We start from the raw sequence: 224709 nt of genomic DNA, 5'->3' as shown, positions 1-224709 counted from the left end.
GCTTGGTCCTTGATTGGTGGGATATTCTGTCACGATTGGAATTAATTGTTTAATTGTTTTTCTTCCTCACACAATACCCCATAATGACAAAGTGAAAACAGGTTTTTAGCAATGTTTGCAAATTTGTTAAAAACAGAAATACCTTATTTACATAAGTATTCAGACCCTTTGCTATGAGACTCGAAATTGAGCTCAGGTGCATTCTGTTTCCATTGACCATCCTTGAGATGTTTCTAAAACTTAATTGGAGTCTACCTGTGGTAAATTCAATTGTAGGATATTATTTGGAAAGGGACACACCCGTCTATATAAGGTCCCACAGTTGACAGTGCACATCAGACCAAAAACCAAGCCATGAGGTCAAAGGAATTGTCCATAGAGCTCTGCGACAGGATTGTGTCGAGAAACAGATCTGGGGAAGGGTACCAAGACATTTCTGCAGCATTGAAGGTGCCTAAGAACACAGTGGCCTCCTTCATTCTTAAATGGAATGAAAGAAGTTTAGAACCACCAAGGCTCTTGCTGGCCTCCTTGCCAAACTGAGCAATAGAGGGAGAAGGGCCTTGGTCAGGGAGGTGATCAAGAACTCGATTGTCACTCTGACGAAGCTCCAGAGTTCCTCTGTAGAGATGGGAGAACATTCCAGAAGGACACCAATCAGGCCTTTATGGTAGAGTGGCCAGGCGGAAGCCACTCCTCAGTAAAAGGCACATGACAGCCCACTTGGAGTTTGCCAAAAAAGGCACTTAAAGACTCTGACCATGAGAAACAAGATTCTCTAGTCTGATGAAACAAAGATTGAACTCTTTGGCCTGAGTGCCAAGCATCACATCTGGAGGAAACCTGGCACCATCCCTATGGTGCAGCATCATGCTGTGGGGATGTTTGTCAGCAGCAGAGACTGGGAGACTAGTCAGGATTGAGGAAAATGTGAATGGAGCAAAGTACAGAGAGATTCTTGATGATAACCTGCTCAGGACCTCAGACTGGGGCGAAGGTTCACCTTCCTACAGGACAACAACCCTAAGCACACAGCCAAGACAACGCAGGAGTGGCTTCGGGACAAGTCTTTGAATGTCTTTGAGTGGGCCAGCCAGAGTCCGGAATTGAACACGAACGAACATGCCTGGAGAGACCTGAAAATAGTTGTGTAGTGACGCTCCCCATACAACCTGACAGAGCTTGAGAGGATCTGCAGAGAAGAATGGGAGAAACTCCACAAATATAGGTGTGTCAAACTTGTAGGGTCATACCCAGGAAGACTCAAGTCTGTAATCTCTGTCAAAGGTACTTTAACAAAGTACTGAGTAAAGGGTCTGAATACTTATGTAAATGTAATTTCCGTTTTTATTCTCCTCTAACCCTACCACCCCTCCCCAAATTGGAGTAAACTCATGGACAACAATACTTTGGCTTCTACTTCAAGTTTATTTATATACAATGCATACATTTCATGGACAGTATATTTTACATTAGTTATCTTGTGTTTGTTTTAAGTCCAAGCCTTCAGCTACTGTCAACCCCTCCCATCTATCTCTGAAGACCATTCAGTTTCTAGCTGCCATATATTTTTCTACTGTGCTGTGATGTTTTATAACATTTCTTAACCTTTCTATTCTCATAGTTTCTACAGATTGTAAATTAAAAATGAACACCTTTGCTAATAGTTTTATTATAGTATTGACCGATTGACTATGACTTTTCAAATCACCGAACAATTTTTTCCATATGGCTACATTTGTCATCCCGGGACAGTCTCGTATTTCAGCCCCTTTTCAAGTGTACCACAATTTCTTTCTACAAAATAATAATTTTGTCAGCAAGACGCATCAATTAATTCAGGCAACTTGATGTTTTGTAAATGTCTCTTTCCATTCATCAAATGGCGCGAGTGCACAGTGCAATATTTGGATGCTGGAATTCTTTTAGAGTGGACAAACATGCACAGGTAGCTTACTTTTTTAATTGATTTGTTTGACAATAAGAAGATAACATAATCACTGGTTGTGTTCATGCCAAATTAAAAGTTATCAAGTTTTTACAATTAGGCCCATTAAAAAATGCACGAAATTAAAGAAAGACACGGTATAATTCACGACTCTGGCACAATGTTTGTGTATTAATTAAATGGTATGATGCCATTTCGCACTGTTGGTTAGTGGGCAATGGCATTCCTTTTTTCTTTTGGACTGTTAATCCTTTTGTAAATGAATTCTGTTGATCAGAATAATGAGTGCTGCATGTGCTGGCCTAATCTGAACTTTTTTGTCAATTCTAGTTTTTTCTTTTAGAATAGACATATACAGTTGAAGTCAGAAGTTTACATACACTTGTGTCAGAGTCACTAAAACTCGTTGTTAAACCACTCCACAAATGTCTTGTTAACAAACTATACTTTTGGCAAGTCGGTTTGGACATCTACTTTGTCCATGACACAAGTCATTTTTCCAACAATTGTTTACAGACAGATTTTTCACTTATAATTCACTGTATCACAATTCCAGTGGGTCAGAAGTTTACATACACTAAGTTGACTGTGCATTTAAACAGCTTGGAAAATTCCAGAAAATGATGTAATGGCTTTGGAAGCTTCTGATGGGCTAATTGACATCATTTGAGTCAATTGGAGGTGTACCTGTGAATGTATTTTAAGGCCTACCTTCAAACTCAGTGCCTCTTTGCTTGACATCATGGGAAAATCAAATGAAATCAGCCAAGACCTCAGAAAAAAATGTGTAGACCTCCACAAGTCTGGTTCATCCTTGGGAGCAATTTCCAAACGCCTGAAGGTACCACGTTCATCTGTACAAACAATAGTACGCAAGTATAAACAACATGGGACCACGCAGCCATCATACCGCTCAGGAAGGAGACGCGTTCTGTCACCTAGAGATGAACGTACTGTGGTGCAAAAAGTGCAAATAAATCCCAGAACAGCAAAGGACCTTGTGAAGATGCTGGAGGAAACAGATGCAAAAGTATCTATGTCCACAGTAAAATGAGTCCTATATCGACATAACCTAAAAGGCAGCTCAGCAAGGAAGAAGCCACTGCTCCCAAACCACCATAAAAAAGCCAGACTACAGTTTGCAACTGCACATGGGGCCAAAGATCATACTTTTTGAAGAAATGTCCTTTGGTCTGATGAAACAAAAATAGAACTGTATGGCCATAATGTCCATCGTTATGTTTGGAGGAAAAAGGGGGAGGCTTGCAAGCTGAAGAACACCATCCCGACCATGAAGCACAAGGATGGCAGCATCATGTTGTGGGGTGCTTTGCTGCAGGAGGGGCTGGTGCACTTCACAAAATAGATTGCATCATGAGGATGGAAAATTATGTGAATATATTGAAGCAACATCTCAAGACATCAGTCAGGAAGTTAAAGCTTGGTTGCAAATGGGTCTTCCAAATGAACAATGACCCCAAGCATACTTCCAAAGTTGTGGCAAAATGGCTTAAGGACAACAAAGTCAAGGTATTGGAGAGGCCATCACAAAGCCCTGACCTCAATCCTATAGAAAATTTGTGGGCAGAACTGAAAAAGAGTGCGAGCAAGGAGGCATACAACCCTGACTCAGTTACACCAGCTCTGTCAGGAGGAATTGGCCAAAATTCACCCAACTTATTGTGGGAAGCTTGTGGAAGGCTACCCAAAATGTTTGACCCAAGTTAAACAATTTAAAGGCAATGCTACCAAATACTAATTGAGTGTATGTAAACGTCTGACCCACTGGGAATGTGATGAAAGAAATAGAAGCTGAAATAAATCATTCTCTCTACTATTATTCTGACATTTCACCTTCTTAAAATAAAGTGGTGATCCAAACTGACCTAAAACAGGTAATTTTACTAGGATTAAATGTCAGGAATTGTGAAAAACTGAGTTTAACTGTGTTTGGCTGAGGTGTAAGTAAACTTCCAACTTCAACTGTACATACCCAGTAATAATAAAATCATCATCACTGTTTTCTGTGGGCATTATCAAGACCAGCCTTTAAATGTTATCTACATGGTAAGGAAGAGTTCATAACTGCTACTGTCTGAGATGGTGCATGTCATATTAAATATGTGACATCATGTTTAATCTATATTAGATCTAAAATAGGATAGAAATATAGGAGTACCTTGAATAACTAGTCCAATATGTTGGTATGTGAAATGCAAGTTTTGGATTGGAATAGTTCAAGAGGTAGTATTGCTGTGGCGCACCACACATACAGGTCAGGTGGACCATTGAATGCCAAGACACGTGCACCTGTATGAATATCTGCCACCAGATGAGTTACACAAAATGGACCCTGTTAATAAATGAATGAAAAAGAGTCAAGTGATCAAATCAAGCAGCTGATTTAAATGACCTCATAGACAAATCCTCAGATGTATTTAAATTAGCTTATAGTAATGTTGTGATGTCAGGGTATGATATCGCTTCCAACTAGGATTTTTGTAATGGCATTATTAATATCACAGATCAAATAGTATGATGAATAAGGAAATTACAATTTGAAATGCTGTTCACAGTTCTAAATCACAACAAAAGCCAAGGAGAAAAGAAACTGTATTTATTTGTAATATAAATACAAAATGTATCACGTTGTGATAGCTTATACCACTGAACAAAAATATAAACTCAACATGTAACATGTTGGTCCTATGTTTCATGAGCTGAAATAAAATATTACAGAAATGTTCCATACGCACGCACAAAAAGATTATTTCTCAAAAATGTTGTGCACAAATTTGTTTACATCCCTGATTAAACAGCAGGAACATTACACAGGTGCCCCTTGTGTTGGGGACAATAAAAGTCCACACTAAAATGTGCTGTTTTGTCACACAACACAATGCCACCGATGTCTCAAGTTTTGAAGGAGCATGCAATTGGCATGCTGATTGCAGGAATGTCCACCAAAGTTGCTGCCAGAGAATTGAATGTTAATTTCTCTACCATAAGCCGCCTCCAACGTAGTAGAATTTGGCAGTACGTCCAACCGGCCTCACAACCACAGGCCACGTGTGTGGGCGAGCGGTTTGCTGATGTCAACGTTGTGAACAGAGTGCCCTATGGTGGCGGTGGGGTTAAGGTATGGGCAGGCAGACATAAGCTACGGCCAACGAACACGATTTTATCAATGGCAATTTGAATTCACAGAAATAGCGTGACGAGATCCTGAGGCCCATTGTGAGGCCCAATTTTTTTTAAGGTATCTGTGACCATCTGTATTCCCACTCATGTGAAATCCATAGATTAGGACCTAAATAATTTATTTCAATTGACTGATTTCCTCATCTGAGCTGTAACTCAGTCAAATATTTGAAATTGTTGCATGTTGCGTTTTATATTTTTGTTCAGTATGTCAAATGATACATATAATGTATAGTGAGTATACAAATCAGAACCATATTTGAAAGTAACAATAACAGACCAACTACAATGTAAACAGTCAATATATACTGTAGGTTATGTGCATATATGACGCCTGCGCCAAAAAAAAAGAAAGCGGTTCAACCGGTCTGCCATCGAAGGCATAATACAAAGAAAAAATCATATTAAAAAAAACATCCGTGTACATAACCAGTACACATATGTATAAACAAAAAATACAGCTCTGACTGTGCCTAGGGGCCTGAGAGATCTGCCATGTTGCCTTGGAACGGTGGAGTATTGCTCACCAAGCTGCATTTAGCCATTTATTAAATTCCATTTATTTATAGTGATAGTGGCTGGGACTATGGGGCCCTTAATAACAACAACAATAACAAAACAAAAAATCTAAACAATGCATTTAACTGCCAGCACAAAGTCCAATCACATTGGGTCACCTTTGTGTTTAAAGGCTCTCTGGCTCCAGGCAGGAGTGCTTAGCTGGTTCTCCTCTAAGCCAAGAACCCAGAGGTATTGAAGTGCTGCTAGCTGACCGGAGTGGAGCTTCACTGTAAACTGTAACTGTGACACTGCTGCTCTGAGTCCTGTGACATCACTTCCCCTCCAGGTGCTCCAGCAAGGGGTTGACTTCGCTTTCAGGGGTCTTGACGCTGTCTGTTCTTACGATGCACGTTGGGCGGTGGTGATTCAACATGATGATCAGCTGCTGCCGCTCATGCTTCAGCTCCTCGATCTGGGCTTTGAGGTCAGAGTTCATCACCTCTAGTCTCTCTGATTCCTGAGACATAGTGTGCATGAGGAAGGAAGGAAGGATAAGATTAACATTACCTATTCTTAGAAGAATGGAGATCTATACATTTCATTAAAGAAAAACCTCCCTCTTACCCTTTGTAGATAGTCTGTCCTCTCCTTCTTTTTGTTTCTACAGCGTGCTGCTGCAACTTTGTTTTTCTCTCTCCTTCGTTTCCTCCTGTCCTCTTCCTCATCTCTCTACATTGAGGGGAAATGCAAACATGCTTTAAAATAGAACTTAAGGTGGAAAATGGACCCAGCAATTATGTTTCAAGTGTGGGAAACCATCGAAAAGTAGATTGTTTGTTTTAATGATAATTCTGTCCACTAGGTGATGCCCTTGGTCAACATTAAGTAGATACTGAAGTCCCTCTGTGCTCTGGGAAATAACATTGCCTATGTTTTCTACAAATTTCTGTGATGGTAAGAAAAGTCAAAACATCAAAAGAGTGAGCCGTAAACAGTAAAATTACCTGAAAGATGTCTGAATTTGAACTTCTCACAACATTTTCAAGAACTAAAACAACTTTCATTCTCACTTCTGTTTTGATGTTTAGGGGCCTCTTCCCTAGCTTGCCCAAGAAGTGCAGTGGAGAGAGCATGGACCCCAGTTCCCGGAGGTCGGCGTATTTGAGCTGGTCAGTCAGCGTGGTGGAGGGGATCCCTGCCAGGGGACCCAGGCTGGGCAGGGAGCCCGCTGTCACCAGGGGATCTGGGATTGGTCCCGGCATCATGTTAGATCCGGCTGTGACCACAGCTTATAGGGAAAGGGACAAATGGATAGGAAAATACATTGAGAAGAAAATAAACAACACATGGTTTGAGATGTACGATTCACCACCTCTGAATATTTAATTCCGCTGCTCTACTGATCGCTACATAGATTCAGTATGAAACTACCATCCTACAAGTTGTTTGTGTGACTTGAAAAGGAGGGGCGTTGTACAAAACAAATGAATCAGCGATTGGATCGTCTCGAACAAATCTAACCAGAGTATCAAAGTTGATAATCATCATGAAGACCAGCTCTGGCCCAATCCATTGGTTTCTGGGACCAATCATAATGGTCAGAATGTGTTCACATTCTAGAAATTGTCAAAGAGGGAGGCAAATGCAGATTCAGCATGGAGAATAAACTTCTGTTGGCTTCAGGCAATAGCTATACCAGAGTTAAAGATCTGAATCCATTTTACCCCAAGCATTCACATCTCAAACCTGCTTGTGGTTTTGGTATAGAAGACAGATCATTAATTGCTCTACTTTCATTTAAGTCTGCTAAAGGGCTTGAAGGAGGCATTTCCCAGGGTGCACCTGGTCTCCCTGGCAGCCCTCTCTAATGAATTGTTGGCCTGTTACAGAGCAGGAGGCCGAGGCTGTCTCCCATTAGGACATTTTATTATTTCATCTCTTTTTTTCTGGAATGTATGTATACTCCCATTTACATAGGTCTTGGCACAGATCTATGTTTTTCTTTTTCATTCCCGAGGAGGCCAAGAGAGAAGCACATAGCCCAGCACAAAAGTAGACTCAGACACATTCCCCTTTATCCCAAGGAGAGCTGCAGCCAGCCCTTGCCAAGAAACACCCGTTGCCCATGCTTCCTCCATATGAGTTATTTTCTCCATATCAGGGAAGTGGAATGTGGCTACGGGTGCTCAGGACAATGTAGCCAACCCTGGTCCCCTGATAAAGGTTCTTCGCCAAACCCTTCTTCTATTTTGTCTGACTAAACGGACACTATACAATATCTACATCAACACTACATTGAGTCTTCCCTGTAAATCTTTTGTTTATAACTGTAGTAATATACGTTATGCAAAGACATCTGCCTTTATTCCCAGGTGAGTAGCAAGTAATTAATTTGGTAGGATGACAGATACGGTATATTACACTGTAGCTCACCTAACAGAGTCTCAAAAGACTGTTTAAACAGAAGCATTGTACATTTGTACATCTATAACTGTTTGAAAACTCCTTTCTTGATTGTACTCATTTTTGCCTCACTCATTTATAAGCTTACATCAGCCAAATATTCAATGCAGAGGTTGGCATGAAAATCAGCGAGCGCTAAAATCAAAGAGAAGGTGCCTGGAGAGAGGTAGCCAGGGACAACAGCTTGCTACATCAACTCTCCCAAGAATATCCGAGCCAAAGAACGCTACAGACAAGACGGCTGTCTAATTTCATTTGCCCACACTCATTCACATTTCCCACCACATTATAGATGGAATTGGATTCAGAGGCACGTGTGAAAATAAATACTCACTCACAACCCCACCAGGTCACCACTGGGATACAATATTAATAAAGAATCATAATAGTTTACCCATTTGCGCTGAATACACAGTATTCTCCAAAATCTCAAAAAATAAATGACTTATGAGCCCAGCAGGATAGCCAGAGTGAATGATGAGGAAAAATAAACAGAACAGAAACAGTGTTCCCTTTGTTTGAAAGCTAGCAAGAGTGTAATACAGATACCAACTACACACCAGGATATATTGATACAGGATCACCTACACTGATCTCTGACCTTACCCCCAGTAAATGTAAATACTGAAGGTTTCCTTCAATGTCTATACAGTCAGGACCTATCCTGTCTAGTTGTACAATGTTGAGTTCCAACAAATGGGACCCAAGCAAAGTAGGCCAATAATCTTATTCTGGGCACGGTACCAAGACAAGTGATTTGAGGTTTTTGCATGTTTCCATGCAAGTGTGTAGCCTGTTTCTCTCCACAATACTCCACCCCTATCTACTGTACCTGACCCCTTCCTCAACCACCTCCTAACTGCCCCAATGTGCAGCATTAAATCTACCAACAGCTGCCATTTGGCCTCCTTCTGCAGCTAATTATGTTCAACAAAGTCACTCCTAAATCATTACTACTGCACAGATACAACCCAATTTGGCTTTATAGATGAAAATCTGGTCCTCTCAGTTTACATAACATAATGAATATTGGTATGTCTCAGCAAAACCGCTGCTTTACCTTATGTGCAAAACGTGATTCCATGTTTGCTGTGTAGTGCACATTTTGATTGTACTGGACTGAAACCCTTTTTAAAATCTATAAACACAAGCAAACATCCATAATTTTGTCTCTGCGTAAAATGAGTTACAGTTCGAAAGTTCCTCAAAACAAAAGTACTAGGCACAAAAGTATGAAAGTAGCATGTGGAACTCCTCTGGTATTATAAGACAACAGTGTTGTTATGACTTTAGTTTTGAAGCTACATGATGACAAAGACCTTTGTGGTGACTTTAGTAGGGTAACCTCCCCATAAAGATAAATAATCCACTCACATTTAAGGTGAGTGTGTTGCTTGAAGGTTTTATTTCACTTAGCCCTGCATGTTGGAGCTTGGAGACTTAGATTTTCACTGTACCCTGCAATCATATCTGCAACCCCTGTACATGTGACTATTAAACACTCTGAATCTGAAAAAACAAAGATATAAGAATGTGCTTTGTGTAAAAAATGTCAAATGAACAATATGCAAATATCTTCAGAGCACAGTATACAGTGCCTTCAGAAAGTACTCACACCCCTTGACTTTTTCTACATTTTGTTGTGTTGAAGGCTGAATTTAATATATATTAAATTGAGATTTTGTGTCACTGATCTATGCACAATACCTCATAATGTCAAAGTGTAATTATGTTTTCAGAAATGTTTACAAATTAATAAAAATTAAAAGCAGAAATGTCCTGAGTCAATAAGCATTCAACCCTTTTGTTATGGCAAGCCTAAAGAATTTGCAATAATAGCGTTTAACATGATTTCTAAATGACTACCTCATCTCTGTATCCCACACATACAATTATCTGTAAGGTCCCTCAGTTGAGCAGTGAATTTCAAGCACAAATTCGACCACTAAGACTAGGTATGTTTTCCAATGGTTCGCAAAGAAGGGCACCTATTGGTAAATGGGGGAAAAAGCAGACATTGAATATACACTACAGTTCAAAAGTTTGTGGTCACTTAGACGTTTCCTTGATTTACATGAAAACATACATGAAATTAGTTGCAAAATGAGTAGGAAATAGAGTCAAGACATTGACAAGGTTATAAATAATGATTTTAATTGAAATAATAATTGTGTCCTTCAAACTTTGCTTTCTTCAAAGAATCCAGCCTTACAGACCTTTGGCATTCTAGTTGTCAATTTGTTGAGGTAATCTGAAGAGATTTCACCCCATGCTTCCTGAAGCCTCTCCCACAAGTTGGATTGGCTTGATGGGCACTTCTTACGTACCACACGGTCAAGCTGCTCCCACAACAGCTCAATAGGGTTGAGATCCGGTGACTGTGCTGGCCACTCCATTATAGACAGAATACCAGCTGACTGCTTCTTCCCTAAATAGTTATTGCATAGTTTGGAGCAGTGCTTTGGTTCATTGTCCTGTTGTAGAAGGAAATTGGCTCCAATTACACGCTGTCCACAGGGTATGGCATGGCGTTGCAAAAAATGTAGTGACAGCCTTCTTTCTTCAAGATCCCTTTTACCCTGTACAAATCTCCCACTTTACCACCACCAAAGCGTCCCCCAGACCATCACATTGCCTCCACCTTGCTTGACAGATGGCGTCAAGCACTCCTCCAACATTTTTCATGTTTTCTGCATCTCACAAATGTTCTTCTTTGTGATCCGAACACCTCACCCAACTTAGTTTTGTCTGTCCATAACAATCTTCCTCTGTCCAGTGTCTGTTCATTTGCCCATCTTAATCTTTTCTTTTTATTGGCCAGTCTGAGATATGGCTTTTTCTTTGCAACTCTGCCTAGAAGGCCAGCATCCCGGAGTCGCCTCTTCACTGTTGATGTTGAGACTGGTGTTTTGCGGGTACTATTTAATGAAGCTGCCAGTTGAGGACTTGTGAGGCATCTGTTTCTCAAACTAGACACTCCAATGTACTTGTCCTCTTGCTCAGTTGTGCACTGGGACCTCCCACTCCTCTTTCTATTCTGGTTAGTGCCAGTTTGCGCTGTTCTGTGAAGGGAGTAGTATACAGCGTTGTACGAGATCTTCAGTTTCTTGGCAATTTCTCGCATGGAATAGCCTTCATTTCTGAGAACAAGAATAGATTGACGAGTTTCAGAAGAAAGTTATTTGTTTCTGGCCATTTTGAGCCTGTAATCGAACCCACAAATTCTGATGCTCCAGATACTTAACTAGTCTAAAGAAGGCCAGTTTTATTGATTTTTTAATCAGGACAACAGTTTTCAGCTGTGCTAACATACTTGCAAAGGGGTTTTCTAATGATCAATTAGCCTTTTAAAATGATAAACTTGGATTAGCTAACACAACATGCCATTGGAACACAGGAGTGATGGTTGCTAATAATGGACCTCTGTACGCCTATGTAGATATTCCATTTAAAAAATCAGCCGTTTCCAGCTACAATAGTAATTTACAACATTAACAATGTCTACACTGTATTTCTGATAAATTTGATGTTATTTTAATGGACATTTTTTTTTGTTGCTTTCTTTCCAAAACAAGGACATTTGTAAGTGACCCCAAACTTTTGAACGGTAGTGTACCTTTGGGCATGGTGAAGTTATTAATTACACTTTGGATGGTGTATCAATACACTGAGTAACTACAAAGATACAGGCGTCCTTCCTAATTGAGTTGCCGGAGAGGAAGGAAACCTCGGATTTCACCATGAGGCCAATGGTGATTTTAAAACAGTTACAGAGTTTAATGGCTGTGATAGGAGAAACCTGAGGATGGATCAACAACATTGTAGTTACTCCACAATACTAACCTAAATAAGTAAAAAGAAGGAAGCCTGTACAGAATAAAAATATTCCAAAACATGCATCCTGTTTGCAATAAGACACAAAAAGTAAAGGCAAAGAAATTAACTTTTTGTCCTGAATACGAAACGTAATGTAAATATTGTACAATCCAGGTGTGCAAAGCTCTTAGAGACTTACCCCCAAAATACTGCCAAAGGTGATTCTAGCATGTATTGACTCAGGGGTGTGAATACTTAAGTAAATTAGATATTTCTGAATTAAATTTTCAATTAATGTGCAAACATAAAAAAAAAAAACATATATTTAATTTAATTAATTTAGAATGTATGCTGTAGTCAAGGGGCAAGAATACATTCTGAAGGCACTGTATCCTCCTGACTGATAATTATTTTAAAAAACTAAATATACTTCTAAATATACTTCTCTGCATCTCTGCTAAAATCTGGCTAAAAGTACATTCAGTAACCTAAAAGTCACTGAATTGTTGCTAAATGAAACTGTTTATTAGAAGCCATGTTTTTGGACTAGGCTACGTGATAAATCGAAGTAAGAAAAATATTTAGTGTAACATAGGCAGGCCTACAGTGTGAAATCAAATGTAAGTAACATTGTAATACTACATTGATACATTGTCAAAATTCCATCACGTTATTGTAACACTCTTGAAAGCCCGTAGTTACAAAGAAACAAGAAAAGCAAACCTCGGTTAATAATGATACACTTCTGAGTCACCATGACTCATTTTTAAAGCGGAAGTTATTCTTCAGTAAGGCATGCATGTTACGTAACTGACTTTTGCAGTGATGAAACGAAGACACTCGAGCAAATACATCTAAGACAAGTGCTAGATCAATGTTATACTACATGTTATGAAGGATGTTCTTAATAAGTCATATTCGTTCAGGACCAATAAAGTTGTAGGGAACGACTTGTTTATTGGGTTGAATAAACGTGTAGGACTGCAACCTTGCAAGCGTGCATCCTAAACAAAAGAAAAGCATTGATTGTAAAAGTTATGTCTCACGAATAACGTTTATAATATACATAAATTTTTACAGTGCAGTGCTGCCCAAACCAAAGAGAACGAAAGAACGGGATTGCACAAATGCAAGGATTGTGCACAATGATCCACTGAAAAGTTAATGGGCTGCTCTGCTCACACTGGCAACTCATCCAGCGTGGAGCCCCAGTGTAATCAATGTTTCTCGACTACGAAGCTGTCTATTACCTGACTTTGATTCCGAGTGCAACAGTTGTCTGTTCTTCTGGTCAGCTGAAGGTCGACAGTAGATTTTAAAAAGTGGAAATCGTTGCATCGGCCCGTTTAAATAGTTAGCTCTATCTGGGAGGATTTGGGAATGCGGAAATTATCAGTTATGCCAACTAGACGTTAAAGTGGGGGGAAGAAGTGGGGAAATCCTATCCGCTCCTCCCCTAGAAACCAGAAAACAAACCACCCCACTGACCCAGTGCAGAGCAGAGCAGGATTGACCATGTTGTCAACCCACACACCTCAATTGGTCAATACCTGACAATATTGCCTTTTATAAACACCATTCTTGTTTAATTCACTCACACTCTCACTTTCTATTCCACACACAGAAAAAGGACACACAGAGAGGAGAGAGAGACTTTTATCTACTTTTCTACAATAATTAACAAGAGGACCTACTAACAAGAGGAACATCCAAATCAAATTCAATGCGAGTTGTTTCCATAGTGAAAAAAATATAAACGCAACTTGCAACAATTTCAACGATTTTACTGAGTTACAGTTCATAGAAGGAAATCAGTCAATTGAAATAAATTATTTAGGCCCTAATCTATGGATTTCAGATGACTGGGCAGGGGCTCAGCCATGGGTGGGCCTGGGAGGGCAACCAATCAGAATGAGTTTTTCCCCACAAAAGGGCTTTCATTACAGACAGAAGTACTCCTCAGTATTGGTCTCGTACAATCCAGCAGGTGAAGAAGTGGCTGTCCTGGGCTAGCGTGGTTACATGTGGTCTGCGGTTGTGAAGCTGGTTGGACGTACTGCCAAAATCTCTCAAACGATGTTGGAGGCGGCTTATGGTAGAGAAATTAACATTCAATTATCTGGCAACAGCTCTTGTGGACATTCCTGCATGCTCCCTCAAAACGTGAGACATCGGTGGCATTGTGTTGTTTGACAAAACTGCTAATTTATGAGTGGCATTTTATTGTGCCCAGCACAAGGTGCATCTGTGTCATGATCTTGCTGTTTAATCAGCTTCTTGATATGCCACACCTGTCAGGTGGATGGAATATCTTGGCAAATGAGAAATGCTTACTAACAGGGATGTAAACTAATTTGTGCACAACATTTTAGAAAAATAAGCATTTTGTGCGTATGGAAAATGTCTGGGATATTTTATTTCAGCTCATGAAACAGGGGACCAACACTTTACATGTTGCATTTATATTTTTGTTCAATAGATTTTCTGGTGACCATATAATTTAATTTGTCTTATCTGAAAAAAGATATACATTAATTGTTAAACTCAATGGAGTGACACTAGCTGGTATGAGTGATTTAATATTTAGTATTCAATAAAGCACCCAACATCACTTTGAATTAATATTTAATTTAAAAATGTATCAATCAGCAATCGATGCTCATTTTACTTTTTTAACTTGACAAACAAGTCAGAATTGAAGGTAAAAAAATAAATTATCATAATTTACATCTTGATAAATATAGCACTGGATTTTTTCATTGAAAACTCTAAACATTGTAACAATGAGGTCAAATCACAGTTGATGACGTTGAGGTATGTACCTACCGAACATGGATGTATACTTGAACTATAACACAACATTCATAGCTATTGATATACTATTCCCATTGAAGCACAAAACCGTACAGTCAATTCCACAATACAGCATAGATCTAGTACCAGATCAAACATATATGAAACATGACAATTATTTGGAATTCCTCTGCATGCGTTTAAAACCAGAACATACTTACTCCCTATCAGTAAAGTGTATAGCCATGCTCTTAGCTATATCAATTGTATCTGGAAGAAGTTTATACTTGCTTAGTCAAAAACATTTCATGAGTGTAATAATAAAACTGAAGTGCTGAAACCACAGAAAGTCTCTGATAGCCTATCACAGTCAGGAAAACCAACTAAAGTGATAAACCAATCAACTCCCTATGCTTACATTATAAGGCCAACAGGGTTGGAGAGTTGAGGATATCAACAGATTCAGCCTTGCCCCCTCCACTTTTGCGACCGTCAAACCCCACTCCAAAGGAGTCAAGATCAGGACAGGAGAATGTGAAAACGGACAGGTAGCTGCTACATGTGGGGGTGGAGGTTACAACAGGAGTGCTCAAGGGCTCTAGGTCATTAGACACAGATTTGTACAGGGTTTCCCAGTCCGTAACCCCAAGAGAGCCACTCAGGTCAATATCTGGGACAGAGTGGGCAGTCTCTGTGGGGACTTCCTCATCCATGCTGGGCAGCAGATTGTCCAGGAGACCCTCCTTCATGTCCAAAGAGGGCTCAAGGTCGCAGATGTTCACTTCAATACTGGCACAGAGTAGGATGTTGGAGTTTCCAGAGATGGCTGTGGACGTGTCATTGAGGATGTCCATGTCCTGGAGCGAGGGGGCTTCCTGAGCACTGTCCTCAGGGAGTTTACCCCCCTCTGGGCTGGGGGGGAGGTCTGGAGACCTACTGGGCTTCTGGAAGATGGAATCCAATTCTTCTGTAATTTGGCACACAGGTTTATGAGTAGCGAGGACAAATTCCAGCCTCTCTTTCTCTTTGAGGAGGTTGGCTATCTCTGTCTGCAGAGCTGCTTTGTCTTCCTCCAGCTGATCAGTCTCCTTCGAAAATATCCCCAAAAAATAACACAGGAAATCTAAATCATAACCATAGATTACTGTTTAAAATGATGGTACTGTGATTAACATGATTTCTAAGGGTTAACTTACAGTTTGCAGTGAATCAGTGAGTTCCCTCCGTCTGTTGCGACATTTGGCTGCAGCCATTTTATTTCTCTCTCTCCTCACCCTCTTCTTCTCTTCTTCCTCTGGAGATAACTGTGGGGTTCAGAGAAAAACACTTGCACCTTGAAGAATCAGTCCATTTCATCTCCTAATATCATTGCATTCCATTGCCAAATCCCCTTCTGGAGTGTAGCAAAAGCATCTTTCTCTGCAATGCGTCTAAAAATAGACCATTGTTGCAGACTCGCTGTGACCTGAATACAAATGGACTGCCTGAGCTCAGCACACAGTCAAATACACTGCTTTTGGAGAGCATGCATTGCTGCTGCTGCTGCTGCACTGTTAATATTGATTTAGATGTTTACACAAGTTAATGTTTTTTGTTTGATTTGCAATCAGAAAAGTGCTCTAACCTGCTCGGCTTTCCCCTTTCTGCCAGTGTTTTTTCCCCTGCTCTCGCCCGCTTTGGGTGTTGACTGGTGAGAGCTCTTTGCTTCATTGGTTTGTTTGCTACTCAGAGATGGGGAAAGAGACGTTATAATGGTCGGCTGGACCATCCATAGCAAATCCGGGGTTGTGGAAATTGCAGTCACTGTTGGAACAAATGGAGTGGCTGGTATATCCATGTCTGGGCAGAGCTCCTGCAAAGTGATACAAGTTCATTTACCACTGATGATTTTAAAAAAATCACAATTAGCTTCATTATTTTACTGCAAAATGTGTCATTAAACACATTTTATTCTAATAACAGAGACATAAGGCAATTACCACATTCGGATTGGGGATGTCTGTGACTCTATGCTCTATTGTCACGGCATGCACTATGTATGGGTTCTCTTAAAATATATCTAGCCATCTAAAAATAGTCTCCCCTGGATCGATATTTGACTTTATCACTGTTACTGACGTCAACACTGACGCAGAGATGTTGTGGAGGCTCCTGAATGGATTTATTTTTCTCAATGAACTGCTGCATCGACATGCTACATGTTTGGTCTGAGGACGTGTAAATCATAATATACACAATTTTCATCCTCTCTCACTGTGGGGTGTTGCATTTTCAATATCTCACACTTCTGGAATAGGAAAGAGTGTATTTATCATATTAATAGGAATCATATGGTAGAATCATTTACCCACCCAGCATTTTCGACAAATACATCAATATCAATGATTTCCTATTAATATTTCACATACATTAATGTTAATAGAGATTAACACTGATAAATGATGAAAGTCAACCATATTTAAATTAATAATCGTTGACATCGTTACGTCTGAATATTATACATCATTGCATCACAGGCATCACCACTTGATTGATTCATACCTGTGCATTACTCTCTGATGGCGAAGCTGAGGAGCTGGAGATAGAGTCGTCTTGTGTCTTCTGATAGTACGTCAGGGTGTCCCCAACAGGAGATTCAGTGCTACAGCGAGACATTGAATCGAAGTCAGGGTTGAGAAACATGTCTTAAAAAATCCTTAGCTAACAGAATATTCACCCTTCTCGTCAAATTGATTTTTTTCAGCAGCTTCTATTCCAGGTTTATACCTGGTAACTGATAGACTTGTGTGCAAGCCCCTCCTTTTATATTCTGACAGACTTTTATGAATGAACGGAGGCTGTACCATCTCTATGGAGGGGAGCCACTGGACAATGAAACACACATTTAGCATATTTTAGATAAACATTTGCCAAATACTCAATATCATCGCCGAGTTGCTCATTATTGTCATTTACCCCCAGGTAATTATATTGCATTTTTTTCAAATGTATTTATTCAACAAATACCAGAGGAAAGTGTCATGTGTAGCATGCCCATTCATACATTCATACAGACGGACTGTGCTATTTCTTTGGTGCAAATAACAGCACACTTCAATTTCCCTATAATGCAGTTGTCTCTATATGTTTTACAGCTCACCATACATGACATTTGGCATACACAATTGGCTTCCCACTTATAATTACTTAAAAAAATGCCTATATGTTTTATTATAGAATAATTACAGGCCGCTAAATCTAAAGCATTCTAAGAACTGACAAATCTGGTTGGTAAGTCATATACAGTTGAAGTCGGAAGTTTACATACACCTTAGCCAAATACATTTCAACTCAGTTTTTCACAATTCCTGACATTTAATCCTTGTAAAAATTCCCTGTCTTATGTCAGTTAGGATCACCACTTTATTTTAAGAATATGAAATGTCAGAATAATAGTAGAGAGAATGATTTATTTCAGCTTTTATTTCTTTCATCACATTCCCAGTGGGTCAGAAGTTTACATACACTCAATTAGTATTTGGTAGCATTGCCTTTAAATTGTTTAACTTGGGTCAAATGTTTCGGGGAGTCTTCCACAAGCTTCCCACAATAAATTGTGTGAATTTTGTCTCATTCCTCCTGACAGAGCTGGTGTAACAGAGTCAGGTCTGTAAGGCCTTCTTGCTCGCACATGCTTTTTCAGTTCTGCCCACAAATGTTCTATGGGATTGAGGTCAGGGCTTTGTGATGGCCACTCCAATACCTTGACTTTTTTGTACTTAAGCCATTTTGACACAACTTTGGAAGGATGCTTGGGGTCATCACTCAATTAGTATTTGGTAGCATTGCCTTTCAATTGTTTAACTTGGGTCAAACGTTTCAGGTAGCCTTCCACAAGTTTCCCACAATAAATTGGGTGAATTTTGGCCCATTCCTCCTGACAGAGCTGGTGTAACGGAGTCAGGTTTGTATGCCTCCTTGCTCGCACAAGCTTTTTCAGTTCTGCCCACAGATTTTCTATATGATTGAGGTCAGGGCTTTGTGATGGCCACTCCAATACCTTGACTTTGTTTTCCTTAAGCCATTTTGCCACAACTTTGGAAGGATGCTTGGGGTCATTGTCCATTAGGAAGACCCATTTGCTACCCCTCTGCCCAGAGCTGCCAGAGCCCCTCTGCCCAGAGGCGCCAGAGCCCCTCTGCCCAGAGGCGCCAGAGCCCCTCTGCCCAGAGGTGCCAGAGCCCCTCAGCCCAGAGGCGCCAGAGCCCCTCTGTCCCGAGCAGCGGCCCCTCTGTCCCGAGCAGCAGCACCTCTGTCCCGAGCAGCTGCACCTCTGTCCCGAGCAGCTGCACCTCTGTCCCGAGCTGCACCTCTGTCCCGAGCTGCCCCTCAGTCCAGTGAGGTCATTAAGTAGGGTCGCCGTGGTTAGGAGGCCACGGAAGCGGACAAGGTGGGGGACTAAGACTATGGTGAAGTGGGGGCCACAATAAAGGAACTATACATGAATAAACTAACAAAACAATAAATGTGTGAAAACCTAAACAGTCCTATCTGGTGCAAACACAGAGACAGGAACAATCACCCACAAAACCCAACACCAAACAGGCTACCTAAATATGGTTCCCAATCAGAGACAATGACTAACACCTGCCTCTGATTGAGAACCTTATCAGGCCAAACATAGAACTAGACAAACTAGACATGTAACATAGAATGCCCACTCAGATCACACCCTGACCAACCAAAACATAGAAACATACAAAGCAAACTATGGTCAGGGTGTGACAAGGAGACGCGTTCTGTCTCCTAGAGTTGAGCGTACTTTAGTGCGAAAAGTGCAAATCAATTCCAGAACAACATCAAAGGACCTGGAGGAAACAGGTACAAAAGTATCTATATCTACAGTAAAACGAGTCCTATATCGACATAACCTTAAAGGACGCTCAGCAAGGAAGAAGCCACTGCTCCAAAACCGCCATAAAAAAAGTCAGACTACGGTTTGCAACTGCAAATGGGGACAAAGATCGTACTTTTTTGAGAAGTGTCCTCTGGTCTGATGAAACAAAAATAGAACTGTTTGGCCATAATGACCATCGTTATGTTTGGAGGAAAAAGTGGCAAGCTTGCAAGCCGAAGAACACCATCCCAACCGTGAAGCACACGGGTGACAGCATCATGTTGTGGGGGTTCTTTCCTGCAGGAGGGACTGGTGTACTTCACAAAATAGATGGCATCACGAGGAAGGAAAATGATGTGGATATATTGAAGTAACATCTCAAGACATCAGTCAGGAAGTTAAAGCTTGGTCGCAAATGGGTCTTCCAAATGGACAATGACCCCAAGCATCCTTCCAAAGTTGTGGCATAATGGCTTAAGGACAACAAAGTCAAGGTATTGGAGTGGCCATCACAAATCCCTGACCTCAATCCTATAGAACATTTGTGGGCAGAACTGAAAAAGCGCATGTGCGAGCAAGGAGGCCTACAAACCTGACTCAGTTACACCAGCTCTGTCAGGAGGAATGAGACAAAATTCACCCAATTTATTGTGGGAAGCTTGTGGAAGGCTCCCCAAAACGTTTGACCCAAGTTAAACAATTTAAAGGCAATGCTTCCAAATACTAATTGAGTGTATGTATGTGAATCACTGGGAATGTGATGAAAGAAATAAAAGCTGAAATAAATCATTCTCTCTACTATTATTCTGACATTTCACATTCTTAAAATAAAGTGGTGATCCTAACTGACCTAAAACCGGGAATTTTTACTAGGATTAAATGTCAAGAATTGTGAAAAACTGAGTTGAAATGTATTTGGCTAAGGTGTATGTAAACTTCCGACTTCAACTGGACATACCCAGTAATAATAAAATCATCATTGCTACCTACAATATGGAAACTTTAAACTTTGCAAAACGAAAATTAGTTATTTTGTTTATGTTATGCAGGGATGCACACATGAACACATGTGCGTGTACCCATACACACACACACACACGTGCGTGTGCGTACAAACACACCTGAAGAAGCAAATGGGTCTTCATCCTCATCCTCATCCTCAGGCTCAGACAACATTTGTGAAGACACCTGTATGGCTGAGGAGGTGGGTGGCTTCTCCACCTGAGGCTCCGAGATCATTTCAAACAGCCTGTGTGACTGAGGAGGTACATGGCTCCTCATGCTAGCCATTGCCAGAGGGTGCGCAAAAATATTTCAGAAGTTCCCCTGAATTTGTATTGAAATACAGTACATGAGTCTAACACCTTAAATACATTTGTTGCACAATTAAATATACATGTCATTATGCACAATTTATCAAACTTTCAGAATAGTAACCAAACGGAACATACAACCTGTTTGGCTAATTCAAGGCAAAAGACACACCAAAAGACTCAATATATCACAAAAGATACAAAATATCAGCATAATATAGACATCTTTTAAGTTAGCCTACAGCATTGGAAATTAATCTTACTGAGCTCAGAACCTAGTCAATAAAATCAAAGAAAACCTTTATGATGTCACATCAATGAAAGTTAACCAAATCAATAATGTGCTATGTAGGTTATAATCTTTTTGCTGCAGGCTACACACATCATCATGATGAAACTGTGTGAAATTATACCCAATGTTATGTAAGCTAGTTAAACAGAAAACGGAATAGCATAGCAAGCAACATAGCAACATAGGCTATTTTTATTTATTTTTTATTTCACCTTTATTTAACTAGGTAGGCCAGTTGAGAACAAGTTCTCATTTACAACTGCGACCTGGTGACCTCTTTGTTTTAGTATGGTCAGGGCATGAGTTGGGATGGGCAGTCTGTGTTCTTTTTTCTATGATTTGGGATTTCTGTGCTTGGCCTGGTATGGTTCTCAATCAGAGGCAGCTGTCAATCGTTGTCCCTGATTGAGAACCATACTTAGGTAGCCTGTTTTCACCCTTGAGTTGTGGGTGATTGTTTTCTGTTGAGTGTTTGTAACTGCACCAGACAGAACTGTTTTGTGCATTCGCGTTGTTGTTTTTGTTCAGTGTTCATTTACTTTATTAAAAAGATGGACACTTACCACGCTGCGCATTGGTCCTCACCTTCTTCCACCACCAACGGCCGTTACACCTGGAAAAGATAAAGCAAAGCAGTGCGACAAAAACAACAACACAGAGTTACACATGAGATAGACAAACTTATAGTCAATAGCACAATAGAAAAATCTATACACAGTGTGTGCAAATGAGGTAAGATTAGGGAGTAAGGCAATAAATAGGCCATAGTAGCGAAGTAATTACAATTTAGCAAATTAACACTGGAGTGAAAGATGTGCAGATGATGATGTGCAAGTAGAAATACTGGTGTGCAAAAGAGCAAAATAAAAAGTAAATAAAAACAATATGGGGATGAGGTATGTAATTGGATGGGCTATTTCCAGATGGGCTGTGTACAGCTGCATCTGTCGGTAAGCTGCTTAGATAGCTGATGCTTAAAGTTAGTGAGGGAGATAGAAGTCTGCAACTTCAGCGATTTTTGCAATTCGTTCCAGTCATTGGCAGCAGAGAACTGTATGGAAAGGCGGCCAAAGTAGGTGTTGGCTTTGGGGATGACCAGTGAAATATACCTGCTGGAGCGCGTGCTGCGGGTGGGTGTTGTTATGGTGACCAGTGAGCTGAGATAAGGCGGAGCTTTACCTAGCATAGACTTATAGATGACCTGGAGCCAGTGGGTCTGGCGACGAATATGTAGTGAGGGCCAGCTGACAAGAGCATACAGGTCGCAGTGGTTGGCGGTATATGGGGCTTTGGTGACAAAACGGATGGCACTGTAATAGAATGCATCTAGTTTGCTGAGTAGAGTGTTGGAGGCTATTTTGTAAATTACATCGCCGAAGTCGAGGATCGGTAAGATAGTCAGTTTTACGAGGGTATTTTTGGCAGCGTGAGTGAAGGAGGCTTTGTTGCGAAATAGGAAGCAGATTCTAGGTTTAATTTTGGATTGGAGATGCTTAATATGAGTCTGGAAGGGGAGTTTACCGTCTAGCCAGACACCTAGGTATTTATAGTTGTCCACATGTTCTAGGTCGGAACCGTCCAAAGTAGTGATGCTAGTCGGGCGAGCGGGTGCGGGCAGCAATCGGTTGAAGAGCATGCATTTAGATTTAATAGCGTTTAAGAGCAGTTGGAGGCCACGGGATGAGTATTGTATGGCATTGAAGATCGTTTGGAGGTTTGTTAACACAGGGTCCAAAGAAGGGCCAGATGTATACAGAATGGTGTCGTCTGCGTAGAGATGGATCAAGGAATCACCCGCAGCAAGAGCGACATCATTGCTATATAACAGATAAAAGAGTCGGCCCAAGAACTGAACCCTATGGTACCCCCATATAGACTGCCAGAGGTCCGGACAACAGGCCCTCCGATTTGACACTGAACTCTATCTGAGTAGTAGTTGCTGAACCAGGAGAGGCAGTCATTTGAGAAACCAAGGTTGTTGAGTCTGCCAATAATAATACGGTGATTGACAGACAGCTCGGAAACCGGATTGCACAGCGGAGAAAATGGTCAGTGATCTGTTTATTAACTTGGCTTTCGAAGACTTTAAAAAGGCAGGGCAGGATGGATATAGGTCTGTAACAGTTTGGGTCTAGAGTGTCACCCCCTTTGAAGAGGGGATGACCGAGGCAGCTTTCCAATCTTTAGGAATCTCGGACGATACGAAAGAGAGGTTGAACAGACTAGGGGTAATAGGGGTTGCAAAAACGGCGGCAGATAATTTTAGAAAGAGAGTGTCCAGATTGTCTCGCCCAGCTGATTTGTACGGGTCCAGGTTTTGCAGCTCTTTCAGAACATCTGCTATCTGGATTTGGTGAAGGAGAAGCTGGGGAGGCTTGGGCAAGTAGCTGCGGGGGGGTGCGGAGCCGTTAGCTAGAGTTGGGGTAGCCAGGGGGAAACTATATATTCTCAGTATTATGAATGCATTGTGGTTTATTTGGTAGCATTTCGTAGTGTGACTGATTTTACTAATTGCATTAGTACTATTTGAAAGCTTCCCCGCTCCCACTACCTTGGGCTTCCAGTGGGGAGACCTGAGGTCAACCCACCCCCACCCCCATCTTTTACTTCTGAGTGGGAGACCTTCCCAGGCAGTAGCCTGCCTAGCTCACAAACTATAATCAGGGCGCCCACTCCGAAAAGGTTCATTGACCCACAGTCCCACACGGTGACATGAATCATTGACGTGACGTGCAAATGAGCGATATAAAACCAATCGCGCAAATGTCACCATTCCAAATGTTATGGTGCAGGCGCCCGGTGCCGAGCTCTGCTCGATCTACCAGTAATTAACCATTAAATAACATTATTAGTATTTTCATTTATTTCGTAGTTATTACTAGAAAACGGTGCAAGTCAAGTAACTGAAAATACAATGGGTACAAAGCAGCAACAGTATGACGGTTTTTTGATAATGTTGACGATGTTGCGCACTTTGCGCTTGTAAAAAAGGGCTGCGGGGCGATGCGATCACGTGACTTAACCCGGAACTGAGCATCATTTCGTGTTTTTTTTTTGCATCATTTAGTATCGAGCTAGCTTGGTGGTGACTGACTGTAGCGTACAGAGCCAGCTACAGCATGTCTAGATTTTGTATATTACTAATACTTGTTTCTGTGATTTTTGATTCGACCTTTTCTATTACGTTCTATTTACCGGTGAATCTTAGAAAATGTTTGCGGGAAGAGATCCACAAAGACGTGCTGGTTACAGGCGAATACGAAGTTAGCGACCAACCAAATGCGAAAACCAATCTCAAGGTAACACGTATAACGCTAGATAGCTTGCTAACGTTAGCTAGACTGTATCAAATCAGTGTTAGCGTAACTTTTTGACATGGAAGCCTCGAATATGTAACTTACACCACCTAGCTAGTATCAAACAATGCCAATAGTTAAATTTTCACTGGGCAGGTCTGGGTTAAGTAGCTACTAGCGGCTAACCGGTACGGCTAACCAGTATAGAACAGCCACTGGCTAATGTAGTTAGTTAGCTAGCTAGCCAAATAAAATGCTGTCAGCTTGGTTTAACTGAATACTGCAAAGGACTTCAATAGCCATCAATATCTAGATGCAAGTATTAAACATGATGTAGCTAGGGTTTAAAAATGTAAACGCGTTAGCTAGTTGACTTAGATTCATGCATGTCTATCTTGGTCAAACATGTGCAATGTACCTACCACGTTTAATTATTTTCCATTTCAGATCACAGATTCATCAGGTCACACCTTGTACTCCAAGGAGGATGCTTCAAAGGGAAAATTTGCCTTTACAACTGAGGACTATGATATGTTTGAGGTTTGCTTTGAAAGCAAATCCCCCCTAGGTGAGTGTGTTTTTAACCAGATGTGTCACAGATGTGGTCTAATGTATCAATGGGCCTGGGTTGTTTAAGTTAAAAGCTTGGAGTATATATGATTAAACACAATTTGCAGACTGGGCCGGATTTGGCAGTGGGAAATAGTAATTTCCCAGCCTGGTCTCATAGACTAGACGTAACACTGAAATTAGTATGATATGCTGCGTTCGTTACATAAGACAGAAGGCAATTTAAAACAAGAACAAAAGGAGGAAGGGATGGTGGATGAGAGGGCGTATAACGGGGACTACCTTTTTAGCAACTTTGCAACTACTAGCTAACCCTTTAACCTAACCTTAACCCAACTCATTTTAGCCAGCTAGCTATCGTTAGCCAGCTAGGAAACGTTTGCCTTAGTTACCTAGCTATCGTTAGCAACAACAAATTGGAATTCGTAACATACCTAACATTCCTAACATTTAGCAAATTTGTGGCATATTGTACGATTTGTAAATTGTACCATGTCATATACGAAAATAACTGTGGTGAATTTACATACATAATATGAAATGCTCTGAGAGCAGGTTGCATTTCCTGGAATGTTTGGCCCATGTACAATAATTATTTTCCTTCTGTGGTCTAGGTACTGGAAGGGTCCCAGACCAGCTAGTCAATTTAGACATGAAGCATGGTGTGGAGGCAAAGAATTACGAAGAGGTAAGTGCCAACTGCCCATCCGCCTTTCTCCAGGTCCATCTGGATCAGATTTGTTGTGGCTTGCCATGAGTCAGCATGAGGTCTCAACATTAGAAAATACAAACAATGTGAGATGGCTAAGCTTTCTCCATTTCTTGTTTGTATTGGAAATTAAGAAATACTAACTTTCTCTTAACTGTCAACTTCTGAAAGCATTGTAGCTGCTGTGCATTATGAAGACTTAAACATGCTGCATAAAATTCTTGCATGCTCACACAGATCTTTATCCAGTCCACAATGCATATGTCATACACTAATTCTATATCCTACCCTATTAATGTGATTAAGTTTATCCAGTGGTGAATTAAGCAATAAGGCATGAGGAGGTGTGGTATATGGCCAATATACCACAGCTAAGGGCTATTCTGGATACAGCCCAGAGGTGCCATATTGCTATTATTAATTGGTTACCAATGTAATTAGAGCAGTAAAAATATATGTTTTGTATAGGGTCTGATATACCACAGCTGTCAGCCAATCAGCTGGTTAAATAAAGGTGGGAAAAAAATCTGCATTCAAGGCTCAAACCAACCAGCGCATAATCATGGGTTTATTATGTATGGTGCTCTTTTTCAGATTGCAAAAGTTGAGAAGCTGAAGCCCCTAGAAGTTGAACTAAGACGCCTCGAGGACTTATCGGAGTCCATTGTGAATGATTTTGCCTACATGAAGAAGCGTGAAGAGGAAATGAGGGACACAAATGGTAAGTGATGTATGAAAGAAAGGTAGAACTTATGGTCCAAGTTTTCACTCTACCAGAAAATGGTCAGTGTTTCATATGATTCACAATCTTTCTTTGGCTGGTCTTGTGAAAGGAGTAAAACCTTGGTTTAAATGAACTCACACCTGTTATTCAGTTAAATATATTTTCCCTCACATTGCAGAATCCACCAACACGCGTGTCCTGTACTTCAGTATCTTCTCTATGTGCTGTCTAATTGGGCTGGCAACATGGCAGGTCTTCTATCTGCGGCGTTTCTTCAAGGCGAAGAAGCTGATTGAGTAAACCCATCAATGAAACGAGGACCATCATGTTGAGGACTTTTGGGAAATGGTGTTTGCTGTACAATTTGTGAAACAACAGGTTTTTTTTGGATGGGGGGGGCTCCCTTTACAATTTAAATGTACAATTATTTGTCTTCTTTCAGCTTCAGTTTTTTTACCAGCCCCTTATCTCTGGCACTATTTGTTTTTATTAGAAATACAACCAAATGTACTTTGATACATATTGGTCTGATATTTTCTCATTCAATATTCTTGTTACTATTTTTGCTGTAGTAAATGACTAATACTGTATGAAAATAAACATTACATGTTTAATGAGTGCACAAAAACTCCCCTTCAAACATTCAGATATTGTTAGGTGAAAATAACATTTCCCCAATATGTCAGGTACATGGTTGTTTTTTATTAAAAAACGTTTTCACTTTGATCTCATTTTGGGTGTCTTGTATTTTTCTGTAGCTATAAAGGCATTAAAAAAAGTGAAAAGATCAGCAATGACAATACATTTCTCATTTAATGAGGGAAATCTCTTGGCAGAAATCATATTTAAATTGATATTTTATTATTTGACAATGTAGTCATCTATTTCCATATAGTTCCCAGGCTTTGTACATTCTTTTCAGTTTTCTTAAGTTTGGTTTGGGTTGTTCTTGTGAAAAAATAATTGTTTCCAAGTAAAATTAAGTTTGGCATAGAGCAAATTCTGATTGTGGCACAAGACTGTCATTGGTATTTTTGTTAAGAGGAATATTTAGTGGAGCAGAGTACTGTTTTACATAAGTCTGCAGTGACAGCATCATTAAACAGGTTAGCTAATCATTATTCTGTGTATGTCTATTGCGGTACCTCTTGATCATTCAAGTGGCGTACGTTTACCATCTGGGCAATGGATGGGTGGCCGTGGGCACACTGGAAGGGTAACTGGCATGAAGATCGAGCTTACCAGGCTGCAACACTCCCTACGGAGGCTGTCACTGAATTTGATTGCAACTGTTTGCGACTTAACGCCAATTATACTTGACCATGACAGTAATTGTACCATAAGGAACTAATGAGCAACTTATACAAAGTATGACTACTCAATAAAAAATGAATTGAAATGAGATTGAGGAATGACATTCACCACGACATGCAAAGGAGGCGGGGACTTTAAGTACATTAAGAGGCCATGTCCCTCCATGCCAGTTGAACACAATAACTGAGATCAAGGGAATAAAAAACACATACCGACCTAGAGGAATTAACTCTCATATCAATACACAACAGATTTGGTGAAATTGATCCTTCCTATTGATTGGTCTTTCAAAGAAGGCAGCAGGAACACCATTGTCTTTTTAAAATAGTGCAAGAGTACAGACTATTCATGCTCACCTCAATCTGCCCTTGAAGGTACTCCTGGTGGGAAGTTGCATGAGGAGAAAAACTGAGGGAAATAAATAGGAATGAGGTGCAAATTTAAATTATGGAAATATTGAAGGGTACAATAATTTTGCTTACGAGAGGTGGTATACTTCTCATCTCCACGTTGGGCTTGATGATGGGCTGCCTCCCATTGCAAAGTTCCTTGCTCTCCTTCTCTGTGAAACACATTGGCACGTTCTCCATCAGCACCTGGGGATCTCCTGTCTGCGAGAACTGCATCTCCAGGCCCCCTGAAGAACAGCTGGCAGAACTTGTAGGAAGGAACATTCCATAATCCATTGTCAACAGAGGAGAAGCTGTGACACCACCAATAATGAGCCAAAATAGACCCTCACTCCAAATTAACGGAGCTATTTCCATGCCAACAGAAATTGTATTTAAATTCCATACTTTTAAATGTGTATTAGGATATTGAATTTGAAATAAATATTTTGGAATTTGTAATGCACAAATATAATAATTGAATACATTAAATGATCTTGTATTTCATTAATTGAAACTGAATTGAATGAATACAGCATTCAGTTTTCAAATTCAATTTAAATTCAATATTTATATATTCAGTTTCAATATGGTAAAAATTGCATTCATTGTATTTGTATCAAGTTTACAAACTATTATTACAAGTTGATCAAAGTTTTATACAGTTGAAGTTTACATAGACTTAGGTTGGAGTCATTAAAACTTGTTTTTCAATCACTCCACAGATTTCTTGTTAACAAACTATAGTTTTGGCAAGTCGGTTAGGACATCTACTTTGTGCATGACACAAGTCATTTTTCCAACAATTGTTTACAGACAGATTATTTCACTTATAATTCACTGTGTCACAATTCCAGTGGGTCAGAGGTTGACATACACTAAGTTGACTGTGCCTTTAAACAGCTTGGAAAATTCCAGAAAATTATGTCATGGCTTTAGAAGCTTCTGATAGAATAATTTACATAATTTGAGTCAATTGGAGGTGTACCTATGGATGTATTTCAAGGCATACCTTCAAACTCAGTGCCTCTTTGCTTGACATCATGGGAAAATCAAAAGAAATCAGCCAAGACCTCAGAAAAAAATGGTAGACCTCCACAAGTCTGGTTCATCCTTGGTAGCAATTTCCAAATGCCTGAAGGTACCATGTTTATCTGTACAAACGATAGTACACAAGTATAAACACCATGGGACCACGCAGCCGTCATACCGCTCAGGAGGAGACACGTTCTGTCTCCTAGAGATGAACGTACTTTGGTGTGAAAAGTGCAAATAAATCACAGAACAACAGCAAAGGACTTTGTGAAGATGCTGGAGGAAACAGGTACAAAAGTCTCTATATCCACAGTAAAACAAGTCCTATATCGACATAGCCTGAAAGGCCACTCAGCAAGGAAGAAGCCACTGCTCAAAAACTGCCATAAAAAAGCCAGACTACAGTTTGCAACTGCACATGGGGACTAAGGTCGTACTTTTTGGAGAAATGTCCTCTGGTCTGATGAAACAAAAATAGAAGTGTTTGGCCATAATGACCATCGTTGTGTTTGGAGGGAAAGGGGGGAGACTTGCAAGCCGAAGAACACCATCCCAACCGTGAAGCCCGGGGGTGGCAGCATCATGTTGTGGGGGTGCTTTGCTGCAGGAGGGACAGATGCACTTCATAAAATAGATGGCATCATGAGGGTGGAAAATGATGTGGATATATTAAAGCAACATCTCAAGACATCAGTCAGGAAGTTAAAGCTTGGTTGCAAATGGGTCTTCCAAATGGACAATGACCCCAAGCATCCTTCCAAAGTTGTGTCAAAATGGCTTAAGTACAAAAAAGTCAAGGTATTGGAGTGGCCATCACAAAGCCCTGACCTCAATCCCATAGAACATTTGTGGGCAGAACTGAAAAAGCATGTGCGAGCAAGAAGGCCTTACAGACCTGACTCTGTTACACCAGCTCTGTCAGGAGGAATGAGACAAAATTCACACAATTTATTGTGGGAAGCTTGTGGAAGACTCCCCGAAACATTTGACCCAAGTTAAACAATTTAAAGGCAATGCTACCAAATACTAATTGAGTGTATGTAAACTTCTGACCCACTGGGAATGTGATGAAAAATAAAATCTGAAATAAATAATTTTCTCTACTATTATTCTGACATTTCACATTCTTAAAATAGTGGTGATCCTAACTTTTAGGATCAGATTGAGGTTGTAACCTCATAAATATCTTGGAATTTTAATTGATGACGGCCTCTCTTTTCAATTGCATATTCAACAATTTACAAAAAAATTGAAGGTGAAATTGGCCTGTTTTTCTTTTGAAGCCAGACGGAGGCTAGTATCAGCTACATTTATGCCTTTACTAGACTATGGGGATATTTTATATATGAATGCTTCCGCTCAGTGTTTGAGATCAATTGACACCCTTTACCATGGCACTTTGAGATTTATTTTAAACTGCAAAACCATAACGCACCACTGGACTTTGTATACCAGGGTTGGCTGGCCTTCTCTAGTCACTCGTAGGCTCAGTCACTGGTATACTTTTATTTACAAAGCCATTTTGGATTTTTATTTGGGCATTTTTATTGTTCAGACATGTGGTGGGTACTCTCTTCGTTCGCTGGACTTTATCCTGCTAACTGTTCCAAATGTCCGAACTGAATTTGGTAAAAGGGCTTTTATGTACTCTGCGCCATGTCTTGGAACACCTTACAAAATACTTTTAAACTGGAAGAACTTGTCCCGATTGGTGTTTTTAAATCACTGATGAAGGATTTTGAGGCTGGTTCCCTGACCTGTCAACGTTTTTAATTTGATGGTTTTTAAAAATGTTGTTATACTCTTGTGAATGCAATGTTTTTTACTAGATTACATGTAGTTTTTCATGTTGTCTGTCTGTAATTTTTTGTAATGACTTGGTGCTGCCTATCTTGACCAGGGCGCTCTTGAAAAATAGATTTTAATCTCAATGAGTCCTTCCTGGTTAAATAAAGGTTAAATAAAAAATTAAATGTCAGGAATTGTGAAAAACTGAGTTTAAATGTATTTGGCAAAGTTGTATGTAAACTTCCAACTTCAACTGTATGTATTATCGGCTGATATTGGCCTTTTACTGCTATATCGGTATAGGAAGATAATTCAACAGATAACCCATATTTACACTTTTTAATTTCCCTGCTGTAAAACAGTATATCCGCAGATATTTTGGTATCTGTCAGTTTTGTCCCCCCAAAAAATCAGAATCGGTATCGGACCCAAGAAAACAAATGTGTCTGGCTCTAGTGACATGAGTTTATGTGGCCCATCCCCCTTTAGCCAGGCCTTATTCTGATATTTTTTAGTTTAGGGGGTGTCTCACAATATCTATGTATTCTACCACTTTTGCAGTAAACCATTTTTACACTAGCATCCATTTCATAAATGGGAGATATTAGAGGTGTGAAAAAACATGGTTGTGTTTTGTTCTACCTTGGGTAGAGGTATCTCCCAAAAATTGGAGGCCTTTCCACTAGCTTATTTGACCTCCTCCTTGAAGAGACACATCCAAGTCACAGGACCAATACCTAGGCTTTAGCTAAGCAGGCTACCAAAGTCTTAAGCCAGTCAGTCACGTTACCCTCATAATGAATACCCTTGCCGGAGACTTGAACCCTTGCCGGAGACTTGAAACAAACACATCTAACAGGGAAACCAAACTAGCCACGTTGCAAGCGCAAGCATTGCAAAATAATTTTGTGTACAATTTATTCATATATATATATATATATAATTTAATCCACACTGCTCGTGCTTGTCAATGTTGACGGACGCTAAAAACTTTGTTCTATTTGAGCAGTACATCCCGGCTCTCCCATCTACTCATTGGTTTTCACAAGCATACAAACCAACATGGGTGCTTGAAAGACCAACAAATAGAGATTTATCAAAGATGAACTAAAAACTAACTAGGATTCCAATTTTATCTGTGGATTAATCATTGTAGAGAAACACACAATTGTGTATGACTCCGGGTCACACAAAATACAAGAAATACAAATATCCAGCAAAAAAAAAGGATAATAAGCGTGTAAAGTAAAATAACAACCAAATGTTTATCTCTCAGGTCGAGCTAGTCAACAGCAAGCTAGCTAAATTCCCATGAATGTTTCATGTGTGCTCGACATGCCCCTAAATTTATACAGTTGGTTCACATTTGAACTTGGTATTTTAACCGGCGTGTCAACGCACACGCGTGACACAATCTAAAACATGTATTCAGGTTTCAGGCAAGGTTCTCATCACATAGGCATGGACCACATAATCACACTCTTTTTTTTTAAATTTTTTTTATTTTACCCCTTTTTCTCACTTCACACTCTTTTGATGAGTAACCTTGCTGGATCTTGAAGACTTGTATTAGTGTAGCAGATGGAGATCTGTGAAACTCACTCCTCAGCCTGAAGTGTTGTTCCTTGTGCAATTGAAGAAGGCCTTTTATAATAGCACATGGGTCAGGAGGGCCGTCACATGTTTTCGAGGCAGAGGTCCTGAGTTTGAGTCTCCATATGAGCTGAATCAAGGGAAAGCAGTACTCGGGCAAGCAGCATGCCGTCCTTTACATCAGTGGTTCCTAAACTGTGGAGAGCACCCACAAGGGTGTTATCCCTATAAATTTTAGCTAAGTGGGTTAACACATTATTGTGACATGCAGGAAACCTGGTTCGAACCAGTCAGTCACAAGAGCAAAAATTAAATAGGGACTGGAAAGGCTATCCTTAGAATGGTTATGACAGGGATTTTCAACTATACTCTTATGGGGGCCAAATTCCGCCCAGACAGCTAGGACCCAGGTATCTGGCTGGCCAACCAGACGCACCTAGCTGTCTAACCGGCCAGCCGGACCTAGCTATCTGCTTGGTCCTGCCGACCAGAAAGCTAGATTCAGCTAGCTTTCTGGAGTTTTCCCCAACAGTATTTATCTTACTGAAGAAATAATTACATTTATCTAATTTCTCAATCATGCACCTCTGGAAAATATGGTTTTGGCCTTAATTTACAGCTAAAGAAGAACAACTGGAGGCAGAAACAAGGTATTCATTCGCAATCTGTGCCAATTCCATGTTCCAGCAACAGGTGCTGTGCAGGGCCAACCACCTATCCAAGACAATGATGAACACTTGACCTGCCCTCACTGTGCTCGCCAGTTTGCCCCAGGTCCAGCAGAGCAACATATCCCCAAGTGTCAGAAGAACATTAAGAGCCACCCTCCACCTCCCGCCACCGCAGCTGACAAAAGCAACTCACCGCCCTCTGCCACTGACAAAAGCAACTCACCGCCCTCTGCCACTGACAAAAGCAACTCACCGCCCTCTGCCACTGACAAAAGCAACTCACCGCCCTCTGCCACTGACAAAAGCAACTCACCGCCCTCTGCCACTGACAAAAGCAACTCACCGCCCTCTGCCACTGACAAAAGCAACTCACCGCCCTCTGCCACTGACAAAAGCCAAATCATTTGCAGTGCTTCATATTTTTGATGTTTATAAAAAGCATGCGAAACTAAATACATTTTTGTAGAGCTAAATAACACGTTTGTTCGAAAGAACATCAAGAATTTTGGCTTTTGGAGTAGTTTTTAGCAGGGGCACAACTTTTCGTTTTAGAAGTGGGGGGGACATAATTATACAGTGGGGTAAAAAAGTATCTAGTCAGCCACCAATTGTGCAAGTTCTCCCACTTAAAAAGATGAGAGAAGCCTGTAATTTTCATCATAGGTACACTTCAACCATGACAGACAAAATGAGAAAAAAAATCCAAAAAATCACATTGTAGGATTTGTAATTAATTTATTTGCAAATTATGGTGGAAAATAACGTTTTTGGTTAATTACAAAAGTTTATCTCAATACTTTGTTATATACCCTTTGTTGGCAATGACAGAGGTCAAACGTTTTCTGTAAGTCGTCACAAGGTTTTCTTTCACACACTGTTGCTGGTATCTTGTCCCATTCCTCCATGCAGATCTCCTTTAGAGCAGTGATGTTTTGGGGCAGTTGCTAGGCAACACGGACTTTCAACTCCTTCCAAAGATTTTCTATGGGGTTGAGATCTGGAGACTGGCTAGGCCACTCCAGGACCTTGAAATGCTTCTTACGAAGCCACTCCTTCGTTGCCCGGGCGGTGTGTTTGGGATCATTGTCATGCTGAAAGACCCAGCCACGTTTCATCTTCAATGCCCTTGCTGATGGTAGGCTTTGTTACTTTGGTCCCAGCTCTCTGCAGGTCATTCACTAGGTCCCCCCGTGTGGTTCTGGGATTTTTGCCCACCGTTCTTGTGATCATTTTGACCCCACGGGTGAGATCTTACGTGGAGCCCCAGATCGAGGGAGATTATCAGTGGTCTTGTATGTCTTCCATTTCCTAATAATTGCTCCCACAGTTGATTTCTTCAAACCAAGCTGCTTACCTATTGCAGATTCAGTCTTCCCAGCCTGGTGCAGGTCTACAATTTTGTTTCTGGTGTCCTTTGACAGCTCTTTGGTCTTGGCCATAGTGGAGTTTGGAGTGTGACTGTTTGAGGTTGTGGACAGTTCTCTTTTATACTGGTAACAAGTTCAAACAGGTGCCATTAATACAGGTAACGAGTGGAGGACAGAGGAGCCTCTTAAAGAAGAAGTTACAGGTCTTTGAGAGACAGAAATCTTGCTTGTTTGTAGGTGACCAAATACTTATTTTCCACCATAATTTGCAAATAAATTAATAAAAAATCCTACAATGTGATTTTCTGGATTTTTGTGTCTGTCATAGTTGAAGTGTACCTATGATGAAAATTACAGGCCTCTCTCATCTTTTTAAGTGGGAGAAGTTGCACGATTGGTGGCTGACTAAATACTTTTTTGCCCCACTGTATATATATGTGTGTATATTTTGTTTATCCAGTCGGACAAACACTCCAAACAGCCTATCCGACCGCTCAGAGGCGTCCGCATGGTCCTGTATCACATTCCAATGCTAACACTGGGAGGGACAAAACGACATTTCCCCCCCATCCCCAGCGAAAGTTGCGCCCCATGTTTTTAGTTTACATACATTATTTTTCACACTGCCTTTGAAAGTGGGGGGAACTAGGGTAAACTTGTAACTATTTAAATGTCACGCCTAATTGTAAATACTAGAAATACAGTGTCTGATACTGCCTAACAAAATGAATGACAGTATGCAAAAGGGTTCAAATGAAATTAATAAAAAAATATATACACTGCTCAAAAAAATAAAGGGAACACTTAAACAACACAATGTAACTCCAAGTCAATCACACTTCTGTGAAATCAAACTGTCCACTTAGGAAGCAACGCTGATTGACAATAAATGTCACATGCTGTTGTGCAAATGTAATAGATAACAGGTGTAAATTATAGGCAATTAGCAAGACACCCCCATTAAAGGAGTGGTTCTGCAGGTGGTGACCACAGACCACTTCTCAGTTCCTATGCTTCCTGGCTGATGTTTTGGTCACTTTTGAATGATGCTGGCGGTGCTTTCACTCTAGTGGTAGCATGAGACGGAGTCTACAACCCACACAAGTGGCTCAGGTAGTGCAGCTCATCCAGGATGACACATCAATGCGAGCTGTGGCAAGAAGGTTTGCTGTGTCTGTCAGCGTAGTGTCCAGAGCATGGAGGCGCTACTAGGAGACAGGCCAGTACATCAGGAGACGTGGAGGAGGTCGTAGGAGGGCAACAACCCAGCAGCAGGACCGCTACCTCTGCCTTTGTGCAAGGAGGAGCAGGAAGAGCACTGCCAGAGCCCTGCAAAATGACCTCCAGCAGGCCACAAATGTGCATGTGTCTGCTCAAACGGTCAGAAACAGACTCCATGAGGGTGGTATGAGGGCCCAACGTCCACAGGTGGGGGTTGTGCTTATAGCCCAACACCGTGCAGGACGTTTGGCATTTGCCAGAGAACACCAAGATTGGCAAATTCGCCACTGGCGCCCTGTGCTCTTCACAGATGAAAGCAGGTTCACACTGAGCACGTGACAGACGCCGTGGAGAACGTTCTGCTACCTGCAACATCCTCCAGCATGACCGGTTTGGCGGTGGGTCAGTCATGGTGTGGGGTGGCATTTATTTGGGGGGCCGCACAGCCCTCCATGTGCTCGCCAGAGGTAGCCTGACTGCCATTAGGTACCGAGATGAGATTCTCAGACCCCTTGTGAGACCATATGCTGGTGCGGTTGGCCCTGGGTTCCTCCTAATGCAAGACAATGCTAGACCTCATGTGGCTGGAGTGTGTCAGCAGTTCCTGCTAGAGGAAGGCATTGATGCTATGGACTGGCCCTCCCGTTCCCCAGACCTGAATCCAATTGAGCACATCTGGGACATCATGTCTCGCTCCATCCACAGACTGTCCAGGAGTTGGCGGATGCTTTAGTCCAGGTCTGGGAGGAGATCCCTCAGGAGACCATCCGCCACCTCATCAGGAGCATGCCTAGGCGTTGTAGGGAGGTCATACAGGCACGTGGAGGCCACACACACTACTGAGCCTCATTTTGACTTGTTTTAAGGACATTACATCAAAGTTGGATCAGCCTGTAGTGTGGTTTTCCACTTTAATTTTGAGTGTGACTCCAAATCCAGACCTCCATGGGTTGATAAATTTGATTTCCATTGATAATTTTTGTGTGATTTTGTTGTCAGCACATTCAACTATGTAAAGAAAAAGTATTTAATAAGAATATTTCATTCATTCAGATCTAGGATGTGTTATTTTAGTGTTCAGTTTATTTTTTTGAGCAGTGTATTTAGCTTTTTCTGCAGTGTTTGGTTCAACATTGAATTCATTAGACCAAAATGGTTTGTGTTTTTTATTTTTTACACGAAGCATAAAACAAAGGTTCCTCTGTGAATGGTGGAAAGTTAGACAACTGTAACATCTTACACCCGCTCAATTGCATAGGGTCAGATAAGCCATTGAAACAATGGATTGCAAAAATAAACACAGTATAGGCATAATATCAGCATCAAACAAACTGTATAAAATGTCTATCCTATTCTAAAGGCACATTTTGTTTTATATTTTGTGCACAATTCATCACAACACAATCTTTGGTTTAAAGGGTATGCAAAAGCACTAGGGAATAGGGACATCATTTTCTCTTGCATGGACGAAGAAAATTCCACCAGTGTTGTACTGTATCAATAAACTGCACTAACCAAAAGAGTTGCAAGCTTATAAGCCATTGGTAAAGAACACTTAAAACCTTACATACACACACCACCCAGAGTAAAGAAATACACCAAATCTGAATATTACACTTTTCACAAATAGTGTAAAAAATAATGATTAAATGAATACTCAAAAACAGGAAAAATGTCATAGAAAAAAAACACAGTATTACCATGAAGTTTACGAAGACAAGCTTTTCTCAAATTCTAGAACTGTTCTCATGACATTAAGTATTACAGAAGGAACATTGCAATTTGATGGTTAATTTCCTCCACTTTAAATACTGGTTCAAACAAATTCAAGGTTATCATCTTAAGGCAATAAAAAGACAAGTGATTGTCTATAATGAATCAGTAGTTTGAAAAGTGAACCTCACATTTCACATGGCATTTTTGCAGATACAGTATAGCAAGCTGTTCATGAAAGACACAACATTGTAAATACTTAAATGTTAAAACTAAACACATCTTTGGTAAATTTTATATAAAATATACTATATCTGGTATATCTTTCTAAGGCTATATTCGATATGCCTTTTAGTTAGTATTTAGTATTTTGTTTAGAACAGCATCACATATGAAGAACATTGGTAGGTTATCAAAAATAGGGCTCAGGGCTTTCCAGAGGAATGAGCAAAAAACGCAGTACTATAAATTCACATTGGTTTTAATAACCACAAGAAATAACTGCAAGATAAAACAGGATTATATATATATATATCAAAAACAATGGAAGAACACCAAACGATCTTCTCTCTACAGTAAGCTGTGCCCATTTGTGATCATCAATTAAAATGTGGGACAAAACGCAATCCTAGACCTCAGTTGACAGTAGTCAGTCAGTGACAACATTATCATTACTACCAAAGTATTTATTCATATTTCACATTAGCCTACATAACACTGCAAGAAGTTGGTTGCTTAATGTTGAATCAAGCCAAGATGTCAGTCTGTCTATGTCCAGATCACAGCAGATCAGATGCTGTGGGCCTTTTCCTGTCACTGTCACTTAATTATAACTTACAACATGAAAGTGTTCATACAGGGTATCTCTCATGTATATTTATACGTTATCATGCAGATTGGAGTATATCGAAGAAATATGATGTAACGCAATGTGAAAAGCGAGACCTCTCTTGCAAGTGGATGAGGTCAGTGGGCATCCATTAATCAGCTAGCTGTTCCTAGTTAAGGAGAACACAATTGACTCTCAGACTATTCATCCCTTTAGTAATTTCTTAAACCTACTTCTCCCTGCCGTTCACCAATGGAACTGGCTTGCTAACATATTCCTCTTCTCAATATGGCCTAGCCACTCCATCTACAGGACCTGTTTGGATGGACTTAACTGCACAGAGCCACCACCACTCACTGCATAGTATAGCACAGATTCCGTCTTTTTTTCTCACGGATTTGCCCCATCAGATATGTCCCCGTCATGATTGGAGGCTCCTCCCTGTCCCTCCACAGGCCTGTGACCGGATTGGTGGTTGCAGTTATTTTCAGTTCCTGCCTCTCGCAAGGTCAGACGGTTGATTGCTGTCCAGAGTCTCTCGTTCTCTTTGAGCTGATCACTGAACTGTTATCATAGAGAACAACACTTGATAACACTTATCTGTCTGCAAAGCAATGGAGTTGAGCGGTTTTACAGAATAGGGACTCGACTCGGTGTTACTACACAACTTTGCTCACAGGTGCTAGACAGTCTGTAGTGAGTAACGCTTACCTGCTTCTGTAACAACTGGATGGTTGCCTCTTGACGACTGACTGTCTCTCGCAACTGTAAAAGAAAATAGTAACTGTAACAGCATAAGACTGCACCAGACAGTAGTCTGTGAACATATCGTAGCTGCTCGTGTTTGTTCTGTGTTTCTCTGTAGTTGTTGCGGTATGTTCAGACTACTGTCTGGTGCAGTCTTGTGCTGTTACAATGTGTGTAAGGGCTTATCTTGCACATACCTGTGCTACCTCACTGCTTCCTCTGCAGCAAGTTGGCACCTCCCCTTTCTTACAGGCTCCTGCCTCCTCAAACCCATTGACCCTGTCACAGCCCATACGAGCAGTCTAAAGAAACAACACTTGGTTAGGTTGAGGCATTGGCATGGGGATGTAGTCAAGTATCGAGGATCCAGACATGCGGTGGTCATTACCGGGAGCTCTTTCTCAGTGGCGGCAGCAGCGGCTGCAGCCTTCAGCTCCTGCAGCTCCTCGTAAGGCAGTGTAACGCTCTCAGGGAAAGAAGGAGCCACTGGGCCAGGCATGGAGCCTCTGAAATCCTCTGGCATCGGGATGAACTCTGCATCCTGGAGCTCCTGTTAGGGAAGATGGACAGGGAGGGACACAAACAACATTCAGTGGCCATAACCCTCTCTGTTTTGGCTTTCATTATGCTTTGTGGTTTTGATTACAAACCTTGCGCAGCCAGAAGGGGCAGGAGCTGTCGCCGGTCTGGTTCGTTATAGACATCATGGAGGTCTCGATGCGTCGCTCGTCTGTGTCAGCCTCCTTAGTGCCCCCCAGGCCCCCTTCACGCAGCCCTGTCTCTGAGCCTGGCTCACTCTCCAGATCCACAGTTGTGGTAGAGGCTTGGCCTAGCCCTTAGTGTGCACCGACAAACACCAGGACACACCACATGGTCAGTACATTACCATACTGGTATAAAACTTTGTACATGTTCACATTGTGAATGTAATGTAACCAGGGAGGGAGGGATAATGAAACCAGAGAGACCATGGCCATCTTACTTACCACAGCCAATTGAAAGTCCACTGCTGTTTGAGCGTATAGTTTTAGAATTGAGAACCTTTTCTGAAACAGAGAACAGAATCAATCAATCTCAACTGTATTTTTCAACAAATGATTAGCTGGTGTTAGAACAGAAGTAAGTGGCTAGTGGCTAACCCATGATGAGAATGGTGTGCCAGCCGCGACAGGAGAGGTCTGGCACATGGTGGAGGGAGCCGAAAATGGGTCGTGGTAAAGCAGGGCAAACCTCCGAGCCAAAGCCCTTGTCAGCGGGCATTCCCAGGCGTCCATTTCCTGCGTTTCCCCAGGCAAAGATCTGATTGTCTGAAAGGATCAGAGAGAAATAATCTATTGGTCCACAGATAATTAGCCAATATCCATCCTTCCAGCACCTGGAAACAGGAATCCTGTTCCTGAGGTGCTACCAGTATTCTCCATAATTTTGAGTCCTACTCATGTAGGTCAGATGACTCCCAGCTAACAGAATAAAGTAAGAAAAAAAAGCTGGATAGAGTGCATTCGGAAAGTATTCAGACCACTTGACTTTCTCCACATTTTGTTATGTTACAGCCTTATTCTAAAATGGATAAACATATTTTTCCCCAAATCAATCTACACACAATACCCCAAAATGACAAAGCAAAAACAGGTTTTTAAACATTTTTTCAAATCTATTAAAAATAAAAAACAGATACCTTATTTACATAAGTATTTAGACCCTTTGCTATGTGGCTCGAAAATTGAGCTCAGGTGCATCCTACTTTCATTGATCATCCTTGTGATGTTTCCACAACTTGATTGGAGTCCACCTGTGGTAAATTGAATTGATTAGAGATGAGTTGAAAACCTGTCTATATAAGGTCCCACAGTTGACAGTGCATGTCAGAGCGAAAACCAAGCCACGAGGTCGAAGGAATTGTCCATAGAGCTCCGAGACAAGATTGTGTCGAGGCACAGAACTTGAGAAGTGTACAAATGTCTGCAGCATTGAAGGTCCCAAGAACACAGTGGCCTCCATAATTCTTAAAAAGTTTGGAACAACCAAACTCCCTAGAGCTGGCAGCCCGGCAAAACTGAGCAATCGGGGGAGAAGGGCCTTGGTCAGGGAGGTGACCCAAGAATCCGATGGTCACTCTGACAGAGCTCTAGAGTTCCTCTGTGGAGATGGGAGAACCTTCCAGAAGGACAACCATCTTTGCAGCACTACCAATGAGGCCTTTATGGTAGAGAGGCCAGACGGAAGCCACTCCTCAGTAAAAGGCCCATGACAGCCCGCTTGGAGTTGACCAAAAGTCACCTAAAGAACTCTCAGACTATGAGAAACAAGATTCTCTGGTGATGAAACCTAAATGGAACTCTGGCACCATCCCTACGGTGAAGCATGGTGGTGGCAGCATCATGCTGTTTGGATGTTTTTCAGCTACAGGAACTGGGAGACTAATCAGGATCGAGGGAAAGATGAACAGAGCAAAGTACAGAGAGATCCTTGATGAAAACTTGCTCCAGAGTGCTCAGAACCTCAGACTGGGATGGAGGTTCACCTTCAAACAGGACAACGACACTAAGCACACATCCAAGACAATGCAGGAGTGGCTTCGGGACATGTCTCTGAATGTCCTTGAGTGGCCCAGCCAGAGCCCGGACTTGAACCTGATCCAAAATCTCTGGAGACTTGAAAATAGTTGTGCAGCGATGCTCCCCAGCCAACCTGACAGGTTTTGAGAAGAGAAGAATGCAGAGAAGAATGGGAGAAACTCCCCAAATACAGGTGTGCCAAACTTGTAGGGTTTATGCTCTGTACCAAAGGTACTTCAACAATGTACAGATTAAAGGGTTTGAATACTTACATAAATGTGATATTTTTATAAATTTGCTAAAATGTCTTTGTCATTATGGGGTATTGTGTGTAGATTGATGAGGAAAAGCTGTTTGATCCATTTTTGAATAAGGCTGACAACAACATGCTGCAACAGAGAATGTTCAAGTTTAGTTGTGTTTCTGACCCTTCGTGGCTGCGATGGTGAAGCCATCTCCACAAGACACTTTGCTGACCACCTTCCCCCCGAAAGACCCCAACAGCAGCTGGACACCCTGGTGCTTCTTGAAGTCCTTTACACCCAGCTGACCATACTTGTTGCACCCAAAGGTCATCAGCCGCCCACGTTCTGCAATGTCAGAGTTCAATCAGAACCATGTTTTGATATAAAAATCAATATACTTCCCACCTAGCTATCTTAAGATGAATGCACTAACTGTAAGTCACTCTGGATAAGAGCGTCTGCTAAATGGCTAAAATGTTTAAAAAATATATATAATCATTGGGTGCTCAAGGAAAGAGACAGGAGAGAGTCTGGTCGCTGTACCGTCAATGGCAGCAGTGTGAGTCTTCCCAGCTGAAATGATTTGGATCTTATACCTGGCCAGCTGCTTGACCAGAGTGAGTGTGGTGGTGTATGGAATCCCCTGGTAGGCCTGACATTGGAAAAGGAGGAAAACTTAAATTCTCCACCATTACTGGTGTTATACCTTATTTTAAAGGAATGAGAAGAGCCTGTGAGTGGATCTTGGTATGAGGAATGTGGTGCTGTACCTCTCCAGGAAGGTTTTTGAGGCCAGAGACTCCCAGGTTCAGACCCAGCTTGTTCAGATCGTTGTTCCCACAGGCCAGGACTTTGCCAGACTCTGTCAGGAAAAAGGTTCCGTCAAGGCCACAGGACACGGATGAGATAATGGCTCCTTTGGGGATCTCCACCTGTGAACGCCAGACGATACACAACATTATGCTTCCTACTGATTTAAACGGTGGACTCAAAACACATTTCCATTAATTTGTCTCGACAATAAAATTGAGACGTCATTGCCCCTTTCTCCATAAGCATATTTACATGATATGTGTTCAAGCTCTCTGCTGAAAAAGAAAGGGCAGGATCTTACTTGCATGGGTGAGTTAAAGTCATCCTCACAGTCCAGGCCAAGACGCCCTGAGGAAAATAACTTAAATTAATTATGTTCCGCATCATCGTAGCGCCATCTACTGGCCAAGGTAAGGAGGGACAACAGATAGGATATGGAGCTTGAGAGAGGCATGGTGGTAGACATGAAGTACTACCTTGTTGCTCAGTATCAATGCTCTGGTACATACCATGCTCTCCACAGCCCCAGGAGTAGAGATCTCCACTGTGGGTCAGCACAACCACATGGTTGTCCCCACAGGACACCTGCCTGACAGGTCGCTCCTCAAAGAAATCCAACAGCACGGGCTCTAGCACCTCCATGCCCTGCTCGTTCTCCACTCCGATACAGCCATAGTAGTCAGAACCAAACATGTACATCTGGTCCTCATCTGAAACCAAACACATCAACAGCATGTCGTCAAACACGACCAAATCGTATTGTATGACACAGGGTTGCAAATTGCTGTCTGAATTGTTTATCTCTGTTGTTAAAAAACAACAACAGAGCCCTCCCATTGTAAACATCCTATTCTACTGGCACAGAAGTAGTGCTCCACACAGACACACAACTCACCAGTGACACAGGCGGTGAAATCTGCTCCACACGCGACCTGACGGATGGCCTTTCCCTGGAGCCTCTCCACCTTGCGTGGCTGCCGGTACGAGGCCTGGTCTCCATGGCCCAGCTGGCCCACCATCTTGGCCCCGCCTTGGACACTCTAAAATGGAAGCAGGACGTCAAAGAGCACATGTTTAATCAACAAAAACAACTTCAAAGTTCTTGTAATGTATTTTCTGCCTTGGACTTAAAGGAACAGCATGGTACTCACAGCCCAAGTGTACAGCTCTTTCTCCACGGTAACCACAGCAAAGTGGGTCTCCCCTGCACAAACATGCTGGGCACCGCTGCCTCCTTTAAAGGCATCCAGTTTCTGGGGTGTGAACTTTCCCCCTCCCCAGAAATACACCTCCCTAGAGCGTGTTGTCACTACAGCAACAGGGCTCTCAGTCACAGTGCTCAACCTATAGACAAGTCACAAAATATCTTAATTAAACAAAATCGTCTTACAAATTCCACATTTACATGATTAGGTGAGAATGTGTTCAACATACTTTGGTTTTTTCATTGCTGAGTTCAGCAAGGCAACTCTGTCCTCAAGCTCCCTGAAACAAAAAGAGGTTGTTTACGCAATGAAAACAGCAGTTTTGATGACGTCTATACACCTATTTGAACAATCACACAATCTTCTCAATCTTTCAGACATCCCACCACATTCTCTCCCCCATTCACGAGACTCACTGCTTGCGGCAGGAGATGATTGGCTGGTCCAGAATCTCCTCAGCAGTGGGTCTCTTTTCTGGATCCTGCAAATCAATGTATCTTACATTACATTACCATCCATCACACATATTTCTCCATGTAGAAAATGTGTGGTAATATCGTACATCAACTGATTCCCTACATACAGTGTATGCTTAGGGTGATGCTACATTCTATCGCACTGACGATGACAGCCATGAAAGACTGAAATGACAGTATACCGTACACATTGCTGACGGGTTCCTCACCTGATCTAAGCATTCGTACACCAGCTTGATCAACGCCGAGGAATACACATCAGAGTTGACCTCCATGGTCCAGTTTCCCTGCACTATCTTCACACACAGGTTCAGCGGATTCTACATGGACACAAGCAGCAACCGTCAACCGGAAATGCATTAAAGTGACATCAACAGAGCATAATCAGCCAATGCCGTGTATTTAACATTAGAACAAATGATAATAACAGGCAAATGTGTATCAATTAGACAATGGGGGTAAAAGATAAGCAGGGCACATACCGTAGCATCAAATGTTCTGGTCAGAGTTAAGACTTCAAAAATGACACAGCCCATAGCCCAGATGTCTGATTTGAAGTTGTACTTCACACCTTGACACAGTTCAGGAGACATGTAGTATGGGGTTCCTACACACTAGATTTATACAGGAAAATGCACAAAAAAGTAACTTAGATGTTATCTATACCTTACACAAAACTAAATGTGAATATGCACAAAACACTTGCAAATAAAAATAGCTTGAGTCAGTCCTAATCAAAGAATTGCAAAACTATGGGTATGACAAATATGCACAGTAAAACATTCAATTGTTCTGACAAAATATTTCATATTCCCATGGATTCTAAAAGGGTATTGCAATGACAGCAATCTATATTCAAAGCAGCAGACATGCGCAGCCTCATAATATACTCTATGACATCTGCTCTCTGCTCAAGGTCACAACAGACAATTAGCTGCACACTCGCTGCTGCCTTTTCTGACGACTGCCTCCATCATACAGAAGTCATGTCCCTGTGGCAGAGTGAACATCAATTGATGAAGCTGACTACAGATACAGCAGTCTTAGGTACACTCAGGGAGAGACATGTAGACCATGCCCACAAAGGGACAGAACAACCACACTGCTCTCAGGACTTGATTTGGTTGAGTGCTCAGTCTGCCCACCAAATCTGTTAACTGAATGTTATCAGCATACACTCTGTAATAGCTCTGTAATAAGCTCTGTAGTAACTATAATGGCTGTGAGTTCTGAGATCTGCTTGGTCAACGTAAAACAGACCAGCGCAGCTTTCCAGGTTAATACTTCAATGTAACTTACAGTCTCAGCCATGGCAAACTGTGAGTCAAGCTTCTTAGCCAGCCCGTAATCACCCAACTTAATAAGGTTGGTTTTAGTTAGGAAGATATTCAGCGTCTTGATATCCCTTCAAGAGAAGAATAAAGTAGGTCAAAAAATAAAATAGTGACCAGATCAAACAATGGGGACTGTTGTATTAATAACCAACACAGCTTACATACAATACTCATAATCAAAGCATATTGTTGCACAATAAAGGAGTAAAGCCCGGACCCAACCCTGGTATTTACCGGTGCAGGATACCAGCCTTATGAATGTGAGCCACTGCAGAGGCGACTTGGTACAGGTACCATATGACAACCTGGGAGTATTTAAGATGTTTAAGATATTAAAAACTGGTGAGGAAAAGATTAAGTTGAATGTTCACCATTGTTCCTAACTAGGGCAAAGTCAGAGCCATTATGTGTCATTATGTGTCAATACACTCTTACAACATGTTGGGTTTAATTTTCATACCTCCTCAGTGAAGAGTTTCCCCTTCTGTTGGTTGATTTTATCATAAAGATTTCCTCCTGAAATTGAAAAGACAGTTGTTTTTTTTCTACTGTTACTGTAAATGCCAGACAATTGGGGTAATCATATTTCAGTTGAGCCAATATCAATATCATTATCCTATCACACAAAATATTATGTTGAATAAAGACAATTAATAATGCATCTTTGATATCCCAAAAGTATTTCATACAAATACACCAACTCCAAGTGATAAGATGCTGCCATATCTCACCATTGCAGTATTCAAGCTCAATGAGAAGAGTGTCCTTGTCCATGAAATGGTTGAAGTAGGCTATGATGTTGTTGTGCTGTAGGATGGAGAGGATGCTGATCTCGTTTGTGACATCCTTACGCTCTTTATCTGAGAGGCAGTTCAAGTCCACCTCCTTCCACACCACCAGAGAGTTGTCCTGTAGATCGATAAGACAGGGAACAGACAGAGAAAGGTCAGCTCGAGATCAGAAAGACTTTCACTGTGAAGGCTAAAACAAACAACACTCTGCGAGACCTCAGGCAGCACAACTTTACTGCAATGGCCTCCTCAAAGTTAAACAAAATGAACTGTATTCCTTTTATTTTTCTAGTGTGCTACTGCTAATAGAAAATGTAATATGATAATAAGAAGATAATAATAACAGATGCTAAAACAGGGTATATCCCTAATAATGTACTATACATGATGTAGGCTCTAATCAAACAAACTGTTATTTCAGCAAGTAAACTAAAAGGTTTAACCTTTACAAAAGGTTGTCGATTTCCTGCTGTTTTCATATAAATACAAACCATAATTTGTCCTTAAACATTGCTCTAGTTGTGCAAAGTTACGGGGATAATAGCAGTTTTGTCAAATGGCTTGCGAATGTAATAAATCTTGCTCTCATGCAAGCATTTCCCACTGTGGTATGAAAACTAAAGTAGACTGTCTCAGAGGCTACTGGCCATGTTTGGTGAGAGATTCACACAGCATGCTGGGGAAGCTATTGTAGATCACTAATAAACAGGCCTAATAGGTCTTAACAAAACTGTGTGTGTGTGTGTGTGTGTGTACAACAGTGGCAGTGACACACACTAGCATATTCCTGGGATCTCTCCAAGAATTATAGAAGTAGATCTTAACCTGCTTACCTCTGTTCGTCTGTATAAGGTTGCTTCGCCAAATGCCCCTCTTCCAAGGATACGGATTGGAATGTAATGTAACTTTTCTTCCTCGCCGCTGTATACTGACGTCGATCGCCCACTGGCGACAGATTCACTCCCAGAATCTGAATATAGCGAGGCGTAATGCCTTTCGTAGTCTTCAAGTGACATTTTGAGTATAAGTAAAGCTCGCCAACTATTTACAAATGAATTTCGTAAACAAACTCGTAAAATATATTTCCTTAAAATCCAATTTGGGGGAGTAGAGTTTAAGCTAGGAGTAGGCTAGGCTGCTGCATAGAATATTAAGCACCAGCAATAGCGTGCAACAGAGTTGCACAAGTGTTGTTGATTTGCTAGCTACAGTTACCAAGTTACCAGGAAATCTTTTGGCCTAGTCTCCTTCGAAACCTTTGGACGTTAACGTTAATGCACGGTATTACAATAACCATCTCTCCTGATCTGATAATCGTTACTAAGTTGTCTACTGTCTGCAGTTTACCCACTTTACTAACTTTACATTTAGGAAGCTGACAGTACCGCACACTAGACTGTGCCACAGCGCAATAAGGAGTCCATCTTTTCCATGTCCATGCATAGGCAAAGATGGAGAGGCGAAGCGAGAGGCTCAACTCCACCCAAAATCTGTCCGCGCAAGAATACAGCAATTATCAGACCAAGTCGGGATGTTTTGAATGGAAGTCTATGAGAGTGTCGAATTTCTTCAACAAAAAAAGTGATTGATAATTTACTACGTGAGTCTTATTTGATCGAATATAAGTTTCGTAATGTTTAGGTTGTTACAAATGTACTGATATAAGTGGACGCACGTGCCATCCGGTAACTTTGATAAAAATATATTTTATATCGGTGTTGTCTCTGTTGTTCACACGCGTATCTCCCCTCTCATTGGCTAGAATGTTCACGCTTGAGCTCGCCCCTTCCGCCTGCCGTCCTCTTTTGCGAACATGTATTTCCATTGTCAGAGCGGTTAGTTGACTATCTTGACAATATAATGTGTTCTCTTTGACATAGGCTAGTACCCGGAAACACTCATGTTAGTTATGCTGCGTTCATAATAGGATAATGGGTGAAAGTAAGGCGGGACGGTCCTGTATGGCGTCCCAGCAAAATAAATAGTGGGTGTACACGGTACCGGTTAAACGTGAGCCACAACAACATGCCCAAAAATCTATAGGCTACACCGTAATTTAACATTACGGCATTTCAGGCCCATTAAAAATGTGCGAATTGACTCGAAACCAGGTGGTGGTATATGCACCAAATTGTGTTGTGGTTTGAGGAGAACACTTATATTTTGACAAGGCAGAGATATTTGCCTGAGACGCTCCCGGACGAGGCAGAGATGAGTGGGTGGACAACAGAGGATGCATCAATTCAGGCTAGTGTAGGCCTAATGACAATCATATAATGTTATTACAATATACTTAGGTCTTCTGTAACAGATATGTCTTTCCATTCATCAGTGCACTGTTGGGGTATTGAATTCTAAATAAATCACTGACAGTGTCACCAGCAAAGCACCACCACACCATCACACCTCCTCCTCCATGCTTCATGGTGGGAACCACCTCCTCTCACAAAGACATGGCGGTTGGAACCAAAAATCAGCTCAAAGGACAGATTTCCACCGGTCTAATGTCCATTGCTCATGTTTCTTGGCCCAAGCAAGTCTCTTCTTATTATTGGTGTCCTTTAGTAGTGGTTTCTTTGCAGCATTTGACCATGAAGGCATGATTCACACAGTCTCCTCTGAACAGTTGATGTTAAGATGTGTCTGTTACTTGAACTCTGTGAGGTGCAATCTGAGGTGCAGTTAATTGCCGATATCTGAGGCTGGTAACCTTAATGAACTTATTCAATATAGCAGAGGTAACTCTGGGTCTTCCTTTCCTGTGGCGGTCGTCATTAGAGCCAGTTTCATCATAGTGCTTGATGTTTTTTGCAACGGCACTTGAAGAAACTTTCTTAAAATTGTCCGGATTTACTGACCTTCATGTCTTAAAGTAATGATGGAATATTGTTTCTATTTGCTTATTTGAGCTGTTATTGCCATAATATGGACTTGGTCTTTTATCAAATAGGGCTCTCTTCTTTATACCACCCCTACCTTGTCACAACACAACTGATTGGCTCAATTGCGTTAAGAAGGAAAGAAATTCCACATATTAACTTTTAACAAGGCACGCCAGTTAATTGAAATGCATTCAAGGTGACTACCTCATGAAGCTGGTTGAGAGAATGCCAAGAGTGTGCAAACCTGTCATCAAGGCAAAGGGTGGCTACTTTGAAGAATCTCAAAAATATATTTTGATTTGTTTAACACTGTTTTTTGTTTCTACACAATTCCATATGTGTTATTTCATAGTTTCTATGTCTTCACTATTATTCTACAATGTAGAAATTAGTAAAAATAACAAAAACCCCTTGAATGAGTAGGTATGTCCAAACGTGTGACTGGTACTGCCAATTCATGGTTATTCACTTTTTTTTGTTTATCCTCTAAATGCAGTGACTTATTGGGCAATTATTTGCTTCGTGACTGGCTGTTTGATGATCTTTCAACTGTACATAACAGGTCAGCATAGAAGAACTTTCTATCATTTTCATAAGTTCTATGCAATGAGTCTTTGTAGAACGCTGTAATTGACCCCACTCCCCTCTACATTGTAATGGTTTGAGAGCACCGTACAAGAGAAAGATTGTCCAAAAGCCGTAGTTATCAATGATTCATTCAGCTTCTTTCCTGGCTTGTTGTGTTTGTTTTCTCAGGCGTTCATAAGTAAGATGATACACAAAGTGCAGTTTAACGCCGAACCCATGCACATGAAAGGGTTACGGATAGGACTGAAGGAGGAAGAGGATACAGAGGGGACCTGGACATGGGTTAACGGGACTGAGCTGACTCAGAGGTAAGAGCTGCACAAGTCAATGGACTGGACACAGGTATAATCATGCATGATCTTCTATGTATTTGTTAAGACCAACATGTCAAGCGGTACTTGGTTAAATGTTTCCACTGTACCATTATCATTCAGGATAAGACCAGAATGTCAACTAAGTAACATTTCATTTGGTTTAAAGGTACTGGCATGAGACAGCCCAATGACCACTATGGAATGGAGGACTGTGCGGCCATCCATTCCAAAATAAATCCCATGGAGTCCTGGAATGATGCAGTGTACGCATCCATTGAAATGGATATGTGAAATAAAATCAAGGAAAGCTTAGAAATTACTATACAATTGCCATTATTTCAATAAGTAAATGCATACATTCAAAATAATAAGCATTGGAATCAAATGTAACTTTTAAGTTGTACATAACATTTTATCTGATAAAATAAATTGTCATACTGTAAAGTTAAACATAATTAGTTCTGCATCTTTAAAAAAAAAAGTTGATATAGTTTACTCCTTACAAACAAGAGACTACAAATTATGACAAGAGTAATGTTAATACCAAAATACATCCCAGGTTTACATCTGAATACACTATAAAAAAGAGCAGTATAAATATGTACTATGGTAAATATGTTTTTCTTCCATGTTCATACTTTATTATGTACATTCACTATCGGTGCTTAAAAGTACCTTAAATACTATTACACATGTATGTGAATCAACAGTTGATGAGAAAAACGAATGCCAAAACCAATCTTGGCTGCAAATAAAACACTTAAAATACAACTAATAAGACCTGCATTGGGCCAGGCAGTTTTAAATAACTGTTTTATAATAATGTCTGTGCAGTGAGTTGCCCAAGCCAAATTGCTCTTTGTATCATTTAGCCTGTGTATTGTCACCATCATCTAACAGCAGAATGTTTTTCTGTTGATTGTGATGATGTCTAACCAGAACATGAGGAGGCCAGTCACTGTTGTTCAATAGCAGCACTCTGCGACAACTAAGTAAGTTATCACACAGGAAGTTTGGACTGTCAAGTCAGGTGTGTCGGTCAGTAGGTCACAGCACAGCAAAGTGCTGGCGCAGGTGTTTCAGGATCTGCTGGGTATCTACATGCTCAGGGAAGGCATCCTCTGACCTCTGGGCTGCCGTGTAGCTACTCTGCAGATCTCCAATCTGGACACAGCAGAAAACAACAGCATATCAATTCATATAGTCACTCAAGACTAAAAACAGTCTGTTTTATACCAGGCATAGCAATGTGTTTTTATTGAAATTGAAATAAAAGTGCAGATGAAGTGTCTGGTTACCTTATCTGACAGAGTGGAGTAGTTAAAGTGTGGCTCATACATGTGAGGGGCAATTGATGCAGCGGTCTGGAGGAAAGCTTTGGACTGTGAAAAAGAAAAGAGGACATCGAAACAAAAACAACCATTCTGAATTAGACTCAATACCAAAAACATCATAAGCAGTACACTAAAGACTTTAAATAATGTGTTGTATCATATGGAAAAGAACCACTGGGCATAATACTTCAGAGGAGCAAGCCTAGAAGAAGTTTATTTCAGTTGGAAAGAAAGCATATAATTTAAAACAGATTCATACTCAATACACTTATCAGAACTAACATTTGATCAAAATTATATACACTGCTCAAAAAAATAAAGGGAACACTTAAACAACACAATGTAACTCCAAGTCAATCACACTTCTGTGAAATCAAACTGTCCACTTAGGAAGCAACACTGATTGACAATACATTTCACATGCTGTTGTGCAAATGGAATAGACAACAGGTGGAAATTAGCAAGACACCCCCAATAAAGGAGTGGTTCTGCTGGTGGTGACCACAGACCACTTCTCAGTTCCTATGCATCCTGGCTGATGTTTTGGTCACTTTTGAATGCTGGCGGTGCTTTCACTCTAGTGGTAGCATGAGACGGAGTCTACAACCCACAGACGTGGCTCAGGTAGTGCAGCTCATCCAGGATGGCACATCAATGCGAGCTGTGGCAAGAAGGTTTGCTGTGTCTGTCAGCGTAGTGTCCAGAGCATGGAGGCGCTACCAGGAGACAGGCTAGTACATCAGGAGACGTGGAGGAGGCCGTAGGAGGGCAACAACCCAGCAGCAGGACCGCTACCTACACCTTTGTGCAAGGAGGAGCAGGAGGAGCACTGCCAGAGCCCTGCAAAATGACCTCCAGCAGGCCACAACTGTGCATGTGTCTGCTCAAACGGTCAGAAACAGACTCCATGAGGGTAGTATAAGGGCCCGACGTCCACAGGTGGGGGGTTGTGCTTACAGCCCAACACCGTGCAGGACGTTTGGCATATGCCAGAGAACACCAAGATTGGCAAATTCGCCACTGGCGCCCTGTGCTCTTCACAGATGAAAGCAGGTTCACACTGAGCACGTGACAGTCATGGTGTGGGGTGGCATTTCTTTGGGGGGCCGCACAGCCCTCCATGTGCTCGCCAGAGGTAGCCTGACTGCCATTAGGTACCGAGATGAGATCCTCAGACCCCTTGTGAGACCATATACTGGTGCGGTTGGCCCTGGGTTCCTCCTAATGCAAGACAATGCTAGACCTCATGTGGTTGGAGTGTTTCAGCAGTTCCTGCAAGAGGAAGGCATTGATGCTATGGACTGGCCCGCCCGTTCCCCAGACCTGAATCCAATTGAGCACATCTGGGACATCATGTCTCGCTCCATCCACCAACGCCACGTTGCACCACAGACTGTCCAGGAGTTGGCGGATGATTTAGTCCAGGTCTGGGAGGAGATCCCTCAGGAGACCATCAGCCACCTTATCAGGAGCATGCCCAGGCGTTGTAGGGAGGTCATACAGGCACGTGGAGGCCACACACACTACTGAGCCTAATTTTGACTTGTTTTAAGGACATTATATCAAAGTTGGATCAGCCTGTAGTGTGGTTTTCCACTTTAATTTTGAGTGTGACTCCAAATCCAGACCTCCATGGGTTGATAAATTTGATTTTCATTGATAATTTTTGTGTGATTTTGTTGTCAGCACATTCAATTATGTAAAGAAAAAAGTATTTAATAAGAATATTTCATTAATTCAGATCTAGGATGTGTTATTTTAGTGTTCCCTTTATTTTTTGAGCAGTGTATTTGAAGACCTAGACACACCAATTCATTCACCTGCTCAATGTGTCCCTTGCGTAACTCCAGCACGGCCAGGTTATTATAGGCCTCAGCATGGTCGTTGTTGAAGGCCAAGGCCAGTTTAAAACACTGGGATGCCAGAGTCAGGTCTCCTATTCCCTGTGGGGAGAAACATAAGATGCAAGTAACAAACAGAAATGCAAAGAATAAGTGATAGCATGCTATTTGTTCAAAGCACTCAGCCAGATGTGGATCCTGTCCAAGAGAAACCAGTTGGCATACAGAAGAGGGTGCTGTAGAGTAACTTGATGCAATAACTAACATCTGTGTGTGCTAAGTTAACACTAACCCACCACGGCCACGTGTCCAATGTTGTACCAGACGTCAGCCTGCTCCTCATCATTGGCCACCAGGGCCAGAGCCCTCTCGAAGGAGGACAGGGTCATATCATACTGCTGGGCATAAAAGCAGCACAATCCCAGGTTGTTGTACAGCTGGCAATTATATACCCCCATCTGCAACAGCCGTCTACAGGGAAGGACGGTTAGAGGGAAAAGACAACTTAAAATAATGTAACCATGCAAGGCATGTGTATCCACTGAAATGTCAAAATTATTCAATCACACAGGCATATACATACTAATCAGAGTTAGATGAGGGATTTGAAGGGGGTGGTGTGTGTGTGCCGTGTGTGACTAACCGGTAAAAGCGCAAGGCGATCTCAGGCTGGTCCGTGTAGAAGTGATTGCTGCCTATGCAGGCAATAGCCTCAACGTGAGTGTTGTCCTGCTTCAGGACATCTTTGTAGTACTCTGTGGCTGAGGTGATGTTATTCATCTCCTGTGAGAGAAACACATAACTATAAAGACTGATTTTGGACCTCCTGATCAATCTGCATCTGTTCTCTCATTTTACAGTAGAGTAATTCAATAGCTACTAGAGCTACAAAACAATTAGGCTCTAAATTCCTAGGCAATCAGCTGCTCGTTTCAGGTTACACATTTGACATGATGATTTCAACCTGTGGTTTCTTTAAGCAAGAGAATGCTTTGCAAACAAACAACAACAAAGGAATTGTTACGTGCCTCGTGAATGCGAGCAATTCCTGTTAAGAGAGTGACCTCCCCAGGGAAGTGGTCCAGACCTTGCTTGAAGAGGTTCAGTGCAGTTATAGGTTGATCAAGCCGCTGATACACCTGTTTTAGTGGCATAACAGAACAATAAGTATTTTTGTCATTTGTGTACTAATGAAGATAAATAGGTCAGTAGGTTGATTAAAAAAAAACATAAACCTATTTGAACAAATAGAAACAACTTGTCATTGAGTGACACACCACCAGGTTTTATCTGCTACAGAGAAGCCTTGTGAGGGTTAATCTATACTGTATACAGTGTAGTTACACAGTATTTACAGTGTTAAGAGTGTTAGGGACATCGTAAGTTGTATGTTGTTACCTTGGCCAGATAGAGGTATGTGTCCACCACCTCCTGGTGATTGAGAGCAGATCGGAACTGTTTTTCTGATTCCCGGTGTAAACCAAGTCTGTTAATACAAACAGTTCCAATGTAGTAGAGCTGTAGTGTAGTATAGTATGCATTGTATACTAACAGTTGTTTGAGATCTAAGTAATCAGCTAAAGCGTTACCTGTAGTAGCACTTCCCCAGCTGGACTTTCCACCACCAGTCTTTAAACTGAGCATTCTCAGTGGCCAGAGCAGCCAGGTCTAAAGCCTGTTCACAAAACATGACAGGGTAGGTACAAATCGTTTTAGACGGAAACTTACAAACAAAAACTGCATGAAAAGCCAAAGACATACTGTATATCTGTATTTATAACTCACATTTTTTACATCATTTTCATGATGGAAGATGTACTCAAACAAGGTCTGGGGGCAGAAAAAAAACAACAGAACAGTCATAACACGTATTGAAGGCGAATAACCACAATAAATACATTTCCGACACATATTTTTTGAGAGACATTGTTCCTTACCTTACAGTACATTACTTAAATCAGTCATACCTTGGATAAATTTGGCTTCTGGGCATATTTAGCCAAGTTGAGTCTTGACAAATTTATAAATGGCCCCTCAGGATTGGTTAACATGGAGGCTGTTCCCAGCCGGACAAATCTGCCAGATGCACCAGTGACAGGGCGGGCAGTGTGTGCTGTGCGCGGGGTCTTAATGGCCTGTTCCATTGTCCCTGGTCTGCCAGACTGGGTACTGGGCCTCACAAACCCTGTGATTGGTCGTCCCGATTGGGTAATGGGCCTAGATTCAGGACAAAAAAGCTCATTTCAGAACTAACCTGATGCTTTCCCAGGGTACATAATGCTCCTCACGACTCATTGGCAGAAATATTGTTACAGTAATAACACAATTCCAGTAGGGGAAATGCTTGGAATACTTACCTAACGTATACAAGATAGTTGTGAATAGAAAAGGTCACATACCTGATAGCTGGAGTAGGTCCACCTCCATGGCTTGTTTCAGGACGCCTCAGTGATGTCCCAGGGCCTGAAAGACAGCGTCATTACAGTACACTCAGAGCTGGGAACATTTTGGAGAGATTTTACCAGAACAGTAATATATTATTGATATTGGCTTTCGTAGGCTGTTCTGCAGATGACTAGTCATGGTCAGGAGTTTTTCCTGCCCAGGAAGAACTCGTGTCCCTCTGGGAAAGTTGAGTTCAGACTTACGAGCAACCTGGGCAATGGAGCTTTCATCCAGCATCATCTCAGCGATCCCCTCCTGGTCCACCTCCACCTCATCAATGTACACCATCTCTGTCAGAGCACGGGTCTTCAGACTCCATGCAGCCTGCCCAAAGAGCAAAGGTAGTAGATTTGATTTTACAATGTGAAAATTATATTTACTTTGATATTACAAGGTAGGGAACTCCAACACCGATGTGCTACTGTGATATTTAATTAATTTCTCTACCAGTTCTATTTGTACTTCAACATGTCCAAACATGCCAGGTTTAGATGCAGCATGTAAAGAGACACAGAATAAAATGAGCACAGCAGGAAGAGGTTACCTCAGAAATATGTGATGAGGAGTCAGGTTCCTTTTAAGACAGCAGTGTGTGAAATGATGAGATAAGAGGTGAAGACAGATTTGATGCAAAAATTATGCTAGGCTATAGCAAGCACATTTCAAGACAATTGGAGTTAAGAGAAGCTAGATTAACTAAAGGTGAGATTAAATAGTGATAGTGAAAATTGAAAGTGGGTCACAATAAGGTCAACTTGCCAGATATGATGATAGCCCTCTAGCTAACAAGTTCTTGTTTTTTATGCCACCAATAGCTAGCTAGCTAACAATGTGCTAATAAAACAACAGATAGCTAGCAAGCAACGGCAGAGTATCTCTGGCAATACAGTAATGAGGAATAGGCAATGATACAGAAAATGTCAAAGAATACTTTGCAAGCATGCTACTGATAGATATTATCATTAGCTAAATTGGATTCATGCCTGGAGCTGGCTAGCAGAGCTAAAATACTAGTTTAGCTATTTCTAACCTGGTCGTATGGACTGTCCTCTAATATCTTCGAACAAATATCAGAACATGGTTGGAACTTCCGTCTTCTAAAGTAGCTCCATGCAAGAAACAAGGGATCCATCGGCACCTCCATTTCGTCTTCTTTGTCACTGGTGCTAAAATAATTTACGAGGTAGGTACGTTTTTAGAGCTTAGCTATCAACGCTAAGCTTGTTGCTTGAGCAGCAAGCGTCCTGTCACTCGCCGCAACAGTGGATAGGGGAGGTCCTCTTGTAGGTGCACTTGATTGAGCCCCTTCGGCACGCCGGGCGGGCGTGTGCAATTTTTATTACCATTCCATCCATTCTACAATGCGAACTCTGCCCACCCGGGGCAATCACCCAATGCTGCATTGATTTCTTTGGCATTTACCGTGAGAACAATATTATTATTTGAAGTGAAGTAAGATCCGTGCGTTAACTCAATAACTTTTGTGTACTGCCTGTCTTTGTTTTCAAAGGGTATGCACTCATAGACTAGATGTAACATAGTAAACGTATATCTGAGATGCTTTAACTGCTATGATATGTTACGTTTGGTATGGTTATAAAAGACAGATGGTTACTTAAGGCAGGGTGGTTGGTGGGTGGATGGGTGGACGTATAACAGAAGGTTGTGAGTTCAAATCTCATCATGGACAACTTTATAATTTTAGCTAATTAGCAACTTTTCAACTACTTACTACTTTTTAGCTACTTTGTTACTAAACTCAGCAAAAAAAGAAACGTCCCTTTTTCAGGACCCAGTCTTTCAAAGATAATTCGTAAAAATCCAAATAACTTCACAGATCTTCATTGTAAAGGGTTTAAACACTGTTTGTTTCCCATGTTTGTTCAATGAGCCATAAACAATTAATGAACATGAACCTGTGGAACGGTCGTTAAGACACTAACAGCTTACAGACAGTAGACAATGAAGGTCACAGTTATGAAAACTTAGGACACTAAAGAGGCCTTTCCACTGACTCTGAAAAACACCAAAAGAAAGATGCACGTGCCTTAGGCATGCTGCGAGGAGGCATGAGGACTGCAGATGTGGCCAGTGCAATAAATTGCAATGTCCTTACTGTGAGACGCCTAAGACAGCGCTACAGGGAGACAGGATGGACAGCTGATCGTCCTCGCAGTGGCAGACCACGTGTAACAACACCTGCACAGGATCGGTACATCCTAACATCACACATGCGGGACAGGTACAGGATGGCAATAATAACTGCCAAAGTTACACCAGGAATGCACAATCCCTCCATCAGTGCTCAGACTGTCCGCAATAGGCTGAGAGAGGCTGGACTGTAGGCCTGTTGTATGGCAGGTCCTCACCAGACATTACCGGCAACAACGTCGCCTATGGCCACAAACCCACCGTCGCTGGACCAAACAGTACTGGCAAAAAGTGCTCTTCACTGACGAGTCGCGGGTTTGTCTCACCAGGGGTAATGGTCTGATTCGCAGGCAATCTCAACGCTGTGCGTTACAGGGAAAACATTATTCTCCCTCATGTGGTACCCTTCCTGCAGGTTCATCCTGACATGACCCTCCAGCATGACAATGCCACCAGCCATACTGCTCGTTCTGTGCGTGATTTCCTGCAAGACAGGAATGTCAGTGTTCTGCCATGGCCAGCGAAGAGCCCAGATCTCAATCCCATTGAGTACGTCTGGGACCTGTTGGATCGGAGGGCGAGGGTTAGGGCCATTCCCCCCAGAAATGTCCGGGAACTTGCAGCCACCTAGCTAGAATTCGTAACATATAATTCATTTGCGAATTCGTAACATATAGTACGTTTTGTGAATTCGTAACATATAGTACGTTTTGCAAATTCATAACATATAATACGAATTGTAATTCATAACATATACGAAATGGGCGATGGACACCTACAAATTAATCCATACCATACGAAACGTAACATATACTACATTCAGTTTGGCAGAATTTACATACAGAATAATACAAAATGCTCTGAGAGCGCTACATTCTGTGACCTTCACTTCAGCACCCACCGTGTGGACAGCGACTTTATAAAAAGTAGGAGCTGAGAGGATGGCGAGTTAAAGTAGCATACCTGAACGCATGTGTTATCTGAAAAAAAACATGCAGTTGGTGAATATGTAATACAGTTCATTTTCATGTCCATTTTTATGACAACAACATAATTTATAGTCTCCTAAACACGAATGTAGACCTTCTTTCTGTTGGTTAAAGCCTATACATGGATAGAGGAACTACTGTTAGAATGTTAAAGAAATGTGCAAAAGGGTAAAATATTCAACGGCGCCTACTTGGATTGACAGCTGTCAAAAGCTTCCTGGTATTGTCTACACACCATTAGTTAGCCAGGGTTAGAGCCATTGGTTAAAGTGCATTATTTAGGGGCTGACGTTTATCCCTTTCTAATGATTGCCATTGGTCCGTGAACATCCCTTCAAACGCTAAATGGATATTTGGGGATGTGATTGGACAGATAGTTGATCAATCACAAATGTAGATCACATTTTGGGGCGGTGCTTGTAAATAAACGCGAATACTCCATCTTATAGGATTTGACTAGAGCTTCGACCTGTCTCGAGCGGGGCAACTAGCCAAAGGCTGAAGTAGAGATAGATATTTGCTTTTTACTATGAAAAGAACTGCATAGTTAACTATTTTTAATTAGAGATAAGCATATTATCTCAAAGTAAAACTAGATTTAGTGAGACTATTATGCACATGGAACACAAATGCCCGCTATAACCGCTTGTACCGGATACAATGCATTTTCAGTGGAACTAAGAGATATGGGATTGAATGAAATCCTTCTCGGTGAATGAAGAAATATCAAATACTCGAGACAGAGAAGAAGTACGGACATGGCTGACAGGACCGCTCCGAATTGTCACCTGCGACTAGAATGGGTTTACGGGTATCGGGGACATCAGTGCCGCAACAACCTGTACTACACAGCTGCCAAGGAAATTGTCTACTTCGTCGCCGGTGTGGGAGTAGTGTATAACACACGGGAACACAAGCAAAAATTTTACTTGGGCCACAACGATGACATAATCAGGTAATCGCACTTGCAGGAACTCATTCATTCACAGATATGCCGAGATACAAAATAAAACACGAGGAGGTAGCATCAATAAAAACACCAAACTGATCAAGTTTCTATTTCTGGCGAGGAGATACTTTGCCTACAAGTCTATATTGAATCGAGGTTATGACTTGTAATATATAACTATACAGTTTCAACGAGTCAAAATGATATAGTTTGTGAAAACATCACACTGAGCTCAACTTGTGAGCTAACCGCCTTTCAGCACCTACTGGATGGACAGCAACTTCATTAAAAGTAGAGGCTTGGGTGGGAGTAATGATGTAATAATTTTGTTTTGAAAAGATGCAGTTACTGTATCATATCTGATACAATACACTCTTAGAAAAATGGCTTCTAAAAGGGTTCTGCGGCTCTCCCCATAGGAGAACCCTTTTTGGTTCCAGGTAGAACTCTTTTGGGTTCTATGTAGAACCCTCTGTGGAAAGGGTTCTACATGGAACCCAAAAGGCTCTACCTGGAACCAAAAGGGGTTCTTCAAAGGGTCCTCCTATGGGGAGGTGAGACATTTTATCTCATGATTCTAAACTGGATTTATTTTGCATAACTTATGGCATTTGAGGTAAGTTATTTGCTGTATGTGGACACCGGTTCGTCGAACATCTCATTAAAAAATCAGGGGCATTAATATGGAGTTGGTTCCCCTTTGCTGCTATAACATCTTCCACTCTTCTGGGAAGGATTTCCACTAGATGTTGGAACATTGCTGCAGGGACTTGCTTCTATTCAGCCACAAGAGCATTAACGAGGTCGGACGCTGATGTTGGATGATTAGGCCTGGCTCGCAGGCGGCGTTCCACTTCATCCCAAAGGTGTTCGATGGGGTTGAGGTCAGGGCTCAGAGCAGGCCAGTCAAGTTCTTCCACACCAATCTCGACAAACCATTTCTGTATGAACCTCTCTTTGTGTATTTCGTTTTTTTAAAACCTTTATTTAACTAGGCAAGTCAGTTAAAACCTGTTGTGACTAGGGGGCATTTTCATTTTTGGAAAAATAACGTACCCAAAGTAAACAGGATATTTTGTTAGGACAAGATGCTAGAATATGCATATAATTGACAGCTTAGGATAGAAAACACTCTAAAGTTTCCAAAACTGTAAAAATATTGTCTGTGAGTATAACAGAACTGATATTGCAGGCGAAAGCCTGAGAAAAATCCAATCCGGAAGTGCCTCGTGTTTTGAAAGCTCTGCGTTCCAATGCGTCCCCATTGAGCAGTGAATGGGCTATCAACCAGATTACTTTTTCTACGTATTCCCCAAGGTGTCTACAGCATTGTGACGTAGTTTTACGCATTTATGTTGAAGAATACCCGTAAGCGGCTACATTGTGTAAGTGGTCACCTGATGGCTCTCAGAGTGACTCTCGCGTAAAATACAGAGGTAGCCATTTTTCCAATCGGTCCTACTGAAAAACCAATTGTCCCAGTGGATATATTATCGAATAGATATTTGAAAAACACCTTGAAGATTGATTATAAACAACGTTTGCCATGTTTCTGTCGATATTATGGAGCTAATTTGTAATATTTTTCGCCGTTTTCGTGACCGTAATTTCCGGTCGATTTCTCAGCCAAACGTGAAGAACAAACGGAGCTATTTCGCCTACAAAAATAATATTTTTGGAAAAAATGAACATTGGCTATCTAACTGGGAGTATCGTGAGTGAAAACATCCGAAGCTCATCAAAGGTAAACAATTTAAGTTGATTGCTTTTCTGATTTCCGTGACCAAGTTACCTGCTGCTAGCTGGACAAAATGCTATGCTAGGCTATCGATAAACTTACACAAATGCTTGTCTAGCTTTGGCTGTAAAGCATATTTTGAAAATCTGAGACGATAGGATGATTAACAAAAGGCTTCACTTGTGATTTTCATGGCCAGGAATATTTTCGAGTAATATGTATGTCCGTTGCGTTATGCTAATTAGTGTCAGTCGATGATTACGCTCCCGGATCCGGGATGGGAATGTTCAAGAGTTAAGAACAAATTCTTACATGGCGGCATTGTTGTGCTAAAATAGGAAAGGGCCTTCCCCAAACTGTTGCCACAAAGATGGAAGCACATAATCATCTAGAATGCAATTGAATGCTGTAGCGTTAAGATCTGAACCATGAAAAACAGCCCCAGACCATTATTCCTCCTCCATCAAACTTTACAGTTGGCACTATGCATTCGGGCAGGTAGCATTCTCCTGGCATCGCCAAACCCAGATTCGTCCGTCAGACTGCCAGATGGTGAAGCTTGATTTATCACTCCAGAGAACACGTTTCCACTGCTCGAGAGTCCAATGGCGGCGAGCTTTACACCACTCTAGCCGGCGCTTGGCATTGTGCATGGTGATCTTAGGCTTGTGTCTGGGCTGTGGTCATGGAAACCTATTTCATGAAGCTCCCTACGAACAGTTCTTGTGCTGATGTTGCTTCCAGAGGCAGTTTGGAACTTGGTAGTGAGTGTTATGACCAAGGACAGACAATTTTTATGCACTCGGAGGTCCTGTTCTGTAAGCTTGTGTGGTCTACCACATTGTGGCTGAGCTGTTGTTGCTCCTAGATGTTTCCACTTCACAATAACAGCACACAGTTGACCAGGGCAGCTCTTGCAAGGCAGAAATTTGACCAACTGACTAGTTGGAAAGGTGGCATCCTATGTTGGTGCCACGTTGAAAGCCACTGAGCTTTTCAGTAAGGACATTCTACTATCAATGTTTGTCTATGGAGATTGCATGGCTGTGTGCTAGATGTTATACACCTGTCAGCAATGGATGTGGCTGAAATAGCCAAATCCACTCATTTGAATGGGTGTCCACATACTTTTGTTTATATAGTGCATTTCTTTCTAGTCACAGTGGAACGTGAAATACAGTAACTCCACTCTGCATTCACTATTCCACCCTTAAAACCCATGATTACTGCACAGCGACCCATCATAACTCTCAGGATGAATGGGAATGGATGGACTTGAAGGTCTTTCAGGGAATGTTTGAAACACTTTAGTCTGCGATTCGCAAATAGATATTTTTGGTGGTGGGTCAGGTAAACTTGAATGGACACAGAGACCCACATCCCTATGATCGTTCCAATCATTCACGTCAATGGGGGAGGAACTCAGCCAACCTCTTGAGGAAATATTCTTTATTATAATATTATAATTACCCCTCTTTCACTTCTAGGGGGAAAACTGCGGCAGCTTGCTCCTTACAATGAATGACCATGTACTGAATGACCTGTGTCCACTGCTCCAGTGGCTGTGTTGTCATTGTGTGGGTTGGCCTGGAGATGACAAGGATTATATACTGTAGTGTCGTTAGTCAGCTGTTCTGCTGCTCCATTATTCATTGGTCAACAGAGAGACAGACCTTGCCTTGCCTTCTGTGTGAAGTGCTTCAGTTCAAATGCCGTGAGGAGTAATATAATAATACAATATATGCCATTTAGCACACACTTTTATCCAAAGCTACTTACAGTCATGCATGCATACATTTTACTTATGGATGGTCCCGGGAATTGGACCCACTATCCTGAATTTGCAAGCACCATACTCTACCAACTGAGCTACAGAGGAGTTGATCCATCTCATATTACATATCAGAAGCATATGTGTAGTGGAGGTAATTCTGTGTCATGAGTGGCCTTGTCTGAGACCTGAAGACTTGTGTTGGCTCGCCATGCTAATGTTTAGACTTTAGCTTGGTGAGCTAATACAATCCTGGGGTGTGCAGATGACTGTGTTTTGGTTGCCTCAGAGGTGAGGGCTCAGGGGAAGCATTGTCGACAGAACTGCAGCTGTTGGCGGGCGGCTCTCTCTAACATTGCACGAAGCCATGTGGAAGATGCAGACTCCTTAAATAGCATTGGGAGTCATCTCCTTCCTCACTGTGCCGTGTTTTCATTTTCTACAGAAGAAACAGCCACAAGAGAGACAGGTGAAGGGAGTCTAACTTTCATTACTTGAAGTCAGTCTGTGTTTAATTCAGACAGATTCAGACATGATTCAGTTCTTCTGTTTGTTTGTGTTGTAACTACTGTATGTTTACATTTGTTAGTGTTTTGTGTGCTGGATGAATTAATTGCTCACCCTCCTGATGTTATCTTGCCCTGTGGCGTGCTCTGTCTGCCGGTTTCCCAGTCTGACTGACTGACTGAGGAGAGCTAGCTAATGTTTTCAAACATGAATGACAGGCCATTTCATTGGACTGACTGTGACCCTGTTCACTCTCACTGAGTCGCACCCAGCATAGTACTTTGTGGTACCGTCTTGTCTATCCACTCCAGGAAAAGTGTTATCTATCCTCTAACGCAGTGGTTCTCAAACCTTTTATAGTCCCATACCCCTTCAAACATTCAACCTTCAGCTGCATACCCCCTCTAGCACCAGGGTCAGCGCACTTTCAAATGTTTTTTTTTGCCATCATTGTAAGCCTGCCACACACACACTATACAATACATTTATTAAACATAAGAATGAGTGTTAGTTTTTGTCATTACCAGGCTCGTGGGAAGTGACATAGAGCTCGTATAGGACCAGGGCACAAATAATATAATAATCAATAATTTTGCTTTTTATTTAGCCATCTTACATATAAAAACTTATTTGGTCATCAAAAATTGTGAATAACTCACCACAGGTTAATGAGAAGGGTGTGCTTGAAAGGATGCACATACCTTTGCAATGTTGGGTTGTATTGGAGTGAGTCTCAGTCTTAAATCATTTTCCACACACAGTCTGTGCCTGTATTTAGTTCTCATGCTAGTGAGGGCCGAGAATCCACCCTCACATAGGTACGTGGTTGCAAAGGGCATCAGTGTCTTAACAGCGCAATTTGCCAAGGCAAGAAACTCTGAGTGCAGCCGAATCCAGAAATCTGGCAGTGGCTTCTGATTAAATTCAATTTTCACAGAACCGCTTATTGCAATTTCGATGAGGCTCTCTTGTTCAGATATTGGTAAGTGGACTGGAGGCAGGGCTTTAGAGGGATAACGAATCCAGTTGTTTGTGTCATCCATTTTCGGGTGCGCTTAATTGCGCACCCAGCTGACTCAGGTGCTTCGCTATATCACATTTAACATTGTCCGTAACTTTGAGTTCATTTGCACACAAAAAATTATACAATGGTGGAAAGACCTGTGTGTTGTCCTTGTTAATGCAGACAGAAAAGAGCTCCAACTTCTTAATCATAGCCTCAATTTTGTCCCACACATTGAATATAGTTGTGGAGAGTTCCTGTAATCCTAGATTCAAATCATTCAGGTGAGATAAAACATCACCCAGATAGGCCAGTCGTGTGAGAAATTCGTCATAAACGAAGCGGTCAGACAAGCGAAAATGATGATCAGTAAAGAAAACTTTAAGCTCGTCATTCAATTTAAAAAAACGTGCCTATACTTTGCCCCTTGATGACCAGCGCACTTCTGTATGTTGTAAAAGCATTACATGGTCGCTGCCCATGTCAATGCATAATTCAGAAAATACACAACAGTTCAGGGGCCTTGCTTTAATGAAGTTAACCATTTTCACTATCGTGTCCGAAACATTTTTTAAGCTGTCAGGCATTCCCTTGGCAGCAGGAGCAACTGCTTGCACGAGCGTTACCACTGCACTATGTCTCCGTGTCATGGCTTTTGTGCCATCAGTACAGATACCAACACATCTTGACCACCAGAGTCCATTTGATGTCACAAAGCTGTCCAGTACTTTAAAAATATCCTCCCCTGTTGTCCTGGTTTCCAGAAGAGGATGACTTCCTTAATTATCCCACCGTAAATGTAACAGACATATACAGTGCCTTGCGAAAGTATTCGGCCCCCTTGAACTTTGCGACCTTTTGCCACATTTCAGGCTTCAAACATAAGGATATAAAACTATATTTTTTTGTGAAGAATCAACAACAAGTGGGACACAATCATGAAGTGGAACGACATTTATTGGATATTTCAAACTTTTTTAACAAATCAAAAACTGAAAAATTGGGCATGCAAAATTATTCAGCCCCCTTAAGTTAATACTTTGTGGCGCCACCTTTTGCTGCGATTACAGCTGTAAGTCGCTTGGGGTATGTCTCTATCAGTTTTGCACATCGAGAGACTGACATTTTTTCCCATTCCTCCTTGCATAACAGCTCAAGCTCAGTGAGGTTGGCTGGAGAGCATTTGTGAACAGCAGTTTTCAGTTCTTTCCACAGATTCTCGATTGGATTCAGGTCTGGACTTTGACTTGGCCATTCTAACACCTGGATATGTTTATTTTTGAACCATTCCATTGTAGATTTTGCTTTATGTTTTGGATCATTGTCTTGTTGGAAGACAAATCTCCGTCCCAGTCTCAGGTCTTTTGCAGACTCCATCAGGTTTTCTTCCAGAATGGTCCTGTATTTGGCTCCATCCATCTTCCCATCAATTTTAACCATCTTCCCTGTCCCTGCTGAACAAAAGCAGGCCCAAACCATGATGCTGCCACCACCATGTTTGACAGTGGGGATGGTGTGTTCAGCTGTGTTGCTTTTACGCCAAACATAACGTTTTGCATTGTTGCCAAAAAGTTCAATTTTGGTTTCATCTGACCAGAGCACCTTCTTCCACATGTTTGGTGTGTCTCCCAGGTGGCTTGTGGCAAACTTTAAATGACACTTTTTATGGATATCTTTAAGAAATGGCTTTCTTCTTGCCACTCTTCCATAAAGGCCAGATTTGTGCAATATACGAATGATTGTTGTCCTATGGACAGAGTCTCCCACCTCAGCTGTAGATCTCTGCAGTTCATCCAGAGTGATCATGGGCCTCTTGGCTGCATCTCTGATCAGTCTTCTCCTTGTATGAGCTGAAAGTTTAGAGGGACGGCCAGGTCTTGGTAGATTTGCAGTGGTCTGATACTCCTTCCATTTCAATATTATCGCTTGCACAGTGCTCCTTGGGATGTTTAAAGCTTGGGAAATCTTTTTGTATCCAAATCCGGCTTTAAACTTCTTCACAACAGTATCTCGGACCTGCCTGGTGTGTTCCTTGTTCTTCATGATGCTCTCTGCGCTTTTAACGGACCTCTGAGACTATCACAGTGCAGGTGCATTTATACGGGGACTTGATTACACACAGGTGGATTGTATTTATCATCATTAGTCATTTAGGTCAACATTGGATCATTCAGAGATCCTCAGTGAACTTCTGGAGAGAGTTTGCTGCACTGAAAGTAAAGGGTCTGAATAATTTTGCACGCCCAATTTTTCAGTTTTTGATTTGTTAAAAAAGTTTGAAATATCCAATAAATGTCGTTCCACTTCATGATTGTGTCCCACTTGTTGTTGATTCTTCACAAAAAAATACAGTTTTATATATTTATGTTTGAAGCCTGAAATGTGGCAAAAGGTCGCAAAGTTCAAGGGGGCCGAATACTTTCGCAAGGCACTGTACCAGGAGTTGTGCCAGTCCCGCCACGTCTGTTGACTCATCCAGCTGTAACGTATGTAACTGGCTTGTATGTGAAGCAGTAATTGTTTCAGAACATCTCCTGCCATGTCACTGATGCATTGTGAAACAGTGTTGTTTGATGAAGGCATTGCCTGTATAGTTTTGTTTGCCTTTTCCCCAGCACTGTCCCAGCCATATCTGTGGCAGCAGGAAAAATTAAGCACAGGGTTGGCATCATCATGTTGTGGGGGTGCTTTGCTGCAGGCGGGACTGGTGCACTTCACAAAATAGATGGCATCGTGAGGTAGGAAAATTATGTGGATATCAGTCAGGAAGTTAAAGCTTGGTTGCAAATGGGTCTTCCAAATGGACAATGACACCAAGCATACTTCCAAAGTTGTGGCAAAATGGCTTAAGTACAACAAAGTCAAGGTATTGGAGTGGCCATCACAAAGCCCTGACCTCAATCATATAGAACATTTATGGGCAGAACTGAAAAAGTGTGTGGGAGCATTGAGGCCTACAAACCTGACTCAGTTACACCAGCTCTGTCAGGAGGAATGGGCCAAAATTCACCCAACTTATTGTTGGAAGCTTGTGGAAGGCTACCTGAAACATTTGACCCAAGTTAAACAATTTAAAGGCAATGCTACCGATTGTAGTGTTTGTAAACTTCTGACCCACTGGGAATGTGATGAAAGAAATAGAAGCTGAAATAAATCCTTCTCTCTACTATTATTCTGACATTTCACATTCTTAAAATAGTGGTGATCCTAACTGACCTAAGACAGGGATTTTTTACTAGGATTAAATGTCAGGAATTTTGAGAAACTGAGTTTAAATGTATTTGCCTAAGGTGTATGCATATATATATATATATATATCTTTAATATATTTTTTAAAATGTGAATCACATTTTTATTATGCTTACCCCAGTTTGGGAATAACTTCTCTAACATAACTAGACTGTAAAGAAAAATCTAGTTGTTTCAACACATTTGTATTAATTAGCTGGATACTATACTGAACAAGAATATAAACGCGCATGTAAAGTGTTGGTACCATGTTTCATGGCCAAGCCACCTGGACAGCTGATGAAACAGAAATATTTATGTCTGTAATAAAGCCCTTTTGTGGGGAAAAACTCATGCTGATTGGTTGGGCCTGGCTCCCCAGTGCCCTCCCAGGCCCACCCATGGCAGTGCCCCTGCCCAGTCATGTGAAATCCATAGGTAAGGGACGAATGAATTTATTTAAATTGACTGATTTCCTTACATGAACTGTAACTCAGTAAAATATTTGTTGCATGTTGGGTTTATATATTTTTTCAGTATAGTTTATTCAACTTTTCAGTGTTACCTGAACTAAAATAAAAATAGTTGGCGCAAACTTCGCTCCAACTTGAGAAAGCATAGGCAAAAATTCAGTAAATTTAAAATGTTTGCTAAACTTGCTTAATATCTTTATTCAACTATAAATTATTAGGGAATCATACCTAAAAACATCTCCCACGGACACACACACACACACTAAACTGAATTACAAGCAGATGTGTTCAAAGATAAAGACAGGTTGGTGGTGTAATCCCCTGAAGTGATTCTTGAAGAAGGTGAACTATAGCACAAGGCATGGAGAGGAATTTCAAGTCAGGAATATATTTTTCCGGGGTTCATCAGAGCACCCGTTGCAGTCACTGAAATAGTAAACACACTAGAGTTGGATCTCTTTCAGAGTGAAGGAGAGGAATTTAAAGGAACGTGTTGGCAGGATTAGATTACATCAGCTGTGAGTGACATGTTAGCACAGAGCAGTATGGGGGAGGGGTGGGCAAGCATTGTGTCTCAGTTAGCCACACAATATTTATCAGAGGCAAGCTCTCCTCTCTCCATTATTCTACCCCTTTCTCACTATCCCACTCCACTTCATCACTCACTCTTACTTGCTCTCTCTCTCTCTCCCTCTCTCTCTGTCTGTCTTGCTGTCATTCTTCCTCTCTCTTTCTCTCTACCTTCCTCTTCATTCATACTTTATGTGTGCTCTGTGTGGCCATGTGTATTCACTCATTTCTAATGTTATCTGTAACCTGTCACACTTGTGCCCTTATACGGGTTGAAATTGGCAGATTTGGACACTGATAAGCTCCTAAATTGGAACGCAGTGGTTGTACAGTAACATGCTATACACGACGTCAAATCTCAGGGTCTCCGCTTCACAGCTCTGTATGGGTTTTGACTGACAGATTTCTGAACTTGAGCACTACGCGCAACAAGAAGTTGCCCCCATCAATTGGTCAACTTTTGAAACATTTTTGTTGTCTGAGTGAGGGAAATTCTGTAAATTCCTAGGACTTTATGTATTTTCAAAGACGATACTTTGATAATTATAATAAATACCAATTTGATGTCAAACAAGCAAGCCAAACACCTGTGAATCCAAATGTGCACTTCACATGTCATAAAACTCATGTCATATACATGGTCAATGTTTATGATCACTATGTTTGATGTACAGTTACAAGATGACATGACATTACATCCTGGGTTATCCTGAACAGAATGAGCCTACTTTGTTGTATTGTGAGGAAAATTTTCTGTGGACCACACATCTGAATGCACTCATAACTCTTTTATCAGCACCAAAATTACGATCTGCTTCTCTGAATTGCCTTGTGAAAGCCTAATACTGTAAGATCGTATTTTGTAATGTAGCTCTTCATATTGGCAATATAGCAACCTTTCAAATGATGCCCACCTGACCCAGATTGCGATTTATAATGGACTGTATTTGGATTGCGTAAGCAACAACAGTAATTGTGTGAAGGCAGGGATACAGGACTGTGTTCCAATCAAAACAACTACAAGTTTGTTTGCTCTCCTCAACAGCACAACTAGGAGAGCTCAACGGCACCTTATAGTTGAAGACTCTTTGAGTAAAAAAAAAGTGCATTGATATGACATAGTTTGGAGTGGTGTGTGGCCACTTGGAAACACGAGATAGACGTTTCACTCAAACCCTTGTATTTTTTTTGTCCTATGTTACACCTACCTCAAATTTTCCAATAATATTCTTAGCATGTTACTGAATGTATCCAGAGTGTTTTCAGGTTTTCGTTATGAACAAATGCGGGGAAAAGTACAGTAAATATTTGGATTCAGTCTTGTGTCAGGTGAACTCTTGTGTCCTCGCCTTTAGTCTAATAATTATCCCATAATCTCCAAACTGTTCCCTTTTAATTGTTACCGTGGTTATGCATTTCTTCTGTAAGAAAAATTTCATTTTAGCCCTATTCATATAGGCCAATTCGCACGATTGTAAGGGTTCATCTGTGTGATGCTCTTTATTCTGATGAGAAGGTGCTGCAGGGCTACTTGGCTCTTTCTGAGGATGTGTAGGATTTATAATCATTCCGAGCAATGACTAGCTACTCACTCTCGTCTTGCCTCATTTCTCTGTTCCACCAACAATATGATCTACTGTATTTCAGCGCTTCTTGAACCCATTATCTTATTAGCAGGAGCTTGCAACTCTGAACTTCGGGTGAGGCTGCTGCCTTTTTTGGAGCAAGCGTTAGCTTGAAAGCAGGAATGCCTGACACATCTATCTGATTTCAGATGTGTTGTCCTTGTGATGGATGTGGTGAGATTGAAGTGATTATGCTCACACAGTGATAGTTGAGGTTATAAAGAAGTAGTTGTGCAGTACAAATGTAATGTGTCATTCTTTATCAGGATAGGTGTGCTATGCATACAGTACGTATGTAAAACAACACATAGGTTCCATAACGTCTGCTTCCAACTCACACCCTCAAATACGTAGATCCTCCGCACGCAGCTCACTTTCCAGCCCACTTTCCAGCTCACATCCTCAAACACGTAGATCCCCTGAACGCAGCTCACTCTCCAGATCACAATCACCTGAATTCTGATCACCTGTTCACACACCTGTATGTCATTATCACACACTATTTAGTTCAGTTCTTTGCACCCCATCACTGTGTGGTATTGTTGGTTTTGTGACACAAAGCTTTCAGAGCTATGTTTTTCACCGCCCGTGTATGATAGTTTTTGCCTGCCTCACTAATGACGCCTATTCCCTGCCTGTACTTTAGCCTTTCGGATTTCCTGTTATCTACCTATTGCCTGATCTCCCGGACAACATCACTAGCCTTTTCCCTGCCTGTACTTTTGCCTTTTTGGACCCCCTGTGTATGACCTTCTGCCTGCCCCTGGACACAGCTACCTGCCTCCTCCTGTGGTCCTTTTCAACAAACACCTGCTGCGCCCTGCGCTTGAAACCATCTCTCTGTCTCCCCTCGTGTTCATTACAGCTTCAGCACATATGGTACACACACTATGTGGGTGAAGTCATGCGTATGTGCTTGAGCCTATTACAGTGATGCTAATAGCTGAGGACAAGCCATTTTCTCTTACTGGTTTTCCAGCACACACTCATCAGGTTGGCTATCCATTTCTGTATCCTGGCTGGTGCACCCCTGTTCAAAATCCCAATGCATACGCCAGTATTACAGTCATCCATTATTTTATTATCCAAAGCTGCTTGTCTTGGCTAGTGCTGCTACAAAGCTCAAGTATTTTCAACCCCCCTACACCGGCATCCCTCTTCGAACACATCCTGAACCCCCTTCCCCTTCCCCTACACACACACACACACATGCATACATACATAATTAAATACTTGTCATCATAGTATCTGATTTTGATGCATGACTGCACAAGAGAAAAGCTTCTGAAGTTGAGTGTTATTTTCAGGTGCTTTGTGTGGATTGACAGGTCTGAGGCTGTTGGTGGGACAATGCCATTGTGCACTCTAAAGAGCATGTCTGTCTAGTCCAATTAAGATCCTCCAGAATGCTGGACTGTTTATTTAGAAAATAGCATGATCCAGCGTCTTCCCCAAACTGCACCAAGCTGTGGAAAAAGATCAATGTAAATATAAACTGTGTTTTGAGGTTTTGTCCTGAGTGTGTGCCACAAACTGTGATCTCAATCAATAGGAAAGACTCCATTTTGCCTCTTTTTTTAAATGTATACTTTAGAGCAGCCTCGCCACAGACAGACAAGTGCAGTACATGGTGAATTATTGGCGAACGGATTAAACATGCTTTGTAGAAGCCAAGGAAGATAAATACTGACTTTTAAAAATGTACTAATCCTCCACTTCCTTATAATCCTGGACAAGAGCAGGCAAGGTGACTGCTCCTTCAGTGTGGATCAAACCTGACTTGGAAACTAACCAAGTAGTGATTAGTTGTGCATGCGCGTGTGTGTGGGTGGCTGTGAAGCATCATATCTGTCGTTTTAATATACCTTAATAATCATTTTGTACTCTATCAATCAACAGAACAATGTTTTATTTGATAAATACAATTAGCTTGAAGTAAACTACTAATGTAGGGGCCTGGATTCAAGAAAGATAGGTTGATGTAGTTGCTGATTTGACAGCATAATTTGTTAATTTATTAGCCATGTCAATATAATTGAGCTGTCCCTTTGCAACAATAATTATTTGAGAGAAATGAATGAAGATTTATACAATTAGCAGACTTACTGTGTAATGAAACAAAACACACGCACACAAGTATGCACACTGTTCTTAAGTGAAACCCTTTTTCCTAATGAATGCCGAGCCTCCACTGATCAAACGCTTAAGTTAAATGATCCCTTGGCTGGCCCTGAATTATCTTTGACTCCTCCCATGCCGTAGCTCTGTGTCACCATGATGATCGGCCATCATCCATACCAAGTCCCTAAACCATTGTCACTATCCCTGGGGTTTACATTGCTTCCTCTCAACATGCCCCATTCACTTCCTCCATCCCAACAGTATAGCAGTGGCACCCAGCACCCACCTCAATGACTGCAGTTACAGTGCCTTGCGAAAGTATTCGGCCCCCTTGAACTTTGCGACCTTTTGCCACATTTCAGGCTTCAAACATAAAGATAACTGTATTTTTTTGTGAAGAATCAACAACACGTGGGACACAATCATGAAGTGGAACGACATTTATTGGATATTTCAAACTTTTTTAACAAATCAAAAACTGAAAAATTGGACGTGCAAAATTATTCAGCCCCCTTAAGTTAATACTTTGTAGCGCCACCTTTTGCTGCGATTACAGCTGTAAGTCGCTTGGGGTACTCATTCCTCCTTGCAAAACAGCTCGAGCTCAGTGAAGTTGGATGGAGAGCTTTGACTTGGCCATTCTAACCTGGATATGTTTATTTTTGAACCATTCCATTGTAGATTTTGCTTTATGTTTTGGATCATTGTCTTGTTTGACGACAAATCTCCGTCCCAGTCTCAGGTCTTTTGCAGACTCCATCAGGTTTTCTTCCAGAATGGTCCTGTATTTGGCTCCATCCATCTTCCCATCAATTTTAACCATCTTCCCTGTCCCTGCTGAAGAAAAGCAGGCCCAAACCATGATGCTGCCACCACCATGTTTGACAGTGGGGATGGTGTGTTCAGCTGTGTTGCTTTTACGCCAAACATAACGTTTTGCATTGTTGCCAAAAAGTTCAATTTTGGTTTCACCTGACCAGAGCACCTTCTTCCACATGTTTGGTGTGTCTCCCAGGTGGCTTGTGGCAAACTTTAAACAACACTTTTTATGGATATCTTTAAGAAATGGCTTTCTTCTTGCCACTCTTCCATAAAGGCCAGATTTGTGCAATATACGACTGATTGTTGTCCTATGGACAGAGTCTCCCACCTCAGCTGTAGATCTCTGCAGTTCATCCAGAGTGATCATGGGCCTCTTGGCTGCATCTCTGATCAGTCTTCTCCTTGTATGAGCTGAAAGTTTAGAGGGACGGCCAGGTCTTGGTAGATTTGCAGTGGTCTGATACTCCTTCCATTTCAATATTATCGCTTGCACAGTGCTCCTTGGGATGTTTAAAGCTTGGGAAATCTTTTTGTATCCAAATCCGGCTTTAAACTTCTTCACAACAGTATCTCGGACCTGCCTGGTGTGTTCCTTGTTCTTCATGATGCTCTCTGCGCTTTTAACGGACCTCTGAGACTATCACAGTGCAGGTGCATTTATACGGAGACTTGATTACACACAGGTGGATTGTATTTATCATCATTAGTCATTTAGGTCAACATTGGATCATTCAGAGATCCTCAGTGAACTTCTGGAGAGAGTTTGCTGCACTGAAAGTAAAGGGTCTGAATAATTTTGCACGCCCAATTTTTCAGTTTTTGATTTGTTAAAAAAGTTTGAAATATCCAATAAATGTCGTTCCACTTCATGATTGTGTCCCACTTGTTGTTGATTCTTCACAAAAAAATACAGTTTTATATATTTATGTTTGAAGCCTGAAATGTGGCAAAAGGTCGCAAATTTCAAGGTGGCCGAATACTTTCGCAAGTCACTGTATCCAGCCCAACATGCCCGCCTGCCTTCCTCCACTCAGAGTGGTCTTGGCAAGTTGAAGCCAGCAACATCAAACAGCCATTTGTCAAACCAGAGCACTGCTGCACTACACAACCATCCAGCCCTGTCCATTATCTCATTAGTCGATAGAAATGCAATTGAAGCGGTGACGTTGTTGTGCCGGAAGGACTGGGATGAGTTTTTCTATTGTACTGTCTGTAGTTGTTTGTCACATTATGTCAGTACAGGAGAAGGAAAACTCTGAGAGGTTTGACTATAAATTGACTAAGGAATAAAACTGAATCTATGAGTCAAGAGATGCCCTATCTTTATAAACTAGTGGAACAGCCCTAGGGGCTCCCTCTTGATTGATGTGGTGTGCCCCAGCTAACCTCTGCCTTCACAGGGTGGGTTGCAATTTGGCCTGTCCCATCTGTCCACAGCTATGTGGATAGAGTTGGGAGGAGGAGATATTAATGCACCTGTCTCAACCCTGACTGTCACTGGTAATGGAAAACCAGTCTGGGACAGCCTTCACTGGCGTTGGGTCCCCCGTCTCCCCACACACTCTCCAGCTGCTCTGAGGAAAACACAGACCTCTGCTTGGGATTTCCTTAATAAGGACATTCCTCCACACTCAGATGTAGAAACGAAAGTCCCCTGTCCCTGCAGCTGAGGTTCTCTGAGTAATGCAACCTCCCTGTAGGAAATGTAGAATTTCTGAATCACAATTGTTTTTTTTCTGTCCATGACCTTGAGTATTGAGGAATACAAGGCACAGTGTGATATTCAGAGCAGAGTTTGCAATCAGCAATGCAAAGCGCTGTCACGTTCTGACCTCTATTTCCTTTGTTTTGTATGTAGTTAGTATGGTCAGGGCGTGAGTTGGGTGGGCAGTCTATGTTTGTTTTTCTATGTTTTGGGGCATTTCTTTGTTTCGGCCTAGTATGGTTCTCAATCAGAGGCAGGTGTCATTAGTTGTCTCTGATTGAGAATCATACTTAGGTAGCCTGGGTTTCACTGTGTGTTTGTGGGTGATTGTTCCTGTCACTGTGTTTGTTGTCACAGGATAGGACTGTTTTGCGTTTTCACATTTCTTGTTTTTGTTAGTTTGTTCATGTGAAGTTATTTATTAAAACATGAATCAAAACAACCACGCTGCGCTTTGGTCCGCCTCTCGTACAGACGAACGTCATTACAGAATCACCCACCACAACAGGACCAAGCGGCGTGGTAACGGGCAACAGCGGCACAAGGAGGAATGGACTTGGGACGATGTGTTGGACGGCAAGGGTTGCTACACATGGGAGGAGATCCTGGCGGGAAGGGATCGCCTTCCATGGGAACAGGTGGAGGCAGCGAGGAGAGCAGAGGCAGCCGGAGAGAGGAGCCGGCGATATGAGGGAACACGGTTGGCAAGGAAGCCCGGGAGTCAGCCCCAAAAAATTCTTGGGGGGGGGGCTAACAGGGAGTATGGCTACGCCAGGTAGGAGACCTGAGCCAACTTCCTGTGGTTACCGGGGGGCTAGAGAGACCGTGCAGGCACCGTGTTATGCTGTGGAGCGCACGGTGTCCCCAGTGCGGGTGCACAGCCCGGTGCGGTACATTCCAGCTCCGCGTATCGGCCGGGCTAGAGTGGGCATCGAGCCAAGTGCCATGAAGCCGGCTCTACGCATCTGGTCTCCAGTGCGTCTCCTTGGGCCGGCTTACATGGCACCAGCCTTGCGCACGGTGTCCCCGGTTCGCCTGCATAGCCCAGTGCGGGCTATTCCACCTCGCCGCACTGGCAGGGCGACCGGGACCATTCAACCGGGTAAGGTTGGGCAGGCTCGGTGCTCAAGAGCTCCAGTGCGCCTGCACGGCCCGGTCTATCCGTCACCACCTCCACGCACCAGCCCTCCGGTGGCAGCCCCCCGTACCAGGCTGTCTCTCCGGCCCATCCTTACAGGGGCTCCCTCCTCTCCAGCGCTGCCGGAGTCTCCCGCCTCTCCGGCGCTACCAGAGCCTTCCTCCTGTCCAGCGCTGCCGGAGTCTCCCGCCTGTTCGGCGCTACAAGAGCTACTCAGTCCGGCGCTACCAGAGCCTTCCTCCTGTCCAGCTCTGCCGGAGCCTCGCGCCTGTCCGGCGCCTCTGCCGGAGCCTCCCGCCTGTCCGGCGCCTCTGCCGGAGCCTCCCGCCTGTCCGGCGCCTCTGCCGGAGCCTCCCGCCTGTCCGGCGCCGCTGCCGGAGCCTCCCGCCTGTCCGGCGCCGCTGCCGGAGCCTCCCGCCTGTCCGGCGCCGCTGCCGGAGCCTCCCGCCTGTCCGGCGCCTCTGCCGGAGCCTCCCGCCTGTCCGGCGCCTCTGCCGGAGCCTCCCGCCTGTCCGGCGCCTCTGCCGGAGCCTCCCGCCTGTCCGGCGCCGCTGCCGGAGCCTCCCGCCTGTCCGGCGCCGCTGCCGGAGCCTCCCGCCTGTCCGGCGCCGCTGCCGGAGCCTCCCGCCTGTCCGGCGCCGCTGCCGGAGCCCCTCTGCCCCGAGCAGCTGCCCCTCTGTTCCGAGCAGCTGCCCCTCTGCCCCGAGCAGCTGCCCCTCTGCCCCGAGCAGCTGCCCCTCTGTTCCGAGCAGCTGCCCCTCTGTTCCGAGCAGCTGCCCCTCTGTCCCGAGCAGCTGCCCCTCTGTCCCGAGCAGCTGCCCCTCTGTCCCGAGCAGCTGCCCCACCTCTGTCCCGAGCTGCCCCTCTGTCCCAGACAGCCCCTCTGTCCAGTGGGGTCATTGAGAAGGGTGGCCATGGTGAGAAAGCCACGGAGGCGGACAATAAGGCGGACTAAGACAATGGTGAAGTGGGGTCCGCGTCCCGCGCCAGAGCCGCCACCGCGGACAGACGCCCACCCAGACCCTCCCCTATAGGTCAAGGTTTTGCGGCCGGAGTCCGCACCTTTGGGGGGGGGGGGTACTGTCACGTTCTGACCTCTATTTCCTTTGTTTTGTATGTAGTTAGTATGGTCAGGGCGTGAGTTGGGTGGGCAGTCTATGTTTGTTTTTCTATGTTTTGGGGCATTTCTTTGTTTCGGCCTAGTATGGTTCTCAATCAGAGGCAGGTGTCATTAGTTGTCTCTGATTGAGAATCATACTTAGGTAGCCTGGGTTTCACTGTGTGTTTGTGGGTGATTGTTCCTGTCACTGTGTTTGTTGTCACAGGATAGGACTGTTTTGCGTTTTCACATTTCTTGTTTTTGTTAGTTTGTTCATGTGAAGTTATTTATTAAAACATGAATCAAAACAACCACGCTGCGCTTTGGTCCGCCTCTCGTACAGACGAACGTCATTACAAGCGCAATGTTTGCATTCAGAAATGTAAGGTACAATGTACAAAGGTTCATTCAAATCAAATCAGGCTTTATTTATACAGCACATTTCAGACATGGAATGCAACGCAATGTGCTTTACAGGAAACATCTAATAAAAAACAATTAAAATATAAGCTGAAATATTTACTACACAACAAACACGCTAAAAAACGAAAGAATGACAAACTGAACAACTTAAAAGGAAAAGCAAAGCTAAAAATATGTTTTAAGATCTCTTTTAAATATGTCCACAGTTTCGGCCCTCAGGTTCTCTGGCAGGCTATTCCAGAGGCTGGGGGCATAATAACTAAAGGCTGCCTCTCCATGCCTCTTGGTCCTAGGCTTTGGAAACAATGTCCTTCTCTTTGTTTAATCTGTGTACTGAATAAAGCTGCTGAATGTATGGTATTGATATCAGTGTGCTGTTTATCTAATGACTACATCACACATTCAGTTTGAAAAGCATTTTCATGTGCTGTTCTCCTGTATCTCAAAGAGCACCAATCATATCTTCCTCTGGCTACTATTTCTAGCTGCTTGGAGGTGATTATGTAATTTATACAAGAGGAGTTTGGGAGGGGGAGGGGGAGAAAGGGGAGAGGGTGACGGGTGAGAAAAACATTAAACACTGCCCTGTTTCTCAAGACTCTTAGCCCATCCCTGGCCAATCACTAACACAGCACCACAGCTGAATAGAGGAATTACACTAAAACAGTTATCCGTTTTAGATAAAACTATACAAAATATATTCACATCACCAAATAATTGACACACACTGTTTTGCAATGAAGGTCTACAGTAGCCTCAACATCACTCTTTACGGTAGTACCATGGTGTAGCTGGAGGACAGCTAGCTTCCGTCCTCCTCTGGGTACACTGACTTCAATATAAAACCTAGGAGGCTCATGGTTCTCACCCCCTTCCATAGACTTACACAGTAATTATGACCGCTTCTTATTATCTTATTATGACAACCAACCTATCAGAGCTCTTGCAGCATGAATTGACATGTTGTCCACCTAATCAAAGGATCAGAGAACGAATCTAGTACTAAAAGCATAAGCTACAGCTAGCTAGCATTGCAGTGCATAAACTGTGGTGAGTAGTTGACTCAAAGGGAGAGAAAGACAATAGTTTTTTTTCAGTTTCAGTTTCAGTTTCACTTACTTAGCTAGCAAATGCATAGAGAGCTAATTTTGCCTACTCAAACAGAGGGATGCTATCTTAGCTACCTGTCTATGACTACCCAACACAACACTGGAACTCTTCCAAGTGAAGGTAAGCTTTTGGTTTTATTAATTTATTGCCACTGGGGCCCGTCGGTGTAAGTGCTAAACTGCTTACTGACGGCAAATTGTAACGTTACTGCATGATTGTAGCAGGTTTACTTGAAAATAAAAGAGAGCCGCACACTCTAGGAGCTCAGATGCAAAAATGTAATACCAACGTTTCGACAGCCAAGCTGTCTTCATCAGGGTATAATCACAAACACTGCGGGATGACTCGTTTATATACAGTGCCTTGCGAAAGTATTCGGCCCCCTTGAACTTTGTGACCTTTTGCCACATTTCAGGCTTCAAACATAAAGATATAAAACTGTATTTTTTTTGTGAAGAATCAACAACAAGTGGGACACAATCATGAAGTGGAACGACATTTATTGGATATTTCAAACTTTTTTAACAAATCAAAAACTGAAAAATTGGGTGTGCAAAATTATTCAGCCCCTTTACTTTCAGTGCAGCAAACTCTCTCCAGAAGTTCAGTGAGGATCTCTGAATGATCCAATGTTGACCTAAATGACTAATGATGATAAATACAATCCACCTGTGTGTAATCAAGTCTCCGTATAAATGCACCTGCACTGTGATAGTCTCAGAGGTCCGTTAAAAGCGCAGAGAGCATCATGAAGAACAAGGAACACACCAGGCAGGTCCGAGATACTGTTGTGAAGAAGTTTAAAGCCGGATTTGGATACAAAAAGATTTCCCAAGCTTTAAACATCCCAAGGAGCACTGTGCAAGCGATAATATTGAAATGGAAGGAGTATCAGACCACTGCAAATCTACCAAGACCTGGCCGTCCCTCTAAACTTTCAGCTCATACAAGGAGAAGACTGATCAGAGATGCAGCCAAGAGGCCCATGATCACTCTGGATGAACTGCAGAGATCTACAGCTGAGGTGGGAGACTCTGTCCATAGGACAACAATCAGTCGTATATTGCACAAATCTGGCCTTTATGGAAGAGTGGCAAGAAGAAAGCCATTTCTTAAAGATATCCATAAAAAGTGTTGTTTAAAGTTTGCCACAAGCCACCTGGGAGACACACCAAACATGTGGAAGAAGGTGCTCTGGTCAGATGAAACCAAAATTGAACTTTTTGGCAACAATGCAAAACGTTATGTTTGGCGTAAAAGCAACACAGCTCATCACCCTGAACACACCATGCCCACTGTCAAACATGGTGGTGGCAGCATCATGGTTTGGGCCTGCTTTTCTTCAGCAGGGACAGGGAAGATGGTTCAAATTGATGGGAAGATGGATGGAGCCAAATACAGGACCATTCTGGAAGAAAACCTGATGGAGTCTGCAAAAGACCTGAGACTGGGACGGAGATTTGTCTTCCAACAAGACAATGATCCAAAACATAAAGCAAAATCTACAATGGAATGGTTCAAAAATAAACATATCCAGGTGTTAGAATGGCCAAGTCAAAGTCCAGACCTGAATCCAATCGAGAATCTGTGGAAAGAACTGAAAACTGCTGTTCACAAATGCTCTCCATCCAACCTCACTGAGCTCGAGCTGTTTTGCAAGGAGGAATGGGGAAAAAATTCAGTCTCTCGATGTGCAAAACTGATAGAGACATACCCCAAGTGACTTACAGCTGTAATCGCAGCTACAAAGTATTAACTTAAGGGGGCTGAATAATTTTGCACGCCCAATTTTTTAGCTTTTGATTTGTTAAAAAAGTTTGAAATATCCAATAAATGTCGTTCCACTTCATGATTGTGTCCCACTTGTTGTTGATTCTTCACAAAAAAATACAGTTTTATATCTTTATGTTTGAAGCCTGAAATGTGGCAAAAGGTCGCAAAGTTCAAGGGGGCCGAATACTTTCGCAAGGCACTGTAGTGTCAAGAGACACAGGTGTCTGTAATCATGGCCAAGAGTGGCATAATATCATTGGTTAATAATCAAATATTAAAATGTCATACAAAGAACAGCATACAAACAACAAATGGATAGCATACGATCATAGATTAATTTGACTACACAAGTTTACAAACAATTACAATGGCAAAGTCACAATAATCACAAGAATGGCTTAAGATCAAAGTCTACGTTGAGACCGAAGGGTGCAAGGGTCTTTAAATTAAAGATCCAGGCAGCCTCTCGTTTTAACAATAAATTATCAAGGTCACCCCCTCTCCTAGGGAGGGTGACATGTTCGATGCCAATTTAACGCAGAGACGAAATCGAGTGGCCTGCCTCCAAGAAGTGGGCCGCAACTGGATAAGTAAAGCTTTTACACCTAATGGTGCTACGTAGCTATTGTAGCAGGTTTACTAACATGTTAGTTCTATTAGCAATGTTGACTAGGAAGTTACTGTAGCTAATATGGTGACAACGATGTAGGCTGTGTGTAGTGGTTATGATATGGTTTGGCTTGGAAAGGTTTTTTGCCTGGTCACATACAGCTGATGTGTTGTGCATTGAAATTCACAAGCGAAGGGAAAAGGTGAGAGGAGGAGAATGTGTAGATGCGAGAAGGAATACAATGTAGCTGCTATGAAAGTGAACTGGGTTTACGGTTGATCATTTCCGCCGATTCTGTTGAAAAAATGTTCTTAAACGGAAGCAAACGGAACGGGGATAAACATCTATTTAATTTGATTGAACTACTCAAATCAGTTAAAAATGAATTCTTATTTACAATGAAGGCCTACCTCGGCCAAACCCTAACCCAGATGATGCTGGGCCAATTGTGCGCCGCCCAATCACGGTCGGTTGTGATACAGCCTGCAATCAAACCAGGGTCTGAAATGATCCCTCTAGCACTGAGACGCAGTGCCGTAGACTGCTGCGCTCTTCGGGATCCAATAGAAACTCTCGTTTGCAACTGTTGGACTAATGATTACACCCTAGATCAGCAAGATGCAGGCAAGAGTGTGCAAGTCGGTATTGAATGTGTCACACAACATTTTCTCTCGACCTGTGTGCACCTACATTGTAAACGTTCATTCATAGGCTAGGTTGTAGCAACCGCATGATGGGTGTAGGGAAAATTGAGTATCATGTAGTAGCCTAAACCTGTCGCTGTTACATTGAAGTGGGTGAATGGAATATGAATGACAGTCATCCAATATGCTGTAATAGAAATAAGGCCAGGCTCATGAAAAAAAAGTACCGACCATCACTGATTTCCAGAGCTGTGACAGAGCGAGCAGAATAGTCGCAGGAGCACATTTCAAATGCAAATTGAGTGTCACAATAACATATGAAAAATAATCTCCTGACACAGAGAAACCCGAGAAAAACGAGAACCGCCTGGCGCCTCCCCCCTCTGAGCTGACGGAAGTCAGCAGCATGCTGGTGCGGTAGATCTCTGGCCTGCTATCTGAATACAAAGATACAGGATTAGAAGTTGTTGAGTGCAGTTGGCAAAACAGGAGCCCTGATTATAATGTAGGGAGCTACATCGCACCATGAAATATATAACAGGACAAGGCAAGGGGAAGAATTGCCCAGTGAATCATTCAGCCCTGCCTAGAACGTGACTGGCGGCTGCTACAAGGGGGATGCTACATACATCAGACGGCAGGCTGTTGCTCAGATGTGGAGCGTGCCACGATGGAGGGTGGAGGGGGAAAGTGGAGGGAGCAGAGAGTGGCAAGGGGAGGGAGAGGTAAGGAGCAGTTGGGCAGGTGAGTATTACATTTTAGTAATTTGGCAGACACTCTTATCCAGAGCGACTTACAGGTGAAGGGGCAAACGGCTAGGGTCAGAGGATGATAAATCCTGAAATAGGGCAGTGGGTAGGCTATTTCCTGCCATGCCCTGGAGTGTAAAACATCCAAAGATTAAGGATGACATTGTGAGTGATCTGAGCATGAAGGGGTTAATTAGAACACTTGCACCTCCGGGGGGTAAAGCTGCCCCTCTGATTCACCATGTTCCTGCCTTGGCCTGTCACAGATCCAACATGGCAGCTCAGCCTAATAGCTTCCGCTCTCTGATAACGCCAGGCCTTCCTCTGCTCTGTCCACACCCAGGCTTGCCGTGAGAGGGATAATCACTGATCATTAGGTCTATAGAATATAGACTCATTGGTTTCTAAAAGAGAATGTGCAGCTGTGTTCTCTGGGTTCTGTCTCTCTCTTCCCCCTTCTCTCTCTCTCTGCCTCTTTATTTTTCTGACTATCTCTCTCTCTCCTTACAGTTTAGCTCTGCATCCGGAGCGTGTGCTGGTAGCCACGGGACAGGTGGGCAAGGAGCCTTACATCTGTGTGTGGGATTCCTACACCGTACAGACCGTGTCTATCCTCAAGGACACGCACACACACGGCATCGCCTGCCTGGCCTTCGACCTCGATGGACAGGTACAGTTATGAGACAACACTTCCTTATGCGTATCCATGCTGTGTGCTCATACAAAATACGGAAATCTACTTTGCTAGATTTCCGTATTATTGTACTACATCAAGTGACAGATGTAGGGGGGAAAGACTCAGGATAATTGCAGATGATTAGATTAACATGAATAGTTCAGTAAGAAATGAATATAGCAGCTACATGACTGTTAGCACCTCCTCTGCTCTGGCATGGCAGTGGCACTCCTGCTCGGCTCGCCCACTGGGTTGCGTTTCTAAATGACACATCTGTGATTACTCCAGTGGTTTTAGCAGGAAGGCTATACAGCGACAGAGAGAGTGTGAGAGAGAGGTTTAACGTTAAGAGTCAGCTGGAATCTCTTTCATCCACTGACTCACAGAGTTTGGCAGCATGTTGTGAAGTTACGGTGAGCAACACAAACAGTACAGGGGCCAGAGCTTTGATGACTGGAGTAGCAGTGTACTACAGTAGAAGAGTGTATCGTTACTTATGGTGTTGTTTTCTCTGTGCAAACTATTGCTAATGTATTTCAGCTCTTCATGCCATATTTAACATTCTGCACCCCCCACCCATTGCATTTTCATATAAGTTACTTACAGTATAGGAGGAACAAGTATAATTTGCATGAGGCATTATTGATAGGTGTTATAACTTCATGTATACTCCTTCCACTGAAATGTTAGCTTGTTGCCAACTCTCCACAGAGGAATACTTTTCAGGGTTTATTTACAGTCGTTTGCTGTCTAGTATTTGTTGCATTTAAAAAAATCTGTATTTCATGGATCAAGCACTCAGTTTTATCTTGGTGAGCCCCTCTGAGTCTCCCATAGGGCCCCTCAGAGCAGTTCTACCTCCACTGTTTACAGAGCTACACCATGGAAATTAGTCCATGCATTTTCCTGGTTGGATAGAGTCGTCTGGGGATTGAGATAGGATGTGACAGTCTAAAACTATAACAGGCTCTGGCTCTGAATGCCTCTGTGTTCACTGGGTCTCCTGATCTCTCTCTGTCCTCTCTACGGATCTGGTCATGTCAACATTGTCTGGACTGTGTTATGTTCCCAAGTGGCTCAGCGGTCTAAGACATTGCATCTCAGTGCAAGAGGTGTTATTATAGTTCCTGGTTCGATTCCAGGCCTTATCACATCCAGCCGTGATTGGGAGTCCCATAGAGCGGCGCACAATTGGCCCAGCGTCGTCTGGGTTTGGCCGGGGTAAGAAATTGTTCTTAACTGACTTACCTAGTTAAATAAAAGTTCGAAAAAATTAAAATGGCCCCTTCCAGATGACAGTGAAGAAACTTCTGAGGACAGTTGACATTGATAAAAGCACTTATTTCTTATCCAATGCAAATAAAAACATTTTTACATTTTAAGGATTTGTTTCAAAATGGTCTCTAAGGGTTCAGTGATTAATCACAGTAGGAATATACACTGAGTGTACAAAACAGTAGGGACACCACCTTCCTAATATTCAGTTCACCCCCTTTTGCCCTCAGAACAGCCTCAATTCATCGGGTTATGGACTCTACAAGGTGTGGAAAGTGTTCCACAGGGATGCTGGACCATGTTGACTCCAAAGCTTCCCACAGTTGTGTCAAGTTGGCTGGATGTCCTTTGAGTGGTGGACCATTCTTGATGCACACAGGAAACTGTTGAGAGTGAAATCCCCATCAGCATTGCAGTTTTTGACACACTCAATCCGCTGCGCCTGACACCCACTATCATACCCTGTTCATAGGCACTTAAATATTTTGTTTTGCCCCTTCACCCTCTGAATAGCACACACACACAATCCATGTCTCAAGGATTAAAAATCTTTCTTTAACTTGTCTTTTCCCCTTCATCTACACTGATTGAAGTGGATTTAACAAGTGACATCAATATACGGGACCATAGCTTTCAAAAGGATTCACCTGGTCAGTCTAGGTTAATCCTAGATGTAAGGCCCTCCAGGACCTACACCAGGCAATGTCAGGGGAAGGCCCTAAAAATTGTCAGAAAGACTCCAGCCACCCTAGTCATAGACTGTTCTGTCTGCTATCGCACGGCAGCCGGTACCGGAGTGCCAAGTCTAGGTCCAAAAGGCTTCTTAACAGCTTTGACTCTGTACCAGTACCCCCTGTACCCCCTTGATGTCATGGAAAGAGCAGGTGTTCCTAATTTTTTGTATACTCAGTGTATAAAAGCTTCCTTCATTTGTCAATCTGTAAACCCTTTGAGCTAACCCACAAAGACCAAGCAATAAACCCTTTGAGCTAACCCACAAAGACCAAGCAATAAACCCTTTGAGCTAACCCACAAAGACCAAACAATAAACCCTTTGAGCTAACCCACAAAGACCAAGCAATAAACCCCTGATAAGGGCCGTAATGCATTTTTACTTTCAACAATAAAGAAGCAGTTTTATCAACATTCCACTGTCCTACAATATTTACTGAACTTCCTCTTCACTGGAGAGCCTATCATAATATATTATATTATATATATATACTCTGAAGAGAGCACAGCTCTGTGATCGTGTCATCGTTGCACCATGCAAAAAGATTGCCTCTAGGTCAAACCGTTAGAAAGTTATGACTCATATTATCGGAGCTACCTTTAGAAAAGATATCAACTTTGTAAACTATTTTGCGGGCCGTATACTACTCGTGGGCTGTGCGGCCAACCATTTATTTGATAACAAACAGAAGTAAGATCCCTGCTGTATCCACAATGCTTAAACAGCCCTTCTGAATCATTTGTCAATTGCTTCATGCTATCATGACTCAGCCAATCTTCCACCGCTCTCACCTTTGTCAGGATCCATCTGAGCGTTCCCTGCAGCGATGACGTATCCCAAAAAGGAGTAAATGGAACAATGGAATTCACATTTCAATGCTTTGACAAACAGCTGATTCCCCCAGGAAGTGCTGGAGGACGTGTTGGATGTGGAGGACATGTTCTTGAGCTGAACAGGAAAAGACAAGGATGTTGAGGTAGACAAACACAAACCGGTTTAAAATGTCACGGAGCACAGCGCTGACCATGGCCTCGAACACTACGGAGCGTTGGTTAGTCTGAACAGCATAACCAGATTCACGTAGTGTTGAAGGCTGTCTTCCACTCGTCTCTTCCCGTATCCAAACTAGGTGGTAGGCATTCCAAAGGTCCAACATCAAAAAGATGTTCACCCCCTGGAGAGGCTTGAATGCTGAAGAGAGGAGTGGTAGATTTTTTTTACCGTGATGTCATTGAGGCCCCGATAGTCGATACAGGGTTTAGTCCTTTTTTCCACAAAGAAGAACCCTGCAGCCTGAGTCCTCAAATGTAGTTCTCTATGGCCTTATTCCCAGACAGGGAATAAAGCCGCCCCCCCGAGGCAGTGTGGTGCCCAGGAGGAGATCAATGGCGCAATCATAGGGACGATGCAGCGGAAGTGATGTGGCGTGAGTCTTGTAGAAAACCTCCCGAAGGTCCTGGTACTCTGCGGGAACAGCGTAGAGATCCAAGGCTTTTCCCAAGCCTGCAGGAGGACGTCCCTGGGCAAGCTGTGCCGCCTTAAGGCAGTGTGCATGGCAGAACTGGCACCAACCCAGGATAGAACTAGTAGCCCAGTTGATCAAGGGGTTGTGCCTCTGGAGCCATGAAAATCCCAAAACCACAGGAACATGAGGAGATTCAATTAGTAGAAACTGTATGGACTCACTGTGATTGACCGACACACGCAGGTTAATGGGAACCGTACTGTGAGTGCCTCTGCCAATGGAGCGTCCGTTCAATGCTCTGGCGTCCATGGGAATAGAAGGGGGTTATGTGGAGATACCCAGCTCAGATACCAGGGTAGCGTCCATGAAGCTCTCATCAGCCCCAGAGTCAATGAGCACCCGGAGATATTTAGCAGGATAGCATGAAGAGGAGTATGAGTAATAGGAGTTTGGAGACTCCCAGTATTGTTCACCAGCATACTTGTACCTACTGATGAGCCTGTTCCTTTACTGGACAGGTGGATATATAATGTGCTGTAATACCACAATACAAGCAACTGTTGGAGCTCAGCCTGCGTAAATGTTCATTAGGAGAAAATCTAGCCCTGCCCAGCTGCATGGGCTCTGGAAGAGACGAGTCACCAGTCCCCGATGATTCCAGAGGGAACTCGGGTGACTTCAGATTCTCTCAGGAATGCAGGAGTCGAGGACTTCCAGGGTTGTTTGGAGGCAAGGGAGAAACCGTGGACGGGCGAGTGTGACCGAGAACAGACCTCCTCTCCCTCCTGCGTTCCCGTAGGCGCCCATCGATCCTCATGGTCAAGGCTATGAGGGAGTCGAGGTCCATGCATAACTCCAGAACTGCAATCTTTAATTTCTTCCGATAATACATGAAGGAAGGTGCCGACCAGGGAATCCGGGTTCCAGGCACTCTTGGCATCCAACGTGCAAAAGTCTACTGCGTAGTCTGCCACACTACAGAAGTCTTGACATAGTTGAAGTAGCTTCCGAGCTGCCTCTATCCCAGACACCGGATAATCTAACACCTTTCTCACCTCCGCTACGAAATCCTCCAGACGAATGCAAACGGCGGATTGTTGCTCCCTTCCAGACATCAGCATTATGAGATACTCTATCTTTGAACGGTCTTAAGGAAATGAAGAGGGCTGCAGCTCAAAGATGAGGGAGCGCTGGGAGAGATGCGCCCGGCAGGTCCCAGGATCCCCAACATAGCGCTCCGAACGTGGTATGCAGAGTTCTTCTGGAAGCTGGGTTAGGCTGGGGAAAAGCACCGCTGGTAGCAGTGTTACTGAGTGTCCGGGAGGTTTCTGTTGTGGCTTGCTAGATTGATAGTCTGCAGAATTACTCCAGTAATGACTTGAAACCCTGGTTATGGCGTTCCACCAAGGAATGGAGTCTTTCCAAAAGGTTCTGAAGTAGCTCCTCGTGTCTTCCAATGGTGGCTCCTTGCAGGCAGACAGTGTTGCGGAGCTAGTCGAAGTCTGCTGGGTTAGTCATGGTCAGTTCATACCATCACGACTCAGGTTATGACCCAGATGCAGACACAGGAGGCGGCTGGTTCGGTACTCAGAATATTTATTATATCAAATGGGGCAGGCAAAAATGCAGGTTGAGGGCAGGCAGAGGTTCGTAGGCAGAGTCAAAAAAAAGGACAAAACGTCAGGCAGGCTCAGGGTCAGGGCAAGCAGAAAGGTCGTAACCGGGAAGACTAGAAAACAAGACCTAGAGAAATGAAGAAACACGCTGGTAAGACCTGACAAAACAAGACAAACTGGTGACAGACAGAAAACGCAGGTGTAAATACACAGGATAATGGGGAAAATAGGAGACACTTGGTGGGGGGTGGAGACAAATACAAGACAGGTGAAACAGATTAGGGTGTGACACATGCAAACTTTTTGATCCAGATAATCTCACCCTTCTTTGCTGAATGAATACCCACAGTTTCACAAGGTTTCATCATGGGGTGAAGATTTACCCTTCATTAAAATACAGTATTCTCAAACACTTCTCATCCCCTCATGTGGACTTGCCCAAACGTTGATTAATTGGCAGATCAAAGTTTCCTCCCACCACCAAACAGACCAAGGTGCAGCAGAGTAGAGATGCTGCTGCTGCCTACTCACTGGGCTATAGGAGCCTCTTCCAGCAGAATCATACAGATGAGCTCCTATCCAGAGCCAGAGGCATGGAAACCTTTACTGTATACAGCCAATGTTATATTTTATTTTATTGTAGTCATGAGTCATATGAGTGTCAAGTAAAATAGTGTTGTTTAGAGTAGGCTGTGGTCTGTACCATACATTCTTTCATAAAATGCTTTTTCCTTTGCAGTGTTTGGTGTCAGTGGGTCTGGACTCCAAAAACACAATCTGTGTGTGGGACTGGAGGAGGGGCAAGGTGCTAGCAGCAGCTCCTGGCCACACTGACAGGGTAACTATAAAACACCATCCTCCCCTCTCTGTCTCAGGCTACCAAGCCCAGATCGATCTCCTCAATTACTGTAGCTAGAAATGCCGCAAGGATGGAGCAGGAAGGAGGATGAGCCCAAAGGAGACGCACATAAACAAGTTAGGCCTGATTGATCATTAGCATTCCCGACAATGGCTGAGGAGACACTAAGCTAATGAAATCAAATGTTCAAAAGATTAAATGTATGCAGCTGTCTTTTTATTCAGCCAACATACGCAAAGATACATCCCTACACACACTAACACACCTGAAGTGTTTGTGTTAGATCTTGTACAATGATGCTAATTGAAGATGACATTCGGATATTGTAAAGTATTTGTTGCACCGTATGTTATGCATTTAATTGTACAAAGTTAAACTTACTATGTGATCTTTTCGACAGATATTTGACATATCCTGGGACTTGTACCAGCCAAGCAAGCTTGTTAGCTGTGGTGTCAAACATATCAAGGTACAGTTTAAATCAAGTTCATACCTTACAAAACTAGCTTACTGAAGGCCCTCAAGCTATCAAAGTGTGTTAGAATCTACAATATGTTGGATGTTTAGCACGCACAGATATGGTGTCCATCATAGACTATTCTTTTGAAAAGGTATGATGTCTTGTGTCTGGTTACCATAATGTTTCAGAAAGTTCTGTAGAGAATTTAATGGAAATGCGCTCCTTTCCTCTTGGCCTTCTTTGCTTTATCGCAGTGATAATATCAAAGCCTTACAAGAGATATACAGTACCGGTCAAAAGTTTGGACACAGCTACTCATTAAAGGGTTTTTCTTTATTTTTACTATTTTCTACATTGTAAAATAATGGTGAAGACATCAAAACTATGAAATAACACATATGGAATCATGTAGTTAACAAAAAAGCGTAATTTTATATTTAAGGCTCTTCAAAGTAGCTACCCTTTGCCTTGATGACAGCTTTGCACTCTCTTGGCATTCTCTCAACTAACTTCATGAGGTAGTTGCCAGGAATCCATTTTAATTAACAGGTGCGCCTTCTTAAACGTTAATTTGTGGAATTTGTTTAATTCTTCATGTGTTAGAGCCAATCAGTTGCGTTGTGACAAAGTATGGGTGGTATACTGAAGATAGCCCTATTTGGTGAAAGACCATGTCCATATTATGGCAACAGCTCAAATAAGCAAAGATAAATGACAGTCAATCATTACTTTAAGACATGAAGGTCAGTCAATGTGGAAAATTTCAAGAACTTTTAAAGTTTCTTCAAGTGTAGTTGCAAAAACCAACAAGCACTATGATGAAACTGGCTCTCATGAGGACCGCCACAGGAAAGGAAGACCCAGAGTTACCTCTACAGCAGAGGATTACTTCACTAGAGTTCCAGCCTCAGCAATTGCAGCCCAAATAAATGCTTCATAGAGTCCAATAATAAGAAGAGACTTGCTTGGGCCAAGAAACACAAGCAATGGACATTAGATCGGTGGAAATCTGTGCTTTGGTCTGATGAGCCAAATCTGAGATTTTTGATTCCAAACGCTGTGTCTTTGTGAGAAGCAGAGTACATGAACGGATGATCTCTGCATGTGTGGTTCCCACGTCAAGCATGGAGGAGGAAGTGTGATGTTGTGGGGGTGTTTTTCTGATGAAACTGTCAGTGATTTATTTAGAATTCAAGGCACACTTAACCAGCATGGCTACCACAGCATTCTGCAGCAATACGCCATCCCATCTGGTTTGCGCTTAGTGGGACTATCATGTGTTTTTCAACACGACAATGACCTAACACACCTCCAGGATGTGTAAGGGCTATTTGACCAAGAAGGAGAATGATGGAGTTCTGCATCAGATGACCTGGCCTCCACAATCACCCAACCTCAACCCAATTGAAATGGTTTGGGATGAGTTGAACCGCAGAGTGAAGGAAAAGCAACCAATAAGTGCTCAACATATGTGGGAACTCATCCAAGACTGTTGGAAAATAATTCCTCATGAAGCTGGTTGAGAGAATGCCAAGAGTGTGCAAATGTGCCATCGAGGCAAAGGGTGACTACTTTGCAGTATCTAAAATATAAAATATTTTTTCATTTGTTTAACACTTTTATGGTTACTACATGATTCCATATGTGTTATTTCATAGTTTTGATGTCTTCACTATTATTCTACAATGTAGAAAATAGTAAAAATAACAGAAAAACCTTAAATGAGTACAGTTGAAGTCAGAAGTTTACATACACTTAGGTTGGAGTCATTAAAACTTGTTTTTCTACCACTCGACAAATTTCTTGTTTAACAAACTATAGTTTTGGCAAGTTGGTTAGGACATCTACTTTGTGCATGACACAAGTCATTTTTCCAACAATTGTTTACATACAGATTATTTCACTTATAACTCACTGTATCACAATTCCAGTGGGTCAGAAGTTTACATACATTAAGTTGACTGTACCTTTAAACAGCTTGGAAAATTTCAGAAAATGATGTCATGGCTTTAGAAGTTTCGGATAGGCTAATTGACATCATTTGAGTCAATTGGAGGTGTACCTGTGGATGTATTTCAAGGCCTACCTTCAAACTCAGTGCCTCTTTGCTTGACATCATGGGAAAATCGAAAGAAATCAGCCAAGACCTCAGAATAAAAATTGTAGACCTCCACAAGTCTGGTTCATCCTTGGGAGCAATTTCATAACGCCTGAAGGTACCAAGTTCATCTGTACAAACAATAGTACAGAAGTATAAACACCATGGGACCATACAGCCATCATACCGCTCAGGAGAAGACGCGCTCTGTCTCCTAGAGATGAACATACATTGGTGCGAAAAGTGCAAATCAATCCCAGAACAACAGCAAAGGACCTTGTGAAGATGCTGGAGGAAACAGGTACAAAAGTATCTATATCCACAGTAAAATGAGTCCTATATCGATATAACCTGAAAGGCCGCTCAGCAAGGAAGAAGCCACTGCTCCAAAACCGCCACAAAAAAAGCCATACTACGGTTTGCAACTGCACATGGGGACAAAGATCATACTTTTTGGAGAAATGTCCTCTGGTCTGATGAAACACAAATAGACCTGTTTGGCCATAATGACCATCATTATGTTTGGAGGAAAAAGTGTGAGGCTAAGTTGAATGTAAACCGACTTCAACTGTAGGTGTGTCCAAACTTTTGACTGGTACTGTATGTAAAACATTTTTTTTACTGGAGTGATGGAGGTAAATATGTATAGGGGTAAGGTGGCAGGGATACTAGAGTGATGGAGGTAAATATGTATAGGGGTAAGGTGACAGGGATACTAGAGTGATGGAGGTAGATATGTTTAGGGGTAAGGTGACAGGGATACTAGAGTGATGGAGGTAGATATGTATAGGGGTAAGGTGACAGGGATACTAGAGTGATGGAGGTAGATATGTTTAGGGGTAAGGTGACAGGGATACTAGAGTGATGGAGGTAGATATGTTTAGGGGTAAGGTGACAGGGATACTAGAGTGATGGAGGTAGATATGTATAGGGGTAAGGTGACTAGGCATCAGGATATAAGATAAACAGAGTAAGCTTGTAAGTGAGTGGGTGTGTAGAGTCAGTATAAATGTATGTGCATGTTATTTGTGAGTGAGAAGATGATGGAGTGAGTGTGTGTGTGTGGGGGGGGGGGGGGGGGGGGCTACTAGGGCCATGTGAGTGTGCATAGAGACAAAAAAAGGTCAATGAGGATACAAGGTTAACTCCGTGTAGCTATGTCGTTAGCTATTTATGAGTCTTATTGCTTGGGAATAGAATCTGTTCAAGAGACTGTTTGTGCCAGACATGATGCACCGGTACCGCTTGCCGTGCGGAAGCAGAAAGAATAGTCTGTGGCTTGGGTGGTTGGAGTCTTCAACGATTTTCCGTGCCTTCCTACCACACCTCCTGATATAGATGTCCTGGATGTTGTTTGCAGAGGAGGAAAAATGTAGTATTTTTAAAGGAGAATTCAGCAGTGTCTCTTATACTTGGCAGTGTGGACATACCCTTTCAGTAGCTAGGTTTCCATCCAATTGGCAAGATTTTCATGTGAATATAAAACAATCTGCATAAAGATAATATGTGTATTTTACCACTAGTGGTGTGTTTCCACCAAACAGACTTGTTGTGGATAAAAATCAGTGCGTGATGATGTAGTGAACACAAAATGTAGATTTTCGCTTAAGTTTTCATGTTCCGAATAAAAATGTAATGTTCAAAGTTGATCATTTTCAACTCTACCGATACTTTTGTCACAAAAGCTGTTGCGTTAAATAGCAAATGTGCATACTCTGGACTTGGCACGTGCATTCTAGCCAACAGCTGGTAGATACAGTGCGGGTATAGTCTGTGCTGGTAGGCTAGTTTGGACATCGGTCACCAGAATAAGACCCTCGATATTTATTGGAATGGAGCATCAAGCTCATCACCGTGCACTTTCAGCACCCTGTCAAGTTCATCATAACTTATTTCATATAGCCTAATAAACTGCATGCTTTTCTGAGTAGTAGTGTGAGGACCACACACCATATCATCATCGCGTGACTCCAATTTTACTTCAATATGATGGTTATTATATGGACATTTGCGCATAAAGACATTGTCATGACTGTCCTGTGAGGATCCGAATGGGTCAGATCAGCTTGGCAATGGATGACAGTAACCAGATCATCTCTCACCCACAGAGGGGAGGGGAGGACGGAGCTGGTGGAGGTTGACAGCTCACACCCTGTCATAATTTAAAGGAGAGGAGATTCAGAGAACAACCCTCTCCAAATTAACACAGCAATGTTCCTTTATCTCCAGAGACTTTTTCCACCGAAACTCTTAACACGTTCTAAAGCGAATACTGGAAAAATATTCCTAACAGAGAATGTGGGGAATGGTCAGAGGCGATGTCACGTTCTGACTTTTATTTCCTTTGTTTTGTCTTTATTTAGTATGGTCAGGGCGTGAGTTGGGGTGGGAAGTCTATGTTTGTTTTTCTATGTTTGGTTTCTGTTTCGGCCTAGTATGTTTCTCAATCAGAGGCAGGTGTCGTTAGTTGTCTCTGATTGAGAATCATACTTAGGTAGCCTGGGTTTCACTGTTGGTTTGTGGGTGTTTGTTTCCGTGTCAGTGTTTGTCGCCACACGGTACTGTTTCGGTTTCGTTTCTTCACGTTTCTTTTGTTATTTTTGTATTCAGTGTTCAGTGCTTTCTTTGATTAAAGTTATGGACACTTACCACGCTGCATCTTGGTCCGATCCTTACTCCTCTTCAGATGAAGAGGAGATCTGCCATTACAGAAACACCCACCAACCAAGGACCAAGCAGTGTGGTCACAGGCAGCAGCAGCAGCAGCAGCAGCAGGAGAGGCAGCGATACCTGGAGAACTGGACTTGGGAGGAGATTCTGGACGGTAAGGACCCTGGAAACAGCCAGTGGAATATCGTCGCCCCAAAGCAGAGCTGGAGGCAGCAAAAGCAGAGAGGCGGCATTATGAGGAGCTAGCACGGCAGAGCGGCTGGAAGCCCGAGAGGCAGACCCAAACATTTCTTGGGGGGGCACACGGGGAGTGTGGCGAAGCCAGGTAGGAGACCTGCGGCAACTTCCCGTGCTTACCGGAGAGAGAGAGGGACCGGGCATGCACCGTGTTATGCGGTGGAGCGCACAGTCTCCCCAGTGCGTTATCATAGCCCGGTGCGGTACATTCCAGCTCCTCGTATCGGCCGGGCTAGAGTGGGCATCGAGCCAGGTGCCATGAAGCCGGCTTTACGCATCTGATCTCCAGTGCTTCTCCTTGGGCCGGCATACATGGCACCAGCCTTACGCATGGTGGGTCAAGTTCGCCAGCACAGCCCAGTGCGGACTATTCCACCTCGTCGCACTGGCCTGGCTACCGGGAGCATTCAACCAGGTAAGGTTGGGCAGGCTCGGTGCTCAAGAGCTCCAGTGCGCCTGCACGGTCCGGTCAACCCAGTGCCACCTCCACGCACCATCCCTCCGGTGGCAGCCCCCTGCACCAGGCTGTCTCTCCGTCTTCTGCCTACAGGTGCTCCCGTCTGTCCTGAGCCGCCAGAGTCTCCCATCTGTCCTGAGCCGCAAGAGTCTCCCGTCTGTCCTGAGCCGCCAGAGTCTCCCGTCTGTCCTGAGCCGCCAGAGTCTCCCGTCTGTCCTGAGCCGCCAGAGTCTCCCGTCTGTCCTGAGCCGCCAGAGTCTCCCGTCTGTCCTGAGCCGCCAGAGTCTCCCGTCTGTCCTGAGCCGCCAGAGTCTCCCGTCTGTCCTGAGCCGCAAGAGCCGCCAGTCTGTCCTGAGCCGCCAGAGCCGCCAGTCTGTCCTGAGCCGCCAGAGCCGCCAGTCAGCCAGGAGCAGCCAGAGCCGCCAGTCAGCCAGGAGCCGCCAGTCAGCCAGGAGCCAGCCAGAGCCGCCAGTCAGCCAGGAGCTGCCAGAGCCGCCAGTCAGCCAGGAGCCGCCAGAGCCGCCAGTCAGCCAGGAGCCGTCAGAGCCGTCAGCCAGCCAGGAGCCGCCAGAGCCGCCAGCCAGGAGCCGCCAGAGCCACCAGTCAGCCAGGAGCCACCAGAGCCGTCAGTCAGCCAGGATCCGCCAGAGCCGTCAGCCAGCCAGGAGCTGCCAGAGCCGTCAGTCAGCCAGGCGATGCCAGAATCGCCCTTCACTCTGGAGCTGCCGGAGTCTCCCGCCTGTCCGGCGCCGTTGGAGACTCCCCCCTGTCCGGCGCTGCCGGAGTCTCCCGCCTGTCCAGCGCTGCCAGAGTCTCCAATCTGTCCGGCGCTGCCGGAATCTCCCGTCCATTTGGGACCCATGGCTAGGGTCCCCAGTCGGAGGTCGGCGGTGAGGATCGTCGCTCATAAGAGGCCACAGGGGCGGTTGAGGAGGCGGACAAAAACTGTGGTGAAGTGGGGTCCACGTCCCGCGCCAAAGCTGCCACCGAGGACAGACGCCCAACCAGACCCTCCCCTATAGGTTCAGGTTTTGCACCTTTGGGTGTGGTCAGGGCGTGATTTGGGGTGGGCAGTCTATGTTTGATTTTCTATGTTTGGTTTCTGTTTCGGCCTAGTATGGTTCTCAATCAGAGGCAGGTGTCGTTAGTTGTCTCTGATTGAGAATCATACTTAGGTAGCCTGTGTTTCACTGTTGGTTTGTGGGTGTTTGTTTCCGTGTCAGTGTTTGTCGCCACACGGTACTGTTTCGGTTTCGTTTCTTCACGTTTCTTTTGTTATTTTTGTATTCAGTGTTCAGTGCTTTCTTTGATTAAAGTTATGGACACTTACCATGCTGCATCTCTTCAGACGAAGAGGAGATCTGCCGTTTTTTGTGATGTCATTAAAAATGTTGTAAGGGAAATACTGTAACTTGAAAAGTATATACACTACATGTACGAAGTGTTGAATATGAAATATAACAATTATGAAAGTATTTCTGTTAAGATTGGAATGTGATTTTAGGAGCCATGAGATAAATTGTCTCCTATAAATTGTGCATAGTAAGTAGCCACACTCTGAGTGAGGTCAGAGAGCATGTCAGCCTGACTGAACCATCCCTTTCAACCAGAGTGCATAAAAGGATTGGCAAATAAATACATTCACATTTAGACCAGGGGGGTGGGGGACCCCTTTTGGGACAATTAGAGCCTTATAAGCTTCCCGCAAAAAGGCCCAACACCCTTCCTAAGATGGCCTAGTTCTGACAGAGAAAAAAATGTTCAACGAAGGCATTCACACGTAAATACATTAATGATTTCTTACTCCAAACGGGCGGAGGTTTGTGTGCAAAGTATATAATTACTGTAGTAGTAGTTCCTAAAATGTATCAATGATAACTGTCTCTTTCTCTCTCTCCTTCCCTCTTCATCTTCTTTGTAACAAGCCGCCATATGTTGTGTCAGTCTGCTAGGGACATTTTCCTAATGTAGTAAGTGTGTATGTTTATCTTGTGTTATCATTTAGTTAGCTAATGAATCAATAATTAAACCAATTTCTGTTGTACTGAATCATGAGTAAGGCTGGGTTTTTTGCAGATATAGGAGGTTAAGACTGTTCAGAATGATGATATGATAAGAGGCTATGATTAAAATGTTGACTGTTTTAGGTAAAGACCTTTTAGAGTTTAATTCGTGAGATGGTAACTCTTTAAACAACCGCTCTCGTGGTGCCCCAAATTCCTAATTAGTTAATTGTTACATTATTAATTTAATTGGGTAACAATTAAACATAGTTAACTGAGTCAATAAATAACAGTCATCAGATTAATGAAAGTAAAGTCACGACAATGTTTCCACCGCCATTTCTTGCATTATTAATTTTACCAGCACTAAATGATCCCACCATGTTGAACGAACAAATGATTGGTCGAGATGTATAAAATTGTACTGAAACTTCCTGTTTCCATTACACCTGTCGTGATTTAAAAAAATGGACGATATATCTTTACTCTCATAAAAACTGTCAATGAAAACGTGGTTAGTGTTCCTGCTGCACTCAATCCTGTTTAAAGAATACTTATTTTTCAACTTTTTTCATCAAGCAGATCTTATATAAAAAAGCACCCATATCTCTGCAAAGCCTTGGTGCTCTGTATTAGATTCATGGAGGATGTTATTTCCCCAAACGGAATTTAGACCAAATTGTTGTCTTTAGATAAGTATCATATTACAGGGAACTTCTGCTTTCATGATATCTTTTCCATTTAATTGAGTATGTGTTTATCATTGGAATAATATGCATTTGTCTACCTTATCTGTAATGTGAAGGTGCTCCCACCCCCACCCCTCGTGATAATATACCCCTCTCCCACAACCCTGCGCCAGAACCCCTATGCAGCGAAGCAATCCTCTCTCTCTAAATCTCTCTCTTTGTCTGTCTCCCGCTCTATCTCCTGATGCCAAGGCAATCCAGCAATCATCCCACATAATTCCCAAGCCTTTACCCTGCGGACCGTGTGACATCTGCTCTGCAGCCCTGTGCTCACTCAGCGATTATAGCACTCAATGCATCCAGGAGATTTAGCCCCAATAATCCCCTCACTACAATCCCAGGAAAACATCATTTCTGGGACTACGTCTGCCGCTTCCACCTCAACACAAAAGAAAAGAGGGAAGCAAGAGGATCCACCATTAGCTAAAATCATGTTGCGATCAGTAGGTCATTTGATTTGGCTTTGACTGTGATCTTGCTTGGCAGCCCTGTGCCTGGGACTTGCAGACACGCACACGTCTTGTTGATAGATGATTAGTTTGCCTCTATACCTGATTAAGCAGCTCCTTCACGTATGTCTATCACTATTAGGTGATACCCAGCTAACACATAACATTCTGAGAACCATGTTTCTTAGAGCTTGGTGAGATCATGGTTGTCCTATGTTTATTTTGCATACTGTACAACCTTCCCACAACTTTCTGGGAATGGTGCAGAATTGTTGCTTGGCTTTGGAAAATTCGCAGCACATTTAAGGAATTTGACAAAATAACGTAATTTTTGTTGGGTATTTCATTACATTATCAGAACGTTTCCTAAAAGTTCAAACATGGTTAAATTTAATTGTATTTTTGGTAATGTTCTAGGAATGTTCTCCAACAGGCTTGGCATTGCGAAGGTTCTCAAATAGCTCAGAGAACGTTATACATCCTCCTGTGGGAATTTCAATACTTCAGCATAACATTTCCACCAAGTTTCCTCGTGGTTCTATTTAAAGTCATGTTTTCAGAACATTAAGAAAACTTTCCATAAAAAAGACAAAAAAACATTACTAACGTTCAAAGAACGTTCTAAGAATGTTATTGAGAACATATACATTCCGTTCTCAGAATCAACAAAACTCTGTTATCATCTATCTTATTAAGCGTTATCAGGTGTGTTTGCCACGCCCACTAATTGGCCACACCTGATCTTAATGAGTGCTTCTTTCCTTTGAATAGACTAAAATGAACAGCTTTGTAAGAGTTAAAAAAAACAGGGCAAGCTCACTCCATCCTGGTGGTGCAGTGGACTAATTCCATGGATAAAGAACAGAAGATCATAGGTTCAAATCTCATTGACATCATGCCACATTGTTTGTATGATTAATGACTTAGGACACATGGAAATTCATTTGCTATCTGTGGTTATAACTCAAAACAGTTAACCCAAACTAAGCTAGCAGTGTTATTAAAAGTCTTATTGAAACATTTAGTGTAAGTTTTTTATTTTATTTTTTTACCCCTTTTTTGTCCCAATTTCATGGTATCCAATTGGTAGTTACAGTCTTGTCTCAAGACCTGTACGGGGCTGCAACTCCCGTACAGACTCTGGAGAGGCGAAGGTCGAGAGCCATGCGTCCTCCGAAACACAACCCAACCAAGCCGCACTGCTTCTTGACACAATGCCCACAACCCAGAAGCCAGCCGCACCAATTTGTCGGAGGAAACACCGTACACCTGGCGACCGTGTCAGTGTATACTGCGCCCGGCCCTCCACAGGAGTCGCTAGTGTGCGATGGGACAAGGACATCACTGCCGACCAAACCTCCTCTAACCCAAACGACGCTGGGCCAATTGTGCACCGCCCCATGGGTTTCGACAGAGCCTGGACTCAAACTCAGAATCTCTAGTGGCACAGCTAGCACTGCAATGCAGTGCCTTAGACCGCTGCGCCACTCAGGGAACCATAGTAAAACATTCTCAGAACCTCCCAGCAGCTAAAAATTAACATTCCCAGAACAGACTAAATGTTCAATTCCATTCACAAAATGTTTTAAAAAACTTTCTGTTTTATTTGTCAGAAATGTATGGATTTGTTCCCAGAACCAATGGGAAACCAAAAACGTATGTTTCCACAACTTCCAAGGAACCAAATGTGTTAGCAGGATAGACACATCAGGTCATATAGGTTGCACACACACACACATTCTTATAGACTCAAGCACATTCATACACACATTCTGTGCTGAGCTTTTACGGAGAACTTTATATTTGGAGGATTTAGACAGGCAGACGAGAGGCATGCAAACAGGGGTGCTTTCAAAGCCTCCTCTGATAGTACCCTGGCATCAATCCGTCAGCAAGTATCTTTACACTGAGATTCAGTCATTGCTGTAAAATTGAGAATAAGTCATTAATTTCTATAATGCTCAGTGAAGCCTTCAGTGCCATGACATTGAGAGTCACTGTGGTGGTTATGAGTGGCAGGCAGAGAGGGGGAATGGTGCCTGCCTGCCTGGCCTGGATTATGAATTACACCCTTTCCACGTTGATTACATTACAAGGTTTTCCCCTGAGTAGTGGTGCAGGGAAGTGCTGTGGTACATATTACTGATTGACTGACATTCTGCAGATCCATGGTTAGGCACATAGTGAGGTAGAGCTTCCGCCTCTACTCTTTCCTCTGGACACACTTTGGCCCTCTGTTCTATTTATTAAGACAGCTCTGCCATGGTCTTTAGTGGCATTGGCAGCCTTACTTTAATAATTCCCACCTGTTTAGCATTGCTTCAAATCACATTCACCAAGGAACAGAGGAAATAAACATTTCCCCGGCCAGAGGCGTTTTTCTTTTAAGACCAAATGTTTCTCATTTTTCAAATAACAAACAAGACATGATGCCCTGAGCAATTTCTGACCATGACTAATAAAAAACGTAGCAAATCAATTGAATTTTTTTAGCCAAATATGTTGAATGAGTGGAACAGATTAGAAAGTGAAGGGACAGCTTGGTGAGTCTTTATTTTCCCTTCCTCTTGTATGTGACTCAACTCAAGTCTTGGCTGGGGAGCATCGGCTGGTCTTGCTGCTCTCCCTACTTTAAAAGACAGTGGTTTTACACACACACACACACACACACACACACACACACACACACACACACACACACACACACACACACACACACACACACACACACACACACACACACACACACACACACACACACACTATCTCTCTCTCACTTCTTCTCTCTCCCTCTGGCCTCATCATAAACCCTCCAGCCTCTCGTCTCCTCTCAGTAGTAATTCAGAGCATTTTGGGGATTAGCGGGATACCGCGTCTCCCTGTCTTATCAGACCCAGCACCGAAGTCACCCAGTCATGCCGCATCCATCCCCACTGCCTGGCTCCAACACAGGCTGAGATGATGCTGGCCTGTGATAATTGATCCCTCCTGTTAACACACTGGCCCTTGTAGAACCAAAGCACTGTGCTGACTTGGCTGATATTGGAGCCCATCCCTGGCCTCTGTCTTACCTCTGCAGAGGTACAGCTCTCTGATACGTCGGACACACTATGCTATACTCAGTACCCTCACTGTTGAGATATTTCTTCTATCTACAGACTCAAAAGTAGTTTGGATTTTGGATAACACTTTACTTAAAACCTGCATGTACAGTTGAAGTCAGAAGTTTCCGTATGTGTTATTTCAAAGTTTTGATGTCTTCACTATTATTCTACAATGTAGAAAATAGTACAAATAAAGGAAAAACCTTAAACATGTACAGTTGAAGTCAGAAGTTTACATACACTTAGGTTGGAGTCATTAAAACGTGTTTTTCTACCACTCGACAAATTTCTTGTTAACAAACTATAGTTTTGGCAAGTCGGTTAGGACATCTATTTTGTGCATGACACAAGTCATTTTTCCAACAATTGTTTACAGACAGATTATTTCACTTATAATTGACTGTATCACGATTCCAGTTGGTCAGAAGTTTACATACACTAAGTTGACTGTGGCTTTAAACAGCTTGGAAAGTTCCAGAAAATGATGTCATGGCTTTAGAAGCTTCTGATAGGCTAATTGACATAATTTGAGTCAATTGGAGGTGTACCTGTGGATGTATTTCAAGGCCTACCTTCAAACTCAGTGCCTCTTTGCTTGACATCATGGATTTTTTTTTTTAATCAGCCACGACTGTTGTAGACCTAAATAAGTCTGGTTTATCCTTAAGAGCAATTTCCAAATGCCTGAAGGTACCACGTTCATCTATACAAACAATAGTACACAAGTATAAACACCATGGGACCACACAGCCGTCATACCACTCAGGAGGAGATGCATTCTGTCTAATAGATATGAACGTAGTTTGGTGTGAAAAGTGCACATCAATCCTAGAACAACAGCAAAGAACCTTGTGAAGATGCTGGAGGAAACAGGTACAAAAGTATCTATATCCACAGTAAAACGAGTCCTATATTGACATAACCTCAGTAAGGAAGAAGCCACTGCTCCAAAACCTCCATAAAAAAGCCAGACTATAGTTTGCAACTGACAAAGATCATACTTTTTGGAGAAATGTCCTCTGGTCTGATGAAACAAAAATAGAACTGTTTGGCCATAATGACCATCGTTATGTTTGGAGGAAAAGGGGGGATGCTTGCAAGCCGAAGAACACCATCCCAACCGTGAAGCACCGGGGTGTCAGCATCATGTTGTGGGGGTGCTTTGCTGCAGGAGGGACTGGTGCACTTTACAAAATAGATGGCATCATGAGGGAGGAAAATTATGTGGATATACAGTGCCTTGCGAAAGTATTCGGCCCCCTTGAACTTTGCAACCTTTTGCCACATTTCAGGCTTCAAACATAAAGATATAAAACTGTATTTTTTTGTGAAGAATCAACAACAAGTGGGACACAATCATGAAGTGGAACGACATTTATTGGATATTTCAAACTTTTTTAACAAATCAAAAACTGAAAAATTGGGCGTGCAAAATTATTCAGCCCCTTTACTTTCAGTGCAGCAAACTCTCTCCAGAAGTTCAGTGAGGATCTCTGAATGATCCAATGTTGACCTAAATGACTAATGATGATAAATACAATCCACCTGTGTGTAATCAAGTCTCCGTATAAATGCACCTGCACTGTGATAGTCTCAGAGGTCCGTTAAAAGCGCAGAGAGCATCATGAAGAACAAGGAACACACCAGGCAGGTCCGAGATACTGTTGTGAAGAAGTTTAAAGCCGGATTTGGATACAAAAAGATTTCCCAAGCTTTAAACATCCCAAGGAGCACTGTGCAAGCGATAATATTGAAATGGAAGGAGTATCAGACCACTGCAAATCTACCAAGACCTGGCCGTCCCTCTAAACTTTCAGCTCATACAAGGAGAAGACTGATCAGAGATGCAGCCAAGAGGCCCATGATCACTCTGGATGAACTGGAGTGATCTACAGCTGAGGTGGGAGACTCTGTCCATAGGACAACAATCAGTCGTATATTGCACAAATCTGGCCTTTATGGAAGTGGCAAGAAGAAAGCCATTTCTTAAAGATATCCACAAAAAGTGTTGTTTAAAGTTTGCCACAAGCCACCTGGGAGACACTCCAAACATGTGGAAGAAGGTGCTCTGGTCAGATGAAACCAAAATTGAACTTTTTGGCAACAATGCAAAACGTTATGTTTGGCGTAAAAGCAACACAGCTCATCACCATGAACACACCATCCCCACTGTCAAACACGGTGGTGGCAGCATCATGGTTTGGGCCTGCTTTTCTTCAGCAGGGACAGGGAAGATGGGAAGATGGATGGAGCCAAATACAGGACCATTCTGGAAGAAAACCTGATGGAGTCTGCAAAAGACCTGAGACTGGGACGGAGATTTGTCTTCCAACAAGACAATGATCCAAAACATAAAGCAAAATCTACAATGGAATGGTTCAAAAATAAACATATCCAGGTGTTAGAATGGCCAAGTCAAAGTCCAGACCTGAATCCAATCGAGAATCTGTGGAAAGAACTGAAAACTGCTGTTCACAAATGCTCTCCATCCAACCTCACTGAGCTCGAGCTGTTTTGCAAGGAGGAATGGGAAAAAATGTCAGTCTCTCGATGTGCAAAACTGATAGACATACCCCAAGCGACTTACAGCTGTAATCGCAGCAAAAGGTGGCGCTACAAAGTATTAACTTAAGGGGGCTGAATAATTTTGCACGCCCAATTTTTCAGTTTTTGATTTGTTAAAAAAGTTTGAAATATCCAATAAATGTCGTTCCACTTCATGATTGTGTCCCACTTGTTGTTGATTCTTCACAAAAAAAATACAGTTTTATATCTTTATGTTTGAAGCCTGAAATGTGGCAAAAGGTCGCAAAGTTCAAGGGGGCCAAATACTTTCGCAAGGCACTGTATTAAAGCAACATCTCAACAAATCAGTCAGGAAGTTAAAGCTTGGTCTCAAATGGGTCTTCCAAATGAACAATGACCCAAGCATCCTTCCAAAGTTGTGTCAAAATGGCTTAAGGACAACAAAGTCAAGGTATTGTAGTGGCCGTCACAAAGCCCTGACCTCAATCCTATAGAAGATTTGTGGGCAGAACTGAAAAAGCATGTGCGAGAAAGGAGGCCTACAGACAGGACTCATTTACACCTGCCCTGTCAGGAGGAATGGGCCAAAATTCATCCAACTTATTGTGGGAAGGTTGTGGAAGGCTACCCGAAAAGTTTGATCCAAGTTAAACAGTTTAAAGGCAATGCTACCAAATACTAATTGAGTGTATGTAAACTTCTGACCCACTGGGAATGTGATGAAAGAAATAAAATCTGAAATAAATCATTCTCTCTACTATTATTCTGACATTTCACATTCTTAAAATAAAGTGGTGATCTTAACTGACCTAAGACAGGGAATTTTTTTACTAGGATTAAATGTCAGGAATTGTGAAAAACTGAGTTTAAATTGTGTATGTAAACTTCCGACTTTAACTGTATAGTGCAGTATGATTACACCTGTAGGCGTTTTACAATTTTACAGAGATCCAGGCTCTAGCTAAAGCTAGAGGAATAAATATTGCCAGGGAAGACATCCTCCATAGGCAAGAAATGAAAACGTTAATCTCTCTGTGTGCTCTGTTACGTGCCACCGTGACAGTGGTGCCAGTGGTGCCAGTGTCTTGACATGGGAAACACGACACACACTCATCTCTCCTGTGATCTTATCGTCATGCAGACAGAACGGCTCTCTGGTTTATGGACTTTGTCCTCAGTCTGGAATGTGCCCATGCATCCCAACGACCTTGTTCATAAACCATTGTGGGGCTTGATAGTGACCGGTGGTGGTGGAGACTTTGTGATGATGGTGATATCTGTCCTGAGGCAGGGTGTGTGTCTGCATGCTGATCAGCTGACTACAGCTCTGACCTCCAGCATGGGTTCTGTGGAAATGGAAATGGTGAAGGCTTAGATTTTAGCTTGTGTATAGAGATGGATCTGTGTGTGTGTGGTGGTGGTGGTGGGGGGGGGGGGGGTTACAATTGAGATGTTACATGCAGGAACCCTACGTCATTTCAACGTGGATAATTGACTATTTGATCAATGAGTTTACAACCTATATTCACCCACTCAAAAAGACAGCCAAAAGTTAGTTGAATTTCCAGTGGGTTATCAGTATGCTTTGAACCATCTAAAAGCACAACCAAATTCCAATGGAAAAACAATGTTTGGTTTTTGGTTTAGTTGTCGCCCAAATGTTTGTCACAATGCTTTCAAACATTTAAAAGCACAGCAACATTCAAATGGGAATACAATGTCAGATATTATGTTTATTTATACAACAGAAAGTGTTATCACTTTTCTTCATCTTTTAGCAGAACCAAATGACCTGGATTGCAGTTGAGATTACATTAACAGTATATGGTGCAAGAGACCAATGCCGTTCGAGATTCTGCGCAGATTATTACAGCAATTGTGAAGATCTCCACAGACCCGTGACAATCTATGCATGCTACAAAGCATGTGGACACCTCTTCAAATTAGTGGATTTGGCTATTTCATCAACACCCGTTGCTGACAGGGGTATAAAATCGAGCACACAGCCATGCAATCTTCATAGACAAACATTGGCAGTAGAATGGCCCGTACTGAAAAGCTCAGTGACCTTTAACGTGGCACCGTCATAGGATGCCACCTTTCCAACAAGTCAGTTCGTCAAATTTCTGCCCTGTTAGCTTCCCCGGTCAACTGTCAGTGCTGTTATTGTGAAGTGGAAACATCTAGGAGCAACAACGGCTCAGCCATGGAGTGGTATGCCACACAAGCTCGCAGAATGGAACCGCCGAGTGCTGAAGTGCATAGCGCGTAAACATCATCTGTCCTCTTTTGCAACACTCACTACTGAGTTCTAAACTGCCTCTGGAAGCAAAGTCAGTACAATAACTGTTCGTTGGGAGCTTCATGAAATGGATTTCCATGGCCGAGCAGCCGCATGCATGCCTAAGATCACCATGCACAATGCCAGGCGTCGGATGGAGTGGTGTAAATCTCACCGCCATTGGACTCTCGAGCAGTGGAAACGCATTCTCTGGAGCGAATGCATAGTGCCAACTGTAAAGGCGAGGTTTGGTTTGTCGAAATCGGTGTGGAAGAACTTGACTTGCCTGCACAGAGCCCTGACCTCAACTCCTTCGAACACCTTTGGGATGAATTGGATCGCTGACTGCGAGCCAGTACTAATGCCCAACATCAGTGGCCAACCTCACTAATGCTCTTGTAGCTGAAATGTTCCAACATCTAGTGGAAAGCCTTCCCAGAAGAGTGGATGCTGTTATAGCAGCAAAAGAGGGACCAAATGCCCATGATTTTGGAATGAATGTTCGACGAGCAGGTGTGCACATACTTTTGGCCATGTAGTGTATCTTTATATGACTACATAAGAAAACGTTTATATTTACAGTAACCTCATAACATTTAAAGAAGATGTCACTGCTTGAATAGTTCCATCTGAGTCACTGGCGTAATCAGTGGTGTAAAGTACTTAAGTAAAAATACTTTAAAGTACTAAAGTATTTTGGGGGGTATTTGTACTTTACTTCACTTCATATGTTTGACTACTTTTACTTTTACTCCACTACATTCCTAAAGAAAATAATGTACTTTTTACTCCATACATTTTCCCTGACACATTTTTCCTGAATGCTTAGCAAGACAGGAAAATGGTCCAATTCACACACTTATCAAGAGAACATCCCTGGTCATCCCTACTACCTCTGATCTGGTGGACTCCCTAAACACAAATGCTTAGTTTGTAAATAAAGTTCGGAGTGTTGGAGTGTGCCGCTGGCTATCGTTAAATAAAAGAATGCAAGAAAATGGAATGTGAAATGATTTTTACTTTTACTTTGGATTTTTAAGTTTATTTTGGTAATTGCATTTAGTTTTGATACTTAAGTATATTTAAAACCAAATACTTTTAGACTTTTACTCAAGTAGTATTTTACTGGGTGACTTTCACTTTTACTTGATCCATTTTCTATTAAGGTATCTTTACTTTTAGTCAAGTCAAATTGGGTACTTTTTCCACCACTGGGAGTAATCCCATTCTTTAACTCAGTGGTCACCAACATTTTCTGAGTCAAGATCACTTAAAAAAAAAAACATGACTTAGAAAACGTAAGTCTATACAACATTAACCAATTAAACTGTTTTATAGCAATAAGGTTAGTTCAGTAGGCTATAGGCCCAATATGTTATCACATTGGCTATGCTTGAATTGCCCTACCAATGTTGTTCTTCTCAGACCAAATATATTTAAACAGTTGATGTATTTCATCACACTGGTAATAAACTGAACAAAAATATAAACGCAACGTGTAAAGTGTTGGTCCCATGTTTCATAAGCTGAAATAAATGATCCCTGCAATTGTTGTACTTACAAGAATTTTATTTCTCTCGGATATTGTGCACAAATGTGTTTACATCCCTGTTAGTGATAATTTCTCCTTAGGCAAGATAATCCGTCCACCTGACAGGTATGTCATATCAAGAAGCCCATTAAACAGCATGATCATTACAAAGATCCACCTTGTGCAGCTTGTGGTGGCGACAATAAAAGGCCACTCTAAAATGTGCAATTTTGGGACACAACACAATGTCATAGATGTCTCAAGTTTTGAGGGAGCGTGCAATTGGCTTGCAGACTGCAAGAATGTACACCAAATCTGTTGCCAGAGAATTTAATGTTAATTTCTCTACCAAAAGCCAACACCAATATCGTTTTAAAGAATTTGTCAGTACGTCCAACTGGCCTCACAACCACAGACCACGTGTATAGGGTTGTGTGGACGAGCGATTTGCTAATGTCAACGTTGTGAACAGAGTGCCCCATGGTGGTAGTGGGGTTATGGTATGGGCAGGCATAAGCTACGGACAACGAACACAACTGCACTTTATCGATGGCAATTTGAATGCACAGAGATTCAGTGATGAGATCCTGATGCCCATTGTCGTGCCATTCATCTGATGGTCAGCCTGAGGGGAGGGAGGGAGCAGTGGTGAGGCTGCCTCTCACCCGACTCACCGTCCCTCCTCTCTCCCTCCTCTCACCCAACTCACCGTCCCTCCTCTCTCCCTCCCTCCTCTCACCCTCCTCTCACCCAACTCACCGTTCCTCCTCTCTCCCTCCTCTCACCCAACTCACCGTCCCTCCTCTCTCCCTCCTCTCTCCCTCCTCTCACCCAACTCACCGTCCCTCCTCTCTCCCTCCCTCCTCTCTCCCTCCTCTCACCCAACTCACCGTCCCTCCTCTCTCCCTCCCTCCGCTGAGAAAAGGGGACACAGTCTTCCAGTTGATGGCGAAACTTAAGTCACACTGCATTATTTCTGCCTCATGCGCCAATTCATGTTGTTACTCCTATGACCAGAGAAAGTGAAATATTCCTCGATATTAAAAAAGACACAAGCCGCTAATAATAACAACACAAGCTTATGGAAACACTTTGCTGTACTCATTCATTACAGCTGCAGTGCTGGTTGTAGAGCGAGTGGAAGTGACCACTGCTTTAACTTCTATTTTTTGTTGAGATGGAGACGTGAATCCAACATATCAAGTATTGAATGATATTATTAATGTAAGACACTCAGTGACTGATGAGTTGGTTTATTTATTTATTAACCACCACATTAATCGCATTCTTCTCTCCTGTCTCCCATGTATGTTTCTGGGTTCAGTTTTGGAGCTTATGCGGCAACGCCCTGACCCCTAAGCGAGGAGTTTTTGGCAAAACGGGAGATCTCCAAACTATCCTCTGTCTGGCCTGTGCCAGAGACGAGGTCACATATTCAGGTGCCTTGAATGGGGACATCTACGTCTGGAAAGGCATCAACCTGATCCGGACAGTTCAAGGAGCCCACGGGGTAAGTGTGTGTGGTAGCTGGTTCCAACCAGCCTTAGTTCTGCCTCACTTCCTGGTGGCGTCTCTTGTTTATGCGTCGGTAGTGGGCTGTAGCTTAGGGAATGCTAAGCAGCAGGCTCTCTCAGATCAAGAGATGTCATGCTCTGCGGCTCATGCTCAGGCTGGTTCATTCCCCCACAGCCAGCCCCCACACATCTGCCACAGACCTGCATTCACATTCAGACACAAAACTCACTCAATTACACTGCCTGCCTGCCTACACCCACCTTACTGCTATCGTTAGATCCATCCAGTGGATGATTAAACAGGTCATCATCCATGTTCAACTCACACACCTGCGACTGAACAACTCCTCCATTCATAGAGCTTTGTTTATTTCAACTGATGAAAGCATACAAGGGGACATGTTTAGCAAGGTGACGGTGTGCCATGTAGTCCCTGTGGCTCTCTTTTATTTTGCTCAGTGGAAAGGATCAGCAGTTTACTACTTGGGATTAAATTATATCTGTGAGCTCAACAGCTGAATGCAGGGTTGGTCGGGTGGGGGAGGGGACTCTACTGTGGTCCATGTCTGTGCCTTGCACTCCAAAGAGACTTCTGGCTGGCTCAACCCACAGGAATCCTTCCCGCCAATCACTGTACTCCACAGCAGGCGGCTCCCGGAGCCTGCCAATAAAAAAAAGATATGAGGGAAAAAAAACAATGGTTCAAACGCTTTATGTAATGCACCGCTGTGCTATCTCTTCACGCAGCAGCAACGGTATAATTGTGAAAGCCTTGCTAGACATGTGTCTGCTGCAGCAGAGCTGTTGCTAGTTGCTGTACCACAAGTCTGTCTCGCTCATTTATTGTGCTCATTTATTGTGCACATCCCCACTGACAGACTGTCATTTCCTCCAGTCAGGGATTTTCAGCATGAATGCCTGTGAGGAGGGCTTTGCCACCGGGGGCCGGGATGGCTGTGTCCGGCTATGGGATCTCAACTTCAAACCAATTACTGTCATCGATCTCAGGGAAACAGACCAGGGATATAAAGGTGACATACAACTCCCCCCTCTTCTCATCTTCTTTTCCCACACAGAGCCAGTCCACAGGCTGTCAATGTGCACTGAGTGGATAAATGAACCAGGGTGTTCTTCTCATGTTGTTCTTTAGTACAGGCCTTTTGTATATCGCTAGACTCTTTTCTATTACATCTAGAGGATGTATTCTAGGTCACTAATAGTTTTTTCCTTTCTTCTTTCTTTCGTTTGATTTGTGGTCTTGGGCCTAACAGTAGCTAGAGGTGAAAATAGCAGAGGTGGGTAACAGTGCGCAGGGCACTGGACAATCAGAGTACTACCCCTGTCCTTATGTGCATAGAAGTCCCTGTATTATATTGTTCCATTCCCCTTGTTGGTTTTTCAGCCCAAAGTGTTGCCTACATATTTACTGTATGTGCGTATATTAATATGTATACATGTATGAATATATGTATACCTTCATTGCTTCTTACATTTACTTACCAAAGAGACAGCAAACTATACTGTCTCCATAACAACCACCATATTGTGTAGTCCTCTTGTATTCCTTCTATGTCTTGTTCTGTTTGTTACGGCTATTCTGTGTGTGGGTGTCTGTCTGCGTGTTTTTATCCATTTAACTGTTTGTGCATGCATGTGTGTGTTGACAGGGTTGTCAGTGCGCAGCGTGTGTTGGCGGGGGGATCATATCTTAGTGGGCACCCAGGACAGTGAGATATTTGAGGTGGTGGTCCACGATCGCACCAAGCCCTTCCTCATCATGCAGGGTCACTGTGAGGGAGAGCTGTGGGCGCTGGCTGTGCACCCCACCAAGCCCCTGGCCATGACCGGCAGTGATGATCGCTCTGTCAGGTGGGTGACCAAGCACAACCACTGTCAAACTCCAGGACTAGTCTATGCTTATTATATCCACAGTGTCCCTTACACAATTGCAGTCACTGTCACGTTTGTTATAATAATGGTCGGACCAAGGCGCAGCGTGCGTAGAGTTCCACATGTTTTCATCAAAGAAACTCACCAAAACAAATACAGAACCCAAACAAACTGTGACGTGAGTGTAAACAGGCACTACACAAAAGAAAGATCCCACAAAGCACAATGGGGAAATGGCTGCCTAAATATGATCCCCAATCAGAGACAACGATAAACAGCTGCCTCTGATTGGGAACCTTACCAGGCCAACATAGATCACCTAGATAACCCATCCTAGTCACACCCCGACCTAACCAACATAGAGAATAAAAAGCTCTCTATGGTCAGGGCGTGACAGTCACTGAAATTATCTGGTATATCCAAAGAAATGTTTACATATAGGTACACACATTCACTTCAGGTACTTATATGGTTCATGAGGGAATTGGACCCACGTGATTGCTAACAAAGTTTTCTATCCCTCGGTCTCTGTCTCTGTCTCTGTCTCTGTCTCTGTCTCTCCCTTTGTCTATCCCTCTCCCTCTGTCTCATTCTCTCCCTCTGTCTCTCCCTCTGTCTTTGTCTCTCCCTTTGTCTCTCCCTCTGTCTCTGTCTCTGTCTCTCCCTCTGTGTCTCTGTCTCTCCCTCTCTCTCCCTCTCTCTCTCCCTCTGCCTCTGTTTCTCCCTTTGTCTCTCTCTGTCTCTCTCTCCCTCTGTGTCTCTGTCTCTTCCTCTTTGTCTCTGTCTCTCCCTCTGTCTATCCCTCTCTCTCTCCCCCTCCCTCTCTCCCTCTGTCTCTCCCTCTGTGTCTCCCTCTGTCTCTGTCTCCCCCTCTGTAGAATATGGAGCCTTATAGATCATGCGCTGATAGCTCGCTGTAATATGGAGGAGCCTATTCGCTGTGCAGCTGTGAGCACAGACGGCATTCACCTGGCGCTGGGCATGAAGGACGGCTCCTTTACTGTCCTACGGGTCAGGTGAGTATAGGGCAGAAGTCAAATGGCACTTCTAGTTCTTTCTGATTAGCTTGGTATATGAACTTCATGTTAACTTCCTATTTTGTTTGCAATTCCATTACTCATTAACAATATGTCAGTTAGTGAATGCATGGATATTCAATTTAATTCAAGGAGGGTTGTTTAAAGAATGTATTGGATGACCTTTCCAGTAACGCTCTCCCACTCCACAGAGACATGACAGAGGTGGTCCACATCAAGGACAGGAAGGAGGCCATTCATGAGCTGAAGTACTCTCCTGATGGAGCTCACCTGGCTGTGGGCTCCAATGATAACTCTGTGGACATCTACAGTGTGGTGCAGAGGTACAAGAAGGTGGGAGAGTGCATCGGCTCCACTAGCTTCATCACACACATGGACTGGTCCACAGACAGCAAGTATCTGCAGACCAATGACGGCAATGGAAAGAGGCTCTTCTACAGGATGCCAAGTAAGTCTGTCAATGACATGTCTCGTCATGTAGATAAATGACACTGTGAAGAGTCTTGCTGTCTATGAGAAGGAAGTTAGGATTTCTCTTGTGTCATTACCTCACCGTTATTAATTATATTTTGGTGCTATGTGTGTCATGAACTTTATGCTTTGTTGTGACAACAGTGACGTATGGCCATGAGACAAGATGTCATGATGACTAATGTGCTGCTCATTTGATGTTTTAGTTGCACATGATGTAGTTATTATTGTCTTTCTACTCAGGCGGTAAAGAAGTCACCAACAGGGAAGAGTTGAAGCTGGTGCAGTGGTCCTCATGGACGTGTGTGTTGGGCCCCGAGGTCAACGGAATATGGCCCAAATACTCAGAGATCAATGACATCAACTCTGTTGACGCCAACTTTAATAATCAAGTTTTAGTAACAGCAGATGATTATGGATTAGTGAAACTATTACGGTACCCGTGTGTAAGAAAAGGTGAGGATTTCCATTGGTTCCTTTGTTCGGAGATGTGATGTTGTCAGTCAATTCATTCATGTGATGTTTATGCATTTACAAATTAACGAAAAACAACTCTTCTCTCTATCCCAGGGGCAAAGTTTAAAAAGTATTTAGGTCACTCTGCCCATATAACCAATGCCAGGTGGTCACATGACTACCAGTGGGTGATAACTATTGGTGGAGCTGACCACTCAGTGTTCCAGTGGAAGTTTGTTTCAGACAGAAAGTCGAAGGAAGCTCTTCACATAGCACCTCAAGGTACATGACTGTCCTATTTCGATGACTGCCCCATTCTAGTCTACCCCAATGTGAATATGACTCTGAAGTGCAGACAAGTCTAGTAGACTCCGTGACCCTTCCCCTTGAATGATGTTCCTTATCCCAGCTAAAAGCTTTCTACACGAGGTCATAGATCCACAAGTATACATTTGAAGTGATACTAGCTGGAAGAGAACGTTTGTGTTTGTATTCAGCTCCTACAACCTTGTCCTCATTTGTAAGTCATGTTTCTCAACTAAATGGTCTTAGACAGAGCTGTGCTGCGCTTTGTGAAATTAAACCACATACTAACTGCCATTCCATTTAATTTTCCTAATGGACCCAGCAAGTCAAAGCCTAGCGGTGCCAGGGGTACTCAGTGCCTGGTCTTGGCACGGCCAACTGAGTTTCACTGCATCAGTATTTGTATGTCTCAGTCTGAGTAATAGGACTGTGGAACGGGGAAAGCAGTCCACCACTTAAGACTTTTCAAAGGCTTGCTTGATGAATATGAGCTGTCATCTTCATCCATCTGTGATGTTGGTCTTGGCTGAAATGGGACTCAATACTGGTTGTCTACTAGTTCTGGATTAGTGTGTTTAACCTTATTAAACAAACTGTTGTGGGAGCATCTGGGTGGTAGAATAGATCTGATGAAGTCGTCTTCTTCTCTCCTGCAGAGACGTTGTGCGACTCCAACAGTGAGGAGTCGGACTCGGACCAGTCAGACGTGCCTGAGATGGACTCAGAGATCGAGCAGGAGACACAGCTCACTTATCGGCGGCAGGTTAGTGACACAACACCTGCTCTCCTCTTTGAAAATGACACATTATGAACGTTGCATATGAAAAACAAACAATATTAGATTGAGTAAAAACCTTAACAGATGTCAGAGAGTAAAATGCTTTATATTGTATTTCCATGTCCAGGTTTACAAAGAAGATCTACCTCAGCTCAAAGAGCAGTCCAAGGAGAAGCACCGTGCGATGGCCATGAAGAAAAGAGAGAGAACACCAGGGAGCGGGGTGAAGCTACACTTCATCCACGGGTTAGGAGACCTCAGGCAGCACCACATACCACCGCCAAACATAACACAAACAAATCATAACCTGTGTAAAATGTTCTCACACCAAGCAAACCCGGAAAAGCACACAAAATAATTCAACATCTGTATAGTCTTTATCTAACCATCTTTTCTACCAACAAAACCCCACAGCCAAAAGGTCCAAAATGTGAACGCTGTGTTCTTCCTCATTGTTTCCTGTGTTGTGGTGCTCCAGCTACAGAGGCTTCGACTGCAGGAGCAACCTGTTCTACACCCAGACAGGGGAGATAGTGTACCACGTGGCGGCCGTGGGGGTGGTGTACAACCGACAGCAGAACACCCAGCGCTTCTACATGGGCCATGACGACGACATCCTGTGCCTGGCCATACACCCCCTCAAGGACTTTGTAGCAACAGGCCAGGTAGGTAGCACTGCTAACAATTAAATATATACACTATCGTTAAAAAGTTTGGGGTCACTTAGAAATGTCCTTATTTTTTTAAAGAAAAGCACATTTTTTGTCCATTAAAATAACATGAAATTGATCAGAAATACAGTGTAGACATTGTTAATGTTGTAAATTACTATTGTAGCTGGAAATGTCAGATATTTTTATGGAATATTTACATAGGTGTACAGAGGCCCATTATCAGCAACCATCACTCCTGTGTTCCAATGGCATGTTGTGTTAGCTAATCCAAGTTCATAATTGATCATTAGAAAACCCTTTTGCAATTATGTTAGCACAGATGAAAACTGTGGTTCTGATTAAAGAAGCAATAAAACTGGCCTTCTTTAGACGAGTTGAGTATCTTGAGCATCAACATTTGTGTGTTCGATTACAGGCTCAAAATGGCCAGAAACAAAGAACTGTCTTCTGAAACTCATCAGTCTATTCTTGTTCTTAGAGATGAAGGCTATTTCATGCAAGAAATTGCCAAGAAACTGAAGATCTCGTACAATGCTGTGTACTACTACTCCCTTCACAGAACAGCCCAAACTGACTCTAACCAGAATAGAAAGTGGCAGGCCCCGGTGCACAACTGATCAAGAGGACATGTACATTAGAGTGTCTAGTTTGAGAAACAGACACCTCACAAGTCCTCAACTTGCAGCTTCATTTAATAGTACCCGCAAAACACCAGTCTCCACGTCAACAGTGAAGAGGCGACTCCGGGATGCTGGCCTTCTAGGCAGAGTTCCTCTGTCCAGTGTCTGTGCTCTTTTGCCCATCATAATCTTTTCTTTTTATTGGCCAGTCTGAGATATGGCTTTGCCTAGAAGGCCAGCATCCCGGAGTCGCCTCTTCACTGTTGACGTTGAGACTGGTGTTTTGCAGGTACTATTTAATGAAGCTGCCAGTTGAGGACTTGTGAGGCATCTGTTTCTCAAACTAGACACTCTAATGTATTTGTCTTGCTCAGTTGTGCACCAGGGCCTCCCACTCCTTTTTCTATTCTGGTTAGAGACAGTTTGTGATGCTCTGTGAAGGGAGTAGTACACAGCGTTCTACAAGATTTTCAGTTTATTTGCAATTTCTCACGTGGAATAGCCTTCATTTCTCAGAAAACGAATAGACTGACGAGTTGAGTTAACCATCTTCCCTGTCCCTGCTGAAGAAAATCAGGCCCAAACCATGATGCTGCCACCACCATGTTTGACAGTGGGGATGGTGTGTTCAGCTGTGTCGCTTTTACGCCAAACATAACGTTTTGCATTGTTGCCAAAAAATTAAATTTTGGTTTCATCTGACCAGAGCACCTTCTTCCACATGGTGGCTTGTGGCAAACTTTAAACAACACTTTTTATGGATATCTTTTTTTTACTTTCAGTGCAGCAAACTCTCTCCAGAAGTTCAGTGAGGATCTCTGAATGATCCAATGTTGACCTAAATGACTAATGATGATAAATACAATCCACCTGTGTGTAATCATGTCTCCGTATAAATGCACCTGCACTGTGATAGTCTCAGAGGTCCGTTAAAAGCGCAGAGAGCATCATGAAGAACAAGGAACACACCAGGCAGGTCCGAGATACTGTTGTGAAGAAGTTTAAAGCCGGATTTGGATACAAAAAGATTTCCCAAGCTTTAAACATCCCAAGGAGCACTGTGCAAGCGATAATATTGAAATGGAAGGAGTATCAGACCACTGCAAATCTACCAAGACCTGGCCGTCCCTCTAAACTTTCAGCTCATACAAGGAGAAGACTGATCAGAGATGCAGCCAAGAGGCCCATGATCACTCTGGATGAACTGCAGAGATCTACAGCTGAGGTGGGAGACTCTGTCCATAGGACAACAATCATTCGTATATTGCACAAATCTGGCCTTTATGGAAGAGTGGCAAGAAGAAAGCCATTTCTTAAAGATATCCATAAAAAGTGTTGTTTAAAGTTTGCCACAAGCCACCTGGGAGACACACCAAACATGTGGAAGAAGGTGCTCTGGTCAGATGAAACCAAAATTGAACTTTTTGGCAACAATGCAAAACGTTATGTTTGGCGTAAAAGCGACACAGCTGAACACACCATCCCCACTGTCAAACATGGTGGTGGCAGCATCATGGTTTGGGCCTGCTTTTCTTCAGCAGGGACAGGGAAGATGGTTAAAATTGATGGGAAGATGGATGGAGCCAAATACAGGACCATTCTGGAAGAAAACCTGATGGAGTCTGCAAAAGACCTGAGACTGGGACGGAGATTTGTCTTCCAACAAGACAATGATCCAAAACATAAAGCAAAATCTACAATGGAATGGTTCAAAAATAAACATATCCAGGTGTTAGAATGGCCAAGTCAAAGTCCAGACCTGAATCCAATCGAGAATCTGTGGAAAGAACTGAAAACTGCTGTTCACAAATGCTCTCCATCCAACCTCACTGAGCTCGAGCTGTTTTGCAAGGAGGAATGGGAAAAAATGTCAGTCTCTCGATGTGCAAAACTGATAGAGACATACCCCAAGCGACTTACAGCTGTAATCGCAGCAAAAGGTGGCGCTACAAAGTATTAACTTAAGGGGGCTGAATAATTTTGCACGCCCAATTTTTCAGTTTTTGATTTGTTAAAAAAGTTTGAAATATCCAATAAATGTCGTTCCACTTCATGATTGTGTCCCACTTGTTGTTGATTCTTCACAAAAACATACAGTTTTATATCTTTATGTTTGAAGCCTGAAATGTGGCAAAAGGTCGCAAAGTTCAAGGGGGCCGAATACTTTTGCAAGGCACTGTATTCCATAAAATATCTGACGTTTTCAGCTACAATAGTCATTTACAACATTAACAATTTCTGAACTGTATTTCTGATCAATTTGACCCCATACTTTTGAACGGTAGTGTAGTGTGTGTGTATATTGTATATACTTTTTTCCCCTTTTAGGTGGAAGATGACATTTTGTTATATATATTCAGAGACTGGGATAGAGTAGCTAGGGCCTAAAGTGTATAGAGGCTGACCTCTAAAGATGCCATTGGGAACTGGAGGGTCTTCTGTATATGCTTATGGTGCAAAGTAACTAAAGATAATGTCCTACTGCTAACACTGACCTGGAACTGTTGCATTGCCCTGTGTGGGTGTGGAAGTTGCTGTGGATGAGTGGAAGCTAATTGTTTCTTCTGTCTGTCCAGGTGGGGCGAGACTCTTCCATCCATATATGGGACACAGAGATGCTGAAACCCCTGTCTGTGTTGAAAGGATTCCACCAACTGGGAGTGTGTGCCCTAGACTTCTCAGGTAGTAAACCAGGGCTGTTTACAGATGCTTTCCATACACTCTCCAGATAGTGTAACACATTGAACACAACAACAACCCATTATTGCTTTAACCTAGCCTGACATTCTCAGTCAGCCATGGAGAAAAATAACTCTTCCTTCACACAGGAAATGGGCGAGTTGAAATGTGTTCCAATTTAGAAGCATGGCGCTGAACAACCCTTTTATGGAGATAGTCTGTGTACTGTGGCAGGCTGGCAGCATCAAGGCAAAGGCTCTCATCTCTCTCCTGATAATTGGCCACAGACAGAGGCGTAGCTGCCATTACCTGCCATGGATCAAACCTATACCAGGCTAGTTTACTGTTCCTCACAAAACAAGAGTAAATAGAGAGGCTCTCTGTGTGAATTTTGAATTGATTGAGGTTGTGTTTTGTTGTTCTTCCTCAGCGGATGGCAAGCGACTGGCCTCGGTCGGGCTGGATGACAACCACACCATTGTCCTTTGGGACTGGAGGAAGGGGGAGAAGCTCTCAGCCATCAGGTTAGTACAGTACAGTAGCTGTTATGGCATCTCAGATGATCCATTCAGATCTCAGCAGTCTCCTCAATAGGCAGACTAGAGACATCAAAGGTCAAGATAAGTCCTAAGGGTTGACATTCTTCAGGAACGCTCCACTTACTGATGAAAAACAAGACTAGAAAATGTTTCTCAGTGAGTTAGCTCATGATATATATACATTAACAGTCAAATGTTTGGACACACCGACTCATTCAAGGGTTTTTGTTTATTTTGACTATTTTCTACATTGTAGAATAATAGTGAAAACATCACAATTATAAAATAGCACATGGAATCATGAGGTAACCAACAAAGTGTTAAACAAATCAAAATATATTTTAGATTTTAGATTATTCAAAGTAGCCACCCTTTGCCTTGATGGCAGCTTTGCACACTCTTGGCATTCTCTCAACGAGCTTCACCTGGAATGCTTTTCCAACCATCTTAAAGGAGTTCCCACATATTCTGAGCACTTGTTGGCTGCTTTTCCTTCACTCTGCGGTCCAACTCATCCCAAACCAACTCAATTGGGTTGAAGTCGGGTGATTGTGGAGGCCAGGTCATCTGATGCTGCACTCCATCACTCTCTTTCTTGGTCAAATAGTCTGGAGGTGTATTGGGTCATTGTATTGTTGAAAACAAATGATAGTCTCACTGAGCGCAAACCAGATGGGATGGCGTATCGCTGCAAAATGCTGTATTAGCCATGCTGGGTAAGTGTGCCTTGAATTCTAAATAAATCACTGACAGTGTCACCAGCAAAACACCCCCACACCATCACACCTCCTCCTCCATGCTTCACGGCGGAAACCACACATGTGGAGATCATCCGTTCACCTACTCTGCGTCTCACAAAGACATGGCAGTTGGAACCAAAAATCTCAAATTTGGACTCATCAGACCAAAGAACAGATTTCCACTGGTCTAATGTCCATTGCTCGTGCTTCTTGGCCCAAGCAAGTCTCTTCTTATTATTTGTGTCCTTTAGTAGTGGTTTATTTGCAGCAATTCAACCATGAAGGCCTGATTCACACAGTCTCCTCTGAACAGTTGATGTTGAGATGTGTCTGTTACTTGAACTCTGTGAGGTGTTTATTTGGGCTGTAGTTTCTGAGGCTGGTAACTCTAATGAACTTATCCTCTGCAGCAGAGGTAACTCTGGGTCTTCCATTCCTGTGGCGGTCCTCATGAGAGCCAGTTTCATCATACCGCTCAATGGTTTTTGCGACTGCACTTGAAGAAACGCTCAAAGTTCTTGTAATTTTCCAGATCGACTGACATTCATGTCTTAAAGTAATGATGGACTGTTTCTCTTTGCTTATTTGAGCTGTTCTTGCCATAATATGGTATTTTACCAAATAGGGCTATCTTCTGTATACCACCCCTAACTTGTCACAACACAACTGATTGGCTCAAATGCATTAAGAAGGAAAGAAATTCCACAAATGAACTTTTAAGAAGGCACACCTGTTAATTGAAATGCATTCCAGGTGACTACCTCATGAAACTGGTTGAGAGAATGCCAAGAGTGTGCCAAGCTGTCATCAAGGCAAAGGGTGGCTACTTTGAAGTATCCCAAATATAAAATATATTTGGATTTGTTTAAACGTTTTTGATTACTAAGTGATTCCACATGTGTTATTTCATAGTTTTGATGTCTTCACTATTCTACAATGTAGAAAATAGTAAAAATAAAGAAAAACCCTTGAATGAGTTGATGTGTCCAAACGTTTGACTGTTACTGTAGAGTGACCTAATAATACTAGTTTTGGTCCAGATTCAGTTTAGTATTATTCATGTAAATGAGAGGTCTTTGTCCACAAGCTATGACCCGGTCAGTAGTTCCTGCAGCATAAATCAGTTATCCACCCCCACACTGATTCACAAAGATACATGTCCAGTCATGCAATGTCCAGCATCACAACCATCCCTTGGCCATTGTACAAGCTCCGGAGCCAAGAGAATAACAACAAGTACTTCATTGCTCCTGATCAAAACATTCCCTTTAATTCCCTAGACAGCTTGAGCACCTCCACTTTAAACGTGGACATTTATATATGAGGGCAACATTGATATAGTTCTCGTGAAGAGAGGAGGGAGGGGAACCACCCTGCAGACTCTTAAAGCTGTTCCTTTCTGAATAGAGAACACTTGGCCCTGCCAACTCACAGCTGAATGATTAAGTGTATGTCTGGTGCAGATCTCTGGTCCATCCATCTCAACCTGGGTTTAGGCTACATTCACTGTGAGTATAATCTAAAATGAAAAGTGGCCATTTAAAAAAATAAAATTATGTAAAATCGAATGGCAATTCAAACTAGCAAATATCAAATATCCAGGAATTCAAATATGGTTGTCTAGCATCTATATGGACACTCTGATTTCCCCCAATGCTGGTCTTATTTCTCTATGGCTTTGCACTTGATATTCATAGCGGTAAAATAGTCCTTTGGAATTCCATCAGGCTAGTTAGAGCAGTGGAGGCTTGCTCATGTCCTGCCTGCGTGCTGTAGCTGTTGTGTACTGTGCTCCCGTGGCAGCTCAGAGACAGCTTGGAGCTGCACTAATCTCCTTTGCAGGCCCTGGTGGGCAGTGCAGTGAGGCGGGCAGAGGGAAATGGGGCCTGACAGAGCCTGCCTTGTGCACTGCACTGCCTAGTCCTCAGCTGGGAGAGGAGCATGGTGAGGCAGAGATAGGGAGAGGGGGCATGAGAGAAAGATGGAGATGAGCGGGGGAGGAAACCGATACGAGACGGGGAGGGAAAATAGTGGGAGAGGGGGGAGAGGGATGGAAGTGAGAGAAGGAGAGTGAGAAAGCTTGAAAGGGATAGAGAGATGAAGTAGGTATCAGTTTTGCTCTGGCCTCAGTGAGCGCCATGTAGTGATGCAGCAGCACAAAGGCCAGTGATTAGGGACCCAGCCCAGTGTGCACTACGCTCCATTGGATCAGACAGGAAATGCCAGTGATTAGGGACCCAGCCCAGTGTGCACTACGCTCCATTGGATCAGACAGGAAAGGCCAGTGATTAGGGACCCAGGCCAGTGATTAGGGACCCAGCCCAGTGTGCACTACGCTCCATTGGATCAGACAGGAAAGGCCAGTGATTAGGGACCCAGCCCAGTGTGCACTACGCTCCATTGGATCAGACAGGAAATGCCAGTGATTAGGGACCCAGGCCAGTGATTAGTGACCCAGCCCAGTGTGCACTACGCTCCATTGGATCAGACAGGAAAGGCCAGTGATTAGGGACCCAGCCCAGTGTGCACTACGCTCCATTGGATCAGACAGGAAAGGCCAGTGATTAGGGACCCAGGCCAGTGATTAGGGACCCAGCCCAGTGTGCACTACGCTCCATTGGATCAGACAGGAAAGGCCAGTGATTAGGGACCCAGCCCAGTGTGCACTACGCTCCATTGGATCAGACAGGAAATGCCAGTGATTAGGGACCCAGGCCAGTGATTAGGGACCCAGCCCAGTGTGCACTACGCTCCATTGGATCAGACAGGAAAGGCCAGTGATTAGGGACCCAGCCCAGTGTGCACTACGCTCCATTGGATCAGACAGGAAATGCCAGTGATTAGGGACCCAGCCCAGTGTGCACTACGCTCCATTGGATCAGACAGGAAAGGCCACTGATCCTTATTGTTCATATGGGAGGGAGGCAGTCAAACTGTGCAGACACATTGGGTGTAATATGATTCCCTGTACACTAACTGTCTTCTAAGTTTATTCCACTTCTATTTCAGATCCATGTATTTTTGTGCAATGGAATTAATGCAATGTTTTCAATCATTTTTTAGGGGAAGCAAGGATAAGATTTTTGTCATAAAAATTAATCCATACTGTTCAGACAAGCTCATCACAGCAGGGGTAAAGCATATGAAGTTCTGGCATAAAGCAGGTAAGAGACCGCAAAGTTAAACAAAAGTTTACTCAGCAATGTCTCAAAGAATGATGTGATGTGTTGTCATGTGAGTTAATGACACAACCTCTCTTTCAGGTGGTGGTTTGATCGGGCGTAAGGGCAATATGGGGAAGACCGAGACAATGATGTGTGCTGTGTATGGCTGGACAGAGGAGATGGTGTTCTCAGGGACGTGCACAGGAGACATCTGTATCTGGAGAGACATGTTCCTGGTAAAGACAGTCAAAGCCCATGATGGCCCAGTCTTCAGTATGCACGCCCTGGAGAAGGTACTGGAAGGGAAAGGAAGGGGTTTAAACACTGGCCATTTGAAATGTGAAATAGAGATGACACCACTCTCTCTGTCTTTGTGTCTCTCTTTCTTTCTTCCCCTCTCGCTGTTTCTCTCTTTGTTTTTGCCATTACTATTCTGATGGTGTAGTATTGTCAATGAATAGAGTAGGATTGTATTCTTTCAGATGTCAGTTTTATACAATGATGCTATGTGAGTGATTAAAGAAGAGATATTCTAATCTATCTCCTGTTCTCTCGTTATGTCCCACTCTGTAGGGATTTGTGACAGGAGGGAAGGACGGCATAGTGGCTCTGTGGGATGACACCTTTGAGAGATGCCTCAAGACGTATGCCATCAAGAGAGCAGTCCTCGCTCCAGGCTCCAAAGGTAAAAGGTCACCCTATCACTGCCGTGAAGCCAATCACGTTACATACTGTGCTCATAGCTCCAACGCCAAAGGAATCATTCAGTGGAAATCCATTTAAACACTCAATCCATTTAGCTTTAATGAAGATTTCTTCCTTTGCCCCTGGTTAAATGAAAGTCCTTATCCAATAATTCACTCTATAGGGTTACTGTTGGAGGACAACCCTTCCATACGTGCCATATCACTTGGTCATGGTTATATACTGGTGGGGACAAAGAACGGAGAGATTCTGGAGGTGGATAAGAGTGGACCCATCACCTTGCTGGTCCAGGTGAGCGGATACAGAGTGTTACATACAGTGTCATTATAAAGTCAACAATCTGTCACAATGAACAGCACACACGACAGGCACCAGCTGTGCTTAACTGAGGCTGGCAGGGATGTGGCAGCCTGGTTTTTGTAGCTTGGTTAGGTGGGAGCCAATGAGGTGCCAGTAATGAAGGTGTCAGCTGGGGGCACATTATTTTGGGTTGAAGGTTGTACTGAGAGACTGGCAGTGAGGGGAACTGTCTCTTCACTGGAAACCATTGTAGAACTATGTTATACTGTACAGTACATGGAGTAACGTTGCAGAAACTGTTTATAATACTGATGAATGAGCCCTGCAGTCTTTTAATTTTGTTAATTAATTTTGCAAAGACAAGTGCTTCTACTATCTCCCCAGGCCTCATTTGACCCATAAGAAACCCAGAGCTAATATTATTGATTTTCTTGTGAAATGCTCTAGAGCAAATGAGCAATTTCTTATGGGTGAAGCCGAGCAACAGAAACATATGGAATGAGCTCTGAGGCTTCTGTCTGCTCGGCTCCTCCATTGATTTTCATTGTGCAAAATGCTACACTGTGCTAGACATGTAGTCCATGTATTTATTTTACATGGGTGCTATGTGTATCAAATATTTTATGTTAGAAGATATAAAATGTGGTTCCTAACCCCTCTCTGTCGTACCTTGATTAGATTGAATTGAGTTGCACTGAGTGAACGATATTGTCTATTTGATGGGTCCACAGGGTCACATGGAGGGTGAGGTATGGGGCCTGGCCACTCATCCCCATCTCCCTCTCTGTGCCACTGTCAGCGATGACAAAACCCTGCGCATATGGGACCTGTCCCCCAGCCACTGTATGCTGGCTGTACGCAAGCTCAAGAAAGGTGAGTCACTCAAATAGAAAGGTCTATGCTACATTCATTCACTTCCTTTTTTCCCTTTCTGTGGTGCATTCTTATAGTCATTAGGTGCATTCTCTGAGGTACTAACTGACCTCCTCCATAGGGGGGCGCTGCTGCTGCTTCTCCCCTGAGGGCAAGGCCCTGGCAGTGGGCCTGAATGACGGAAGCTTCCTCATCGTCAACGCAGACACCCTGGAGGACCTAGTGTCCTTCCAACACCGCAAGGATATCATCTCAGACATACGCTTCTCACCAGGTCAGACATTGTCCTCCCTCCATCCCTCCCTCCACTCATTCCTCCAGCCCTACAAATTCCCTCCATATTCTTTCCTGAAGAAAGAAAGACAAAGTGTAAATATTACTTTGTCTTAAAAAGAAAGAGAAAAAATATATGAGATATGGCCAGGTATTCATATTTTCCCCCTGCTGTGAGAAGAGGTATTGCTGCAGGCTTGACCCAAATACACTGATGTATATAACAAGGCCAGGCAGGGAGAGACACAGTCTGTCTGAGTGGGAAGAGAGTAGTGGGGGAGGATAAAGTGAGAGCTAGAAACTCAACTCTCTATCTCATGGCCAGTTAACCTTAATCTACAATGCTAAGGATCCAGTTTCCCAACACATAACTGATAGTGCTTCTAATTGCTTCTCTATACACTATAGACGTCTGCACTCTTATACACTGTTCAATGTGTTGGCAGATAGTAGTTTTATTATTCTAAAGAATTGTGACGACCATATATATACTGTAAATATGGAGTACTGTTTGTTGTCAGAGTTGATTTAATGTGTGTTGTTATCTTGGCTGCTGACCAGAAGGCCTGACAGACTTGTAACAACAGAAAAGGAAACCCTTTTGAAACATGGCTGCTGTGTTTACACAGGTGCAGGGAAGTACCTGGCGGTGGCGTCGGTTGACAGCTTTGTGGACATCTATAATGTGATGAGCAGCAAGAGGGTGGGGGTGTGCAAGGGGTCCCTCAACTACATCACCCATCTGGACTGGGACAAGAGAGGTAAGCATGTTCGTCTAACAACTACACTGATTGTGGCAGTGACCTTTGCAGGTGACAGTTGACCTGGACCAATGCCATTGTATTTCAGGCTATTCTTATTGTTGGCTCATTCACAATGTGTGGACATCCATTTTAAACCTCTAGGTAAAGGAATAGTCGTTTTTGTTATTCCAAGTATGATAACTGAATGATAATGCTACTGGGTTGTTCCACCGATACAGTGCCTTTTGAGAAGTGTAAAATCTTTTGATTTCACCTCATTTGAGCTTTCTGACATAAAGAGCACATGTTCAACCTCATAACCTCCATCTGAAGAGGTTAAATAAAAAAAATGGCTATATTAAGTGCCTATCAAGTGCCAAATAAAGTAATGGGGTTGACTGTAGGAGGGTTGATGATTTCATCTTAAATCAGCTATAAATCCCCTCATGAGAGGAGGAATGGAAGCTTGTTGTGTGCAACAGGGAATGGCAACTGAATGCAAGCGTCCCCAAAGAAATGTAATTGCTCAAATATTTCTAGCCTTTCTATCTATGGGTAACAGAGTTTGATCCGCTCAGTTTTCCAGCACAAAACACCACCCAGTGGGTAAAATGACATTGAAACTACGTGGAAAACTGATTGGATTTGTGAAAAGCCTTAAGTACATTTCATTATTTTTTTTACCCAACTTTTAACCTTAATCCAATGACATGGTGACATTTTATGTTTTGTTGATCTCATGTTGAATTCAAGTTAGTTGACAACTCAACCAAATGTAAATCAAAACTAGATGTTGAACTGAAGTCTGTGCCCAGGGGACAGATAATGGCCAGAAAGAGTAGATTCAGCTCACCTGCTATTACATTATGATTTGACTATTAGATGTTAAATGTTTCTTTTGAAAAAATTTTTTTAAATGAATAGTTTCACCATATTAAAATGAGAGTTCCGTTCAAGTAATAGGGTTGATCTTAAAATGAGGGACAGACGTAAATGAATGACTAATCACATGAAATGAATAATCATTTTCAGAAAACAAAATAATGAGGTCTTTACAATGATGGTGAAAACTTGGAGACGTTTTTGTATTAAGTGGGTTGAAATCGTCCTAGAAGTGACACAGGGTTGGCGGAGGGACAAGTCAAAATGCTGAATTTTGGCACTGTAGTAAGCCTTTATTCATATAAAAATGTGATTGATTGAATTCTTGATGAGTGCAATTAATTTAATATAACAGGCTTTTAAAATGTTATATTTGTGCACAATTTCTACTTAAAATATCAAAGGGACGCAAAAGGCACTCATTTTGTGGAACGACCCTACTATAAACCACAAAAGGGTTAATTTAATATCAGATTCAGTCTTAACTGTGTTCTCTTATTCACAGGAAAACTACTGCAAGTGAACACTGGTGCTAAAGAACAGTTATTTTTCGAAGCTCCACGGGGAAAGAAGCAGACCATTCCTGCTACAGAGGTAAGCACAGCACATCACATACACTGCTGCCTGCCATGGCCCATGGCGTTGTCGTGGCTATAGTGGGGCTGGCCTACTTTTTCCCCCGAGATGTCACAGGACAGCGTGGTAAGGGCACTCAAGCATTAACACAGCCCATTTTTCTCCAGCATCATTCTAATTCTGGCAATGGAAATGGGATAGTGTTTGTTTTTAGGGCCTCTTTATACTGTGTGATGTTCAAACACCTTTTGAGGCACGGGGGGGTCATTAAGACATAGGGGTTAGGTATCATAGATGCTGTCAGGCTGGTGTCAAATCTCATAGGAACCACTGTTGTCCACCTCACCACCCTTCCACCCTTCCTCTCCTCTCTCCTGGTCCGCTCCTTCAGGTAGAGAAGATAGACTGGAGCACATGGACCTGTGTTCTCGGGACGTCCTGTGAGGGGATCTGGCCTGTGGTCAGTGAGGTTACCGAGGTGACCACTGCCTGCCTTAGCAACAACAGAAACGTGCTAGCAACGGGGGATGATCTGGGATACGTCAAGCTATTCAGGTATCCTGTCAAGGTAAGGCACTTATAATTATCTATTCATGTCTTCTCATTGCCCTTACTAGAATGTAAAACATTTACACTGTTATGTTAATGCTAATGTTAAAACAATGTTATTTTAACTTAATGTTACTTCTGCCCACAGGGAAAGTATGCAAAGTTCAAGCGCTATGTGGCCCATAGCACCCATGTGACTAACGTGCGGTGGACGCATGACGATGCTCTCCTGGTGACGGTTGGTGGGGGTGACACATGCCTCATGATCTGGACTCACGAGGCCGAGGGGCACAGGGAAGCCAGACATTGTGATAGTGAAGAGTCGGACATCGAGAGCGAGGATGATGGGGGTGAGAAATGCACACAAATACACACAAGTCATCATATAGTCACTTTCTACTGATATAGATAGCCTCCCTCTAATATTTTATTATGTTTAGCCTCTCATAGATGGTACAAAAGGCAGCATGTGTTCTGATCTAGTATCTTTATATTTTCTGTCATTGGCCAGGTTATGACAGTGATGTGACGAGGGAGAATGAGATGAACTACACCATCAAGGCCTTATCCACCAACGTGCGACCCATGACTGGGGTCAAACCCCACTTGCAGCTGAAGGAGCCATCTGTGGACGAGAGGTAACAGTCCACAGGGCTGTGGAGAGACACCCACGGGTTCAAATCTCTTTTTCATGTATTTTCCATTTGAGGCTTTCTTTATTGGGCACATGATGGACACAAAATATTTAAGACAATCAGTTTAAACTGAAACAAGGTGTAGTGAAAGAAAATCCAATTGGAATCTCATAATATGTCAAAGTGACACCAAAGGGTCCACCAACCCAATTTGTGTAAATCCAGATTCCCTCAATCACGTTTCTTTTTTTTGCCTTTACGTAAATTCATACTGTCCCTTAGAGGATAACCTCACCTCTCTCTTCTTCTCTCTTCAATGGCTGTCCCTCTGTCTCTGTCTGTCCTGCTCTCCTCTTTCATTCTACTTGAAGGCAGGGGGTAATCAGGTAAGAGACTTTACACAAGACATCCCCATTACTTTAGGGAAATGTACCTCTTGCTAGGCACAATATATACCCTGAGATATCTCAATATCAAATATCTCAAATCTCAATTGATAAAGCATGTTAATCTATGGTCTTTTACAGAAACTATGGTCCAAATAAGCCGTACAGAACGTCTTTACTTGGGTTTTGGAAACATTTGTCTGTTTCGTGAACTGTGTGGAAGAGTTTATAATAATAAGTATGTCTGCTTCACACTATGGTTTGACAACCCATGCAGCATCTGTGGGTGCCAGTTAGTGATTATCATAGAGATGCTAAAGGTGCTGGTTGTTATAGATACTCCGTGGCGCTGAATGGGGTGTATTTTATGTCCTCAGTGGCTGCCTTGTCAGTGTTGTGTTATGCTTCTGTGTCGGTGGGGCAGCTGTGAACGCTGTGCTGTCAGAACCCCTGTTCTCATGTTCCATTTGTCTTTGTTATTGCTGCCATGGAAGAGGGTCAAGGTAAGACACATCCCCTATGTTCCATATTAACTTCTTCTGATTGAATATTTCAGACCCACATTTCACTTATTGAGCACTTATAGCTCAAGAAACGTCTTCTCCAAATACATGATTCATAAAGGTCTTGACTTGTATTTTGGATCTTTGACTTGAGAAAGATTGAGGGGTCGATGGGGTCATACACAGTAGCTCCTATTATTCTAGCTGTCTGTTTCAGACCTCCTGTTAGCAGGGCGCTGCCACAGCCTGAGAAGCTGCAGACCAACAATGTGGGCAAGAAGAAGCGGCCCATTGAGGTGAGACTGGTGTTACCTTAGGACTAACACACCCATTCAAATAATATTTTATGGATGTTAGCTATTGATGCAACCTACATTAACCCACATATCTCATCAAATTCGATTTTTGCATTAGTATTTGTCATGCAGCAAATGGGTCATTGTTTTGGTAATGCAATAATTTAGAGTCAAGAACTGTGTTCTGCTTTGTCCACTCCAGACATCCTCTTCAGGGACCATAATTTAACCATAATCACATCTTGAGGAAGCACATGCTCCTGATGCGCTGCTGTACCTTCAAAAAGAAATTGGTCTCATCTCCCTCAGTTGTCATAGAGATGATTTTGATCCTGACCCTTTCATAACTCTTCTGCAGGACCTGGTGCTGGATCTGGTTTTTGGTTACCGGGGCAATGACTGCCGCAACAACGTCCACTACCTGAATGAGGGGACGGATATCATCTACCACACAGCTTCTGTCGGTATCGTCCTCAACTTAACCACAGGTGGGAGGGGTTGGAGTAGAGAAGGGATGAGCCGAGTTGTGTTCATCTGAAGAGGGTTTTACAGTATTGTTGAATGAGCCTTAATGCTGTTCTTTGAAATCCTAAACATGTTGATTGTCCTTTACTGTTCTTACGAGGGATGTCAATTCACATATTTGTGTGTGTGTGCATGGCGTGTGCACGTTGTTGCGTGCACGTGCCTGTGTGTATGTGTTTCCTTGCAGCCTGCCAAAGCTTCTATATAGAACATAGTGATGACATTCTGTGCCTGACTATCAATCAACACCCCAAATTCCCCAACGTGGTGGCAACTGGCCAAGTAGGTATGTTTGTGAGAGGTTGACCTCATGTTTTCTTCCCTATGTGCTGTAACTGTGTGTTCTACTGGGGGGTTACTGTACCCCCCACCCCCCCTCCCCCTATCTGTGCTCTGATGCAACTTACCTGCATAGTCGCAAACTTCACACAGTTGAATAAAAGAGTAATTATCATGCATGCTTGCTGTGTGCCTTGCAATCCACAGAAACCTACCAAAAACACATGCTATGCAAACAGTCTCTAAAGAGTGAATCAAAAGCTGCATGTGGGAGGTCCTTGTACAATTCCCATGCACATGTTAGCTCTTTATGAGGAAAACGACTACAATACAGTATTCTGTCAATATTCTTATTAACACTTGGACTGCGTAAGATAGTGTTTTAGAGTTTTACTAGTGCCATTGATCTTCCTATTATTTCATTCATCTTTACATTTGTTCCATACAGGTGATACTGGTGATATGTCAGGTAAGAACTTCGCCATTTCAATAGTTTTGGTTTGTCCCAGACAGCAGAGGATGTTGTTCTGACTGAGAGTGTATTGGTGCACTAGTGGAAAAATATATATAATTTTGAAAAGATCCTTGATGATGTTTTCTTATGGTAGATTGAGAATAGCTTTCTCTTCTTCATAGATAATATTGATTGACAGCTTTCCAGTTAACCTTCTACTACATCCACAGTGTGTTATATTAATAGACTGCGACCTAGTGGGTTAGATGGGAAGGGCAGGTGTGCATCTCACACAAACTTGCTTGATTGCTTCAGTTGCTTGTAGCCCTGTAGCTCTTGTTTGACCCCCACTTACATTGGTACTCAATTCAAAACAAGTTTTTTTATATGAATGTACCATTGATATTCAATATCCATTATAACTTGTCATATGGTCCGACAAATGTAAAAACCTCATATTTAAAAGAAGTCACAGTCATTGAATTTTATCATTTGTGGATTTAGTTGGGGCCTAAAGTTTCTGGCCTCTTTTCATCCAGCATACATGAAGCTTGAATCTACACTGCTGTTGTTCCCTCCCTCAGCCACGTCGCCCTCCATCCACGTGTGGGATGCCATGAACAAGCAGACGCTGTCTGTGCTGCGCTGTTTCCACTCCCGGGGTGTCTGCTCGGTCAGCTTCAGTGCCACTGGGAAGCTGCTGCTCTCTGTGGGTCTGGACCCAGAACACACCATTACCATCTGGAAGTGGCAAGAAGGTAAATACCTCACACCTACTCATTACAGGTTTTTCACCTTATCAGGGTGCACCTGTTAGTGCCCAGCTGCAATGAATACAGGGAGATAGGTCCCCAACAGAGCTTATATCAATGCACCATTATTTTTAAGGTGCCAAAGTGGCCAGCCGGTCAGGTCACACTCAACGGATCTTTGTGGCAGAGTTCCGTCCGGACTCGGACACCCAGTTTGTTTCTGTTGGGATAAAACATGTGAGGTTCTGGACGCTCGCGGGCCGGGCTCTGCTGTGCAAGAAGGGTGTGATGAGTTCCATAGAGGACGCCCGCATGCAGACCATGCTCTCTGTAGCATTTGGAGCTGTAAGTCCATTCCCCACTCTCTATGTTACTGCCATATGATACCCAATCGGACAGTACAGTTACTACATTTGCAGTTTCCCTATGGAACATGTATACTTAGAATGTATTTGGCATTGTACTTATTATTAAGATGTATTTATACTTTATTTTATGTATAATCTTATGAATGTTAACTTGAATTAATGTTGAAAACTTTTAAAAATATAATCTACCTTTCATTTCAATGGTATGACAACAGGGTACAGATATGATACATGTTGTAATTATATGTATAAAGCCTATTGAATAGGGTTAACGATGCAATTTAATTGATTCTTATACTGATTGATTGTCTGTGCAATGCTCCTCTGCTCTTTTAGGTCACAAGATTAGTGCAGGTTTGTTTTTTTTTGTTTCAGAATAACTTGACATTTACAGGTACCATTAGTGGGGATGTGTGTGTGTGGAAGGAGCACATTCTAGTGAGAGTAGTGGCTAAAGCCCACACAGGGCCTGTATTCACCATGTACACCACACTAAGAGATGGCCTCATCGTTACGGGAGGCAAGGAAAGACCGTAAGTATTGCTCCTCTCCTCACTGTACCAGCTACCACTGCTGTTAGTCGTGTGAAATCAATGAACTGACTTGGATTAATTAATCAAAGTTTTCTACATAAACATATAGAGAGAGGACTGAGAGTATGAAACTTGAATGGAAACTCAGATTTCAGTATACAGCAACAGTGTTGTGTTTGGTGCCCCCTACAGGTCAAAGGAAGGAGGTGCTCTGAAGCTGTGGGACCAGGAGCTGAAGCGCTGCAGAGCCTTTCGCCTGGAGACGGGACAGATCATAGACTGTGTGCGCTCCGTATGCAGAGTAAAGGTGGGACATTCCACCATCCAGTGGGTATAAAGAATAGGCTAATGAGCCATGCAAGTCTATATTTGTATTCCTCATCCACATTTCCCTTGTTGCTGTTCTAGGGTAAAATTCTGGTAGGAACCCGGAATGCTGAGATCATTGAGGTGGGGGAAAAGAATGCAGCGTGCAACATCCTGGTGAACGGCCACATGGATGGTCCGATCTGGGGCGTTGGCACCCATCCCACACGGGACGTGTTCCTTTCTGCTGCAGAGGATGGCACTGTGAGGCTGTGGGACATCCCAGAGAAGGTCAGGAGCCCCTTTACTATGACTTGTTAGCCAGCCAGCTAGTCTCAGTTTATAAAGAGCTAACTTAATTTGATGGAATCTTTCTTACGGATGTATTGTACTTGATTCTGCTAATGTGTTGTATGTGAGACACTATAAGAACCTTGTGTGTTGACTTTCTCTATGTTGAATCTTTTTTGGGGTAACAGAAGATGCTAAACAAGGTGAACCTGGGACACCCAGCTCGTACGGTGGCCTACAGCCCCGAGGGGGACATGGTGGCCATTGGCATGAAGAATGGAGAGTTCATTATCCTGCTGGTCACCTCACTCAAGATCTGGGGCAAGAAGAGGGACCGCCGCTCTCCCATCCAAGATATCAGGTGGGGGAATCCCTCTCAAAATCACCCAGAGCCTTTTATGGTGGAAACTCATCCTTCATGAGTGTACTGAGTGTTCTTCTCTTTGTTGTAATAAGTCTAAGAGGACACATTTTGAACTGAACCTGTTTCTTCCTCAGGTTCAGTCCAGATTCACGCTACTTGGCAGTGGGCTCCAGTGAGAGTGCGGTTGACTTCTACGACCTGACGCTTGGACCACAACTCAACCGTATTAACTGCTGCAGGGACATCCCCAGCTTTGTCATGCAAATGGACTTCTCTGCAGACAGCTGCTATGTTCAGGTAGAGGCACGAGATCTGTGTATCTATGATTGTTTGTGTAAATGCATATTAACTCTCCAATATGAAATCAAGACTCACAATGATCATGTTTTAATGTATTATTTGACTATTATTTACTATTACACCAACAGATATCGACTGGTGCTTACAAGCGGCTGGTGTACGAGGTGCCATCTGGAAAGCATGTCACAGAGCAGTCAGTCATAGACAGGATAACCTGGGCCACATGGACAAGGTGAGTGTGTGTTTTATGTTGGGGTCTCCATAGTAATCTCACTACTGACAGGGCCATATGAAATCAGTACTGGGGACACAGGGGTTACCCTAGTGTTTCCCAAACTGGGGGCCACGGCCTGATTTGAAAATGGGGTCACGAGAGAAACTCTGAAATTACATTTTAAAAATCGCACTTGGTTCTTAGAACCAGGGTTACGTCAGTAAACAAAGCAGTTTATCTTTTCTTCCCACAAATGTGGCTCTATCTTTTGAACGGTTTAAGCTACAAAATATTATTACCCCATCACGGAAAGATACGACTCTCAGAAACACACGTGTCCCTCTACAATGCCCACAAGCCGCATAGGACTCATTAGAACAGAGTGGAGCTGACCAGGCACTAAATCAGACTGGGGGGGGGGGGGGGAATAACATAATTAATTATAATGTTCTTTTCTACACAGAAGATCATACAAAATTATTGCCTGAACTCAACAAAAATTGGGGAACCCCTAGGTTACACAAAGTCAAAGCACCACATGATCATTGGAGTTACTTCCTGTCTAACTAACATGTAATGTCTCACTGTCTGGCAAGTGTCCTGGGGGATGAGGTTGTGGGGATCTGGTCCCGTAACACTGACAAAGCAGACGTCACATGTGCCTGTGTTTCCCACTCTGGCCTGAACATCGTCACAGGCGATGACTTTGGAATGGTAAAGCTGTTTGACTTTCCATGTCCAGAAAAGTTTGTAAGTATAATCTGTGTTCTATGATGCTGATCTGTGTCTCTGTGTGAATATTGAATTCTGTTTGATATTTGTGCCTCATCAATCCAAGAAAACTATAAATTCACACATTGCTGCCATAGAATAGTGAGCTCTCTTTATATACGTCACTTACAAAAATGAAATACTGTTAATTGTTTATAACTGCTAATACTTGTTGGATTGATTATAGCATGTTAAATATGACTCGCGAATTGTATCATATTGTACAGTAGCCTACATATTCACTTTGACTTATGGTAGCATTCAGCATTGACATGAATGGAGATATTTATCTTATTGGTGAACTTTCACTAATGTGATTCAGGCTTATGTTTGTGGTTTCATGTGTCTCTGTAATGTTGGTGTGTCTGTTATTGACCATCATGATATACTGTAACTACAGTTCCACCTAACCTATGCATCTATTATCTGTCTAAATTATGCTCAGCTACAGTTATTTTGAGGAAGCCATTTTAATAACACACGTATTGTTCTCTGCAGGCCAAACACAAACGCTTTCTGGGCCACTCAGCCCACTTGACTAATATTCGCTTCACAAGTGGGGATCGCTTCGTCATTAGTGCTGGTGGGGACGATAGAAGGTAGAACTCCACTTTCTATCAGTACAGTATTCCTCTGAAACTATGTCTCCATTTTACAACATTGTCATTAGTGGTGTTTTAAGTTCATTGTAGCAATTGACAATTAAATAAACATTTGAATATTGTATGAAATGCCTTAGTGTTACACCGCTGACTGTTAATAAATGTCTTTCCTCTCCCTTTTCTGTGTCCTCTGCAGCCTATTTGTCTGGAGGTGCATCCATGCCCCTCACTGAGAGGCACACCTGGAGTGACACATCATCCATCCACCACTGTGTCCAGTCCAGGGGTCTGCATGGGCTTTTCCCAGCATGCCTATTCAGAGAGAAGAAACCGTTCTACTCCGCTGTGGGATAACTACACATCTAGTAAACAGGACTCATTGCCTCAACACTCGGGGCATCAGTGTGAGCCTCATCTACACTACAGCATAAGCCCTGATTGTTATTCCACGAGGTGGAAGACATCATACCACTACCGTTGCAAAATATCCCTCCAAAACATCACATCACAGTTGTAAAACTTCCTTTCATATCACCTGCACATGATTTTGATGGTGATGAATATTTATTTTTAGTATGAGTATTTGTGTCAATGTTCTAAATGGCAGTTTTGCCAGTTGGCAGGAGTTAGTGTGACTGATGAAAATGCAATTTTTAAAACTTGTAGCAAACTAATTTAGCCTTAATCTCCTTCTGAGTGACTGATGAGGTTTGGAGTGGTTTGATGTTTGTTTTATATAATTTCATTGTTTTTTCTTTTGACTAATACAAGTTCTTGTTTTCTTATTTATTTTTACAAATTATTTAAACTCCTGTGGCCTTCCTCATGAATGTAACATCCGCAGTTATGTTCTGGATGTCAGCATGCCAAAGCATACTATGCACTGTACACCCGACCTGGTCACTGTGTTACCCTGATGGTTTGTGTATTTGACCGTGTTGTCCACTGGTTGAACCTCAAACCCCCAGCAGTGTGTGACCATATTGATTCAAATGTAGTGATCTTTTAGCTTGTGCAGTAACCCTCCATAACATACAATGTGTGTGTATAGTTGTTTGAGGTTTTGTGTATGTGTGTAATGGGAATGCATGGCTTATCAAAAGACAATCCCCGATTCCCTGTCCAACCAAATTCCTCAAAAAAACAAAGGAAAAAAGCTGAAAATGTTTCAATGCACTGTTGCATTTCTCCTTTTGATCACTTTTCAGTGTGCTGCTATGGCGTAACATTATTAAGAGCATACATATTGATATACGTTTAAAAGGGAGTGGCTATTTTTACAAGGATATAGGTTTATGTTTCTCGTAACCAGATATGATATTGCTCAACTGGAATGTAACTGAGTAAATAGAAAATATGAAAGATGCAAAATGTTTTCCCTCGTTTTATGATAATTCTGTTAAATTGATTAAATGTGTTTACTGCATATTTTGATTTACATTACATCAATGTAAATATCATTTGTAAAGATATTGTTTTGTATATTTTTTGTGAAATCTTTCTTAAATCAAATTTTAATAAAAAACGAAAAGATTGACAACATAAGTTCTTTATCAGGCATGGGGTACTAACTCAATCAACAACCTATATCAATCCTATTTGCATACACCCAGCGATCTAAGCCATGTGAATTTGAGGGTTTGATGAGCTTGATAATCAAACTATGTTGACATGATAGCCCATCTACACTGGACACACCTATTAAGAATGAGAAATTCACTAATCATTCACTAACATTTTGATGTTCCAAAACAATTTTGAAATGGTAATGCCTTATGATAGTTGGTACCTACCCATCTGTGACTGGCCACACTTCCCACAGTAGCTGCTCTTTCATCATTATGATGTAATCAGAAAGCTCCCAATTTACTTGGTAAATACATCATGACCTAAATTTAACTGCATTAATTTGATTCCAAGACAAATACATTTGCTGTCATTTTGACAGTTTTATTCATAGACATGACCTACATTCTTTATGGGATGCAGTCTTTTACATTCAAACTACTCCAAAGCATAATCTTCATTCAGTATAAATATATAACCAATATAACATATTTTTTAATATCGTAGTGAAACAGAACACTGAAAACCCATCCATCAATTTGTAAATACATCCAGCACGTCTGATTCTTATCCACTTTGTTAAATTTGTAACCAAGCATACTTTCCCAAAAAATAGGCTACAGCATTCTTTAAATGTTGTCAGTTGCAGAGTTGTTATGAGGATCATCTGTGAATTGTGGAATAACTTATTCACCTGTGAACACCCGGTTTCTGAATATATAATTTCAAATAAAATGCCTACATTATGACTTAGTGAGGGATGGAGGGGTTGAAAGCTGCAAGTCTCAGACCCAGAGTCTCATAACTTGACTGAGAAGGAGGTTCCGCATGAGCAGCCATGGTCTGCCTGAGGGTTTTTCAGCATCTGGAAGGAGGAGCGAATCAGCTCCTGAGTATAGTCCAGTGTAGAGCCTTTCACAAACTCCAGGCTGTCTTGGTCCACAATGACCCCTACCCCTCCTTGCTCAAACACCCTGAGAGAGAGAGGGGGAGAAAGAGTTTAGAATGGATAAAAAAGGGTGTTGGAAGGGATCGAGGACAAAGAGATAAACAGATATGGTCAGATAACAATGATTGTGTTACTACAAATAATTGTCTTATTGATGAACTGAATGAATGGCATGCAGCAGTAACGAGTGGACTCTTGAATGACAACAGAGCGACAGATTAATCAATGACAATTACCTGTCCTCCTCATTCCTGGTACTGTCAATGACAAACTTGTACTGGAATCCAGAGCAGCCTCCCCCTTCCACCTGTATTCTCAGGTACTGTCCCTTATCCATGATCTCTCTTAGCCTCTAAAGACACAGACAGAGAAAAGGGTAATTAGGTCAGTATTTGACATGTGGAGTATCCAGAAAGACACTAGAGCTTAATAGCCCACACATTATGGGGATGGATTTAAATAAGAAGTTACATTATACTGTTTATAGAGTACAATATATACTTTGTGTGAATAATTACCCTAACCTTAACACATGATGCACTGAGGTATACTTTCTCTTCAACTGGACTGGACTCTGCTGTTTTCTCCTGGGCTGATTTGCTGCTCAAGCGTGAGAGACTTGTGTAGAGAGGTTGAGAACTTTGGGGACATCTCAGCAATATTGGTTGGCCCACATGGGTGAGAAGGGGAAATGAGGCCCTGAAAGAAAAGAAGTTATGCAACTCTATGCCTACAATATTGATTCATAAGGCCTAACTTTACACTGACAGGTAACGTTACTGGCTACTACTACTTGGGTGTAAGGAATGGGTCATGTAAAGGCTCAGCGATTCATGGCAGCTGAATATAACCAATTGTAATGAACGTTAAAGCAATATACATAGAGTGTTGACTAAGTCCAACAAATGTCTGATTAGATATGACAAAAAAAAAATCAACAGCAATCAAAATTATATTCAACTAGCTGACGTAAGTTAAGCTTGACCCCACAGTGATAGCCAATGTAAAGCTAATAGTTAACGTTAGCTAGCTACGCTGCTCTACTTTGCAATATGAAGACAATGGTCTTGTCGATATAATTAAGTTGTTTATATGCCTTCTTAAGCAATTCCTTTATATTCCAATACCCATTGTATACCTAGCAAGGGTCCATGACGTTGTCTTTGTTGCACTCAACATTGCTCCTCGCCGTAGTACGAAAAACATCTTCCATAACATTCTACGAAAGCCGCCCCCAATGGAAACTGCGGTGTCAGATCTGTAGACGCAAAACGATTGGTTAGGAAAACGTCTGTTTTATAACGTCATAAGAATCGCCTACTCTTGCAATATATAAAACATCTGATTCGTTACTTTCCATGCCAGTCAGCGAACATTGAATATTCCACCACCGTAAATACACGTCATTTTCTCGTGACAAGGAAGTAAGGAGTGTCTGTGAGCCTACACCTGAAGCATAGAAGAGAGGTCTGTATCTAAAAGTTTTGTTCGCCTAATATATATTTTTCACTAAATATTATATCGGTGTATATTCACCAAACGAAGATGGAAAGGTAGTTAGCTAGTGCATGTGTATTTGTTACTGTAGACGTCACAATAACACTAAAAAGCAAGATCAATGATTTAAACCAACTAATTTAGCCAAATATTCTGAAATAACTTTATTTTTTTAGGAAGATTAGCATAATAATGAGAACGCTCTAATTGACTCAACAACCAAAAACGCATATCTAAACGTTGCTTTCTTAATAGACCAGAAAATGAATAGTTATTTCTGGTTGTTTATCAAAGTAAATTGGTTAACTCATTAATCTTGCTTTGTAGTATATCCCTCTGGACTACACAATGTACTAATCCGGGCTGTTTTTCCTGGGAGGAGTTCGCTAGTTAAGTAGACATCTAGTACTAGTCACACGAATCATATGATTGAATGAACTGAGAATACTTTTGCTCACTGAATTTGCTTGTTGAGACGGTCTGTATGGCTATATATGGCTCTGGTCTCTGTGCTTTCCTAATTTGTAGTCATTCAAGTTTTTGAAACGGCAGCTGTAAGAATCTTTCTCTAACTTCTTTCAGAGCCAGATTGCAGTTATGGATTTTCATGCTGCTTCCATCATTGTTCTGTTCTCCCTTATTGCTCTCACCTGCGCAGAACCTGTGAAATTTGTAGATTGTGGTAAGTTTTGATTCGAGGTCTTGGCACTTTGATGTAAACTTATTTAATTTACTGACTGGTTTGATAATCTTGTCAGGTGATGATGTATAACCTATTAGTTACAAGGGTAGTGTACCAAAATTACAGATTTTACAAGGTGTGAATCTTTGGCCTGGTTTCATTACTAGAATGAGTGACAATGGAATCTGTCTTATGTTCTCTCCAGGCTCTGATGTTGGTAAAGTGGTGATTGTTGACATCCAACCTTGTCCTAAACAACCATGTGAGCTCCATAAAGGACAGGCCTATGCTGTCAATGTGACATTCGACAGTGGTAAGTACATCATCAACAGATGTTTGTTCATTCAAAGTAAATGTGCCATTTTTGTTAATCCCTCCTGTGCCTGTTTTGTTTAGAGGTTGAGAGCCAGACGAGTAAAGCAATTGTCCACGGTGTGATTGCTGGCGTTCCCATCCCATTCCCCATCCCCATTGAAGATGGCTGCAAGTCTGGGATCGAGTGCCCCATTCAAAAGGCACAGAGCTATCACTATGTGACTCAGCTTCCTGTGAAGTCTGAGTACCCCTCTGTAAGTATGCCTGAAATAATTGAACACACCATTTTTATGCTCTTGAGAATGCTGAAAACAAGATGTTCCTCTTTTCATTTCCTCAATGTGACCTTAAAGTATAAAAAGGTAGCCTCAAAGATGTTGATTAAAAGGGAAGCTTTTGTGTGCATTACTGATCCAATGTCTCCAATACTGGACAAAATCTCAATTTGTCTTAATTTCTAGATCAAGCTGGTTGTTGAATGGGAGCTGAGAGATGACACTGGCAAAGACTTGTTCTGCATAAAGTTCCCAGTCCAGATCGTAAGCTGATATTTGTCTGCAGTACCACCTGACGGGAATTTTTAAAAAGGGATTCTAATGTGAACTGCTTAAACTGAGAATAACCCACATACACATTTCATGAATTATTCTATAATTTAAGAATTCTGATTTTTAAGTATTGATTCTGTAGGTTTTAAATGTATACTGTAGCTTTTTCAGTCATTTTAAAACTGAACTTCCCATACAGGAATTTTGAAATGTTGTGGCTGACTGTTTACTCATAAATGCATAAGTGGGTCATTCCACCAAATGAGTACCTAATAACTGTGGGTGCTTATATTTTTTCCAATTCCATACATGTACATGTGTGTATTATACGCATGTGTGAATTGGAAATGTGTTTTTTGCATATCCAAACTCCTCCTGAGGTTTTTTCACCTTGTTGGCTAAGGGATTCAAACTAGCAACCTTTTGGTTACTGGCCCAAGTCTCTAACCACTAGGCTACCTGGCTACCTTTTGCATCCCTTTATATATTTTAAGTAGAAATTGTGCACCAATGTTGATTTGTGAACGCCTGTTATAAATGAAGTGCCCTTTTAAAATAAACTAGAATGAAAATTCAATAAATCGGACTTTTAATATGAATAAAGACTTGCTAAAGTGACAATTCAGCATTTGTCATGTCCCTCTGTGTACCCTCTATGTACCCTCTGTGTACCCTCTGTGACTTATAGGAAGATTTTAACCCACATAAACTCAACATTTCTCCAAGTTCTCACCATCATTGTAAAGCTAATTTCTGAAGATGATTATTTAATGTGATTAGTGATTCATCTTACTTGAACTGAACTCTAATTTTTAATTTTGTGAAACTATTCCTTTAAAAAATGTTTTCAAAAGAAACACTGAACATTTTATTTGTCACATGCACCGACTACAACAGGTGTAGACTTTACTGTGAAATGCCTGCTTACAAGCCTTTCCCAGCAATACAGAGTTAAATAGTAACACAAGGAATAAAATACACCAGAATGAAGCTATATACAGGGAGTACAAGATCAATAGGCCGGGGTTCAAGATATTTGAGGTAGATATTTACATAAAGGCAGGGTCAACTGACTAGGCATCAGGATAGACAACAAAAAGTAAAAACAAATAAAGCACAGAAGCAGCAGTGTGTGTGTGTGTGTGTGTTCAGTGCTTTCAGAAAGTATTCACACCCCTCTTGACTTTTTCCACATTTTGAATTAAGCATTTCTTGCTGTAAAATGATAGACCAAATGTAAATTTTGATTGGGGAACCAACCTGATCTCAGCGCATTTCAGATTATCCTGTACGTAAATCTGATACACCACATTTTATATTTCGTATGGTATGTATTAATTGGTGGATGCCCATCATCCATTTCATACAATATGTTAATTGCAATTCATACAATATGTTAGGAATTCCAATTTGTTGTTGTGAAAGGTGGCTAGTTGGCTAATGATAACGTTAGCTAGTGTTAAGGTTACGAGTTAGGTTAAAGGATTAAGGTTAAGTGAATGGTTAGCTAAAAGGGTTATGATTAGGGGAAGGATTAGCTAACATCAGTGGCGATTTTAGCATGTCAATCTTGGTGGAGCAAACTCGCCAAAACATTTTTAGATGCATGCAAGCAAACCCACTACACAACACTAAATTATACATTAGTTGCACTATAACAGTGACAAACGGTGCCCACAAACTGTTAGGGCCTACATAAAGCTGTCCTAACACCAGGGCTTTCTTTTCAGAATCATAGAGTGAATCCTTACCACTGCTACACCTGGTGGAGCCTTATCTGGCAGCGAAACAGTTCATTCAGCCTCATTTACTGCCTTTAAAAAAAAGCATAGCTGATATGGCTGACTTGCTTAAACAAATGTGATTTATACTGAAAATGTAGATGTACAAACTATGGCATAACATGCTGACCAGACCGCACGCGCCATCAAGCGCAAGTTGATTTTGTCCACCCACACCAGACGCGATCAGGACACGCAGGTTGAAATATCAAAACAAACTCTGAACCAATTATATTAATTTGGGGACAGGCGAAAAACATTAAACATTTATGGCAATTTAGCTCGTTAGCTTGCTGTTGCTAGCTAATTTGTCCTGGGATATAAACATTGGATTGTTATTTTACCTGAAATGCACAAGGTCCTTTACTCTGACAATTAATCCACAGATAAAACAGTAAACTGAGTTTGTTTTTAGTAATCTCTCTTCCAGGCTTCTTCTTTTTTTAGACTTTATATGACGATTGACAACCAACTTTAAGGTGCATTACCACAACCAACTGGACTGGAGTGTGGACCTCAGTTCATCTTTCAATCATATATGCTCCTAAAAACCAACGAGGAGATGGGAGAGGCAGGACTTCAAGTGTCACAAATAGAATCAAGTTCTATTTTAGTGTCTGACTACGCCAATGCACGCGAGCAGTGTGGGTGCAACAATGGAATAACATGTATGTGTACATTTATTTTGCAATGCGAGCGCATTGCGGTGTCGTCAGCATGTAAGCAAACCACAAGCAGATAAGAGGCAATCCGTAATTTCGATTAAGACATTAATGAGCAAGACAGGACGGATGTAGTCAATATAACTATTTGTTCAGCACTTTTGCTGTCTGAACCGTGGGATAAATAAAAGCGGATATAAGCAGACAATGAAAGCGCTTACAATATTCTATGATTACATTTCCCCAAAACAGGCTATGCACTACTTGTGCACCAGCAAGTCAGAACAGTAGGCTAAGTTATGAGGGGGAAAGGGACCAAAGTATTAGGGTGAGGCACATGGGCTACTAACAGCTTACTACATAACATACACTTAGTATTACTTTCTTAGCTACAGTAGCTACAGTGCCTTGCAAAAGTATTCGGCCCTCTTGAACTTTGCAACCTTTTGCCACATTTCAGGCTTCAAACATAAAGATATAAAACTAAAACTGTATTTTTTTGTGAAGAATCAACAACAAGTGGGACACAATCATGAAGTGGAACGACATTTATTGGATATTTCAAACTTTTTTAACAAATCAAAAACTGAAAAATTGGGCGTGCAAAATTATTCAGCCCCTTTACTTTCAGTGCAGCAAACTCTCTCCAGAAGTTCAGTGAGGATCTCTGAATGATCCAATGTTGACCTAAATGACTAATGATGATAAATACAATCCACCTGTGTGTAATCAAGTCTCTGTATAAATGCACCTGCACTGTGATAGTCTCAGAGGTCCGTTAAAAGCGCAGAGAGCATCATGAAGAACAAGGAACACACCAGGCAGGTCCGAGATACTGTTGTGAAGAAGTTTAAAGCCGGATTTGGATACAAAAAGATTTCCCAAGCTTTAAACATCCCAAGGAGCACTGTGCAAGCGATAATATTGAAATGGAAGGAGTATCAGACCACTGCAAATCTACCAAGACCTGGCCGTCCCTCTAAACTTTCAGCTCATACAAGGAGAAGACTGATCAGAGATGCAACCAAGAGGCCCATGATCACTCTGGATGAACTGCAGAGATCTACAGCTGAGGTGGGAGACTCTGTCCATAGGACAACAATCAGTCGTATATTGCACAAATCTGGCCTTTATGGAAGAGTGGCAAGAAGAAAGCCATTTCTTAAAGATATCCATAAAAAGTGTTGTTTAAAGTTTGCCACAAGCCACCTGGGAGACACACCAAACATGTGGAAGAAGGTGCTCTGGTCAGATGAAACCAAAATTGAACTTTTTGGCAACAATGCAAAACGTTATGTTTGGCGTAAAAGCAACACAGCTGAACACACCATCCCCACTGTCAAACATGGTGGTGGCAGCATCATATTTTGGGCCTGCTTTTCTTCAGCAGGGACAGGGAAGATGGTTAAAATTGATGGGAAGATGGATGGAGCCAAATACAGGACCATTCTGGAAGAAAACCTGATGGAGTCTGCAAAAGACCTGAGACTGGGACGGAGATTTGTCTTCCAACAAGACAATGATCCAAAACATAAAGCAAAATCTACAATGGAATGGTTCAAAAATAAACATATCCAGGTGTTAGAATGGCCAAGTCAAAGTCCAGACCTGAATCCAATCGAGAATCTGTGGAAAGAACTGAAAACTGCTGTTCACAAATGCTCTCCATCCAACCTCACTGAGCTCGAGCTGTTTTGCAAGGAGGAATGGGAAAAAATGTCAGTCTCTCGATGTGCAAAACTGATAGAGACATACCCCAAGCGACTTACAGATGTAATCGTAGCAAAAGGTGGCGCTACAAAGTATTAACTTAAGGGGGCTGAATAATTTTGCACGCCCAATTTTTCCGTTTTTGATTTGTTAAAAAAGTTTGAAATATCCAATAAATGTCGTTCCACTTCATGATTGTGTCCCACTTGTTGTTGATTCTTCACAAAAAAATACAGTTTTATATCTTTATGTCTGAAGCCTGAAATGTGGCAAAAGGTCGCAAAGTTCAAGGGGGCCGAATACTTTCGCAAGGCACTGTATGTGTGTGTGGCGTCAATATGTGTGTGTGTGTTGTTGGAGTGTCAGTATTAGTATGTGTGAGTATGTGGTTAGAGTCCAGTGAGTGTACTTGTGCAAGAGAGTCAGTGCAAAAAAAACAACAATAGATTAGAATAAGATAAGGGGGTCAATGTAAATAGTCTGGGTAGCCATTTGATGAACTGATCAGCAGTCTTATGGCTTGGGGGGTAGAAGCTGTTAAGGAGCTCTTCAGTTTTTGGCACTCCAATACAGCTTACCGTGCAGTAGCAGAGAGAGCAGTAGCAGAGAGAACAGTAGCAGAGAGAACAGTAGCAGAGAGAACAGTAGCAGAGAGAACAGTCTATGACTTGGGTGGCTGGAGTCTTTGACAATTTCCTCCCTGCTGCACACAGCAGGCTTCCATTCCCCGTTACAACCGGATTTATGGCTGATTTAAGATGAAATCGTCAACCCCGTTACTTTATTTGACACTTAATGGGCACTTACTATAGTCATATACTTTATTTAACCTTTTGAGATGGGGAAAAACTTTATTTATTAAGTTGAACCTGTGCTCTTCATGCCAGACTGTTAAAATTAGATGAAAAAAGATATATACCGTATATTACACTACCCAAAAGGTACTGATTTGATGGAATGACCCAAGTATTGCTAAATTCTACTCAGTCATCTCCCAAATAGTGTCAATAATTGATCAGAATGAGTCTGTTAATGTTCCTGTGGACAATCAATTCCTAGACTTTATTTACATTGCAGTGCGGTGCAACTTTCTAGATATTTGCTTATTTTTTACTGGCTGCTGTGTTGTCTGAAAAGCTATTAGGCATGTACTGTATTTCCTTTTGACTGATAAATATGTTGTAACTCAGTACTTTGGGAGGGGATTCTTTCTTCTTCTGTACTGTCAAACAGCAATGGCTAGATATTAAAACCAAGATGTCTAAATAGTTACATATAATAGTCTTTATTTAATCTTACATTTTGTAGTATTATAGTTTTACCTTTTTGGTCATTTGCCTTCACATCTGATTAACATTAAGGACAAGCAAATGTCTCAAAATAAAATGCTGTTGTGTGCTGTTGAACTTTCAAAGCTCATAACCAAATAAAAGAACATAACACATGCCTCAGCATTCTCAAGAACCTAAAAATGTATTACATGGGATAACTGGGTTCACTCATTCACCTTGGTAAAACCGATGCACACACACCACTCATTTCAAAAGCAATAAGTGCAACAAAATTGCAGATTACAAGGAAATTAAATGTATTTAACTAGCTTTTGTTGGTCTGCAATAATGCCAGCATCAAACAATGACAGTAAAAATTCTAATGACATTCACAGGGTAAACTGATTTGATACTAAGTAAATTTAAATTACACTACAATGGGCGATCATTTATTTCACACACAATTAAATTCTCAACACAAATTACGATAACTGTGGAAAATGACCAGAACTGTTAAACTGATAGGACTTGGAGCCAACATCCTCAAGCATCTTCACAAAATCTGAATGAATTAAAATACTGTTGACTCTCAGTTGTGGAATCAGTAGTAAACACTCATATCTTCTGTGCTTTTCACTGAGGAACTAAAATTAGTTTGTTTATCAATGATACATCCTCTTCAATTCATCTTCAGGTGTTTTAATTGTTTGCCTAAAAAGTATGATAGCTTGGGGTACTTAACAGAGAAATATAAATGGGAATATACTATATGACAGACACCAGGAAGTCCTCAATTCAACCACACAAAACTGTAGCTCACATATTTTTCATAAAATGTCTCCCTCATCTGACCTCTTCTCAAACTATCAGGTCAATACCAACATCTGTATTTAGTATTCATAACAGTAATGTGAATAGTAAATGAAAATGCATTTCCTTGTTTGAAATGCATAAATTAGATTTGCCCAAATAACAAAAGCAGACCTTGAAACCCTTCTAATAATGGCCACTTGACTGTTTGGAATAATATTTGACCCTTCTTAATGTTATTCAAAACTCAGGAGTGTTAAATTAAAAGTGACAAAGAATAAATGTTTAACTACCGTGACAACAATGAACACTTCAGTAACTAAGACATGGGTTATGTAAATGATTTGTACTTTACATTATTTTGCCAAAGAGCATACCATGGTCAATCGTTAAGGCAGTTTATGAGTCATAACATCAGAGGGGGTGGTTGATGGATTTTGAAAACAATCCCCACATCTTCTTTCTCTCTCTTTGGCTGTTTCAATGAGACATGCACTTGCTGATGTACATAAAAGGCCAAATATACTTATTTCAGTGGACGGCAGAGGACAACTTCATTAAGTAACATACATTTTGAATTTGTATATATTTTTGGTACTTTTTCTCCCCAATTAGTAGTTACAGTCTTGTCCCATCGCTGCAACTCCCTTAAGGACTCAGGAGAGGCGAAGGTCGAGAGCCATGCATCCTCCAAAACACAACCCTGCCAAGCCGGACTGCTCGCACCGTACAACTGGCGATGGTAATCAGCGCGCATGCGCCTGGCCGGCTGCGACACAGCCTGGGATCGAACCCGGGTCTGTAGTGACGCCTCTAGCACAGTGATGAAGTGCCTTAGACATTTGCGCCACTTGGGAGGCCCTTAAGTAACATACTTAAAGTATAATCTACCTATGTAGAAGTAAAGCAGGGTTAATGAAGTGTGAGAGTTCTGGGGGGGGGGGGGGGTAAACACTGCGGCATATTGTCAAACTTGACAGACAGTTCTTTACAAAAGCCACAAAACCTGAATGTGAATGATGACAGAAGATAATCCTGGTCACAGACTGACACAGCAGGTCTAAATCATTGTTGTGAATAACATGAATATGAAACCCAATGCGGAGGGCTCCGTATAGCTCCACATTGACATAATTGGTTGATGGTAGGTGGGGCGGGAGGTCCTGTATATACACAAACACACTTCCTTCATAACAGCTCTGCTCTACTCCTCTAAGCGCAAGAAGTATAAATGCCCTGACTTCTGCAGAGGCCGTATCGCAATAAATGCAGTATGGTCACTGCAGACGTCGGATTGACCACGCAGAGCCTTTTAGTAGTACATTAGTACTGTAGTAGTAGCTAGATGTCTGGTCAATAACCTGATGAGAAAGGTTGCTATGTTTGTATTCATATAGTACAATTGATGTTCCTACAACCCTTGTTTCACTTCCACATCATTAGCTCCATTTGGTCTTTCATTGTCCATTTTGCTGCAGCCTCTCCAATCGCTGTAGCAGGGCATTCCCAAAAGCTTCTCTGTAGCCTGGGCTGAGGGTATCCAGCAGTGAATAAATAGTCTCAAAGTATTGGGTGCTCAAGCTCTCATCCACCTGGTCAAAAGCGTAGCCAACCACCTGTAAGATAAAAATAGAGAGTGTCAATCATATACCAGTAGGCCTACACAGAATAACAGCTGAACAGCACAAATTAAATAATGGCACAAATTAAATACTGTTGATATCCCTCACCCTTAGTCCAGCTTCATTGAGCTCAAGGCAATAGCGATTGCCCTCTCTTGTTTCCACGTTGATGTAGGCCACAGCCAAAGCACTGTCCAAATTTGAGGACACATACATTTCGGACACGGCGAATAACACATCGCTGACCACTGCCTCTGCTTCCAACCTCATGTCCTTCACGTGATCAATACAGTCTTCATCGAATAAGGAGACAGGCGAGTCCTCTGGTTGGTAGTCTATCTCCATCTTCTTCACCAGACACACACAAAAACACCAGACACAACTGTGAGGTTAAAGGTGAAATCAGAAAATGAAGTATAGTAGCTATATGCTAGCTAAGTACAACTGTTTTAACTACAAGTGTTTTATCATACAATAATACATGTGTTTTTGTGGTCATCGGATTCATTGTAAACGAAGATGTAAAGCTTCAAATGAACGTTCCTCGCACTATGTTCAAGGAGGTAGATGATACAAGCAAGTTCCACCATCATGGAATCCACCTAACGTTAGCTCAAGGGTTTACTATTTTTGGGCCCAGTCCGTGATTTTTAACAAACATTAGTAGGGCTTTGAAGGCTGGTGTGTTGTGATTGTTTTGAATTAATTAATGAATAATGTGAAAACTATTGTGATGAGTTAGAGTATGACTAGCGCTAGTATCCAATAACATAGTTATTACTGTTTACCACTTATCATTCAGTGACAAGACAGTCCACCATCAACACCATGTTAGCTTGCTAGCTAGCTTACGGTCAATAGCAGCCATTATCCGTGGCTATGGGTTCTCTTTTTAGTAGGAATTGTTTTTACAATGACATAATCATGAGTATATGTAAACGTCAACAGTATCAGGAAATATTGTCATTTTTGTCAAATTAGTTTTTCTAGCTGCGTTATACTCACCTCCTCCGTGGTTGTTTTTACTGTACTTCCGGGTGATCAACAAAGATTTCTGTCATGAAGATTTCAATTTCTATTGCTTTATCAGCATGACTTAACAATGTAGATATTGCCAAAGCGTACTTTGGAAATTATTCATTAACAATATCAATAACAAAATAATTTAAAATAATAATAATCAAGATGGTCACAAACAGGACAATCAGTAACGACTCACAATTCCAGTTATCAAAATATTCTGATCAATGCCAGTTGTTCTGTTTTAACACCACCGTAGTTAAACATTGTGATAACACCTTCTCTTTCAACATTACAATTATTCAGAAGTCATGCGAAAAAGTTCAAGTGGAATGGCTTGTGGATGAAAAGGCTTTGCTAGAAGCATATGCGCAGTAAACACTTTTAGTTGATTTACGCAGAACGGGGTTGGAGTTTGAATGTGTACTTCCGTCTGTCTTTTTACGTACAGCGGAACGTGGAAAGCGTCAACGTTGCGGAGTCATGCAACTGTTTGTAAACAATTCATACAGAATGTGAGAAATTAAAGCTATTATGTGATTAAATTTCTATATAGAACCCTTTATATGACATGTAACATACTGCCTTACCATGTCAGTTGAGCTATATTCAAGATGTTAAAGAGGTTCATGCTAGCTCGCTGCTAACTAATAAACAATCACAGACGAGAAACAACAAGTCGATGCTGTGGGGATTTAATTTGATAGCCATTGACATACCCTACAAGCCTGTTGTACTAACTACATCCTTGATATCAAACTGTAAGATTATTTTGGGGCTAGCAGTATTGTCAAACCATTAAAATAAACCTAGATGTCGGATTTTTTCAGTTAGCGGTATGGACAGGACACCCGGCGTTAGCAAGCAATGACGTGATGACAGAGACCGTTTTGGCTAGCTGATAATGCCACCCATTCGGTTTCGATTCTAGCCCGAAGCTTAGAATTAAGGGTTAGGGTGATGTAACTAACATGCAGCTACTAACAGTAATGCTGATCAAATGTATAGTTGAGAGTTTAAATGTTATGTTCCAGCTCATTGGCAGGAACGGCAAACTGAAGTTGAAATTATTGCCACGTATCTCCTTCTCTCTGTGTGTAAAAGGATGTTTTCCTGTCTTTTGGAAGTCATTAGAATGACAAGACTGATACTACCAATGCTAAATTATTTGAAGATAAATGTATAGTTATCCAACATCCTTTTTCTCCATACAACATATTTGTTGAATACTGAATTCAACAGCCATTTGGAAGCCACCACAATTATCAGACCAACATGACTTGGCCATTTTCTGAATCTATAAAGAAGCGGGCATGCAGATACCTTTTGCATCGGTATTTGGGCAATTTCCTACAAGAGAAGCTGAGCTTAGATCAGCTTAGTTTAGACCTCTATCAAGGCACTGGATCACTGGCACAAGTGCCGTTGGACAAGTGGGTAAGTTCAATCTTTGTTATGTAACTAAGCAAATATTAATAATGGGATTTGTATTGACATACATACTGACAGTGTACCTTTGCCTGATAGCTTTTTCTCCCCCCTCAGTGAGATCCTTGATTCAGTGGATGCCCCCTTCAAGGTAAGAGGGCTTCATCCAGACCATCTCTCTGACCGTACCATGGGCGTCCCTGCTGCAGGAGAACTGTGCCCTGGATGTCAAGGGGTTGGAGATGGTGTTCAGACCCAGACCACGTATGGGTGAGGGGACACCTCAATCAAGGGACCCCCTCAATCACCTCCATCTCTTTTTGTCTCTTCATCATCATCATTGCATTATGGCTGCTACTAGTGCACACACCGCTAACTAGCTAGCGATTTCACATCGACTACAGATAAATAAACCATGTTGACAATGTTGACCCTTGTGTGCCACTAGCCTCAGGTATGGAAACCATGTATTGGTCCAGCTTCATGACGAGCAGCATGCAGCTTGCCAAAGAGTGTCTGAGCCAGAGACTAACAGATGACTTGGGGGAGAGCTTCCAGCCATTGGAGGGATTGGAGAAGGTTGCAGAGACCATAGAGACGGGTGTGGTAGATCATTACCATACAACAACACTTGAGTGGGCTTTCTTTCCAAGCATCAGAGGATTGATAACAATGCCTTCTTTGTCATTTCTTTAGTTTTGAGAAGGGTCAAGGTGACTTTTTTGGACACTGTTCTCAGAATCTAACATTTTCCAGAAAATTCCAAAACAGGAATCGGTCTTGTTGCACATCAACAAGTAAGTTGAGGTTACAAGTAGGGAACTACTTGCACATTTTATCTTGAACTAGTGCCTAATACCTTTAACTTGGGTATTTCTGATTTTATTTAGCATTTTCCATACATTTACACTCCACATGAGCTCTTACATCCTTATCTGTGTTGTGTTGTTCAGGATTGTTTACTGTGATGAGACTTGTGAAAGCTCCAGTGTAAATGTGCACCAACCCACCACATTTGCACATAAAAACTTGCAGCTGGAGGGAGTCACCGTCTTCTGGGACGAGTTCTCAGAGGCGGCTAGAGCCGGCTTCAAGTCCTCACCCACCCCAACAGTGAGTCTACATTAAAATAATCCTCTGTGTAGTTTGGAAGCATAGAGAACCTATACTTTTTGCACCCCCCCAGGAGACAGGGGCCAAGCTATCCCCCAGCTGGAACCCTAGAATCATCTGTGAGCCACACCCCCAGTGCACAGAGCCTGTTTCCTCAGCAACACTCTTTAAACCCATGCAGATGGGTCACCTTAGTGGCAAAATTGAACTGCCCCTTGTCCTGAAACAGAACTAAACCATGCCTGGAGCAAAGGTTAGTACAGCATTCTCACATGATTGAAATGGCACAGCAACTGTGAAACTTGGACACACTGAAATGCACAAAATGTCAATTGTCTTGGTCTTTACAACAGTATTTTGTTTTTCAGTTGGATGTTGATGGACAGGCAAGTTCACCTACTCTTGGACATGTTTTTTTTTTTTCAGGCTCAGGTTGGTTTAATTATGGTAATTGAATGATGATATCTTAAAAGGAGTTGCGTCAGACGTTGGTGAGTGAAACACTAAAATCGTCTGCTTTTGTGTGCGAAGCTGGGCCAGAGTGGGGGAAGGACAAGAGGAACCGTCCCATGCAGCAGGAGGATGAGTATCGGCTCCATATGGAGTCCGACCCTGACCTCTTCGTGAGCCAGACCACCAGAACTGTGTCCAGCCGAGGTTCGGATGAACTGTTACCCGCAACTACTATGTTTAATAACCTGGTGATTTGGATTGAGCTTTCTGTTTTTGTAGGCCCATATCTTGATATCATTAACGATTGTTTGATCTAGCTTATTTGTTGTTGGCACAGAGGATGTCTTCTTCTCCATGGCTGACATGAACATGTCTCATAGCCTGTCGTCCCTCCCTCCCCTGGGGGAACCGCCCACTGTGGACTTGGACCTGTCACTCAACAGTAACTACTCCCCCTCCCTAGGAGAGTCTACTGGCAATACCACGGTATGCCTCAATATACAGTATTTATTGTCCATTGTATTGTTAAGCAGCATAACCTAACCTAATGGTATGAGGATTGTAACATAGTACATTTCTTTGTTCTTTTGTCCTCTAAGATCCTCTGGGACGATTACCTGGATGTGCCCAGACAGAGGGAGAAGCAATCCCAGTAAAGCCCATTCCTGACACGGGACTCACCACTCCAACACAAACTGCTGAGACAGACCTGTAATACTGCATTCACACAGGCAGCCCAATTGTGATATTTTTTTTCACTGATTGGTGTTTTGACCAATCAGATCAGCTCTGAAAAAGAGCTGATGTGAAAGTTCTGATGTGATTGTTCAAAAGAAAAATCGGTGGAAAAAAGATCAGAATTGGGCCTAAGAACCAGCATCATGCACTCTCACTCACTACCATTTAGAATAAATTGAGCAGATGGATAAACATTATTTTTTAATGGAAGAATGCTGTTTGAGTCAGTATTCCTATTCAGTTCTTAAGACAGTAACTTCTTAATCTAACATTGTTTGACGCCGGAGAAAACAGAAATGTTATGGTAGTGTTTATGTTTACAAGTCATTAATTCACACATTTTGTCTTGTGTGTCAGCCCACCCAACCAAAGCCCACAGTGATGAGTCCAGGCCAGAGCTGGTCTTCAGGCTGACACTGGGGAACCTGGCTGTATGTGTTCTCCACATTGACTGTTTAGAAGCCTCTTGGCCCTAGACTTGGCGCTCTGGTACCGCTTGCCGTGCAGTAGCAGAGAGAACAGTCTATGACTAGGGTGGCTGGAGTCGTTGATAATTTTTAGGGCCTTTGCCGGACACCGCCTGGTATAGAGGTCCTGGATGGCAAGAAGCTTGGCCCCAGTGATGTACTGGGCCGTTCGCTCTACCCTCTGTCGTGCCTTGCGGTCGGAGACCGAGCAGTTGCCATACCAGGTGGTGATGCAACCCGTCAAGATGTTCTCAATCTCATATGTGTCCTCTATCTCTCCAGGTTTGTGGCTCTCCAGTTTTCGCCGAAAGAGATCAGGGTGCCTTGTGAGGATCAGGCGACAAGTGGCTAATCTGCCCATGCCTTCCGTCCTGCTAGCTAACGTTCAATCGCTGGAAAATAAATGGGATGAACTGAAAGCACGTATATCCTACCAACGGGACATTAAAAACTGTAAAATCTTATGTTTCACTGAGTCGTGGCTGAATGACGACATTAAGAACATACAGCTGGCGGGTTATACACTCTATCGGCAGGATAGAACAGCAGCCTCTGGTAAGACACGGGGCTGGGGTCTATGCATTTCTGTAAACAACAGCTGGTGCACGATATCTAAGGAAGTCTCAAGGTTTTGCTCGTCTGAGGTAGTGTGGTCTACAGCTTATCATGAGATACTCTATCTAGCTAGAGAGTTTCTGTATTTTTCGTAGCTGTCTACATACCACCACAGACCGATGCTGGCATTAAAACCGCACTCAATGAGCTGTATACCGCCATAAGCAAACAAGAAAACGCTCATCCAGAGGCGGCGCCCTAGTGGCCGGGAACTTTAATGTAGGGAAACTTTAATCCGTTTGACCTAATTTCTATCAGCATGTTAAATGTGCAACCAGAGGGGAAAAAATCTAGACCACCGTTACTCTACACACAGAGACACATACAAAGCTCTCCCTTGCCCTCCATTTGGCAAATCTGACCATAATTCTATCCTCCTGATTCCTGCTTACAAGGAACAATTTAAAGCAGGAAGCACCAGTGACTCAGTCTATAAAAAGTGGTCAGATGATGCAGATGCTAAACTACAGGACTGTTTTGCTAGCACAGACTGGGATATGTTCCGAGATTCTTCCGATGGCATTGAGGAGTACACCACATCAGTCACTGGCTTTATCAATAAGTGCATCGAGGACGTCGTCCCCACAGTGACTGTACATACATACACCAACCAGGCAACATTCGCACTGAGCTAGAGTCCCGGTTTCAAGGAGCAGGACTCTAACCCGGAAGCTTATAAGAAATCCCGCTATGCTGTCTGATGAACCATCAAACAGGCAAAGCGTCAATACAGGACTAAGATCGAATCGTACTACACCGGCTCCGACACTCGTTGGATGTGGCAGGGTCTGCAAACTATTACAGACTACAAAGGGACGCACAGCCGAGAGCTGCCCAGGGACACGAGCCTACCAGACGAGCTAAACTACTTCTATGCTTGCTTTGAGGCAAGTAACGCTGAAACATGCATGAGAGCATCAGCTGTTCCAGACAACTGTGATTGCGCTCTCCGCAGCCGATGTGAGTAAGACCTTTAAACAGGTCAACATTCAGAAGGCCGCAGGGCCAGACGAATTACCAGGACGTGTACTCCGAGCATGCGCTGATCAACTGGCAAGTGTCTTCATAGACATTTTCAACCTCTCCCTGTCCTAGTCTGTAATACCTACATGTTTCAAGCAGACCACCATAGTCCCTGTGCCCAAGAACACTAAGGTAACCTGCCTAAATGACTACCTGTAGCGTCTGTAGCCATGAAATGCTTTGAAAGGTTGGTCATGGCTCACATAAACACAATTATCCCAGAAACCCTAGACCCACTCCAATTTACATACTGCATCAACAGATCCACAGATGATGCAATCTCTATTGCACTTCACACTGCCCTTTCACACCTGGACAAGAGGAGAATGCTATTCATTGACTACAGCTCATCGTTCAAAACCATAGTGCCCTCAAAGCTCATCACTAAGCTATGGACCCTGGGAATAAACACCTCCCCTGCAACTGGATCCTGGACTTCCTGACGGGCCGCCCCCAGGTGGTAAGGGTAGGTAACAACACATCCGCCACGCTGATCCTCAACACGGGGGCCCCTCAGGGGTGCGTTCTCAGTCCCCTCCTGTACTCCCTGTTCACTCATGACTGCACGACCAGGCACGACTCCAACACCATCATTAAGTTTGCTGATGACAACAGTGGTAAGCCTGATCACCGACAACGATGAGACAGCCTATAGGGGGGAGGTCAGAGACCTGATTTTGTGGTGCAAGGACAACAACCTCTCCCTCAACGTGATCAAGACAAAGGAGATGATTGTGGACTATAGAAAAAGGAGGACCGAGCACGCCCCCATTCTCTTCGACAGGGCTGCAGTGGAGCAGGTTGAGAGCTTGAAGTTCCTTGGTGTCCACATCACCAACAAACTAACATGGTCCAAGCACACCAAGACAGTTGTGAAGAGGGTATAACAAAATATCTATTCCCCCTCAGGAGACTGAAAAGATTTGGCATGAGTCCTCAGATCCTCAGAAGGTTTTACAGCTGCACAATCGAGAGCATCCTGACGGGTTGCATCACTGCCTGGTATGGCAACTGCTCGGCCTCCGACCGCAAGGCACTACAGAGGGTAGTGCGTTCGGCCCCAGTACATCACCGGGATCAAGCTTCCTGCCATCCAGGACCTCTATACCAGGCGGTGTCAGGGGAAGGCCCTAAAAATTGTCAGACTCCTGCCACCCTAGTCATACATAGACTGTTGTCTCTGCTACCACACAGCAAGCGGTACCGGAGCGCCAACTCTAGGTCCAAGAGGCTCCTAAATAGCTTCTTCCCCCAAGCCATAAGACTCCTGAACAGCTAATCAAATGGCTACCCAGACTATTTGCCTTGCCCCCCTCCCCCAGAACGCTGCTGCTTACTCTCTGCAATTATCCATGCATAGTCACTTTAATAACTCTACCCACATGTACATATTACCTCAATTCCCTCGACACCGGTGCCCCCGCACATTTACTCTGTACCGGTACCCCCTGTATATAGCCCCGCTTTTGTTATTTACTCCTGCTCTTTAATAATTTGTTATTCTTATCTCTTACTTTGTTTGTTGTTGGTATTTTCTTAAAACTGCATTGTTGGTTAAGGGCTTGTAAGTTAGCATTTCACTGTAAGGTCTACCTGTTGTATTCAGCGCATGTGACATACACTTTGATTGGATTTGATATTGTAACTGATGTTCAAATCCATTTTGGGATCTAGGCATACATGTGCTTATAGAGATGCATTTTTGTTCTCTCTGTCTGTCATACCTCAGCTCCTGACATTTGACACCCCTGTCACCGCTGAGGCACCATCTGCCATCTGCCTCCACCTGCACTACAAACTGTCTGAACGCAGAGGGCCGCAGGTAAGAGCACATCTTAGTGAGATTAGAAGCTGCAATGAATGCACTGTGATTGGATTCCCAGTTCCGCAACCCAATTTGCAACACTCAAGTAAATGAAACTTAATTTTGCATCACTTATGCATTAATGTCAAAGGGAGATTTGTGTGGGAATTGAAATTACATGTGTGGATCTCAAGTTAGGATTCGGCCCACATTGTATGTAACTAATTCTGTACAGTGCCTGATACAGTACCCCCTTACACTCCTTTGTCCAGGGCTGACAGGTGCGTTTGGGTACCATGCCCAGGAAGGCTGACTTTCAGGTGGAGTTGGGGGCGGTCCGCTCTGAAGTGGATATCAGCATTGTGGACCGCCTCAACTCTCTGCTGCAGCCACAGAAGCTGGTCACCGCGGAGATGATGGCCTCTCACATATACACGTCCTATAATAAACATGTCAGTTTGGTGAGGACTGTCTTCACACTACTTTGTCTCAAGGCTCTTTCAGGGCTTTTTAGCAGTCATATCAGCATTTCTACATTGTAAAGATTTTTGTAAACTTGTGTTTGAAGGAGTTGCCTGTTGTTGCAGTAAATATGAAAAACATCACATCAAATGCTGTTTTCTGCTTCCACCCCACAGCACAAGGCCTTTACAGAGGTCTTCCTTGATGACAGCCGTACTCCGGCCAACACCCACTTGTCGATAACAGTCAACACCCGTGTTGAGCCTGGTGGTGCGCTTCCCTATCACAGACCTGCGCTCTGACCAGGAGACGGGCCCCTGGTTTAAGAAGTCCTCGCAGAAGAAGGTTCTGTACCTGGAGCTCGAGGACCTGGAGGTGAAGACAGAGTTCACAGGGGGAAGCTCCCCTGAGCAGACCAAGATGGAGCTCACCTTCAAGGAGCTAGTCGGTATGTGTCATCCAGCTGCTAACGGACAGAGTAGCCTCAAAACCAGAACCACTTTTGATACACATCATTCATGTACTAATTTTTCATCAATTTTCACAGGGAAGTTTCAGGAAAAGGAGGACCAGCCAGAAGGCAGGTTCCTCAAGGTCTCCCACACTATGGTTGGAAACATGACCATCTCTGACAGTGGGAAGTTTGACTGGCCCAGGTACTGTACACCTGTCCATGTAGTACTGTACTGCTTCATGTCATACCTACACCTTATTCCTTAGATATTGTGAAACTCCTTACTAACCCTCCCCTGCCCCTCCAGAGTGGTGCTGAAAGTCAACCCCACCGCTGTCTACTCCATCCTGGAACGTGTGACTGCTGAGGAGAACGAGGGGGCTGAAGACCAATCCCCAGGTGAGGAAGAGGAAGTGGGAGGGGGAGCCCACTCACTGAATGATGTCTGTGACTTTGGGAAGGCTGAACCCTCCCCCTTTTCCTCACGCCGGGTCATGTATGAGAATGAGGAGGTAGGAACACATCATTATTGAAACACTAATTTTAACATAATTATTGATCAACAACAACATTTGTCACATGCACTAAATAAATCAGGTGTAGACCTTACCGTGAAAGGCTTACTTACAAGCCCGTAACCAACAAAGCAGTTTTAAGAAAATGGAGAAATGAATAAACTAAAGTACAAAAATATATTGTAATCACAAAATAACAATAATGAGGATATACAGTTGACGTCAGAAGTTTACATACACTTAGGTTAGAGTCATTAAAACTCGTTTTTCAACCAATCCACAAATTTCTTGTTAACAAACTATAGTTTTGGCAAGACGGTTAGGACATCTACTTTGTGCATGACACAAGTAATTTTCCCAACAATTGTTTACAGACAAATTATTTAACGTATAATTCACTGTATCACAGATCCAGTGGGTCAGAAGTTTACATACACTAAGTTGACTGTACCTTTAAACAGCTTGGAAAATTCCCTAAAATGATGTCACTGCTTTAGAAGCTTCTGATAGGCTAATTAACATAATTTGAGTCAATTGGAGGTGTACCTGTGGATGTATTTCAAGGCCTACCTTCAAACTCAGTGCCTCTTTGCTTGACATCATGGGAAAATCAAAAGAAATCAGCCAAGACCTCAGAAGAAAAAAAAATGTCAGGAATTGTGAAAAACTGAGTTTACATGTTTTTGGCTAAGGTGTACAGTTGAACTCAGTTTTTCACAATTCCTGACATTTAATCCTAGTAAAAATCTCTGTCTTAGGTCAGTTAGGATCACCACTTTATTTTAAGAATGTGAAATGTCAGAACAATAGTAGAGAGAATGATTTATTTCAGCTTTTATTTCTTTCATCACATTCCCAGTGGGTCAGAAGTGTACATACACAATTAATATTTGGTAGCATTGCCTTTAAAATTGTTTAACTTGGGTCAAACGTTTCGTGAAGCCTTCCACAACCTTCCCACAATAAGTTGGGTAAATTTTGGCCCATTCCTCCTTGCTTGCACACGCTTTTTCAGTTCTGCCCGCAAACTTTGTATAGGATTGAGGTCAGGGCTTTGTGATGACCACTCCAATACCATGACTGTGTTGTCCTTAAGGCATTTTGCCACAACTTTGGAAGTATGCTTGGGGTCATTGTCCATTTGGAAGACCCATTTGCGGCCAAGCTTTAACTTCCTAACTGATGTCTTGAGATGTTGCTTCAATATAGCCATATAATTGTCCAGTCTTTCCTGCAGCAAAGCACCCCCACAACATGATGCTGCCACCCCTGTGCTTCACGGTTGGGATGGTGTTCTTTGGCTTGCAAGCCTCCCCCTCTTTCCTCCAAACACAACTATGGCCATTATGGCCAAACAGTTAAATTTTTGTTTCATCAGACCAGAGGACATTTCTCCAAAAAGTACGATCTTTGTCCCCATGTGCAGTTGCAAACCCTAGTCTGGCTTTTTTATGGCGGTTTTGTAGCAGTGGCTTCTTCCTTGCTGAGCAGCCTTTCAGGTTATGTCGATATAGGACTCGTTTTACTGTGGATAAAGATACTTTTGTACCTGTTTCCTCCAGCATCTTCACACGGTCCTTTGCTGCTGTTCTGGGATTGATTTGCACTTTCCGCACAAATACATTCATCTCTATGAGACAGAACGCATCTGCTTCCTAAGTGGTATGATGGCTGCGTGGTCCCATAGTGTTTATACTTGCGTACTATTTTTTGACCAGATGAACGTGGTACCTTCAGTCGTTTGGAAATTGCTCCCAAGGATGAACCAGACTTGTGGAGGTCTGCCATTTTTTTCTGAGGTCTTGGCTGATTTCTTTTGATTTTCCCATGATGTCAAGCAAAGAGGCACTGAGTTTGAAGGTATATCCACAGGTACACCTCTAATTGACTCAAATTAAATCAGAAACTTCTAAAGCCATGACATCATCTTCTGAAATTTTCCAAGCTGTTTAAATGCACAGTCAACTTAGTGTATGTAAACTTCTGACCCCTGGAATTGTGATACAGTAAATTAGAAGTGAAATAATCTGTCTGTAAACAATTGTTGGAAAAATGACTTGTGTCATGCACAAAGTAGATGTCCTAAACGACTTGCCAAAACTATAGTTTGTTAACAAGAAAGTTGTGGAGTGGTAGAAAAACTAGTTTTAATGACTCCAACCTAAGTGTATGTAAACTTCCGACTTCAACTGTATTTCCTCACTGTTGGTCTGGGTTTCCTCTGCAGGAGTTCCTGATTGCAGTGGGAATGAAAGGGGCCACACTCCAGCACCGAGTGGTTCCCCCCCAAACTGGGCTGGTATGACCAGGTAAACTCAACACCTGTTAATCCAAGGTGTTGTTTGTGTACAGTTCAATGCCACAACTTATTTTAGTCATACATCTTAAGCATCCCTTTGAACAGATGAACCATACTCCTGACTGATCAGTGCTTCTTGGTTGTGTGTAACAGATCATAGACTTCCTGAATGTGTCTGATGAGCCTGTGTTGGGTTACACACCCCCTGCCTCAGTCACCACCCTTCATCTCCACTTGTGGAGCTGCTCACTAGACTACAGGTGCTGTTGATTGACTACAGTGCATTCGGAAAGTATTCACAACCCTTGACTTTTTCCTAATTTTGTTCCATTACAGACATATTTTTTTCCTCATCAATCTACATAGAGTACCCCATAACGACAAAGCGAAAGTAAAAAAGCAGAAATACTTCATTTATGTAAGTATTCAGACACTTTGCTTTAAGACTCGAAATTGAGCTCAGTGCATCCTGTTTCCATTGATCATCCTTGAGATGTTTCTACAACTTGAGTGGAGTCCACCTGTGGTAAATTCAATTGATTGGACATGGTTTGAGAAGGCACACACCTGTCTATATAAGGTCTCACAGTTGACAGTGCATGTCAGAGCAAAAACCAAGCCACGAGGTCGAAGGAATTGTCCATAGAGTTCCAATACAGGATTGTGTCGAGGCACAGATCTGGGGAAGGGTACCAAAACATTTCTGCAGCATTGAATGTCCCCAACAACACAGTGGCCTCCGTCATTCTTAAATGTGAGAAGTTTGGAACCACCAAGACTCTTCCAAGAGCTGGCCTCCGGGCTGAACTGCGCAATCGCGGGAGAAGGGCCTTGGTCAGGATAGTGACCAAGAACCCGATGGTCACTCTGACGGAGCTCCAGAGCACAGAGCTTCCTCTGTGGAAATGGGAGAACTTTCCAGAAGGACAACCATCTCTGCAGCATTCCACCAATCAGGCCTTTCTCTTCAGTAAAAAGCACATGACAGCCCGCTTGAGTTTGCCAAAAGTCACCTAAAGGACTCTCAGACCATGATAAACAAGATTCTCTGGTCTGATGAAACCAAGATTGAACTCTTTGGCCTGAATGCCAAGCGTCACGTCTGGATGAAACCAGGCACCATCCCTACGGTGAAGCATGGTGGTGGCAGCATCATGCTGTGGGGATGTTTGTTAGCGTTAGGGACTGGGACACTAGTCAGGATCGAGGGAAAGATGAATGGAGCAAAGTACAGACAGATCCTTAATGAAAACCTGCTCTAGAACACCTTCCAACAGGACAACGACCCTACACACACAGCCAAGACAACGCAGGAGTGGCTTCGGGACCTGTCTCTGAATGTCCTTGAGTGGCCCAGCCAGAGCCCAGACTTGAACCTGATCAAACATCTCTGGAGAGACCTGAAAATATTTGTGCAGCGACGCTCCCCATCCAACCTGACAGAGCTTGAGAGGATCTGCAGAGAAGAATGGGAGAAACTGCCCAAATACAGGTGTGCCAAGCTTGTAGTGTCATACCCAAGAAGACTCAAGGCTATAATCACTGCCAAAGTACTGAGTAAAGGGTCTGAATCCTTATGTAAATGTCATATTTCAGTTTATTATTTCTAATAAATTTGCTAATCTTTAAAACAAATCTGTTTTTGCTTTGTCGTTATGGGGTATTGTGTGTAGATTGAGGGGGAAAACAATTGAATTATTTTTAGAATAAGGCTGTAATGTAACAAAATGTGGAAGAAGTCAAGGGGCCTGAAATACTTATCGAATGTACTGCATGTCACGTTCATGACTTAATTCATCATGTATTTTCTATGTATTTTCTATGTATTCAGTGTTTGTATTTTAACATGCATCCATCCCTCTGCAGACCCCTGTATCTCCCACTCAGGTTTCTGATGGTAGTGGAGACATTTAGCATCTCCAGCAGTGTCTCCTTAGACCACTCATCCTCCTCTCTCAGGTACTGTTGCAGCACTGGTCATGTCATTGAAATAAAATCATCAGTGGCGTATGACTGGATGTTTCTGTATTTTGTGTTTCTAGGATCATTTTGGATGAAGCAGCTTTGTTCCTCTCTGACGAGCAATACCGTCTCTCTAAATCTATTGCGAGGTGAAACGATTTCTGTTACATTTTCAATTTGAATGTCAAAGATCCTTTAGACGCTCTGACCAGTAACCCATTTGCGTTAACGCCCAGACTATGTGCAGGTGGTAGACATGGGAACATTAGAGCTGAGGATCACTTCGGTCAAACCTGGAGTGGACAGAGAATTGGTAAGAGCTGACAAACTCTGTTGATCTATGAGAAACCTGTTTCCAACAACAAGACGGCACCGTTGAGCCAATCTTCTCACTGTGTCTTTTGACAGACTGAGCCCAGATTTGAGCTACGCTGTTCCAGTGATGTCATCCACATCAGAACGTGTTCAGACTCCTGTGCTGCTCTGATGAACCTCATCCAGTACGTGGCCAGCTATGGAGACCTACAGCCCCCTCCTGGGCTGGAGGCCAAGAGCACCAGCTCCAAGCAGAGCGCAAAGGTCAGCTTTTATACCCCTCGGATACATTTATGACTCATCATAGACATTACGCTATATCAAACTGTTGCCTTGAGTGATGAGCAGTGAATGGTCAGTGAAGAATTTGTTGTATCTGTATATTGTGAGGCACATTTATGACACAACAAAGCCATTACAATTACAGTATATCAAACTCTTTTGTTGAGAGAGTAGAACAGTCGGAACTGTGATTCTAAATACTGTTGTGAGGATATGGACTCTGCTGTCTGCTGAGTTAAAATGTTGTGTCTGGCCAGCCGGAGGCTCCAAACCTCAGCATGTTGGATAACTAGTACATTTAGTCTGTCTATTGCATTGGTGTGAAAGGTGTGTTTATTGTCTCAGGATCGGGACGAGGAGCCAGTGGTGAATAAGTTGATCCCAGACTCCATTGAAATCAAAGACAACCACTTTGGCCAGCCCCTGGACAGCAGCGACTCCAGCAGGGGAGCCCTGAAGTTCCCCGTCCCAGAGGTGCGCTACCTCATCAGATCTCTGTCATCTGGCACCTCTACGGAGGGAAGGACTTTGGGAGCGCTACATTCACCTCCTCTCCTGCTAGAAGTCGGGGTGAGTGTGTTTGTGCTTTGGACTGTTCAACTGTTCTTTATTACAACAACAATACTAGGAGATGTGATTGAACTGAGATTGTGTCAAATGACAGGATGGAGAAAGAAAGAAAAGGATGTAGAGTAATGGTGAAAAGGTGCAACAGATGATCAAGTGTCCTTTGTTAATGTTTGGGATATGTTGAAGGTGGACCAGCCTAAAGTCCCGGCAGGTGTTCATCATCCAGGACCTGGAGATCAGAGACTGACTGGCCATCTCCCAGATGAACAAGTTCCTGTACCTCTACTCCAGCAAGGAGATGCCCCGCACTGCCCACTCCAACATGGTGAGAGACATTATGCATGTAGAGAGACTCTGAATGATTGGCTATGAAAAGCCAACTGACATTTACTCCTGAGGTTGTTGCACCTGTTGCACCCTCGACAACCACTGTGATTATTATTATTATTTGACCCTGCTGGTCATCTATGAACATCTTGACCATGTTCTGTTATAATCTCCACCTGGCACAGCCAGAAGAGGATTGGCCACCCCTCATAGCCTGGTTCCTCTCTAAGTTTCTTCCTAGGTTCTGGCCTTTCTAAGGAGTTTTTCCTAGCCACCGTGCTTCTACACCTGCATTGCTTGCTGTTTGGGGTTTTATGCTGGGTTTCTGTACAGCACTTTGAGATATCAGCTGATGTAAGAAGGGCTTTATAAATGCATTTGATTGATGTAGAGTAATGTCCATGTGATTGTGGTCACATTAAAGACACGATAGTGGTTAAGGCATGGTTATGCTGAATGTGTTTGTTTGTGGCTCCAGCAACGCCAGGATAGTGGGTGTTAATCCCAGAACCACTCATACTTTAAAATGTATGCACGCGTGACTAAGTCACTTTGGATAAAAACATTTGCTTAATATTATATATTTTTCTTTGTTTTCTTGCAGCTAACAGTTCGGGCTCTGCACATGTGTCCAGAGACAGGTCAAGCACCCCTGGAATGCTGTCTGCGAGTCTTACTCATGCCCCTTCGTCTCAACATCGATCAGGTGAGCCAGAGATAAACATGCTGGTTTTATCCAGTTAATCATACCTCTTTCTGAGGTTTCCAAAAGATCAAGGCATGGAAATGTAATGCTTTCACATGCTCTCATTTAACACATTTTCAGTTATACTATTGATCCCTTTGAAATTACCTTTGCTTTTTTATTTTCTTGTAGGATGCATTGTTTTTCTTGAAAGACTTCTTTTCCAACCTTGCTGCTGAAGTTGAGATATTTTTTCCACCTGATCAAGAAGGTAAAAAATCCTTGGCTAGAGGCTTATATTGAGTAGATTTGAATCATTTCGTGATTTGTCTCCGAGCAAAATGTTGACCCTCAATGATGCATTTGTTGGTCTGCAGCCCTGTGCGTTTCAATGAAGAAGCCATCTGCCCCAGAGGTTGTCCTGCAGCTTCACTAAGCATGGAGGTGGGAGCCAGGACTCTGCGCCCATCATCTCTGTGCCTGCCCAGAGCCGCTGCAGCATCAACGGCCTCACCTTATCCAGTAACAGCAACACTGGGGAAGCTGAGGCTGCCACTGCATCATCCTTCACTGACCAGCCCATCTTCTTCAGGTAGGTGTCCCTTACTCTGTAGAGGTGGACAGGCACCTGATGTCATTTGGGTTAAGGCATAACTTATCTTCATCTTACTGTACGTGTTCTACACACAAATAATGAAGTGTTTGAGTTTTGCTAGCAAATGATGAAATATTTGTTTGATTTCCCTCAGTTTTGGTTTACCTCTGAAGTTCCTATTCGTCTGGATTACCATGGAAAACACGTTTCAATGGAGCAAGTATGTTGTTTTAACAATCTCTAAAAACATACTGTATACAAACACATTCAGTTTTGTGATCAGGGATTCCAGTGTTGACAGACTTGACAACTGGTGTTGTGCAGCCTACATATTGTGCAATATTTTGGTTAACCAGCGCTGATGTACAGTATTCAAATGCAGAAGCTTCATTTATGAAGAATGTGCATTTCTTACTCTCGCAGTAGAATAGTTTGCTGATGTTTCTTGCACTGCTCCTCTGTTTCAGGGAACATTTGCTGGGACTGTGATTGGGTTGACACAGTTGAATTACTCCGAGCTGAAACTAAGGAGATTATGCTACAGACAAGGGTAGGTTTAATCAGTACAGTCCCTTCATATTAGTATGATTTGTTATGACAGGACATACCAACACTTAATTGGGTTATTCCTGATGTTAAATGATGACACACAATCTATTATGTCTAGTATAAAAAAATACAGTATGCAGAAACCATAAGAACATTCTTGGTTTTCTTCCAGACTGTTGGGAGTGGATAAGCGCTTTTCCTATGCAATAAATGAGTGGCTGAACGACATCAAAAAGAACCAGCTGCCAGGACTGTTGGGTGGCGTGGGACCTGTCCACTCGCTGGTACAGTTGGGTAAGTAGGACATGTGTAAGTTGATAAACTGGTGTTGCACTGTAATGTATTTACCTATTAAATCAGACAGTATTTTGCCTGTTCCTAAAATTACTAAAGAAGATTCTGTCTAAGCCTCTCAGAACCACACAATATATTATGACTAAGGGCATGCTTGTTTTGGCCAATTGGTCCACAATGGAAATGAGTCTAAGCTTTTGGTTCAACCTAAAGACTATTGTTATACATAGACTGAGTGTACAAAACATTAGGAACACCTTTCTGATACAGTTTCTTGTTTTTTTGCTGAAAGAAGTGAAACTAAGGTCGTCAGCTGCAATACCCCATTTGTGTCAAGGTATGACGAGTTGTGCATTCTTTTATGGGTCTTTGGGCAACAATTTTGTACTGGCCAGTCAGTTGACTAACTGTAGCCCATCAGTTGCTCTGCACAATTCGTGGCAGTCTCCTTTGTCCTCTTTCGTCAAAGGCCCATTTTCAACCACTGGTCGAATGTTTTGTACACCCAGTGTATATCTGAGAGTATGTTAATGTATAGATGTCTTAATAAACCAAAGTCAAATCAGAAATCCTGATCTAATCAGCCTTTTTTTGCATTAACCAAATAATAACACACTTTTCCTTTTCCACCTCGTGTTCAGTCCAGGGATTTAGGGACCTGGTGTGGCCCCGATAGAGCAGTACCGGAAGGATGGTCGGGTTGTATTGCGATTGCAGCGTGGTACTGCCTCCTTTGGAACCTCCACAGCTATGGCTGCTCTGGAACTTACCAACCGCATGGTGCGAACTATCCAGGTAAAGAAAACTCACCCCAGTCCAAAAATACATGTATAGGTTGTAACTGTCCTGCATCTCTTTTCAACTTGTGTGTTACAAGTTTATCAGGCTCCATGTAATGAAAAACAATTTGTTTGATTTGTGCTCTTCAGGCAGCAGCAGAGATGGCTTATGACATCTCCAGGATCCGATGAGAGGGAGACAAAGAGAATAAAACGGTTCTCTCATTACAGATTGTCCCATCAGCCAGTTAATCTCCGGGAAGGTGTAGCCAACGCTTAGTGTTGTAAAAGAGGTAACTTGCATGATGCTAACATTTTGCATCTCATCTGCTTGTAGTGCTGCTTGGTGTTACACACTACAAGATTGAATACAGGATGAAGTTACCTGTCATGACTGTAATAAATCATACTCAATATTCGTATTCCCCACAGGGAATCACGGACACTGCTCTGACCATCTATGACACGGCCACGCGTGAGCACGAGCAGCGTGGGATGACCGGGGCAGTGGGTGGGGTCCTTCGACAGCTCCCCCCCCCATCTGTGGTCAAGCCTCTCATCATGGCCACTGAGGCCACCTACAACGTGCTGGGGGCATGAGGAACCAGTTTCACCCAGATGCACGCCAGGAAGAATCCCAGAAATGGTGGCAAGGGGAGGAGTGATGGCCGACGGCTTTCCAATGACTGAACTGATGGTTGTTCAGAATGAGGGCAGTGTATTTTCCTTCAAAGAAAACATCCCTCAACTGTTGCAAGGCCCAATGAGTATTACAAGCTGGAAGAATCTGGTTCTGCAGATGTAATTATTTGAGGTAAAATGGAGTGTCGCTGAAAAGTCAGTGCTGGTGTAAATGAAACACAATTAGACTTGTGGCAGTTGGAGCTAGTGTGAATCAGCTTGTGTTACCTTTTATATCACATTTTCTCTTGCAGTGCCTTCATGGTAATATTATACTGTTGTACTACCATATGTTAGACAAAGGGACCCGTAGGAGCAGCTAGTGTGCAGAGTCAGAGGTCACTGTGCCATACTGTAGATCATAATTGATTACCTTGGCTATATGATAGGACTGGCTTGTTTTCAATGTCGATAATCTTTCCATAATGGTAACAGTAGTTTGTCATATTCAACATTCGCTTATCCTAATTTGTGTCAAATAACACTAATATCTCAACGAGATGCTCTAAGCTATTGAAGTGTATGTCCCTTAACATTTTATACAGTGTACCATGTATATGTGTGGGCTTTATAACTAACTATTATATGTAACATTTCTTGCAGACAGCATCCTAAAAGACATTCTCAGCATTGTGTAATGTGTTGTGGTTAAAATGTATAGATCTGCATTTTCAATTACAACTAATGTTGTAACTGTGACCAGTAAAATGGGGGGGGTCAGACTTTTTGCTGAGTATGGCTGTTTAGTGACTCTGAAATACATTATGAGAGCATTGCAGGCTACTGTCCTGTGGCACAATTGTCTATGTAGCCATTTTTTTTGGTCATGTTTAAATTGACATTTTATAAATATAAAATTGAGAAGCAGTCTGTGCCCATCTATATTACACATAACTGCCACTATACTTTTCCCTAAATCCTCTTGTGCTGTCTGGTACTTAGTCTTGTGCTGTCTGCTACTTAGTCTTAAATATCATGCCCATGTTTGCAATATTGTTTGTAGGCATCTGTGCTTATTTTTGAGATGGCTGATATAATTGTGATGCAGCCTTTAAATATGCTCTACAACCCTAAGTTGTTTTGGACAGTGGTTCAATACAAAAATGTCTAACTGTTAAAGTAAAGGGAATTGTAATGTATGTGATAAGAGAATATTGTTTATTGTACATAACTGTACAGTTGATCTTCACAATTTGTATTAAAATCATGTGATATTCTTTAAAAAGGGAAATAAACTATTTACTGTCCACTGAAATATCTTGCCTCGAGAAGCCAAGCGTTATTCCGTTTATAAACATGCTCATCGGTGGAGGCAAAAAAATAAAAAAAATAGGACACACCCACAGGTTGGTTACCATAGAAACAGTGGGGAAGCAACAAACGGGACAGAGTTGGTAAGTTTGTTGCACTCGCATACCGTTCTATAAATAATGATACAATATTGTAACATTACACTGTCATGTCATACAATGTGTCGAGTAAACACTGAAATATTGATTTTATCCTCCACTCTGCAGAACTTTTCCGATGATGTTGGACTTCACTGTAAATCTTAACAGCCTTGGTTTCGAGTGTGGATTAAGTGAAAATGAAAAAGAATTCATATTCCTCCGTGCACGCGCTAATGGATTGACTGTATGTGGGTGTGTACATGCAGCATTCTTGTGCAAACTTGCATATTCATTGAGGTATGCTTGGAAACTCACAACACAATATCCCACACAATACAGTACAACACTCTAGGCCAGTGGTCACCAACCTTGTCTGAGTCAAGATCACCTTCGCAGTCAGGAGTGACTGAGCGCTCTACTGCTCAGATTTTTTTTTTTTTTTTTACATTAACCTCACACACACAGTTTTGTAAGAATTAGGTTTGGGTAGTAGGCCTAATACATTATCACAGCATATTGGCTATATGATTGGCCTGCCAATATTGTTAATCAGACCATATTATATTTAAATTCTCGAGCTTTGATACTAAAATAGATAAGTGTAAGCATAGTGAGGCACTGTGAAGCGTGAATTTAAATAATTCGCTTTTTTATTTTACTGGACTTATGGTACCTGCATCTGATGGTCAACGAAATCAAATCACGACGTCAGTGATCTTCGGGTCGAAAAGTCGGAGCTCTAGAAAGATGCCCGAGTGTCCGACTTGGAATTCCGAGTTGGATGACCTTTCAAAACGATTTTTCCCAACCGCTTCTCACCTCTCTCCTTTCCTCCGGTGAGACTGACCAGAGAGAGAGGACACCGTCTTCCACCTGATGGCGAAACTCGAGTCGCACCGCATCTGCCTCATGCACAAATGAATGTTGTTCCTATGACCAGAGAAAGTTAAATATTCCTTAATATTAAAATCGACACGACGAGCTGCTAATAATAATAAAAAGCAGGGCTATCGAAACTTGGCTACTCATTCATTGCAGCTGCAGCCCGAGCGGAAGTACGGAGAAGGGCGTTTTGTAAGTGTTGAATAAAAACAGTGACAGTGCTGAATATAAACATGAACTCACTCATAAAAACAACAGCTCTTTGCTGTATTCGTTGACAGTCTCTCTGTGGTCATGGTTATAAAAGTTATTAAATCTTACGTAGGCTAGTAGCCTATTAAACCCCGATGTGGTCGTGGAAGCTATGTAGCCACGGTGATTTGAGCTATCCGATTGGGCAGAGCATAGGTGCACTCGATTTAGTCACAGATTCGACCGGTCTGTCGGGTAGGTGGAGTTTGTTTCATGGGAACACTTTCTACTCGGTGCGCAGGACTTTTGAATCAAGTGCATCTACCACAACAGCTCAACACGATTTTTGAAAAGGAGCGCAAGCCTTTATCGTTCTTTGGCTTTTCTACAGAAATATTTGGTGATTGACTATGAATGCCTTGAAGATCGACCAGTTGGCGACCACTATGTCTAGGCAATCATTTTGTTAGGCCTACTTAGAAAATAATGATATATATATATATATATATATATATATATATATATTATATACACAGTTGAAGTCGGAAGTTTACATACACTTAGGTTGGAGTCATTAAAACTCGTTTTTCAACCACTCCACAGATTTCTTGTTAACAAACTATAGTTTTGGCCAGTCGGTTAGAACATCTACTTTGTGCATGACACAAGTCATTTTTCCAACAATTGTTGACAGACAGATTATTTTGCTTATAATTCACTGTATCACAATTCCAGTGGGTCAGAAGTTTACATATACTAAGTTGACTGTGCCTTTAAACAGCTTGGACAATTACAGAAAATTATGTCATGGCTTTAGAAGCTTCTAATTGACATCATCTGAGTCAATTGGAGGTGAACCTGTGGATGTATTTCAAGCCCAACCTTCAAACTCAGTGCCTCTTTGCTTGACATTATGGGAAAATCAAAAGAAATCAGCCAAGACCTCAGAAAAAGCATTGTAGACCTCCATAAGTCTGGTTCATCCTTGGGAGCAATTTCCAAATGCCTGTGTGGTTATGACAACCACACAGCTGTCATAACCCTCAGGAAGGAGACACGTTCTGTCTCCTAGAGATAAACGTGCTTTGGTGTGAAACGTGCAAATCAATCCCAGAACAACAGCAAAGGACCTTGTGAAGATGCTGGAAGAAACAGGCACAAAAGTATCTCTATCACCAGTAAAACAAGTCCTATATCGACATAACCTGAAAGGCCGTTCAGCAAGGAAGAAGCCACTGCTCCAAAACCGCCATAAAAAAGCCAGACTATGGTTTGCAACTGCACATGGGGACAAAGATTATACTTTTTGGAGAAATGTCCTCTGGTCTGATGAAACAAAAATAGAACTGTTTGGCCATAATGACCATCGTTATGTTTGGAGGAAAGGGGGACGCTTGCAAGCCGAAGAACACCATCCCAACCGTTAAGCACAGGGGTGGCAGCATCATGTTGTGGGGGTGCTTTGCTGCAGGAGTGACTGGTGAACTTCACAAAATAGATGGCTTCATGAGGTAGGGAAATTATGTGGATATATTGAAGCAACATCTTAAGACATCAGTCAGGAAGTTGAAGCTTGGTCTTCCAAATGGACAATGACCCCAGGCATACTTCCAAAGTTGTGGCAAATGGCTTAAGGACAACAAAGTCAAGGTATTGGAGTGACCATCACAAAGCCCTGACCTCAATCCCATAGATAATTTGTGGGCAGAACTGAAAAAGCGTGTGCGAGCAAGGAGGCCTACAAACCTGACTCCGTTACACCAGCTCTGTCAGGAGGAATATGCCAACATTTATCCAACTTACTGTGGGAAGCTTGTTTATAGGTAATGCTACCAAATACTAAATGAGTCTATGTAAACATCTGACCCACTGGGAATGCGATGAACGAAATAAAAGCTGAAATAAATAATTCTCTCTACTATTATTCTGACATTTCACATTCTTAAAATAGTGGTGATACTAACTGACCTATGACAGGGAATTTTTACTTGGATTAAATGTCAGGAATTGTGACAAACTGAGTTTAACTGTATTTGGCTAAGGTGTATGTAAACTTCTGACTTCAACTGTATATATATATATATATATATATATATATATATATATATATATATATATATACACACAGTACCAGTAAAAAGTTTGGACACCTACTCATTCAAGGTTTTTTATTTTAGTTTTTACATTTAAACTTTTTTCTACATTGTAGAATAATAATGAACACAAACTATGAAACTATGTAACCAAAAAAGTGTCAAATAAATCAAAATATATTTATATATGAGATTCTTCAAATAGCCAGCCTTTGCCTTGATGACAGGTTTGCACACTCTTGGTGTTCTCAACCAGCTTCATGAGGTAGTCACCTGGAATGCATTTCAATTAACAAGTGTGCCTTGTTAAAAGTTCATTTTGTGGAATTTATTTCCTTAATGTGTTTTGAGCCAATCAGTTGAATTGTGACAAGGTAGTGTGGTATACAGAAGATAGCCCTATTTGGTAAAAGACCAAGTCCATATTATTGCAAGAACACCTCAAATAAGCAAAGAGACATGACAGTCCATCATTACTTTAAGACGCAAAGAACTTTTAAAGTTTCTTCAAGTGCAGTCACAAAAACCATCAAGCGCTATGATGAATCTTGTTCTCATGAGGAATGCCACAGGAAAGGAAGACTCAGAGTTACCTCTGCTGCAGAGGATAAGTTCATTAGAGTTACCAGCCTCAGAAATTGCAGCCCAAATAAATGGTTCATAGAGTTCAAGTAATAGACACATCTCAACATCAACTGTTCAGAGGAGACTGTGTGAATCAGGCCTTCATGGTCGAATGCTGCAAAGAAACCACTACTAAAGGACACCAATAATAATAAGAGACTTGCTTGGGCCAAGAAACACTAGCAATGGACATTAGACTGGTGGAAATCTGTCCTTTGATCTGATGAGTCCAAATTGGAGATTTTTGATTCCAACCGCTGTGTATTCGTGAGAGACAGAGTAGGTGAACGGATGATCTCCACATGTGTGGTTCCCACCATAAAGCATAGAGGAAGAGGTGTGATGTGGGGGGGCTTTGTTGGTGACACTTTCTGTGATTTATTTAGAATTCAAGGTACACTTAACCAGCATGACTACCACAGAATTCTGCAGCAATACGCCATCTCATCTGGTTTGCATTTAGTGGGACTATCATTTGTTTTTCAACAGGATAATGACCCAACACACCTCCAGGCTATGTAAGGGCTATTTGTCCAAGAAGGAGAGTGATGAAGTGCTGCATCAGATGACCTGGCATCCACAATCACCTGACCTCAACCCAATTGAGATGGTTTGGGATGAGTTGGATCGTAGAGTGAAGGAAAAGCAGCCAAGAAGTGCTCAGCATATGTGGGAACTCCTTCAAGACTGTTGGAAAAGCATTCCTCATGAAGCTGGTTGAGAGAATGCGAAGAGTTTGTAAAGCTGTCATCAAGACAAAGGGTGGCTACTTCGGAAAATCTCAAATCTAAAATATATTTTGATTTGTTTAACACTTACTACTTGATTCCATACGTGTAAATTTCATAGTTTTTATGTCTTCACTATTATTCTACAATGTAGAAAATAGTAAAAATAAAGAAAAACCTTTGAATGAGTAGGTGTGTTCAAACTTTTGTCTGGTACTGTATATATGAGATAGTCTAACAGTAAAATCCATTTTATTTTTTGTTGAGAAAGCATTGGCCTACCAAGACAAATTGAAGACGTAGATATGGTTTTACTGCCATCAAATATATCTAAAAAAGGAAAAGGTCTGACTGTTGGTGTGCTTGGAGGGGGACACATTGGAAAACAGCTGGTCCAAGTGCTTCTTGAAAAGAATGGCCTAAAACCGTCACAAATCAACATTTCCTCAAGGAGGCCTGAAACTCTAGGTAATTGAAAAATAAAATGAAAGGAACAATTGGCATGAACTACAAATATAACAATGTATTGAATGTAATATATTTTCATCTTTTAAATAACAGAGGAATTTGTGAAGAGGGGTATCATGTGTTACTTTGACAACCAGCGATTGGTGGCCTGGGCAGATGTGCTGTTCCTCTGTTGCCTTCCCTCTCACCTACCCAAGGTGTGTGCAGAGCTCCAATCCCACCTACCAAAGCACTGTCTGGTGTACAGCTTCCTCTCTGCCGTACCTTTAAACAGGTAAAAACTAATTTATTAAAATCCCCTAAACCCTTGTGTTATTGGCACTTGTGTTATTGGCACTCGCATTAACATCTGCTAACTATGTGTATGTGACAAATAAAATCTGATCTGATTTGAAGAAATATTACCTGCTATTCAAATCATTGTCCCCAAAAAATGTCCTAAAAAACTCATATATTTGTATTACTCCATCCACACCCGCTGGATTTTATATTATGTTGTGTTTTTTTAAAGATTGGCACAGCTTCTTGGTCACAGCTTCATTCTCAAACCACAGTATGAGTTTGTGGCTTGTGACTCTGTCAACATGTGGCTTTCCCAAGGTCATGTGACCGCGGCTTTGAAAGACCCAGAAGTAATAGATGCATCCTGTCCTCTTGCCATGAGAGGTAGGCAATTCTTGGTGTGAACACTTACTGAATATTTACTGTACGAGATGTAAATGTCTGATGGTGTATTGAGACATACAAGATAAGATATCTGATACATTTTCATATTGAGGTGGGCTCTGTCTGGATCCAAAGTGGCTGTTTGGGTTGTTGTACAGTCTCTTGAACATGTGCACCGCGGCAAATGTGGGATCCACTGAAGCTCTTGGGCTGATCAATGAGCTGTTCCAGTTAAAAGGTCCAGGCACTGTGGCATTCATCCTGAATAATTTTGTCCATTCCTCCTATGCATCTCCCCTGACACCAGATGAGTGAGTTTTCATTTAGCACACATTTTGTACAAAGGGTTTTTCTTATGAGAAAAGTTAACTTACATATTTAATGTAACCTGTGTTGAAACTCAAACACACAGGAATAAAAAGACAAACATATATATATATATATATATTTTAACACAAATGAATGATTAGGCTAACTAACCATACTTTTTAATTTGTCTCCCATGTTGTCAAGGTCTTTCCCCTGGATTAATTTAGTTGATGTTCAGTCTAAGGAGACACCATTATCATGCTTCATATCAAGAAATAACAGTATGCAGGGTTGTCTCTCTGCTCTATACAATTCAGTAATGGTGGATCCACTGAAGGGAAAGAAAGAGCCTGGAAAACCCAAAGATGGAACTCTGTCTGTCATAACACCAAGTCATTGTAAAAAATCTGATTTTGTGTGATGTTGATTTACTCTCAAACTGTAACAGAATAAAATAAAAGGATTGAGTATATTTTTTTTATCAGATCAATTAATGTACCCTTCAAAACGTATAACAATCTCAGGTTATCATCAGGGCATAGGAATAAGGATGGGGACCATCCACATATCTATCCATCCATCATCAATCAACACCAGGCAATAATTTCTCCACTGCTTTATTCAGTGTTCATCATCATAATCATCAAGCTGTAGGACTAGTTGACGTGGCTTGGTCTGGACACGAAAAGTTTTCCCCTCAACAAAATCTTTGTATTTTCCCTGAGTGTAATTAACATTTTGAAGTGTCAGTCACGGTAATATTACTGTAGTCGCAGGTGCGATGTTAATCACATGATGTTAATCACGTGATTAACATCGTCAAATTCCGCTAATACTCGTTAAATTACGGAAGTACCAAAAATCTGTTATTTTCCCTACGGGGATGTTCCTGCGCAGTCTGAACGGAGTTGACAGATAACGTTAGCTACATTTCCGGAGAAAACCTTGAAACTAGCCAAGCAGGAATCCAACAACTCATTATCACATGATTATCTGAGGTAGGTTTTTTATTTACAACTTGTTGACAAGTGACAATGTGTCAAAGAATGTCAGAAGATCATCCGACCAGCTAGCTAGCAAGCAATTTTCACGAAAGCTATACTAGCTAGCTAGCATACGTCCAGCTCAGCAGGGCGCAGTCATTGCTCCGCAGCTTGCTACTAGCAACCAAATTGGTTACAAATGTTGAAATTATGTGACCAAAAAAGATAGCTAGCAATGTAGCTTTGTAACCGCGCGCGCATTAGTCGGATTTTGACGTTAGCTAGGCAGCATCGTATTAGTGGAAACCGTTCTCAGGGCAGACCTGGTTGTATGTTCTGAGTCGCGTCGGGGACAATTTTAGCTAACGCTTTTCCTAACCTTAACCTAATTATCATAACCTGCAGTGTATGTTATCCTATCCTGTTACGAAAAGTCCCTTCTGCTGGTCAAAACCGGCAGACGCCCAGAGAACAGTCTTGGTTTCCAATGCTATAAATCGTTTTTTTGTTTCATTCTGTATTTGTTTTTCTTTGATGCATATCTGAATGCCTTCCAGACATTCTCCTCTAATATGATGGTAACCAGCATTTTAGTGCTGAAGACAATAGGGAGGAGGGAATACAGTACGCGATTTAGGGTGCGTTCTCAAATTAACTGGCTAGCTTGCTAACTACTTCCAGACAGAGATGAGAGAACACATCACTCTGACCATTTTACTCGCCCTAGCAGAGCTGGTTATTCAGAGCGTTGGTGACTAACTGCTGCTAGAAACATTTTTATGACGCATTTTTTGCTGATGTTTACTGACACCGGACATATTCAACGGATGTTGAGCGTTCGTAAATTCGTCAGTTATTCTGCGCTCTGGCACACAGACGAGTGCTCTGAAAAGTGAAGATGGCCAGAGTGAATTTACGAACGCACCCCTAGAGCGAGACTGAAAAGTGTTTATGCATTCATTTTAGCAATGGAGAAATTAGAGGCTACATCGGAGCTTCAATCCAGATTGACAGCGTTGTCGGTTTCCTCTTTCCCCGGGATAACGTCGAAAAACTGGGAGACCAATCCTCTAGACAGGTAACTCACCTGTTGCTGATATACCTACTCTGATATTTAGCTATTTAGCTACTGTACTTCATTCCTGAAACATGTGATATAACTAAATGCAATTGAAATACATTACAAAAATGTTGAATATTTGTAATGCTTTGCCAGGTAATTTTTTTAAATGTATGCCTCACAAAGCATTGCATGTTGAATTGTGATTAAAAGTTTTATTAGAATGGTCATCTGTCTGTGTATAGGCTCCAGAGCACAGATCTCTCAAATAACTCCAACCACCCAATAAGCAACCCTGATATGGATGTAAGGAATGACACAGAGGGGTCGAACCAGCCAGCTGAGGTAAACATGTCTGCCTAAAAAATTACATGGCAATGAAATTAATTGGCAATAATGAATATACTGCAAGCACCTATAGACTTGTTGCATGTGTGTGTTTTCAGGTTAATCAGGTGGCTCCTGGTGGGCAGCAGGCCATGGGGGGAGATGTTGAGGAGAACAGCCGAAGTGGGAATAGTCAAAACCCTGGAGAGAGAAAAGGTGACGCATTAGTGCTTCACAATTCCTGACACTTAAGATAACTCATATCTTTCATCCATGTTCTGGAGTCTGATGTTTGTATCGCAACTTACTGATAAAATAATAATCATGCTGAAAATGTACATTTGACAAAGCATCCCTAATTGTGTGATACTCTACTATCACACACATTTTGAACACTCTGCTCAGGTTTGGTTCCCATGTTGTCCTCACATATAATCTATGGTTGTGCTCTAGTCCAAATGCCCCCGCTAAAGCCTCCTTCCACGTGGACGTCCATGGCAATGAAGGAGCTTAAGGCCAAGCTGCGACTGGAGAAGGACAGTGTGGTGGCAGTGTACAGAGGAGACATTATGACAGTACATGTGCCAACTGTCCCTGAGGGAAAGCGGGTGTGCTGGGAGTTTGCCACAGATAGCTATGACATAGGCTTTGGAATCTACTTTGACTGGACCCCTGTTACCAGCCGGGCCATCACGGTCCACATCAGCGAATCCAGTGATGATGAAGATGAGGAAGATGAGCTAGAAGGTGAGTAAGCATCTCCTCTTTTGGTTTGAAATTTGTTTAGTTACAACACTTTTTTTATGTTTCATAATCTGAAAATCTTGGAATGTGTTTGATAACTGATCTCAGATCTGTAATTTATCTAGTTGAGGTTGTTGTCTTGAAGACTATTTGTTGTCTCCTGCAGGACCTGTCAACACAGGGGATGTTGAGAAGGGGTCCAAATCATTGGCCAACTCCAACCTAGGGGAAATCTTACCTGTGTATCGTCAGGACAGTCACATGGCAGTGCAAGGTGGTAGTCATGAGTATCCAGGCGAGGGCACTTACCTTCTGAAGTTTGATAACTCCTACTCACTATGGCGAAATAAGACTCTGTACTACAGGGTGTATTACAGTGCCTGAGGATCCAGTCCACTATTGCATATGAATGTATGACTTCGCTTCAAATAATTGATATCTATTTTTGATTCCATAGAATAATTTAGGGTTAATTATAGGTGCATATATTTTTTATCACAATCAGCTGGTGTTGCTCGCTCTAAGGCTACATTTAAAATGTGAGAGGACTAGAGAATTATGGAGCACTTTTTTTTTTCATGTGTTTTACTGTGAGCAAGATTTTATGAAGCTTTGTTTGTGCTATGTGCTGGTGTGTTTAAAAGTTTTGTGCAGTGAATTAAGGCAAATTGCCCATATTTTCAAGATATATATTCTATATAGTATAGATTTTTATTCAGACACAATTTCAGTGGTGGCAGCAATCAGGGAACACTGATAGAAAGATGATTTGCTTGGTCAAAAGCTTAAGCAGGAGAGGTGCTCCATAGAACTGGGTTTTCTTTTTGTGTCTACACATGATATCATATAATGTTGGTGTGTACTTCATGTATGTCAATTTTTTGCCAAACATTTTTTTTTAAACGTCAACTTGAATTGTATGATGATCCAAATGCAGTATCTTAAACAATATTCCTGTACAACAATTCCATTATTTTTCTGCATATTGTGATTGGAATGAGCAATTTTGTTGATGGAATGAGTAATTTATGTCGATGAAAGTGTATTAGATGTTTCTCTGAGTCCAATCCTAAAGCAAATGGTTGCCGCCTGTCTTATTGACAAATAAAAGCCATCCCTGGCACAAAAAGCTCTTATGTCAAATTGGTTCAATATTTACATTGCCAAATCCCTATTTAGTTGTCAGGTGATGGGTTGATCTTGGTGGACAATCACATGAGACTATTGTAGATACAGAAATATTTTGAATCTGTTAGTATGTGTGACTTGGATTGTCCCCTTTTTAAAGTAAAATGTTATGTACCAATCTCTGTAAAGGAAGCTCATTTTGAGTGTTTCGTTTCTGTGTTGTGTAGCGCTGAATGCACCTAATCATGTTCTAAAATTGATTATAGCCGCCCACACGTAATTTCCAAAAATGTTTGTACCTCAAATGTCTGTGTTGTGCATGTTTCCAAAGATCATGAATTGTGCTGCTAAAATATAAGGCAACTGAATAAGTTTCAGTTTTGTACTATACAGTATGTGTTTCTGTTATAAGCTTTCCTGAAAAGTTTTCACAATAAAGCGTCTCATTTGCATTACGGTATGTTACATTTCTACAGCTCTGCCTCATTTGTGTCATTGTACTAGGAAGTAGCCAAGTATAGAGAGCTAGGTCTCAGCCAATTAATATCCTGATCAAAGCTTTTGGGGTGCATATGTTTCTTACAGTAATGGCTGGCTCTATGTGAAAGCATTGGTGTTAACCTAAGTGCAACAACCCTCTGAACTGAAAGCATATACACTATATGACCAAAAGTATGTGGACACATCGAACATCTCATTCCAAAATTATCGGCATTAGCTGCTATAACAGCCTCCACTCTTCTGCGAAGGCTTTCAACTAGTTGTTGGAACATTGCTGCGGGGACTTGCTTCCATTCAGCCACGAGCATTAGTGAGGTTGGGCACTGATTTTCGTTGATTAGGCCTGCTCGCAGTCGGCGTTCCAATTCATCCCAAAGGTGTTCGATTGGGTTGAGGTCTTAGCTCTGTGCAGGCCAGTCAAGTTCTTCCATACCAATGTCAACAAACCATTTCTGTATGGACCTCACTCTTAAAAACCAATGAGGAGATGGGAGAGGCGGGACTTGTGCGCATGTTGATTTTGTCCACCCACACCAGACATGATCAGGACACGCAGGTTGAAATATCAAAACGAACTCTGAACCAACTATATTAATTTGGGGACAGGTTTAAAAGCATTAAACATTTATGGCAATTTTGCTGCTAGCTAATTTGTCATGGGATATAAACATTGGGTTGTTATTTTACCTGAAATGCATCATCTACTCCAAAAATGAATCCACAGATAAAAGGGTAAACTGAGTTTGTTTCTAGTAATCGCACCTTCAGGCTTCTTCTTTGGACTTTATATGGCGGTTGGCAACTAACTTTGAGGTGCATTACCACTGCCGAGTGGAGTGTGGACCTCAGTTCATCTTTCAATCACCCACATGGATATATGCTCTTCAAAACCAATGAGGAGATGGGAGAGGCAGGACTTGCAGCGCATCATGTGTCACAAATAGACCCAAGTCCTATTTTAGCGCCTGGCTACTCAGACCCTCGTTGAAACGCGCAAGCAGTGTGGGTGCAATGATTTATGTGTACATTTATTGTGTACATTGCGACGCGAGTGGTGTGGTCAGCATGCAGGCATAAGCTACAGACAAACACAATTGCAAACACAATTGCATTTGAATACACAGGATTACCATGATGAGATCCTGAGGCCCATTTTTTTTTTAAAGGTATCTGTGACCAACGGATGCATATCTGTATTCCCAGTCATGCAAAATCCATAGATTAGGGCCTAATGAATTTAGTTACAGTGCCTTGCGAAAGTATTCATCCCCCTTGAACTTTGCGACCTTTTGCCACATTTCAGGCTTCAAACATAAAGATATAAAACTGTATTTTTTTGTGAAGAATCAACAACAAGTGGGACACAATCATGAAGTGGAACGACATTTATTGGATATTTCAAACTTTTTTAACAAATCAAAAACTGAAAAAATGGGCGTGCAAAATTATTCAGCCCCTTTACTTTCAGTGCAGCAAACTCTCTCCAGAAGTTCAGTGAGGATCTCTGAATGATCCAATGTTGACCCAAATGACTAATGATGATAAATACAATCCACCTGTGTGTAATCAAGTCTCCGTATAAATGCACCTGCACTGTGATAGTCTCAGAGGTCCGTTAAAAGCGCAGAGAGCATCATGAAGAACAAGGAACACACCAGGCAGGTCCGAGATACTGTTGTGAAGAAGTTTAAAGCCGGATTTGGATACAAAAATATTTCCCAAGCTTTAAACATCCCAAGGAGCACTGTGCAAGCGATAATATTGAAATGGAAGGAGTATCAGACCACTGCAAATCTACCAAGACCTGGCCGTCCCTCTAAACTTTCAGCTCATACAAGGAGAAGACTGATCAGAGATGCAGCCAAGAGGCCCATGATCACTCTGGATGAACTGCAGAGATCTACAGCTGAGGTGGGAGACTCTGTCCATAGGACAACAATCAGTCGTATATTGCACAAATCTGGCCTTTATGGAAGAGTGGCAAGAAGAAAGACATTTCTTAAAGATATCCATAAAAAGTGTTGTTTAATGTTTGCCACAAGCCACCTGGGAGACACACCAAACATGTGGAAGAAGGTGCTCTGGTCAGATGAAACCAAAATTGAACTTTTTGGCAACAATGCAAAACGTTATGTTTGGCGTAAAAGCAACACAGCTGAACACACCATCCCCACTGTCAAACATGGTGGTGGCAGCATCATGGTTTGGGCCTGCTTTTCTTCAGCAGGGACAGGGAAGATGGTTAAAATTGATGGGAAGATGGATGGAGCCAAATACAGGACCATTCTGGAAGAAAACCTGATGGAGTCTGCAAAAGACCTGAGACTGGGACGGAGATTTGTCTTCCAACAAAACAATGATCCAAAACATAAAGCAAAATCTACAATGGAATGGTTCAAAAATAAACATATCCAGGTGTTAGAATGGCCAAGTCAAAGTCCAGACCTGAATCCAATCGAGAATCTGTGGAAAGAACTGAAAACTGCTGTTCACAAATGCTCTCCATCCAACCTCACTGAGCTCGAGCTGTTTTGCAAGGAGGAATGGGAAAAAAATTCAGTCTCTCGATGTGCAAAACTGATAGAGACATACCCCAAGCGACTTACAGCTGTAATCACAGCAAAAGGTGGCGCTACAAAGTATTAACTTAAGGGGGCTGAATAATTTTGCACGCCCAATTTTTCAGTTTTTGATTTGTTAAAAAAGTTTGAAATATCCAATAAATGTCGTTCCACTTCATGATTGTGTCCCACTTGTTGTTGATTCTTCACAAAAAATACAATTTTATATCTTTATGTTTGAAGCCTGAAATGTGGCAAAAGGTCGCAAAGTTCAAGGGGGCCGAATACTTTCGCAAGGCACTGTAAATGGTCTGATTTCCTCATAGGAATTGTGACTCAGTAAAATCTTTGAAATTGTTGCATGTTACTTTTATTTTGTTCAGTATATATTGAACATGTACGGAATGACAAGCTGGAGACCATACCTCACAAACAGTTAGCAAAATCTTCTCATACACTCCTCTTCTCCATTTCTCTGTTGCCTCTTGGACAAGGTCAGCATTCCAATCTCCCTCTCAAGTAATGCACCTTCAAAACAGGCAAAATAGACCTTATATTTAGTGGCTTGCAAAAGTATTCACCCCTCTTGGAATTTTTCCTATTTTGTTGCCTTACAACCTGGAATTAAAATATATTTTTGGGGGGGTTGTATCATTTGATTTACACAACATGCCTACCACTTTGAAGATGCAAAATATTCTTTATTGTGAAACAAACAAGGATTAAAACAAAAAAACAGAACTTGAGCGTGCATAACTCTTCATCTTTGTAGAGCCACCTTTTGCAACAATTACAGCTGCAAGTCTCTTGGGGTATGTCTCCATAAGCTTGGCACATCTAGCCACTGGGATTTTTACCCATTCTTCAAGGAAAAACTGCTCCAGCTCCTTCAAGTTGGATGTGTTCCGCTGGTGTACAACAATCTTTAAGTCATACCGCAGATTCTCAATTTAATTGAGGTCTGGACTTTGACTAGGCCATTCCAAGACATTTAAATATTTCCCCTTAAACCACTCAAGTGTTGCTTTAGCAGTATGCTTTGGGTCATTGTCTTGTTGGAAGGTGAACCTCCGTCCCAATCTCAAATCTCTGGAAGACTGAAACAGGTTTCCCTCAAGAATTTCCCTGTATTTAGCGCCATCCATCATTCCTTCAATTCTGACCAGTTTCCCAGTTCCTGCCGATGGAAAACATTGCCACAGCATGATGTTGCCACCACCATGCTTCACTGTGGGGATGGTTTTCCTGGGCTGATGAGAGGTGTTGGGTTTGTACCAGACATAGCATTTTCCTTGATGATCAAATAGCTACATTTTACTCTCATATGACCAGAGTACCCTCTTCCATATGTTTGGGGGGTCTCTGCCTTTTGGCGAATACCAAACCTGCTTGCTTATTGTTTTCTATAATATTTTTTTTCTTTTTCTGGCCACTCTTCCGTAAGCACTGCTCTTTGGAGTGTACGGCTTAAAGTGGTCCGATTGACAGATACTCCAATCTCCGCAGTGGAGCTTTGCAGCTCCTTCAGGGTTATTTTCGATCTCTTTGTTTCCTCTCTGATTAATGCCTTCCTTGCCTGGTCCACGAATTTTGGTGGGCGGCCCCGCCTTGGCACGTTTGTTGTGGTGCCATATTCTTTACATTTTTTAATAATGGAATTAATGGTGCTCTGTGGGATGTTCAGAGTTTTGGATATTTTTTTTATAACCCAACCCTGATCTGTACTTCTCCACAACTTTGTCCCTGACCTGTTTGGAGTGCTTTTTGTGCATATGGAACATTTCTGGGATCTTTTATTTCCGCTCATAAAACATGTTGCATTTATATTTTTGTTCAGTGTTGTTATTGTGACACCTGTCACATTATGAATTAAACACTGACCAGATACTCCATTCCTCTTGGCAGGTATGTGGAATGATAAAAACAGTACCTACATAATGTACCAGTATCTTCAACTGTTATTCAACTCTTTCCTCAAAAAGAATGAAGCCAGTTTCATCAGCAATACTCAGCTTGTACCAAGAAAACACTCCAGCCCAGTCGAGCACAACAGCCATCTCTCCCAAACTCATCTCAACACCTCTGGGAGTCAGAGGGTGAGTTACAGGGGTTCCAAAGGCAGGGCTTTCTACTAATTTGCTATGGATTTATCTAGACCTCACTACTTTTGATTTTCTGAGGCATTTATCCATACAGTGGTCTACATTGTCAATCAATCAATCAATCAAATGTATTTATAAAGCCCTTTTTACATCAGCCGATGTCACAAAGTGCTATACAGAAACCCAGCCTAAAACCTCAAACAGCAAGCAATGCAGATGTAGAAGCACGGTGGCTAGGAAAAACTCCCTAGAAAGGCAGAAAACTAGGAAGAAACCTAGAGAGGAACCAGGCTCTGAGGGGTGGCCAGTCCTCTTCTGGCTGTGTCGGGTGGAGATTATAACAGAACATGGCCAAGATGTTCAAACATTTATAGATGACAAGCAGGGTCAAATAATAATAATCACAGTGGTTGTAGAGGGTGCAACAGGTCAGCACCTCAGGAGTAAATGTCAATTGGCTTTTCATTGCCGATCATTCAGAGTTAGAGACAGCAGGTGCAGTAGAGAGAGAGAGTTGAAAACAACAGGTCCGGGACAAGGTAGCACATCTGGTGAACAGGTCAGAGTTCCATAGCTGCAGGCAGAACAGTTGAAACTGGAACAGCAGCACGACCAGGTGGACTGGGGACAGCAAGGAGTCATCAGGTCAGGTAGTCCTGAGGCATGGTCCTAGGGCTCAGGTCCCACTAGAGAAGAGAGAAAGAGAGCGAGAGAGAGATTTAGAGGGAGCATACTTAAATTCACACAGGACACAGGAGAAATACCGAAATAACAGATTGACCTTAGCCCCCAACACATAAACATAGACCCTAGTCCCCCGACACATAAACTATTGCAGCATAAATACTGAAGGCTGAGACAGGAGGGGTCGGGAGACACTGTGGCCCCGTCCGACGATACCCCCGGACAGGGCCAACCAGGCAGGATATAACCCCACCCACTTTGCCAAAGCACAGCCCCCACACCACTAGAGGGATATCTTCAAACCACCAACTTACTACCCTGAGACAAGGCCAAGTATAGCCCACGAAGATCTCCCCCATGGCACGAACCCGAGGGGGGCGCCGACCCAGACAGGAAGATCATGTCAGTGACTCAACCCACTCAAGTGACGTACCTCTCCTAGGGACCGCATGGCAATTGAATGAAACAGGAAACTAAAGTGTATGTATGATTCACTCTTTGCAGATTACAACCCCCATCTCCTCACATCTAGGAGACAGCATTTGCTAAGCCTAGCTCAAAGCTGACAAGACAGAAATCAATCTCTTTACCTTCAAATATAATTAATATACAGTACCAGTTAAAAGTTTGGACACACCTACTCAGTCCAGGGTTTTTCTTAATTTTTACTATTTTCTACATTGTAGAATAATAGTAAAGACATCAAAACGCTGAAATTACACATGGAATCCTGTAGTAACCAACAAATCAAAATCAAAATATATTTTATATTTGAGACTTCAAAGTATCCACCCTTTGCCTTGATGGCAGCTTTGAACACTCTTGGCATTCTCTCAACCAGCTTCATGAGGTAGTCACCTGGAATGCATTTCAGTAAACAGGTGTGCCTTCTTAAAAGTTAATTTGTGGAATTTCTTTCCTTCTTAATGTGTTTGAGCCAATCAGTTGTGTTGTGACAAGGTAGAGGTGGTATACAGAAGATACACCTATTTGGTAAAAGACCAAGTCTATATTATGGCAAGAACAGCTCAAATAAGCAAGGAGAAACAACATTAAGACATTAAGATCTGTCAATCCGGACAATTTCGAGAACTTCGAAAGTGCAGTCTCAAAAACCATCAAGCGGTATGATGAAACTAGCTCCCATGAGGACCACCACAGGAAAGGAAGACCCAGAGTTACCTCTGCTGCAGAGGATAAGTTCATTAGTTACCAACCTCTGAAATTGCAACCCAAATAAATGCTTCATAGAGTTCAAGTAACAGACACATCTCAACATCAACTGTTCAGAGACTGTTTGAATCAGGCCTTCATGGTCAAATAAAGGACACCAATAATAAGAAGAGACTTGCTTGGGCCAAGAAACACGAACAATAGACATTAGACCAGTGGAAATTTGTTCTTTGGTCTGATGAGTCCAAATTGGAGATTTTTGGTTCCATCCACTGTGTCTTTGTGAGACACAGAGTAGGTGAATGGATGAACTCAACATGTGTGGGTCCCACTGTGATGCATGGAGGAAGAGGTGTGATGGTGTGGGGGTGCTTTGCTGGTGACACTGTCAGTGATTTATTTAGAATTCAAGGCACATCTCGTTTGCACTTAGTGGGACTATCATTTGTTTTTCAACAGGACACAGGACACATTGGTGAGAAATATCTCTTTTCAACAGCCTCCAGGCTGTGTAAGGGCTATTTGAAGGAGATTGATAGAATGTTGCATCAGATGACCTGGCATCCACAATCACCCAACCGCAACCCAGTTGAGATGCTTTGGGATGAGTTGGACCGCAGAGTGAAGGAAAATCAGCCAACAAGTGCTCAGCATATGTGGGAACTCCTTCAAGACTGTTGGGAAAATAATTCCAGGTGAAGCTGGTTGAGAGAATGCCAAGAGTGTGCAAAGTTGTCATCATGGCAAAGGGTGGTTACGTTGAAGATTCTAAAATATAAAATGTGTTTTGATTTGATTTGTTTATTAACACTTTTTTGGTTACTACATGATTCCATATGTGTTATTCTACAATGTAGAAAATAGTACAAATAAAGAAAAACCTGTGAATAAGTAGGTGTCCAATCTTTTGACTGGTACTGTATATAACAAAAAAATAATACTATTAAACAAATCACACCAAATTAGTGCACTAGGCCTTTATTACTCCTCTATGAGCAGAGAAAAATACTAATCAGCAGACTGTCGACAGCACCCAAAACATCTTCCCACGGTCATGAAGTAGGGGAGAGATAAATGGCACCTGTGTGTTTATCTTCATGGTATTTGAAGGATAAGACCCCCAGACGGATAGTGATTGGGAAGGGGTCGCTTCGCATGGACCCCTGAAGCTGTTATTACCCCTGAGAAGGACACTGCTTAAGCATCTATTGTCATGCGGTGGGTGTAGCTGGTGCATGAAGTCAGGCGCAGGAGATGAGTGAACAATGCACTTTACTTAAGAAAATAGCACATGTGACAATACCAATGTGCGAAACAATAACGGTTGCCACAAAACACGGGTGAAAACAGCACCCGGACAAAACCAGACGGAAACGTACCGACCTAAACAAATAACAATCACACACAAAGACATGGAGGAAACAGGGGGTTAAATACATGACCAGTAATTGGGAAATGAAAACCAGACGAGACAAAACAAATGGACAATGAAAAATGGATCAGCGATGGCTAGAAGACCGGCGACGTCGACTGCCAAACACAGCCCGAACAAGGAGAGGCATCGACTTTGGCAGAAGTCGTGACATCTAGTCCCAATAAAAGGAAGCTATCTAGAGAGAACAGTGTTGTGGAGAAGACTGGAAAGATGAAGACAAATTGCAGAGCCGGTCAGAATTCTCAATCAAATAAGTAATTTATTTCAAATGCCAGATATTCTGTTGTATATAAAACATTAATGATATTTTATTTTCAGTTTGTCCATAAAAGCGCTGGAGCCATAACATGTCTGAGTAATCCCGAGATGGCCATTGTCATTGGAGGAGCGTATGACCAAACCCGCTGTGAGGACTCCCTATGGAAATAGGTGAGATGAGTCGACTGTTTACTAATATTGATAACTTGTGTAAAACAACTGGGAGAGATTTTGTCCTGTGCCATCTTATTAAAATGCCCTAGTTTTGTCCTGTGCCATCCAAGCTGCTGTCCTGGAGACAAGGCCTACAGAAACGCTCTGTACATTTTTAACCCAGATTTTGAGCTCTGGTACCAACCCATTGTGGAGGGATCTGACCTCTACCTAGGATTGTGTCAATGTTCCTTGATTATATTTCTGTAGAGGCATTGGGCTATTACAATACTTTGCTTAATGTATTTAACCATTACAGGACGACAGTGTTAATTTAACAAACACATTTTATGTTTACATAAAACGGGCTCTAAACCATTTTTTTGTCCAACCGGTTGCTCATTTTTGGTGGCAGGAAGACTGCAATCTACCTGAACAACCTTAACATTTTGCGTCTCGGTAAGGCTGTGACAAAGAGTGGTGATTTGGATTACGCTACACAAAGCTAGTTACAACTTAATCTTCAAATGCAATTTAGTTTATTTTAGCAAAAGGCTTTATGGAGTGCACAGCTGTGAAATATGAGATCATGCCATCACTGCCTCGAGGGTGAGAACATATTTATTCAACCTTGTAATATGTAAACGCAATGCCTATCTGATTTTTTTCATCTTTTGGATATCTAGGACATCAAAAAGTACTTGCTATGATGAAAAACTATTTCTAAATTGCCACACAGACCAATATTGTGACCATTATTTTTTAAATGGCTGATAGAATTCTATGCCATTTGTTAATCTTATATTTATTACTGTAATCCACACAATGATGTATGGATTGATGTAGAATTGCCTTTTTACTTTGATAACGTTGCCCTATCTCGTCTGTGTGATCAGATATCATGCAGCACTGCCAGTATCAGACAACAGGATGCTGGTCAGTGGAGGTTGTAGTGCTATTGGTGCCTTGCAGGACATCCATATCTTCAATGTGGGTGAGTACACCCTCAATCAGCCTTATCTTGTTTTCCAGAAAGTTAAAATGGTAATCCAGCATCATTCCTTTTCAAATTCTATGAATAAAAATACTCTGTTTCAGGTTCTTTTCAGACACCAGTATGTGGAGTTCAGTGGTATCCCCTCTGCTCTGCGCCAAGCCTCGTGCCGGACACAGCATGAACAACCTGGGAGGTTCTGTCCTCCCAGGCACTGTCAAACAGAAGCAGGGCGAGCATACCAACACCCACAGCACTCTGCTGGTGTTTGGGGGCTCAGACTGCGCCGGGATCTTCTTCAATGACCCAGCGAAGTGCACAGTGGAGATCCCTGGAGATAAGAGACTGGACCTTAAGGAGAGACTAGAACAGCCTTATGGGGAATAAGGGGGAAAAATGTGACTTTATATCCGTGTCTGGCTTACAAATAATTCTGAATGATATGAGTGAATGTATCATGGGCAGAACTAATACAGGGACTGTTGAGTCCTTTTTATTTGCTCTTCTGTTACATTAGGCTTGGATGTAATTAAGTCTTCAGTAACAGTTTTATTGTGGCCACTGAAGGCTGTAGTCTAGCCTGATTTGCTCTTTTCTGGAGGGGGATGTTGATTGTCAGTTATGGTGCAAGTTATGCCTTTTTAATCACACTGTTGTCAGGTGTCTGACATTACATTATGGGTTGTTAACTTTTTAATATTGATTTTTAAGTGCCATTCTCCCCATCTGAGAAATGGTATAGGCACCAGATCTAACAAACAACATCTCTCCTGTGCTCTAGATATTTTCTCACCAATGTGTGTTGAAAGAAAATAACTTTCTATTTAGTTTACATTTTTTAAGCATGGGTTAATTAACTGCTGCATGATATTAGTTGAACTTCAGCTATTTTACTAAAACAATTATTAAACAAAGAGCAGACAGCCATTTCCACTTTCCTCATGTGTATACCAGTGGGCTGGTATTGGGCACTTTCATGTTGTCTATTGTATTTATCTTCACAAATCCACTATGTTCCAGTGTCATGTTGAGCATATGTCAAGATGGGGGAACGTGCTGTATCAGAGGTTAAAATGTACATATTCAAACTCAACTTCTCATCATACAAGTAATACATGGTCTTAACTCAAACATTTTGTATTCTAATCTTATTTCAAGTCACGAGATTGAAACCAAATGATTCATATCAAATATTTTTATTGAAGTATTCAATGATGATGGCACTACTGGCTCCTGTAGATGTCAGAGGGGTTCTCATGTACATATGTCAGCAGGTGTGTCTGGTTGGCAAGATGGATGACTCACTTTGAAAGCGTCGACCCTCATCAAGGTTTGGTTTAGCCTTTTGATAGTTGGGAACTGATCAACGTCCACTTTGAACCTGTTTGGCAAATGTAAAAAGTATCTTCATTTGGGTTGTATGTTCAGTGTAAAATTTGTCTCATGCTGTGGTGTTTTTCTGTTCCAGTTCTGACTGAATGATGGAGGGTGCCTTACCGTTCAGCATTATAGACTTGAGGGACGAGACAGATGTCTGCCATGGAGATCTAAGAGGTAAACATTATCAAGAATTCCTCAACTTAAAGTGAGGTCGACTGTAGAACAACGTCACACATCCATACTGACTTAAACACACATTCACATACAATCATCATATACAGTGCCTTCAGAAAGTATTCACACCCCTTGACTTTTTACACATTTTGTTATTAGTCTGAATTTAAAATGGATTAAATTGAGATTGTGTCACCTACACACAATACCCCATAATATAAAGTGAAATTATGTTTTTAGACATTTAAAAAAATCGCTTAAAAGATTTAAATGTCTAGTCAATAAGTATTCAACCCCTTTGTTATGGCAAGCCTAAATAAGTTCAGGAGTAAACAATGAATATCCCTTTGAGCATGGTGAAGTTATTAATTACACTTTGGATGGTGTATCAATACACCCAGTCACTACACAGACACAGGTGTGTTTCCTAACTCAGTTGCTGGAGAGGAAGAAAACCTCTCAGGGATTTCACCATGAGGCCATTGGTGATTTTAAAACAGTTACAGAGTTTAATGGCTGTGATGGGAGAACTGAGGATGGATCAACAACATTCTAGTTACTCCACAATACTAAGTGAAAAGGAAGCCTGTACAGAATAAAAATATTCCAAAACATGCATCCTGTTTACAAAAAGGCACTAAAAGTAAAACTGCAAAAAGATGTACTAAATACAAAGTGTTATGTTTGGGGCAAATACAACAACACACCCCTCTTCATATTTCAACCATGGTGTTGGCTGCATCATGTTATGGGTATGCTTGTCATCGGCAAGGACAAGGGAGTTTTTTAGGATAAAAAAAACAGAATAGAGTTAAGCACAGGCAAAATCCCTGAAGGAAACCTGGTTGAGTCTGCTTTCCAACAGACGCTGGGAGACAAATTCACCTTTCAGCAGAACAATAACCTAAAACACAAAGCCAAATATACACTGGAGTTGCTTACTAAGACGACATTGAATGTTCCCGAGTTGCCTAGTTACAGTTTTGACTTAAATCGGCTTGAACATCTACGGCAAGACTTGAAAATGGCTATCTAGCAATGATCAAGAACCAACTTTACAAAGCTTGAAGAATAAAAAAATTAAAAATGTACAAATATTGTACAATCCAGGTTCGCAAAGCTCTTAGACTTAACCAGAAAGACTCACAGCTGTAATCGCTGCCAAAAGTGATTCTAACATGTATTAACTTAAGTAAATTAGATTTCTGTATTTCATTTTCAATAAATGTTCTAAAATGTCTAAACATTTTCATTGTCATTATGGGGTATTGTGTGTACGTGAGAAAAATATCTACTTAATCCATTTTGAATTCAGGCTGAAACAACAAAATGTGGAATAAGTCAAGGGGTATGAATACTTTCTGAAGGCACTGTATGCTGCTGCTACTCTTGTTTATCATAAGTCACCTTATTCCTATCACTCCAGTATCCCTGCACATTGTAAATATTGTATTGGCACTGACCCTGTATATAGCTTACTTTATTGTGTTCTTATTTCTATTTCTCGTGTGTTTTTGTACTACTGATATTGATTACTGCATTGTTGGGAATGAGCAAGCAAGAAAGGCATTTCACTCTACTTGTGTGTGTGAAAATAAAAAACCTAACTTGAGATACTTAGCTTAACACTGCCACTGTGTTTTTATGTGATGAACGAGTGTCCCCTCACCTCGTCCCCTACGCAGTACTTGCTTGCCGTCTCTTTTAGAATGGGCTCCAAGGCTGAGGAGAAACACACAGTGACATGGAGTCAGGCCTATAATGGCTGTCTGGAGATGAGCTATAGTGGCATGTTGAATGTAAGGCTATTTTAGCCACCTTCAAAACCTCTTTGGATGAAATGCTGCGCCCACTGCAACTTCTCTGCTCCAATCTTCTGTAGCACATACAAATTCTGAAATACAAAATGATCAGACATGACTGAGTACCTCTACAGTCATCACCATCATAATTGTTGCAATGGTCATTCAGCCATGATGTCAGCATGTCTGAGGTTCTGCCATTTGATTTTGCTTTCCTTCCATACAGTAAACCTAGTTTGTTTTGCAAACAAGGTCAGAGATCTGTAGTGGACTGGTGTGCTTTCAATTTGTTGTATTCCTTTCTCTCATTTACCCACATTCTTTGTGCTGTAATACCCTCACCTGCACAGGCTGGATCCCGGAGGCGATGAGGTCAGAGATCATGCGCACCTGGGCACGCTTCTTTGGGTCTGCAGGGAGAAGCCTGGGTCCTGGTCTGGTCTCCTCAATGTACTGGATCACTGCCAGCTGAGTGTGAGTGGATAGGTCTTATCATTATTGTCAGTAGTCAATGTTATATTTTGGGAATGTGGATCTAGATTTGAGGTTCTTTTGACTTATCAGTATCTCAAAAGTACATAACTGTTAACAGTGACAAACCAATAACAGTATTGGACTCACCGACTGTGACAGGGTGATGCCATCAATTTGGACAGCAGGCACTTGTTGCATAGGGTTTAACACCTTGTATTGGTCTGTAAGCTGAAATATACAATAGGTACAGTGTGAGGACATTATATCTAATATACCATTATAGAGGTTAACTACCTCTACCTGATGAAAATGCATGATGTATGAGGAAGTTACCTGCTGACCCCCATCTTTGATAAGATTTACTGGGACTTGGTCAAATTCAATACCTTTCAGAGCAAAAGCTGGAAGAAGCAAAGTAGGTTATTTCTTTCCAGGGTCAAAGTCAGACAATGTTCTAATGCTGTAAAGTAGGCAGAGACGTAGAAGACTACATAGGAACTTACCAATTCGAACCCTCCAAGAACATGAACTCCTGAAATATCCATGAAGAATGGGCTAAAGGGGAGAAAAATAAATCAGTTCACGTGATAACAATACAATATTATCATATCTTACTTAACTTTGCTCATTGATTCACCTTTGTTTGAGATGCCATAGTATTCAGACAGATCTTGCGTTCAACGATTACAAGTTTCTACTGCTAATAAAAAAAAGCTCAGTTTCTAGCGGCCAATAGAATGCTTTCCCAAATACCCCTCCTCCTTGTTTTTTTGGTCTATGACTAAGCACTCTCCCAGTAATTTTCTGCAAATTGTTCCACATTTTAGTATCGCACACGTGTCTACTTGTTGCAAGCAAGAATTGGTAGAATAGGCATACCTTTTTGAGGCATGCGAGTGAGAGCCGCATTACAGGTTATAAGTAGGCTAGAGACCATAAACTATAACTGTTGTGCAAATAAACTACTTTGACAATGACAAGTCACAGAATCTACTCTGATTCTTCGATCACGGCTGGCAGTTATGCGATTTTGCCTATGCGCAATGATACAAACTGGCAATCGTTTCCTGTATCAAGCGTATTATAAATTCCACCGCGTTTCATAAATGTAGCGCCAACTCATTGTAACAATGTAGCTATATTATAGAATGTGGTGATAAACTCCGTGACAGACATTACGTAAATGAACCAGTTGAGTTGTCAAAAAGACTGATCCGCGTTGTATCCAATGAAATACTTGCGTTGAGATCGTTTTTTTCTAATAAAGGCGGTTTATCTTTAATTGTACATAGAGATTGGCTAATATTGTTGTAGTTTCAGCCAATAAGATGTATGTTTTTGTGAGCGGCCTTATTCTAGGCCAATAACTGACCAGATATTTCTAGACCCTTCCTTCTTTTAAATCCATGTAGGTGAGGGAGTAGGTTTGAAGTGCGTCTCCTGGCCACGGTCCTGCAAGAGGGTTTGGGACATTCTTTTGGGATAAATCAAGCAATAAACACATTTTCATCATGGCAACGACTGTAATGAGGTCACTGTTGAAGAAAGGGGTAAGAACTCATGTTATAATGCTTTACCCAAGAGTTAATGAAGACACTAACAGCTTTCGAAAGCACAGGAGGCTGCTGAGGGGAGAACAGCTCATAATAATGGCCAATGGAAACCATGTGTTTGATGTATTTGATACTGTTCCAGCCATTACCACAACCACGACCTACCCAATGAAAGTGCCACCAACCTCCTGTGTTCAAAATGTTTCACATTGTTTACAACGTGAAAGATGCCATATGACTTGGCTCTTGTCTTGTTCTCAACTATTCTCCGGGTCACTAAATGTAAGGAACAATTCCTACTTAGACTCCTGCTCTTTGTATGGGGAAAAAGTATGTGCTTATCATATGCAGCTGCCTGTCAAGCTTTGTGCAGCTCTATGACTCCCATGTGTGCTCTCCAGCTACATTGTTTAATTGATACATTTTGGGCTTTTAGTAATCCCTCCAACAATCACTGTAAAATTGATCCCCAGGTACACCTTCATGGCCCAGTTGCACTTCAATGATATTTGGGATTGCCATAGTTGTACATTAATCTTCCGTCCTAACAGAAGGCCTGGAAGTAGGTAGTAGGCCTTTGATTCTAATGCTATATAGCTGACATTTGATATGATACTATTCACAATAAATGCATGAACTCGTGGATTAATTATTCTTTACAGCTAACCACTTGCTTCCTCTCAGCAGGTACCTCTTCAGGTCAGGCACATGTGTTACTCCTCCTCAGTGGTTAGTAATAACAGTTTAATAATAGAGTTTAATTATGGTGGCTGTATATGACTACAAACAGAATGCCACTAGATAATTAACTGTCACACAGATCTGTATTTCTGATAGAAATTGAACATGTTAAAAATGTCTCCCCGCAGCCCACCACAAAGTTGTTTATTAATGGGAAGTTCGTTGAATCCAAGACTTCAGAATGGTTAGATATTCACAATCCGGTAAGTAACTAGGCCTTAAAGAGCTCAAATATAGTTTACCTAAATTAAATTGTGTTACCCATTGTATTTGATTAGTTGATGCACAGAATAATGCACAAACAACACCTTGGATGGGCATGCACTGCTACATTAAGGTCAACTTAGCTGGTTAATCAGTTACCTGAGTTTTGACCAGTTTATCCAGTTCCTGCACAAAATTGTCCAAGTTTTCAGCAATGCAAAGGTTATAGGTCCATTACTATTATGTAAAAGAAAAAGAGCTAGACTTTTATGAGACTTTTATGAGTATACATAACAGTACCAGTCAAAAGGACACACCTTCATGGGTCTTTCTTTATTTTTACAATTTTACTATATATACATTGTAGAATAATAGTGAAGACATCAAAACTATGAAATAACACATATGGAATCATGTAGTAACCAAAAAAGTGTTAAACAAATAAAACAATATTTTATATTTTATATTCTTCAAAGTAGCCACCCTTTGTCTTGATGACAGCTTTGCACACTCTTGGCATTCTCTCAACCAGCTTCATGAGGAAGGCTTTTCCAACAGTCTTGAAGACGTTCACACATGCTGAACACTTGTTGGCTGCTTTTCCTTCACTCTGCAGTCCAACTCATCCCAAACCATCTCAATTGGGTTGAGGTTGGGTGATTGTGGAGGCCAGGTCATCTAATGCAGCACTCCATCACTATCCTTCTTGGTCAGATAGCCCTTACACAGCCTGGAGGTGTGTTGGGCCATTGTCCTGTTGAAAAACAAATGATAGTCCCACTAAGCGCAAAACAGATGGGATGGCGTATTGCTGCAGAATGCTGTAGGAGCCATGCTGGTTAAGTGTACCTTGAATTTTAAATCAATCACAGAAAGTGTCACCAGCAAAGCACCCCCACACCATCATACCTCCTCCATGCTTCAAGGTGGGAACCACACATGCAGAGATCATCCATTCACCTACTCTGCATCTCACAAAGACACAGCGGTTGGAACCAAAAATCTCACATTTGAACTCATCAGACCAAAGGACACATTTCCACCGGTCTAATGTCCATTGCTCGTGTTTCTTGGCCCAAGCAAGTCTCTTCTTATTATTGGTGTCCTTTAGGAGTGGTTTCTTTGCAGCAATTCGACCATGAATGCCTGATTCATGCAGTCTCTTAATAGTTGATGTTGAGATGTGTCTGTTACTTCAACTCTGTGAATTATTTATTTGGGCTGCAATCTGCGGTGCAGTTAACTCTAATGAACTTATCCTCTGCAGCAGAGGTAACTTTGGGTCTTCCTTTCCTGTACTGAGAGCCAGTTTCATCATAGCGCTTTGATGGTTTTTGCGACTGCACTTGAAGAAACTTTAAAGGTTCTTGAAATTATCTGGATTGACTGACCTTCATGTCTTAAAGTAATGATGGAGTGTAACTTCTCTTTGCTTATTTGAGCTGTACTTGCCATAATGTGGACTTGGTCTTTTACCAAATAGGGCTATCTTCTGTATACCACCCCTACCTTGTCACAATACAACTGATTGGCTCAAACGCATTAAGAAATTACTCAAATTAACTTTTTACAAGGCACACCTGTTCACTGAAATGCATTCCAGGTGACTACCACATGAAGCTGGTTGAGAGAATGCCAAGCGTCTGCAAAGCTGTCATCAAGGCAACGGGTGGCTACTTTGAAGTCTCAAATAAAAACCTTTCTTGATTACTACATGATTCCGTATGTGTTATTCTACAATGTAGAAAATAGTAAAAATAAAGAAAAACCCTTGAATGAGTAGGTGTATCAACTTTTGACTGGTACTGTAGGTGTGCAATAAATTGGTGTGCTGTTTTCTTGAGATCTATCTCAAGTTGTTATAATTCTCAAGAATGCTTTTGCATGAATGTTCAAAGGTCAGTTAGCTGGCACTTTGCTCCTTCGGCCTTCCTTTGCTTTCAGTTTACTCTTATCATCGCGATTTAGAATGAGATTAATGCTCTCTCAAGAGTCAAAGACATTGCAATATTTTTGATGAAATGGCCCGATCTGATGGTTTTGTCAGTGTGTGTCAGATGTGTTGAAGTTATCTGCTCAAGCTGAGCACACTTCATACCAATCAAATATGCTTTTTTATAATCAGGTTACAGTTCACCCACTAATGTGTTCTTCCCTCTAACTGTTACAGGCCACCAACGAGGTGATAGCCCGCGTCCCCAAGGCTACACAGGAAGAGATGCTGGCTGCTGTGGACTCCTGCTCACAGTCCTACCACTCCTGGTCTGAAACCTCCATCTTGGCACGCCAACAGATCTTTCTGCGCTATCAGCAGCTTATCAAGGACAACATTGTAAGTCTGTAGCAGGGACAAGAATTTGTTGTACATATGGTACAATACCGCTAGAAGCAAAGGTCAAATCTCATAATTCTCCGTTACACGTTTAACATCATGCACTTTTGGTTGCACATTTTTTTTCTGTCATGTTTTGGGGTTCAAAGACCGCCTCTGTATGCCATATCATTTTAATATTTTGTACCATACAAATTCAGCATGGATTTGATTAATATGAACCCTACTCTCAATGGCACACTTTTAGGCATGATAGATACTAGTTCCTTAGGTGATAAGAAAGAAGAAACACCACAATGCCTCCATACTATTCCTATGTTGTAAATAATATTTGTTGGTCTGTGGTGTGTAATGAGGAGCAAACAGACGTTGAACGTGATACATTTATGAAATTGCTTATCCCAGTTACTAATAAGCATGACACATGCACCCATTAATTAAGAAAATGGCTGTAAAAACGGTTAAATCCCCATGGATTGATGAGGAATTGAGAAATTGTATGGTTGAGAGAGATGAGGCAAAAGAAATGGCAAATACGTCTGGCTGCACAACCGATTGGCAAACGTACTGCAAATTGAGCAATCATGTGACTAAACTGAATAAAAATAAGAAAAACCTACACTATGAAACAAAGATAAATTACATAAACAATGATAGTAAAAAGCTTTGGAGCACCTTAAATGACATTTTGGGAAATAAAGGCAAACTCAGCTCCATTATTCATTGAATCAGATGACTCATTCATCACAAAACCAACTGATATTGCCAACTACTTTAATGATGTTTTTCATTGGCAAGATTAGCAAACTTAGGGATGACATGCCAGCAACAAACGCTGACACTACACATCCAAGTATATCTGACCAAATTATGAAAGAAAGGCATTGTCATTTTGAATTCCTTAATGTAATGTTTAATGGAAAAGGTGAAAAAATGATTGTTGTCTATCAACAATGACAAGCCACCGGGGTCTGACAACTTGGATGGAAAATGACTGAGTGTACGATATTGCCACTCCTATTTGCTATCTTCAATTTAAGCATGATAGAAAGTGTGTGCCCAATCAGTCGGTTACCAACCCTTAGTAAAGTTTAGGAAAAAATTGTGTTTGACCAGATACAATGCTATTTTACAGTAAACAAATTGACAACAGACTTTCAGCATACTTGTAGGGAAGGACATTCAACAAGCACAGCACTTACACAAATGACTGATGATAGGCTGAGAGAAATTGATAATAAAAAGATTGGGGCCTGTTTTGTTAGACTTCAGTGTGGCTTTTGACATTATCGACCATAGTCTGCTGCTGGAAAAACGTATGTGTTATGGCTTTACACCCCCTGCTATATTGTGGATAAAGAGTTACCAGTCTAACAGAACACAGAGGGTGTTCTTTAATGGAAGCTTCTCCAACATAATCCAGGTAGAATCAGGAATTCCCCAGGGCAGCTGTCTAGGCCCTTAACTTTTTAAAAATCTTTACAAATTATATGTCACTGGCTTTAAGTAAAGCCAGTGACATATCTATATATAAGGATGACTCAACACTATACACGTCATCTACTACAGCGACTGAAATGACTGCAACACTTAACAAAGAGCTGCAGTTAGTTTCAGAATGGGTGGCAAGGAATAAGTTAGTCCTAAATATTTCAAAAACTAAAAGCATTATATTTGGGACAAATCATTCACTAAACCCTAAACCTTAACTAAATCATGTAATAAATAATGTGGAAATTGAGCAAATCATTCACTAAACCCTAAACATCAACTAAATCTTGTAATAAATAATGTGGAAATTGAGCAAGTTGTCAAAAGTAGTCAAAACATATTGATAAGGGGCCTCCCGAGTGGCGCAGCGGTTCTAGAGGCGTCAGTACAGATCCGGGTTCGATCCCGGGCTGTGTTACAGCTTGCCGCGACCGGGAGACCCATGAGGCGGCGCACAATTGGCCCAGCATCGTTTGGGGAAGGTTTGGCCGGCTTGGATGTCCTTGTCCCATCGCGCTCCATTGACTCCCTGTGACGGCCGGGCGCATGCACGCTTACTTCAGTTGCCAGCTGTACGGTGTTTTCTCTAAAACATTGGTGTGGCTGGCTTCCGGGTTAAGTAGTGTGTGAAGAAGCCGTGCGGATTGGCAGGGTTGTGTTTCGGAGGATGCATGGCCTCTCCCGGGTCCAGCGATGGGACAAGACTGTAACTACCAATTGGGGAGAAAAAGGGGTGAAAAGAACAACAACAAAAAAGTAGCTAAGATGGGGAGAAGTCCGTCCATAATAAAGCGCTGCTCTTCCTGTGAACAGTAGCCCAGAACAGTAGAACAGTAGTCCCACAAAATTGCAATTGGCACAAAACAAGGCAGCACGGCTGGCCCTTGGATGTACACAGAGAGCAAACATTAATAATATGCATGTCAATCTCTCCTGGCTCAAAGTTGAGGAGAGATTGACTTCATCACTACTTCTATTTGTGACAGGTATTGACATGTTGAAAGCACAGAGCTGTCTGTTTTAAATGACTAGCACACAGCTCAGACACCCATGCATACCCCACAAGACATGCCACCAGAGATCTCTTCACAGGAAAAGTCTGTCAGATTTAAATAACAGATAAAACTACACTTTATTTAACAGTGAGGACTGTTAAGCAACACAAACATAGGCGCAGACACATGCATACACACACATGATAACATATGCACATATACATTCACATGGATTTTGTGTTGTTGATATGTGGTAGTGGAGTAGGGGACTGAGGCCACACACTTAGTGTATTGTGAAATCTGTTATGAATGTATTGTAATGTTTTTAAAATTGTATAACTGCCTTAATTTTGCTGGACCCCAGGAAGAGTAGGGGATGGGGATCCATAATAAATACAAATGCAAATAAATACAAAATACTATTTATTTACAGCAGCTGTTGCTTAGCTTGATTTACTCAATTTAAATTGAACAGATTTGAAATGTGTGTTGGCTCATGGTGTGTGTGTCTTGTGTTCCAGAAAGAGCTTGCCAGGAGCATTACTCTGGAGCAGGGCAAGACCCTGGCAGATGCAGAGGGGGATGTGTTCAGAGGATTGCGTAAGTCTCACGTGCACTGGCTTTTCCAAAGGGCAATATTTAGAGATGTTTTATTAGCCTCTGTTAATACTTGTTGCAGCCAAGAAAATGGTTAATCAGAGCATTATTTCAGCGTCTAGGTCACTAGTATAAAAAGCCCTTTGGTCTATCACTTATGTGACTCAGTCTCCATATGAGGGATAGTCACACACATTCTGTGACTGACCCAGTGTTTTCTGTACCTGAATGACACCTACTGTCTCCTCTCCAGAGGTGGTGGAGCACACATGCAGCATCACCTCCCTGATGCTGGGGGAGACTCTGCCCTCCATCACAAAAGACATGGACACCTACACCTACCGCCTGCCCATCGGGGTGTGTGCCGGCATCGCCCCCTTCAACTTCCCCGCCATGATCCCTCTGTGGATGTTCCCCATGGGCATGGTGTGTGGCAACACCTACCTGCTGAAGCCCTCAGAGCGGGTGCCAGCCTGCACCATGCTGTTGGCTAAGATGCTGCAGGATGCTGGGATGCCAGACGGGACCCTGAACATCATCCATGGCCAGCACGACGGTAAGATAAAAGCTAAATGTCCCATCACCTGCTGATCTCTAAGCTATATCTGGAGACATTGGTGCTGTGATGTGAATCATTGAATTATCATTGTGTCTCTATGCTATGATTCACATTCATTTACAGTGTGATGAGATAATGGAGAGATTATGAATGGCCTGTCAGTGCTCGATGCAAAATGAATCCCTGCCCCACTCTTTCCCAGCTGTCAACTTCATCTGTGATCATCCGGCCATCAAGGCTATCAGCTTTGTGGGCTCTAACCAAGCCGGAGAGTACATCTATGAGAGGGGATCTAAAAATGGCAAGAGAGTACAGTCCAACATGGTGAGTTTGTGCTATTAATGAACAGAGGGTGGCGGTGTTGGCTTAAAAACTATTGTTGAACGTCATCCTCTTTGTTTCTCTTTTCTACCTTGGCTGATTAGCTGTACAGATGAAACAGGGATTCAGATCCAGAGAGCCCAGACACTTTGTGGAAAATATTGAGTGGAAATGTGTAATTTATCTTATTTGTCACATACCCACAATAATGATCTACAAATGAAGTGCATTGACGTAATATAAAGCACTTACAATATTGTACTTTTATTGTTTGTTCACCAAAGTTCTTTAAGAGGATAAACTTTCGAGACCATCTCTGATCTAATTTGCATGCAACCACATTGAAGGCATGGTGTGAAGCCTCGATCAGACCGACAGCGTCGTTGCATCAATGCTGCATAATACATTTTGCAGTCAAACTTTTTCCATGATGTAATCATTTCAACTGGATATGTGTGCAACAAAAAAACATCCACCTTTTGCTACTATTTCTGTCAAGTCCATGCATACAATTTGACGCATACGTTGGATATATCCAACATATGCACCACACAGAACTCACTGCAACTGCCTCTGCAATGCAGCATTCCATTGGAAATGAATGTACTTTGGTGTACCAAAACGCAATGAAGTTGCCGGTTTGATTGAGACGTAATGGGAATTGGATAACTTTTCCCTGGTATTCAGACCATGGGTATTCAGATCAAGGGACAGAAGGCTAAACGATTCCCACCCTTATGCTCTGCTGTAGGGAGCAAAGAACCATGGTGTGGTAATGCCTGATGCAAATAAGGAGACCACTCTGAACCAGCTGGTGGGTGCAGCTTTCGGTGCAGCAGGGCAGCGCTGCATGGCCCTCTCCACGGCCATCCTGGTGGGCGAGGCCCGCAGGTGGCTGCCTGAACTGGTGGATCGTGCAAAAGCTCTGCGAGTTAATGCAGGTATCCCAACCTCTCACCCGGCCCGCACCTCCCGCCCTATCCATTCCTAAGGAGCCCTCTGCTCACTCTCTTGAGGCCACCCACGAGCCCTAACCACACCTCTCGCTCTACCATAACTTCAGATGGGGCTGAACTGGGAGAGAGGGCTTGTTGAGTCACTCATGCTGCAAATTTGCGGCAACATTTACGGCCGAAGCTTAAGAGTAGCTCAGAGCATCAAGTCTTTGAGAAGGGAAGTTGATGGGGAGGAGAAGAATGAATGATTCCCCTTATTTGCAGTCATAAACACTCTAATTTGTGTGGCTGCACAGGAAACACCTAAACAGACATTTTAGAGGGAGTGCCTTTGGGGGCCCCTCGCCATGGCTGGGCTTTTGAGTTGTGTGTGTCTGCGGGTGAAGGGGTATTTGTGTGTACATGTGTGGCTGTGAGGAAGAATTCTCAATGCAGGTTGTTTTTCGGGAACCCTCTCAGGGGACCAGGCAGGTGTGGACGTGGGGCCCCTGATCTCCCCTCAGGCCAAGGAAAGGGTCAACAGCCTGATTCAGAGTGGGGTGGACGAGGGAGCTCAGCTGCTGCTCGACGGCAGGAATGTCAAAGTCCAGGGCTATGAGAATGGCAACTTTGTGGGGCCCACCATCATTTGCAATGTCACAGTAAGTGTGTTCATGCAGGTGACAAATATTCTAGTTGTACTGCCCAAAAGTATGCTGATCTTATTTTCTGAAATTATGTAATTTCCTTTTTGTCTCCTAGCCCCAGATGAAGTGCTATACTGAGGAGATCTTTGGGCCTGTCCTGGTTGTACTGGAGGCTGAATCCTTGGATGACGCCATCAGCCTTGTTAACAATAACCCTTATGGCAATGGCACAGCTATCTTCACCACCAACGGAGCCACAGCACGCAAATACACTCACAAGGTGGATGTAGGCCAGGTGAGTGTCTGTGGACCAATGTGTGTGTCCCTATTTCCTGGGAGAATGGAGGCATTCATACCCTCTACCGTGTCTATACCTTAAACAAGGAGGACATTGCACCTTTATTCTAAAACATGCACTCAACAACCATTATTTTCCATGGCAAGTATAGCCTTATTTGCTTCTGCTCTAAACTGAACACTTCTGCCCCCCTCTTCCCTTCACCACCCATGTGGACTTCAAATAGCAAATATGTGCCTTTTTTTTATCAAAACAGGGGGACATAGAAATACATTTTCCTAGTAGGATTACAGAAGGGGAAATCTTAAATTAACTGCAAAAGGGATTCCTTTGGACCTGTTAAATGTTTCAGGCTTACAATGCCTTCAGGACGTTTTCATACTCATTGACTTATTCCAAATGTTGTTGTTACAGCCTGAATTCAAAATGTTTTTAAAATTCACCTGTTTACAAACAATACCCCATAATGACAATGTGAAAATATGTTTTTAGAAATGTTTGCAAATGTATTAAATTAAATACAGAAATATCTAATTTACATAAGTATTTACACCCCCGAGTCAATACTTGAATCACCTTAGGCAGCAATTCTGGGTAAATCTCTAAGAGCTTTGCACACCTGGATTGCACAATCTTTGCACATTATTTAAAAATTCTTCAAGCTCTGTCAAGTTGGTTGATCGTTGATAGACAGCCATTTTCAAGTCTTGCCATAGATTTTCAAGCCAATTTAGGTCAAAACTGTAACATTCAATGTCATCTTAGTAAGCAACTCCAGTGTGTATTTGACCTTGTGTCTTAGGTTATTGTCCTGCTGAAAGGTGCATTTGTCTCCCAGTGTCTGTTGGAAAGCAGACTGAACCAGGTTTTCCTCTAGGTTTTTGCCTGTGCTATGCTCTGTTCCATGTATTTGTGTCCTAAAAAAACTCCCTAGTCCTTGCCGATGACAAGCATACCCATAACATGATGCAGCCACCACCATGCTTGAAAATAGGAAGAGTGGTACTCAGTGACGTGTTGGATTTGCCCCTAACATAACATTTTGTATTCAGGACATACATTTATTCCATTTTTTATTTAACCCTTTTTTAAACTTGGCAAGTCAGTTAAAGAACAAATTCTTATTTACAATGACGACTTATAAAGTACATTTCTTTGCCACATTTCTTTTGCAGTATTACTCTAGTGCCTCATTGTAAACAGCATGTTTTGGAATATTTTGTTCTGTACAGGCTTCCTTCTTTTCACTCTGTCATTTAGGTTAGTATTGTGGAGTAACTACTTTGTTGTTGATCTATCCTTGGTTTTCTCCTATCACAGCCATTAAACTCTGTAACTGTTTTAAAGTCACCATTGGCCTCATGGTGAAATCCCTGAGTGGTTTCTTTCTTATTTGACATTATGGGGTATTGTGTGTAGGCCAGTAACACATATCTCAGTTTATTCCATTTTAAATTCAGGCTGTAACACAACAAAATGTGGATAAAGTCAAGAGGGTGTGAATACTTTACCTTGTCTGCGTGCCTCCGCTATGCTCTGTGTTTGCTGTTTTTTCCATCCCTCAGCCAAAAGGCTTGACTCCCGTGTCCAAAATTACTCCTGCATTTTCAAACATTCTCAACCAACCATGAGTTTCCAGTGGACTTAAAAACAAACAAAAGTGGCCTCAAAAACAAAATGTTTTGTTTAGTTCTCCTGTCCCTCTTGCATGCAATGCTTTCAACACTGTGAACACAAGCAATGGTTTTCGGTTTGTTGTGACTCATTTTTCATGCATTGTTTGTTCTTCGAACTAGCATTTAGTACACCTTCTTCTCCCAGAATTACTCATTCAGTTGCTCTGAAGGGGTATTTGTTTCCAATGCGGTAATGGAAGTTTGTGTTTTGTAGATTGGGGTGAACGTTCCCATCCCTGTTCCTCTGCCCATGTTCTCCTTCACTGGCTCAAGAGGCTCCTTCAGAGGAGACACCAACTTCTACGGCAAACAAGTGAGTATCAGTTGACATAAGGTTACAAGGTGTTTGAAGACATACTGCAGTTAGTATGACTGGTCCTAATATGGGGTTGTACTGCTGGGTAAAGTCCACATGAAGGTTGGGGCCTCTACACAGTGAGTTTATGTGGCTGACTGACGATGTAAAACACTCAGTCCTCTTAACTAGTGATGGCTGATCAAAGCCAATTGTCTTGAGTCCAGATTTTCAGCTTCATTTCGTGTTATGTAATACGGTCATGGTGCCATAGTTACAGAGCATCCTATTATAGATGTCTTCTCTGCTTTCTAAAGGGCATCCAGTTTTACACACAGATCAAAACTGTTACTTCACAATGGAAGGCCGAAGACTCAACCGTGAAAACCCCTGCAGTTTCCATGCCAACCATGGGACGCTAAAGGGTCTGGAGAAAGAACGTTCCCACTTCCCCATGTCTTTTGTGAAGCAACATTTTAAAACTACTGTGCTGTCCTGTCGCCATGAGTTGATAATTACCCATAGTCATTTTACAAGTCTTAATGTAGAATTTGTACCCAAGATGTGATATATTTTTTCAATGATATCTCAAGATTCATTCACTCACTGTGGATCAATAGTTTGGCTTCATCATTGAATGACAGTTCCTTTGTTATATGAATGTTTCTACTAATTATGTGTCTGTGTATCTATGTTACGATTTTGGAAACAATGCAAATAACTGTGGAGCAGTTAAAACAGTGTAAAGTACTCACATATCTTTTCTTTGTATGCAACATCTATGTTCAAAATATACTGCCTCACCAGCATTATGATGTTGATGAATGTGTAGCTGCCAAATGTGATGCCACTATTAATCATACATTCAGTGCATCTGAATGTTTGAGATGCGTTTTATGAACACTTGCTGTGGTGCAGTTATTCATGTATTTAATTTAGACCTGAACAGGTTGCATTTGAATAAAAAGCCATCCGTTTAAATTGAACCCTTTATCGTCCATCTGTCTCTGTCTCCTGTTTGCACCCTGTCTATCTAAGTTCAAGTAAGCTTTCAATTCATGACAATGAGAAAATACCATAGACACATTTTTCACATAACCATCCACATAATTCTGGAGACACTTCATATAGACCAGCACATTTCTCAGACCGACTAACACTGCACGGATAGGTCATGTGGTCTGGATATCCGGCAGGGCGCTGGGGTTCGAGGGCAGGTTGGACACAGGCGCCTGGGTGATGAAGGTCACATGGGATGTCTCCTCTGTAATTCTGCAAGACATGTCATTATGTAACAAAAAAAAATCAACAAGGTCTGATAAATCACAATCAGGAATCTTTTTGTGTCTTACCCGGGATCAATGTTGTTCTGGTTCCTCTCTGGGGACGCAGACAACGCCAAAGGTTGACTCAGTTTCCTGCTAAATAAGTTGTAGAGTTGCATTGAAATGCTGTACATTTTAAAAATGCATGTTTTACCATACTGTGGCACCTGTTCTCTCTAGCTGTTGACTGCAGAAAGGCCTTGTAAGGGTTACATCAGGTCATGATTCATACTCTACTGGGTTGCTGTAAATTCATCCTACGTTGCCAAATGATGTATGTTTGCAAGGCTAGATGCCAGGGTAATGTTGACATTGCCATGAATGTACATCTCTGCCCTTCAATACCCCCTTATACATTCAGATCCCCTGTCCTCAACTTGAAAATCATGTTGCCGGCGGTCCCCTGACCACAGGCGTTCAAAAACGAAATAAACCCCTTGTGCGCATGAAGTGGGGCCAAGAGCCCGAAGGCAAATCTGCGTGGCCAGATGTTTGTTTTCAAGCACACGACTCTGTGGCCGGCCCTATTTTTACTATTGTGCCCAGACTCTTTCTTCATTCTTTTTAAGCCGCTGGACGGAAAAGAAAATTGGTTTAAACCTAACTGATGTTTTATGGTATCCTCTTTTGCTGAGAAAAGAGCTGTTTAAGACATTAAAAAGGAGTCACAAATAAAGGCCCTCTCCCAGACTGCAGCACAGCTCATGCTTCTGATGGTGTCACTGTGTTTTGTTCTCAACACTTTATTGCGCTAGGGGTTTCGTTTTCATGTTTAATGATTCCAATTTGATGGTATCATTCTAAACAGAACGCAGTAGAAATAGAAATGAGATAATAGGGAAGCTAACAATGAGCATGTCTGCTGGCAGACAACACAGGACCCACACAATGTAGTAGCTAGCTGTTACCTTGCTTTCTGTCCGTTCATTTTGGCAAACAGCAGTCTAAGCACTTTCTCCTTCTGCTCCCATGTGAGTTCAGATATGTCAACCTTGTTGCTCTGGAGATTATTCCTGAAACACAAGTGTAGTGGAAAAATAAATTTCCAAGTAGGAATAGTTTCTACCATAGCAATGGGGAAATGTATGGTAAGTGGTGGTAAAGACCGCATGCAGGCCTTACCACTTCTCTGCCTCTTCCAGGTCGGTATAGACACTATTGCTGCTGTGAGGGGTTTTGTGGAAGGTGCGGATGCGGGGGTACTCTTTCTTGCCTGACCGAGCCTCACTCATCCTCCTGCGGTAGGCCTCCAGGGCCTCCTGCCTGTACTGCAACCGGCTGGCCTGGATCTCTTGCTTCACCTGGCCCAAAGCCTCCTGAAAGAAGCACTCCAGCTCTGTGCGCTGCTCCACGATGCTGCGTGCCAGCCGCTTCACTCGCCCCATCTCCTTCTCCCTCATGGCCAGCACCTTCTGCAGCTTATCCAGCTCCACCTGGCCGGCCTGGGTGCTGACCAGGGCTCGGTTCTGCGTCTCCTCCTTGTCTCTCTCAAACTCCCCCACCATGAGCCCCAGGGCCTGCTCCAAGGTCCCCACCTTCCCCCTAAGCTCTGCTATCTCCTCATTCTGGGCCCTTACCTGGGACACATTCTCCTTCATCATCTGCTCACTGGTCTCCTAGGGGTGGAGAATATAGGAAGGATTGAGGGGTTAGTCTTAAAATAGGGTTGAGATTATAATGAAAATATACATAAGGCATTCTCCATGCCATTTAGTGAACTCACACTAAATGGCATGTTGATAAATGGATCATGTTTTGCAGGGCTTAACTGTCAAATGGAAGAAGGATTGAGAATGAAAGAATGATTGCCGAATGGAAGAATGATTGGAAGAAATACTGAGCTGGGGTGACTTCATATTGCTTTATCGACATTGTCAGGGATGAGATTATGGTATACTGTATTTATTTGCCTTAGAGAAACAGTGCAAAAAATACTTTGGGGGGAAGCCAATGACTTGGAACCCAGAAGCCAGTGGAAACTCACCACACCTACCAACCACGAGATACTGACTTGTACTGTGGAGGTGAGGGGAAAGAGGGGCCGCAAGCAAAACAAACACGGGGTCACCAAAAATAAATAAAACAGGGGAAATACCATCTAAAATACTGTATGTCCACAGGAGATCTGCCACATAAATAAATAAAATGTATTGGTTTTGTCCAGGCGCTGCCAGTACATGAAAATGCCCACTGCTCTGTTTGACGTGCCATGGTACCAGTGTACCTTATGCAGTGCCAGGGAGGTGTTTTCCTCAGCCAATGACACAGTCATCTTCCTCAGGTCATCTACCTCCTTCATATGGCAGCTGAGTGCCTCGCTGAGACGAACGTTCTCCTTGAACACTGAGCGTGACGCATCATCCAACTGACTGTTAGTTTAGGAAACAAGGAATGCAGTTTTTCATGTTAGGTGCCAAACTGAGGTATAACTGGCACTTCCACCTCTGGTATCTGTCAGTCTAAAGTAACTTCGACAACATAAAGGTGGTGCATTGGGTTTGGTGGCGGGATAGGGAGCGGTCTGGTGATGTAGTAGACGAGAGAAAATTATAAGTGACATTAAATTCCAAGCTTATAATGCTGGGAAGGATCTGGTTTTAATTTTCCTTTGAGTCACACTCTCTTAGTCACCAAATTGAGACAAACTGGGTCAATGTCAGCTCTGTCTGAAAACACAGGTTACGTGCATTTCAACTTTATACATGGCCAAGGATTTAAGTCTACAATTGGCAAGTAATCGATGATAAATGCCACATTCAGTGTCATTGTTGAAGAGAGTTTATAGACCATAAAAGAACACAGAATTCAAAGTATATCCCTAGTCTGTCCTCATATGGCTTTAGAACTAAACTCAGCAAAAAAAGAAATGTCCTCTCACTGTCACCTGCATTTATTTTCAGCATACTTAACATGTGCAAATATTTGTATGAACATAACAACTGAGACATAAACTGGACAAGTTCCACAGACATGTGACTAACATAAATGGAATAATGTGTCCCTGAACAAAGGTGGTATCAAATCAAAAATAACAGTCAGTATCTGGTGTGGCCACCAGCTGCATTAAGTACTGCAGTGCATCTCCTCCTCATGGACTGCACCAGATTTGCCAGTTCTTGCTGTGAGATGTCAACCCACTCTTCCACCAAGGCACCTGCAAGTTCCCGGGCATTTCTGGGGGGAATGGCCCTAGCCCTCACCCTCCGATCCAACAGGTCCCAGACGTGCTCAATGGGATTGAGATCCGGGCTCTTTGCTGGCCATAGCAGAACACTGACATTCCTGTCTTGCAGGAAATCATGCACAGAACGAGCAGTATGGCTGGTGGCATTGTCATGCTGGAGGGTCATGTCAGGATGAGCCTGCAGGAAGTGTACCACATGAGGGAGGAGGGTGTCTTCCCTGAGATTGCCTGCATTGACAACAAGCTCAGTCTGATGATGCTGTGACGCACCTCCCCAGACCATGACAGACCCTCCACCTCCAAATCGATCCCGCTCCAGAGTACAGGCCTCGGTGTAATGCTCATTCCTTCGACGATAAACCCGAATCCGACCATCACCCCTGGTGAGATAAAACCGTGACTCGTCAGTGAAGAGCACTTTTTGCCAGCCCTGTCTGGTCCAGCGATGGTGGGTTTGTTCCCATGGGCAACGTTGTTGCCGGTGATGTCTGGTGAGGACCTGCCTTATAACAGGCCTACAAGCCCTTAGTCCAGCCTCTCTCAGCCTATTGCGGACAGTCTGAGCACTGATGGAGTGATTGTGCGTTCCTGGTGTAACTCGGGCAGTTGTTGTTGCCATCCTGTACCTGTCCCACATATGTGATGTTCGGATGTACCGATCCTGTGCAGGTGTTTTTACACGTGGTGTGTCACTGTGAGGACGATCAGCTGTCCGTTCTGTCTCCCTGTAGCACTGGCTTAGGCATCTCACAGTACGGACATTGCAATTTATTGCAGTCCTCATGCCTCATTGCAGCATGCCTAAGGCAAGTTCACGCAGACGAGCAGAGCATCTTTCTTTTGGTGTTTTTCAGAGTCAGTAGAAAGACCTCTTTAGTGTCCTAAGCTTTCATAACTGTGACCTTAACTGACTACCGCCTGTAAGCTGTTAGTGTCTTAACGACCGTTCCACAGGTGCATGTTCATTAGTTGTTTATGGTTCATTGAACAAGCATGGGAAACAGTGTTTAAACCCTTTACAATGATTATCTATGAAAGACAGGATCCTGAAAAAGGGACGTTTCTTTTTTTGCTGAGTTTACATAGCAGAGGTCTTCCCCACACTCTGCTCCAAACCAGAACACCCTTCCTGCAAGGCATTCTGGAACTGCTGGGGATGTCATCATTGGCTTAGGTGATATACACTACTATCTTGAAGAAGACAAACTGGTGTGGTCAAGATAATAATCTTGTTTTCCCTCAAAAAATGATGTATTTTGCCTCTTTTTTTCCTTGACCTGAAGGTGCAGTTTGAAGAATAAAATTAGCATGTAATTGGTCAGAGGAGACACTCACACAATGGCTTCATTGTGGGCCCTCTCAGCCAGCTGGGCGATCCTCTGCTCGGCCTCTTTCTCTAGGCGAACCTGCAAGGGAACACACAGTACTCACTGTTTCTCTCCCGCCTCTCTATTGATCAGTTAGGCCTTTTACACCTGAACATCTTTACCCATTTAATCCAATACTTTTTGATTAGCGCAATCCTAGTTTCCCCCAAGTTTATTTTACACCTCCTTGGAACTGTAAGTGCATGCACAAAATAATGTGTCAATTTGAAACTATCATCATACCTTTTCACTGAAGAATTTGTGCTCCATTCTAGCTAGGCTTTCCTTGTGCTCTCTGTCTGCAATGTACATGCTTTCTTTAATCTAGAAAGTAGAGAGTTGATGATCATTAATAGAACTGTGAACTACACAATCAAGAGTGGTACTTCAGGGTGTGAAGCATGATTTCTGTCCATGTTGTTCTCACACTATTGAGCTCCTGCTCCATCTGGGCTTTCTTTTTCCGAAACTCCTTGATAGTCTTCAGTTCACCCTGGATCATCCTGAACTCATTGGATCTCTTCTCAAACTTCTCCTCCAGCTCATTGATTTTAAGAGTGTATTCTGCAACCTGCAACAACCAATCATATACAGTTGAAGTCGGAAGTTTACATACACCTTGGCGAAATGTTAAACTCAGATTTTCACAATTCCTGACATTTAATCTTCGTAAAACTTCCCTGTCTTAGGTCAGTTAGGATCACCACATTAATTTAAGAATGTGAAATGTCAGAATAATAGTAGAGAGAATGATTTATTTCAGCTTTTATTTCCTTCATCACATTCCCAGTGGGTCAGAAGTTTACATACACTCAATTAGTATTTGGTAGCATTGCCTTTAAACTGTTTAACTGGGTCAAACGTTTCAGGTAGCCTTCATCAAGCTTCCCACAATAAATTGGGTGACTTTTGGCCCATTCCTCCATGACAGTGCTGGTGTAACTGAGTCAGGTTTGTAGGCCTCCTTGCTCGCACACGCTTTTTCAGTTCTGCCCACAAATTTTCTATAGGATTAAGTTCGGGGCTTTGTGATGGCCACTCCAATACCTTGACTTTGTTGTCCTTAAGCAATTTTGACACAACTTTGGAAGTATGCTTGGGGTCATTGTCCATTTGGAAGACACATTTGCGACCAAGCTTTAACTTCCTGACTGATGTCTTGAGATGTTGCTTCAATATATCCACAAAACTTTCCTACCTCATGATGCAATCTATTTTTGGAGGTGCACCAGCCCCCCCTGCAGCAAAGCACCCCAAAACATGATGCTGTCATCCCCGTGCTTCACGGTTGGGATGGTGTTCTTTGGCTTGCAAGCATCCCCCTTTTTCCTCCAAACATAATGATGGTCATTATGGCCAAACAGTTCTATTTTTGTTTCATCAGACCAAAGGACATTTCTCCAAAAAGTATGATCTTTGTCCCCATGTGCAGTGGCTTCTTCCTTGCTGAACGGCCTTTCAGGTTATGTTGATATAAGACTCGTTTTACTGTGGATATAGATACATTTGTACCTGTTTCCTCCAGCATCTTGAATGAACCAGACTTGTGGAGGACTACATTTGCTGTTGTTCTGGGATTGATTTGCACTTTTCGCACCAAAGTACGTTCATCTCTAGGAGACAGAATGCGTCTCCTTCATGAGCGGTATGATGGCTGCTTGGTCTCATGGTGTTCATACTTGCGTACTATTGTTTGTACAGATGAATGTGGTACCTTCAGGCGTTTGGAAATTGCTCCCAATGATGAACCAGACTTGTGGAGGTCTACAATTATTTTTCTGAGGTCTTGGCTGATTTATTTTGATTTTCCCATGATGTCAAGCAAAGAGGCACTGAGTTTGAAGGTAGGCCTTGAAATACATCCACAGGTACACCTCCAATGGACTCAAATGATGTCAATTAGCCTATCAGAAACTTCTAAAGCCATAACATCATTTTCGGGAACTTTCCAAGCTGTTTAAAGGCACATTCAACTTAGTGTATGTAAACTTCTGACCCCCTGGAATTGTGATACAGTGAATTATAAGTGAAATAATCTGTCTGTAAACAATTGTTGGAAAAATGACTTGTGTCATGCACAAAGTAGATGTCCTAACTGACTTGCCAAAAATATAGTTTGTTAACAAGAAATTAGTGGAGTGGTTGAAAAACAAGTTTTAATAACTCCAACCCAAGTGTATGTAAACTTCCAACTTCAACTGTAGTTCCATATCATGGATTTTGGAGACATAGAAAATAATGTAACTCTATACAGCAGGTGTAAATAGTGTATACACCAATATTGTTAGCTACGTATACAATGAACATTTTGAGAATGTACACCATCTAAGTGTGTATCCACTTCATATTTGTATGTGACATGGCAGTTGCCATTTCAGAAATAGAATCGATTCAGATTATCTGAAAAAAAATGACCATAGCTTCCAGGAATAGGAGGAAAACAACCACTTATAATAGTTGGGAAGAAAATCAAAAAGTTCAGATGAAGTATGGCCTTTGCAACCCAACCCAACTTCAGGAACAGATCAGTCAGAGAGGCTGAAATCAGAGTTTAAGTGCTGCTATGTAACTGCTGCTAAGTACACAAGTTATTGAAGGCAAGCAAAACATGCACCCACAATCATGTATATAATGACACAATTATAGGTTACCAACCATTTGATTATAATGTTATGCCTAATTGATATTCTTTAGATAACTCTATAAATGCCATTCTATAAAATTACGACAGGGATTAATTAAATGATCAATAGCTTTCTTTAGAAAGCTCCCATTCCATCCTCAAATGGACAGATTTGTGCTTAAGTTTTGCTTATGGATGCATCTCTATTTTCTTTGCCTAATGCAGTGTTTAAATTGCAATGAAAATATGGCACTGATCCAGTGAAACTCTTGATGATATACACTGAGTGTACAAAACATTAAGAACACCTTCTTAATATTGACGTTGCATTCCCCCTTTGCCCTCAGAACAGCCTCAATTCGTCAGGGCATGGACTCTACAAGGTGTTGAAAGCACTCCACATGGATGCTGGTCCATGTTGACTCCAATGCTTCCTTCCCACAGTTGCGACAAGTTGTCTGGATGTCCTTTGGGTGGTGGACTACTCTTGATACACATGGGAAACTGATGAGCATGAAAACCCAGCAGCATTGCAGTCCTTGACACAAACGGTTGTGCCTGGCACCTCCTACAAAACCCAGTTCAAAGGCACTTAAATCACCCTACGAATGGTAGTCCATGTTTCAATTGTCTCAAGACTTAAAAATCCTTCTTTAAGCTGTCTTCCCCGTTCACCTACACTGATTGAAGTGGATTTAAAAAGTGACATCATTAAGGGATCATAGATTTCACCTGGTCAGTCTTTGTCATGTAAATAGCAGGTGTCCTTAATGTATTGTACACTCAGTGTAGTTGTTTGGTTGGTTGGCTGACTTTTTCCAACATTCAGACTCACATGTCAGACTACTTTGAAACAAAAGCCACTGCGCTCACGTTCTTTGAGTGCTTTTAATGCAATGGTTTCCATTAGCTAAGTCAATTTTCAAGATGAACCATTTTATCACTTCACAATGAGCAAAGGGAGTTGAGGGGCATGTCTTGAAATCACGTCTTTAGCTCAACCACAACAATATTTATATCCAGAATTAGTACTACATAGGCATATGTGACAGTACCATGCAAAATAGGGATTTTTTTAGTTGGTTCAGACCAAGATTATTTTATTTCTCAAAAGCTTATTGGGTCCTATTTTTACCACAGTGAAATAAGAAATGGAGATGGAAAACAGCTGTTCGCCAAAGCGGCACTTTTCTGCAAATTTCCTTGTTTTTTTTAAGTCAGTTAAGAACAAATTCTTATTTACAATGACGGCCTAGGAACAGTGGGTTAACTGCCTGTTCAGGGGCAGAACAACAGATTTGTACCTTGGGGATTTGAACTTGCAACCTTCCAGTTACTAGTCCAACACTCTAACCACTAGGCTACTCAATCAATGTGATGTATTTTTGTCTGTAGAGATCAACTGTCAAAATTAACATGTAAATAAAGTTGCACACCACCACAAACAATCCATATGACACATGAGGGATGGATAACTTAGGCTACAGTATATCAAAACTAGTGTGTATGTTCGAGACCATGTACATTTTAATTACGCTTTTTCTGTAACTGCATGGCATTACCATATACCATAATTTTAGACCATATGGCTGGAAATGTAGGGGTTTGTTTCTTAGTTTGTTTTCTTTTTTCTATAAATTAGCATAGGGACTGCCTGATTAAAAACAACACTGTTGTTCAGGCACAATACAGCACCTTTTTTTAGATGCTGTACATGACATCAGACAAACAATGTATACCCTTGAGGCTTGCAGGACAATGAATATGATTTAGATAGACTACAGTGCTGGGCAGGGATGTCAGCATGTTTAGTAAAACACGCTAATGTTCCTGGTCCATTTCTGACCTGTTTTTGTAAACTGTCTAGTCACTCACTCCCTGCTCTTTGAAATTATGGAAGACTTACTTGGAAGGTTACCCAAGTTTGTTCCTTCACAAAGACTAAATACTTACCAGTTGTTCATTTTCTTCAAGGGCTTGTTTTTTTTTACTTTTAAGTTGCACCTCTAGCCTTGTAATCTGTAAAAAAAAAAAAAAGAATAATAATAATAATAAAACGATACAATGCTAGTAAACCCCATAAAGACAATAAATTATGGATATTATAAATAACTGTGGATAAAAGTTAACCTTTTCTTCTTTCTCAGCATCTTTCCTCTTCAAGAAGGCAATTATGTCAACTGTGTCCTTCTCTGCACGATACTGCTGGTTAGTGAGCTCTTCATTGGCTCGTGCCAACCTGCGGGTAGCTTCACGGTACTCCACGCGCGAGTGTTCAGTGACATCCAGCCTGGCTTCCCAAAGAGCAGCATTGGCCTTTGCCTTCTCAATGTCAGACTCTTTATCGGCTTTTGACTCATGTTTGCCTTCTTTTTTTCCTTTTCTAGACATACAATTTGGACAAAGAATTGTAGTAAATTAGATAGCTACACAAACAGTGCGTAAAACGAGCTACAGGTAGCTAACATGGCTAACGTTAGCCAATTCAAGCGATAACGACGCAAAGAAAAAATTATGTCTTACCCTTTACTTTTCTTTCCATTTTTTCCTTTCTTCTTGGGCATTGTTTCGAATACTACAATTTAACTGTTAAGAATGAATGAGATACGTATAGGCTAGCTAGGTTAGCTTCACTTCAAGGCACTGGGGAAATCGTGTTTACAATTTTGTTACCATAGAAACGCTGTCATATGGCACTGGCTGTGTGTGGACATGCTCACACACTACGTCAAAATCACCTGCAACAGGTCTGTAATGTTATATGCAACAACAAAAAAACAAGTAATGTCATATGTGCACAGTATACACAACTATTCTAGCTAAATTTGACTGAGTATGCAATCACACTAAAACATATCCGAATTTAGTGCGTTCAAGACAACTGGGAACTCGGGGAGAAAACGAGCTCCGACTGGGAAAAATAGTTTTAAGATCACTGACGGCATGATTTGGTTTCGTATTTTCCCGAGTTCACAGTTGTCCTGAACGCACCATCTACCACATGGACGCTTTTTTCGTAACGTTGTCAGGCAACCCATCTCTATAGAGCACTAACTAGTAAGGTTTTTTGATAAATGCTGAAAATAAGTCATGTGACGTAGGAGCTCTAATGCTTTTGGTCTATGCAATAATCTTTATCAGCTAACATAACTTTTTGTGAATTTTGAAGCATTTATTTAGTCAGAAAACGCACTTTTATTTAACTAGGCTAGCCGGTTAAGAATAAATTCTTATTTTCAATTACGAAACAGTGGGTTAACTACCTTATTCAGGGGCAGAACGACAGATTTTTACCTTGTCAGCGCGGGGATTCGATATTGCAAGTCCACGCTCTAACCACTAGGCTACCTGCCGCACATAGCCTAAATCACCCGAAGGCCTCATAATTCATAAAGGTCATGTTAACTGACTGATGTTATCTCATAGAACATAGAACGTGTAAGATCTCCCAAACCTGTGTTAACCTCGGACCTTATTTTTGGTGTTTATCCCAAAGCCCTATCTTTCCCTATTCATTTTCTGCATAGGAATGGCTGAACCAACCAGAGGTAACTAATTTCTCTTTTTGAGGATTACAAACTGGCGAGCTCTACAATAGACTAACTAAAGGGAGCCTAACGTTACTCCTTATAGTCCAAGGGCCTTGTTCCTTTATTGGCGAAATGGTTCTGGAAGCCAAAACAGCAAATTATCCATCTAATCTTGAATTGATTCTCAATTGCGCTATGGTTCTAGAAACATAAATCCCTCTAATTTCATATCACATCAAAAACATTTCACAAATGTAAAATACACACTGTTTTAACTGGTTTAAACACAGTTGCAGCCAACTGTATTTTTGTCACATCTGTCTTCTGTTTACACACAGATGTTTGGAGAAGCCGATAGTTAATTAACACAGGTGGTCCACTCTGTCTTCTGTCTGTTTTCTGTGAACAAGCACTGCAACATGGAAATATGGAAATCCTAACCCTATAAAGGTGTGTATCACAGCAGGTTGGTGGCACCTTAATTGGGGAGAATGGGCTCGTGGTAATGACTGGAGTGGAATGGTATCAAATACGTCAAACACATGGTTTCCAGGTGTTTGATGCCATTCCATTTGCTCCGTTTCAGCCATTATTATGTGCTGTTCTCTCCTCAGCAGCCACTATTGTGTGTGAATTTAACCTTTTGTTTTTTAATTTTTCACTGATGTGAAAGATAAGGTTCTTATGGTTCGAAAACCATACCGCAAGCGTGTTAATGTTAAACTGAGCATCAGCTCTTAACAAAACACCCCCTTATAAAAAAACACCTTTGTCCAATGATTTATGTGTAATCTAATTGAACTGAGAGTCATAATTAAGGGCTAAGTTACACACCATAGAATTACATAATATACACTGAAAATATATATAAACTCAACATGTAAAGTTTTTGTCCCATGTTTCATAAGCTGGAATAAAAGATCCCAGATCTTTACTTCCCTGTTTACTTACCTGTTTGTGAGCATTTCTCCTTAGCCAAGATAATCCATCCACCTGACAGGTTTAGCATATCAAGAAGCCCATTGAACAGCATGGACATTACACAAATGCACCTTGTGCTGGGGATAATAAAAGGCCACTCTAAAATGTGCAGTTTTGTCACACAACACAATGCCATAGATGTCTCAAGTTTTGAGGGAGCGTACAATTGGCATGCTGACTGAAGAAATGTTCACCAGAGCTGTTGCCAGAGTACTGAATGCTCATTTCTCTACCATAAGCCACCTCCGTAATTTTAAAGAATTTGGCAGTATGTCCAACTGGCCTCACAACCGCAGACCACGTGTAACCATACCAGTCTAGGGCCTCCACTTCCGGCTTCTTCACAGGATCGTCTGAGACCAGCCACCCGGACAGCTGATGAAACTGAGGAGTATTTCTGTCAGTAATGAAGCCCTTTTGTGGGGAAAAACTCATGATTGGCTGGGCCTAGCTCCCCAGTGGTTGAGCCTGGCTCCCAAGTAGGTGGGCCTATGCCCTCCCAGGCCCACCCATGGCTGCCCCCCTGCCCAGTCATGTGAAATCCATAGATTAGGGTCTAATGAATTTACAATGCATGCATAAACATCCCATCAACAGACCTTTGCATGAATATCAAGAAAGACATGATCATTTTCTGCTTCTGGGAATATGTCCAATATACAGTGTATTCAGAAAGTATTCAGACCTCTTGAATTTCCACATTTTGTTACATTACAGCCTTATTCTAAAATTGATTACATAAAACATGTTCCTCATCAATCTACACACAATACCCCATAATGACAAAGCGAAAACTGGTTTTTAGAAATACAAGCCTTTGCTATGAGACTCGAAATTGAGCTCAGGTACATCCTGTTTCCATTGATCATCCTTGAGAAGTTTCTACAACTTGATTGGAGTCCAACTGTGTTAAATTAAATTGATTGGACATGGTTTAGAAAGGCACACACTTGTCTATATAAGGTCCCACACTTAACAGCGCATGTCAAAGCAAAAACCAAGCCATGAGGTCGAAGGAACTGTCCGTAGAGCTCCGAGACAGGATTGGGTCGAGGCACAGATCTGGGGAAGGGTACCAAAACATTTATGCAGCATTGAAGGTCCCCAAGAACACAGTTGCCTCCATCATTCTTAAATGGAAGAAGTTTGGAACCACCAAGGCTCTTCCTAGAGCTGGCAGACCGGCCAAACTGAGCAATCGGGGGAGAAGAGCCTTGGTCAGGGAGGTGACCAAGAGCCCGGTGGTACGCTGACAGAGCTCCAGAGTTCCTCTGTGGCGATGGAATAATCTTATAGAAGGACAACCATCTCTGCAGCCCTCCACCAATCAGGACTTTATAGTAGAGTGGCCAGACGGAAGCCACTCCTCAGTAAAAGGCAAATGTTGGCCCGCTAGGAGTTTGCCAAAATGCACCTAAAGGACTCAGACCATGAGAAACAAGATTCTCTGGTCTGATGAAACCAAGATTGAACTCTTTGGCCTGAATGCCAGGCGTCACGCCTGGAGGAAACCTGGCCCCGTCCCTACGGTGAAGCATGGTGGTGGCAGTATCATGCTGTTGGGATGTTTTTCAGCGGCAGGAACTGGGAGACTAGTCAGGATCGAGGGAAAGATGAACGGAGCAAAGTACAGAGATCCTTGATGAAAACCTGCTCCATAGCAATCAGGACCTTGGACTGGGGCGAAAGTTCACCTTCCAATAGGACAACGACCCTAAGCACACAGTCAAGACAACGCAGGAGTGGCTTCGGGACAAGTCTCTGAATGTCCTTGAGTGGCCCAGCCAGAGCCAGGACTTGAACCCGATCTAACATCTCTGAAGAGACCTGACAATAGCTGTGCAGCGACTCTCCCCATCCAACCTGACAGAGCTTGAGAGGATCTGCAGATAAGAATGGGAGAAACTCCCCAAATACAGTTGTGCCAAGCTTGTAGCATCATACCCAAGAAGACTCAAGGCTGTAATTGCTTCCAAAGGTGCTTCAACAAAGTCGTGAGTAAAATGTCTGAATACTTATGTAAATGTGATATTTCTGTTTTTTATATTTTTTTATACATGTACAACATTTTCTAAACCTGTTTTTGCTTTATGGGGTATTCCACAAAATGTGGAAAAAGTCAAGGGGTCTGAATACTTTCCGAATGACACAAGGATCTGTTCATAGGTCTATGTGGAATGAGGTGAACCCCCTGGTATGGAATGACATTTGCACCCCTTCTAAGAGGAATTTTGTTCTGTGTCCTGGGAAGAACCTTGGACCTCTGACAGGTTACGCAGCCATCAGGATCACACAGATGTTTTGTGGATTACATAAATTGCGGAGAATCCACAAATTCAACAAATTGCAGTTGACTTTGTAGATTTTGAGAACCTCAAACAACTGAAATAAACAATGTAAAGTTATTGCAGGTCATTTGAATCCAAAGCCCACATTGCTGAACTGGCTTCCAAATTCTGCTTTTTGGGGAAACTGGAGGGTGCCCAAGGAACAATATTTAACATAACATTGAACAAAAAAGTATATCATAAAATCTCAGGGTGTAGTTACTGTAAATTTTAGAATATATCTTTTTGCACTGGCATCATGCAGAGTTTGGGGACTAAATTTAAAGCTAATTGCTATGACAGGGAGTAGAGAACTGAAATAACCCTGAGCATTTCGAAGCTGTCATTATCATTGGAATTGTAATGACAAGGTTTAGGTCTCTTCAATAGAGTTTTGGGGTAGGACACCCACAAACATGAAATTCCTGAGGGTAACATTGCGGTATATTAATAATAGATTGCAAGGCTTGGATTACAAAGTCCGGGTCACCTCTCATGCTTTAAAGCATTTGTTTAAGTTGCAACAAAACATCAAAAGTTGTATTTAAGATAGGCCACCACTGAGGATTTCTTATTGGACCTTTGACTAGTATGTGCTGTGTCATACTGCCGCCTCATTTCTGTAGGTCTATGCCTCCCTCCCTAAAGCCCTATAGGCTAACGAAACTTCTCATATAGATTTTTATATTATTTACCAATTACCTTGCTTTACAAGTTACTGTTTCTCTCAACTATTTCATCAACAACAAAAAATGAACAGATGTCAATGAAACAAAATATACTTTTTCAACCACAACCACTGAACAGTTCTAGTTTCGCTTTTTGCAGCTCAGCTCACATTAGTCATTTGACCTCCATTGGTCAGAACTTGTCAGACCATGGCTGTCCTCTGAAATCATTGTAATTGGATCATGAAGGTATGGCGTATGTTTTGACTCATACCGTAAACACAGTGTGTAATAAGTACAAGTAGTAAGCTCCCAAGTGTCAGATCCATCAAAACACTGCAAATGATCAAAATACTGTACATACTTTCTATAGTAGTACTTACTGTAGGTTACTGTATGTCTGAATGCCAAACTTAATTATAAAGTAGAATACTTTTGTCTTTGTCAGGGCAAGATTCGTCTTCCCATAAAGGACTTTGGAGATAGCAGCATGGGGGGACAGCAGACACGCGTCATGGCTTTCGTAAGGACTAGAGTAAGTAACTCTATGACATCTTGTGTTTTTGAGTGTGAGCAGCCAGCAACCTGTTAAATGGACTCATAAAGCATTACAATGTTGTCATGGCATGCCAGATCAGAATATTCTTAAATTGACACAAAGTTAATGAGAGGTCCAGCACATGCACGCTTTGATAGGGGGAACGGACCGTATTGGTGAGCCACAGGATTTGAAAAAAGAACCCACAGTATTTAGAAAAAAAGGAAGGCGAAAAGTGCAATATTTTTAGTCCAAATTACAATGTTGGAACAGTGCATTGCACAGCGGAGTGTCCCGGGATTGGAATGTCCTCTATGTGGACCTCCTATCTGCCCTCCTCAAGTCCTGCTGCAGGACAACTGGCCGCCCCCATTCCTGCTCAATTTCACCCTGCCAGCTGAGCTAGCTGACACATGCCTCCACAGTTTGTGCTTCACTCACCCTCTGTTTGACTGGGTGGTGAACCAGTTTCATTAGTAGCAGAAGCAGAGTTGGGTAAAACCAGTTCAGCAAGCCTGCATCTAGAAATATACAAATTCTACATGTTTCAGCCCAGTCTTTGTTCACTGTTGCTGCAGCTTCTCGTGGGGACTGAGTGAAGGAAATCTCACTCTGGTGCAAAGCTCAGTTCATATGAGGTCTCTGAGTTAGAAGGGCCTCTTTGCTGAGCTGCAGTAGTGCATCGTTATTGCCTCTCTCCCACCTGGAAACTTTGAACAGTACATTAGAATACTTTTGCTGATAGACTGGTTAAAGACGCCTGCCAACCAGGCAACCACAGACCTAAAACTGAGAGCAGCCACTCATGCTTTTCATGGTCTCTCCTGTGAAACTTGCTTTAAATGTCTTTCCTTGGAAAGCTTGTGGTTAGCACAGGGATGAGTAGGAGTGAGATTATTGCTTACATTCTTTCAGCATTTATGTAAGTTGAAGTGCAAGTTGCATCTGCACATCTCTTGTGAAAGGTTGGTTGGGGTTTAAAGGGTTGCAGCATATGTTTGTAATGTGGTCATTTTCACACATCATGATAGGTTCGGAATGTAGTACACGCAAAAAATGACTTGTGCATACCCAGAGAAAATTATCTTGCCTGTCGCAACTTTGGCTGTCAGGTAGTAATGCACAATCCATCTTGCAACTCCTCTACCCCGCAATGACTAATATTTTCCGTCTAAATTTCCAAATTCTGTTGAAGCATTTGGGGTTTCTTAATTTTAATGATTTTAATGCCATTTTATATCCTCACTATAGAGTCCCAAAGTATATTAGATTGTCTACTTTTCTTTATACGCTTTTTTAAAACTAAGACTAGAAAAACAAACATTTGAATCAGTTATGAAATAGCTATTATATTTATATTTAGTTATAAAGTTTTGTTTCAAAATACTAATGAGTGCAAGCAACATGAGTTTTAAATAAGTAATCTACTATAAAATAACTTATTTCTGACATCATGCTAATTAAGCAAATTCAGGAAAATTTAAGTAACTGAAGTGTGCATGTAAAAGTCAAGATACAGGGAAGGAATTTTTGTAATCGGCAAGTTTGCATGTAAGTCTTAATTAAATACACCAATAAAATGTATTTTAAGAACATTGCTGCAAGTTTCTGCAAGCCAGTCGTATTGATGTCTTGATATATCCTCTTTCTTCTTTTAGGGGGA

The 224709-nt window shown here is 42.2% G+C and overlaps 14 protein-coding genes and 1 pseudogene across 21 annotated transcripts; 7 read left to right on the top strand and 8 right to left on the bottom strand.

The window, feature by feature from the left end:
• Nucleotides 1–4545: 4545 nt before the first annotated feature.
• Nucleotides 4546–13329, bottom strand: LOC139374271 (jun dimerization protein 2-like). Its single transcript, XM_071115302.1, has 4 exons — nt 13180–13329; nt 6721–6938; nt 6275–6379; nt 4546–6167 (listed from the first exon to the last, which is right to left on the bottom strand). Exons 1-4 carry the CDS (start codon nt 13265–13267, stop codon nt 5982–5984), a joined length of 597 nt encoding a protein of 198 aa, XP_070971403.1. The 5' UTR covers nt 13268–13329; the 3' UTR covers nt 4546–5981.
• Nucleotides 13330–13680: 351 nt separating this feature from the next.
• LOC139374270 (protein c-Fos-like) lies at nt 13681–17423 on the bottom strand. The gene is made up of 4 exons (XM_071115301.1): nt 17264–17423; nt 16347–16574; nt 15919–16026; nt 13681–15810 (listed from the first exon to the last, which is right to left on the bottom strand). The coding sequence occupies exons 1-4, from the start codon at nt 17402–17404 to the stop codon at nt 15142–15144; spliced, it is 1146 nt and encodes a 381-aa protein (XP_070971402.1). The 5' UTR covers nt 17405–17423; the 3' UTR covers nt 13681–15141.
• A 6828-nt stretch (nt 17424–24251) lies between these two features.
• On the top strand, nt 24252–27233 carry LOC139375216 (transmembrane emp24 domain-containing protein 10-like). Its single transcript, XM_071116806.1, has 5 exons — nt 24252–24502; nt 24947–25067; nt 25684–25757; nt 26373–26499; nt 26681–27233. The coding sequence occupies exons 1-5, from the start codon at nt 24323–24325 to the stop codon at nt 26800–26802; spliced, it is 624 nt and encodes a 207-aa protein (XP_070972907.1). The 5' UTR covers nt 24252–24322; the 3' UTR covers nt 26803–27233.
• Nucleotides 27234–37033: 9800 nt separating this feature from the next.
• LOC139375215 (serine/threonine-protein kinase Nek9) lies at nt 37034–48337 on the bottom strand. Its single transcript, XM_071116805.1, has 23 exons — nt 47425–48337; nt 46532–46709; nt 46261–46316; nt 46035–46105; nt 45766–45871; nt 44949–45080; nt 44676–44786; nt 44407–44471; nt 44220–44270; nt 43937–44129; nt 43681–43825; nt 43295–43495; nt 43087–43133; nt 42743–42904; nt 42516–42624; nt 42156–42317; nt 40309–40476; nt 40156–40215; nt 39820–40004; nt 39558–39719; nt 39367–39471; nt 39134–39187; nt 37034–38986 (listed from the first exon to the last, which is right to left on the bottom strand). The coding sequence occupies exons 1-23, from the start codon at nt 47605–47607 to the stop codon at nt 38813–38815; spliced, it is 2880 nt and encodes a 959-aa protein (XP_070972906.1). The 5' UTR covers nt 47608–48337; the 3' UTR covers nt 37034–38812.
• Nucleotides 48338–50691: 2354 nt separating this feature from the next.
• On the bottom strand, nt 50692–57256 carry LOC139374268 (tetratricopeptide repeat protein 8-like). Of its 3 annotated transcripts, XM_071115299.1 has the most exons (14): nt 57026–57203; nt 56540–56569; nt 56199–56319; nt 55950–56013; nt 55518–55767; nt 55336–55380; nt 55140–55225; nt 54949–55036; nt 54579–54689; nt 54194–54333; nt 53847–54021; nt 53530–53652; nt 51674–51757; nt 50692–51539 (listed from the first exon to the last, which is right to left on the bottom strand). In XM_071115299.1, exons 1-14 carry the CDS (start codon nt 57137–57139, stop codon nt 51423–51425), a joined length of 1548 nt encoding a protein of 515 aa, XP_070971400.1. In that variant the 5' UTR covers nt 57140–57203; the 3' UTR covers nt 50692–51422. The 3 variants fall into 3 exon arrangements, 2 of the variants coding, with proteins under 2 accessions (XP_070971400.1, XP_070971401.1); XM_071115300.1 differs by lacking the exon at nt 56540–56569 and having other exon boundaries at nt 57026–57256; XR_011627656.1 differs by lacking the exon at nt 50692–51539 and having other exon boundaries at nt 53843–54021.
• Nucleotides 57257–59644: 2388 nt separating this feature from the next.
• Nucleotides 59645–136061, top strand: LOC139375214 (EMAP like 5). Its single transcript, XM_071116804.1, has 45 exons — nt 59645–60090; nt 83704–83863; nt 89698–89796; nt 90218–90286; nt 109707–109892; nt 110792–110927; nt 111168–111191; nt 111564–111765; nt 112665–112802; nt 113015–113271; nt 113538–113750; nt 113865–114032; nt 114713–114819; nt 114962–115080; nt 115313–115499; nt 118705–118810; nt 119238–119331; nt 123150–123250; nt 123350–123543; nt 123824–123935; nt 124119–124246; nt 124987–125128; nt 125250–125402; nt 126031–126162; nt 127532–127620; nt 127994–128170; nt 128300–128501; nt 128663–128789; nt 129158–129172; nt 129667–129675; nt 129893–129971; nt 130330–130459; nt 130684–130782; nt 131224–131244; nt 131814–131987; nt 132118–132326; nt 132725–132882; nt 133075–133189; nt 133291–133479; nt 133668–133840; nt 133978–134140; nt 134272–134375; nt 134954–135107; nt 135627–135727; nt 135927–136061. The coding sequence occupies exons 1-45, from the start codon at nt 59894–59896 to the stop codon at nt 135961–135963; spliced, it is 5949 nt and encodes a 1982-aa protein (XP_070972905.1). The 5' UTR covers nt 59645–59893; the 3' UTR covers nt 135964–136061.
• Nucleotides 136062–137263: 1202 nt separating this feature from the next.
• LOC139375213 (iron-sulfur cluster assembly 2 homolog, mitochondrial-like) lies at nt 137264–139490 on the bottom strand. Of its 2 annotated transcripts, none has more exons than XM_071116801.1 (4): nt 139384–139490; nt 138764–138944; nt 138482–138597; nt 137264–138270 (listed from the first exon to the last, which is right to left on the bottom strand). In XM_071116801.1, exons 1-4 carry the CDS (start codon nt 139461–139463, stop codon nt 138096–138098), a joined length of 552 nt encoding a protein of 183 aa, XP_070972902.1. In that variant the 5' UTR covers nt 139464–139490; the 3' UTR covers nt 137264–138095. The 2 variants fall into 2 exon arrangements, with proteins under 2 accessions (XP_070972902.1, XP_070972903.1); XM_071116802.1 differs by having other exon boundaries at nt 138770–138944.
• Nucleotides 139491–139603: 113 nt separating this feature from the next.
• On the top strand, nt 139604–141912 carry LOC139375212 (NPC intracellular cholesterol transporter 2-like). The gene is made up of 5 exons (XM_071116800.1): nt 139604–139712; nt 140325–140424; nt 140630–140737; nt 140821–140993; nt 141201–141912. Exons 2-5 carry the CDS (start codon nt 140340–140342, stop codon nt 141285–141287), a joined length of 453 nt encoding a protein of 150 aa, XP_070972901.1. The 5' UTR covers nt 139604–139712; nt 140325–140339; the 3' UTR covers nt 141288–141912.
• Nucleotides 141913–146709: 4797 nt separating this feature from the next.
• Nucleotides 146710–150567, bottom strand: LOC139375211 (gsk3b interacting protein). 3 transcript variants are annotated; one of them, XM_071116798.1, is made up of 4 exons: nt 150363–150477; nt 150149–150197; nt 149252–149491; nt 146710–149137 (listed from the first exon to the last, which is right to left on the bottom strand). In XM_071116798.1, exons 3-4 carry the CDS (start codon nt 149486–149488, stop codon nt 148979–148981), a joined length of 396 nt encoding a protein of 131 aa, XP_070972899.1. In that variant the 5' UTR covers nt 149489–149491; nt 150149–150197; nt 150363–150477; the 3' UTR covers nt 146710–148978. The 3 variants fall into 3 exon arrangements, with proteins under 3 accessions (XP_070972899.1, XP_070972898.1, XP_070972900.1); XM_071116797.1 differs by having other exon boundaries at nt 150149–150567; XM_071116799.1 differs by having other exon boundaries at nt 149252–149488; nt 150149–150519.
• A 592-nt stretch (nt 150568–151159) lies between these two features.
• Nucleotides 151160–169015, top strand: LOC139374493 (autophagy-related protein 2 homolog B-like; annotated as a pseudogene).
• A 7633-nt stretch (nt 169016–176648) lies between these two features.
• On the top strand, nt 176649–180643 carry LOC139375210 (protein TMED8-like). Its single transcript, XM_071116796.1, has 6 exons — nt 176649–176924; nt 177876–177987; nt 178215–178314; nt 178416–178512; nt 178750–179043; nt 179207–180643. The coding sequence occupies exons 2-6, from the start codon at nt 177878–177880 to the stop codon at nt 179422–179424; spliced, it is 819 nt and encodes a 272-aa protein (XP_070972897.1). The 5' UTR covers nt 176649–176924; nt 177876–177877; the 3' UTR covers nt 179425–180643.
• An 8372-nt stretch (nt 180644–189015) lies between these two features.
• On the top strand, nt 189016–190416 carry LOC139374492 (rab9 effector protein with kelch motifs-like). Its single transcript, XM_071115504.1, is given in 6 exon segments — nt 189016–189053; nt 189167–189253; nt 189379–189494; nt 189590–189644; nt 189932–190029; nt 190145–190416. Coding segments are annotated over 6 exon segments (666 nt in total).
• A 793-nt stretch (nt 190417–191209) lies between these two features.
• LOC139375209 (maleylacetoacetate isomerase-like) lies at nt 191210–195061 on the bottom strand. Of its 2 annotated transcripts, none has more exons than XM_071116793.1 (9): nt 194739–195061; nt 194363–194414; nt 194193–194260; nt 194007–194087; nt 193728–193853; nt 193402–193477; nt 193253–193305; nt 191527–191576; nt 191210–191410 (listed from the first exon to the last, which is right to left on the bottom strand). In XM_071116793.1, exons 1-9 carry the CDS (start codon nt 194766–194768, stop codon nt 191284–191286), a joined length of 663 nt encoding a protein of 220 aa, XP_070972894.1. In that variant the 5' UTR covers nt 194769–195061; the 3' UTR covers nt 191210–191283. The 2 variants fall into 2 exon arrangements, with proteins under 2 accessions (XP_070972894.1, XP_070972896.1); XM_071116795.1 differs by having other exon boundaries at nt 194497–195011.
• A 189-nt stretch (nt 195062–195250) lies between these two features.
• On the top strand, nt 195251–207832 carry LOC139375222 (methylmalonate-semialdehyde/malonate-semialdehyde dehydrogenase [acylating], mitochondrial-like). 2 transcript variants are annotated; one of them, XM_071116817.1, is made up of 12 exons: nt 195251–195409; nt 196100–196141; nt 196282–196356; nt 198528–198689; nt 201697–201775; nt 202026–202328; nt 202534–202655; nt 203404–203593; nt 204068–204249; nt 204350–204529; nt 206423–206521; nt 206821–207832. In XM_071116817.1, exons 1-12 carry the CDS (start codon nt 195371–195373, stop codon nt 206923–206925), a joined length of 1578 nt encoding a protein of 525 aa, XP_070972918.1. In that variant the 5' UTR covers nt 195251–195370; the 3' UTR covers nt 206926–207832. The 2 variants fall into 2 exon arrangements, with proteins under 2 accessions (XP_070972918.1, XP_070972917.1); XM_071116816.1 differs by having other exon boundaries at nt 195277–195409; nt 196097–196141; nt 206821–207495.
• Nucleotides 207640–217606, bottom strand: LOC139375223 (basal body-orientation factor 1-like). Its single transcript, XM_071116818.1, has 11 exons — nt 217526–217606; nt 217133–217385; nt 216956–217021; nt 212807–212950; nt 212623–212703; nt 212348–212418; nt 210053–210197; nt 208951–209444; nt 208737–208841; nt 207856–207921; nt 207640–207775 (listed from the first exon to the last, which is right to left on the bottom strand). The coding sequence occupies exons 1-11, from the start codon at nt 217564–217566 to the stop codon at nt 207676–207678; spliced, it is 1566 nt and encodes a 521-aa protein (XP_070972919.1). The 5' UTR covers nt 217567–217606; the 3' UTR covers nt 207640–207675.
• Between the last annotated feature and the right edge of the window lie 7103 nt (nt 217607–224709).

This window comes from Oncorhynchus clarkii, chromosome 19 (assembly GCF_045791955.1).
Source record: "Oncorhynchus clarkii lewisi isolate Uvic-CL-2024 chromosome 19, UVic_Ocla_1.0, whole genome shotgun sequence".
Lineage (NCBI taxonomy): Eukaryota > Metazoa > Chordata > Actinopteri > Salmoniformes > Salmonidae > Oncorhynchus > Oncorhynchus clarkii.
The sequence above is the reverse complement of the archived record's forward strand: the minus strand, read 5'-3'. Positions and strand labels throughout refer to the sequence as shown.

Bases quoted from the DNA above. Each gene is read 5' to 3' on its own strand.
- LOC139375211 (XM_071116797.1), bottom strand. From the start codon at position 149,488: ATGGAGATAGACTACCAACCAGAGGACTCGCCTGTCTCCTTATTCGAT. The intron at 149,138-149,251 runs GTGAGGGATATC...TTTATCTTACAG, and splicing joins TCAATGAAGCTGGACTAAGG to GTGGTTGGCTACGCTTTTGA.
- LOC139375215 (XM_071116805.1), bottom strand. From the start codon at position 47,607: ATGTCACTTGAAGACTACGAAAGGCATTACGCCTCGCTATATTCAGAT. The intron at 45,872-46,034 runs GTAAATACCAGG...CTTCTCTTGAAG, and splicing joins AAGGCTGGTATCCTGCACCG to GGATATCAAGACGCTGAATA. The intron at 43,496-43,680 runs GTGAGTTGTGTG...GTTTGGTTTCAG, and splicing joins TTTCACCGCCTGTGTCACTG to ATGAGGACCAGATGTACATG.
- LOC139375209 (XM_071116793.1), bottom strand. From the start codon at position 194,768: ATGCGGCTCTCACTCGCATGCCTCAAAAAG. The intron at 193,854-194,006 runs GTGAGTCCAATA...ACTCACACTCAG, and splicing joins GCATCACCCTGTCACAGTCG to CTGGCAGTGATCCAGTACAT. The intron at 191,577-193,252 runs GTGAGGGGACAC...TTTACCTCTTAG, and splicing joins AGTACTGCGTAGGGGACGAG to ATCTCCATGGCAGACATCTG.
- LOC139375222 (XM_071116816.1), top strand. From the start codon at position 195,371: ATGGCAACGACTGTAATGAGGTCACTGTTGAAGAAAGGG. The intron at 195,410-196,096 runs GTAAGAACTCAT...GCTTCCTCTCAG, and splicing joins GGTCACTGTTGAAGAAAGGG to CAGGTACCTCTTCAGGTCAG. The intron at 196,357-198,527 runs GTAAGTAACTAG...TAACTGTTACAG, and splicing joins GGTTAGATATTCACAATCCG to GCCACCAACGAGGTGATAGC.
- LOC139374271 (XM_071115302.1), bottom strand. From the start codon at position 13,267: ATGCAACGATTTCCACTTTTTAAAATCTACTGTCGACCTTCAGCTGAC. The intron at 6,939-13,179 runs GTAATAGACAGC...TTTCCCTATAAG, and splicing joins GCACTCGGAATCAAAGTCAG to CTGTGGTCACAGCCGGATCT. The intron at 6,168-6,274 runs GTAAGAGGGAGG...ACTATGTCTCAG, and splicing joins GGACAGACTATCTACAAAGG to GAATCAGAGAGACTAGAGGT.
- LOC139375214 (XM_071116804.1), top strand. From the start codon at position 59,894: ATGGCTGACAGGACCGCTCCGAATTGTCACCTGCGACTAGAATGGGTT. The intron at 114,033-114,712 runs GTACATGACTGT...TCTCTCCTGCAG, and splicing joins TCTTCACATAGCACCTCAAG to AGACGTTGTGCGACTCCAAC. The intron at 114,820-114,961 runs GTTAGTGACACA...TTCCATGTCCAG, and splicing joins AGCTCACTTATCGGCGGCAG to GTTTACAAAGAAGATCTACC.
- LOC139374270 (XM_071115301.1), bottom strand. From the start codon at position 17,404: ATGTTTCTCAACCCTGACTTCGATTCAATGTCTCGCTGTAGCACTGAA. The intron at 16,575-17,263 runs GTATGAATCAAT...ATCACTTTGCAG, and splicing joins CATCAGAGAGTAATGCACAG to GAGCTCTGCCCAGACATGGA. The intron at 16,027-16,346 runs GTTAGAGCACTT...TGAACCCCACAG, and splicing joins GAAAGGGGAAAGCCGAGCAG to TTATCTCCAGAGGAAGAAGA.
- LOC139375210 (XM_071116796.1), top strand. From the start codon at position 177,878: ATGGAGAAATTAGAGGCTACATCGGAGCTTCAATCCAGATTGACAGCG. The intron at 177,988-178,214 runs GTAACTCACCTG...GTCTGTGTATAG, and splicing joins GAGACCAATCCTCTAGACAG to GCTCCAGAGCACAGATCTCT. The intron at 178,513-178,749 runs GTGACGCATTAG...GTTGTGCTCTAG, and splicing joins AAACCCTGGAGAGAGAAAAG to TCCAAATGCCCCCGCTAAAG.
- LOC139375223 (XM_071116818.1), bottom strand. From the start codon at position 217,566: ATGCCCAAGAAGAAAGGAAAAAATGGAAAGAAAAGTAAAGG. The intron at 208,842-208,950 runs GTAAGGCCTGCA...CTTGTGTTTCAG, and splicing joins CTGGAAGAGGCAGAGAAGTG to GAATAATCTCCAGAGCAACA. The intron at 207,776-207,855 runs GTAAGACACAAA...CATGTCTTGCAG, and splicing joins CAGAACAACATTGATCCCGG to AATTACAGAGGAGACATCCC.
- LOC139375213 (XM_071116801.1), bottom strand. From the start codon at position 139,463: ATGTTATGGAAGATGTTTTTCGTACTACGGCGAGGAGCAATGTTGAGT. The intron at 138,598-138,763 runs GTAATTATTCAC...CTGTGTCTTTAG, and splicing joins CATCATGTGTTAAGGTTAGG to AGGCTAAGAGAGATCATGGA. The intron at 138,271-138,481 runs GTAATTGTCATT...TCTCTCTCTCAG, and splicing joins ACCAGGAATGAGGAGGACAG to GGTGTTTGAGCAAGGAGGGG.
- LOC139375212 (XM_071116800.1), top strand. From the start codon at position 140,340: ATGGATTTTCATGCTGCTTCCATCATTGTTCTGTTCTCCCTTATTGCT. The intron at 140,738-140,820 runs GTAAGTACATCA...TGTTTTGTTTAG, and splicing joins CAATGTGACATTCGACAGTG to AGGTTGAGAGCCAGACGAGT. The intron at 140,994-141,200 runs GTAAGTATGCCT...CTTAATTTCTAG, and splicing joins TGAAGTCTGAGTACCCCTCT to ATCAAGCTGGTTGTTGAATG.
- LOC139374268 (XM_071115299.1), bottom strand. From the start codon at position 57,139: ATGGAGGTGCCGATGGATCCCTTGTTTCTTGCATGGAGCTACTTTAGA. The intron at 55,768-55,949 runs GTATGTGACCTT...TCCTGAATCTAG, and splicing joins GGACCTACTCCAGCTATCAG to GCCCATTACCCAATCGGGAC. The intron at 51,540-51,673 runs GTAACCAGACAC...TGCTGTGTCCAG, and splicing joins ACTCCACTCTGTCAGATAAG to ATTGGAGATCTGCAGAGTAG.
- LOC139375216 (XM_071116806.1), top strand. From the start codon at position 24,323: ATGTCTAGATTTTGTATATTACTAATACTTGTTTCTGTGATTTTTGAT. The intron at 25,068-25,683 runs GTGAGTGTGTTT...TCTGTGGTCTAG, and splicing joins TGAAAGCAAATCCCCCCTAG to GTACTGGAAGGGTCCCAGAC. The intron at 26,500-26,680 runs GTAAGTGATGTA...CTCACATTGCAG, and splicing joins GGAAATGAGGGACACAAATG to AATCCACCAACACGCGTGTC.